The sequence below is a fragment of the Ceratotherium simum genome, chromosome X, assembly GCF_057802395.1.
Source record: "Ceratotherium simum simum isolate JZ-2026a chromosome X, ASM5780239v1, whole genome shotgun sequence".
Lineage (NCBI taxonomy): Eukaryota > Metazoa > Chordata > Mammalia > Perissodactyla > Rhinocerotidae > Ceratotherium > Ceratotherium simum.
The window spans coordinates 116,635,759-116,924,116 of NC_141940.1; the positions used below are offsets into that span (position 1 = coordinate 116,635,759).

Here is a 288,358-nt window from a genome sequence, read left to right on the forward strand (position 1 = left end):
TCTCATTTTGCAACTGCTAATGATCCCACATGGAGAGAAGGGGAAACATTGGAGCTGAGGCTCAAGTGAAATAAGCCAAACACATTCTTGATTTTATTAACAATCTACATATTTCATCAATTCTAAGATGTACTCCCTCCTCCCCATTTTAACATTTCTGAAATCAAGATGTATCTAATGGTCGGTGGTGTCTTACAATCACTGGCAGCCAGGTAGTCATTGTCATGTAGTTATTGCATGCCTGGGAACCAGCTTGATCATTGTGTTTATGTTGTTGTCATTTTAATTGATTTATATACACTGTTATTACCACACATGTTAAATTTAACTGGCATTTAAAATAGCTTCCATGGATTATTCCATGATTTGGTATTGAAACATTAAGATATTGTGAATGCAGAGTGGCAGAGAAACAGAGCATCAGGGTGTAGATTTGACACTAGTAAAAGAAATAGCTGCTGTTGAAGAAATGACAACAATTTCAAATTTTCTGTCAATGCAATGACCAAATGCTTTATGGGATCTAGGAAAGGAAGATACAGGTAGATGAAACTCAGTTACATTTTGTTACTCATGTTTATGCGAAAAGCTTTGCCTATACATCACCAAGCAAGACAGTACTAACATCAGCATTTGCAGAATGGGTCAGCAGCTTGGAAGAAAATCTTGGAGACAATAGTGGAGCACCATCCTAAGAAATGCTGTGTCACCAGAGCTCTCAGTGGCACAGAGGACAAGATCATATGTATCCTAGGTATAACATACATATAAAAACAAAACATGGACATGGAAATTCTGTGCTGAAAATTGATTCAAAAGAGTTGGACAATGAATTTGAAGAATCCCTAGGAATTAAATCAATTAATTTCATTCATATTTCCCTTTTGATGTATGCATAATAGTGAAGCATGATCAAAATCTATGTTGAAAATCAAAGTCTAAAATGTTCTTTCAAAAATTATACAATAAAATTTCTGAGTTAATTAAGAAGTGTTACTGAGCAAGGGCTCTCTCTACCCGTGTGCACAGAAGCCGATACTGTGTACACAGGTCTTTGAGGGAAGAAAGTTTATTATGCAATCAATTGGTAAGGAGACAAAAAAAAGGCTCTCAACTGTCTCCTTAGCTAGGGATGGGGTAAGGTTTAAGGGATCAGGGAGGGCAGGCTGGTATGCAGAAGTGCTAGCAGGATGAGTTTCGATTGGCAAATCAAAATTTCCTCTTCTGGGCATGCTCCTGGCTGGCTGGTTTGCCCCTTGAAAAGTAGCTTTAACATTCTGTTGTTAGGATGAGGTCAGCACAGTAAACAAGGGTAAAGTTGTTATGCCGATTTAAGTCATTGCCTTCTCTGTTGATAAGAGTTTCTAGAGATTTAGTCATTCTCTCCTTCCTGGCACAGAGACACCCTTACAAATGGAGATTTATCTTATAAATGTAAACTTCCCTTACAAATGGGTAACTTCTACTAGGTTTTCAGAGTTTTCCCTGTCTGCTGTTTCTTAAAAATAATCAGCCTAAAATAATTCTTATGCCAAAGAGGCATATTTTGGGGCGACAAATTCTGTTTCTGGTCTATGGTTGCAGAAGCATTATGTCATAATTTAATTTGAACCACTTTTTCTTTCTTAGTGTTACATAAATAATGGTGCATCTCATAATCGATGACATGTTAGATTCAGTGGCAAAGCCTGGAGAAATCCAGGTCCTCTAACTGTCAAATACTTTGCACTATATCCATTAACAGAATGCACTCAATGAATAGAGGAGAGTTGATGAATAAGAAAGAAGAGGACGAACAATAAGGGTCATAAAATCTGTCTGGGGTGAATTCTTAGGTAATAGCAATATCTGTCAGAGAAGGAAACTATCCCTGGAGTCCATTTGCAAGCTGCTATTGAAGCTGGGTACCTGAGGGTTACTGTAAATATTCAATAAGATTACTTTTTGACCTTGTTATGAAAAGAAGTTAATCTTGTCAATTAGCTGTTTTCTCATTTAACCTGAGGGGTAACTCAAGGGTCACAAGGATATATGAGCTTGTTTTACAGAAGAAAGAGAATGCCTTCAAGGATCACCAGGTAACCAGCCCCCAGCTGCCATTGACACCTAGAAGTCAGATTGCCCAGGGGCTTATTGGGAGTGAAAGAAACACGGATTACCCCTTTGTTTCCCCAAAACTCCTACTACCACACCCCTTAGCTCTATAAAACCCCCTGCTTTCTTCTCTTGTTAAGGTGGATTTGAGAGAACCCATGCTCCTGCCTTCTCATCTTGGCCAATTTGAATAAACCTTTCTCCATCTCCAAGCACCAATGTCTCAGTGTTTGGCTTATTGCACGTCAGGCACACAAACTTGAGATTAAGAGGTTTGGTATCACTTTGACATTTGCAACTCAAAATTGATTGCTTTTTACCTGGTGTCTGAATTTCTGCTGAAAAATTACCGGAGGCATGAACTTGAATTATCTTGATTTGCTAGATGGAATAATTACCTATGATGATTCTTAATCATACCTGTGAGGACTCTACAGGAGGCCAAATTATGGAGTTAACCTTTTATTTAGTTTGGTTGTTATTAAGCAGCAGGTAACCAGATAAAGTATGGAGGGCAGGATCAAATTCACCTTCTCAGGCATTACAACGCAGACGTGACCCCCTCCCCCACAAATGGCTGCCCATGGGCTGAAGATTTGGGTCGTCTTACATTACATTCAGGAGGTACTGACATAGCACCTGTGTGATCATAAATGGGGAAGGTAATGTGCAGACTTATGGCACATAAAGGGCTGTTCAGTTCCGACTTTTCACCAAAATGGACTTTCTCCAGTTACACCATCATTCAGATAATTTCTTCTTCTTTTTCAGAATAATGACTTTTTAAAAACCAAAACAACAATAAATAAAAACTTCATTAGAAGTAAATTTTCAGCATTACAATTTCAGACAAAAATGCACTCAATTTTATTTGACACTATAGGTTCTATAGTGAGAAAATGTCATTGAGGTCAGATTTGAATAAATCTTCATTTTATAATATTTTGTATACAAATTGCATATTTTTACTTTCTTATTGTTGGTTGTTACCTATATGAAGTTGTTTTTATTATTCAATTGATATTTATTTCCATCTGTGAAATTGTGTTTAAGTGTCTTGGATTGGGATGGAAGGCATTATAATTCCCATTAAAGTTAATAGAATTAAAATTTTTAAAAAATTAATACCTTTTCACTTAGCAGCAGGGATTTTCAGAGAATGAATTAATGAGGAAATAGATATACTTAAGACTCCTGGATTTAAAGAAAAAATAACCTTGCCAATGAGCATGTGATCCAAGGAAGATGTTTCTAGGTTCTTAAAAGTTTTGAAGCTTCTTGAGATTACATCAAGACAATCCTGAAAGACCAGGCACCCAGGCTTGGTCTTGGCTTGAAGCCCAAATGCCTAATACCAAAAGGTTCAAGTGTGGAAGGAAGGGTGTGCCAAGTTCATTGGGATGCTTTTCTAGGCCATTTGTTTTCTCTTTTGCCACATTTATACCTAATTCAGTGGTTTATCATCTCATCTTTGTTTCTCCACTGCCTTTCTCAGGGTCTTGCACAGACTCCACATTAAAGAAGTATTCACAGATTTTTTTTTCCTTTGGTAAGGAAGATTGGCCGTGAGCTAACATCTGTGCCAATCTTCCTCTATTTTGTATGTGGGACGCTGCCACAGCATGGCTTGATGAGCGCTGTGTATGTCCATGCCTGGGATCCGAACCCGCAAACCCCAGACTGCCAAAGCAGAGCATGTGAACTTCACCACTACACCACCAGGCCGGCACCAGATTTTTTTTTTTTAATGCCAAGTTTGCCTTAAGTTTTAAATTATACTTATTATGTGTAGAGTAGTAACTACCCATATTTCTGGAGAAGAAAACTCTGCCTGCATTTGACATCAGGATTTTAAATCTTCACCCATAAAAGTCATGTCCATATTGAAGGGGAGCAGAATTTCCCACTCCAAAATATGTCTCTTTGGCATAAGGATTATCTTGAGCTGGTTATTTTTAAGAAACTGCAGACACAGGAGAAGCTCTGAAAACAGACTAAAAGTTGCCCTTTTATAAGAGACATTTATATTTATGAGGGAAATATCCATTTGTAAGGGTGTCTCCCTCTCTGTACCAGGAAGAGGAGGATGAATCTAAATCTCTAGAAACTCTCATCAGTGGAGAAGGCAGGACTTAAATCTGCATAACAACCTTACCCTTGTTTACCGTGCTTTGCCTGGTCACCGCCCATAACTGCCCCCACTGCCAACACCTTCTTTTGTCTTTAGCTGGAGATGGTATTTAAGGTGGTGGCTTGGCCCATTTTGGGGAGTTCCTCAGTTTTCTTGGGTCTCTCCCATGTGTACAGGAGGTATGCATGTTATTAAATTTCTGTTTGTTTTTCTCCTGTTAATCTGTCTTTTATTACAGGGAGGTCACAGACAAGAACCTAGAGGGGTAAAGGGAAAATTTCTTTTCCTCCTCTACAATATAAACAATTAAAGGGGAATTAAATTACCTTTACTTAGTCATTTTTGTCCTCCCCCTGTTCCAAGCCCCTTTGAACTAATGGATGCAACTGGGCTCCTACAAAACTAATATTGAGAACCCCCGGAATAGACGTATTCAAGGAAAAGAAAAGTTATCACTGACACAGGTTAAAGTCAAACTAGAAAGAAAATTAATATTAAAGACTCATGAGGGTTGGCCCTGTGGCATAGTGGTTAAGTTTGGCGTGCTCTGCTTCATGGCCAGGGTTCACAGGATTGGTTCCCAGGCACGGACTTACACCCCTTGTCAGCCATGCTGTGGTGGTGACCAACATACAAAATACAGGAAGATTGGCACAGATGTTAGCTCAGGGCTAATCTCCCTCAAGCAAAAAAAGAGGAAGATTGGCAACAGATCTTAGCTAAGGGCGAATCTTCCTCAGCAAAAAAAAAGACTCATGAGCGTACGTATCTCTGAAGACAAAACTCCATGTTAGATAACTGAATATCACAACACTTTAGAAATATTTGGAAGTTTGCCATCAAAAAAGAGATCATTCTTCATAAAGCAAAAGGGGACAGATAACACAAGAGCATATGCATTTACAGACCATTAAGATTTTCTAGTGCAATAAACTGAGCCCATTAAGATTTTCTAGTGCAATAAACTGAGCAAGCTGAAGTTGATGTGGGAAATTTTAAGTAGACTGAGAGAGATGTGCAGCTTTGGGATAACATTTTAGAATGTTTACATACCTGAGGTCACAGCCAACTCTAAATTCGCTTAAAGATTTATTTATTCTATAAAATCTGGACCTTCCTATATTAGTAATACCACAAAAGAGCAATATTGACATATTTGAAAGAAGAGATCCCAAGAGCTAAGAGCTATCTTTTCTTTTTTTTTTTTAATTTTTGTTTATTGCAGTAACATTGGTTTATAACATTATATAAATTTCAGGTATAAATCGTTACACTTCTATTTCTGCATAGATTACATCATGTTCACCACTCAAATACCAATTACAATCCATCACTACACACACGTGCCGAATTATCCCTTTCGCCCTCCTCTCGCCCCCCTCCCCTCTGGTAACCACTAATCCAATCTCTGTCTCTATGTGTTTGTTTATTATTGTTATTATCTACTACTTAATGAAGGAAATCATACGGTATTTGACCTTCTCCCTCTGACTTATTTCGCTTTGCATAATATCCTCAATGTCCATCCATGTTGTCACAAATGGCTGGATTTCATCGTTTCTTATGGCTGAGTAGTATTCCATTGTGTATATATACCACATCTTCTTTATCCATTCATCCCTTGATGGGCACTTAGGTTGCTTCCAAGTCTTGGCTATTGTGAATAACGCTGCAATGAACACAGGGGTGCATATATCTTTACGCATTGGTGTTTTCAAGTTCTTTGGATAAATACCCAGCAGTGGGATAGCTGGATCATATGGTAGTTCTATCCTAGATTTTTTGAGGAATCTCCACACTGTTTTCCATAGTGGCTGCACCAGTTTGCACTCCCACCAGCAGTGTATGAGAGTTCCCTCCTCTCCACATCCTGTCCAACACATGTTGTTTCCTGTTTTGTTAATTATAGCCATTCTGACGGGCGTGAGGTGATATCTCATTGTAGTTTTGATTTGCATTTCCCTGATAGTTAATGATTTTGAACATCTTTTCATGTGTCTGTTGGCCATCTGTATATCTTCTTTGGAGAAATGTCTGTTCAGGTCTTTTGCCCATTTTTTAATTGGGTTGTTAGTTTTTTTGTTGTTGAGATGTATGAGTTCTTTATATATTTTGGAGATTAACCCCTTATCAGATGTATGGCTTGCAAATATCTTCTCCCAATTGTTAGGTTGTCTTTTTGTCTTGTTGATGGTTTCCTTTGCTGTGCAGAAGCTTTTTGGTTTGATGTAGTCCCATTTGTTTATTTTTTCTATTGTTTCTCTTACCCAGTCAGACATGGTGCTTGAAAATATGTTGCTAAGACCGATGTCGAAGAGAGTACTGCCTATGTTTTCTTCTAGAAGTTTCATAGTTTCAGGTCTTACATTCAAGTCTTTAACCCATTTTGAGTTAATTTTTGTGTACGGTGTAAGGTAAGGGTCTACTTTCATTTTTTTGCATGTGGCTGTCCAGTTTTCCCAACACCATTTGTTGAAGAGACTTTCCTTTCTCCATTGTATGTTCTTGGCTCCTTTGTCAAAGATTAGCTGTCCATAGATGTGTGGGTTTATTTCTGGGCTTTCGATTCTATTCCATTGATCTGTGTGTCTGTTTTTGTGCCAGTACCATGCTGTTTTGGTTACTATAGCTTTGTAGTATATTTTGAATTCAGGGAGTGTGATACCTCCAGCTTTGTTCTTTTTTCTCAGGATTATTTTAGCTATTCGGGGTCTTTTGTTGTTCCATATAAATTTTAGGATTCTTTGTTCTATTTCTGTGAAAAATGTTGTTGGAACTTTGATAGGGATTGCATTGAATCTATAGATTGCTTTAGGAAGTATGGACATCTTAACTATGTTAATTCTTCCAATCCAAGAGCATGGAATATCTTTCCATTTCTTTGTGTCTTCTTCAATTTCTTTCAGCTATGTTTTATAGTTTTCGGTGTACAGATCTTCCACCTCTTTGGTTAAGTTTATTCCTAGCTATTTTATTCTTTTTGTTGCAATTGTAAATGGGGTTGTATTCTTAATTTCTCTTTCTGCTAGTTCATTGTTAGTGTATAGAAATGCAACAGATTTTTGTATGTTCATTTTGTATCATGCAACTTTACCGTGTTCGTTTATTACTTCTAAAAGTTTTTTGGATGCTTCTTTAGGGTTTTCTATATATAAAATCATATCATCAGCAAATAGTGACAGTTTCACTTCTTCCTGTCCAGTTTGGATCCCTTTTATTTCTTTTTCTCGCCTGATTGCTCTGGCTGGGACTTCCAATACTATGTTAAATAGGAGTGGTGACAGTGGGCATCCTTGTCTGGTTCCTGTTCTTAGAGGGATGGGTTTCAGTTTTTTACCATTGAGGATGATATTAGCTGTGGGTTTCTCATATATGGTCTTTATGATGTTGAGGTACTTTCCTTCTATACCCATTTTATTCAGAGTTTTTATCATAAATGGATGCTGTATCTTGTCAAATTCTTTCTCTGCATCTATTGAGACGATCATGTGATTTTTATTCTTCATTTTATTAATGTGGTGTATTATGTTGATTGATTTGCGAATGTTAAGCCATCCCTGCATACCTGGAATAAATCCCACTTGATCTTGGTGTATAATCTTTTTAACGTATTGTTGTATGCGATTTGCTAGTATTTTGTTGAGGATTTTTGCATCGAAGTTCATCAGTGATATTAGCCTGTAATTTTCCTTTTTTGTGTTGTCCTTGTCTGGTTTTGGTGTCAGGGTAATGTCGGCTTTGTAGAATGAGTTAGGGAGCTTCCCCCCCTCCTCAATTTTTTGGAAGAGTTTGAAAAGGATAGGTATTAAGTCTTCTTTGAATGTTTGGTAGAATTCAGCAGGGAAGCCGTCTGGTCCTGGACTTTTATTTTTGGGGAGGTTTTTGATTACTGTTTCGATCTCCTTACTGGTGATTGGTCTATTCAAATTCTCTACTTCTTCTTGATCCAGTTTTTGAAGGTTGTATGATTCTAAGAATTTATCCATTTCTTCCAGATTGTCAAATTTGTTGGCATATAGCTTTTAATACTATTCTCTTAGCTATTTTTTCTTGATGAGTTTTACTGATACCAAATTTTAAAACACTTCTTGGATGTCAGTTTACTTTTTCCTTGGCTCCAAGAACTCTGGTTCAGTGGTTCTTAACTGGGGTGATTTTGACTCCCAGGGGACACTTGGCAATGTGTGAAGACATTTTTGGTTGTCTTAACTGCGAGGGCGAGAAGAGGGATGCTACTGGTGTGTAGTGAGGAGAGGCCAGGGATGCTAGCTAGCATCCCACAGTGCACAGGACACCCCCCATGACAAAGAATTATCTAGCCCAAGATGTCAATAGTGACAAGGTTGAGAAATCCTGTCCTAGATGATGCTCTGAGGGATTGGCAGAGTTTTCATTAATAACTAATTTAGTCAAGCACTTGAAATATGCATTGGGTTTTATATATATTATAGCATTTAATCCTCATAACAGCCCTATGAAGTGAGTGTAATTATTACCATTTTATAGATGAGGAAATTGAGGCACAGAGGTCAGATAATTTACCTCAGATCAGGGTTAGTGCAAGGTAGGTTGACTGCAGATCTCAAGCTCAAATCTCTAAGTTTTATTGAAGTTTTGACAGAATGGGTAGGCTCATCTTACACAGTATGATCTAGAATTTCATCTAGAAAGACAAGAATTAATGTTCTGTGAAATTTCAGTGAGATACTTTAGATTTCGGGAAAGCTACAGCAATCCAAAGAGTCAATGGCTATTTGTGTCATGTTTTACAGGTTTGTCATAGGAAGAGCCTGCTTCTTATCTACATTCCTCTCTGAACCAAAAGCTCCTTGATGTCCAGGAATTTATCTCATTCATTGTTTGATCTCTGAACCTTGAACATTGCCTGATACATAGTAGATGCATAATGAGTATTTGTTGAGTAAGTGAAGGAATAAATGAATGACTAAATGGATGAATAAAGAATGATACAATTATTCATCCTCAGCAATTTTCATTCCCTGAATTTATACTATGGTGTAGCTAGCCATCAAAGTCGTTGAAAATGGAATCCAAATCTTAGTTTTCCATTGTTCTCTCTACTGCATAAGCGAGAAAGATGTGCGCTTTCCCCATGTACATATGCACCCGTGTTTGCCCACACTGACAAAGAACATGGATAATTCATTCTATTAGGGAGAAAAAATCAATCAAGAATGTTTGTTTTCACTGTGAACATCACCAGGAACAGGATTATTGCTGCGCTTTTACTGATGAACTGTTTAAGGGGCAGCTGTAGATAATTTGAGTCTGCGCTTCCAGATCACAGAAATCTGCAGCCACTTTGTTTGACAGCAACTCTATTTTGTCTCTGTTTGTTTTAATCTCACACCCGAGCTTTACTTGCTCCAATGTCATTTTAATATAGTTTCCTTGCCAAGGTCAGCAGTGAAAATCACTTGGTGTTGGGATCAAAGATTAATCATAGCTTTCATTTGGGGAGAGGCAAGCATGGCTACTGTTGACTCTGCAGGCATCTGCCACAGAGCAAAAAGCCCTGATCTGGGCATTGGGAGTATATTAACTATCTGTTGCTGCCTAACAAATTACCCCGAAACTAAGCAGCTTAATAACACAAATATTTATTACCTTATAATTTCTGTGAGTTAGGAAGATGGGCATGGGTTAGCCAGGGTCTTCTGGTTCAGAATCTCTCACAGGATCAAAAACAAAGTACTGGTTGGGACTGCAGTCATCTCAAGGCTTGATGGCTTCTAAACTCACTCTCATGGTTGTTGGCAGGATTCAGTTCAGTTCAGGACTGAGGGCCTCAGTTCCTCCATGGCTGTTGACCAGGGGCAGTCCTTAGTTTCATGCCACGTAGGCCTCTCCATAGGGCAGCTCACAACATGGCACCTGGCTTCCTCAAAGTGAGCAAGCAAGAACAGCCAGAGAGAGAGTGCAAGCAAGATGGAAGTCACAGTCTTTTATAACCTAATCAGTGAAGTGACATTGCATCATTGTTGCCATTTTCTATTCATTAGGAGCAAGTCACTAGGTCCAGCCCACACTCAAAGAGAAAGGATTACCCAAGGGCATGAATACCAGGAGGTGAGGATCACTGGGAGCCATTTTAGAAGCTTAGGAGACTTAGGTTTCAGTCAAGTGACAGTAATTAGCAGTGTGACACTGCTACATTAGTTTGCTATTTGGTCTTCAGTTTTTTCATTTGCAAAATGAGGCTTTGAACTGAGTTGCTGTTGGTGTTTACAAGATGTTAACAAGTATATCCTACTTCCGGGATTGGTTTGTTGGATATATGAATAGGGTATTAAATATTCTTCATTGTGTTGGTTAAGCTTTTTGGCTTCAAGGAGTAGGGTCTTCCTCGAGTTACTGCAAGGAAAGTGGTCATCTGTAGTTAGGACCTAGGTGGTCTGAACTGAAATGGGAAATGACAGATGATTGTGGGTCTTCACTCCTTTTAGAAATATCCCAGGAGCCTTTGTCATGGCATTTTTGTGTTGCTCTGAGAGTCTACTCCATTCTCCTTTGCCTTCTGTCTTCCCCTCTGCACTTATCTTTTACTCACTCAGTTTCTGCTTTCTCACTACTTTAATTTGCCGTGGTCCCTCATGACCTGGAACCTACCTTCTGACATTTCCTATATGCGTCCTTTCAAGGACTGATGCATTCCATATCTCCCAGTATAAATACCTGAGAAGGGTAATCTTATTGTTCCAGATCATCTTTTCATGACAAGCTTCCTGGAAGGTGTGGAGGGTCAAGACAGCTCACCGTAAGTGATTGTACATCAATCCTCTGGTGTTTTGAATATCTTATATATGGAGGAACAAATCCAACGACTTACCTCTGGTGGGTCCAAAATGCTTCCACTTCCATCTTAGCCTTTTTTTTTTCTTATTGGTAAAAAAACAGTGCACAATGAGATAAAAATCTAGGAAGGAGTACAAATACATTATCTGTGCCCTACACTCTATAGTAAGATAGGAATATGATCAATAAACGTCTTAAGTGATTTGTTCTATTGATGAATTTGGAAACTATGACATTCTGATCTCCCCCCCACCCAGAAGTATACTGAGTAGAGAATTATTCGAATTACATTCTGTGAGAAGGCTTCAATTGATTTTAGTAATTAAGGCTTTCAAATGATTTCAAACTTTCCAATTGATTTCAGCTAAATTGAAACTTTTGCTAAGTCCCTATTGACTTCCCAGCTTAGAGTGGAAGTCACAGCAGAGAATCTAGACCGCTGAGAACATATTTACTCTGGAGTGAGAATGGAGAGTGCCTCACACACGTGCAAGTCTCCTCTCCAATTAGGAATCAACATACTTTTACATTTCCCTACTTTTGTTGAAAATACAAGTTCCAGTCTACAATGTAATTTCATTAATGTGTTACCCTTGTAATTAAATGAAGATTCATTGATCCTTTATTCATCTTTGCCTGTTGATATTTATTTTTAATAAATCCCTTCAGGGGGCCGGCCCCATGGTGTAGTGGTTAAGCGTGTGTGCTCAGCTGCTGGCAGCCCGGGTTCGGATCCCAGGCATGCACCGATGCACCTCTTGTCAGGCCGTGCTGTGGCGGTGTCCCACATAAAATAGAGGAAGATGGGCACGGATGTTAGCTCAGGGCCAGTCTTCCTCAGCAAAAAAGAGGAGGATTGGCATGGATGTTAGCTCAGGGCTGATCTTCCTCACAAAAAAAAAAAAAAATCCCTTCAAGCTTCATTTCTTCCAGAAAATCTTTTGCAACTTGATTCCTGAGTTGGACTGATAATCAATTGATTGATATTGATAATCAATAATCAATGTTTTGGGAGCCCAAAGAGAATTGAGTATTTTTAAATCTAGTCTCCTCATTTTATGATTGAGAAAACTGAGGCCAAGAAAAGCTAAGTGACTTGCCCAACATCACACAGCTAGTTAGTGTCAGAGCTGTGATTGGAGTCCATGTTTCCTCATACCAGATTTAAAGAACTTTATACCTTAATCAATCAATTAACAAGGTATTATTGAGTATCTTTTCAATTTTGGGGGTAGGACTTGTTATGGAGCTAATACGTAGCAAGGGAAATGAGAAATGACTTTTTTTTTTTTACCAAAAGTTCTACTTTTAGCCCTCAAATCTGCGGGACTTAGATTTCACAGCAAAATCTCCCACTATGGTAGTTATGGGTATCCACTGATCAAATGTCCAAAGTTCTACTCTTGTTATTCAATCACATTCAAATATATCCTCCTGCTACTTAAGCTCGTCCACGATATCCTATTGCTTCCAGCCTATCTTTTTCTCAAGACAGCCCAGACTCCTTGCTCCCAAATATGCCATGTTCTATCCCCTGTGCACTTTTATTTGTGCTGTTTCTCTCTTCTCTTTTCCACCTGCCGAAGACATTTGTGGCCCATCTCAGGATCGTTTGTTTCCTTGTAGTGTCTGCCATCTACTGTAGCCTGCAAGTGATCTCCTTTTGCTTGGCCCTCCCATAACAGACAGAATGTTCCTTTCATCCTTGCCTTATACTGCTCTCTAATGGTATATGGATATAAGCCCTGTCTCTAACTAGAGAAGAGGCTCCTAGGGGGCAACAATGATAGTAGTAGCTTCTTTTGTGACCCTCACAACTTCTGGCACAAAAAGCTGAATTTGGTAATAATTAGAAGACTCCTACAAGGTTTAGATTAAGGTCACAAAACAGCAGAGATGACAGAGTGAACTTGCCCTGTGGTACAAGACAGACTAACTAGGAAATTGGGCTTATGAAACATTATTTATTTCTTCATTCATTTCTTCATTCACACATCCTTTCACATATTCATTGACCCCTTGTTATATTCTAACCAACTCTGTGGATAAAGAGTATGGAATACTTGATAACATGATTCCTATCCTCTAGATGCTTGCAATTGCACAAGAAAAAATAAGTCCATGTAATTTCAGATGGGTAATATTTCTACATACTAACTTATGAAATTTTTTCTTTTTAATTCCCATTTTTCTCCTCATTCAGTCAAATAGGCAGCTGTGTATTCAGTCCTTTGATGGATGTATATGGAAAGGGCTGAAAAACAGAAGTAGCCCACACGCTTTTCTGACTTTAATTCTCCGAAAGCTTAAGTCCTTAGGGTCTCTATGATATCCTGAGAGTATCCTCAAGGGCTATCAGAGAAGGTAAAGAGGACTTATTGTGAGTTTTCAGGTATATTCAGAGTTTCAGAAAAGCAGAAGGAAGAGAGGTTCTCCTCCCTCTGGGACTAGAAATTAATTTTCCTGGGGTTGGGAAATGGGATGAGAAAGAGAACCCAAGAATCTTGGAATAGCTTGGACCTACAAACTGCTTCCTGGCTGTTCTGTTGGCCAGACTCCAAAGCTGATTGGCTCAATGGTGCATCTTACAGATAAAAGTAGAAAACTATATCCCTGTCCCAATGGTAATGCTGTCAGAGATAAGGGATGACTCAGCAGGAGACTTCAAGGACCATGACTGAAGATCAGATGGTGACTCTAAACTCTCTTCATTCCCTGCCTCCAGTCAATATTTTGTCCCAAGACGTAAAAAGCCTGATACATTGTGGAGAAGGTGGGGAAGTGCAGAGTCTTGGTAGTCCATTAGCCTCCTGGAATGGGAATTTGGAATCAGAAATTAAGTTGAAGTACAAAAAGAAGTAAAGAAGTGATATTTCATGTCCCTTTGAGACTTTGGGCTGAAGTATACGTCTGCTTCATACTTTAGTGTCAATTGTCATTTGACAAAATGTTCCCTTTGGGAAGCCAGATGGTTAATATGAATTCCCCCACTTGAAGCTTAACATTGTGTAGCAGAAATAAATTTTATTAAAAACTTTAAAAAGTCACTCACTGTTTGACATTGTGTAGCAGGTGTCACTACATTCTAATGTTCCATAAGGTCCTCAAATGAAACTTCTTTCAAATATCACTCGAAAAACCATCCCCAAAACAACTAAGACAATGAATTAAAATAATTTAAAAATCTACTGAAAGCAAAGCATATTATAAAATCAGCCTTACTCATTTCACAGTAAGTGGTGATGGCCAGTCTAGGCAGGAGCCCTCAGTTAGTTGACATGTTCCTTTTGTGGCTTTGAGGGATGTTCTAGAGAGTACTGTGATACAAGTTTTTTCCTACAAAATCTTCCATCTTTGGACATTTTTGCAAAAACATATGTTTAGCTCAGTTGTTTAAAGTCAGTGGTTGATGAAGTCCATACTTCTCTCTTGCTGAGTGGTAGCCTTGCTTCTATGTGTTACATCAAATGGAAGGGGGCTCACATGTCCATGGCAGAGTCACCAGAATTGAGACCTCCTGTGTATAGCTGGCTATTTCATTTGGAAAGCCTAAGATATGGATGTGATTCCCATGGGAGACAATTCATTTGTTAATTTTTGCACCCCAGCCAAACATACCAATACTGTGTTTTCCAGTCAGTCATCCCAAGGAAAAAAGTGCTACAAGTCGGCTGTTTGAAGTCAAAGGAGAATGTATTTCTCAAATGGAGGAAGATTTGTTCCTAGCTAATAATATGTCATCACTAGACCTTACATTATTCTGCACAAACACCTGAGCTTATTGATTATGTATAGAAACTGCTTTGCTTAGTGTCACATTTACTCCCAAGGAAGGATTTACTTGGTAAACTTGAGTGAACACTCTAATAGGAGCAGAATTAGCTGCCTTAGTGACAAGAGAAGGAAAATTTACATTTTAAAAAAGTTATTTTGAAATTTCATTATGCATGTGGAATTTATCTTGCCTTTAGCTTTTCCTCTATGGGAAAATGAAACTTATTCACAGTCTCATGTTGATACTATGGTTGAGTGACTAAATATGAGCATTATTGTAATTTATAAATCATAATCCTCTTGTTGGCATTTTAGTGCCTCCAAAGGGCTTCTTGCTACTCCAATAAGATTTTCTTCCTGCCTCTTCCCACTACCGCTCCACTCCCAAATCAGTGTGTGTTTCTTTTGCATTAGTATTAATGTAATGTAAGGGAAAGTGTAGTCAATGATAGCTAAGAAAATTGAGTAAAGTTTTGAAGACTGTTTTTGCTCCTATTTAGACCCAAAACAGCAGAAGCTATTTTTTAAATTGTGAAACATTGATTATAAAAGGAGAGCATACTGCCTCAGGCCAGACTGTGGAAACATACACAGACACACACAGACACACACCCCTCCCCCCCCCACATATACACACATGTAAACCTGAATGACCATCAAATCATGCTGCTGCAAACCATGATTTCTGGCCAGGATGCTTGAGTAGATTGTCATTTTCTCACAGGTTGGCATCTCAATATTGTGGTTATAGCTCATAAGTGTGGTTTATAATGTAATTTTCTTCAAATTTGTATTGGTGAAACCCAGGGACCAGAAAAATATGAGTCAATTTGGGGGGCTATAATCCAATATTAGAATGTTAATGGCATTTAAGAGTTTCTAATCCTTCCAAATGAGGTCATGACATATGAGAACTAATAGGCCATCTTGAAAAGATCCCAAGAACCAGGTCTCTGGGCAATGGTTTACAAACTAGACAGCATCCATTCGGGATATTTTCCATTTCCATTTAGGAAACAAATAAATAATTGTTATTTTGAGAGGGAGTGATAACACCAAAGCATTCTGAGGGTTATTTATTTTTAAGGAGCCAATTCCTTACTACTTGTTTTTTAGTTCTGAAATATATCTATTGTAATCTTTGCTTTTTTTAAAAAAAAATTGAAGTATAACATACATTCATTAAAATACACTAATCATAAGTGTACAACCTGATGAATTTTTATGACCCAGGGCAAGATGTAGTACATTTCCAACACCCTGGAAGGCTGCCTCATGCCCCTTGCCAGTCAATCTCCCCTCCCCGGAGATAACCAGTGTTCTCCCTGGGGTGATTGCCATAATGGAAAAAAGTGTAAGAGAAAGGCAGAGTGAGATTGAGTCCTGGAACCCATTCCTAGTGTTTACATCAGAAGAAAATGTTATCTGTGCCTGAACGCTCGTCCCAGCCCAGACATACAAATACCAATTTCCTGCAAAGACTTTTGGTGAACAGCTACATGCCCAAGGCTCTAGGTAGTTTTGCCAAAATATTGCCCTTTTGACAAGGCATTTACACTTAAAGCGACTATGTGGTAGTTAAAAATCAGGTTCTGGAGTCAGAAATACCTGATTTTATATCCTAGCTCCGTCACTTACAAGTTGATTTTGGGAAAGTTCTTTAATATTTTGTGCTTTAGTTTCTTCATCTGAATAATGGAGACAATAATAACTGAACCTACTTTGTAGGCTTTTGTGTATTTAAAGGGCCTGCTTAGTGCTTGGCACATGGTAAGCTTTCAATAAATGGCAGTCATTATTTATACTATTGGTCTATATTTGGAAATACAATAATGTTATCTATTCCTAATATTTAAATTTTTGTTTTGGGAGAGTTTTACATAGATGTCTTATATACTTATGTAGTTTTATCTATACATATACACTCAAATATATTTGTGTCCAAATATCATACACAGATAAAAACTTGCATACGTGGGGTTTTTCATAGATACTAGTACTTAGATGGGTAAATGCTATCAAATTATAGGGCCCAGGTTAGCTCAGGGATGAACACAAACCTGTAAAGTGCTAAAAGTGACTTTGTAAATTTCCAAATCTTAGTGATGATAAATTTTACTTGGATTTTCTCAAGCTATTTACCCAAGCTTAGGTAGTTTGCTTCTTTAAAGAATTTGACATCCCCTCTTGTCATTTTACATTTTCCCACTAGTTCTTGAACCAGAAGTAATCATGACAACTGTAGGGGAGGAAGACAATTCCTCTACCCTCTAGGTCCTTCTGGCTGGTCTACGAATTAAATTGACATGAGACAGAATAACAGGAGAAAATCAAACAGAGCTTTATAACATGCATACATGGGAGAAACCCAGGACAACTGAGCAACTCACCAGAATGGCTGAAGCTGCCACCTTAAATATCATCTTCAGCTAAAGACAAAGCAGGATGTTGGGGGTAGTGGTTTGGGGCTTCAAAGGGGAGGAAGGGAATTCACATGGAGATGGAAAAGCAAATGTCTGGTAAACAGAACTTTGACAAGAATGGGCTTAGCAAGGACCCTCACAGTCTACCAATACCCAGAGTTATCTATGGTGATGGCCTGTGCTGGGGACAAGCCTTTTATCTTAAATTCTTCCAGGCAGTTAGGGGAAAGGTCAAAATTTCTTTCAGTGTCTTTTGCTATTAGAAATAATCAAGGCAAAGAGACACATTTTGGAGTGGCCAATTCTGATCCCCCACACTACCAATACCAGCCTGCCCCAACAGTGCTCTGACCAAAGGAGCACCAAAGAGCCATAGTGAATAATTATTTGATTATTGTTAATTATTGCCTCTCAAAAGGGGGTATGTTTTAAAGAAGTCCCAGTAGACCATAACTCCAAAGTCCAAACAGTGATAACGTTTTTCATTAAAAATAGTTTAGAATTTCTATTGATTAGTTTACTGTGCTTTTCCAAAGGGGAGGATCAAAGAACTCACCTAACATAAGGTAAGTGTGATGGAGGAGGATGCCAGAGTGGAAAAAGACAGTGACCTTAACCAATTGTGATTAAGATAGCTTGCACGTGTGAATTTGACAAAAATATATGACTGTATGAATCATTGCTGGGGCCCCTTCCAGGGCCTTGGAACCCTTAAACCCAGAAGTTTAAGTTTCTTTAGTAATGCCACCTCTGCCCCTCTACTCCCAGGCACTGAGAGAGTTTCAATTGCAGTTGTCACTTGTTGACCCAAAGGAATGGCTCTCTGGTGGTGCAGACTGGTGGGAGAACAGGGTTAGGATTCCCTTCCCAGGTGCTGGGCATGGTCAGTGTCTGTCTTATTAGCACTGAATCCCCAGGACCAGTATAATGCCTTTCACGGAAGAGGTGCTCAATAAACCTGTGCTGTGTGAAAAAGGAAACTAAGAATTCCACTCCCAGGATGACAGGGATGGTGAACTCCAATGACTTGTTGAGTGAGGAATAAATGATACGGGAGGTGTGCACAGCATTAACGTTAACAAAGGCCTTTCTTTTGTATAAGATGTTGGCAAACCACAGCTCGCGGGCTGGCGGTTCAAATCTAGTCCACTGCCTGTTTTTGTAAATAAAATTTTACTGGAATAAGCCATGCTTATTTGTTTACTTATTGTTTAGACTGTTTTCCTACTACAATAGCAGAGGTGAGTAGTTTTGACAGAGACCACGTGGTCCATAAAGCCTAAGATGTTTACTATCTGACCCTTTATAGGAAAAGTTTTTTGACTCTTGATGCAAATAATCATATTTTGATTTTGAGTTTCATTTCATTCCTGTGAGGGAAGTAAGTCAGGTATTATCTCCATATGGCAGATGAAAAAAACAGACTCAGGTTAAATGTCTTTCCCCGGTTAGCTGTATAGCAAGTAAAGAGTTGAAGCTGAAACTAAAGGAGCCCATGTTGTGAAACTTTAGACAAGGAAAGCTTTTCTCAGGTGAGCTCAGTAAATGAAGCAAGCCTCAATGTCTCCATTAAGGCTTTGGGGCAAGTGATGAAGGAGCCCCATATATCCCTCCGGCCTTACCACTAAGTCTACTCCAGCTAACTTTCAACTGCCAGTGTCTACATTTCTTTGTTTAAATGGAAGGCCACTTTGCTCATACATACAGCAGGCTGGAATTTCCAGGAAAGAGTCCCTTCCAGGAGGAGCCAATGACTGACAAGAATTAGTGTGTAAATACCCTTGCTCCCTTGCTCCTTCGGTTGAATACCCTGAGGCATGGGTTTTACATCATTTCCCAGAGTTTCCCTGTAGGATTCAGCTCTAGTTGCCCACAGTAGAAGCTGGCTTGACAATACATCCTTTATTGGCTGCCTTCTCTCCCTTTTCACATTTCTCCACTCTCCTACCAGTGTTATCTGCACCTCCCAAATAAACTACTTGCTCTCATATCCTTCTCTCAGAATCCTTCTCTCAGACTCTGCTTCTGGGGAAACCCAAGCAAAGACAGGTTTGGATAAATGGAGACACTCTTGGAGAAAAACAAATATTTGGCCTCATGCTGATAGCTGACTGTGATGTTTCAAAGAGGGAAGATCAGTCTTAGGATGGGGTTAATCTCTTGTGGTTCATTCTATTAACCCAACTACTAGTTTGCTGATGAGGGCTCGCTTTCCCTGCAGTCACTGGTCCTGGAATAACCCCACCTGCCATGCGGGGAGAGATGTGTGTGTCAGCCAAGACTTACATAGCTGCTGCTGAAGTGGAAAATAGTGCAATGTCATCAATCAATGCCTCACACATGGTCTCAGCCGAAGGGCAATTAGTGTTACTCAGGATGGAAACTAATATAAGTCTGTAGATGAATGGGTTATTGAAGAGACTATCAAATCAGCCTGGCCGTAAGAAGTGACCAGAGGCAGTGAGAGTGCTCCTTGTCTGTGCCAGGCAACAGCTAGTATAGAACAGCCTTCTGTCTCAGGCTTGGAAGGGGTCATTCCCCTGATAGGAAGATCAGTCATTTTTACTACTTCCTCTCTTCTAGGTTATCCCCTCAACAGTCTCAGTAAATAGGGTACATCTACTCATATGGTTGTGGCCATGCTTTCTTTTTTAAAAGCAAGAAAATGGAATCCCTTCAACGTATTCACAATTTTTTTGCAAGTTTTTTCCTTTTATGTCTGCCTTTGGCTCTCTTGCACTGTCTGTATTTTTCTCTTCCTCCCTCTGTGGCTCTTTCTTCCCCCAACCCTGCATCATCTCTCTGTCTCTGCCTCTGTCTGCTTCTGTCTCTCTTCCCTTTGTCTCCTCCCGCCCCTATCTCCCTACCTCGTTTTTCTATATGCTTCTCTCTTTCCCTCTCCAAGTTTCTCTCTCTCTCTGTCCCCTACTTCCTCTGTTCTGGTCCTTCTTTCTGTCCTTGGAATATTTTCTCATGTTCTGACATTCTTTAAAGTAGGTTCATTTATTGAGTCCTTTATATATCCCCCAAAGAAAAGCAATTATGGTTAAAATCTTTCTAGGTCATTTGTGGCCAAATAACTCAACATAAAATCAGTTAGATTCATTTTCAAGTAAAATTCCCTCTTGGGCTTTAAAAACGTGACACCTAAAGTTCCCCATTTGGATAGACTGTCTGCTTCTCTGTCTTTATTGAAGCCCTGCTGCACATGCTAACGTTACCCAGGCAGTGGGGTAGCACAAAGTTCAGCCACCTTTTAGAAATAGGTGCCAAGTGTTGTCTCCTCTTCCGTTTGCCTAGAGAGACAGGAGAAAAGAGTAAAGGGTGAAAAGCAGCTGTAAAGATTTGCTGTTCACTGCCACCTGGGGCTATGGTTTATTGGCTGCGGTTCACAGGTGGGCCTGTGAGGGGGAGAGAAGACACAGGCAGCCTTCACACCCGAATGGAGCCAAGATGTCCACAGGCTAAATCTGACTGGATCTGAGATATCCCTGATATTATCACAAGACTGAGACCTGGAACTTGCAAATGACTCCTGGTTCTGTATCATCAGCCCAAAGGCAGAAGTACTAAAAACCTACTGGAAAGCAGCAAGAGGAGAGAAAGAGAATTCCCTCTCAAAATCTCACAATGATCTTGCAAACTAAAATTCCAAAGAAAGTGAATAAATTGTATGCTAAGAAAGACAGTTGACAAACGCATCAATCAAAACACAAATTCACTCAAGATGCAATTGAAAAAATAGAACAGCTTACAAAAGACTTGTTCATAAGTATGCCTAAGATGATAGTTTAAAAAAATAAATTTTCATAAAATGAACAGGAAATTACAAAACAAAGTAGACAAGAGTAGGTAGATATGAAAGGAACCAAATAGAAAACTTAGAATGAAAAATATAGTTACTAGAATTAAGGACAGGATAGGATAAATCCTCAATAGATAGGATAAACTGGAATCCAGACACATTTGACTAGAGAATTTGTGAACTGAAAAACAGCCTTGAATAATTCATCCAGAATATGGCACATAGATACTGATACCAAATAAAAAAGAACAGTCATAATGGAGAAAGATTGAGAAATACACAGGCATAATGCAAGTTCTATGAGGAAAAAAAAGAGGGGGAAGTTGAAGAAGCAATATTTAAGGAAATATTGATGAAAATTTTCCATAATTGAAGAAAGATTTGAGTCTTCAGAACAAAGTTCACTTTGAGACTGAGTAGGTAAATAAAATTATACCCACCTTTAGACACATTGCAGTGGAAATGAAGAACAGTAAGGATAAAGAGAAAATATTTTAAAAGCTACCAAATAGAAAAGACAGATACAATGGAACAATTAGAAAGAGAGTAGACTTCTCCTTAGCAACAATAGTTGTAAGGATACAGTGGAGTAATATATTCAAGCTAGAAATTTATAGCTTATAAATTCTTATTCAAGAATGAGGGAAAAACAAAAATATTTTCAGATTTATAAGACTGAATTTATGACTCACAGACCCTTGCTGAAAGAAATATTAAAATATGTACTTTGGCAAGAAGAGAAGTGAATGCAGAGGGAATGCTTACGATGTGTGAAATAACAATGAACAAACAAATTGATAAAATATGTCAGTACGTTTAAATAATGACTGAAAAAAGTAGCCATTTTTTATAAACAAGAGTCAAACTAAATCTCAAAGCAACAATAAAATGACAAGGGCTGTTCAAGGCATATTTAGAGCATGCTAAAATCTTTGCCTTAGGAAGAAGGATAAGTAAAACTGAATAATTTTGACTTAGAAAATTTTATACTTAAATATGCTTTTTAAAGTTGATGGGTGACCTCTAAAAACATCAATAAAAAGATAAGTCCAAATAAAAAATAATAAAAATAAATTTAAATGAGTTAAATTCACCCAGTAAGAGACATAGACTGTCAGATTGGATTAAAAACAAAACCCAAATCTGCTACCTTTAACTTATAGGAGAACCTCCTAAAACAAAACCACACATAAAGGTGTAAAATAAATATCTAGAAGAAAATACATCAGATTAATATTAATCAAATTGAAACTTGGGTAATAATAGCACCGTATAAAGTGGAATTTAATTAAAAAGCATTGCTAGAAATAAAGAGAAAAAGATACTATAATAACATTAAAAATTCACCAGAAATAATAGTAGGAAAAGAAAAAGGAACTCCTTAATCTGATAAAGGTCTATTAAACACTTACAAAAAACATCACATCTATTACTTTTTACTATTGTGTAATATGATTCATAAAACTTTAAGTATAAAATATACATACCAAGTAAACATATGTACGAATCAAAGAATAGATTTTTAAAAGAGAGCTTAACATCATTTTTAAAGAAAATGCTGCTCTTTGTCAAAGTCAAACAACCTGGAAATACGGTTATTTTGACTCATGTGTTTTAGAGTGGTGGTTGCATCCAGATAAGGTGTTTGATTCTTACAAAAACCTGAAGGTGGGTCAAGATTAGTTTAAGGAAACGGGCTGAACTTCTTCACTTTGCAAATCTCAATATCACATGCTTCCCATTTGTTTTTCTACTGGTAAATGGATTTTGCCAATTATTTTAAAAATTAATTATTGTCTAGTTGACAGAGACGTTATTATTTGTTTACATCAACACTAAAGACTTTTTTGGAATGAAGGACATCACATACAAAATTAATAAATGAATGACTTAATGGGAGATTTTTGCAACATCAAAAACTAGAGTCAAAGAATTAATACCTACAACATACAAGGAAATCACGCAAATCAACAAGAAAAAGAAAGGAGAGAGAGAAAAATGGGTGAATTTATATGAAAATGCAAGTCACAGAAACAGAATTCCAAATGGGCAAACAAGAACAAGAAGAGATGCTCAACCTCCCTGGTAATCAGAAAAATGCAAAGTAAAACAGCAATACATCTTGTTTTCATTTTATTGCCAAAGAATGAAAAGTGGAAAAATACCAAGTGTTTGTGAAGAGGTGAGGGAATAGAAAAACTCATGCATTGCTGGCAGGAATTTAGAGTGGTGCAGATATTGTGGACAAAAATAGTGGTGTTCTAAGCGAAATTACGCATATTCTCCATGAACTGGCAATCCCACTCCTTTGTATAGAATGTAGATACACCCTTACACAGATCCACAATGGTGTCTGAATAAGCTTGCTCATTGGAGCATTGTTGGGGAAAACAAGGAGTTTGAGGCAACTTAGCTGTCCATCAATGGGGAAATGGATAAATAAAATGCATACTATTCCGGAATTAGAAGCAATTGCATTGTGAAAAGATCTTAAAAATACACTCTCAAGTAAAAAAAAGAAACACATGAGATGTACAAGATAATACCATTGTACAAATTTAAGTGCATATGTTTTATAGTTTGCAAAGATGAGGCTATGTCAAAGGAGATATAACAAACACATTCATGTGGGTTTCCAGTTGGAGAGGAGATGGAGCCATGGGACTGGTTTGATTGGTGAGGAAGAAAAATAAAATAAAATAAGACAAGATAGTGACCACGTACCACCCCGGTGTTGATAGTATTCTCTGGTCTGGGGAATGAAAGAACTCAAATTTCTGTATCTGGAATTAGAAGAAAAGCAACTGATTTTTGTCTTTGTTAGAACCTTCATTCTTATTGAACCCTTTAATTAGTGCTTTTAATTATCCATTGTAATGTCTTGACTTTTTAAGAAAACATTCACGTTAATTGGGGTTAACTTTAATTTTGTCCCCTCTTTTCATATATAACTTACTTTTCCTGTCTCATTAACTTGTCTTGCACTTCGTACTGCTGTATTTTAAAATATTTACATTCTGAGGGAATAAAAATTCTGTGCCAAAGAACTCTCTTTTGTGCTACCTCTAACCTCCTCCAGATAAATTCTATTATCACAGGCTACGCAGGGGATGACAGAGTTTTAACTTAGAACCTATCGTGAGCACATTATATTGATGACACACAGTTCACACTGTGTCTATTAAACGGGTCTGTAGATCTTCACTAATAGTGTTGCAGGATGTTTGAGTTTGAAGATATTATTTGACTAATTTAGTTTATTCATTTCACAGAGAAAGAAGTTGAGGTCCAGAGGGGGTGAGTGACTTGCCTGACGACACACAGCTGTAGTTGTAGAGCTAGGTCTAGACCTGTCCAATCAGCCTTGACCAGGCAGAGGTGCATTTACCACGAAGCCAGTGAAGCTTAAGCTTTAGGGCCCCTAACTTGCAGAGGCTTCTTCCACATCCCTAGCAGTATCCGAGAAACATGCTGACGTGGTCATAGGTTATTGCAAAATCTGCAAAAGTAAGATATTTTAAATGGAATCAGTTAAGACCATTGTCTCTTGCCAATCTGACTTCCACTCTGTCACACTTCTCCCTCATGTTAGGGACCATTGGGCAGCCAAGAACATTGTATATTTGTAATTTTGTATTATTTTTCTTAAAGAGTGCTCTCACAAAACCTAGATCCACCCCAACCTTCATGTCTAATGCTAAAAATACCTGTTGTTGATTGAATGTTCATGACCGTCCGTGAACCTGCCATCCAATCCAGGGATTTGAACTTCACCCACCACTCACTTCTGTTCTACGTTCTGCCCCTCTCCCACTTTGCCTCCCTGTGAGAGGTAGCCACTGTATTAAGTGTGTGTATTTCCCCTGCCTTTTTGTTTTGTTTTGTTTCATCACATATATGTTATACGCTTTAACAATATATAATTTGTTTTGACTTGCAATGAACTTTGTGATGGGATATTGTACTTCACTTGGTCTTCACTCAACATATTGTTGTGAGCAGCTGTGGCTCAACCATTTTCACTTCTGTTTAATATGCAATGTGTGAATGTATCAGAATTAGTTTACCCATTCTCCTGTCAATGGCATTTGGGTTGTTTCAGATTTTTTGATATTTTGAGCAGTGCTGCTATAAACATTTTTGTACCTATTTTCAGATAACCATGTGCAAGAGTTCTCTTTGGGTATACATCTAGGAGTAGAATTTCTAGTTTGTGGAGTTTGAGAGTGTTCAACTTTATATTGTTTTCCAAAGTATTTGGACTAATACATAATGTATGAGAGATGCAATACGTAAGAGATCCATTGTTCCACCCCCTTTTCAACACTTGGTATTGTCAGGCTTCCTGTTTAAACAATCTTATAGGTGTAAAATGGTATCTCCTTGCAGTCTTGTCTTTCCATTTCTTGATTACTAGTTAAGTTGTGCCTCTCTTCATGTCATTTGCAACTCTTACAACAACTTTGTAAGTTAGAGGTTATCATCACAATGTTATAGATATAGAAAATGTGACACAGAGAGGTTAAGTAACGTATCCAAGGCCACCCAGCTAGTAAGTGGTGGATCAAGGATTCAGACTTAGGCCTGTCTAAATCAAAACCCTCACACTTATCAATCCTGTTATATTAACCACCTTATTTCTTTCTTACAGATTGTGGGGAATAGGAATCTTGGAGAAGTTGCTGTTCCAGGTCTTGCGAGATTGAGAACCTGGTCACTGAGAAGGCTTTCTTTTCAAAAGTTTGAATTAGTAGTCATTGACCCACTAAAGCTAATGTCTGTGCCCTTTGGGTATTTGCATTTATCAGAGCAAATCTTTGCAGAAGTGGAATGACCTGATCTATCTAACCCTCTGGGTTTCTGAAGTGGGTATATTATTCTGTTTGCTGGGTGATGCATTTTTGGACTAATACTTAAATCATTCCATAAATACAGAGTGAGGCTGAGGAACCAGGAAATGCAGAGCTGAGAAGAAGTTGGCTTTTAAGTATCATTCTCTGAACCATTATTCTGGCAGGAAAGAGGAGATGTCATATTTTATAAAGTCACCAATTATAAAGATGTCCAGAATATGCATTTAATCTAATTACTATAGGTCTTATTTCTTAAAATCAAGACCTCTTCTGCCCTGGACTTGAGTGACCTCACACAGCCCAAGGAGTGACTTGACTGGGGAGGGTGGTGTTGGATCACCAGCCCTGTCTGTTTTGTCCCTGGGCTGCTGCCAAGGAGCCCAAGCCCAGGAACTCTGTGAGACACCTTGAAAGGGAGCTGTCGTGGGACAGCCAATCCTTATCTATCTCCCTGTCTCAGGGACACAGGAGCAGAGCGAACAAATGCTACAAATGCCTGCCTTGGCATTGATTTCTGAAGAAGGGGGAAAAACAAACAACAATAGCAGCCTTGTAATTTTAGATGCAAAAATGTCATAGCTTTAAGATGCCTGGCATCTCTTCAGTCCAGGTAGCTGATTTCAACAACCACCCAAGGGATAAAGAATGGATCCCTCTGCAGGGATTTTGAAAATAAAGATATCTGCACCTTCACATTGAAACCTCTGGGGAGAGGTGATCACAGGTATTTAGACAGGCTGGCTCTGGGTAGCTGGAAAGACAAGGAGGAAAGCCCACTTCATTTTTTTTTTTTCTAAATAACAGCTTTAATGAGATATAATTCACATATCACAAAGTTCACATTTTAAAAGTGTCAAGGGGTCTAAGTATATGCATGATCTGACTTTATAACATCTTCATCAACCCCAAAAGAGACCCTGTACCCATTAGCAGTCACTTGTATATTCTGGATATAGATCCCTTTTTAGATACATGATTTGCAAATATTTTTCCTATTCTGTGAGTTGTTCTTTCACTTTTTTGATGTTGTCCTTGAAGCACAAAAGTTTTCAATTTTGATGAAGTCCAATTTATCTATTTTTTCTTGTGTTGCTAATGCTTTTGGTATCATATCTAAGAAACCATTGTCTAATCCAAGGTCATAAGGATTTATTCTTATATTTTCTTCTGCTTTTCATAGTTTTATCTCTTACATTTAGGTCTATGATTCACTTTGAGTTAATTTCTGTGTATGGTGTAAGTTAGGGATCCAAATTCACTCTTTTTAATGCTGATACCCAGTTAACCCAGAACCATTTGTTGAAAAGACTAGTCTTTCCCCCATTTAATTTTCTTGGCATCCTTGTTGAAAATGAATTGGCCACAAATGGTTAATTTCTGGACTCTCAATTCTGTTCCATTGATTTACATGTTTATCCATATGCGAGTATCACACTGTCTTGATTACTTGATTACTTGATTATAGCTTTGCAGTAAGTTTAGAAATCAGGAAATGTGACTCTTCCAACTTTGTTCTTCTTTCCCAAGATTGTTTTTGGCTGCTCTGGGTCCCTTGTATTTCCATATGAATTTGAGAATCACGTTGTCAATTTCTTCAAAAGAGGCAGCTGGGATTTTGATAGGGAATGTGTTGAATTTATAGATCAATTTGGGGAGTATTGTCATCTTAACAATATTAAGTCTTCCCATTCACGAACATGGTCTGTCTTTCCATTTATTTAGGTCTTCTCTAAAATCTTTCAGTGACGTTTTGTAGTTTTCAGTGCGCAAGTCTTGTACTTCTTTTATTAAATTTATTCTTAAGTATTTTGTTCTTTTTAATGCTATTGTAAATGAAATTTTCTTAATTTCACTTTGGATTGTTCATTGCTAGTGTATAGAAATACAATTGGTTTTTGTATATTGACCTTGTATTCTGCAAACTTGCTGAACTCATTTACTAGTTCTAATAGTTTTTTGTGGATTCCTTAGGATTTTCTATATACAAGATCATGTCATCTTCTAACAGAGATAGCTTTATTTCTTCTTTTCCTATCTGAATGCTTTTAATTTATTTTCCTTGCCTAACTGCGGGCTGGCTAGGACCTCCACTACAAGGTTGACTAGAAGTGGCAAGAGCAGACATCCTTGTATTGTTCCTAATCTTAAGGAGAGACTATTCAGTCTTTTACCATTAAGTATGATTTAACTTTGATATTTTTGGTAAATGTCCTTGATTAGCTTGAGAAAATTCTCTCCTAGTTTTTTGAGTGTTTTTATTATGAAAGTGTTGGATTTAGTCAAATGCTTTATCTACATCTACTGAGATGATCATGTGGTTATTGTCCTTCATTCTATTAATATGATGTATTAAATTGATTTTCACATGTTAAACCAAGCTTTCATTCAGGGAATAGATTACTCTTGGTCACAGTATAGAATCCTTTGTATATGTTGCTGGGTTTAGTTTGCTAGTATTTTGTTGGGATTTTTGCATCTATATTCATCTGGGGTATTGGTCTGCAGTTTTCTTTTTCTTTTATTCTGATGTCTTTGTCTGATTTTGGTATCAAGGCCTCATAGAATGAGTTGTGAAGTGTTCCTTCTTCTACTTTTTTGGAAAAGTTTGTGAAGAATTGACATTAATTTTTCTTTAAACGTTTGGTAGTATTTACCAGTGAAGACAGTTGAGCCTGAGCTTGCTTTATAGAAGGTGGTTATTTCAATCCCTTTACTTGTTAGAGGTCTACTAAGGTTTTCTGTTGTTTCTAGAGTCAGTGTTGGTAGTTTGTGTCTTTCCAGAATTTGTCCATTTTATTTAGGCTATCTAATAGCTTAATTTCCTGATTTTAGTTATTTGAGTGTTCTCTTTTTTTTCTTGGTCAGTATAGCTAAAGGTTTGTCAATATTGTTGATCTTTTCAAATAATCCACATTTGGTTTCATTGATTTTCTTTATTATTTTTCTGTTCTGTGTTTCATTTATTTGCACTCTAATCTTCATTATTTCTTTCCTTCTGCTTGCTTTGGGTTTAGTTTGCTCTTCTTTTGCTAGTTTCTTAAGACGGAAGACTAGATTACTAATTTGAGATCTTTCTTCTTTCCTACCCTCTGAGCACTGCTTTAGCTACATCTCATAAGTTTTGGTATGTTATATTTTCATTTATTTTCTAGTTTCCATTATGATTTTGTCTTTGACCTATTGGTTATTCGGGAATGTGTTGTTTAATTTCCACATACTTGTGGATTTCCTAAATTTCCTTCTGTTATTGATTTCTAATTTCTTTCCATTGTGGTTGGAGAATATACTTTGTATGACTTCATTTGTTTTAAATTTATTGAGATGTGTTTTTGTGGTCCAACATATGGTCTATGCTAGAGAATGTTCCATGTGCACTTGACATGAATGTGTATTCTGCTCTTGTTGGGTGGAGTGTTCTATAGATGTCTGTTAGGTCTCATTGGTTTGTAGTGTTGTTCAAGCCTTTTATGTAAAAGTGAGTTTTCATTGGTCCTTATGCCACCACTCTGGAAATGATTTTCCACTACAGTTAATTTAACAGAAAGTAGCTTCAGAATGATGCTCTCAAATAAAAAACAAGGATTTTCTTTAGGTTGACAACATCAGTATTAATAAATTAACTTACTTAGCTTATACTTACCAGTTCAGTTAGCACCTGGTGAAGTTGTAACCTTCTCTTTGGCTGCTTCTGTGAAATGGTATGGTTTTAAGGCACTAGTGGAAAGGTTTTTCTTGGGCAATCTCTCAAACTATACTTATTAGTTGAAGGAGTCAAATTATTTTCCTGGCAGTATCTAATGCCAAAGGCTATAATCGAATCTTTGAGAAAACCATGAAGATAAAAAGGTAATAGGAAGACATGAAAGGCTGAATTTAATTGAGATTTTGCCACCCAGAGGACACCTGAGTTTGGGGACATTTTTGGTTGCCTTCACTGGAGGGCACCGCCAGTATTTAGATGGGAGAGGCCAGGGATGCTGCTAAACATCCTACAATGCACAGGACAGGTCTCACAACAAAGGAAAAGATCTGGTTCAGAATTCAATAGTGCCAAGACTGAGAAACCTTGCTCGTAGGTTAAGTCTAATCTGTTGAGATCAAAATGGAGGAAATATTTAAATTTTATTACTATAAACATCATGCACAAAGTGTCTTGATTTTGTTTCATTGAAGAAAGGAACTCAGAGGCACAAGATCGAAGTACATTTTTAAAATTCATAGGCTATAAACTTGAAATTCAGGATATATTACTGAAATCAGAATAAGAGATTAGCATAAGATAAATAGCATTAATGGAAACAGACTTTTGATAGGAAGTAATTAATTATTTTACACTGAGATTAATCATGGAGAGGTGATAGGAGGGACCTTAAGGACTGATAGGAACTAGAAAATTGATCACTTTTTCTTTGCAAAGCGGTAAATACTTAGAATCCCTTTATTAAACAAATTTTGTTTTAGGTTTCATAGGCTTTGTAAAAGCATTCAGGTTTTTAATTTATTTTTTTCTTTGTCTAATATGTGGTTCCCATCCTCTAGAATCCACTGGTATATATGTTCCATGAGGGCAAGGATTTTTTGTTTTGTTTTGCTTTGAGTGTTTTTTTTCCTAATGTTTCCCTATTATCTAAAATAGGAGTCAACAAACTTTTTCTAGAAAGGGCCGGATAATAAATATTTTCACCTTTGCAGTGTACATGATTCATGTCACAACTGCTTAGTAGGGTCTTCAGTATATCTTGCAATTGGTTGTTGTTTATTTGAATGAAAGCTATTGTTTTCTGTATATTGATTTTATAGCCAGAAATGTACTAAAATTCCCTATCATTTGTAACAGTTTTTTAGTTCATTCTGTTGGGTTTTCTAGCAAAATAAAATATCTTTTTATTCATAATTAATGATAACTTTACCTTCTCCTTCCCAATTTTTATGGGTTTTTATTTATTTCTCTAGTCTAACTGTTTTGGCTAAAAATTCCAAGAAAATTAAATAATAATGGTAATAAAAACTATTCTTGTCTTGTCCTGATTTTAATGGAAATGCTTCTAGCATTTTCCCATGATTCATAATACTGACCTTTTGCTTATATTCTACCATGATAAGGAAGTAAATTAATCAATTCCTATTTTATTAATACTTCATTTAAAATCATGTATAGATGTTGAATTTATCAAATGCCTTCTCTGATTCTATAGGAAGTATTATATGTCCTTTTTTTTTTTTTTTTTTTTTTGCTGAGGAAGACTTGCCCTCAGCTAGCATCTGTTGCCAATCTTCCTCCTTTTTTCTTTTTACCCTGAGGAGGATTCTCCCTGAACTAGCATCTGTGCCAATCTTCCTCTATTTTGTATGAGGGTCACCGCCACAGCATTGGCCACCAATGAGCAGTGTAGGTCAACACCTGGGAACTGAACTCAGGCCACTGAAGTGGAGCATGCTGAACTTAACCACCAAACAATGAGGTTGGCCCCTATACATCCTTTTTTTTTTTTTTTTGATTTTTTTTGATTTTTTTTTTTTTTTTGATTTGTTAACCTTCCAATCTCCAGCTTACTTAGTCTTCCAACCAAGTTTTTACAGTCACATGTTTCTAAGGTAGAATTGAACGTCATAGTCTCTGAGGAATTAGCTTCTACTTACCCAGTTACCCAGTTCTCATAGTTTCAGCTGCCAGCTTACACTTGATGGTCTATTCCACAGTTCACATCCTGTTGGATAGAGAGTTTCCTGAGAAAGAATCCCTGTGTCATTTTATCATTATTTATCATCCTATGGAATTGTATTCTCTAACATCCACATTCCCAAGGCTACTGCCAGCCTCTCTTACTATCACCACTAATTTCATGGTGGGAAATGCTTGTCCATTTGCTCTTTCTTTGGAAAGCAGGGTATTTGTGGTGTCTTTGTACTGTGTTTCCTATCATTCCTTTCCCTATACGCTTCCAGGTTGGGGTTGGCCACAAGAGAAAGTTGTGTGAGATTTAGAAGTTTAGAAGTTAGGCAGCAGCTAGGTTTACAACTCTGCTCTAGGGTTCCAGGCAAGTTGTCACTGATCTGCTGGCTCACCCTGTCAGCACGGGGCAGTACCCGGACACATAGCTCATCCAGCTCCTGACAGGTTCCCTCCTTAGAGTTCTCTGGGACAAGTGCATGTGCAGTGCCATGGCAAAGCCAGCTTCTCCTGAAGGTTAGCCGTGACATTGAGGCTGGAGGTAGTAAGAGACCAGTGCAGGATCCAGTTTGTCGTTGCTTTCCTCTATGCCCAGCTCACCTCCAATTGCTGGTCTGACTGATCTGTTGTGACTTCCGGTTCAACACTAGATGTAGAGAAAATAACCTTACATGAACTATTCCACCATCTCCACAATAAACTCTGCAATAAATCCCTTACTCTACATTATGCATTGTGCTCCTGTTCCTCTGTTGAACTCTGGTTGATTCAGATTTTCTCCTAAAAATTATTTTACTCCTCATTAATGTCTTCAGGAAGTCTGCTGGTACACTATAATTTGGTATAGAATCACTGAAATTTTATATATTTTGCACCATAAGTTAAACAGCAATATTAAAATGTGATGTAATCATCTTGAGGGAAATCTCTTTATTTCTCAAGTGCTAGTGAATTATTTTTTCTGAGGGAAAGTGGTCTCTGAATGGAAGCCAGTGAAACTGTTGGTGATGTATATTGATTCAGCAACTCTAATAATCAGGTTTCAGTTAAATTACTACATGGCTGTCCTGGGAAACCCTTGGTCAAATTCCCTCTTGTGGGAGTTTAAATTGTCCTGAATTGCCCCGATTTGTCTTAACACTCAATATACAATTAGTGATTTTTCCACTTTTGTGGGAAAAAAAATATGACTAGAAATTGGGACTTTTTCTCTTGTACTTAATGAAGTCACACTGTGTACTTGTCCCCAAAAACAGTTTATATGCACTGTAATGAATGAAACATGTACTGTTTAAATATTTCTGTGAAAGATTTCTCTCAGCCCAGAGATGGTGCCAACTTGCTGTAATGATGTCATTTTTACATCAGAGAGAGACCAAACAATTAGATCTTCCTTTCATGAGCTAATAGAATTGCATTTGGCTGATAATGTAGCCCATATTTTCTGCCACCTACATTCTATGAGGAATTCATCCTCTCATTGGCAAAAACCTCCAAGTTCATCAATTCCCAGCATGTCTCAAACTCAGCACTATACACATTTGGGGCCAGATAATTCTTTGTTGTGGGGGACTGTTTATTAGTATCCCAGGCCTCTACCTACCAGATCCCAGTAGCCCCCCCCCACCCTGAGTTGTGACAACCCAAACTGTCTCCAGACATTGCCAAATGTGCTCTAGGGGGAGGAGGGTGGCAAAATCACCCCTGGTTGAGAACCACTGAGCATTTCGATTCAGACGCTCTTGAACATAGGTTGGAGAAAGAAGAAATCTCACAAGTGGAGGGCTTAAGTCAGGTGAGCACAATCCGAATACTGCTTAATATTGTTTGGGGAAGAGAATCAAGAAGCAGTAGGGATTCCGTAGGGGCCCCTATGCCAAGTCAATGCTGTGATCTTCATTACTGCTATGTGAGATGGGTCAGGATGAAGCAGAATGCCATCTTTTCTTAAGTACTAGAATACAAATTATTCTCTCCGTTTCTCTGTCTCAGCTTTTCCAGAGAAATAAATAAGTTTGAGCCTGAGGGTTGCTAATTATATTCAATGACTACATTATAGGTGTTACAATAGAAAAGTAACCAGTTACAAAGTAATTATGCAAAAAAAATTGCCTTTGGACTTTGGGTTCCAGTAATAGGGAAGGCAAAGTTTCCAGATTGACCCTCTGGCTGAAAATAATTTAAAATATTGAATTAAAAAATTATTAAAAGAGCTGATAGCTGGCAAGAAAGAAAGAAACATGTAGGTAATAGATTGAATAAAGATGGAAACCCAGAGAGGTAAGTAGAGCACAGAAGCAGGCTTTGACACTGAGAGCGCTGGCCAAACTGATGTGCAATTGAACTTCAGTGTCACACTCTTGTGTGGCATGGATTCAGGAGAAGAAACCAAGGACCTGCCTAAGACAAAGAGTCTAACAGAAGGCCCCCTCATAACACTGGGATCCCAAAGGGCTATAGTCTCAGGGGGCTGCAATGAGCATTGCTCTCTGAATCTGTGCACTGAGAAGAGAGGGAAGAGATGCCTTCTGGAAGATGTAATCACAAGTTGCCTCTTCAGAGCATAGGCAGCCCAAATTCATATTTTGTGGATGGTCAACAAAACCCGAAACCAATAATCTAGTGATTTTAGACAGGTTTGGTAAGTGCCCACAGCTGGCAGATAAAAGCAAAAAAGCCAATTCTCTCTATACTAGGAACTTCATTTCAAATTGCCAAGGATTTCAGCAAATAAAATCTTTAAGGAATATAAGCAAGAAGCAAAGAAAGTTATCAAAAAATGCAAGAAAACATTGGTACTGTGAGTGAGAATTAGCAGAAAAAATAAGAGCAAGGAGAAACAGACTTACAAAGATTTCACATTTTAGTCACCGAATAAAATAGCTATTGATTACTATACTTAAGGAAACAATAGATAATTTTAAAAATACATGCAGAGGGTAAGAACCTGTGAAAAACGGCCAAGCAGATTTGAAATAGAGCTTTTAGAACTTAAAATAAATAACTCAAAAAAAGAGTTTAACAAAAATTAGACCAGTTTGAAGGAAAAAACTAATAGAATGGAAGCTTTATCTGAAGAAATTAACTAGAATCCATCACAGAAAAACAAACACAAGGAAAATGAGGCAGAGAGGTTAAAAGACATGGAGAATAGTGTGAGAAGACTAATACACGTCTAATCAGAATTATAGATGGCAAAGATAGAGCAAATGGGCACTGGTAATATTTGAACACACAGTATAATAAAACAAAATCAAAGACAACTCATAATGCATTCAATACGAATTCATAATCATGTTCACAGGACATGTTCATTCCAGAACATAAATACATAATATTAAACAAGAAATTTTGGGTTTAATCCAGAAACACAAGATTGTTTTAGTGTTTAGAAATCAATCATTAACAAGAAAACATTAAAATATCATATGTTCACTCAGTAGATGCAGAAAAAGCATTTGAAAAAAATCAGCATCATTCATAATATAAAAAATTACCCCAAACCTTTAAAAAACATCAGAATAGGAGGAAACTACCTTAACCTGGTAAGAGCACCTATTAGGTTAAAACATACGAAATTGCTTTTCTTGCAAGTCAAAAATGGTCAAATGTTACCAATTTTTATATCTTCCAACCTAATACAAAAAACTACAGCAAACATCATAGTCAATGAGGACATCCTGGAAGCCTTCCCTCTGAGTTCAGATACAAGGTGAGCAGCTCACTTATTACTTCCATTCAACATTATGCTGATGTCCTGGTCGGTGTAGCAGGGCAAGAAAAAGAAACATAAGGAAGAATTGGAAAGAAAGAAATAAAATATCATTTCTCACAGGGGATGTGATTATGTTTATAGAAAAGCCTAAACCATGCACATATAAATGAAAATTAATAAGAGAGTTTAACAAGATTACTTGATTGTATATATATATAAACTATATATTATATAATATATTTTTGCATTATATATATATATTAGCACATATATATATTTTTACCAATTAAAAAAATTGGGAGGGGTTGATCTCTTCAGTCAACATTCAGGGTCCCCGCCTAGAAACCTGACCAGTCCTGGAACTCCGCCCTCCACTTTCCTGAGTCCGTGCCCCTCAGACCAGGGTGCTCACCTTCTGGGTTGCTGGAGGCAAAAGTCAGGGTGAGCCACAACTAGCCTTGGATGTAAGGGGCATCCCAGGGCTGGCGGCAGAGGCAGGACTGTATGGAGCCCCACTGATATGTATCAAAGCCTGAGACGCCTCCCTCTACTGATCTGGGCCCATCAGCCATCAGTCCTCACACCCCTGAGTCTCTAGGTTGTTGGGTGTGGCACATCAGTCTACCCCTGCCTCAGGCCTCCCAAGGCCCAGAGCAGAGGCGGGGCTCTAGGAAGCCCCCTGTTTTGGGGTGAGGTCCTGTCATTAGTACTCAAGGTCCTCACTTGGACACCAAGTAGGGCCAAAACTCCTCCCTTTGCAAAACGAGGATGCCCCCTTATACCAAGGCCCTCCCATCTCTGTGACTCTCCAAGCAAAAATGAAGGGCTCCTGAGCTGAGGGCTCTGCCCTAGGCATTCCAGGGATCAGAACATGCGGGTCCCTGTGCTAACCTCTCTGCTGGTGGGTATCCCCTCATATCATTCAGAGTCCTAACCTTAATTCCTGTTAGTTCCTGTGTCTCCACCTCTGCAGAACTGGGGGTCGCCCCCACTAGACCAAAGCCCTCCTCTCCCTACGACGCTCCAGACAGAAATGAGGGGGCTCCTCTACCTGACAACTCTTCCTTGGGCCTCCCAGGGTAGCCATCTGGGGCGAGAGTCAGGGGAGATTTGTGGGGCCTCCCATGTTCTGGGATGGGTGGTTCCCTCACTCCTCATTCACCATCCTCACCACAACACCCAGCACTGTGGTGTCAGGCCCAACTTTGGGATGCTACCCTCAGCTGACCTGGGGCTGCTCCCCTCAGATCAAGATCCTCACCTTCCTGGAACCACAGATTTTGAAGTCAGGGTGAGCCAAATCCAGCCATAACTGTTCCAGACTTCCAAGGGCTGACAGCCAGGGCAGGACTCTACCAGACCCCACTGTTCTGGCCGAGTCCTCCCCTCATTCCGTCCTTCTGGGCCTTCACCTTGATGTTTATCAGGCTAGCACTCCTCCCTCTAGTGACCTGAGGTTGCCGTCCTTCAACCAAGGCTCTCTTGTTCCTGAGAACCCTGAAGGACGAGTGGATGATCAGCCCCGCCTGGAGCCCTCTAGGTCTGAGGCAGCTGTGGGTTAGTCATGGCGAGACCACCTACATTCTGGAGTGTTGGTCTCCCCAGTCTTCCTAGGTGGAGATCCGCATCTCGGCTCCTGCCTCCCAGATTAAAGGCTTTCTGGGAAATGCTACATCCCTGAAAACTCTTGAGCAGTTTCCTACTGCAGACCTTGCAGACAGGATCAGTGTCACGGGAGTGATGCGAGGTGGGGCAGCTGTAGCTGAAGGCAGCGTGCCCAGGACACGTGTTGTGCTGTCAGAGAAAAGGCCAGTTGATCTATTCCTTCTCTTCACCATTCAGACCTAGCCTCTTACATAACTTTGGTTCTAACAGATTGGCTTTCCACAAGGCAGGAGTGGAGCTGCATGATGTTGTGAGCTCCTATATATTGAGGTGATCTGACATTGTATATGTAGATGATCATACTGTTTCCGAACATTTTTTTTCTTTATTCATACCACCCACTTATTTTGATATTCTATTGCTTTGGCTGTGGATTCCAAACCAGTAGTTTGTGCACAGAGCCTTCTTTATTGCCTGAGATACAACTCAGAGTAGTGAAAAGAAATGTGAATTATGACACAGCATCTGCCTCAGGCTGGGAGGAGTGGGATAGTGTGGGTTCTAAACAAATTCAGACCGTAGGTCTAGTATTGGCCCTGCCACTTACCAGCAGTGTGAACTCAGGCCCACTAGCAAAGTCTACAAGCCTCAGGTTCTTCATCTGTGAAGCAGGTCTGACAAGCCCTGTCTTCTAAGACTGACAGATGTATGGAGTATATACTGCAAACCCAGCACAATGCCTGGCAAGTAGTGAGGTTTTTTTTTAAAATGGCAGTTATTACTATGATTATTTTGACTGCAGACAATACCATGTACCACACTGGGATTTTTTTTTTTTTTTAAATTTTTTTCCTTTTAAATAGACTTTTTTTTATACAATTTTATTTATTTATTTTCCCCCAAAGCCCCAGTAGATAGTTGTATGTCATAGTTGCACTTCCTTCTAGTTGCTGTATGTGGGACGCGGCCTAGGCATGGCCAGAGAAGCAGTGCCTCGGTGCGCGCCCGGGATCCGAACCCGGGCTGCCAGCAGCGGAGCGCGCACACTTAACCACTAAGCCACGGGGCCGGCCCTGGGATTTTTTTTTTTAATCAAGGAGGAGTCAGAGAATATGTAATATTCTAGGACAAAAAACCCCAAATCAGCCAAAATGCTCCTTAGTAAATAAAACTAAGTAGATGATCAGTCATTTGATGTGGGCATGAGGTCACCTTCCCCAGTAGATGCACCCTGAAGCTACTAAAGGTGTGCAAAGGACCAACGATTTCCTCCCACCCGGCTGCCCTTGCATTGAACCCGTCCCTGTTTTCATTCATTTCACCACCACCAAAAAGCTAGACCTTGCTTAGAGTTCGCCATATTACACAGAAAAATGCCCAATTTGAGTTCCCTTCTAATGGAGTGGTCAAGGTTCCCCCTCCACTCCCCCAGTTCAGGGCAAAGTGAGCCAGCCTAGTGGCTGCTGACTATCATCCTTATTCTCAGAAACTCCCTGGACACAAATGCACAAAACACCTAGTTCGTGCACTGTGTTCACCTGCCCGGGACAGAGCACAGCAGTCCTCCCAATCCCGCCCCAGGTGGGCGGGATTTCCCTTTGGTTTTTCACCTCCCTAAGGAACCGTCAAGAGCAGTTGTCCATTGCGGGTGTAGTCTCTCCACTCTGAGACCCACCACCTGAGGGTCTGGGCCCTGCTCACCATTTTAACAGCCTCATCTAACCCTTGGTGCAGGATGCAGGCGAACTTCAAGTTCCCTCCCACAGAAGGACTGGCAGTTTCCCAAGCTCCCAACCTGCCTGGTCTCAGGGCCTTTTCACTGGACTGTTCTTATCTGGAATCTCCTCCCTCCTTATCCCTTCCATTTACTGTCCTTCAGGGTTGGGAGTGTATCTCGCCATGTTCCTTAAACGATAGCTTCTCTTGGGTCTCAAATGTTATTGGCAGGGGCTGGGTCTTCTTTGTCCACACACCCCCAGAACTAGCATGAAGCCTTCCAAAGAGCAGATTGCAATTCATGTTCCGGGAACAAAAGAGACAGTGAACAAGTGTTCTAATTTATGACAATTTATTTTCTCCCACATTCTTGAATAAGCTAAGCAAATCCAGGTATATATCTTTTAATTTTACCAAAAGAAAGAGTAAAATGAATAAAGAAAACTAAGAATTAACCACTTCTTACTTTTTTTTTTTTGCACTATCTCGTTATCCCAACTATTTCACTGTGAGGCTCTTTCACATTTTAAAGATCTCTATTCCAATGCTATGTTTTCTGGTGCTGGATCACAATAAGAGATGCAAGGATTTTCAATTTGTTTTACAAAATACAAAACTATTACTCTCAAACTTGATAAACAGCAATAAATGTGTGAGCCATGTTATTCATAAACAGATTCTGAATCTAAATAAACCTTTTTAACAGGAACACAATGGAAAAATAAAGGAAAAAAGGTAAATCTATAAGTTACTTATAAATAACTAGAACACAAAGAAGAGCTATATTGTGTTCTCTCCAGCCCCACCTTGCCCCTCATTACTTAGAAGGTTGACAGCCCTTTTCAACTTCAAGGTGAAGACTCTGCCTCAGACTTCACTAGGAATGGGAGGAGCTGCTGGACGTTGCCCTGGAGCGGGCCCTGGCCGCAACTCTGGCTCGAGCTCGCTCTTCCTCATCTCTCAACGCCTCCTCGTACCGGCCCCGGAAGGAACTGGGGACGGTGTGATTGACCTTTGCCAAGAACTCCAGGACTTTCATTTTGCTGGTTTCAGCGTAGGCTCTTGGACCCCACAGGAATTCATAGCGTGGAGGATCACTGTTGGGCACCAGCCGGTACTCCAGGTACTTTTGCTCCACCAAATCTTGAGTGATGAGCTTCCTGGGCTCCCCGAAGATGAAGTGCTTCCTTCCTTCATAGACCCCTAACACCTTCAGGAATTCCCACATCTCCTCCTCAGTGGTGCGGTTGCCATTCATGAAGATCACACCCAGGAGAGGCATCAGGAGCCCATTCTTGGGAAAGCTCATGCAATCGCTCGGACCCCCTTCATCAGGAAGATGGAGTTTGCTGACAAGGACATAAGACTGACTGCTACTGTTGATTTCCTTCAGGTCAAGGCCAAAGACCAGCTCCAGGTGCTCAACGGTTCTCTGGAGGATTTCAGGGAATCGCTTCTTGTACTTTTTGTTGACAATCTTCAGCATCTCTGCCTTTGTAATGGGCTCCTTAATTCTATACTTGTGCAGCAAAAACTGCACCAACCTGCCTGCCTTCCTGGTCAGAGGCTCTCTGCGTGAGCTCTCAGGGGAGGGTGGGGCTCGGGAGGAACTTGGATTTTCCTCCTCGGCACTTTCATCAGAACTTGCATAGAAAGCGGCTGCAGCCAGAGAGCTGATGGATCGGGCTCTCTGAGACTGCTGGGAAGTGCCTGCAGCAGGGGAGCTCGGGGGAGTACCCCCAGAAACAGGCGAGGAGGAGGAGGGGGACTCTTCTTCCAGTGCTGCAGTGGCCTGAGCACTCCTGAGACCCCGTTCCTGACCTCGGGCCTGGCGACGTTTCTCACGGGCACGGAGCTTACTCTTCTGACCGCGAGGCATGACTGTGGTTAGCAACAGCAGGCAGAAGCGTGACCAGAAGGCACGTGATGTGGGCACCTGGAGGAGGAGGATAAGAGGGTGTGACATCCTACAGCAGGGAGATGCCATCGTGGCTCTAAGAATGCCCCTCTGCAGGTGTCCTGGAGGGCACTGCTCTAGGACCCCACAGGGCTCCTTTTCTCTTGGTCAGCCTGACCCCTGAAGACCCTGTGGAGAAGGTCAGAGTGTGCCTTAGGCTGCCACCTGCTAGCCCTGCCTGGGACCACTCTCCTCAGACCAAGACCCTCACTTCTCCGTTCCTCTCTAAGAACGCCCCATCCCCCACTCCCAGGAAATGAGGAGTTACCTGGCCCTGATACCTCTGCTCGTGGCTTTCCAGGTCAACAACAGAGGTGAGACTGTATGCAGCCTCCTCTGTTCTGAAGTGGTTGTTTTCCTTATTCCTCATGCAGGATTTTTACCTGCACTCCCAACAGGGCCTGGGACTCCTTTCTCTGCTGAACTGGGGCAGCCAGTCCTTAAACCAAGACCCTCATCTACCGAAACCTTGCAAGCTGAAGTCAGGAGACACTTGAATCTGTCAGCTCTGCCCTGGGCCTGTCAGGGGTGGGGCTTGGTGTAGCCTGCTCCATTGGGGGTTGACTGGTCCCCATTTCCCTGCACGGGATCTTCGTCTGGACATCTGACCGGTCCTGGGACTCCACCTTCGGTGGACCTGAGACCACGCCCTTCACACCAAGGTCCTTGTTTAAACAAAACCTCAGAGTTTGAAGTTCAGGGTGAGCCACATCCTGCCAAAGATGTTTGGGGCCTACAAAGCCTGAGAACAGAAGTGGGATGCTACGGGTCCTCACCTTCCGGGTTCCCTGAGGTGAAAGTCAAGGTGACACTCATCCGTCCAAGGCTGTACGGGGCCTCTGAGAGCTAACGGCAAGGGCGGGACTGTTTGAGACCGCACTGATATGTATCAAGCCTGGGACTCCTCCCTCTACTGATCTGGATCCGTTAGCCTCACACCCAAGCCCTCACTTCCCGTAGGCACTAGAGAGGAAGTGCAGGAGCCGCATCTGGCTATTCCTGCCTGGCGCTCCCAGTCTCGGTCGCTGCTGCGCCTTACCGCCCCCCCCCCCCCGTTTTGGGGGATATGTCCCCTCATTAGCACTCAGGGTCTCACTACGACTCCAGTTAGATCTCTGGTTTCCTCCTTCAGTCTAACTGCAGCCGCTGCACTCAGACCAAGGCCTTCTCCCCCGTAGTGCCCTCCACACACAAGTATGCCCAATAAGTGTCCCGGGACCTTCCCATGCTGACGCTAGGGTAGGACTTTGTGGGGCTCCCTTGGTGAAGAGCAGGGTAGTCAAGTACTTAGGTCCACATTCAAGGTCCTTACTTACCTCGATATCTGACCAGGCCTGGAATTCCGATCTCCACTGACCTGAAGTCTCCTCCCTCAGACCACGCCCTCAGCTTCCCGAAACTTCCAGACCGGAAGTGAGAGTGAGCCTCATCCGGCCAAGGCTGCTAGGGGTCTCTGAGGGCTGTCAGCAGCGGCGGTTCAACGGAAAGCCAATGATATCAATCCGAGCCTGAGACTCCGCCCCCTACTAACTTGAGTCCACCAATCTTACACCCTCCGCGAGTCCCTAGAGAGGAAAGTTCGGCCGCACGACGTTTGACTCCCCTGCCCAGGATTCCCAGGGGCTGGGCTCTGGGTGGCCTCATCTTTTGGGGAGAGGTCTTCTCTTTAGTATTCAAGGTCCCCACCTGAACTCCAATGAAGGCCCAAACTCTTGCCCCTGCATAACTGGGGCTGCTGCCTCGCTACGGAGGCCCTCCCTTTCCGATACCTTCCACGCAGAAATGAGGAGCTCCTGAGCTGAGCGCTCTGCTCCGCTTCCTGACTAAGAACAGAGCGCTAGGGATGTGTGTCTCTCTCGGCTGGCGGGCGTTCCCTCATATCACTAGGTCCTCACCTTAAGTCCTGTTAGTTCCTGGGTCTACTTGTTCTGCAGAATTGGGGTCCACTCCCACTAGACCAAGGGCCTCCTCTCCCTGAGAGCCTGCAGGCAGAAATGAGGGGGCTCCTCAACCTGACAACTCTGCCTGGGCCTCCTAGGTCACAAGAGGGGGAGGAACTTTGTGGTGCTTCCTCTGTTCGAGTGTGGGTAATTCCCTCATTCCTCCCTAAAATTCATCACCTTGGCACCTGACTAGTCCTGGGGCTCCACTCTGGGAGGAACTGAGGCTGTACCACTCAGATCAAGGCCCTCACCTCCTGAGACTACAGAATTAGAAGTCAGTGTGAGCCAGATCTAGCCACAACTGTTCCAGACCTCCAATGGGGACAGGCAGGGCAGAACTCTATGGGACCCCACTGTTCTGGCTGGGTCCTTCCCTCATTCCTTATTCAGGGTTCTCACCTTGAAGTCTATCAGAGGCTTGTACTCCCTCATCTACTGATCTGAGGTCACCCTCCTTAGATCAAGGCCCTCATGCTCCTGAGAACCCTGAAGGATAATTAAGGGGATGCTCACAGGCATGCCTGGGACCCTATAGGTCTTCGAGCAGCCATAGGCTGGTCTCTGTGGGTTGACTATACTCTGGAGTGTTGGTCTCCCCAGTCCTCCTACGTGGGGATCTGCATCTTGGCTTCTGCCTCCCAGATTAAAGGCTTCCTGGAAAATGCTACATCCCTGAAAACTCTTGAGCAGTTTCCTACTGCAGACCTTGCAGACAGGATCAGTGTCACGGGAGTGATGCGAGGTGAGGCAGCTGTAGCTCAAGGTAGCGTGCCCAGGACAGGTGTTGTGCTGTCGGAGAAAAGCCAATTTGATCTATTCCTTCTCTTCACCAATCAGACCTAGCCTCTTATGTAACTTTGGTTCTAACAGATTGGCTTTCCACAAGGCAGGAGTGGAGCTGCATGATGTTGTGAGCCTCTATCTATTGAGGTGATCTGACATTGCATATGTAGATGATCATACTATCTCTGAATAATTTTTACTTATTTTGATATTCCATTGCTCTGGTTATGGATTCCAATCTAGTAGTTTGTACACAATTTTTCTTCTTACTGCCTGAGATACATTTTTGGAGTAGGGAAAAGACATGTGAATTAAGAGATACAAGGCTGGCATGAGTGGGATAGTGTGGGAGTAGTTTTATTTAAAATAAGCCATAACATGGGGACTGTGCAGTAGAAAGATTACTTTTGTCTCTGCATGTCTTTCACCAGCATATTTCCTAATAAAAATGAACCCCTATGCTATGAACTGAATATTTGTGTCACCTCCCAACACCTAGATTCATATGTTGAAACTTTAGCCCCCAAGGTGATGGTATTAGAAGGTGGGGCTTTGGGAGTTGATTACATCATGACGGTGGGGTCCTCATGAATGGGATTAATACCTTATAAAAGCAGCCCAAGAAATCTCCCTTGCCCCTTCCACTGGGTGAGGACACAGCGAAAAGTCACCATCTCTGAACGAGGAAGCAGGCTCTCACCAATCATTGAATTTGCCAGCACCTTGATCTTGGACTTCCCAGCCTATGGAACTATGAGAAATTTTTGTTGTTTGTAAGCTACCCAGTCAATGGCATTTTTGTTATAGTAGCCCGAATGGACTAAGACACCTTGTAACGAGTTTGACCACCCAGAGTGATGTACCTTAAGGAGCTCTTAGAAGGTGCACCTGTCTGTGGTTACAGGCCAGGGAGCCCTGGTTCCTTTCATTCATGTCTGGAGCAGGCATAATTTTTTTAATAATAGTGAATTATGTCAACATCAGTTGATGCTGCTAATCAGGGTGTTTGCCTACAGTTTGGGTGTTCAAATTGGACAGCTGCCTCTTACAGACACTGATCTCTAGTCAGATGCTTGCACCTTATTAACCTCAAGGTGCTCACCAGCCCACAGCATGGTAGAAGGGAATCCAAGTACAGCTGGAAAATCAGTCCTGGCATAGGAATGCATTTTCACTGTTGAGGAGTGCCTCTGTGCACTGCACATGGAAATTGTTTATTTGACAATGCTAGATAAGGAAGGCAAATATTAATATTTGCCTAAAAGGCAGAATTGATAACTCTGACTCTTCCTGCTTCACTTTGCCTACCCATGCTGTAGGCTGTGGTTGTGAGAGACTAACCATACAGAGCTGCACAAAGGGAATTCTGTGAGTTTCTCTCATTGATTCAGGCACTGTAATAGACACTAGGGATGGAAAGAAGGAAGGAAAGAAAGAGAGAGAGAATAAGTAGAAGAAGAAGAAGAAAGGAAGGAGGGGAGGAAGGAAGGAAAGAAGAAAGGAAGGAAAAAAAAAAGAAAAGATTCCTGTCTCTGAAGCACTCTATTAGTCTCATGAGGGGTCAGCAACTATGGCTCTCAGGCTAAATCTAGCCCACCACCTGTTTTCACAAATACAGATTTGTTAGAACGCACCCACATTCATTCATTTGCATGTTATCTATGGCTGCTTTCATACTACAATGGCAGAATTGAGTAGTCTTAAGAGAGACTATATGTTCCACAATGCCTAAAATATTTACTATCTGGCCCTTTACAGAAAATGCTTGCCAATCCCTGATCTAGTGGGAGAGACCAGCATTCACACAAGTAAATATAATTCAAAGCAGGACATGATAAAAGCTGGGCCCCATGTAGAAAGTGCTGTGTTAGCACAGGAGAGCAGGAAAGCTTCACGGAGAGAGAACATTGTTGCTGTGCTTTGAGGAATGGGTTGGATTCAGGCCAGCTGAGGTACAAGAGGACATTTCAGTTGAGGTGCTCCTCAACCTTGTCTTCTCATTGCTATTACTTGGGGAGATTTGAAATAGGGATGCCTGGTTCTCCCCTCCCAGAGAACTCAGTTGTTCTAGGTCAGGGCCTGGGCATCAGGATTTTTTAAAGCTCCCCAGGTGATTCTAAGGGCAGCCCAGGTGGAGAAGCACTGGGCCAAAGAAATGTCAGGGAATGATTAGGAGCAAAGTGTGAATGGAAGCGCTCTCTAGGTGCCGGGGGAAGGGGTAGTGCAGTGGGAGATAAGCCTGGGAAGTAGGGAGTTGACATCCACATCAGAGAAGTTGGATTTTGTCCTAGGAAAAGGGGCCAATAACAGAATGTGGGCATGAGAGCAACATGATCAGAGGTGTGCATAGGAAGCATAATCTAAAAGAAATGTGAAGAATAAATAAAAATAAGAGCCCATTAGGGACTATTTGAAAAAGTGTAAGCAAAACAAGGAGCATATCTTATCTAGGGCAGTGACGTGGCTAAGTGGATTCAGGGGGGAGGGTCAAATTATAACAACTTGAGCATGACATGAGTACCAACCCATCAGAAAGGCATCCACTATCCAGTCCAGGAGACCCCAGCTCTGGGGGCTTAACCCTTCTGGATCATGGAGAAGTATGGGGTCCTGGAGGAGAAGTTAAGGCTGCAGGGAGGCACCTGGGTGCTCAGACCAGCAGCTGTTTACCCATGAGTGAGGAAGTATCATCTTTCAACTGGATGAATATAGCCTTTAGGAGATGGATTCTTATACCTGAGACATTTTGGAGGGATATTTGCAGACCCTGGGGGCTAGTTGGATGTGGATGATACTGAATGGATGGAGGCAGAGATGATGGTAAGGTTTTGAGTTTCGACAATTTGGGGGATTTTTGACAGCCATTAGAAGGCAAAGGGGACCGAAAAAGAGGTGAGATCTTGAGAGAGAATAATTTTGGTTTTGAATATAAATAACCAGTTGGCATCAAAGTGGGACTGGCCTTTATTATTAGGCACCTGCACAATTTGGAGTGACTCTTTTTCTATGTTCTCTTAAAATGTGCAACAGGACAGAAATTTCAAGACACCATGAGACCAAGAGACCAGTAAGGAGGTTGCTGCCCTCCTTCACAACATTCAGATAGGACCCAACTGGTTTTAGCCCTTGGCTTGTGAGATGTTTTCCTTTTTCATTTGTGCAAGCAGAACTGCACCCTCCTGCTTTAAAGGAACAGCAAAGAAGGTTTTGCTCGCAGTCAGGATTCTGCTTCTGTGAGGGCAGGTACGCTGGACCTTTTAACAACCTCTTCTGACTTAGATAAAATTGGAACAACAACATCTAATCAGAAGCCCAATACTGTCTTTGAGGTGAGTTTAATGAGCAGATAAATCTCAGTTCTTTGAAAAAAACAGTGAACAACAAGCAGATACAATTTTTTTTTGGACAAAGGTTTCTCATGGGAACTTAGGAAGCATGACATGTCCCATTAGTTGCTATCAGGTAAAATTAGTCTTTCTGGGCAAGGCATGACTTGAGTACAACAGACAATGGCCGCTGTTGGTTGACCTCATTTGTGTACCACAAGAAAGGAAAAACGATCAATTGTGTGGTGAGTTCCAAGATGGCTCTAGGCCGATAGGATTGAGCAGTCCTACAAGGTTGAAGTTCTGCATTCATGTACTCCCAGTCCTTGGAGAGCAGGGATGGGGCACTGGGGGATCTTGCCACTCTGTATGGACAGAGTTTATGTCCAAATGACTAAGGTGGTGAACACAGGCCACATCAGTAAAGGGATTCCAAGGCTCTCCACCCAGAAGGTTTGGGGAAATGTGTAGACACCACCAGACGGCATAAAGAAAGTATCAAGCCCAATATGGATTTCTTCACAGTAAATGATGTCCTCCATCAGTGGTCACAAATTTAATATGCATAGGATCTGTTAAAATTCTGATGCAGTAGGTCTGAGGTGGGGCACAAGAGTCTACATTTTTAACCAGCTACCAGGTGATGGCAACACTGCTGGTCCACAGGCTATACTCTAAGTAGCAGTATCCTGGAAGACTCCTCAAGAGTGGATACACCAACATAGACTATCTTAGCAAACAGTGAGTCAGACCTAGTCCAGTCCCACTGAGAGGCATTGAGGAGCACTGGGCTGTCATGGACAGTGGGAAGGGACACTGGGAAACACTGGTTAGGTGTCAAAGTTGACAAGTGATCTGGAGCAAAATGCTTGACTTCCCTGATCTCAGCTCTGGGAAGGAGGATGTGCTTTTAGAGATTCCTTTTTATAATAGTGAGCACAGTTCAGTCCATGTTCAAGGGACAGGACTCCCGCTCTCGTTTCATTTTCTTGACAAGATGTTATCCCATCTCTTTTTGTATTAGAAGCCATTGTTTATCAATGTTGAACCCAATGAACAGGAAGGTTCTCTGCCTGGTGTGTTACAGGATAGTCCTGCGTAGATTCGTCTTCCCTCTAGCAGAAGGGCCTGATGAACCTCTCCTCATCCACCTTATCTCCAAGCCAGTTAATTTTCATTTTCCCCAATTTTGATGACCATGTGGAAACACAAATCATGACACTTTCCTTTAACTTCCTCATTTGTGAGATGTGGGGTTGTGTCTGGGCATTCTCTAGGATGTCTTCCAACTCCAATAATCCACAACTCTAAGAGAATATTAAATTCTCAATATTACAATTAATAAAGCTTTCTTTCCTGACATGGTAGGCAGCACACTTACAAAGAGAGAGTTCAGATTTTCTAAGAGGAAAAATCACCTGGCCTTTGGGTGGAGCTCTGGGCAATTAACACGGACCAACCTTAAATGTTAATCTGGATTTTTACGCCCTGGGTGTCTCAAAGATTTTAGTCTGCCCATCTTCCCACCTAATTCAGGAAAACTAGAGATACAGGTCTACTTTAGGCACAATTATGAAGCATCACTTTTTGCTATTTAATGCCTTGACACTTTCAGAGAGCATTTACAGTTTAAATTGGGCTATACACCCCATACATCAAGGGGATGGGGTGCATGGCAGGGAAGGTGCTGAGATATCTGGGGAGCAGAAAGCCTTCTCCAAAGATGACCCCCTGGTGGTGGTTATACACACCCCCACACCCTGGGGCCCCCTGGCATGGCTGTCAGCATGTCCCTCAAGGAATTTGTTGACTGTATCTGATAGGCATGTCTGGTTACTTCTCACCTAGGATGCAGGGAGCTTCCATAGCCCCCATTTGCAACCAATGGTTGTGTCATTTCTTTGCCTCTTTCCTGCTTTCTGATGATTAGGAGTATCCCAGAAAGCAGAGGCTCTCAAACTTTGGTATTCAAGCCCTATAGAGAGAAATTTGGAATAACTCAAAGTTATAAAGGTATATGCTGTTTGTTTCTGCAATTCCACATTTAGGATTTTTTCCTACAGCAACACTTGCTCATGCATGAAATTACATATGTTACCCTCATTGCAACATGGTTCATAATAGCAAAATACTGGAAACAAACTAAATGTTCATCACTTGGGGACTGGATAAATAAATTAGGAGGTAACACACAGGTGTAAGAAAGAATGAGGAAGAACTTTGTATGATGATATGGAAAGATCCCCAAGATATGGTATGTAGTGAGGCAAGCAAGGGGCAAAACAATGCATATAGTATGCTACCATTTTTGTAAAATGGTGGTGGGATGCAGGAAAACACATATTTTTATTCATTTGCATAGGCATAAAAAATGTCCAGTAGTATACACATATAAGAGACTAATAACAATCGTCACTCACTGGAGGGGGTGGTGATAGATGCTGAGAACTGTGAGGACAGGGAATAGCGGTAGCCTAGTGACTTTTCACTGAATACCTTTCTATGCTTTCGATTTTGAACCATAAGAATGGCTTACTTATTCAAAACTGAAATACATATTTTATTTATTTATTTATTATTTTGCTGAGGAATATTCGCCCTGAGCTAATGTCTGTTGCCAATCTTCCTCTTTTCACTTGAGGAAGAGTCACTCTGAGCTAATGTCTGTGCCAGTTTTCCTCTCTTTTGTATGCGGGTCACTGCCACAGCATGGCTGCTGATGAGTGGTGTAGGTCTGCGCCCAGGAACCAAACCTGGGCTGCTGAAGTGGAGCATGCTGAACTTAACCACTAGGCCACAGGGCTGGCCCCCCCTTAAATACATATTTTAAAAGTTTAATAAAACAAAACTCTAGTGTTCTGAAGAATCACCTGGGGTGCTTCTTTTAAAGTGTAGATTTTTAGGCCACACCCCCAGATGTTCCAAGTCAATAGGGAATTGGGGAATCTGCATTTTGCAACAAGCAGCCTGGGTGATTCTGATGTAGATGGTCCAAAGAACCAAGGCACATTTATGCAACAGCTCTATTTTTATTGAACATTGAATACATGCATCTGTCCATTTCATAATTATGCTTTATTATATTAAGAAATAAAACACATTTCTTATCTTCTACAATTTGAATATTCAGCTTACTACATGGGATTTGACTTAATGTCATACAGACCATGTACAATGTGATAGAATCATTAGACACGTTTCTTGAAAAATAAGAATACAATCACTGAACACACTTCTTAGATAGAATTCTACATGGTCACACAGTTAAGTTTGCACATGTAAAAGGATCTGAACCATTCATATTAATATTGTGAATTTCTTATAAATAATTCATTAGTCTAAGGAGTCTAGGCAAAGCCAAGCTATGACATTATTTATACGAAGTACCACACCTGGAACTTGTTCTGAGTTATTTAACACAGAGCACATTTTTAATGCAATAAATATTTACAGTTAATAGTAACGAGTACAATTATAATTTACAAAATATGGGTCTAATATTTAAAACAAAACAGAAAATGACATCAAAGAAGTTTGTGCCATGTATTTTTACAACTCAATGAATTGACCATTTCAACAAATTTTACTACCCAAAACCCTGCTGACTTGGAGGCAAGAAAGGTCCTGTTTGAATCAGTTAAGCTCAGATTACAGAAAGTAAATTTTTTAAAGAAAATCAGTTTTACTTTCTTAATGTAGTATATTATCCACATCTATATACCAATATCAATAGCTGAAACTGAAGCAAAGTGATGAAAAAATTTGGATTCACAACAGGCCAAAATTATATAATGTAACTTGACACTGAAATCCTGCGTTATACCAAAATTTTCAAGCTTGTCTGAGAATTAATGAGATGTTGAATGGGTGAGGTTTTACTGTCCATTAAAATAATCCTTTTAAAAGACCCTAAAATTATGTGAGCCCTTCCATGTCATTATGTGGCTCTGGGAATGAATTTTAAATTTGGGAAAAAAGGAAAATAATCTTATCTTCTAGAATGTGAGCTCAGAGAGGGCAGAGAGATGGTGGTGTCTTGGGTTTATGACAGGGCATTTAGGGGTAGGCACTCAGATACCTAAGTCCGTACCTGAGCTCATGACTTGGCCTCTTAGTCCAGGGGATATTTTTCTGTTAGAGGCTATTCACATAGCCTGGGTTTCCAGGCTCCAGGAAACCATCCACTGTCATTTCTTACTCTTATCAGGGGGATGTAGAGGACTGGGTGGTTCCACCTCTCCCTGACACCTTTTCTCCATCTAATCCTGATTCAAAGAAGGATGCCTAGGATGTTCTCACTTGGGTCCTCTCTCTGCACATGGCCCTTTACCAAGGTTTTTTCTCCTCAATTAGTCACAGAACCAGGTGGGACATTCTTCCCAAGGCTTCCTGGGAATTGTGTCTCTGGGGGCAACGGAACTAAGTAAAGGACTTCCTGCCCACCCACTCTGTGGTGCATTTCGACCTCTGCCTACAGGGAGTCCTTAACTTATGTGCTTAGAAACATCTTCGATGCTCTTTGTGTATATTCTTTGACTCTATCACTAGTTCAGGCCCTTGGAAAAAATCTAGAGCAGGGAAAAGTCTGCCTATTATGTACTGTGAACTTAATTTCTTACATGGGCTGGATTTGGGAAGCAACGCTGAACAGTGGAATGGACGTGGACTTACGAGAGATCCAGGTCCACGTTAATACTCTGCCATTCAACTGTGCCATGTGACCTTGAGATCATGCAGTAATCTCCCTGAGCCTCAGCTTCATCATCTGAATACTCTTCAAAGTGCTCGTGAAGATGAAGAGCAACGTGCTTAGCACCGCATTTGGCACATCATTGGTGCTTGGTGAAGTTGAGCCCATTCCTTCCAGCACATCTAGAGCCTCAGAACTCCATTCAGCTTTCAGACAAATACCTTGAATACCTCCAAGAGGAGACAAATACCTCCATTCAGGTTGTTTTGTGGCTTGTGTTGTTGCTCCCAAGGATCCCACATTTCTTACCTTAGCCTTCCACTTTATTGTGACGTGGAGTGCTGTTCCTGCTACTATGCCTCTCCTGGGGCAACCAACAATAACACTGTTCACTCCCTTATGCCAAGTTAAACAGACTCACTTTGGGGACAACAGACTATCCTGTAAGCTGGGGAAGCAATGTTCAGCACTGTTCTCCAATATCACAGAACAGGCCGTGAGAATGAATGAAATCACATTAAGTTGACCCAAATTAAATCACCTTTTTGTAGGTCAAATATGGTCCTATATCGGCAGTTTCATATGTTTCAGCCTCATAGTTCCATGGGCCTTTTAATCTAATAGTAGATGGCCACTAGTAAATGTCATTTACAAATTTCCATAGTAAGGGATGTAAAGCAGCTCTTTGGCCAGTAGGAAAGGCTTGGCAATGAGGCGATGAGTATAAAACTGCTTTATAGACCATGAACTCTAGGTAAATATAAAGTATTTTTTGAATTAATCATAGACGTGATATTTTAACCCAAGGACTCTTAAACTTTAAAACAAATTAGATAAATTCCACTGAACATATTTCTAACACAAAGTTTCACAAGAAAAAAGTCTGTTCTCAGTGTGCTATTTGTTGATTGCTCTGGATATATTCAGCTGGAGTTAATGCTTACCCCCACCTAAAAAAGGGTGTCTTTGAAGGCCAAAGTTATGGTAAGAGATTGATTGATATTAAATTTGTTGTGTTTGTGTTGGGTGCAGGGTGGAAGGGGTGTTGCAGTGAGTGCTGAGAGGAATGACCATCCAGATACAGAATAAAGTAGAACTTGTTAGGGCTTGATTTCATTGAATAGCTTACACAAAGCTTGGTCCCAGCAGAGTGAATAATTCCTTTGTTTTCCGCTGTTAATCCATTTTATGAAAATTCAGCCAAAAATTAGGTAAATGTACAAAATGTGCTCCATTCCTCCCAGCAACCCAGGGCTAATTCTAAGCTACTCTCTAACAATGGCTCCTTCCTGGTGTGGATGTGAAGGGCACAAATGGCAAGAAAGTTTGCATCCCTCCCATCTCACCATGACACAAGTGGGTACTATTCATTCAACTCTCATATAGTCAGGTTTCCAGGGCAATCGTTTCTATCTGGCATCGGGAAAAGTGACTTAGCCACCTTTTAGTCCACAGGTTGAGAATGTCATTCTACTTGTAGTCCCCAAACAAAGCTAATCTCTATTACTAGAAGCTGTTTTGTGCATGAATAGACTCTGAAACCAATAACCAACTGCTACTTTTGGCATAAACGAAGACTTTATAACTTAAGTGTGCCCATGTCCTACGGACAGGTTCATTTATTTCTGTTCAATGTGCATTTTCATAACAAGCAGAGCTTGGTTCATGTGAAGCAGCCTCTAAACTGTTTATTTACCTAAGGGTTCTCCATCCTTCAAAATGAAACCAAATTGTTTGTGGAGCAAAGCGGAAAATCCAGGGGTTGTTAATGAGGTGGAAGGCCAGGTTCAATGAGGGAGTGAAGACAACCAGAAGAACAGGGTTTAGCTATCCATATTTATGGGGAATCATCAGATCAACAGCAGGGAGGGGCCTTGTCTGCGCCAAGCAGGGAGATCATCCTGCTGTGGAATATCGCTCCTAACAGCAGCTGCACCTTCCTTGCCTGCAGCAGCTGTTGGTGGGAAGACTGCTTTGTTTATTGCTTAATCTATCACTGTTGAGCTGCCTGCCTCAGGGAGGCTCAATTTAAGATAGATCGAAAGGTACTGTCTGTCAATTGAATAAACACAGATGGTTTTCCATAGCAAAAATTGATTTTTTTTTCCTCGCCAAAGACATAAGCGCTAAACGTGATTATCTTTGGAAGCCAGGCGTGAAATGTCTTAGCTCCAGCCCCTGCCACACTCTGCCCTAGCAGAGAGGTGATACTACGTGGGGGCTTGGGTCTCTATCACCGTGATTTTAGGTTCTTGCGGTGGAATAAAAATTTGACTTCCCTAGAGAAGAGCCCGGTTAAGTCCATTCCAATAAGAAGGTTTGAGTCAATACATCAGTTGATTCCCAAAATAGTTTTACCAGTCCTAGGTCACAGACTGGCAAAGGCCTCCTCTAACTCTTTCATTTAAGAGTCTCAAAGAGGTGATAATATTTGCCTAAAGACACACAGCTAGACCTAGATTTCAATCTCCTCATTGTTTGTCCAGAAGCTAGGGAGGAGACCAGACACAATCTATGCCATGATGTTAACTGAAGGAGACATTAAGATGAGTCCTACTCCCAGAATGTCTTTGGAAGCAGGTAGATCAGAGATGCTTGAACAAGTCATGCTAGGTACCCAGAAAGCTATACACCTTAGCAACTAACTAGGTATGGAGTCATTTATACTCAGGAGTTTTGAAGAAAGCCAAGGGTAAAATTGTGGAGCAGAAGTGCAAGATAATAGGCACATAGAGGTTGAAGAAGGGTGAATAGGAAAATAACCCTTTGTGTAATGAGGAGATTGAGTAATATGTTTTCTTATGTCTCTGTAATTCCAAAACATAACAAACTAATGGGACATATTCCTATAAATTATTCCAAGGAGCCCCCGGAAGCAATAGAATGGTCTGTCTCCTTCCATTCCACTAATGTGAACAGGAGGTTGAAGGATTTCCCAAAATGAGTTGTCCCAAAGGTAGCAGAAGTGGGGCAACAGTAGCAGGTGGGCTACGTAAATGCTTTAGAGACAGAACTAGAAACAATGATGAGACTCAGAGGATTTTAGCCAAAGAAGGAACCTTAGCACCATCCTCTCATTCTAGAGATGAAAAAATGGGTCTAGAGATGGGAATTTGATAGCCAAGTTCCTATAGCTAGAGACAGAGGTGGGATGTCAAGCTAAAAATCTTGGTTCTTTCAGCTACACTACCTGTCTTGCTTTTCAAATTGTCCAGTGTAATTACGGACTGCCAGGAAAATGTGCACAGTATATACATGCACATAGCAAAGAGCAGTGAAACCAGCTGACAAAACCGTAAACACAGATCTTTACAACTGTCTTGGTCCTAACTTCTGATGCTCTGCAGACAGTGAGTACTTCCTCGTATCCCGAGACAAAAACCTTTTAGTATGTGCCATGTGGAAAAGAGAGCTGACTGTTCTATCTCACCTGGATAGAGAAAACCAGAACTAAAATTGTCTTAAGATGTAAGAGATACACATTAGGGCATATTTGCAGAATTTGGATTTATCTGAAAGTGGGTTAGCATGTTTGCAATCTGTCAGAATTGGCCCATCCTTGAGTCAAGAAAAACTTGATTCAGGGTTCTAAAGTAAGATTGTCAAATCCTTTTACTCACTTAGAAAAAGAAAAAGATTGAAGTCCAGTATTTTTCTGCGCATGAGCTGTTTCATAAATTCTTAAGTAGAAACAATGCATCTGTAGCTGTTTTTCAATCAACTTTCTTATACATATTCAGAAAGAAATACATATTACTGAAATTTTATTCATTTCCTCCCACAGACTTTAGGTGAAGCATGTTAAATGTAAACATGTTTCTATTTCCACTCAGATATGATGCCTTTTTTCTTGTATGAAACTACTGCTTCAATGTAGCAGACAAGGACAGCCAAATATAAGGAAATATATTTGGCTGAATACCTGTATACCAAAAATAAATACTATACTTTATGCACTTATAAATGTTTGATGAATTGATAGCATGATCAGTTTTCCCCCCAAAGGATTTCTCTTTTATGGTGGAACTGCACCATGGATGATTAAAATTGGATAACAGCCAAAAGGACCTCCATTGAGTTAGAATTCAGAGCGGGAGATAGCACTCCATAGCCACACATGGATCTTTATACGTGTCAGTGTGTTTGGTTGTGTTTTTGCCTTAAAATGATGTGTCGAGTGTTTCTTCTATATCCTCAGCAATGTCTTTTAAAAATAATCAACCCTCAGGGATTTGTTTTAAACTGGCTTCCAGTGTTATGAATTTGGTGACTGTCCCTTATACATGAGATTCTTTCGTAGGGTTGACTTTTCATGTTACAAGTGTAAAAAAAAGTTCCTTCGTTTGTGATTATAAATATTCCTGAAAGATGACTCAAATAATATTTTTAAAGCGCTAGCTTCTCCTTAAAGAAATGACAAGGTGAAGTCTTTCACAAACTGGACATTCTATATATAATTTTTCTGCTATGTAAATCTGGTTGTTCGTATGCAGCCATGTGCCACATAATGATGTTTTGGTCAACGATAGACTGCATCAACGAGGGTGGTCCCATAAGGTTAGTACCATATAGCCTAGGTGTGTAGCAGGCTATACCATCTAGGCTTGTGTAAGTACACTATGATGTTCACATGATGAGATCACCTAACGACACATTTCTCAGAATGTATCCCCATCGTTAAATGATACAAGACTGTAGTTTCTAGGACTTAATTGACCACACCTGTATATCAGGGCTTGATGCTTAAAATAATAATTTCCTATTTGTTTCCTTTTCTAAAAAAGGGAAAGTTTGCTCTACATCAGAAGAAACATTCATGAGTTGAAATGGAAAACATAAGCCTTCATGGGCCTTTCAAACATAACAGTGATCCATTTGGGCCTCTCCCCAACCCACCTACACCACTCACGAGCCTTCCAAAGGGTCTGTGGAGGGTACAGAGACAACACATGTGAGGGTTCCTTACCAGCCATAAAGCAAAACCAGGGGTCCCTAGGGGGACAGGGCCAAGGGTCAGTCTAGACATACCCCTCGTGACAGATGTTTCCGTTGATGAGGCTGAAGGTGGCCACAGAGGGGTTGGTACTCTTGAAAGAAGTCATGCAGGTGGTACTTCTGCCAGTGCTATGAGACCGGCTCATCAGGCCAGGCCGGCAACAGAGGAGCTGGGTGTTGAACTGTTTCCTGAAACTCTTGCTCAGCAGGTAGAGGGCAAAAGGGTTCACACAGGAGTTGGTGAAGGCCAGGAGGCGGGCACAGATGCTGGTGACGAAGTGGAGTAGGGAGGTGTCCACCTCGGAGTAGTGGTAGGAGCGATACAGGTAGATGACATGGTTGGGGAGCCAGCAGAAGGCAAAGAGGCCCACGAACACCAGCACTGTCTTGGCAAGGCGCTTCCGAGATTCGATCTAAGGAGAGAGTCACACACAGAGAGACAGAGGAACGGAGGGACAGTGTGGGAGGATTGCAGAGAGACAAAGATTCAGACAGGGAAAAAGAATTAGTGAAAAAGATGAGCTCACACAGCCACAGAAAAAGAGTTCAATAGGAGAAAGAGGACAAGAGAGAAGCAGATACAGAAAAGCCAGGAAAAAAAAGGGGAAAAAAAGCCAGAAACACAGAAATGAAAAAGCCAAGAAGCAGAAATCCATGAGGTAGAGTACAGTTAGAACATGCCACTGAGAACAGATCTTTAAACAAAGTTGATTACATGCTTGAATGGATTGCACGATGAAATTCTAGTAAGTGCTCTCTTTTTCCTCAGGAGGGTATTGGTGCAGTCTATCAGCCATACGACTTCTTGTCTTTTTTGGCTCCACAGTTAATAATTTCTTTTTCCCTCTGATGCTCAAAAAAGCAGCCAGCTTTGTTCTTCCTCATTGGCCAAACCAAGATACCTCCCTATTATTATTTTTTTAATCTCAAGTTATTTCTCGACTATACAGGAAGTTCTTAGACAAAGCAGGCTGAGCATCTCCCTTTGCTCCCAACACCCTCTGTTACTGCAAGGGGAAACATCTTCTCATTAAAGAATTTGGGGTACAATGGGTGTTCACTATCGAGAGGTCTTTAAGTAGGGAGACAGTTTCACTGAGTACTGCCACTTCTCCTCCCACAATTGATGGAAACAAAAAAGAACTTTGAAAGGTGAAGCCTCCAACTGAGTCAGCTATACCTTTAAATGGATGGGAAGTCTTTCTGCTTTTTCATCATAAATACCACACAATCTACATTTGGACTGGAAGGCAAGAACTGAGGAGAAAGGCAGAGCCCCTGGTTTCTACTATTCATACCTCAAGGATGAAATTATGGGGGTTCTGGGGGATGGGGAAGGGAGTCTAACACATATGGAGGCATCCCGCTTTCTGGACACTCTACAGGTACATATGCTCTCTCCTGTAATCCTCCAACAGCCTTACCATATAGAGGTTATTATCCTATATCATGGATAAGAGAATTGAGGCTCAGAGAGGGTAAGTCAGTCATGAAGCCTGGATTTGAACTCAGATGGATGTGAACCTATCTTAATCAAACTACTTCTTTTTCTTCAACCAGCCTCATTTTCCTGCCCCCTCTGCTTTGTCCCCATGTGGTGACTCTCTTCCTATCCAAACAACATGATCAGAGTTTAAAAAAGTCACATCCCTATGAGCCTCAACAGTTTATTTTTTAAACAAAAACACTTTTTCAGACATGTCTCAAAAAGAAACCCATACTCAAATCTTTCAGGTTCTCAACACCTCGCTAGCTTAGGTCTTTAATAAGAGAACAAGATTATAAAGAACACCTGAATTCCCGGGCTTCTGTGACTGGGACTTTCCATTTACCATCTGGCCGCAGATCACCCACCTCCTCTAATTGCAGAATCAAGTGACCACCTAAATACTGTACTTGTCAGTGAAGTCAAAGAAATGCAAGGGATCAAATCCCCAGGGAGAAAATGAGTTACTCCTAAGCACCCACCTGCTTCTTGATGTGTATATTCCCTTCCACAGGTAGATTGTAAGCACTCTGGATCAGATTTTTGGCAATGAAGTAGTAGTAGACAGAGATGATGGACAGTGGGATGATGTAGAAGACCAGGAAGGAAGCCATGGAGTGGATTTTGGGGTGCAGCTCATTAGAGTGTGGGTACGGGGCACAGCTAATGAAGGTCTGGTTGGTGCTTTCCTCGTGGAAGGGATGTAGATCAGAAAACACAGCCTCTGGGATGGCCAGAAGCATGGAGATGACCCAGATCAATGCTGCTTTGAGGCAGATCTTCATCAGGGCATGAGAGGCCTGGATATCCATTGGCCGGACAATGGCTTTGTACCTGGGGCAGGAAAGAGAGAACTTTCTATGTAAGTTGCCTAATATTACTATGGATGCCAGGGCCAGGACTAGGGTGAGGCAAGCGAGGCAGCTGGGGTGCAGTATTTAAAGAGATGCTCATTCTCAGGTTCATGCAAGTGCTGACTCTGAACTCACACAACCCTGACAGTGAGTGCTTCCTTAAATGTTGCATTCTAAGCACCTTGCTCACCTTATCCTAGTCCCGGCCCTGAAGGATGCCTTTGCCTTTCTCCAGCAGTAACATTCTGCCCACATTCTCTCTTGATTTTAAAAATCTTCTCAGAAAAGTTTCCTTCATTTTTCTTCTTAAATCATGGAAATTAATAACAAAGCATGTTTAAACAAGGCACAGAGACAAGAAGGTTGGCTTTTTTTGGCAAAGTCTTCATTTTGAGTGTTCAAATGCAGTCTAAGGAATCTTAAGTCCTTGAGTATTTACATATGCCTCTTCTGTTTTTCAAAGGATGCAGAACAAATAGTCCACTGAAAAAGTTATCCACAGAAGCATCCCTGTAATTGTCAAATTAATCTTTCCCCTGCCCTCCTACCCTCTTTCAGCCTCATCGTGCGCTATTTAGGTCCTTCCTGGTTTCTGTGCTATACGTGCCCCTGTCTTAGGTCGAGTGCTCTGGGAAGCAGACACTGAGGTGAAGTCAGCAGGACAAAAAGTTTCGTGGAGAGTAATACCTGTGAAAGGAAAAAGGAGAGGAAGCAGGATTGGGCAGAGGGAGCTGTCAGACCCTGATGCAGACCTAACAAGGTCTACACCAGCAACGGTGACCAACCATCCTAGTTTGCCTGGAAATTTCTCAGTTTTAGCAGTGGAAGTCCTACATTCTGAGAAATGTCTCAGTCCCAGCAAACCTGGACAGCTGGTCACCCTACACCAGCCTGATGGGGAGCTCGGGAGCAAACATTGCCCAGCAGAGTCCTGTCTTGGGTGGAAATGGCCAGGCTCTTGTATCACTACCTTGCTTAGTCATTGGCTGGGGCCAACCACAAAGAGTGTCACCCCAGTCACTACCTGGTTCAGTCACTGGGCAGGAACTGCCCAAGAAGAGCATGACCATAGCTTGAAAGCTGAAGTGGACCCTGAAGGAGCTGACAGCGGGAGGCTGTCAGCTAACCACAGTCCCTACAGCTGGACAGTGACTCTTTTCTTAAGGGAGGTCTGAGCAGAGCATCTCCATGTCTGCCACAATGCCTAGTACAGTGGGCTGCACACCTATTTTGTGTGCACTTGTCTGAGAACCCACTAGAAGGTGAGCCTCTGGTGGGCAAAAAGTGTCTTTTTCCATCTTGGCATCTGCCAGCACTGTGATTTGCACACACTCCACAAATGTTTGTTCAGTTGAACATGAGCTGCTATAGTGTGGAAGTTGATATGATTTGGGACCAACTAAATCTGAGGGTGCTCATTGCTGAAAATGCTGTGTTGAAACTGGGTTCTACCTATGATATTCTTTTATATCATGGACCTCAGTGAAGGAGAAACACCTATTTCCACTTGTTTCCCTGTTGACTAAACCTCCATTGAGTTACCACTCTTGGCTGCACCCTGACTCCTCACTCACTTGCCTCCTCCTGCCAGGGAAGGGGGAGTGAGTTACGAAGTGGTGAGTTTGGGAAAGAGAACCTGGCATGTGCACTGAGCTCAGAGAGGCCTCTGGTTGTCTTACTGTCCCTGACTAGGGGAATGGCACATCTAATACAGAAGACCAGAGTGTCTGCAAGTTCATTATTGCTATGGACCTAAGTCACATTCTCCAAACAGCTTTATCAGACATAGAAGCAATTATTTTTATCATCGTCTGTCTGATTTCTTTATCTAGCTCTCTGTTCCCAGCTCAAGTAGGGAAGAGAGGACGATTACTTATCAGACATCCCCAGCACTCCAGAACAACACTATAGTCCTGCTTCAGTGTACCTGTAGTTTTCTTTTCCATCGATAATTTGTATTAGTTCATTTTAAACAATTATTAAAAAGATAAAAATTTCAAAGGAAGTTCTATTTTCTTCTGGCACTTTCTCTAGGCACTAGTAATTTCAAAAATTTTTATTCCTAGTTTAGAATGTAGGCAAGGAATTGATATCTTTAATTAAAGGTATGTGAACATCTTCAGCCAAAGATGTATATGACTAAAGACATCCCTAATAAATTGATTAGAGGTAAAGTGGTAATTATTACTTTCATCTGCATTTTCTAGCAGATAGCAGTCATAAGTACCATTAACTCTCCAAGTGAAAGTGATTCACTCACGCATAAGTCAGAAACCAGAGTGAATGATTTACCTCCTTCTCTCGGGAACCTTGTATTCCTAAATGCAAAATGCCGTGGGAATTATTGAGCTGCTATTTCAAATTCACAACTTTTAAAACATAAAAGATAGTATAAAAACATTTCTTTTATAGTTTTTCCAGAAAAATAATTTGAATCTAAATCTAATTAAGCCTCTAGATCTATGTACCAGTTTTCAGGAAATGTGGGGATAGAAGAACCTCCTAAAGGATGCCATGAAGATACAAATCCTGAATTGGAAAATTCTACAAGAATAATGACCTGATTTTTTCCCAACAAGTATATGGCATAAAAAAGCAGAGAGAATGGTTATAGACTGACTGAGATGTGCAAGACATATCAATCAAGTGCAACATATAGACTCCTTTTGAATTTTAATTCAAACCAAACAACCATAAAAAGATACTTTTGAGACTATTGAGAAAAATCAAACATAGATTTAGTACTGGTGATACCAACGAATTATTTTTAATGTATTGGGTGTGATAATGGTATCGTGGTTCTGTGTTTTTAAAAAGACTTTTTTATTAAAAACACACCCTTAAATATTTACTGGTGAAATAATATAATGTCTAGGATTTGCTTTAAAATATTCAAATATATTCATATATCAATTGTGCAATTAAAAAATAAGTAAAAGTACATTGTAAATAATTTTCTGTTATGGAATATTCATAAAATATCAGAGAAATTTAAGAAATCCCATTTACCAAGCTCTTGCCGTGTGCCAAGCAGAGAAGAGTGTCTACATTATCTCATTTGTGTTCTAGACAACTCCAACTGGTAGGTGCTATTATCTCCATTCTACAGGTGACAAATTGAAGCTCAGATAGTTTCAGAGGTGGTAAAGTCAGTATTCACTTTAGGACCAACTCTTTTAAGGATACCACAGCTCTTTCAGAAGAAAGCTTTGGGTAAGTCCTTCCTAGAGGCAAAGAAACAGACCAGATGTTTCCCAAATGTGTATGGAACATACCAAATGTTCTCTGGAAGTCCAATGGTTCTATAGAGCATGGAACATATCAGTCATTTCTTCTTCTGGTTTAGACTGCTCTGCCCAGAGCTCCCAATGCAGAGAGACACCACTGGGTGGTTCTTGTTTAGGAGTGATGGTTGGTTAGGCTGGAATAGATACTCAATCTAAACCAGCCAATGAACTTTCTGGCCAGCTACTAAAAAGTCTTTCTTTCTCTTAAGCATTTAAATTAAAAAATAAAGAGGATATAGTCAGTCAGTGATAGATGCTGGAAATAAAAGACTTTGATGTCGAGGAAGGGATCAGGGCAACCATATTTTAACCATTTGCAAGATAAATAAACAGAGTAGGTAGGTTGAGAGAAAGAGAAAGAATGGGGCAGACATAAAAGAAGAAGCTAGGATGATGTGGCCTCACATCATACAGAGGGTCCTTGGTTCCCGGCTCATGAACTACTTTTGAATGTACAAGAGATCTCCTGTTACAATCTTATAGTTCTTCCATTCCCCTTTCCCTTGAGTTAGTGTGAGTGGCTTCTGTTCTTTGTCAACAAAAGAGTCTTATCTAGAACAATTATACATGATGGTCATTTAAAGTTATCATCACATTTATTTCCAGGATCATTTTGCATAGATCATCCCCCATTTGCTGCCCTCTGAAAGAATGAGCTGTCAACTTTCAATTGTACTAAAAAAATACAGTAGTCTATGTGCTGTTCCTAAATTCTCCATCACTTTCCTGCCTCCCTCCTTTCTTCATGCTCAATCCCAGAGTCCCCATTCTTCTGAATCCTATCCTTCCAAATTCCAGCTTTTAAGAATCATCTTCCTGAAGCTTTTGCTGACCAATCTAGGCCTTGATAATTCCCATTCTTTCCCCTTAGCTGTCTAATTTTATAACAGGATTATCAACTCTTCCCATTTTATGCTTGAATTGTTTGCTACCTTTCCATGGGTGTGTCTTTTTTGCCTGACTTTCTCATAAGTTTCCTTAGGTCAGAAGATTACATCTTCTCCTCTTCTCTTCTTTCTGTATCACTAAAAATGCTCCAGGTCCCTGTTCTGCATACCACTTATTTCAAAGTACAGACTCAGCAAATACTTGCTAATTAATTGATTAATATTTGACTTGCAGATGTGTCTCTTAGTTTCAACTTCTTATAAATGAGAAAAAACAGATTCACTTCTACATTCTTAATCACTAAGAATCACTTTTTCGTAGACTGACAAATTCACTCCTCTGATAATGTGGGGCTGAAGACAATTGGTTCCCTTTTCTGAAAACATCTGTGCTTCATTTTTCTTATGCAAACATTGGAAAGGTCAAAAACGTTCTCTGCAAAAAGATTAATGTGTCAAAGAGATTCTTGGCAAGTAGAAGTAGCTGGCTTTCACACCCAGGGCTGGAAACCTTTGCCCACAGAATGTTATGTCTTTTATTCAAATATGGGCAGTTCGTTTATTTTTAAGGATCCAGAGTTTAGGCCCTCATTTGTCCATAATTGCCTACTGAAGTCTGTAGGAATTGCTGAACAACAATATTTGTAAACCTCCATCACAATCCTAATGCACACTACCTGGAGAGGATTGAGGTGAAGGGAAAACGCAATAAACTAAATGGTCTCTAGGGTAATTGACACGTTGTCAGCATTTAAATTAGAATCCTAATACCTAATAAGATTTGACAAGACTATTAAACATTGGCTTTATTTTCTCCTGAGACTACCACCAAGAATTTTTCTGAAGAAATGTGAGGCAATTATTAGCTGGCTTATAAAATGACTATAATCCAGAGCAATGGAATCTTATCTCCCTTTGAGCCATTACTCTGCGAATGGAGAACTTCCTGGTCCTTGGTGCCCATTCAACCATTATCTTTAAGTGTGTAACAGATGACAGTCATTCTTTTCTGTTCTTCTCTCCAGGCCAAAGAGCTTCAATGCTCTTTTTCATTCCTTCTTAATATAATCCAGTTTCCTCTGGGCTCTAATGTGAACTTGGGAGCAGAGACATCTGGTTCCTAATGGTAATTCTACCAACTAGCTTTATGGTCTTGGACAAATCATGAAGTCTTTGCCCCTCAGCATTCTCATCCCTGCACAGGAGATAATTCTGCAACCTTTAATCTAATAACTGATTCAGGCAAAAATGATAAAACCATTGAGGGAGAGGTTTTAGAGAAACAGGATATTCACATAGTCTCAAAGAGTCTCCCCACAGATTACTATCTAATTGCAAAGGGGAAAATGTACCTTTATGATGGAGAGATCCAGAGTCACATCTTTTATCAAGTGGTCAAACCCAGGGCCAACTTCTCCAATAGACAGAGTAGGCACAAGGTCTGGGGCCCATGATACCTTTAGGAGCTCAGGAAAATGTTTTAATTTCTTTTAAAATCAGAACTAAAAAATGAATATAATCCATCTTGGATTATATTTGTCTTTATACCAATACAATTATAAACTATAATTCTTAATATCTTTTATGGAGAAAGGGTCTCCTGAGGGTAAAAGAACCAAGGGCCCATGAAATTCATAATGTGGCCCTGATCAAACTTAGCATCACCAACAGTGGGACAATCTGAAATCACATGCCTCCTGGTACAATGCAATGGGAAGAACACAACATTGCCTATGCAGTATTCTTGCCAAAAACTTTTAACCTGAATCTCACTATGAGGAAACAATCATATAAATCCAATTCTGACACATTCTATAAGATAACTGGCTTGGACTCATTGAAAGAATCAACCTCATTTTTTTAGAAGAATGTAGGGGAGCTACTGTTCTACCTTAAAGGAGGTTAAAGAGATGTAACAAGTCATCTTTTTTGCAATAAATACATATAGCAAATTATTACATTATATACCTTAAACTTATACAATGTTATATTGCAATTACGTCTCAATAAAACTAGAAAAAAAGAGATCTAACAACCAAATGCAATGCATACACCTTGATTTGATCCTGGATTTAAAAAAAAAAAACTATAAAAGACATTTTGGGGACAATGGGGGAAATTTGATTATGGATTACATACTAGATGGTATTAAGGAATTATTGTTAATTTCATTAGGTGTGATAATAGTATTGGGGTTACATAGAAAAGTGTTCTTTTTCTTAGGAAATACACACTGAAATACTTAGGAGTGAAAGGTCAGGATATTTGCACCTTACTTTTCAGAGTTCAGCAAAATAAAAAAAAACAAGCAAATAAGCATATATACAAATATTTATACGAATATACTAAAAAGAGAGCAAGAACAAAATCTAGGAAATGTTAATTGTTGAATGTGGGTGAGTATTACACAGAAGTTCATAAACAGGTTGGGGAGAAAACATAGACTAAAATATAGAATTTTAAAAAGATAAATAAAAGTAAAATAATTTTTAAACAATGTGTTATACATTTTATTAACATTAAACCCTTTTGTCATTAGAAAAACTTTATTATAAAAAACTTTATTATAATTATAATGTGATTGAATGTGTTGTACCTGATTAGTGCCTCCACCAGGAACAAGGGAATGTCTTCTTTGTTATACTCATATTGTTCTCTTGGGCTTGCAATTTTAGTATTATCTCCACCCTGTAGGGTTTTGTTTTGGCAGGAACATTTTTAAGCCACTTGTCCATTTGGGGAGGTTAGTTTAATTAAAATGAGATCAGGCACAAAAACACGTCAGCCTGCAATGCCTCGCCATAAACTGAAAGTGCAGGGAAGAGTAAGGTGCCATCATCCAGCCTTCTACGTGGTGAGACCCCCACACCTGCTGCCTGAGCTACACATGACAAGGGGTCCTCTGACATGGACTCAGTGGGAGGGTGAGCCTCAATTTGGATATTACATATTACTAATGTTTAATTCATCTTGATTTTTAAATAAAAATCAATTATTAAATAGAAGTTTTGATACTTTCCTCCCTTACCTGTTTGATCAGGTTGCACCTCTCCTGCAGAGTGTGAACCCCCACTTTGGAGTCCATTGTCCCAGAAGACATTTTCCAGAAAACTTAGCTAAGGTTTCAGCGGGCTTTCTAAGGGTCCACAGCAGAGACCTTCCTGCCTTGGAGAGGAAGTGAGCTTTAAACTCAGGCCAAGGTAGAAGATCATGACCCATGTTATGAAGTATAATTATACATTTTTTTTCTTATTTTCTTCAGAGAGATCAAGGTAGAGATCATGGATTCATGCAGGGCCACCCCTGAGTAAAATCCTGATGTCACCTCTTTGTGAATCGCAATTTCCCCTCCATCGCGTTCTCTCCCTGTAGGCACCCACCGTCTCCCTGAGAGCAAACTCTGCTTTGGGGAGGGGAGTGCATATCAGTCATTTGCTCCTTAGTATGGATTGAAGTCAATGCGATCACCTTCCTGAATGTAAAGTCCTACCTCTGATTACGGAACGAAGGCTCTCTTTCCCAATAAAGGAATTTTTGTTTATTCCTCCAGCAGATGGAGGAAACATTTGGGGGCAAAGGCTGCAGGCAGCCAGATTTCTACGTTTTTACTTTCTTCAAAGGCTTACTTTGCAACTACCCTGTGGGAATTTCTTTCTTGTAACAGATTGCAGAGGAATAAGACCATTCTGTACCTGGGTTTCAATTAGATGGATTCTGTTCACCACCACCACCATCACAATAATAATAGTTAAAATTTACTGGAAACTTACCACGGATCATGTAACTATGCTATGAGCTTTGTTTAAATTATCACTTTTTATCTACATATCAATTCTATGTGGCAGGTACTACTATTATTGCTCTTTTACAGATGAGGAAACTGAGGCGAAGTAACATTTCCAAGGCCATCAGTCCTAAGCATGGGAGACAGGATTTGAGCTCATGCAGTCTGTCCCTGAAGCCTACCACCAGGTCCTACTGCTTTCTATCATGATGGTCTTATGGTTGACCAGGCAACCTGGGCTTTCTGGTGTAGGGAAGGAAAAACCATTTCCCTTCTACCCTTCTAGGTTCTTGGCTGAGATCTCCCTGTAATAAGACAGATTAACAGGAGAAAAGCAGAAGTTTACTAACATATATACCTCTTGTATATATGGGAGAGACCCAAGAAAACTGAGTAACTCCCCGAAATGGCCCAAGCCTGTTAACCTTAAATAACATTGTTACCACACAAATGGGGTTCTGCTACTCAATGTGCATAAAAAAGCCAATTATTACAGCATCAGCTTTTGGGAAAAGAAATCAGCTTTCTTGCTAGATCTATCTGCAAGGAAACAGGAGGCATCAGCTTTCAGATCTGTCTCCCTGACCCAGGGCTTGGGGCAAAATTTATGGGATGAAGGGCAGTGTGGTCTGAAGTGTGGAGATTGATGATTGGAGGTAAGAAGTGAGGTAATTGATGGTCTGCGCAAGTGTAGTCAAGCCTCATGGCTCTTCATAGGACACATGTTCCCAAAACGGTGGTGTTAGTATGATCTGACAGTGGAGTTTTCAGCCCTTTGATATCAAAAAGGTCACTTATTGGGCATTTGCGCAGGCCCAGTTGAAGGGTTGTTTGTTTCAACCGGCCTAAACTAGACAAGGGGTCTCAGTTCCTGAAAAACCAGTCTTAATTAATCTGTTGATAAGATGGGGTCAGTTGAACTGGTCCTAGAGGGCCCCTTGTTACACCATCCCCAGCTAAAGATAAAAGATGTTGGGGGTTTGGGGGGGCAGTTATGGGAGGTGACCAGGAAAACTCAGTAAACAAGGGTAAGTTTGTTATGCAGATTTAAGTCCTGCCTTCTCCATTGATGAGAGTTTCTAGAGATTTGGTCATCCTCCTCTTCCTGGTACAGAGAGGGAGACCCCCTTACAAATGGAGAGTTCCCTTATAAATGTAAATGTCTCTTACAAAAGGACAACTTCTACTCAGTTTTCAGAGCTGCTCTTGTGTCTACTGTTTCTTAAAAAGAATTAGCCTAAAATAATCCTTATGTCAAAGGGGCACATTTTAGGGTGGCAAATTCTGCTCCCCTTCACTGGTATTGGAATTAAAGAAGAAAACCAAAGAAATGATCAGAATGTCTGTTCCCCACCTGCTCCAGCCATGGTGAAAGCAGTGTGTTTCTAGGCAGATGCAAAATTCCTGTTCACCTTTGAGTCTTTTATACCAAATCTCTTGCCTCTTTCACCCCCATATACACACCCTCAAGTTCCCTGTGGCTTGAGGCCTAGAATGAGGTCTGGGCTCTTTCATATATTCAGAGGCCGTGGGGCCTGAAGAGGCCATCTGAATGAGACATTGGAGCCAAGGTGACAAATGGCATCGTGGTAGTACTAAAAACCAGAGGCTGGAACAAGGCTAGAGAAAGAGCCGCTGACATGGGGAAGGTTTCAGAAGTGCAGGTACTGGTTCTGGGGTAGGAGGGATGTAGAAGCGGAGAAGAGAGATGCAAGCAATTGTTGGGCATCTTATGGTGCTTTGGCAGAAGGAGTTAGGCAACTCTTGACCCTTGGGCCCAAAATGGGTTTCAGCAGGATGATCTAATTCCAAAACTCAGTGCTAATCCTGTATGCGAGCCTGGCAGGAGAGGTATAAGCAGGATGAAATATTACAGTTGCCAGTGGATGTGTTTAAAATGACAAAGGAAAGCAGTAACCCAGTTACATTTCAGTAGGTGTGCAAACATCCTGGCACAAGTTTTTCGTAGGCCGTTTCTCAAAAATGTTATGGTGGGAAGAACATATATTTATAACTTGTTAGACTTTTTCAGCAATTTATGAGCCAAAAAGTTTGAAGAACGTTTATAAATCCCATTTGCAAATTGTAGTTAGACACAGGCTGCATTTACTCTACTGTGTGGCATGGAAGATACACAGAGAATGGGGAAAAAAATCACAAAGACAGAGAAAAATCACCCATGCTCTAGGGTGAAAGGTATAATAGACTCTGGATCATAAATTGTCTTCATAAATAGTCATTCACTCCCAAACAGACCCTGAGACAAGGATTTAGGTGCAAGTAGTTTATTTGGGAGGGGATCCTAGGAAGCACAGGGAGGGAGTGGGGAGGTGGGACACGGGGGGATGGAAGCCAATAAAGGCAGACGAAGCACAGGCCTGCTGGGGAACCCCTGAGAGACTGTGGTGAGTACATTCCAGAACTGTGCCACCAAGGGGTGAGGAGGCTGAGATGTTTCCCACCAACTCCCATCCTCCTTTGGTTGAGAATTGTTCTAAGGTGTTAATTCTGGGGCACTCTGGCTTGCCCCAAACCTTCCATTGTCAGACATCACCCTCCGTCAGAGAAACACAGGAAGCCCAGGTCCGTAAGTGACCTCCAGGGTGTGCAAGGGATATGGGCAGGCCACTGACAGCACTCACTATGTAAATTCTTCTCCCGTCAGTTTATCAAACATATATGTAGAAAATGAAATATCAGAGACAATTTCAGTTTTTAAATATATTTCAAATATTGGGATAAAAATAGAATTTCCAAATTATCTCAATAAAACACATTATTTTCTTTCAAAATAAGAATCATTAAAGCTCAAAAATACCATCATGGCCTATGAGTCATTGTGTCTAATATAAAAATTTAACAGCACTCTATTTAAATTAACCTTTTGTGAGAGGCTTTATACATGGTGAAATGGTGACCCAACTTTGTAGCTTATTGGGTCCCCTGGCCCAGGAGGTTGAGCCTGGCAGTGTCAGGGAGGTACTGCTGTGTGGGGAAGGAGACCAAGACAGAGCGAGAGAGGGACTGGATGGAGACTGGGAGCCCTGCATTCTACTCCCACTTCCCTAATTAGCTATTTTTGCATAAGCACCCTGTCAGTTTCTTTTTATTTAACAAAAACTTATATAGCACTTCTTATGTGCCTGATATAGCTCTCAACACTTTTCAAGAATTAACTTTTTGAATCCCTTATAACAATACTAGGAAGTAGGTACTACTGTTGTCATCGTCTTCCTACAGATGAAGAAACTGAGGCACAGAGAAGTTAAATAACTTGCCCAAGGTCACACAGCTAGCAAGTGGCAGAGCTAAGGTTTGAACAGAGGCCTTCTGGCTCCTGAGTCCAGACCTTAAACCACGAGACTTTAAAGCCTACATTTTCTTCATTTGTGAAATGGAACTAATGATATCAACCTTACTTGCTATGAGGAGGAGCTAAATGAGGTGTTTCAAAAACACTTTCGAAACCAGGAAGCATTATTTAAATAAAAGGTACTGTTGCATTTCCTGAAAAGGAATGACTGTCCACTAGGACACCAACTGGTTGAGACTTTGACAACACCCTCCCTGCTCTTTTATGAACATAAATAACAATGATGCTAATGGTACACTCATTCTTTTGACTAGAAATTCTACCATTTCATAAAGAAGTCAACACACTATTTCATTTCATCCTTACAAAAATTACAACAGTTCTATGATATATTACAAGTAAATACCCTTATCCCCTTTTTACAGATCAGAAAACTGAGGCCTGCAAAGTGATTTGCCCAAAGTCACAGTTGACAATTAGAAGAACGAGGGCTCAAACTCAGACATCTCTTCACATTCAATGCCTTTGACTTTATCCCCATTATTAATAGGGGATGAATAAGCCTCCACTAAATGCGACCTCCAAAAATTAATAAATAAAAAAAAAAAGAGAAAAAGTAAAATGAAAGAAAAAAAGGAGAGTTATTGTTTAATGGGTATGGAGTTTCAGTTTGGGAAGATGAGAAAAATTCTGGAGATGGATGGTGGTGATGGTTGCATAACAGTGTGAATGTACTTAATGTTACTGAACTGTACACTTAAAAATGATTAAAATGGTAAATTTTATGTTATGTATATTTTACCACAATAAAATTAAGAAAGAAAGAAAGAGAAAAAAGAGAAAGAAAGAAAGAGGGAAGGAGGGGAGGAAGAAGAGTGTAAGTTTGTCACCATGCAACTCTGGGGGTATCATAAGAACCAATTGAAAAAGTTTGCTTTGTGTCAGCAAAGACATCATCAAGAAAGGTGGTCTAGAGGTTGTTAGTTCATTTGAATGACTTTTTTCAGTGAAAAAAGTTAGTATAAAAGTGCTAATAGCTCAGTGTAAAATTTAGACAGTAGAGAATTCTAAAAACAAAAAAAGAAGAAAATCATCCATAAGTCTTACACGTGATGTTTTGATATATTTCCTTCCAATTTTCTTTTGTCTTTTGTACAGAATTGAGAGCATACAATTTTGTATCTTTTTTTAAGGACCTAAGTGTTTGTGTCTCACGCAGATGCTCATGACCCCTCTAGCCAGCAGGCGGTGCTCTGCAGATGCCAGCTGGCCCCTCTGGGCACCATGTCCATTCAGGTCCAAGAAGCCCCGGTGGTCACTAGAGGGCAAAGTCCCTGCTTTCACAGATCCTTCCTAGGATTAGCTCCAGGGCAACACATCACGCCTAAATGAAGCAAAGCACCCCACTCCACCAAAACTAGCACATCTGACAATCGAAAGCATGTCGTAAGCGCCTACTTTGGCATGGCTCTGTACTAGGTACAAAAGAAGTCAAAATAAGCATAAACCCTGGACACTCAGTGACACTTTCTCTCATTCCATCCTGGAAATTAAAAAGGCTCATGCACCGTGGGTCACAGGACTATGAGTTTCTTAAGCATTATGTCTACGTCTTGTTCATTTTATGCCTATTTTATTTATTGAACAAATATATAATTAAAACCAAAAATCTAGAACTGTGCACTAAATTTGTCTGGCCTGTAATGTCTTACTTTCAGATAAGGAAATGTGTTCAAGGTGCTCAAAATAACCCATTCCTCCCCTGCCACGCTCCTAGCCAAATACTCCTCTCAAGCCCAATTACCCCAGATCTCTCTGGACACCATCTTGTTAGCCTTTTCCCAAGACATCTCCTGTGGCGCAAACACTTCCTATTTCTCTAACCATTTCAAGCCCTGAAGAATGCCTGGGGGTACTGAGGAAATGATTCTCCCTGAGCACAATTCCTCTTTTTAACAATTTTAAGGTGACTTGCTTACATGATCCTATGATGAAAAGACCTTAGAAGAGGGAGCACCATGCGTGATGGTGAACATTAGGAGGAGGTAGTGAGAAGCGCAGGGTCTGTTTACATCTTTACTTCCCCAGTGAGCAACAGGAAGGCTCTGCCCCCTGGCTCACCACCCATGGGAGCTGGAATCTGGCTAAGCCTTGATTTAAAACTTTCTCATTTTCTTCATTTAAACAATCGTTAGTATCACAGAGGACTCAGAGCATGCTAGAAAAGACACATGGCTTAAAAGACATTGGCTTGACTCTCAATTTTTGATGCTCCAAAAGCTAATGTGCATGACATGACAGTGCCTCATACCCTAAAGCATCACACAGCTGTATGATTTGTATTTATTATATCCCCTCAGAAGTCTGTCCTGGCTAACTGGACAGGGCTCATGGATTCCCCTAGGTCCCACTCCATTTAAATAGGACCCTGCTAAATGACCACCTCAGCAAGCGTGCACACACCTCCATATCAGGCACAGCAAACTAAGGCCCACTAGCCAAACCTGGCCTTCCGCCTGTTTTCATATGGCCTGCGAGCTAAGAATGGTTTTTACATTTTAAATGGTTAGGAAAAAAGTCAAAAGAAGAATAATATTTCATGACGTGAAAATTACACAAAATTCAAATTTCAGTGTCCATAAATAAGGTTTTATTGGAACACAGCCACGCCCATTTGCTTACATAATGTCTATGGCTGCTTTCACGCTATAATGGCAGAGTTGAATGGTTGCAACAGAGACCTTATGGCCCACAAAGCTGGAAATATTTACTATACGGCCCTTTGCTGAAAAAGTTTACCAGCCTCTAGCCTATGTACACTAAATGTGTGAACATGGCTAATGTTTCTGTTGTTCTCTGCCTGTCCACACCAAGGCTGTTGGTTCCTTCTTTAAAAGGAGGAAAGCCGATCTTCCATTTCACACAGCACTGCCTGTTAGGCTTATTAATTTGTGGTAATGAAGACAATAGGCCACTGACCTCTGCTGTTGGTTATCCAGTATTAAACACTCATTGCTCAGGATGCTTAGTCAATTTATCAGCACATTTAAGTACTAATTTAGTATCTCAGGCTCTGCTTGACATTATGGATATAAAAGTCCCTGGCCACTAAGTATTCAAAATCTGGTTGGGGAAGTGAAATATACCCAGGTAAAGCCCTTAAAGAACAATAGAATGATACTTACATATATATATTCGCCTTTTTGAAGCACTCTTAGAATAGACGATGCTAGGTCAGTATATGAAGTGCTATTATCATGGTACAGACATATGAGTACACGTTTAATTACAAACCTGCTTTATATATAACTATGGAATATAAAACTTACAAGTCATCAGGTCCCATTTCCTTAACTTAAAGTGGAAACTGGTGCCCATAGAGGTCCCACAGCTGGTTAGCTGAGAACCAAGACTAGAACTAGGTCTCTGGATCCCCCAGTCAGTTATATTTGACTAGAGCACTTCAGATTCTCAGGTCTTTTCAAAGCACAAGAATGCTTAAAACTAAAAGAATGCTTAAAACTAAATATTTACTATACTTATCTTCATCCTGTAGTACATGTATTCCTTAAGCCATCATTTTGACCTTCAATTTCACCTCTGTTGACAATCTAGGAAAGAGAAGATGCCAAATTCTGATTTTTCTGCTGTTCCCTGATGTTTCCAATCATTTAAAGTGGAAAGGGAAAAGAAAAGATAATAATGAAATTCTTAAAAATCTGTTTTGATAACCATTTATTTAAAGAGAAATAAGCATTTCCCATATGTTCTCATGGAGAAACTACTGTAATTTTGTTTTTACATAATTTTATACTGTTTTAAAATTATATTTAAAGTATTTCTCATAACAGAGGCCTAAGCCTAGTATGAGATTGCCTGACAATAAAAACAACCGCCACCAAAAGGAAAAAACAAACCTTGAAAAGTTTAAAGTTGACCTGTAGTTATTCCATTTATATGTAGACAGTATAAAGAACTGAGTCACATGGACATATTATTGTCACAGTAAGTTCTTCTCACACTGGAAATAAATTTCTTTATGTGCTGCATTTCGCATTTCTCCCCTATTTCTTTCCTATGTAACCTTTTGCTATCACCACTGGCCAATTGGTCTGAGTACAACGCAAAAAAAGAAAAAGTAATAAAGAAGTGAAGTTTAAAGAAATATACCTTAGGAAAATTTTGGCTCTTTCCTGCCCAAGAAATTTCAGCTGTTATCAATCACTTCATAACTAAATGTTGGCTCTAGCTTCTGCTTATTGGGGCTAAGAGTGCTGGCCTAGTTGCAAGATCCCAGAGGCTTTGATGTACCTACAATACTTGGCAGGGTCCACTGCTGCAGGCCTCGCTTGAGATTCCTGACTTACTCACTTTGAGGTTAGCCAGAGCTCCCTTCTCTGAATCTAAATTGCTGAGATGATTTGAGGCTCTGAACGCTGATCCCACAGGTCTGACTAGGTAGTTCTGTACTCCTCTTTAGAGGAACTGGGATGTGGGTAGCTTCGAGGCAGCAGAGGTCCTTAAGAGAAGTGGTATAGGATTTTCCACGTCTGATAATGGCAAACCAGCTTGTTGCTGACCGACTCTCCTGAAATGAAAAATTAGAAAACCTCTTTGAAAACATCAGAGAAACACCAAGGCAGTAAGGATTTGAGGGACCAAAATCCTGGAGAGAAGGGAAGTGCAAAGAGATGAAGCTGTTATTTAGCATCATTTTCCCCTTAAGGCATTTACCAAATTTCAAGCAGCAGCAGAGAAACTGAGCTGAGCAGAGCTTCTCGCAGTTTTAGGATTGATGAATAAATGAAAAGCAATAAGAAAAGTTAATATATTGAGGTATATGAGGAAGCCATTTGGTTTAAAACTAATTCAGCCTGACCTTGTTTTTCCAGAAAGGCCTGACATGGCCTGTTGAGCATGCATTGTACATCTGCTTTCAACATTTACAATATCCCAAAGCAAACAATGCTGCCTTTAAAGATAGGGATGTATGCCTCCCCCCATATCAGCATTTCTTTAAAGATAAGCATTTCTTTCCAGAAACTAAGGGTCAAACTGACCTACTGTGTACATCTTGTGACCACTGACCTACTGCCCATTGACCTGCTGTGCTTATCTTGTGACCTGTTGAGCTAGCAAAATATCTTGTGACTGTAGTAAAGAGATATCCCTGTCACATTCGAGGTATGTTCCTTGTTCTAAGATGGTATATAACCACGCTGTACAACTCACTTCTTTGGAGTGCTTCCTTCCCTGGTGAAGGTCATTCTCTCAGGCTATGGTCCTCAGACTGGCTCATATAACAAACTCACCCCAATTTTGATTTATAGATTTATTATTGATTATTTGTGTCGACAGGATGAAGGAGGACAATAAATAGATTTCAGGGCCCACCAAGGAGAGGAGCCCAGGTAAACACCCCCAACTTTCAGTTGAGATGCCCAAAGGGGTATACCCTAGTATTAGAGGTGAACCAGAAACAAACCAATTCTCACAAAGACCAAAGCCCAACCTCCAATCTGCTCAATCCCTGATTGGGTCAGATATACTGCCACTTTATAACTGCCTGCAAGAAGCAAAAGCTAATCTTTCTCTGGATGATAATACCCTCCAGAGCCTCAAATTATTTACAATTCATCATATACAAGATCAGGTAGTCAAACAAAAATTGCCTTGTATACCAATAGACAAAATAAAATGGCCAACAGAGAAGAAAATATGTAATAGAAACAGAGTTACAGAGGTTCCACATGTTGTAGTTACCAGAGAGAGATTTTACAATATATTGGAACTAATTCAAGAAATTAGATGACAAGAGAACCAAATGGAAATTCGAGAATTGCAATATACTCTAACTGAAATTAATTAGATGGAAGCTTCAGAAGCAAACTAGACGTGGCTGAAGAGGGGATTAATGAGCTGAAAAAGGCCAGAGTGAAATATGGTGAGAAAAAAGGATGGAAATACAGAAAAGGGGAAAGGAAATTTATAGGACAGGGTGAAATTAACTTGTGTTAAAAATAGTTCTCAGTAGAGAGAGAAATCAAGATGGCGGCATAAGCAAACTCTGAACTCACCTCCTCCCGTGGACACAGCCAATTTACAACTACTTGTGGAAAAGTTACCCCTGAGACAGAACTGAAAACTGGATAAGAGGAACTCCTGCAAAAAAGGACAATCCTAATTGAGGTGGAAGAGGCAGAAACTCCCTTCTGGAGAGAAAAAATGCCGCCTTCACAAGCTGCCAGCTTCACGGCCACCTGGGAGCAGCCCAAAGTTACGCAGCCCTCCCTGGAGGAGCGGGGTCCTGAGCTGGGGAGCGCCCCCACTGTGGGCATTTTGTGGACCCAGCACAATCGAGACGAGTGGCATAATATCTGACTTTGCCTGCTACTAAAACACTGGGGAGTACCCCCAGAAAAGTTGGTTCACAAAGAAATTAAAACCGGCTCTTAAAGGGCCCATGCACAAACTAACCCATTTCAGAAAGCAACCTAAAATCACCAGAAAGAAAGGTGCACAGTGCTTTGGTGAAAAGAGACTCACCTGAAAGGCCCTGAGTGCATCTCGGTGAGAGGTGAGACCTCTCCAGGGACTGGGACATTGGCGGCGGCCATTGTTGTGGCCTGGTGTGGGCGTGCTGACACAGACGCCATTGGAGTTCTCCCTGGGGCCTGCTAGCCCAGGTCTGCTCCACACACTAGAGCACCGATTTAATCCAGCTCAGCCAGGGCAGGCAGCCCACCCTACAGACTGGCACCACCCAAAAACAAGCCCTCAGGCAACTTGTGGGCCTGCATAGATTGGTGACTGGATTCTCTGCAGCCTGGCAACTGAGCCCACTTCAGTGGGGCAGGGCATGCACAAGGAGCAGGTGGAGAGTGTGGGGTGGTGGTGGAGTGTGTGGGGCTCCCACCGTGGAGAGACTGGGTCCACTTAAGGAGGTTGGGGCGCATACACGGGGCAGGACTGGGTTGACTGTGTGTGTGGACCTGTGGGTGGTGGGGCTTGTCAGCTGCAGCAAACTTTTGCTTCTCAAAGACCCACATAGGGGGTTTGCACCACCTTCCAAAGCCTCAAACAATTGGGTGCTCCCGTGCCTGAGGCCAGCCCCACCCAGCTGCAATCCACAGAGAGCTGACAAGAGACCTAAAGGCTGGAGGCTTATAGCAATTGTAAGCCCCTGAGCCTAACAACCTGCCACGCTGGGGGCCTACTCACTTAAAAGAAAGACTGCAACACAAATGTGGTGTTAGAACTTGCAGCCAACTGTGCTGGGGCTCCCCATACCTGATAAAGAGACTGAAGGACCCACAACAACTACAAGCAGCTGAGCATTACAACAGCTGGCCAGGAGCATAACTCAGCCTCCCTGGGCACCTACAGGGAGAGCAAACAGACCACAACAGAAGGACACATGTAGCCCACATAGGGGTCACCCCTGGAACATTGAGAACTGAGGGAAGCACACTGCAGGCTTCCTAAGGCATCACTTATATAAGGTAACCTATCCAAGAGTGGGAGATGTAGCTGACCTACCTAATACATAGACACAAGCACAGGGAAAGAGGCAAACGGAGGAGGCAAAGGAATACATTCCAAGTAAGGGAACAGGATAAAACCCCAGAAAAGGAACTAAGTGAAACAGAAATGAGCAACCTACCTGACAGAGAGTTCAAACTAAGAGTGTTAAGGATGCTCACTGATCTGGGGAGAAGAATAGATGAACTCAGTGAGAATGTCAACAAAGAAATGGAAGATATAAAAAAGAAGCAATCAGAAATGAAGAATAAAATACAGGAAATGAAAAATTCACTAGAGGGACTCAAAAGCACAGTAGAGGATAGATACAGAAGAACGGATCTATGAGCTGGAAGAAAGACTAGAAGAAATTACCCAAGCTGAACAGGTAAAAGAGAAAAGAATTACAAAGAGTGAGGACAGTCTAAGGGATCTCTGGGACAACATCAAGCACACTAACATCCGTGTTATAGGTGTCCCGGAAGGAGAAGAGTGAGACAAAGGGGCAGAGAATCTATTTCAAGAAATAATAGGGCCGGCCCTGTGGCTTGGTGGTTAAGTGCGCATGCTGCAATGCTGGCGGCCCGGGTTCGGATCCCGGGTGCGCGTTGAGGCACCACTTCTCTGTCCATCCTGGGGCCGAGTCCCACATACAGCAACTAGAAGGGTGTGCAGCTATGACATACAACTATCTACTGGGGCTTTGGGGGCAAAAAATAAAATAAATAAAATCTTTAAAAAAAAAAAAAAAAAAAAAAAAAAAGAAATAATAGATGAAAACTTCCCTAACCTAAGGAAGGAAACAGACATCCAGGTACAGGAGGCACAGAGAGCCCCAAACAAGATAAACCCAAAGAGGCCCACACCAAGACACATCATAATCAAAATGTCCATAATTAAAGATAAACAGAGAATCCTAAAAGCCACAAGACAAAGACAAGTTACATACAAAGGAAACCCCATAAGGCTATCAGCTGACTTCTCAGCAGAAACCTTACAGGCTAGAAGAGAGTGGCATGATATATTTAAAGTGCTAAAAGGAAAAAACTTACAGCCAAGAATACTCTACCCAGAAAGGTTACCATTCAAAATGGAAGGAGAGATCAAAAATTTCCCAGACAAGCAAAAATTAAAGGAGTTTGTCACCAAGAAACCAGTGCTACAAGAAATGTTAAAGGGACTGATTTAAGGGGAAAAGAGAAGACCACAAATAGGAAAAATTACCTATTTCCATGGTAAGAGGGTAACGGATACAAATGCACAAAAAAGAGGTTAGATATGATATCAAAAACATAAAATGAGGGAGGAAGGGAGTTAAAGAGTAGAGCTTTCAGCTGGGGTAGCAGTACTCATATCAGACAAAATAGACTTTAAAACAAAAACTGTAAAAAGAGACAAAGAAGGGCATTACATAATGATCAAGGGAACAATCCAACAAGAGGATATAACACTTGTAAATATCTACGCACCCAATGTAGGTGCACCTAAATATATAAAGCAATTATTAACAGACATAAAAACAGAAATAGACAGTAACACAATAATAGTAGGGGACTTTAACACTCCACTTACACCAACGGATAGATCATCCAAACAGAAGATCAATAAGGAAACATTGGCCTTAAACGACACACTAGAACAGATGGACCTAGTAGATATATACAGAGCATTCCATCCAAAAACCGAAGAATACACGTTCTTTTCAAATGCACATGGAACATTCTCCAGGATTGATCACATATTAGGCCACAAAACAAGTCTCCATAAATTTAAGAAGATTGAAATAATACCAAGCATCTTTTCTGACCACAACGGTATGAAACTGGAAATCAACTATAGGAAGAAAATCAGAAAAGCCACAAATACATGGAGATTAAACAAAATGCTACTGAACAACGACTGGGTTAATGAAGAAATCAAAGAAGAAATCAAAAAATACCTGGAGACAAATGAAAATGAAAACACGACATGCCAGAATTTATGGGATACAGCAAAAGCGGTTCTAAGAGGGAAGTTTATAGTGATACAGGCCTATCTCAACAAACAAGAAAAATCTCAAATAAACAATCTAAAAATGCACCTAAAGGAACTGGAAAAAGAAGAACAAACAAAACCCAAAATCAGTAGAAGAAGGGAAATAATAAAAATCAGAGCAGAAATAAATGAAATAGAGACCAAAAAAACAATAGAAAAAATTAATAAAACCAAGAGCTGGTTCTTTGAAAAGATCAACAAAATAGACAAACCTTTAGCTAGACTCACCAAGAAAAAAAGAGAGAAGGCACAAATAAGTAAAATCAGAAATGAAAGAGGAGAGGTTACAACAGACACCTCAGAAATACAAAAGATTATAAGAGAATACTATGAAAAGCTATATGCCAACCAATTCGACAATCTGGAAGAAATGGATAAATTCTTAGAATCATACAACCTCCCAAAACTGGATCAAGAAGAAGTAGAGAATTTGAATAGACCAATCACCAGTAAGGAGATCGAAACAGTAATCAAAAACCTCCCCAAAAATAAAAGTCCAGGACCAGACGGCTTCCTTGGTGAATTCTACCAAACATTCAAAGAAGACTTAATACCTATCCTTCTCAAACTCTTCCAAAAATTGAGGAGGGGGAAGCTCCTAACTCATTCTACGAAGCTGACATTACCCTGATACCAAAACCAGACAAGGACAACACAAAAAGAAAATTACAGGCCAATATCACTGATGAACATCGATGCGAAAATCCTCAACAAAATACTAGCAAATCGCATACAACAATACGTTAAAAGATTATACACCATGATCAAGTGGGATTTATTCCAGGTATGCAGGGATGGTTTAACATTCGCAAATCAATCAACATAATACACCACATTAATAAAATGAAGAACAAAAATCACATGATCATCTCAATAGATGCAGAGAAAGCATTTGACAAGATCCAGCATCCATTTATGATAAAAACTCTGAATAAAATGGGTATAGAAGGAAAGTACCTCAACATAATAAAGACCATATATGAGAAACCCACAGCTAATATCATCCTCAATGGTGAAAAACTGAAAGCTATCCCTCTAAGAACAGGAACCAGACAAGGATGCCCACTGTCACCACTCCTATTTAACATAGTATTGGAAGTCCTAGCCAGAGCAATCAGGCAAGAGAGAGAAATAAAAGGGATCCAAATTGGAAAGGAAGAAGTGAAACTGTCACTATTTGCAGATGACATGATTTTATATATAGAAAACCCTAAAGAATCCACCAGAAAACTTTTAGAAGTAATAAACAAATATGGTAAAGTTGCAGGATACAAAATCAACATACAAAAATCAGTTTCATTTCTATATACTAACAACGGAGTAGCAGAAAGAGAAATTAAGACTACAACCCCATTTACAATTGCAACAAAAAGAATAAAATACCTAGGAATAAACTTAACCAAAGAGGTGAAAGATCTGTACACCGAAAACTATAAAACATTGCTGAAAGAAATTGAAGAAGACACAAAGAAATGGAAAGATATTCCGTGCTCTTGGATTGGAAGAACTAACATAGTTAAGATGTCCATACTTCCTAAAGTCATCTATACATTCAATCCAATCCCTATCAAAGTTCCAACAACAATTTTCACAGAAATAGAACAAAGAATCCTAAAATTTATATGGAACAACAAAAGACCCCGAATAGGTAAAGGAATCCTGAGTAAAAAGAACAAAGCTGGAGGTATCACACTCCCTGATTTCAAAATATACTACAAAGCTATAGTAACCAAAACAGCATGGTACTGGCACAAAAACAGACACACAGATCAATGGAATAGAATCGAAAGCCCAGAAATAAACCCACACATCTATGGACAGCTAATCTTGGACAAAGGAGCCAAGAACATACAATGGGGAAAAGAAAGTCTCTTCAACAAATGGTGTTGGGAAAACTGGACAGCCACATGCAAAAAAATGAAAGTAGGCCCTTACATTACACCATACACAAAAATTAACTCAAAATGGATTAAAGACTTGAATGTAAGACCTGAAACTATGAAACTTCTAGAAGAAAACATAGGCAGTACGCTCTTCGACATTGGTCTTAGTAACATATTTTCAAGCACCATGTCTGACTGGGCAAGAGAAACAATAGAAAAAATAAACAAATGGGACTACATCAAACTAAAAAGCTTCTGCACAGCAAAGGAAACCATCAACAAAACGAAAAGACAACCCAACAATTGGGAGAAGATATTTGCAAACCATACATCTGATAAGGGCTTAATCTCCAAAATATATAAAGAACTCATGCATCTCAACAACAAAAAAACTACCAACCCAATTAAAAAATGAGCAAAAGACCTGAACCAACATTTCTCCAAAGAAGATATACAGATGGCCAACAGACACATGAAAAGATGTTCAAAATCATTAACTATCAAGGAAATGCAAATCAAAACTACAATGAGATATCACCTCACGCCCGTCAGAATGGCTATAATTAACAAGACAGGAAACAACATGTGTTGGAGAGGATGTGGAGAGAAGGGAACTCCATACACTGCTGGTGGGAGTGTAAACTGGTGCAGCCACTATGGAAAACAGTATGGAGATTCCTCAGAAAATCTAGGATAGAACTACCATATGATCCAGCTATTCCACTGCTGGGTATTTATCCAAAGAACTTGAAAACACCAATGTGCAAAGATATATGCACCCGTGTGTTCATTGCAGCATTATTTACAATAGCCAAGACTTGGAAGCAACCTAAGTGCCCATCAAGGGACGAATGGATAAAGAAGATGTGGTATATATACACAATGGAATACTACTCAGCCATAAGAAATGATGAAATCCAGCCATTTGTGACAACATGGATGGACATTGAGGGTATTATGCAAAGTGAAATAAGTCAGAGGGAGAAGGTCAAATACCGTATGATTTCCTTCATTAAGTAGTAGATAATAACAACAATAAACAAACACATATCGAAAGGGCGAAAGGGATAATTCAGCACGTGTGTGTTGTGATGGGTTGTAATTAGTATTTGGGTGGTGAACATGATGTAATCTATGCAGAAATAGAAGTATAATGATGTACACCTGAAATTTATACAATGTTATAAACCAATATTACTGCAATAAACAAAAAATTAAAACATAAATAAATAAAATAATAAAATATAGTTCTCAGTAACAGAGGCCTGACCCAAGTATGAAATTTCCTGCTTCAATAAAAGCAAAAACAACCAAAGGGAGAAAAATCTTGAAAAGCTTAAAATTAACCTGTAGTTGTTCTATTTATGTGTAAACAGCATAAAGAATGAGAGGAAAAAGAAAATAGGAGAGAAGCAATATTTGAAGTTGTCATGGTTGAGAACTTTCCAAAACTGGCTAAAATCTTCAAAGCACAGATTTAAGAAAAGCTATGGATCTCAAGCCAAAAAAATACAAAGAAACCACACTTAAGTGCATCATAGTAATGCTACTGAAAACCAAAGATAAAGAAAAAAAATCTTAAAATTAGTCAAAGAGAAAAAATCAATAATTTTAAGGAGCAACGATAAAACTGACATCTGACTTCACAGTGGAAGTCAGAGGACAATGAATGGCAGCTCCAAAGTGTGAAAGGTAAGAACTGCCAGCCTCGAATGTTATGCTCAGTGAAAACCCCCTCCCCCAAATTACATGAAATAAAGACATTTTCAGACAAACAAAAACAGAAAATGTATCCCCACGAGACTTACACTAAATGAAATACTGAGGGGCATTCTGTGGGCAGAAGTAAAATGATGTCAGATGAAGTCACAGGATGAAGATGCAGGAAGGAATGGAGAGCAACAGGTCAATACAGGAATCAATCTAAATCTAAAGGTAAATGTTGAGTTAATATAAAGTACGTAAAAACAATAAACATAATGTCTTGTGGGTTTTAAAATATATAGAGAATTAAAATATAGAACAACAACAACCAAAAAAAAAAAAAAAAGGCAAGAGGGAATTAAAAGAAAGTTAAAATGGCCTATTATCCTTGCATTGTCTGGGATGTAGGAAAATTCTAATTTATAGTAAATTCCAATAAGTCAAGGATACATGTTGTAAACTCCAGAGTAGCCTCAAAAAGAATATTAAGAAGAGCTTGTAACAAATTCATGAGGTGGAAGGAACAGAATAATTAAAATATTTAATTAATTTAAAAGAAGGCAAGAAGGGAGGGAAAAAGGATTATAAAACAGGTGAGATAAATGAAAACCAAATAATAAGACAGCAATTTAAATCCAAATACATCAGCAAAATCGAGTTTATCATAGTGTCTGTGTTTATAGGGCAGAAACCTGTAGCCAAATCACAAATAGCAAATACATTTGTGTAAAGTCACTCATGTTATGCATACCCACAAAATACCAATGTTGATGAAGATAACTTAAAACTCATAATGTGAAGACATTCATGGCAAATAGGTTTATGGGAGTCATCAACTAAATGAGTATTTAAGATCACTCAATGCATTAGAAAACTTGAAATGCTGTGAAATTTTACAGCCCATATAGGAAAGAAATTTGAGAGTGGCTTTCTCAAATAATCCTAAACATTTGATAATAATCCTAAACATTTATATGACATTACCAATAAGGAGTTATGAAGCTGAAAGAAACTTTTCTAACCTCTTGTTAATAAGCCAATTTTTTTTTAAATTTTATTTATTTATTTTTCCCCCAAAGCCCCAGTAGATAGTTGTATGTCATAGCTGCACATCTTTCTAGTTGCTGTATGTGGGACGTGGCCTCAGCATGGCCAGAGAAGTGGTGCGTCGGTGCGCGCCTGGATCTGAACCTGGGCCACCAGCAGCAGAGCGTGCGCACTTAACCGCTAAGCCACGGGGCCAGCCCAATAAGCCAATTTTAATCAACCATGCTAGAAGACTGACTTATCTTTCTGATTTCTCCACAGAAAAGTATATCACCAAACCATTGTCATTTTAAGAGGAGCCAAATGAGGATGAAGCGAAAATACTTAAGAAAATGAGTATGATAGACATGTAACATGTGCCAGGCAGTTAATTAATTGATATTATGTTATTTTTCTGGATTTTGTGATGTTCATGGAATTTATCAACTTATTTAGATGGTAACTTACTGTGATTTCTAAATCTAAAATGTGATTTCTAAATATTTTAAAGCATTCACTTCTCTACCTAAATTTGTATTCATAATTTTATTGGTTTTTTTCTCTAAAAAGCACCCTCCAAACAGTCCCCATAAAACCTGGATAAGGTCTTGTCATCTAGAGTTGGAACCACTGTTCTACTGCGTCACTCTGTTAACATCAAAGGAAATGAACATGATTCACAGACCAGAATCCAGTACTCCCAGTTCACTCAGTAGCACCTACCAGAATTCACTCATTTTTTTATTCCTTCCTTCATGCATCCATCCATTCATGTATTCAACAAACACTTATCAAGCACCTCCCACAGTTCAAGGACGGTTCTAGTGCCAGAGAATATGCTGATGAATGAGATAGCCTCCCATTTTTTTTTGGAGCTTATATTCTAGTGGTGGAAGACGGACAGTAAACAAGTAAATGAACAAATGAACAAAATAATTCTCAAGAAAATAATACTGGATGATATTTACCCAAGAGATTTGAAGACATACATCCATACAAAAACTGTATGTGAATGTTTATGACAGTTTTATTCATAATCACCCAAAACTGAAAATAACCCTGATGCCCATTAGCTGAAGAATGGATAAACAAACTGTGGTATATCCATAAAAGGGACTAGTACTCAGTACTCAGCAATAAAAAGGAGCAGACTACTGATACATGCAACAACATGAGTTGAAAGAAGCCAAACTCAAATAATCATATACTGTATGATGTCATACGATATTCTGGAAAACATCAGTGGTTGCCAGGAACTGAGGATGGAAGAAGGGGATAGAAAAAAAGAGACATGAGAGAATTTGGGGGATGATGGAAATGTTCTATATCTTGATTGTGGTGGTGGTGGTTATAGGACTATATAAGTTTGTCAAAATTCATAGAAATGTATACCTAAAAATTTACTGAATGTAAATTACACCTCAATCAACCTGAAAAAAAGAAACTAGATGATGGAATAGTGTTGGTCATCCCTTTAGATTGAGTGGCCAATGAAGACCTCCTACAGAAGGTGATACTTAATGTATAAAATGAACCAGCAGCCTCTTAGAGGTTCCAAGGCAAATCAAATCATTTTAAGCAGCAGCAAATATCAGATACTAATCACCAGAATTTCAAAGTTGACTATAATAAACAAAATACCTTGTTCTATTACTGGGAGGTAGAAAAAGAGGAATGGAGAAAAAACAATTTTTATTCTGCAAAACACGTGTTTTAATTAAGAGAGAATTTATGCAAACCACACACACCAGGAGGATTTACAAGTGCAAAAATGCAAATTTAGTCTATTTTCAAAGGATGTTATTGACAAACACAGTTCAAAAAACCTCACCAGGGAGTCCTTTCAGGCTATGCTTTATGTTTCATGATCAAGCTTGTGCTATTTTTTGCCTCCATGCATATTAGGTTGCCAGAAATGATAATTAATCACATGAAAGTCTAACACTTTAAAAGATAATGTATGAGAGACAAGGTCAGAGTTCTTTGCTGCCCTTCTCTCCACAGCACTCCAACTGAAAGAGCCTTGCTGGGAAACCCCACTTCCAATTGCACCTGCTCTCTGAGCACTCTCAGAGTCTGCCAGCAGCTGTGACAGACCCATCACTGTGGGGAGACACGAGTTGAGTTTCCTTCCAGAAAGGCACCATATGCTTCAGAAAAATCATACTATAGAGAAGTTATGGAATGGTGGGTCACATAAACTCCTCTAACAGCGGGACTTTCTGGGAAAGACGCTTTACAAGAAATTAAATATTTAGTCTTCTTCTATGAGAAAGAGCCAATCTCCTTGGAATCAGTGAAGCTGGGCCTCTAGAACAGTAGAGGAGCTTTTGGAATTACTGAGGTGATCCCCTTAGAAAGGAACCACCTTGGAGTCACTCAGGGTATCTTCCCTCAGAACCGTAGGGTTTGGGATCAGTACCTCCCACTGTCCAGAGAAGGGAAATGGAATCAGACTCTGTGTTTCAATGGTTTCTGAAGAAAAGTTTCCAGTTCCCCTGAAGAAACTGGGACTTGGAATGAGGAGTGTAGGGTTCTAGTCTGACCACTCTGAGTTTGTTGTGAGAAGGCCAAATTCCATCTTTTGGTCTCTCTGTCAAACAAGGGTTTGGACTTTAAGATGACTTCTCCTTGTAGCCACTGGACTTTATCATTTTGTCGCTGCTCCAACACCAACCAAGCTGTAGTTATAGTCCTCTTACTAGATGTAAAGAGGGCCTCAGTGTCGTAGACAGCACAGACCCCATGGAGCTTCCTATATGATTAGGGAAGTAGAAAACACATGTATAAAAAGGACCTAGTAATACAAGGTAGGATAGTTTTGGTGTTTAATGAACAATACAGGCAAAAACATCTTGGGAAGGGGAAAAAATCAGTGAAAGCAACAGATCAGGGAATGCTTCATAGAGGAGAAGGAACTTAAACTGTGCCCTGAAGGACTGATAGGATTTGGATAGATGGTGGTGTAGAGCCCAGCCACTAGGGAGGGGGAAATGAAGTCGAGAAGAGAGAAGTCAAGTGGCACATGTGGGAGACAATGAGAAGAGTTTAGCTAGATCAGTGATTGTTCTGGCAAGTCTTGGGATAGGAAGATAGAAAGACTGGCAGATGGAAGAGAGCCTGGCAAAAGAGAATGGAGGGATCAGACAGAAGTTCATAATGCAGACCTGGAAATTGAACCCCACATGTATTCTTCAGAAGGTCTCAAAACATCAACAATTCCTAAATTCCCCAATGCCTAAATTCCCCAAGCCTGTGACTGGTGATTGTATTGGGCTGCCTGGTTTCTTCTCTCTTCATTTTTGGGTATCTTCCAATAGAAGATATTTTACAGACAGGAAGAGCTCGTGCAGCTGGGAGGCATTTGATATTTGCTTATCTGAGGAATTCCTGATACCCTCAATGAGAGAGAGCAGCTAACACAGATCTCGGGAAAGAGATTTGGACCCCAAGGCAAAGAGCAAACTCTCTTCTGCACTGTAGAATAGAACTTTCTGCAGTGATGGAAATGTTCTGTATCTGTACTGTCCAGTAAAGTCACAGTGGTTACTGAGCACTTGACATGTGGCTGGTGTGGCTAGGGAACTGAATTTTTAGTTTTATATAAATTAAATTTACAATTAAATAACCACATGTAGTTAATGGCTACCATGTTGGACCATGCAGCTCTAGATGTCAGGAAAGGCTGAGTACTACATTATCTCATAAATTCCTTGCAATGAATTTAAAACATCAGCACTTCAAGGAGTTTGCCTAAATGTAACATTTTCCTGTGTCTTTACACATTCCAAATCACAAGGGGGGGAAACTTACGAACAGTCTTTTCCATGGAATACACACAGTGGAACTGCTGTGTACGTCTGTCGTTTTGATTCATTCTGCCAGCTCCATTCTAGCAGAAAAAACTCTGAATAATAATACTGAAGCAGGTACAATATAACTTGGGCATTATATGCTGTCAACATTAAGTCCAGATTTAAACTTTATGCTTACTAGAAAATAAAAAGCAAACTCTCCTTACCCTTTTCCTATTGAGGTCCAATTCAGGTCTTAAGTTCCATTTACATAATACTGAGGCACCTAGTACAGAGATGGGCATCTAGTAGGAGAGACCAGTATGTAAAAAACGTATCCGTCCATCCAACTATTTACCTATCTATCCAATCATCTATCCATCCATCCACCCATCCATCCATCCATCCATCCATCTTCCCATCCATCCACCTATCTTTCCATCTATCCATCCATCCACCCAGCTATGTACTCCCACAAATCTATTTACTAGCTCAAAAAGAATAGCTTTTCTCTCATTTACCCAAATATGAGAGCTTAATAGAAACAATTAAGAAGCAGGTGACTGTGTGATACATTTTTACAAGTGTGCTGTCAGGGCCGGCCCCGTGGCTTAGCGGTTAAGTGCGCGCGCTCCGCTACTAGCGGCCCGGGTTTGGATCCCAGGTGCGCACTGACGCACCGCTTCTCGGGCCATGCTGAGGCCGTGTCCCACATACAGCAACTAGAAGGATGTGCAGCTATGACATACAACTATCTACTGGGGCTTTGGGGGAAAAAAAGGAGGAGGATTGGCAATAGATGTTAGCTTAGAGCCGGTCTTCCTCAGCAAAAAGAGGAGGATTGGCATGGATGTTAGCTCAGGGCTGATCTTCCTCACAAAAAAAAAAAAAAAAAGTGTGCTGTCAGATGAATTCCAAAAAGGGGGAAGAATAATAACAATGAGAAGAAAATTATGCATTAACTAACCATAATTTTAATTAATCAATATTTATTGATCACCCATTTGGTACAAGGAACCATGTGAGGCACTGTTAAGATATAAGAATGTATAAGAAATATCCACTCTCAACATTTTTATAATCTACTTCAAAAGTTAAAATAATGAATATAGGAGAGGCTAAAAAAAGACCAATGAGTAAAATACTTCAAAACAGCAAGATGAAAGATGTCACAAGATAATTCATGTCTCAGATAATAAGCCTCATGTTTAGAAGAGAGCAGGAAATTTGGGCTAGAATGGTCCAAATTAGGGCTTTAAAGAGAAGTCTTAAGCCAGATTCTGAATGATAGGCAAGATGACAGATAAAAATCAGAAGCTTTTAAAATTTAGAGGGACCTTAGAAATAATCTAGCTCAAGTCTATTATCTTACAGATGATTCAACTAAGGTCAGAAAGTTAAGCGACTTGGTCCAACTCCCTTATATGGGTAGTAATGGCAGAAAAAAGCCTAAAATGCAGGGCTGTTGATGCCTATTCCAAGCCCATAACATCACATGTGATGGGGAGGAAAGCTTTTCTAGTTAGGAAAGCAGAAAGCATTCTGGAGAGAGGGTGGGACACAGCATAAGCAAGGAAGCAGAGTCAGGAACTCATCAGTGTAACCATTGTGTTATGAGGACTTCAGTGTGTGTGTAAGGGGAAGAAAGCACGGAAGGAGAGGGATGGTGGGGACCAATAGTGAAGGGGCTTGAACGCAAATCTGTAATTGGTCAGCTGTGTGAAACCCAGAATTCTGGATTCTGGGACTGCCTTGAAGTCTCCCTTCGGTGGCAGCAGTATAAACTTTTTTAGAAAAATGTTATTCTTTTCATATTAACAAAGACTCAAGTTCCCCTGGGGAAGGGAAGAACTGCAGAAGGGAGGTTGGGATGAGCACTGGCATTGCTGGTCAACCTACAGGGAGCAGGGTGGATGATTATCACCACACTCGTTCATACCTCAGAAACTCTGAGTCAGTGGATTTTGGATGGGGGCTAGGAATCTGTATATTTTTAAAGCTCCCCAATGATTGTAATGATCATCCTGTTTGGAGGGTCTTCTGGTTCACCCTTTTACCAATCTATCAAATACAGACTACCACTTTGGAAAACTCTTTGAGAATATTTACTAAATATATGCCCCCTATGACCCAGCAACTCCACTCCCAGGTACATACCTAAGAGAAATAAACACTTATGTTCCCCAAAAAGCATAAATAAGAATATCCAGAGCAGGTTATTATCAACCCCAAACTGGAAACAACCCAATGCCCGTCAGTATTAGAAGGGATAAATAAACTGAGGCATAGTCATACAATGGAATACTACACAACAATTAAAAAGAACAAACCATTGCTATGTGTACCAATATGGATGACTGTCATAGACATAATGATTAGCATGAGAAGTATGATTCCATTTACATGAGATTAAAGAACTGGCAAAAATAATCTATGGTAATTGAATTCAGACTAGTGATTGCCTCTCTGTGGGGCTGAGTATTAACTGGAAACAGGCATAAAAGAAACTCCTGGGGTGCTGGGACTGTTCTATATCTCCATCTGGGTGGTGGTCATGTTGTCATATAGACATATGTAAAAACATATTGAAGTGTACCCTTGTTCAGTTTACTGTCTATCAATTATAGCTTGTTGAGAAGAAAAAATATAGATATTGTGTGTGTGGATGTATATATATATATATATATACACATATTTGCCTTGCCAATCTCATGAGGTTGTTATAAGACTCCCATAGCTTTTAAAAATGAAAAAAATAGATAAGTACAGTCTTATCTTATTTCACTAGCTCAATATCTATTCTTGCTGAAATTGGTTAGATCACTGCCTGTGATTCAGGTGATCCACCAGCTTTTTTAAGCCTTAGCAAAACACAAAAAGTTAGTTATATGGAAGGTGATAGTAATTTCTGAACTTAGGAAGGACATGCAGTAGCTATAAACTTACTGAGAACACACCAGAACTGCCAAAGGGTGCAACCTGGCTCTTGCAAGAGCCTTTCTGCTGATGGTGAATTTGGTCTGCTTTGAGACTCTGGAGAACACTTCCCTGCAGCAGCATCTTTACATTCCACACCCTCACTTTCCTCTCTGCCCCCCTCCCTCCCCAAGAAGACAGTAAACACCATCTGTACCACTGCACTCACCAACCCAGAGACCAAAATCTCATCTTCCCATCAAGAAAATTACCCTCACCCTGAGGTGCCCTCGGCCATTGGTAACGAGCCACAGACCTTCTGCCAGCTCCAAAGTTTGCCTGCCCTGAATCAACACGTGAAACTGCCTGTGGTGGTTAGTACCTGGTGGGCAAATGGTCAAGGTTAGAGCAGGCTGGAGGTGAGTGGCGGGGATGGTGAAGCCCTGTCCACTTGGTGCGATATGCAAACCTCATTTCTGGGCTACTATTTTTCAATCTTTGAAAATGTCATGTGTGTTCGGCAGTGTACTTTAGGCAGCTAAGTATAACACATGTCTACAAATACTGATGACACTATCTTTATTTGTCTTTTACTAGACAAAGCCAGATCACCTGGGGACTGTTTGTTCCTCTACAAAATGAGAATCCAGCACCATATGTATTAAAATGTGGCACATTTTCTTCAAAGTATAAACTTTCAAGAGCTGCTTCTATGCCTTTCCCTGTACGCTCTCAAATCCTTATGTATCTTTAACACCATGACATACAGTTGATTTTAAAATAAAAATTTATAGTCTCTGGTTCATTGTACCAGCTTTTCTTAATTTGACCATATGGTCTATGATGTGTCTGGAGTCTATTCATTACTGTGTCCGATTTCTAGAGCTCAGAAGTACATAAGATACGTTCAGCAATTTGTGTGATCAACCTGCAGATACTGCCTGACTGGTTAACTCAAGCAAGTGTTTTTTACATGATAGACACTTGAGAAACGTTCAAAGAATGAACATGAATTTTTAAGATGAATAAATGTGAATTTTAAAGCAATATGTTCACTCTAAGACATGCAGTTCACAAATACATGTACTTCCCAGAATAAAACATTGTACTGGACTCCCCCCTGACAAAACCTCAAAGGAACTGGATATGGAAGTACATCAATAAAGATATTAAAATTAGAAATCAACTTTGAATGGAAGTTTCTCAAGAAAAAAGAATTTAAATAATGCTTGATTTCACTTAAGAGATACTTGGAAAAACCAGCTCACAAACTGTTCAGTTACGGAGAGCCAAACACAAAATCAGCTGTGAGAAAAGTTAAGCTGTCTGAGGAAAATGAGTTTCAAGGAAATGTTGCTTATTTTCTCCTCGTGGTTATTTCTGAAAAGCATAGTTTGAAATATAGGAAATAGGAAATGCAGTGGGACTTTTCTGTTCTCTGAAGACTCTGAATTGCTTCTAAGATACGTTTACTTGGGGTTTAAACTCCATTAGGTGTGATTTTTTTTCTCATCAGTCAATTAATTTTGCAGAGAGGGAGAAGTTAGGAAAAAGAAATGCTAAATGGATTCGTCTCCAGAAAATACACCTCAATCTTGTGCTCAGAGATATTTTTTCTCATTTGTCCTCTTTTGTCCCCGCCATCCACTCACTTTTCTTTTTTAAACCAATATGCTAAACTCAAGAAGTAATCCCCACAACAAAAACCTGCCTGGAAGGGAATCTGAGTTTGAGTAAAATTTTGCTTTGGCAAACAGTTCCGTTGTCCCAACGTGGAAGCTCATTTACCAAGGGCATCGACCACCCTCAGAGAGAATATAACTTTCCTCCAGTACTTACCTGTCTGCTGAGAGAGCCGTGAGTGTGAAGACAGACACCCCCACGGAGGTTAGCTGTATAAAGGGGATCAGTTTGCAGCCAATCCTGCCAAACAGCCATCTGTCGGCCAGGTACCTGCTGGCATCCACGGGAGCGCATGTTACCAGGAGGAGCAGGTCTCCCAAAGCCAGACTGGAGATGAACAGGTTCGGCACGTTTCGCATGGACTTCACGGTACAGAAGATCTTGATCAGGGTGATGTTGCCAATGAGGCCTATCAGAATGATGACCCCATAAATTGCAGGGATGACATAGAGGATCCCCGGGTGGAACCAGTCGTCGTTCATGGGGAGATCCGCACTGTGATTGGAGACGTTGCAGTGCACGAGATGGTCCACTTCCAAGTTCAGAAGCAAGCAATCATTTAGAGCCATCCTCTAGATTCTTTCCCACCTAAAAAGTGCCCTTAGATGCTGTTTCTTAACTTTTGATTTTGCAATTGGGTGAAGATGAGACTACAATCTATGCTGGGCTCTTTATCTTCTGTAATAAAATGCTCTGCGTACATATATACTATGCATTCAAAAGTGTCACTGTTTTGATGCTGGTGCTGCCCCGGCCCTCACATGACCAATGCAATACATCTCTAAATTCAATAAGTTAACAACAAAAACTCAGCCAAAAAGGGCTTAGAATTAAACCCACTCTGTATCAACTCTTCCTAGCTCCATTCTAGTCTGAGTCTCCCTGGCTGCAGTTACCTAAGAACTTTTGGCCTGCTATTTTCACACGGCATTTCCTGTCTTTCCTGATACTTAGAACCTGAAGGTTTAAAGTGGGTAGAAAAACACTGCACTGAGAAAGCCTCAAATCCTATAGGCAGGATGCTTTGTGCGTCACTGACTTCACTAGCAAACGGCAGCTCGACTGAGCTGAGGCTCTGAAGAGGAACCAGGGCTACTTAAACACAGAGAATGCCAGCCCCCTGCTGGACACTTCAATCACTGCCCAGTCGCCTGCTCTCCCCGGATGAGAATCGACCAGCAGACTGCAGTTCCTACATCTACACGGCTTAACAGATGCCTCCGGTGTCTCACTTAAGATGCAGCACCTGTGGTAGGTATTTAGTAAGTGTTGCTAGCATTCTGTAAAGGCACTGGAAATCTTTCTGATACTATGTCCATGAATCCAGATGGGACTCACATCCCATTTTCTCATCTTTTCCAATACATTAGAATGACATGTTAAGGTTGCTATAAAATGAGGTCTGTCTCTGAATTACATGCACACCGATGCACAGGGTGTCCACGTGTGAGCTGTCCCACTCAGCCTTCCCACCGCCTCTGAACGAGGACTGCTATTGAGGAAAAATAGGCACAGGACTCGTGCCTTAAACTTTCAGCAATTGACATCTGGAAAAAACCGGAGGCATAACGCACACATGCTCTTTCCCATAGATTTGCCAGGCCATATCTGTTCCCTTTACCAGGGAGAAATTAAATCGGGAGCCAGCTGTATTCTTAACTCTCAATGATCAGTAGTCTTTTCCAGAAAAATGGGTCTTTTCTCATTGGATCTAAAAATTACATGAATTGGCATTTTGATGCAGTTATTTGCAATTTTTCACTGAATGGTTGCCACAGTTTATAGCAAATTTCCTCTTAAGTCTTGAGTGGGAAATGAACTTAAAGGAGTCACAGCTAGAATACCGAGGAATTGGCGAGTAGAAAGAAATAACTTAGAGTTGACGGGGTGCTAGGAAAGGCTTTATTGAGGAGGTACTATTCGATTTGAGCTTAGACCTTTAGCCAACAACTTATAAATACACTACAAGGGTGTATCTTCAAGACATATGTGGAAACAGCTCTTCCAGGTACATCACAGGAAGCCAGTTACCAACAGGCATTGCCATTTGAAGGTTTGGTTTTTCAGGATCCATAAGGAATAGAGAAGCTTGCACTTATCACCATGCCAGGACCCACCACGAAAACCTTCAAGTGTATTGTCATGGAAATTTCCAGTGGCGGTCTACAACACTGGCTGCCATGCTCCGTCCATAAATCCAAAGGGCTTGTGCTCCTCTCAGCCAGCAGTAGAGAGTCTGATGCTGCATGCCTGGATGGGGAAGAGCTTCTCAGTGGAGACCAGTATCACCAGTAATGAGTCAGTAACCACAAGCCTAGTGGTGTTGATTAGTTACTAGCAGAATAGCTTAATAATGCAGTATATGGGTTCTGTGCTGAAATCCTGGCTCCCTCATTTATTGCCTTGGCGAGTTACTTGCTGTCTTAAGCTTCGAGCTCCTCATCTGTAAAGTGGGGATAATTAGTGAAGTTAAATGAAATTATCCATATTAAGACTTCATAGTATTTGGCACATAGTAAGTGTTCAATTAATATTAGCTGCTATTACTATAACTATTATTATTGTTGTGATTGAGAGAGATTATTGTTGTGATTTTACTTTGGAAAAGCCCAATAAGGTCTGAAGAGCAATCGACCTTGGATCAACAGGCCAAAGATCCTACTCATACAGGTGAATCAGCAACTCCTCCATTTACCTGAAAGACATTTCTTGACCATCTACCAGTTTCCAGACACCGTGTAAGAGCCTGAGAAAAATAACATGAAGATAGTTGTTTGTATAAGACTCTTCATGATCCCAGCTACTCAAGCTCATAGTCAGAGGACGTGGTTTCAAAGAATAACACAAGAAGGGTTTTCACGTAGATCCCGCAAACACTTTTGTTTGTTCTATACTGGATCAATAATTTTGCTTCTCGAAATTGCTGTGGTGGCTTTCTTCTCTGCTTATTTACCTTTCTTCTTCTCAATGACAATGATTGTTTCTGGCATTGTTTTTGTCGTCATTACTGGAGGGATAGTCTTGTATGAATTATGCTGAAACTGAGAGGAATTCACCACTCTCTCAGAGGAATTCACCACCACTAGCGAGGCATTGAACTGCCCAGGATCATCCTGAGGATTTCAAAACAGAGGCAGCAACAGCCAGCACCTGACTATAATATTATATTAAACCTAGATATCTTTGGACCTTTCAACCTTTTGAAAGTTCCTTGAGTATTGTTTAAATAAAAATAAACTCTGGCTTCTTAAAAAAGAAAAAGTCACAGCAATTTAGACCCCATCCCCTCTCTAGAACGAAGCAACTACCTTTTCTCCAGAGAAGGTGACATTTGATCTTAAAGGTTGAGTAAGTGTTTGGCAGGACCTTTTGAACAGAGAAAATAGTATGTGCCTAGGATAGAGTCATAAAGGAAAGAGCATGGTGTTGAACAGGGGACAGCTATAAGTCCAGAAAGGCCATCCAGATTGGAAGAGAGGAGGCAGGGAAAGAGCAAAGTGAAATGCAGCTGGAGGCAAGCTTGGGTGAGATTGTGATGGATCTTGTATTCTTGTTAAGAAGTTTGATCTAGAGGGCTTATTTTTGGTACACAAAGAGGACTCCTGGATGTTGTTTCCCTTTATTTCTTTAGGCACCCCTGTGTGCTGAGTCAGCCTCACTTCTTAAATCCAACTGGGCCATTAATGTTTCTTCCCATGTAAGTTAAGCTGATGCTGATAGATATTGATTTCTCATGGCTGGTGTTAGCATTACGTGTTCCACAGCACTATAGACTGTTCTAACGGTATTTTAGGAGTGAAGATACATTGAGGTTCAACGCCTAATATTTTCTGGGAGCAAGGATGTTTTAAAAAGCTACTTAGAGAATTTTGATGTCATTTCAACTAATTAGCCATAACGACTCTTTCCATTCTTACCATTATGTGTCACCTTCCGGCAGATCACCAAACATACTCAGACATTTGCTTAGCTTTTTCTTTAATGGTGAGCATAAGATGCCTTTGACATGTGAAAATGACATGGAACAAATATAATACAAAGTCCCTATCCTCAGAGACTCCAGTTTCCGAATAGAATTGGAGTGTGACTCAGCATCCTTTCTTATGTGTCAGGGCAGGGATGTCACTTCTACTTCTATTTCAGTCAAGAGAGTCACATTTTCCATTCTTCCAGAGAAGTGGATTTTCTGTGGGACTTGAATATGAAGGGGGCAGTGACCTGGTAGAATTTGGGAGGATGAGTGGACTCAACAGGACCAAAGAGAGTCTCTTCCCACCAGCTATGTGCATGGCACTGTGTCTTCCAGTAGTTGGCATTCTTGGTAGAGTGACAACAAACATACACAGACAAGATAAAGTTATAGAGTGGGTAGCATTTGTAGGTAGAACCGGAGCAAAGAGAATGGGATGCTCTGGGTCTGTTTGAGAGACAGTCTGCCTAGAACAAAGATTTGGAGGGGAGTAATAAATGAGAAATAAAGGAGACTGGATCTGCTGGGGAAGACTTTACATTTAAGGTTTCAGGTTGGACTTTAGCCTATAAGATACTGGTTCATAAACAATCATCAAGATTGCCTGGGGTGCTTCTTAAAAATGCAGACTCTGAGGGCCTACCCAGACCTACCAAATCAGAATCTCCAGGGATGGAACCTAAGAATCAGTATTTTCCATGAAGTCCCCAGTGGATTCCAGCACTCTGCTCTGCTGGGGACCAATGATGCAGGTAGTGTGCGATCCAGAGATCATGACACCGTGACAGTACTTGTGCTTTCCCTTCTGCAGAGTGAGAGGGTGAGCAAGGAAGCACATTTAGGAGATTGTTGCAGTGGACCCTTTCTACCCAAAGTGTGGTCCTTGAGCCAGCAGCATGGGTATCACCTGAGAGCTTGTTAAAAATACAGAATCTCAGACACGACCCCAGATTTCTGAATCGTAATCTGCATTTTAACAAGATTCACGTGCACATTAAAGTTTGAGAAGTGCTGATCTAGGCATTAGTGAGATCTGACTGAAGAGGTTAAGAAACCAGGACAAGAACTGGGAACAGATACGAAACTGGAATCTCAAGTTCAAAATAGAACAAGCAATTGGACCAACTTGAAGCTGAATGAAGAACCACTGAATTGGGGTTTTTGATATCCCTGATAATGGCTGGGAAGTATCCCAGACTGCATGGCAGGTAAGCTGTTTTTGCCACAATACAGGGGCAAGAATCCCATTACAAATGTAGGGAATACAGGCAATGGAGAAGCCCAAGGTGGTGAATTTTTCTTTTTAGGCTCATGACTCAGAGACTAAAGAGCAAGGCAAGAGGGAAGCCACTCTGGAGGGAAATGCCGCATCTGGTTTTAGGCATGTTGACTTCACTATATGAATAGGGGAAAGTAAGGTAGTCAATGGAAATGAGAGCTGAAGTCTGAAGGCAGAGAGGTCAATGATTGAGAGGACTGCCTGAGCACTAGGACGCCGAATGCCAAATAGTTCAAATGTGTAGAGGAAGGCTCGCTGAGAATCAAGTGAAGTTAGGCTTTAAGGAGAAGGTCATATGGTGAAAGTCAGTGGGTACTGAGCATGATTCCAGTATTATATTTGTGACAGCACCGTGGAGAAGCTGCTGAAAGGATTGCAGCACCCCTTGCATGAGAAGAATCAGAGATGTCAAATTTTCGTGCTGCAGCAGGAACAAAAGACACAGATGACTATATCCAGATCCTGCAATGTTGGGATCATTTCAAGTTCCCTTCTCTTAAGCTTCTGTGACTTTTCATGGGGTTTGGAAACTTAGAAGAGAGATAGGGGGAGTCTTTGGAAAGAAAGAGTCAAGTTTCATTTTGAGCCACATGAAGCTGCAGAAGTAAATGTAGATGCCCAGAGAAAGCCTAGAGAGGAAGACCGAATTCTCAGTTAGACACAAGGCTAAGCGAGCACCTGGTATGGTGGTTTTAAAATATATCCACCAGTTCTTGGTACTCTTTCCTTCTTGAAGTGGAGATTAATTTCCCTCCCCTTGGGTGTAAATTGCACTTAGTGACTGGCTTCTAACAAATAGAATAAGGCAGCAGAGATAGTATGTAACTTCCATGATTAGATGACAAAGGACATTGCAGCTTCCTCCGTGCACTCCCTTGGCTCACTTGCTCTGAAGGAAGTCAGCCACCATGTCATGAGGACACTCAAGTGACCCTATGGACAGGTCCACATGGTGAGGAACTGAGGCCTCCTGTCCAAGCTATGTGAGTAAGTCACTTTGGAAGTGGACACTCCAGCCCCAGTCAAGCCTTCAGATGACTGCAGCCCCAGCTAACATCTTTTTTTTAATTTTTTATTTATTGCAGTAACATTGGTTTATAACATTGCAAAAATTTCAGGTGTACATCATTATACTTCTATTTCTGCATAGATTATATCATGTTCACCACCCAAATACTAATTAAAACCCATCACCACACACATGTACCGAATTATCCAGCTAACATTTTGACTACAATCTCAAGAGACACTCTGAGCTAGAACCACCCAGTCAAGCCATGCCCAAATTCCTGATCCACAGAGATTGTGAGTTAATAAATGTTTTTTGTTTTAATCCACTTTTTATGGTAAATCGTTATGCAGCCATAAATAACACCTGGTAAGTAGAGTGGATAGAGAGGGGAAGAAAAGAAAATCACCAAAAAGACAAAATAAAACAGAAAAGAAATAGCAGAAAAGGCAAGTGCTATAAACCTGAATTGAACCTTGAGTGGTCAGATGGGGTGTGAGGGAAACGAAAGTATGGTCAAATCTAAGAAAAGTTATGGAGACTGAAATCCATTTGTTATTCAGTAACATCAAAGTTTCTTATCTATATAAAATATATGTATTTTTAAAATATTATAAATGAACTGAACTTTCTTGCCAGCCACCATATACCTGGAAATGAGAAAATTTATATTCCATTTCACCATTTGCTCAGTGAGCTTGGGCAAGTCAAATCAATTCATGAACATTATTTGCCACCAAACTGTTCTGTGCCATGGATTCTCCCTCTATAAAATACAGGGGCGGGCTGGCCCTGTGGCTTGGTGGTTAAGTGCGCGCGCTGCGATGCTGGTGGCCCGGGTTCGGATCCCGGGTGCGCATTGAGGCACCACTTCTCCGTTCATCCTGGGGCCGAGTCCCACATACAGCAACTAGAAGGATGTGCAGCTACGACACGCAACTATCCACTGGGGCTTTGGGGGGAAAAATAAAATAAATAAAATCTTTAAAATACAGGGGCATTTTCCCCTTGCCTATGCTCCAACAACTTGAGGCATTAGTACCACCCAGTGGCACCTAAGGCAACAGAGAGTGGCACCTTTGCTCTACCCTCAGCCATCTCTCTTTCCAGCTCTTTCTTCCTCTCTCCTGGGAGAATTCAATCAGTGCACCCTTAGACCCTCTGAAACACATCCCTGTATTATTTCTACCTCTGATAACAGATCTGACAAGACAACATGTTGCTAGGATGGATTCCTTTTTAAACATTTTATTTTGAAATAATTTTAGGTTTATAGAAAATTTCCAACAATTGTACAAAGAGTTCCCATATACCCTTCACCCATTTTCCTCTACTCTTGACATCTACAAAACCAAGAAATTAGCATGGGTACAATACTTTTATCTAAACTATAGACTTTATTCAGATTTCACCAGTTTTTCTACTACCGTCATTTTCTGTTCCAGGATCCAGTCCAAGATACCACACTGCATTTAGTCATCATGATTCCTTAGTTGCTTATCTGTGACAGTTTCTCAGACTTTCCTGTTTTTCATGATCTTGACACTTTTTAGAACATCCCTCCATTTGGGTTTGTCTGATATCTTTTCATTACGAGACTGGGGATATGAATTTTTGGGGATTAAAATGATCGATGTGAGGTGCTGTTCTCATCACATCATATCAGGGGATATGTATTAGTTGCTGCTGTAATAAATTACCATGAATTTAGTGGCTTAAAACAACAGAAATGCATTCTCTTACAATTCTAAAGGCCAGAAGTCTGAAATGAATCTTACAGGGCTAAAATCAAAGTGTTGGCAGGCCTTATTCTTTCTGGAGTCTCCAGGGAGAATTGTTCCTTGCTTCTTCCAGCTTCTGGAGGCTCCCAGCATTCTTTGGCTGGTGGCCGCATCGCTCCAATCTCTGCTTCTGTCATCACGTTGCCTTCTCTTCTTCCATAGTCAAATCTCTCTCTGCCTCCCTTTTAGAAGGACTCTTGTGATTACACTGGGCCCACTCAGATAATCCAGGATACTCTCCCCACCTCAATTGCATATGCAAAGTCCCGGTTGCCATATAATATAGTCACAGGTTCCAGGGGTCAGGACCTGGATATCACTGCGGGCCATTATTCAGCCTACTGCAGGCTACGTGATAGCCACATGAGTTATCAGTGGTGATGTTAACTTTGATCCCTTGATTAAGGTGATGTCTGTCAGGATTCTCCACTGTAAAGTTGGGGGGATAGGTTCCTTTTTTTTTCTTTGTGAGGAAGATTAGCCCTGAGGTAACATCTGTTGCCAATCCTCCTCTTTTTGTTGAGGAAGATTGGCCCTGGGCTAACATCCATGCCCATCTTCCTCTACTTTATATGGGATGCCGCCACAGCATGGCTTGATAAGTGGTACATAGGTCCGCTCCCAGGGTCCGAACCTGTGAACCTCAGGCCACTGAAGCAGAGCATGTGAACTTAACCACTAGGCCACAGAGCAGGCCCCTAGGTTCCTTTTAATTACTAGAAATATGACTGTGCTCACACCTAAAGTAATGATGTTGACATTATGTAGCCATTCAACACCACTTCATTAAGTGCCACTCCCTGCCAGACCCACTTCTAAGCCCTGGAAATATAAAAATTAACAATCAGTGGTCCCTACCCTCAAGGAGCTAATTGCCTAACTAGGACAATGTTTTTGATTTCTTTAAAGAAACCTAGTTTATAAATACAAACAAAAGCTTTCCTTTTAAATGATCTGGTCACTGCTTCAGTGATGATCTTTGATTGTATAGAGAGTTTCAGGTCATGTGAAAATGGAAACTAATTTTCTCATAGTTTCTGAAGTATAATTGGACTTTCTGTGACTATTTCCCACTTTTATATGCTCTCTTGGATTTTCTTCCCAAAGGTGGAGTATTGTCTCACAAGCAAACCAATAAAACCAGCCATCAGGTTTCTCATGAGAAAGTCTGGCTTCTATTTTGTTTCCAGCCAGCTTTATGAAAAAAGCTGGGATGCACCCCCAGACTCTGGGTGCTCATGTAAGTAACGTGAATCTCCACACCCCACATTTCACCCTTTTTCTTTGGCCTGTAAAATAATACACCATGTTCTTCTCTAAGGAAGATGCTAGGAAACAGGATTACCCATAGATTTTTCTCCAGATGCCACTAAAGCACTTCAAACTCAGAGTGGTTCCATGGGAACTCTCACTCAATATAAAAACTCTGTTATTTTTACCGCTTGAAGGAGGCTCACCTTAAATTAACTCCAAGTCACGTCTGAAATATATATCCCATACCAGCTTCTTCAAGTCAAATACTCTTGAAATGGAACAACTGAGAAAGGGAATTTAACATTCAGGTACTGCAGAATCCAAGCTTTCCCTTGCCCCACCACAATATATCAGAGGCAGAATCTTATTCAAATTGCTTATTAGCTGCCTGCCTTTGATGAAGTCGCTTTTAAACTCTCTATGCTTACATTTTTCTTCATATATAAAAGGGATTTAAATGACATGAAGGTTTTCCAACTTTATCTCACAGAGTTGTTGCAAGATTCAAATGAGATGACAAATATGAAGGCACCGAAAAAGGAATAAAGTCCTAGATGATTTTAAGTTACTATGTAGTAAATTACTGTTAATTTTTGAGGTGTCATAATGGTATTGTAGTTATGTTTTTCAAAGTCTTTATCTTTTAGAGCAGGGGTCAGCAAACTTTTTATTAAACGGACAAATAGTAAATATTTTAGGCTTTGTGGACCATAGGGTCTCTGTCTGGGAAAACAGCCAATAAATACTAGGTAAACAAATGGGCGTGGCTGCGTTCCAATAAACTTCATTTATAACACAGTTGATCCATAGGCCAGAGTTTGCCAACTTGTTTCAGATAAGTTTACTGAAATATTTATGGATGAAATGATACAATAGCCAGGATTTGCTTCGAAATCATATGGAAAGTAGAGAAGTGGGTGGAGGCACAAATGAAAGAAGATTGGCCCTGAGTTGATAATTGTTAAAGATAGGTGAAGGGTATGTGGGGGTTCATGTTATGCATCTGTCTATTTTACATATGTTTTAAATCGTCCACTATTAAAGGCTTGTACAATGTCAAAAATGTAATTTATTATTAACAGGATTAATATTAATAATGCCAACCAAGTAACTACACATGTATCTTTGAGGCCTTGGCTGGGTGGCATAAAGTGGATCTTCCCAGAAGGATGGTGGCATCATTCTGGCCATTCAGATATGCATTTCTTCTGTTCTGCATCAATCCAGAGGCCCAAGATTAAAGTGCCATGAAGTGTACATGATTTGAGATGGAATTGATTTCAGAGTAGCCATTGGATCTCAGCCTAGGAAAATGCCTCTTAGATGCAGTGGGGAAATGGACTGATTTGCTTTTTTACTACCCTCTGTCTCTCATCCTTTCTCATTCCTCCTCATGGCCATATTAGTGTATTTTAAATTCTGCTTGTGTCCTAAAGAAGCCAAAAATGTGAGACCAATTTTCAGTCCAAATTCCTTTTTAAGACTAGGTGTGCTAAACAGGGCTCTCTTCATGGGTGTCAGAGAAACTAGAAATGGCTTTGCCTATATCCCTATTTTCCTATATGAATTATATAGGCTCAAATGATTGTTCTACAAACTTATGCAAAAATTCTAGAGAAGGCCTTCTTATACCTCAACGACAGCAGAACACTCCATTTCCCTCTGCCTGAAAGCTACTACCAGCATTCACCTTTCTGTTTCTCTTAGCCAGTTTTCTCTTCCTTTTCCTTTAAATTGCTAGATAATGAGTAGTACAGAATCTATGGGAAGGGATGAGGACAGAGGATATAAGAATAGAAAGAGCCAACATTGATTCTAGATGCTTTGTACATGTTCCCTCATGGAGTCCTTACAACCACCCTATGATATAGGACTATTTTCCTCTCTTTTACAGATGAGGAAATGAGGTATATGGAGGGGAAGCAACTGGTCTGAGTTTACACAGGTAATAAACGTGATCCAGTAACTGGTTGGTTGACCACTAGACCATACGCCTCTCAGAGGACAAAGGGGGGAACTAGAGAGACAGTCATACCTCAGAGTTCTCCCGGGAGATGAAATGGACAAATAAGAGAGAAAAAAAAGGTGTACTAAAACACAAGTAAGTAGAGACTGGGGATAAATAATTAGGGAGCTGAGAACTGGTGGGAAAAACCACGGAGAGTCCAGTAGCTATGGTTTCTATTTCTTCCTCGGCAATGGTGTTTTGTGTTTTTTGGGGTTTTCTTTTTGGGTTTTTTTTTTTTTGCCTCTAGGGAAATAAACAGGATGCTTAGTTTCTAACTCATGTCTATAGTCACATTTCTTTAATACCAAAGTAATTTAGGATGTAGAGTAGAGAGAAGAAGAAACTCACTCGTTCCCAATGGTGACAGAAATTCAACTGTACTTCCTCTTTCAATAAACAAGATGAAACATCCTCATGGAAACAAGAAGCAAATTATGCACCATTTTGCTGAAAAAACTGCTAGGCTTCAGGATGACTCTTGACAACAATGAACATGCCCCCATTTCTGATCTCTTGGTAAAGAGGCTACTCGTAGGATCAGAGCAAGGCTGGATGCATTGTTTTCCATTTCCCTCCCGCACACCCTACCCCCTATTCTAATTCCACTTCTGCATCCCTTCGCCAACAGTGAGGATGCCACCTTTCAAAATGAACAGCTAAATTGTTCTATGGGATTAGAAGGATTTTACTTCAGTCATTCAAAAACATCCACTCCTCTTCCTTTATTTGTAAACTCTCCTTTTGTTGATTATGATTGACAATAGTCTTGCTCTTCAGATTTTGTACCATTGGAATCATTTCCCAAAGCACATTCTCTTTCCTTTTAACCAAAGGCCTGAAAGTGTGGGAACCCCGCCTTTGAGAATAGATTGGCCAGACCCCCCACGCTGTGAGGCTGACTTAAGGGTGATGCCTCATTATGGCTGAAGCAAAGAAAACCTGGTTGTCAACCATCCAAAAAACAAAAGAATAGAAAGTTAATAACTGAGCAGGTTGTAGCAGGCAACGTTTATGGGCTTCTGAAGCATTTTGTTTGAGATTCAGTGACTTCAAGTGGTCAGGGGAGCAGAACTCAGTTAACAATTTTTGAAAACCTTCAACTAAAAAAATTGTTGTGGGGCCAGCCCCATTGCCTAGTGGTTAAGTTCAGCATGCTCTGCTTTGGCAGCCTGGGTTCAGCTCCTGGGGGCGGACCTAAACCACTTGTCAGTGGCCACGCTGAGGCAGCCACCCACATACAAAATAGAGGAAGATTGGTGTAGATGTTAGCTCAGGGGAAATCTTCCTCAAGCAAAAAGAGGAAGATTGGTGACAGATGTTAGCTCAGGGCAAATCTTCCTCAGCAAAAAAAAAAAAAGTTGAGGTGAAAACAATCAGATCAGAAAAAGAATGAGGAGAGGCTTTTGTTACTAGGCAATCCAGAAGCAACACAAATTGTACTCTGGAATAAAAATGCTTTTTACCCTTTCTCAGAAATGAGGATACACAAAAAGCAGGGCAAAAATTTTTCCTTAGACATAGCTGCTGCCGAGCCTCCCCTGGGCCCATTCGCTCCTTAAATTCTCACTCTAAGCTCCAGGTCCTTTCAAGAGTGTTTGTAGCTGGAAACATGTGTAGGTAGGGGATGGGAGTTATAACTAGCATTTGCTGAGTGTTCACTATGTGCCAGGGACTATTCTAAATGCTTTCTTCTCTTTGGGTGTTCAACCCTATTAGGTAGGTACTATTATTAGTCCCATTTTAAAGATGAGGAAACCAAGATCCAGAGAGATTTTATAATTCACCCAAGATTAAACAATTAGTCAAGGCTAAAGCCAGATTTCAAACTCAGGCAATCCATGTTCTTAATACCATTCTCATTCCATGAGATTTCTGAATAAGAATTCTGGCTATCTAGAATCAAATATATTTTAGAGTTTAAATAAAACCCCCCTCACTTTCTTAGTTGAGAAAACTGAGACCCAGAGAGGTTAAGAGACTGTCACCATAAAGTAATGTTGAGTGGGGGTCAGAAACCAGGTCTCCTGTGAACTTACTAACTTCTCGTCTTCCACTTCCCATCCATGGTGCTCTCTTAGGAGACATTTCATCAGAGGAACCATGGCATCCATGGACATGCACTTCTCAGATCTTCCTTCAAGAAAAAATGTGCTGTTCAGCTACAAGGAGTACAGTTAGCTGAGAACCTCCAGCTGTTAAGTGCCTTCAAGATTCACCTTAACTTTCGAGCTGGGGCCGGGCTCTTCCTTGACAGTCCCCAGCCAAAGACCCAGTATGACGGGAACACTAGGACCTGGTCATTTCTGTCCAATGCAGGACTCTTCTAATGGGCAATCTTTCCCCCAGAGCTCCCCATTGGGTTAGTGGAGACTTTGTCAGAGCTGCATCATGGTCTGAGGCTCTCCCTAGCCAGCCCTACTTCCTTCTCCTTTTATCTTTCCCAGATATTACCTCCCCAACATATCTCTTCCTCACCTAATTCTGTTACCTTGTCTGCTTTCCAGGGAGGACCCAACTGGAACAGGAACCAAGCCTACTTCTTTGATACTTCTAACATTGAACGTATAAGAAAATAATAAAATTTAGAAGTCAATGCTTTGAACACTGTCTTTGCTCCTCTCTCGTCTTTCTTACATGTGAGGTCTCTTGGTATTAAGATACAACTTTGTGTTTTCAACAGTCTCTTCCATGAAGGTGATTCTCAAGGTAACATGCTTCCTTAAGAAATTCCTAAAACAATTAAGAATGTAATGAATTTAGCCACATAGAAGTGCTTGTTTTTCATCTAGGTAGGCTCTTTGGCTGCCCTATAATTTTTCAAACATGCTGCTTAAAATGCCCTAAATACCCTTCACCCTCTCCTCCAGCCAGCAAACTTCTCATTGTTTCATGCCAAGCTCAAACGTCACTCCTATAAAGCCTTTCTGGAGTCTCCCAGGCAGAATTATCCCATGGCATCATCACGACTACCACCACCACTACCATCATCATCATCATTGTCACTATTGACATGTATTGAATATTTATCAGTGCCAGAGCTACATCTGAATTATGTATTTGATCCTTATAACCACACAGTGTTACTTACTTACCTACAATGAGGTAGGTAGTATTATTGCACCCATTTAACAGATGACGAATCAGAGGCACAAAGAGGTTAAAGTCACATATCTAAAAAGAATGGGGCTAGGGTTCAAACTCCAGAGCCCATCTCTTAAGGACTATGCTATGAAATAGCAGGCCCTATTCTTTTCTTTTCCTAGTCTCCTCTTCTTAAGAAGTGAATGACTTGCAAGTAAGTCTGATTAATACTCAACAGGCCTCGTGGAAGAAAGAGTGAGAGGGAAAGATTCTTTGCTTCTGTCATTGATAAAGTTAATTCTGGAGATTTCCCAGGGCCCTCTTATCTTCCACTCCCTTTCTTTTCCTCTCTTCTCAGTCTCCTCTCCTTTCTACTCCTTGATTCCCTGAAATGTGAAGTGGAAAACTGGAATTGTTATGATTCCTGGGTTCAAGCTGTTGATGTTATTAGGGTCTGCAGATTGGAGAATGGAGGACAAATCCATGCCAATATTTCTCTGTTTAAAACTTTTGGTATAGGAACAACGTGATTTCTTCCTAGTTCTCATTGCTGGGTGTCCATGTATGCATCCCAACATGGTGAGGAGCAAAAAGCATGGGCCTGAGCCATATTAAATTGGTAATAACAGTGCAACTCTCAATACTGTTTCTCCCATTTATGAGACATGTAACCTTAGGCAAGATTTACAACCTCTATGTATTTCTATTTTATGATTTATAAAATAGGAATAATAATCTCTAACTCACAAAGTAGTTGTGAGAATTAAATGATACAGTGATGCTCAATAATCAGTAGTTCCCTTTTCCAAGATGATTGTCAAATTTTGTGTTTGATATTCACAGTCAGCTCCATTATAGTCTCTTGAATCATATTTTCATAAAATTGGCTAATTCCCATCTCTTATGGGAAGACTTGAGTTTTCTCTATAAGCACACTACCTTTATGTGACTGTATAATATAAAATATATTGAGTGTAATCAAAATTATATGTCATGATCAATATACTTACTTTTGGGCCGGCCCCGTGGCTTAACGGTTAAGTGCGCACGCTCCGCTGCTGGCGGCCCGGGGTTCGGATCCCGGACGCGCACCGAGGAACCGCTTCTCTGGCCATGCTGAGGCTGTGTCCCACATACAGCAACTAGAAGGATGTGCAACCATGACATACAACTATCTACTGGGGCTTTGGGGGAAAAATTAATTAATTAATTAATTAATTTAAAAAATATATATACATACTTATTTTTTTTGACAGACAAATCAAATGATTTGATAAGGAAGCTGATGTGACTGGGAGAAGTAAATCTTACTGGTGAGTAGTAGAAACTTTGTTCTAATTCATGATATGATGGTAAGGGATGTTAGAGTTCTAATAAGGAATGCAATGGCAAAAGGATTGTTAAGTGAATGTAACCCCTGGGTAATTTATGACTATGAAGGACTAAAATATTAGGAAAAATGGGTTTTTAAACTGCCGTAACATTTATTCACACACCCACTCACTCATCCATGTACTTCTTCATCTACTGATCCATCTATTATTCACCTATCTTCCATCCATGCATCTGTCTTTCTATTCATCCATCAACTTATTATCCAGCCATTCATCTACCCATGCATCCATCCTTCCATTTATCCATCCATTCCACTGATCTACTCAAGATATTAACATTACAGTGCATATAAACATGTATAAGAAATGGTCCTTATCATATGGGAACTTTCCGTTTCATAGGGGAGAAAAGAAAATAAGAGGATACATGAGATAAATGCTCCTGAGAGTTGTATAATAAGTCTACAGATTTCCAAAGCATGAGAAATCAGATCTGATGGAAGAGAAAGACAAACTTCTTCAACGGAAGTAATTTACTTTGGATTTTGAAGATTCTTGGTAGAGAGGGCAAGTTGTAACTCTGGGAATGGTGAATATTTTGGTTTAGCCAGATGATGGTAACAGAAGATTAAACCTAAAAGGTAGGTTGGTGGGGGGTGGATCATGGAAGGTCTGCGATAATGGTCTGGGAAATTTGGTGTTTTCTTGGTAGCCATGTGAAGACACTGAGATTTTTAAGTAGTAGCTGATACAAAGTTGCATGTGCCAAATATTTTTAATTAATTTCAATTTTCAATTAGTTATTTAATAGCTAAAATAAACTAAACCAGAGGTTCCAAAACTTTCTCAGTTCACAGCACTCTGTGTCTCTGTAATTTTTTTATGGGATCCCTAGGCCAAAGGAAATACTTAACAATGCCATTTATTAAATAGTTAACTGAATAACTTATTAAATATTTGTATCCTAACAATGTAGTAGCCATTTGAGAAAATAATGCATATAAATGAAAAAAATATATATTTTAATTTTATTCTTAAATAGCCACAATTACTTCTCAATGGGATGTGTGCACCTGCTGGGCACTGTACAATTCTCGAACTTGGAATCAGATTGGCTACTGTTGTCCTCATTTCCTTTTCTAAGTTGATTTTCACTTGGTACTTGCTTTTTACCACAGCAACTGCTGAACATTCAGCTTTGTAAAGATATTACGCTATCAAAAGTAATGTCACCAGATCTAATGTTGAAATGGTGTAGTTGGCATAGTGTCCAAAAGATGTTGCATAGCTCTATGTTTCCCTCAAAAATTTAAAATATTCTGCTGATCCCACTCCTGGGTATACATCCAAAGGAAATGAAATCAGTATCTCAAAGAGATATCTGCACTCCTGTGTTCATTGCAGCATTATTCACAATAGCCAAGCTATGGAAACAACCTAAATGTCCTTGACAGATGAATAGAAAAGGAAAATGCGATATATATATATATACAATAAAATATTATTCAGCCATAAAACAGAAGGAAATCCTGCTATTTGCAACAACATAGACAAACCTGGGGGGTATTATGCTAAGTGAGATAAGCCAGACAGAGCAAGACAAATACTGTATCATTATCACTTACATGTGGAATCTAAAAAAAAAAAAAGGTTGACTTCATAGAAACAGAGAATAGAATGATGGTCGCCAGGGGCTGAGGGGAAGGGAATGGAGACATGTTGCTCAAAGGGTACAAACTTTCAGCTATAAGATGAATAAATTCCGAGATCTAATGTACAGCACTGTGACTATAGTTAATAATATGGTACTGTATACTTGAAATTTGCAGAGAATAGCTATTAAACATTCTCACCACACACACACGAACATACATAAAAGAGCTAACTATGTGAGGTGATGGATGTGTTAATTATCTTGATCTTGGTAATTGTTCCACAATGTATATGCATATCAAATCATCACATTGTACACTTTAAATATATACAATTATATTTGTCAATTATTCCTCAATGAAGTTGGAAATGGATAGATAGATGATAGATAAAATATCCTGTTGCACCCTTGTGAATTTACTGCAGTGCCCCAGGGTACCTCAGTGCATGACTTGGGAATTCAGTATTAAACCATCACCACTAGCCAGGTACTGCCCTACCCACTTTATATATTTGTTTTATTTAATCCTCACAATGGGGTAATTACTATTATTATCTCCATTTTTCAAATGATGAAACTGAGGTCAGAAAGCTGGAAAGTAATGAGACTGGCCTTAAACCCTATACAGCACCTCTATTAATACATATCTAAGGACATTGTGCTTATGTGCTTCGGCCCATCTTTCCCCACTCAACTCTAAACAACGTAAGAGTAGGGACCATATGCTACATATCTTTGTATTCCCAGTGTCCAGAGTAGCTTACCTGATGCTATTACCAAGATGTGATGTCTTTCTTGATCTTATCTGATTGGCTTAATTTCCCCAGAAGCAGAGCCTGAGACATGAATTTTAGTGCACATATTTATTTGTGAGATAATTCGGGAAGTTCTGGCAGGTGAGTGGGGAAGTGTGTCAGGGAAGGGAAGGAGCCAATAAAGGGTGTATTATCAAGCAAATTTCCACTGTGGGCAACTGGAGCTCAATCACCCTGGGAACTCGGGCGCCAGTGTAGAACATGTAGCTCAGAATTACCCCACTGGAGGGGCAAGGAAGCTGGGGCATTTATACACCAATTCCCATCTGACATTGCTTGAGGACTGCTCCCGGAGGTGAGGGTTGAGGGGTTTATTTCTTGGCACTTTTGGCCTGCCATGTGCATGGACAGAGAGGGTTTCAGTGGCCAGAGAAAATCCTCAGGAAAAGAGATGAGATTTTGGCAGCTAGAAATCAGAGCTGCCCACTAAAATGGCAAAGCCCAACGAGATATGGGTGAGGCATAGACAGTAACTGCTTCACTGATAGAGTTGAGGACAGCACTTATAAAAATTATTGGGGAAAAGCAGTGCTTTTCTATGAGGGTGTATCAGAATATCTGGGAGGCATGTATAGTTTAAAAAACCATACTTAATCTAGTACAATTTTATATTTAGAAAATAAAACATTTTTTTATCTCTTTGGTTAGTAAATACGTAGAGAAGATAGTAATTTTTAAGAGAGTTCAGCATAAAAGTATAGCATTGGGATAGATGAGTCTCAGAAGTGTCTTTTGGTTTAAAACGTTTAGAAAGGCTAAGCCGGATCCCTCGTGGCAAAGTGGTATCTAAGGAGGAAAGCATTTGCTAACGCGGGCTTTGCATTTTGTTTTTCTAGCCAAAAGGAAGCAAGATACAAATCTCTCAACTGAAAAGGAAAGCTGAAATTGAAATCCCTATTTCATCTACATATTTAGGGCCATGTTGAGAGTTTATCTCAGCAAGGAAAAAATGACCTTTGGGAATATGCACAAGTATTTAGCAGAAAGACTAAGTTTCTAAATGCATTCTCAGCAAAATTAAATGGGTTTGCCATGTTCCAATTCAATTTAGCTATGCCCCATGAAACTGAGAAGTTTCCCATAAATTGCATTTTAGAAGCCATTAAAAAATGTCAAGTAATAATTTCTAAGGGGAAAAAATAAGAGAACTACAAAGCAAGTCACTAAAATTGGCTATTCCTCGTTAATTTCCCTTTCCTAATGGAAATGACTGGCACACACCTTTGCTGAATTCCATTTTGGGCAACAATATTTTTTACACTAATCTGAGAGTTCATCCTTCAAACAAAATATATGGAGATGGTCTTAGTTTAGTCCTTAATTGTGGTTCAAATTATGTCTGGTGAATTTATATCTATAAACTGATTTGCATAAACACACTTGGCTGAAAGAAGAGGAAGTTGCTTTATTACCTAGGGAAGAGTCAGAAATCGTCTTTTGAATATAGGTCCCTGGCCTGGCTCTATATATTCATGTCTGAACCCTCTGGAGAGATGAGATAACAAGAAAAACTTAGGAACCCATTTTCATGAGAAAATCTGAATATGCTGGTCCAGGTTGCATTGTACTATAGCTCAGCTGAGGACTGTGAATGAAGGCTGCAGGGAGCACAGTCACTTTGGCAACTTGAGGGTTCACAGTTCTGGGGTATCTGGGACATCAGCACTCTCCCAGAGGGGCTGGCTGTAGTGACAAACAGCACCAAGTAGCAGATATGCTTGAAGTGTTCAAGGGGAAGAAGATGAAAAGGCTTCTCATGAACCACCAGAAAGGAATTGTGCAAAACCAGTGAAATCTGGACTTTTCTTTTTAATGTGACCACTTTAGTACCCAGGGCTGGAGAAACTTTGGTTGACATCGAATGAAAACAGTACCACATTTAACATACATCAATGTGTCATATGCCTTTGCAGATAATTACGGAAATCTATGAATGGCTTTTAATTATGTGGACGGAAAACAGAAAAATCTAGATAAAATAAATGTAACCAGTTGTGCAGTGTTGTGTCATCTTGATAATTTACATTTCCAGAGAGATATTTTAAATGTATCTATTGTATGCTCCACTAAGTGCCTGTCTGGTTAATGAGAAAAGCCCTGGATGGGGGAGCAGGGGGTCAGGAGACCTGAATTCTAGTGTCCTAATTGAGACATTATGTAGCTTTTTCACCTTAGGCAAATTTTGCATGGATGATTAAATAATTGGCCCCAATTCTTCATCCCATCCTCAATCTATACCCTTAGTAGGGCTTCACGGTGGGCAGAGAGTATTTTGCTGCCCCTTGACTTTAGGATTGGCCATGTCACTTGCTTTGGTCAATGACATGTGGGTGGAAATATCAGTATTTCAGTTCCAAGTCTAGGTCTTAAAAGGCCTTATGCACATTCACTTGCTTTCTTGTGCTTCCACCATTACCATAAGAAAAACCTACTCCAGTTGGTCCACTGGTACAAAGAAGATGAGAATCATTTAGAGCAAAATCAAGGACCGAAAATGTGAAACAGAACTTCCCTAGCCACAAAAACCTAGAAAAGCCAAATCCCAAATTGGCAAATGCCCAGAGGTGCATTAGCTAAATACATGCTTATCGTAAACAGCTAAGATTCTGTAGTTGTTTGTTATGCAGCAATAGCTGACTGATACATCCTATCATCTCTCTGGGACTCAGTTTCCTCATCTGTAAACTGAATAAGTTTACTATATGACCTCAGATCTCTTCTAGCTTTAACCATTTTCTTTTCTAAAATAGACTCCTCTTCATTTGTATGTAGCTGAATATCTTTCTTTACCTTCTCTTGTATTTCTAAAGCACACTGATTTTAGGAAGTGCTGCTCCTGTGAGTGGATATGTCAGTTCTGTATTTAATGACACTCATTGGGCAACAGAAAGTCTTCCAACCAAAGCTAAAGAGCCACATGAAATGTACAGAGATTGAGCCTCAGATAAACAGTATATATTTAATTTCTGATTTTCAAAGTAAAAGTTTCAGGAAGAGCCGCCTGTTTCTTTATTGACTGAAAACAAGTATGTCTCCTGGACAGATAGATGTGAGTGGAAGCAGGATCAGCATTTCCTAGACTCCTGGGAAGCATTTATATTTTTGGCTTACATAATTTCAGCCAAAAGTGTTCAATCAAGGTTTACCTTTAGGGACAAAAGATCATTAGCCTCCTCTCTAGTAAGATATATTTGTACTCATTTTTTAAAACAACTTTTTGACTGTATCATATGATTTCTTCACATGGCAAAATAACACTATTCAACCTCTTTCAATACAGAAAGTTAACTTTCTCCTTTGTTTTTCTTTGCTGCATTAGAAGAATCTATAAAAACCTACTTCACCAGCAGCACTGTCACTACAGGTGGAATGCAAACATAGAACTGAGCCCTCCAGGCTAATGAGTTTTACGTTATAAAGATTCTGGTCATCAAGGTGTATTGATAAAGAAAAGGAAAAGAGAGGAAAGAAGGAGAAAAAGAGAGGGGTGTGTGTGTGTGTGTGTGTGTGTTTGTGTGTGTGTGTGTGTGTAGATAGGGTGTAGGACTGAACCCTGGAAAGACTAGGGGTGGAATAAGATATTAGGTGTGGTAGGCTGAAAAATGCCCCTCCAAAATACATCAGGTCCTAATCTCTGGAACCTGTAAATATTACCTTATATGGAAACAAGATCTTCGCAGATGTGATTAAGTTAAGGATCTTGAGATGGAGAGATTATCCAGGATTATCAAGGTGGGCACTAAATGCAATCATATGTATCCTTAGAAGGGGGAGGTAGAGGAAGATTTGACAGATGAAAGAGAAGGTGATGTGACCATAGAGGCAGAGACTGGAGTGATACAGCCACATATCAAGGAAGTCAGCAGCCACCAGAAGCTGGAAGAGGCAAGGAATGGACCATCCCTAGAGCTTCCTGAGGGATCCCGACCCTGCTGACACCTTGATCTCAGCCCAGTGATACTGTCAAGATCCTTAGCTCAATCACATCTGCAAGGATCCCGTTTCCATATAAGGTGAATTTCTCTCTCTCTCTCTCCATGCCCCCCCCCCACTCTCTGCTGCCCAAGCAGATGCCAAACTGGGGAATGAGATGATGGTTTCCGTTCATTGTAGGTTCCCCAATCTCTAGGAATTATTATATTCTTCCTCTCCCAGTGCTTCACATGGCTTCCCATGTGGAAGAGAAAAAAATAATTGTATATATATAATAGAATATTATTCTCTATGTTATAGTTATTTATTGTCATATTTTCTCAAACATGTTTAAGAATATAGGCATATATATTTGTCAACTAGTGGAACTTGTGATGCAAAGATACATTTACACTTTTCCTTTTTGAAGAACCACTACCCATGTCCTAGCCTAGAGACACTCAGGAGATCTGGCGTAATCTGACTTTTTCCCATTGCCCCAGTGGCTCTGAACATTGCCCAGAAGCCAATTCAGTTTTTCATGGTTTGTTCAAGGAAGATTAGAGTTCACACTGATCTTCTTTATCTCCCTAATTGTTGGAGAGCACAGAGTCCTGAGGCTGTCCCCAAATCTACCAGTCTGCTTAATAATCACTCCTCCTTGGCTTCTAAGCACTTCTGAGGAAGGGGATCAGTCTCTGACAGAACCAGCTACTGTGTTAATGGATTTATTATCTTAGTCTCTTTTAAGCACTCAAATAAACCTCGGATGCAAAGAAGACTTGTCAAGGGTTACAGAAAAAGCTCTATCAGCTATAAGTTGTCAATATAACTCTATTGAATTCACTTTCTCATTCTTCTTCTGCTTGTCTTTAAAATCCCCAATTGATTTTTTCAGAATTCACAGTGTCACCCAGCTAGGGCTGTTTCTAGCTGTTGGCAGGGAATTCTCAATGAAATAACAATTATTTGGTGCTGCTTTTGCAAATTCAGCAAGTGTATCACACAAAAGGGAAACCCCTCACCCCCACAGCTCTTCTGGGGAGGTGTGTGTATGTGCGTGTGGGGGGTGCGGTTTTCTTGGCTAAATTCATTTCTCCTGCTCACTCCCTTTTGGTTGTACACCTGCAACATGATCATGCAGTAAAATAACTCAATTTTGCTTAATCTGATTATACTTGTCTGAAAATGAAAAGCAGTGTTTATATGATATATTGAAGGATTTGTAAGGGGAAACTCTTTAAAATTTTAGCAGATTGTAATAGTTTAAATGCAGGATTTTTTTGCCTTATCACTGTTGACATTTCAGACTGAATAATTCTTTGTTGTGGGGAGAATGTCCTGTGCATCATAGGATGTTTAGCAGCACCCCTGGCTTCTACTCACTAGATGCCAGTAGCACTCCCCTCCCCCATTTGGGACAACCAAAAATGTCTATAGACATTGTCAAATGTCCCTGGGTAGAGGAAGTTGAAAACCCCTAGTTTAAACTGTAAATCCATTTTGAGAAGATGCCTGGAGCAGTCTGAGAGAGACTGTGTTGAAAATGTATATTAGAAAGTGTGGTAACCAGCCTCCAAGATGGCTCCCAGTGAATGATCTTGCTTTCTGGTATGCCCTCTCCCACACTGAATAGAGCTAACCTGTGTAACCAATAAGATATTGTGGAACCGATAGAGTGTGATTTTTTAAGCTAGGTCATAAGAGACATTGCTCTCTTAGATTATTTGCTCTGGAGAAACTAGCTACCATGTCATGAGGACACTCAGCAACCCTATGGAGAGGTCTACATGGCAAGAGCCTCATAAGTAAGCCACCTTGGAAGTGGATCCTCCAGCCCCTGTCAAGCCATGAGCTGACTACATCCCTGGACAACATCTTGACTACAATGTCATGAGAGGCCCTGAGCCAGAATCACCCAGCAAGCCACTCCTGAATTCCTAATGTACTGAAACTGCTTATTGTTTATTATTGTTTTAAGCCTCTGAGTCTTGGGGTAATTTGTTACACAGCAATAGATAACTAACAGAATTTAGAACAAATATCAATTTCAAGCAAACAAAATAATTCTCTGTCCAATAGTTTGTGGGGTTTTTTATACTTTTTAAAAATTTTTTGTTTCTTTTTTTTTTTTGTGAGGAAGATCAGCCCTGAGCTAACATCCATGCCAATCCTCCTCTTTTTTGTTTTTTTTTTTTGTTGAGGAACACTGGCCCTGAGCTAACATCTGTGCCCACATTCCTCCACGTTTTTTATATGGGACACTGTCACAGCATGGCCTGACAAGTGGTGCATTGGTGTGCACCCGGGATCCAAACCCAGGCCACCAGCAGCGGAGCACGCACACTTAACCACTACACCATGGGGCTGGCCCCTAGTTTGTGTTTTTTTAATCAGAGAGGCTTTCTTTAATCTAGTTAAACAAAATTTTAAGAGTAGAGTACTATTGATCATAGCATAACTAACAGAAGAAGGATAGAAGCATATCAAAAGAATAAAGCTAGAGTTTTTGTTAGGAAGAAACAGAAAGCCTATTTTAACTGGCTAAATTTAGGGAGATGCCTAATTCCTAAAATGATGGGATTAAGCAAATAAATAACTTAATGGATAAAAATACATCTTATTTTTGTAAAGGTTAGCTTTTTATTTATTAATAAATTGGGTTCCACTTACAATGTCATTATAGGTCATTACAATGCTAATCTTTGTTTAAGAAATTAAAATAACCACAGTTTATTTTGTGAGATTATGCTGTTAGGGTTGTGTATCAGTTACCTATTGTCACACTAATGCTGCATAACAAACTACCTCAAATCCCAGTGAAGTACAATAACAAATATTTATTTCTTACTCATGCATCCTGGGGTCAGCTAGAGATTGGCTGATCTTGGCTGGGCTTGGTTCCAGGCTGTGGATTCAGTTCATCTCTGCTCCACACATCTCTCATCCTCTTTAGGCCAGCAGCTTACTCAAGGCATACTCTTTTCATGGCTACAGCAGAAGTGCTAAAGAGTGTAGAACAGAAACACATGATTTCTCTTAAGGCCTAGACACGGAACTAGCACACTATCACTTTTTCCCACATCCCATTGGCTAAAGCAAGTCATATGGCCAAGCCTAACATCAATGGGGAAGGGAAATATACTCTTCCCCTGGAGTTTTGGGAGGGTGGAGTGGGAAGGAATGAATATATGCTGAACGATAGTCTAATCTACAAGTTGTTTTTTCCCTTTTTTTTTCTGCTTCTATACATTTATCATTCTTATACTACTGTAGACAAATAGAAACTTATGTGTCACAATTTGCAAACATGACATGTTTCACCATTTACAAAGTTGATTAAACATATTACAAGGCTTCCTTTTCTATCACTTTTCTGACAGGTACAATATTTTGTTCCTTTGGTTCATCAGGCAATCATATTAAAACACTGTGGGGGGTGGTGAGGCTTATACCATGGAGGCGGTATCAATTGGGAATGCATTCAACAGTAAATAACATGAAACTTAACTTACAGTTGCTGAAACAAATAGTTTATTTTCCCATGTGACAAGCAGTTCAAAGACAGGCAATTTTGGGCAGATTATATCATCAAAGACCCCGCTGTTTATCTGTTTCTGCTCCATGATTGTTAGTGCATGGGCTTTTGTCTTTGTGGTTGTAAGATGGTTGGTGCAGTTCCATATGTCAAGTCTACATTCCAGGCAGGAAGAAAGGACAAAGGACTACAGCAGCTGACAGTCTCCTCTTGTGTTCAGAAAGTAAAACTTTCCCAGAACCACTCTCAGTATAGGTCCACTTATATTTCATTAGAAAATAAGGTTTCAAGCTTTATAGCCTTTGTAACAAAAGAAGGCAAGGGTGAAAGCTGTTGGAAAGGGGGGTTGAGACAATCTACAGTATCTACCACAAGGGGACACATGTGATCCCCATACCCAACAACCCATACCTCTAAGCAATCCCTACCTTCAGGTGTCCACTTATAACAACTACAAAATACACATCCCATGGGTACCCCCTGACTAAACAATAACCTTGTTCCTGGGCCTCTGTTCCACTTAGGAATTTGCCCATCTGAGTTTTTCATCAGGCCACATAGAAATTCATCCTGAGTTTTCTGGATTGATTTAGAAGTTTTGATATTCTCAAGCAATGCTATAACTTTTATTGATTTGAAAAATACCAGGCAAAGCTATTATTTTAAGGTTATGTCCTTAGGCAAGTTACTTAACTACTCTGGGCTTATTGAAAAAAAAATTATCTTGCACGGTTGCTGTGAAGATAATAAATCACGTCTGGGAGTGACGTCAGCATCATGGTGGAGTGAGTTGTTCCCTTTGTCTCTCCCCTCTAAGTTACAACCAAATGGACATTCATTAACCAGCAGAGGATTCCTTGCATAGCACAACAGGATGTCTGAGAGATCCATGCAGCTGTGCATCTGAAGGTGGGTGGACTGGATCCCTGGGAGGCAGTGGAACTAGGTGAGTGCATGCCTTCCCCTCCCCAGTGGCAGTGAGCCAGGTCGTGGATCCTCACAGAGTGGCTGGAGTGACTGTAAGAGGAGGTGGGGGCAGCCTGGCCTGCCTCAACACTTTCAGAGTTGTAGCTCAGCCTGTGGGAGTGCCGACCATGCTGCAGCAGCCCCACCGGTGGGAATGCTCTACATCAAGTGGTGGCACCTCAGCCGCCATGAAGGCGCCCTCCTGCCAAGTGCAGCACAGGCAAGAAGGCACCCCACCCACTCAGAAGACACCCCACCCACAGAGCACAGCAGCCCACGGGACACACTGAGAGGCAGCTCAGCCCCCACATAGGTACCCCTTTCACCTAGCACAGCAGCTCGGCTGGTCCCCTGTCAAGCACAGTGGCCTTGCCTGCATGAGAGTGACCTATCCACTGAGCACAAAGGCCCCACCTATGATGTGCGACCCACCTGCCCGGCGCAGAGGCCAAGCCCACGTGAGCACAACCTGCAGAGTGGCTGTGGCCAGCCCACGCAAATGCAGAGCAACCCTACCCACACAGCTTCCAACAGATGAGGCAGGATCAGAAAACACAGCTCCTGCTCCCCCCCAGCAGTGGGAGGTGAAATCTGCAACCTGATACTACCACAAATGTGCCAGCAAAGCATCAATTCATCAAACACCACGAATAACTACCACAATACTTCAGAGCAGAAGGAAAATGACAAGTCTCCAGAAACCAATCTTGAAGTCACAGAAATTTACAATCCAAATGACAGAGAATTCAAAACAGTTGTTGTGAAGAAACTCAATGAGTTACAAGAAAACTCAGAAAGACAGTTCAATGAGCTCAGGCATAAAATTAATGGCAGAAGGAATACGTCACCAAAGAGATTGAAACTCTAAAAAACAAACAAACAAACAAACAAGAATTCTGGATATGAGGAATGCAATTAATGAGATAAAAAATAATCTAGAAACCTAAAGAGCTTCTACAAGACAAACGAAACCAGAATCAAGATGAACAGACAACGCACCAGCTGGGAGAGAATATTTGCAAAACATATATCTTACAAGGGGTTGATCTCCATAATATATAAAGAACTCACACAGCTGAACAACATAAAAACAAACAACCCTATCAAAAAATGGGCAGAGGAAATAAACAGACACTTCTCCAAAGAAGATATACAGATGGCCAATAGGCACATGAAAAGATGTTCAACATCACTAATCATCAGGGAAATGCAAATCAAAACAACACTAAGATATCACCTCACGCCCGTTAGAATGGCTATAATCACCAAGACAAAAAACAACAAATGTTGGAGAAGATGTGGAGAATGAGGAACCCTCATACACAGCTGGTGGGAATGCAAACTGGTGCAGCCTCTATGGAAAACGATATGGAGATTCCTCAAAGAATTAAAAATAGAGATGCCCTACGATCCAGCCATCCCACTACTGGGAATCTATCCAATGAACCTGAAATCAACAATCCAAAGAGGTTTATGCATGCCTATGTTCATTGCAGCATTATTCACTATAGCCAAGAAGTGGAAGCAACCTAAATGTCCCTCGACTGATGATTGGATCAAGAAGATGTGGTATATATATACAATGGAATACTACTCAGCCATAAAAAAAGACAAAATCGTCCCATTTGCAACAACATGGATGGGCCTGGAGGGTATTATGTTAAGTGAAGTAAGCCAGAAAGAGAAAGACAAACACTGTATGATCTCACTCATATGTGGAATATAAACCAACATATGGACAGAGAAAACTGTATTGTGGTTACCAGGGGCAATGGGGGTGGGGGGTGGGCACAAGGGGTGAAGGGAGACATATATATGGTGATGGACAAACAAAAATGTACAACCCCAAATTTCACAATGTTAAAAACTATTAAAACATCATTAAAAAAATAATAATAATCTAGAAAACATAAAATATAGAGCTGATGTTATTGATAACAGATTTAGTAAATCAGAGGACAGAAATACAGAAATGCTTTAGGTAGAGGAGGAGAGAGAACTAATATTTTTGAAAAATGAAGAAATCCTTTGAGAAATATCTGACTCAATTAGAAAAAGCAATATAAAGTATTCCAGAGGGTGAAGAGAGGGAGAAAGGAGAGAGAGCTTGTTCAAAGAAATAATAGCCGAGAACTTCCCAAACCTGGGGAAAGAACTGTACTTACAAGTACACGAAGTCAACAGAACTCCTAATTACATCAATGCAAAAAGACTTTCTCCAAGGCATATAATATTAAAACTGGCAAAAGTCAATGACACAGAAAAACTATTAAGGGCAGCAAGGCAGAAGAAAATAACCTACAAAGGAACCTCTATCAGGTTTTCAGTGGATTTCTCAGCAGAAACCTTACAGGCTAGGAGAGAGTGGAATGATATATTCAAAATACTGAAAGACAAAAACTTTCAGCCAAGAATACTCTATCCAGTGAAACTATCCTTCAGATATGATAGAGAAATAAAAGCTTTCCCAGATAAACAAAAGCTGAGGGAGTTCATCGCCACTAGACCCCCCTTACAAGAAATGATGAAGGAAGCCCTCCCACCTTTAACAAAAAGGCAAAGGTTTACAAAGCTTTGAGCAAAGAGATAGACAGACAAAATCAGAAAATTGCAGCTTTCTATTGGAACAGGTTAGCAAACACTTAATTATAACATAAAAGATAAAGGGAAGCAAAGCACCAAAAATAATTATAAACACTTCAATTTAGTCACAAACTCACAACACATAAAAGAATAATTTGTGACAATAATCACTCAGAAGAGGGAGAGGAAAGGGATGGAACCTGCTTAGGCTAATGAGGTAAGAGGGTATCAGAAAATGGACTATCTCATCTATGAGATCTTTTATACAAACCTCATGGTAACGTCTAAACAAAAAACCAAAGCAGAGCCACAAATCATAAATAAAGAGAAAACTGAGAAAATCATCACAGGAAACCACCAAACTGAAATGGCAGTCAGAAATACAAGGGAAAAGAAACAATGGAAATATAGAACACCCAGAAAACAAGAGATAAAATGGCAGTATTAGGCCCTCATATATCAATAATCACTCTAAATGTAAATGGATTGAATTCTCCAATCAAAAGACACAGAGTAGCTAGATGGATTAAAAAACAAGATGCAACAATACGCTGCCTTCTGGAAACACATCTCAGCTCTAAAGACAAACATAGGCTCAGAGTGAAGGGATGGAAGACGATACTCCAAGCAAATGGCAAGCAAAAGAAAGCAGGTGTTGCCATACTTATATCAGACACAGCAGACTTCAAGATAAAAAAAGACAATGAGAGACAAAGAGGGGCAGTATATAATGATAAAAGAGACATTCCACCAAGAGGAAATAACACTTATGAATATATATGCACCTAACACAGGAGCACCAAAGTATATAAAGCAAATACTAACAGACCTAAAGGGAGAAATTGACAGTAACACAATAATAGTAGGGGACCTCAACACCCCACTTACATCAATGGATAGATCATCTAGACAGAAAGTCAACAAGGAAACAGTGGCCTTAAATGAAACACTAGACCAAATGGACTTAATAGATATATATAGAACATTCTATCCAAAAACAGCAGAATACACATTCTTCTCAAGTGCACAAGGAACATTCTCAAAGATAGACCATGTGTTGGGAAACAAGGCAAGCCTCAATAAATTTAATAAGATTGAAATCACATCAAGCATCTTTTCTGACAACAATGCTATGAAACTGGAAAATAACTACAAGAAAAAAGCTGGGAAAGGCACAAATATGTGGAGATTAAACAACGTGCTACTGAACAACCATTGAATCAATGAAGAAATCAAAGGAGAAATAAAAAAGTACCGGGAGACAAATGAAAATGAAAACACAACATACCAGCTCTTATGGGATGCAGCAATAGTGGTACTAAGAGGGAAATTTATAGCAATACAGGCCTACCTCAACAAACAAGAAAGATCTCAAATGAATAATCTTAAACTACACCCAACAGAACTAGAAAAAGAAGAACAAACAAAGCCCAAGTCAGCAGAAGGAGGGAAATAATAAAAATTAGAGCAGAAATAAATGAAATAGAGACTAAAAAAAAAAAAAATAGAAAGGATCAATGAAACTAAGAGCTGGTTCTTTGAGAAGATAAGCAAAATTGACAAACCCTTAGCCAGACTCACTAAGAAAAGAAGAGTGAAGGCATAAATAAATAAAATTAAAAATGAAAGAGGAGAAATTACAACAGATACCACAGAAACACAAAGGATTATAAGAGAATACTATGAAAAGCCATATGCCAACAAATTGGGTAACCTAGAAGAAATGGATAAATTCTTAGTCTCATATAACCTCTCAAAACTGAGTCAAGAAGAAATAGAGAATCTGAATAGACCAATCACAAGTAAAGAGATAGAAACAGTGATCAAAATCCTCCCCAAAAACAAAAGTCCAGGACCAGATGGCTTCTCTGGAGAACTCTACCAAACATTCAAAGAAGAGATAATACCTATCCTTCTCAAACTATTTCAAAACATTGAAGAAGACAGAATGCTTCCTAACTCATTCTATGAGGCCAGCATTACCCTGATACCAAAACCAGACAAGGACAACACAAAGAAGGAAAATTACAAGCCAACATCACTGATGAACATAGATGCAAAAATCCTCAACAAAATATTGGGAAACCGAATATAGCAATACATCAAAAGGATCATATACCATGACCAAGTGGGATTTATACCAGGAATGCAGGGATGGTTCAACATCTGCAAATCAATCAATGTGATACACCGCATTAACAAAATGAGGAATAAAAATCACATGAACATCTCAATAAATGCAGAGAAAGTATTTGACAAGATCCAATATCCATTTATGATAAAAACCCTCAATAAAATGGGCATAGAAGGAAAGTCCTCAACATAATAAAGGCCATATATGACAAACCCACAGCCAACATCATACTTAACAGTGAAAAACTGAAAGCCAATCCTCTGAGAACAGGAACAAGACAAGGGTGTCCACTCTCACCACTCCTATTCAACATAGAACTGGAGGTTTTGGCCAGAGCAATTAGGCAAGAAAAAGAAATAAAAGGTATCCAAATTGGAAAGGAAGAAGTAAAACTCTCGCTGTTTGCAGATGATATGATTCTATATACAGAAAACCCTACAGAATCCACCAGAAAGCTATTAGAAATAATTGACAACTACAGAAAAGTGGCAGCGTACAAAATCAACTACAAAAATCAGTGGCATTTGTATACACTAATAACGAGCTAGCAAAAAGTGAAGTCAAGAATACAATCCCATTTACAATTGTCACAAAAAGAATAAAATATCTAGGAGTAAATTTAACCTTGGAGGTGAAGGACCTATACACTAAAAACTATAAGACATTATTGAAAGAAATCAAAGAAGATATAAAGCAATGGAAAGAGATTCCATGCTCATGGATTGGAAGAATAAACATAGTTAAAATGTCCATATTACCTAAAGCAATCTACAGATGCGATGCAATCCCAATCAGAATCCCAATTACATTCTTCACGGAAATAGAACAAAGAATCCTAAAATTTATACAGAACAGCAAAAGACCCCAAATTACCAAAGCAATCCTGAGGAAAAAGAACAAAGCTGGAGGCATCACAATCCCTGACTTCAAAATATACTACAAAGCTACAGTAATCAAAACAGCATGGTACTGGCACAAAAACAGACACACAGATCAGTGGAACAGAATTGAAAGCCCAGAAATAAAACCACACACTCGTGGAGAGCTAATCTTTGACATAGGAGCCAAGAACATACAAAGGAGAAAGGAAAGCCTCTTTAATAAATGGTGTTGGGAACACTGGGCAGCTATATGCAAAAGAATGAAAGTAGGGCTGGCCCAGTGGCACAGCGGTTAATTGTGCGTGCTCCGCTTTGGCAGCCTGGGGCTCACAGGTTCGGATCCTGAGTGTGCACCAATGCACTGCTTGTCAAGCCATGCTGTGGCGGCATCCCATATAAAGTAGAGGAAGATGGGCACGGGTGTTAGCCCAGGGCCAATCTTCTTCAGCAAAAAGAGGAGGACTGGCATCGGATGTTAGCTCAGGGCTAGTCTTCCTCACAAAAAAAAAAAAATGAAAGAATGAAAGTAGACCATTATCTTACGCCATAGACAAAAACTAACTCAAAATGGATTAAAGACTTGAATGTAAGACCTGAAACCATAAAACTCCTAGAAGAAAATATAGGCAGTATACTCTTTGACATTGGTCTTAGCAGCATCTTTTCAAATACTATGTTTACTCAAGCAAGGGAAACAAAAGAAAAAGTAAACAAATGGGACTACATCAGACTGAAAAGTTTCTGCAAGGCAAAGGAAACCATGAACAAAATGAAAAGACCACCAACTGGAAGAAAATATTTGCAAGTCATATATCGAACAAGGGCTTAACTTCCAAAATATATAAAGAACTCATACAACTCAATAACAAAAAAACAACCCAATCAAAAAATGGGCAGAGGATATGAACAGACGTTTCTCCAAAGAAGATATACAGATGTCCATTGGGTACATGAAAAGATGTTCAACATGACTAATTATTAGGGAACTGAAAATCAAAACTACAATGAGGTATCACCTTACACCTGTCAGAATGGCTATAACTAACAAGACAAAAAACAACAAATGTTGGAGAGAATGTGGAGAAAAGGGAACCCTCATACACTGCTGGCAGGAATGCAAACTGGTGCAGCCACTATGGAAAACAGTATGGAGATTTCTCAAAAAATTAAAATAGACATATGATCCAGCTATCCCACAACTGGGGATTTATCCAAAGAACTTGAAATCAATAATCCAAAGAGATTTATGCACTCCTATGTTCATTGCAGCATTATTCACAATAGCCAAGATGTGGAAGCAACCCAAGTGCCCATCAACAGATGAATGGATAAAGAAGATGCGGTATATATATACAATGGAATACCACTCAGCCACGAAAAAGACAAAAATCATCCCATTTGCAAGAACATGGATAGACCTTGAGGGTATTATGTTGAGTGAAATAAGCCAGACAGAGAAAGACAGATACTGTATGACTTCACTTCATTTGAAAAAATAAATAAATCATGTTTGAAAAGAACTTCACACTTTGCCTGGCATTTAGAAGTTAAGTTTTGTTGCTTGCAGCCAAATGCATTCCTAATTGGTATACTCACTATGCTTTCAGCCTCATCATCTATCACTATGTTTCAATGTAATACTCTGACAAACCAAAGAGGTAAAATGTACTTGTCAAAAAAGGAATACACTGTGAAGTCTTATAATCAGCAGCTAATATCATTATCATTATTGTTCTAGGATACTTCAACTCATTTTGATTAGACGGCTCATCCTCCTTTAAATATTTGGTAGCTTTGCAAAAAGTTTCGGAACATGATAAGGCTACCAATAGCATGTCCAGAACCTGTGCCCAGTATTGTTTTCATCAGGCTGCTAAGTCTGCATCATTATCATGTACCAGGCTTCTAGAATTGTCAGATGATAAGAGGATGGGTGGGTGGGACTTTTTAAAATATGAAGGGGAAATGCAGAGTAATATAAAAGTATCTTGCCTGAAACAAACTCTAGGCCAGGTAGAAATTGTTTTCCTCCTTCCCTTCCTGTCCCCTCATCACCAAAGCTCCTCTCTGCTCCTCCTTAGGGCAGAGATCGGGCATTGGGAGAGAACGAGAGAGTTTCTGCCTGTGCTAGCTTTTTCTAGAGATAAAATCATTTGCTGTTTTCTTTCATTCTCATTCCTCAAACTCACTGGTTACAACACTTACACATATGCTATTTTCCACTCACTGCTCTAATTGGGATTCAGGCCCAACCACTCAGCTAAAATGTTAACTAGATCAAGAATCAATTAGACTCTTCAGTCATTAATTGCACATGACATTAACCCAGATGAATAGACACATGACCTGTTACAAATTCATTGGTAGGTTGAGTGTTCATGTTGAATTTCCCTCAACTTCACACACTAGAAGTAATCATAGGTTCTCTCCCTTTACCTATTAAAGATTAACCCCAGTAATTTGGGGATGAAGAGAAAACAACCATCAAAATTTTAAACAGGAAGTATTTCTTCCTATTGTTAATACCTAGTGATTACTTTGAATGTGAGAGGATTTAAGTTTAATAACAGTCCTCAAGTCAAAGCTGTCATTTAAAATTATTCATTCTGCATATACTTCCATATTTAGATTAATTTTCATAATCCCAGTAAGTAGGAGCACGGATACCTGTTTTGCTCTCTTGCCCACTGAAAGGTATGAAGAAAATTGTGGTAGTGGTGGTGATGGTGGGGTCTTCTAAATGTCATTAGCAACTAAACAAGAGAGAGGACAATCCTGACACTTTCAGCAAGGTTTATCTAGACCCTGGATTCGCTTAAATCCTTATAAAAGATCAGGGCTTGAAGATGCCTTGACAATCATACCCTCGTTATACAGACTGTTGTTTGTTTGTTTGGTGTTTGTATGTACGCCATATGGCAGAGACCCCTTGATATATGTGCAATACCCACACCAAGAGGTCCAGTGCAGTAAAGATGCCTATATAGAGGAGATGTGCCTAAATCAGTCCTAAAAAGTTGACATAAACATTGTGTCCCATTCCACCAACAGGGATATGTCCTAATGTCAATTACTCTGGAAAACGTAAGATATTGCCTTAACACCATGCTAATGTTTGATATAAAATTCTTCCTTAAGAGCAAAGTTTGATGGAGTAGGGTCAAGGGTTGGGTACATGAAGTGAAATGTGGAATGATAAGAAGAAGGAAAGAAGCAAACAGGGGAGACGGAGGGAAGATGAAGCCAAAAAAGCCATGTTACCACTCTGCCCAGGTGCTCCTGAATCCTAATAAAGCATAAATACCCTTGAGATGAGACCAATGGTTCTCAAAGTGTGGTTTCCAGATCAGCAGTATCAGCATCACTGAAGAACTTGTCGGGCCCCACTCTAGACCTACTGAATCAGAAACAACCCCTGCAGGTGATGCTGACGTATGCTCAAGTTTGAGAACAACCATGTGCTAAATGTTATCAATGATGCCCACCTGGCTATGAATGCGTTCCCATTAGACCATGGGCTTCTCAAGGGCACTGACCAGGGATCACAAATGCATCTCCAGCACTGGAGTAGGCTGGCATGGAGCCACTTAGTATACATTGCTTGAATCAATAAATTATTCTTGTTTGAGAACAGGTAAGTCGTTTTCATAACATCTAATTTTAATATAGCATGGGGGCCGGCCCCGTGGCTTAGGGGTTAAGTGCACGTGCTCTGCTACTGGCGGCCCGGGTTCAGAACCCCGGGCGCACACAGATGCACTGCTTGTCCCGCCATGCTGAGGCGGCATCCCACATACAGCAACTAGAAGGATGTGCAACTATGATATACAACTATCTACTGGGACTTTGGGGAGAAAAAGGGGGAAAAGATTTAATATAGCAATGCCAAGTTGGAGAGAACAAAGGAGAAGGAAGTATTGAAAATGGGGTGTGTGAGAAGAGTACCAATTTCACAGTTTGGGTAAGCATTGTCTCTTCCTGTTTAGAAAAAAAAACATACTCAGAAATAGCACTTTAAAAGTAGGTTCTAAGTATTACAGAAATAATCTTAATATCCTCTTTCCTTTTAGTTTTCCACTTGGGCAACAGGTTAAAATAGCAATCCATATGATTTGTAACCTGTCATGAAGTTGTGGACCAACGTTTCAGATTCAATACCCTCTGGTAGGAGGATATTCTGTTCACAGAAAATATTAATTTACATGGGAAACAATAATTCTGCCTGACAGCTTTTTGAAATAAATATTTTCCCTTTAAAGTACAGTCACGCGTCACTCACGATGGGGATGAGTTCTGAGAAATGAGTCCTTAGGCAATCTCATCGTGTAAACATCATAGAGTACTTACACAAACCTAGATGGTATAGCCTACTACACACCTAGGCTGTATGGTACTAATCTTGTGGGACCACCGTTGTATATGTGATCCATCGTTGACTGAAGCATTGTTATGCAGCGTGTGAGTGTATTTGCTTTAGTGTTCTTGAGATTGTCATATTAAGAGTTCAAAAAAAAAAGAAGCAAATGAAAGTATTGTTGGTTGGTTGTATTTTAGAGTTTTGTAGCAGCCTGGCAAAGTCTGGCCGACCGTTGTCAAGGTCATTATCTAGGACAGAGGTTCTCAACAGGCTGATTATGCCTCCCAGTGGACATTTGGCAACGTCTGGAGGGAGTTTTGGCTGTTACAACTAGGAGGGGGGCTGCTGCTGGCCTCTAGTGGGATGCTGCTAAACATCTTTCAATGCACAGGACACAGCTCCCCCACAATGAAGAGTTATCCAGCACCAAATGTCTATAGTGCCACAGTGGAAAAACATTGGTCAGAGTCAGGAGGCCCTGCTCCCTATAGCAGGGGAACCATATCATTTATCATCTAAACCAGGACACTCTAGAGATCAAAAGTAGTTACGCCAGGTCAATAGGCATAAACAGGGGCAGTCCCAGGCAAAGCCCCTGGTCTCCGCACCTAAGGGCTATGTAAACCTGGACAAACAACATCCTCATCTGTAAAATGAGGTGATAAGATTAGCCCCAGGTCCCTTCATGCTCCAGTGTTCTAGTTCCAGGGATGTAAGCCCTTAGTGTCTCAAGCATACACTATTCTTTATACATCACTTCTGTCAGTCCATAAACTCTTCCAGAGTAAGCCTCTGTCCCATTTTCTGTCTCATTTACTCTCTTAACACAAGCCCTGCAGAAACAATGTTTGTTGAACCGTATTCTTTCCAGCAAATTTACAACTTCCCACACCGGCAAAATGTTAACATGAAAGATTTTAATAACAAACATATTTTGGTCATACTTCTCCATGGGGAACGCAGATGGGGCTTAACTTTCCCTTCTTGAGTTACTACTGTGGCCATATAATTTATCTTCTAACCTAAGACACTTTTTTTGTGTGTGTGTGAGGAGGATCAGCCCTGAGCTAACATCCGATGCCAATCCTCCTCTTTTTTGCTGAGGAAGTTTGGCCCTGGGCTAACATCTGTGCCCATCTTCCTCTACTTTATATGGGACGCCGCCACAGCATGGCTAGAGGAGTGGTGAATATATCCGCACCTGGGATCCGAACCCGCGAACCCCTGGCCGCCGAAGCAGAGTGCACAAACTTAACCTCTCTGCCACTGGGCTGGTCCCTAACCTAGGACACTTTTGAGAACAAAAGGAAATACTGTTAATAACTACGCCAGGACAATAGGCATGAACTAGGAAGCATGATTGCCCTAGCCAGTTTGAATGTCATTAGAATTCAAATTGTCCACTAAACAGATGTGTGTGACTGGCAGACGTATTATGTCTACCTCTTATAATTGTTGACCCAAATTATATGGCCTCTTTGAAAAAACAGCTCGTTCCTTTCATCCACCTTGGATAGTATTTGAATCTTTCCTTCATTCTTGAAAAGCCCAAAGCTCACCTTTCCCCACACGTATTCCACATTAGACTAGCTGGCCTTTTAAAGCAAATGGAACAGGTCCAGGAGCCTGGCTCACATTAATCCCTCCAAGTTTTATCCCGTTCCTCAGCTTATATGTTTGGACAGCACATTCTTTAAAGAATGCTGGGGCCCATCGTGATTCACTTGGGCAAGCGAGGAGAGGAAAGGCTCTGACCCTGTCTTCTCTCTCCTTCTGATGAAAATGGCAAAGCATTTATCTCAGGGCTGGGAGGTTGTAAGGAAAAACAGGCTCCTCCCACTTATATGCATTTACTTATTGACCTATCTGTTTCTCTCTTCCAAAGTGTCCTTGTCAGTATTATTTACCTCCCTCTCCCAAGATCTTGTACAGAGTGGCTGCTTAATATATGTTTATTGAATGGATGAATGGATGAACCACAGAGAAATTCCACTTATCCTCAGTATGGATAGAAATTGATGACCCCATGCTGCATCCCATAAGTCTTGGAACTAAAGAATACTTGAGCTGGAAAGTCCCTTTCTCTCTTCCCTTCCTCTGTCCTTACGCTACAAAATCGTCAGTCCTTGCACAAGCCATGTAGCATTCCAGCACTTCGCTGCTTGTTTGAGGCAGAGAAATCGACTTGATGAAAGTCCATGACCAATGGGAACCAAAGGAAAAAAAATGTAAATAGAACTACCATATGATCCAGCAATTCCACGTCTGCATATTTATCTGAAGAAAATGAAAACACTAATTCACAAAAAAAATCTGCATCTCCATGTACATTGCAGCATTATTTACAATAGCCAAGACACAGAAGCAACCTAAGTGTCCATTGATGGATGAATGAATAAAGAAATTGTGGTATATATATACAATGGAATATTATTCAGCCTAAAAAAGAAGGTAATCCTGCCATTTGTGACAACATGGAGGGACCTTAAGGGCATTGTGCTAAGTGAAATGTCAGACAGAGAAAGGCAAATACTGTATGATCTCACTTATATGTGGAATCTAAAAAAACTGAACTCATAGATACAGAAAATAGATGGGTGGTTGCCAGAGATGGGGGGTGAGGGGTGAGCAAAATGGGTGAAGGAGGTAAAAAAGTACAAACTTTGTAAAATAAATAAGTCCTAGGGATCTAATGTATAGCATGGTGACTATAGTTAATAATATTGTATTGCATATTTGAAAGTTGCTAAGAGAGTAAATCTTAAAAGTTCTCATCACAAGAAAAACAAATTTTGTAACTATATATGGTGACAGATGTTAACTAGACTTATTGTGGTGGTCATTTCACAATATGTACAAATACTGAATCATTATGTTGTACACCTGAAACGAATATAATGTTATATGTCAATTATACCTCAATAAAAAAAAAAAGAAATAAATGTCACACTCCTCATTCAGGATTATAATGAGCTGATGTCTATAGAGGGGTTTCTCAGCTATAAAATACCATGATCACAACAATTATCATCATTAAAATTATTTCAGTTAGTTGGCATCAGGTAACCCTTTTAGAATGCTATTTTCTGAGCAGAGGAAATGAGACTAGAGGGTTGGAAAGCTCTGTGCACTGGTACTGATGACACATGAAGTCTTTGCTGTGGCCCTGGGCCTTTTGTGCACAGCCTTTCATGATGCATCGTTTCCTTGCATCTTCATTCCCCAAACACAGATTGAGAACTTTGTATATTCTGGGCCCTGTGCTAAATGCAAGGATTAAAAAGTGACTAAGTAGTCGGGACTCCTTCCCTTCACAAGTTATAGTATTCAAAATTTAACTGCCATGTCACTTAAAAGAAGTTTGGAAACCCATGTAACCTCCTCACTCATTTTTAAGTTGACATTTCAAGTTTTTCATCATTAATTTAAGTATTTATAAAGGTTAGAATTACCAATGCATTATGAATATGGGCGTTTTAAAATAAAACAGGTACATCACTCATTTAAATGTATCCAACAGAATCAAATACCATTTGATACCTATCATCATTCTTTTTTTTTTAAATATAGGAAGAAATTTTGCAGTACTATTTCCTCTCCTCCTCAATCTCATATTTCCATTCCACTTTTCCCACAGAATTTTATCCTAATGAAATTTATGTTTGAAAGACTCTGATCATCCTAAAACACACACACACACATACATACTTTTTTCCATGTGACCATCCAGTTCAACTTTCTTACCAAAGTATAGATCTGCCACGGCACCGTTGGGTTCAAATCCCAGCTCTACTGTGTAATAGTTGTGTCTTTGGATAAGTTATTTAACCTCTATGAACTTCACTTTCCTCTTCCATGATATTTGGAAACTAATGTTGCCTATTTTGTAAGGTGGTTGCAAGGATTAAATGAATCAATATATGAAAATACTTAGTCCAGTGCCTGGCGTCTAGTAAGCTTTTAATAAATGAAGGCAAATTATTAATCCACCACGCAAAATACCTCTTACTCACAATATAAGCCACCTTGAGCAACATTTTCTTCCATATATACCAGATTCATGATATTTTGTCCAACCCTGCTTTTTTATTCCTAGACTCCTAACACAAATCACCAATTTGCCAAGGATTCTTTTTCCAAAAGTACCTCAAAATTTGATGGATGAGCAAATTACTACTTTCCTCCTGACTATCTGCCCATTGCCAGGACAAACTGCTGAAGTTCTTAATGTAAAAATACCAGAAACTAGAGCTTTCTGGGCGTTCTAAGGAGGTATGAGGAAATGATAAACTATCATGCACGTTTTTCCCCACATAGATATTTGTAAATCAACTGTAGCTTTAAGTTACTTTAAGATGATTCATAGCTAATCCTTAATTAAAAGTCACCTCCAATGTGATCAATGCATGATGCTTTCCGGTAATCCTAGTAGCTAGGGTAAGTTTCCAAGTGAACCTCAGCTAGTAACAGTGATCATCTCTTTGGTTTCCTTAGTAACACACCCAAGGGAAATGAAGGCATATGATGAAAAGCAAAGCAGAGTGGCCAGGATGTGGAGCACCTGGAACTCTCATATATGGCTGCTGGGAGTGTAAAATGGTACAATTACTTTGGAAAAGTTTTTGGCAGCTCCTTATAAAGTTAAAATCTGCCTGTCCTATGACCAAGCAATTCCACTGCTAGGTATTTACTCAAGAGGAATAAAACCATATGTCCACTGAAAGATTTGTACAAGAATGTTTATTCTGCTTTACTCATAATAGCCAACAACTCAATTGTCCATCAATGGGAGAATGGATAAACAAGTTGTGGTATATGCATACAATGGAATACAACTCAGCAATAAAACAGGGTGAACTGCTGGTACACACAACAGGGATGAATCTCAAAAACGTTATGTTAAGTGAAAGAAGCCAGATATAAATGAGTACATACCATATAGTTCCATTTATATGAAGTTCTAGAATCTGTGTTAATAGAAATCAGGACAGTGATTACATATGGAGGGGGGATATTGATTGTAAAGGATTACAAAGAACTTTATGAGGTGATAGAAATGTTCTATGTCTTGAATGGAGAGGGAGTTACGTAGGTGTATATCTTTACCAAAACTCATCAAGCACTACACTTAATACCTGTACATTTCATTAGAGGTAAATTATACTTTACTTAAAAAAATATTGAGAAAAAGAAAAAAACATAGCAGCATCCAAACTTACAGTTGTAAGGGAACTTGAAGATCATTTCACCTTTATCTCCTCCATTTCGGTGCCAGAAAATTCCATCCAACAGCCCAAGTGGATGACCACTAAGCTTCAATGAGAGAAACACAAAATCAGAGCCTAGTCTATTCCATTTTCAGGCATCCCCAGCTGAATCACACTGCTGGCTCAATTTGGGTTTACAATTAAATAAACTTTTTGCCCCCATCAGCTAGGACTTCTCAAGTGAACTCTTGTCAACCCTGGAAAGTTCTCATCCAGTTGTTCATCTTAGCATAGTTAATATTTACACTAAGCATCAACACTTCCTCCAGTGTCTTTAGATTTCCTCCTCTATATGCTACCCATGGCCCCTGGAGTTGTTATTATAAGTAGATTATGTTAGACAACTTTAGGAAATTTGGGGTGAAATCATCCAGAGACCCTTGAAAGATTAGTCTCAGATAAACATGTTCTATGACTATGCCAGGAAAGAACCGCATTACAACACAAGAGATACACATCAGACAAGAAAGCAGGCGGAGGATCTTGGTTGCCTACGTAACTCGTGTAGGAAGCCTTATAATTAGGCTGTCATACTTGATGAAACCAGGGTTGGGAACACAGCTCAAATCGTGACTGACGTGGATGTTTCTTTCCTCTCTCACGCAATGTTACAGTGTTAGGTTACACCCAGACTGCCGCTGTAGGAATGACGGGAGAGAAGTGACCTCCTCCCCATGACTGGACTTGAAGGGCCAGGAAAAGTCAGACAATTCCATGAAGGGGACAGGGGGAGCATTGTTGTCCACAAGGGAAAAAAAATACAAACACACTTCTGGGAAATAACGCAATTTTATCAATCCTCTCCTTCAGAAATATGAAACGTCTAACTTTTCTGATTTTCATTTTCTGTGTTGTTTTCAAATAAGATAGGGCAAAAACTTTATTGGATACACATAAATGAATATTAAAATGCTATTAATTTCTCACTCTGGTCCTACTGGGTAAGGAGGAGAAAGACAGGAAATGGTTAAAGAGATACTCAAAAGGTGAGCCACATACCAAGGGAAAGATTTGCACATTTACATGGTCCCTACTCCAAAAATAATAATAGCACCCACTTACTGAATGCTTACTATTTGCCAATCACTATGCCAACCACCTCAGAAAGACTCTGTTTGATAAGTCCTATTATTATCCCCATTTTACAGGTGAGGAAACTGAAGCTTAGAGAGGTTAAACCATTGGAATATATCTAGGGAATAGTAGGGCTGGGATTTGAACCTAGACAGTTTACCCAGTGACCCTGAACTTTCTCCACCACTTTATACTGTCCCTAGGCCCCAAACCGCAACACACCTCCATTGTGGGGAACGCCGATGTCTTTACCAAAGATTTGCAAGGAAAAATACAACTAAAAACTCAAATCTCTCAAAGCAAAAGAAAACAGTATCTTAAAGTCAGTTTTTAATCTTTACACATGCGTGCCCATGGATACACAGCAAACAATGAAAAGAATCAAGAGGATTGTTGAAAATTACAAGTTCTACTGAAAGCAGAATAAAAGAGCTATAGCATTTTCATCTTAATCCATTTTTCTGGGTTTCTGTTAGGTTAGAAGAACTGTCAAGTAATCGTTTATTTTAAATTCAAACCTGACACAGACTTTAAAGTTAAATGAACTCAAACTAAAGGAAAAAAATAAAAGGACCTGGCTGGTGAATTACTCAATTACTCAGTTCAACTCGTCGTGCATTATTTCATTCCTAGGATGTCTTTCTGATGATCACATTGGCATCATTCAGAAGGGCACTGTCTGGCCTCACTGTCTATCATTAGCGACTAAGTGCTCCAGCTATCTACCTCTGATTCCTCCAAATTTGCTAAAAGAAGACGAACGACCTTCCACTGAGTTTTATTTTTAAAATTCTTTCTCAAAGGCCTTAATACTTCTCCATAAAGATTCTGACTTGCAGATCAGGGTTTATCAATGCATAATATTTTAAATGTTAAAAACATGACTCATACAAATATAAAGTGAGCATGTATCACAGACTTATTTATCTCATTCATCAGAGAATAGCAAAGTAGTAAAGCTGGTTCAAAGGAAAATTTGAGAGACAGTATATACAGGCGCTGAAAGAATGTAGAATAAGATTACTAAATTAGATACAAAAGTAGTTAATGTCCTACAGAGCAGTAAAAATGTAACCTTTGGGGTTATCTATTTTACTGAACAGAAATTATTTACATCTCATCCAGACAAAAAATGGTTCAAGTTATCATATAACCTCTCAGAGACTGGGTCCTAATCAAGAGCAAAGAGTAAATCAGACAAAAGTACGTTTCCCCTCTAGAATTAAATGATCCTTGGATGGACCTGTTAGGAAAAACTCCCCTATGTCACTGAAAGGACATGCAGTCATCTTTTTGCCTTATTTCCAAGTTTTAGATAAATTTTCTGAAAAAATTTTGTATCTAAAAAGTATTTGATTAGCAATAGGCATGGAATTTCAGTTTCACAGTCTTCAAACTTCCCATGAGCAAAAGTATTCTTTATAGAACCTATTTTGATTTATGACTCTGGACTTCCAGCCTGACCACGGGCAAATCAACTTATTCTAGATGGTGTCAGATAAATTCACTCCAATCCTGTGACTCCATCATCAAATTTGGTATTATTAACCAAATTCCAGTCTACTTCCAAGCTCCCTCCCCTCTCTTCCCTGGCACTGATTCCAAAGCCTGAAGGACACTGTGAAAAACTATAGCCAAGTATCTTCAGGGGGAGGATATAATCTACTTTTGAGTCACTCTGCCGTAAGTTCCTCTGTGTTCACTCTTGATGTCATCCGTTCTTTCTGGAAGGACAATTTACCTTGGGGGCTCTGGAAGCTTGTACATTCAGTTCCTGCTCACACAGTGCCTTCTTTCAATTCACCTTCACCCCTAAGCAGGCTTGTGTGGCTCAGATATGCTTCATGGAGAACGTCATACTTGACCTGGCCCTTGGAGTATGTATAGGACTTGGAAGTATGGAAAGAAGAGTTGAGGGCATTCCACGCAGGAATAATAAAGTGAGCAAAGGCATAGAGTGAGAACAAGAATGCAGTACAGTGGCTTGACTAGAACCAAGGCTTGGGGATGTAAGAAATAAGAGTGACAAGCAGGGGGTGTGAGTTATATGACGTAAGTAGAAGGTAACATGTGTTGAGTACCTACTATGTGTCAGGCACTTTTGAGACTCATTTTGCAATGCCAATTTCAAATATTATTCCTTATTCCCCAAATCAACACGTTAGAGAGAGACCTTTCAAAATTAAAACACAGAAGTGGAGGATTCCTTTTCCTAAGATTATATGCCTTCTATTTCCCTTATCAATAATCTACCATCAGACATCAACTTTTTCTAGAAAATTTGGCCTGAGAGTAGCCTCAGCTGAAAACTAAACACAATCTATTCTCTGATGCTTGGGTCTTACATGACAGATTATGTCTAAAATTGATATAGCCATCAGAATAATCACAATCCTAGTTAATGTTTACTGAGTAATTATTATGTGCCAGGCGTATTCTAAGCAGTGTACGTATATTTTCCCCCTCAATCCCCATGACAGCCCTATGAGGTAAGCACTATGATTAATTTCCATTCTGTAGAAAAGGAGTCTGTGAAATGAAGAGATAAGCAACAAAAGCAAGGTCACAGAGTTGGTAAGTGGTGGCACTAGGATTTGAATCCAGGCCTCTGCCTCCACATTGAATTGAAATCCATGAAAGAAAACTTGCTGTGATGACTACATGATAACTGTGGCTCTTCCAGGACTGGAAGTTTAACGTGTACCTCTCCCACTGCAATCTCACACCATCTTACCTTCACTCTCCCAGTCTGACCAGAAGCCAAGAACCAACATGCTGATGAAATTGCTCTAGCTAAAATAATTAATGATAGCATTACAAAGGGCAGAACATCTCAATCAAGTGTGGTGGTTAAAAAGAGAGTAAAGGAATGAAGAGACAAGAAAAGGGCGGTGGACACAGTGTTTAGGCACAGATTCTGCAACTAGACTTCCTCAGTTCAAATCCTGGCTTTACAACTTACTACTTGTGTGACCTTGAGCAAGTTACGTAACCTCTCTGTGCTTTAGTTTCTCCATCTGTAAAATGCGGATAATGATACACCCCACTTGAAAGTCTTTATAAGGATTAAATGAGTGAATATTTGTAAGGCATGTAGAACAGTGCCCAGCATATATTAAGTGTATAACAAATAAATAAACTGAATCAGGGAAATTGTAGGTGGGCCATAGTCCTTGTTCATAGCCAGAACCACACTGAGATGTTTAAAAACAGGATATAATATGGAGAAACAAACGCAAGACTAGATTAGCAGCTCCTCTTCAGGCAAGCAGATAGGGTTTCACAAATCTAATGCAAAGCTACACCAAGGGTAGCGACTCGCATCTGTTGGGAGTAGGCATAATTAACTGGTTTTGGTTCTAGCACAGCAGCATTGACATGTATCATAGTGAGTGTTTTTAAAGTTCAATAACAGGAAACAGTCTGTGTACAAGTGTTCAGTAAAGAGAGCTGAGTATCTCCCTAAAGTAATTCGATTTTCCTAGTGGGTGATCCATTCATTGTGCTGACTAAAAATGGCCAGTGCCACATAAGATAACATTTCCCAGGAATGAGAATTATCCCTATTTGAATAACATCCCACCAAAACTATGTAATGGAAGTCATAAAATTACCAGATTGGATATATATCTCATTAAGTAATTGGACAGGGACAAGATTGGTGGGCTGAGTCTTGCCACCTTAGCCAGATCTTCCTTTTTTTCCCTCCTGAAGATTTGTCTTCTATACCAGCTAGATTCCGCCCTTTCCCTTTTAAAGCACTTTTTTTCCTAAGCCTCACTGTGGCATTATTTTATCAAGGAGCAGACTTAATGACACATAATGACTTGCATAGCTGGATGCTCATGTGAGTCCCTTAACTGCATAGTTGTTCTGTTGCTCTGCTACCATTATCTATCTTTTATTTCCTTTTCCCTGTTGCTTTGACCGCTTTTCTTCATCAATTCCTTTCTTCCCAGATCATTGCTAAAAGCCAGTACTTCTACCTCATGCAATGAAATATGTCCTAACAGGTGTAGTAGCTGTTGTAAAATATTGGGGAAAGTACATTGATAGAAACCAAATTAATTTTTGGTTCCATGAAGTTTGTCTAGATTCAATTTAACACTTAATTGTTGTGCTAAACAAGCAAAATATTCTAGCAAAATTGGAAGTTTATAGAAATATTACAATATTTTATCATTATTCTTTTTTTTCCCTAAAACACAGATTTTGCTGTTAATGTCTTGTACATCTTTCAATATGATATTCTTATATCTTAGGACCAAAATCATCTTCAGATACCCTAATTTTTTTTTCTTTGGTGAGGAAGATTGGTCCTGAGCTAATATCCGTTGCCAATCTTCCTCTTTATGCTGAGGAAGATTCACCCTCAGCTAACATCTGTGCCCGTCTTCCTCTATTTTGTATGTGGGATGCCACCACAGCATGGCTTGATGAGTGGTGTGTAGGTCCGCACCCAGGATCTGAACCTGCAAACCCCAGGCTGCTGAAGCGGAGTGCATGAACTTAACCATTACACCACTGGGCTGGCCCCCAGATACCCTAATTTTAAAATGTATCAATTGGCAAATGAAGGTAGATTCATTTTTCATACAGGTTACCCATTAGAAATGCATCTACTTCTTCCCTAGGACCACGTTTTTTCCTACCTTTCTTTCCCCTTTCCCTTTACAAAGCTGGGATATTTCTGTAGGAGACTCTCCTGCTTGCCAAGGACTCTCACTTCCCCTCAACACACATAAAACAAAAAGGTTCTAAAAAGAGAGCATTTAACTTAAAAAATCCCAACAGGAAATTATGCATAATTTCATATGTTAGTACTGATAAACACCAAGTGTTGCTTGTCTTTTGTTAAGGGATTATTTGTATCTTAGGTTTTACCAAAATTACTTGATGTGAGGTTGTTTGGTTGTTAAGTTTCTTCTTAGTATTATGCCACAAATATCCAAGACAGCTAACTATAGTCCCGACAAAAGATACAATTCTTTGTTTTTGCATATCATGCTGCTGATTCACCATCAACACACGTACTGGTATCATCCTGCCAAACAGTTACTTGGTCTCATTTATGATAAAGACATACAGATGTGCCTGTTAGTTGGCTGATGTCAGAGGAGCAGGCTGTGTCCATTTGCTGTCTTCAGGAAAGGCCAAACAGTCTATAAAACTTTCTAACATATAATCTTTGCCTTATCTAATAAGTAGACTTAGTGATTCTTAGTCTTGGATTTTTAAATCTTTCTATATTTCTCCAAATGCCTCAAGGTGTGTCATGAAAGCTTTTAGGAAATTAGCAAATGGGGCCCGGCCCCGTGGCTTAGTGGTTAAGTGCACGCGCTCTGCTACTGGCAGCCCGGGTTCGGATCCCGGGTGTGAACCGACGCACGGCTTCTCCGGCCATGCTGAGGCCGCGTCCCACATGCAGCAACTAGAAGGATGTGCAACTATGACATACAACTATCTACTGAGGCTCTGGGGGAAAAAAAGGGGGAGGATTGGCAATAGATGTTAGCTCAGAGCCGGTCTTCCTCAGCAAAAAGAGAAAGATTGGCATGGATGTTAGCTCAGGGCTGATCTTCCTCACAAAAAAAAAAAAAAAAAGAAATTAGCAAATGAAATTAACTTTGGTTCAACCTAAACTTTGTTGGATGTGTTCACTTTCAAGGTAGTACATCCATTAAATTAAATTAAAATATGATGGAAAAATTAAAAGATGGAAAAAAAGTCCTACTTTTCCTCTGCAGTAGAAATAGATACTGATTTACTAAAGACATAGTAGACTAAAAATAAACAAAACAAAACAAAAGCAAAAACAACAAACAAACTTGATATATACAAAATTGGGTGTTGAAAGTTCTAACCCTATTCTACCCTCTGTGGACTATAATCCCTAAAACTGAGGCGTGCTATTGTAATCATGTTGACTAACTGGAGGAAACAAGCCTACAATGAGATTGCTGTTTTCAAAAAATAATTTGGAATAGAAAAAGGTTTTTTATTATTAAGTAATATTCTAAACGTTAAATATTGGAACAACACGCAGGCATGGTCAACATCCCTTGGTCTCCCAGGTTCTAATGTAAACAGGGAATTGCCTCAGCTTCAAGAGATCTTTGTTTTTACCAAGAGATGTAAAAATGCCAAAATTAAACAGTCTCTTTTATCTTGATCATATATGATATCAAACACTCCTAATACTTACCTACAGAGTTAAATTATATATTGAGATAATCCACGGATGAAACAGACTTACTATAGAATCCATGGAACCCCTGGGTTAAATATATATATATGACATTTGGCCAAAGAAGAACGTGGTATCTACTGAATTTTGCTTTTTGAAGATTTCACCACACTAATTCTCAAATCAACTCTTTTACTTAAATAGTTATTTTCTAGCCTTCTCCCAGTGAATATCTTGGTGTACTGGGAGAGGAAAAAAATAGTTTTTACAAGCTAAAAACATTGGCTTTTTCAACCAAATAAAAGGTGATATAATTTTCATCAGTTGTTATTTTGAAAATGCTCTATATTTGTGTGAACTCAGCAAGGATCTTAAGCCAGAATAAGATAATTACACAGCCAACAGATATAAGCTCAGCAGGGTCTCATCAGGGACTCATGATGGCTCCAGAAATGTGATTCAGGCCTCATATGTTCAAACAATAACTGATAGATGATGTGTCAAATTTAAAACGGACACACATTCTTTCCACTGCTCCCATCTAGAAGCAGAGTCTATTTCGCCACCCCCCGGATCTAGGCTGGGCTGGACCTGCTTTACCAACAGAATAGCAGAATACAGCAGAAATGATGCTGTGTTTTTTCCAGACTTAAGCCTTTAAGAGGCCTGGCAGCTTCTGCCTCTTCTTTTGGAAGCCAGCTGCCATGTAAGAAGTGCGACCACCCTGAGCCCACCATGCTCTGATAATCCCGAGCCACACGGAGAGACCCCAAAGGATGAGACACTACATAGAGAAAGAGCCCAATGAGCCCCAAGGCACCAGATATGGGAGTGAAGAAGCTCTCTTGGAAGTGGACTCTCTACCCTCCACCCTCCTCCCTCATCCCACCCCTTCCTGCTTCAGCCAAGGACGCAAGGAGCAGAAAGGAGCTGTCCAGCTAAGCCATTTCTGAATTCTTGACCCATAAAATTGTTATCAAAATAAAATGGTTGGTTTAAACCTCTAAGTTTCAGGGTGGTTTGCTAAAACAAATTGATAAGCTAAGCATTTTGCATTATTGAAAGCTCAGCTTTAAAATAACTTTTAAAGCAAGAGAAGATTAAGCACAAATTGGATTTTTTTTCCCCGTAGACTAGTAAATGAATACCAGGAGAATTATTGCCTTTTTAGCTAAATTTGACTTCACTTTTACTTATCTAGTCTAATCTAGTAAATGATGATACTAGATTTTAGTCCCTAGCACAGAACACATTGTCACTGCTCTGCCACAGAACTGGATGACAGCAGCACTAGAGAGAAAAACAGCATCTCCAAGAGCCCTTATCAGGAGGTTTCATTTGGGAAAATAAAAAGTAACATGATGTATTACACTTTTAATAATGACAGAAAGAAGAGAGCATGTAGAAGTTTCATAATTAAGTAACTTTAGAGATTGCCTATGAAAAAAACACCTGTGGAAGATTAGAGTAAACAGAGCCATTAATTTGTTTAATGATTTATTGAGTATTAATCTTGCCCCAGAAATCTGGAGACACACAAAAGGAAAGCCCCAATCCTTGCCTTCAAGGAGTTTACCTGCTAGGTGAAGAAACAGGCAGATAAACGATTACATTACTATGTGATAAGCCCAAAAACCAAAGTGTGGGCCCAGTGATGCAGGCTGAAAGGAAGAAAGAGCCAGGCGTCCATTATATTAGGTTGAACGATGTGAAGTTGCCAAGGTTCGACTGAATTTGATCTACAAATGTGGTAATTTCTTATGGTTTAATCTAATGGTTTGGTATATCTAGGACACAGTGTGAGCAGGGAGAATGTTGGACAATGAGGTTGGAGAGATAAACAGGACCATTTCAGATTCTAAAACAAAAACCAAGTTTCCTTGAATGTCAAACTAATGACATCATTGCCTTTTATACTGGAGGAGACATTAAGTCTTCTAAGCAAAGGAATAACAGTACGAAACGTTCATCTTGCAAAGACCACGCTTTACTGTGGCTCACATAAAAAAGAGTTTTGTTGGAATTTGGGAGTGACGTCAGCATCATGGTAGAGTGAGCTTTCCCGTGAACTCTTCCCCCGACAAGATACAACAAAAGCAACAGCCACAGACCAACAACGGAATCCCAGACAGTGAAAACCTAGAGCAGAGGGATCCACACTGCCGCACATCTGAGAGCGGAATGTGCTGGGCCCCCGGAGGAAGTGGGGAGAGGTAAGGAGAACTCCGCTCCCTCCCCATCAGATCAGCGATCCCGGTCTGCGCGGCTCTCAGAGAGGGGGGAGGGGCGGCCCTCGGCCGGGAAACCGTGGCTCTTCGGACTCTCTCAGCCAGTGGGAAACTCCCACACAGAGGACTCAGAGGAGCCACAGGGCTACCATCAACATCTGAGCACCCCAGAGAGCGGATAAAGAGGGGCAAACGAGAAGCCTCCCACGTCACGGACCCAGAGGGCAAAAGAGAGAGCTCCCCCCTCCCCGCAACCCGGAGTCTGCAGCTCGACCAGACCAGACCTAGCGATCCGAGGCAGACCTGATCAAACGACTGGACCCATGGATCACAGCGGAGAAAAAAAAAAACAAAACTGCGGATCGCAGCAGAAAAACTGGGGCAGAGCGCAGGGGGCTTAGACTACACAGCCCTTTACCACCAGACAGTGGCGGCAGGTGGAAATTGCAACCAGAGACTTCCAGGATGAGGAAAAACAAAACCAACACAGGAACCACAATGCAAAAATATATGAAATCACCAGACCAGAAACAAAATGACAAGCACCCAGAAATCAACCCCGAAGACACAGAAATCCATAAACTAAATGACAGAGATTTCAAAATAGCTATCATAAAAACACTCAACGAAATACGAGACAACACAGACAAACAATTCAATGAGATTAGGAGTTTCTTCACAAAAGAGATTGAAATCATAAAGAAAAACCAATCAGTGCTGATGGAGATGAAGAACACAATGGAGGAGATAAAGGAGAATCTGGAATCTTTAAAGAACAGAGCTGACAATATGGAGGAAAGAATTAGTACTTTAGAGGATAGGAATACAGATATACTCCAGATGGAAGAAGAGAGAGAACTAAGACTAAAAAGAAATGAAGAAAGACTCCGAGAAATATCTGACTCTATTAGAAAATGTAACATAAGAATTATAGGTATTCCTGAGGGAGAGGAGAGGGAAAGAGGAACAGAGAGCCTATTCAAGGAAATAATAGCTGAAAATTTCCCAAATCTGGGGAAGGAGCAGGAAATACAAGTAAGCGAAGCCAACAGGACACCTATATATATTAACAGACAAAGGCCTTCACCACGACACCTAGTGGTAAGGCTAGCCAGGGTCAACGACAAAGAAACAATATTAAGGGCAGCTAGACAAAAACAAAAAATAACGTACAAAGGAACTCCCATCAGGCTCTCAGCGGATTTCTCAACAGAAACTTTTCAGGCTAGAAGAGACTGGAATGATATATTCAAAATACTGAAAGACAAAAACTTTCAGCCAAGAATACTCTATCCAGCAAAAATATCCTTCAAATATGATGGAGAAATAGTAACTCTCCCAGATAAACAAAAGCTAAGGGAGTTCATGGCTACGAGACCCCACTACAAGAAATACTCAAGAAGGCCCTCAGGCCTGAAAAAAAAGAAGAGAAAGGGAACACAAAGCTTGGAGGAAGGAGAAAAGTAGGTAGACAAAATCAGAGAAATAGTAGATCTTTACCGGAATAGGTTAGCAACAACTTAAATACTAAACTCAAAGATCAAAGGAAGAAATTCACCAAAAATAAATTTAACCTCATCACTGTAAACACACAGCCACAACACAAGATAGAATAAGGTATAACAAGAGCAACTTAGAAGGGGAAGAGGAAAGTGACTGAATTGACTTAGTATAAGGAAATAGGAGGCCATCAGATAATGGACTATCTCATACACAAGATTTTTTGCCCAAACCTCAAGGTAACCACTAAACAAATAATCAAAGCAAAACCACATATGATAAACAAAGAGAAAACTAGAAGAATCATAAGACAGAACAACCAGACTGAATTGGCAGTCCAAAACAAATGGGACAAGAAACAAAGGAAATGCAAAAGAACCAGAAAATAAGTGACAAAACAGCAACATTAAGCCCTCATATTTCAATAATTACCCTAAATGTAAATGGATTGAACTCTCCAATCAAAAGATACAGAGTGGCAGGATGGATTAAAAAGCAAGACCCAACAATATGCTGCCTTCAGGAAACACATCTTAGCACTAAAGACAAGCACAGGCTCAGAGTGAAAGGATGGAAGACAATACTCCAAGCTAATGGCAAACAAAAGAAAGCAGGTGTTGCCATACTCGTATCAGACAAAGTAGAATTCAAGATAAAACAGGTTAAGAAAGACAAAGAAGGGAAATATATAATGATAAAAGGGACACTACATCAAGAAGACATATCACTTATAAATATATATGCACCCAACATAGGAGCACCAATGTACATAAAGCAACTATTAACAAACCTAAAAGGAGAAATCAACAACAACACAATAATAGTAGGGGATCTTAACACCCCACTTACAGCAATGGATAGATCATCCAGACAAAAAGTTAATAAAGAAATATTAGACTTAAATGAAAAACTGGACGAGATGGCCCTAGTAGACATATACAGAGCACTCCATCCAAAAACAGCTGACTACACATTCTTCTCAAGCGCGCATGGAACATTCTCTAGGATAGACCATATGTTGGGAAACAAAGCAAGCCTCAATAAATTTAAGAAGATTGAAAACATAACAAGCATCTTTTCAGACCATAAGGCTATGAAACTGGAAATGAACCATGAAAAAAAAACTGGGAAAGTGACAAAAATGTGGAGATTAAACAACATGCTACTGAACAACCAATGGATCATTGATGAAATTAAAGGAGAAATCAAAAACTATCTGGAAACAAACGAAAATGATAACATGCCATATCAAACCATATGGGATGCAGCAAAAGCGTTCCTGAGGGGGAAACTCATAGCGATACAAGCCCACCTGAACAAACAAGAAAAAGCCCTAATAGGCAACCTTAAATTACACCTAACAGAACTAGAAAAAGAAGAACAAACAAAGCCCAAAGCCAGCAGAAGGAGAGAAATAATAAAAATCAGAGCAGAAATAAATGACATTGAGACCAAAAAAACAGTAGAAAGGATTAATGAAACAAAGAGTTGGTTCTTCGAGAAGATAAACAAAATAGACAAACCCTTAGCCAGGCTTACTAAGAAAAAAAGAGAAAAGGCTCAAGTAAATAAAATTAGAAATGAAAGAGGAGAAATTACAATGGATACCATGGAAATACAGAGGATTATAAGAGAATACTATGAGAAATTATATGCCAACAAATTGGACAATCTAGAAGAAATGGATAAATTCTTAGACTTATACAACCTCCCAAAATTGAACCAAGAAGAAATGGAGAATCTGAATAGACCAATAACAAGTAAAGAGATTGAAATAGTAATCAAAAACCTCCCAAAAAATGAAAGTCCAGGACCAGATGGCTTCTCCAGTGAATTTTACCAAACATTCAAAGAAGATTTAATACCCATCCTCCTCAAACTATTCCAAAAAATAGAGGAAGATGGAACACTTCCTAAATCATTCTATGAGGCCAACATCACCCTGATACCAAAACCAGACAAAGACAATACAAAGAAAGAAAATTACAGGCCAATATCGCTGATGAACATTGATGCAAAAATCCTCAACAAAATATTGGCAAACCGAATACAACAATACATTAAAAAGATCATACACCATGATCAAGTGGGATTTATACCAGAGACGCAGGGATGGTTCAACATCCGCAAATCAATCAACGTGATACATCACATCAACAAAACAAAGAATAAAAACCACATGATCATCTCAATAGACGCAGAGAAGGCATTTGACAAGATACAACATCCATTTATGATAAAAACTCTCAATAAAATGGGAATAGAAGGAAAGTACCTCAACATAATAAAGGCCATATATGACAAACCCACAGCTAACATCATACTCAACGGGGAAAGACTGAAAGCCATTCCTCTGAGAACAGGAATGAGGCAGGGCTGCCCACTCTCACCACTCCTGTTCAACATAGTACTGGAGGTTTTGGCCAGAGCAATTAGGCAAGAAAAAGGAATAAAAGGAATCCAAATAGGTAACGAAGAAGTGAAACTCTCACTATTTGCAGATGACATGATTGTATATATAGAAAACCCTAAAGAATCTGTTGGAAAACTGTTAGAAACAATCAACAACTACAGCAAAGTTGCAGGGTACAAAATCAATCTACAAAAATCAGTTGCATTTCTATATGCTAATAATGAACTAATAGAAAGAGAGCTCAAAAAGATAATACCATTTACAATTGCATCAAAAAGAATAAAATACCTAGGAATAAATCTTACCAAGGAGGTGAAGGACCTATACAATGAGAACTACAAGACATTATTGAGGGAAATCCACAATGACATAAAGAAATGGAAAGATATCCCATGCATGTGGATTGGAAGAATAAACATAGTTAAAATGTCTATATTACCTAAAGCAATCTACAGATTCAATGCAATCCCAATCAGAATCCCAATGACATTCTTCACAGAAATAGAAAAAAGAATACTAAAATTCATATGGGGCAACAAAGACCCCGAATAGCTAAAGAAATCCTAAAGAAAAAGAACAAAGCAGGAGGCATCACAATTCCTGACTTCAAAACATACTACAAAGCAATAGTAATCAAAACAGCATGGTACTGGTACAAAAACAGACACACAGATCAATGGAACAGAATTGAAAGCCCAGAAATAAAACCACACATATACGGACAGCTAATTTTCGACAAAGGTGCTAAGAACATGCAATGGAGAAAGGAAAGTCTCTTCAATAAATGGTGTTGGGAAAACTGGACAGCCACATGCAAAAGAATGAAAGTGGACCATGTGCTATCGCCATTCACAAAAATTAACTCAAAATGGATCAAAGACCTGAAGGTGAGACCTGAAACTATAAAACTCATAGAAGAAAATATAGGCAACACACTATTTGACATTGGTTTTAAAGGAATCTTTTCGGATGACATGCCTACCCAGACTAGGGAAACTAAAGAAAAAATAAACAAGTGGGACTTTATCAGATTAAAGAGCTTTTATAAGACAAATGAAACCAGAATCAAGATGAACAAACAACCAACCAGCTGGGAGAGAATATTTGCAAAACATACATCTGACAAGGGGTTGATCTCCATAATATATAAAGAACTCACACAATTGAACAACAAAAAAACAAACAACCCGATCAAAAAATGGGCAGAGGAAATGAACAGACACTTCTCCAAGGAAGATATACAGATGGCCAATAGGCACATGAAAAGATGCTCAACATCACTAATCATCAGGGAAATGCAAATCAAAACAACACTAAGATACCACCTCACGCCTGTTAGAATGGCTATAATCACCAAGACAAAAAACAACAAATGTTGGAGAGGATGTGGAGAAACAGGAACCCTCATACATAGCTGGTGGGAATGCAAATTGGTGCAGCCTCTATGGAAAACGGTATGGAGATTCCTCAAAGAATTAAAAATAGAGATGCCCTATGATCCAGCCATCCCACTACTGGGAATCTATCCAACGCACCTGAAATCAACAATCCAAAGAGGCTTATGCACCCCTATGTTCATTGCAGCATTATTCACCATAGCCAAGAAGTGGAAGCAACCTAAGTGTCCCTCGACTGATGATTGGATTAAGAAAATGTGGTGTATATATACAATGGAATACTACTCAGCCATAAAAAAAGACAAAATCGTCCCATTTGCAACAACATGGATGGGCCTGGAGCGTATTATGTTAAGTGAAATAAGCCAGAAAGAGAAAGACAAACACTGTATGATCTCACTCATATGTGGAATATAAACCAACAGATGGACAGAGAAAACTGGACTGTGGTTGCCAGGGCAGTGGGGGTGGGGGTGGGCACAAGGGGTGAAGGGAGTCATATATGTGGTGATGGACAAACAAAAATGTACAACCCAAAATTTCACAATGCTAGAAACCATTAAAACATCAATAAAAAAAAAAAAAGAGTTTTTGCCTTTTAGAGATATACTCTGAAGTATTTATGGATGAAATGATACAATATCTGTAATCTGCTTCAAAATAAGACAGGAGATAGGGGAAACTGACGGAAGTAGAGATAAAACAAGATTGGCAATGAGTTGATAATTGTTGAAGCTGGGGCAATGAGTACATGGTAGTTCATTGAACCTGCTGTCTTCTTTTGTATATGTTTTAAACTTGCCATAATAAAAAATAAAGATAAATACACACAAAAAATAAAAACATAAGAAGAAGAAAAAGAAGGAAGGAAGGAAGAACCGTTGCTGCAGTGTGGACCAATTTTTGTGTGATGGAGGTTATATTAGTTTTCTAGGACTGCCATAACAAATTAACACAAACTTCATGACTTAAAACAACACAATTTTATTTTCTCTCACAGTTCTTGAGGCCACAAGTCCAAAACCAAGGTGCCAGCAGGGCCACACTCACTCCAAAGTCTTTAGGAGAGAATCCTTCCTTGCCTCTTTCAGCTCCTGGTGGCTCCTGGTGTTCCTTGGCTTGTAGACACATCACTCTAATCTCTGCCTCTGTCTTCATATTGTTTTCCCCTCTGTGTTTCTGTCTCCTCTCCTCTTATAATGATACAAGTCATTAGACTTAGGGACCACTTCAAATCTAGTATGATATCATAATCTCAAGATCTTTAATATTATTTCCAAATAAGGTCACATTCTGAGGTTCCAGATAGACACGAGTTTTGGGGGGACACTATCCAACCCACTACAGGGGTATAAATCGGGAGTGAAAACTGAGACTGGAGATAGGAGGGAAAATTAGAAAATCATTGAGCAATAAAGTTCTGAAATGAGGAAAGCCAGAACTAACGTACTGCCTGTGGAGATTCAGTTGGGTTTTACATGCAGATATATATACTGTAGTTGCCATTACAGGCAGTAAGTTAATGATTGAGGTAAGTTCTGGAAGCAGGAGGCCAAAGAGGACCCTAGAGTCAGCTGGAGGAGGTGGTTAGAGAAGGGATCATCAAGTATTGACAAGCAAAGGAGAAGGAGGAGGCTTTGCTCCAGAGAACGCTTACAATAAAGACATAGAAGTGAAAATCAGTGCAATGGCATTTGGAGAAAACTGTAATAATTTGGTGGTGTTGGAGTGTAAAATGTAAGGCAAGGAGAAGCAAAAGCAGAGGCTGGAGCAGTAGGCAGGGGCTGGATCAAGGACAGCTGTGGAAGCCATGTTAATGAATTGGGACTTTGCTTGCTGGTTATGTGGAGCCATTTAAGGGTTTAAGCAGGGGAACGGCATGGCCACATTTTCCTCCTAGAATGATTCATCTGGCTAGCAGAATTAAGGGTGGATTGGAGGCAGGGAGGTCAATTCGGATGCATTTGTGATCCAGGCAAGAGAGAATCAGGGTCTTGAACTAGGGCAGCCATCATAGATTTAAAGAGGAGGATGTGGAATCAAGAAATAAAAGCAGCAGGATGTGGTGATTCATGGGGTGTTGGGGATCAGGGTAGGGGAATAACCAAGGCTGTCAATCAGAATGGATGATGGGTGATGGTGATGCCACTCACTGAAATAGAGAATACAGGAGCAGGTTTTCAGTACAGATGATAATGAGTTTATTTTATAGTACTTTGAGTTTGTGGTACCTGTGGTACATGCCATGGAGATAGCCAGCAGGCAGGTGTATATACACAAGTCTGAAACTTGAAGGAAGGATCAAGGTTAGAGATACAGATGTATAAGGCATCAGGTTATTAAAGGGGGTCAAAACGGTAGGAGTAAGCTGAGATTTCCAAGACAGAAATTTCAGAATGAGAAGGAAAATGGCTAAGGATGGAACTTAATATTCAATTGAGGGATTTATAAAGACAATATACAGTAAAGATGGCACCGCAAGTAAATGAGATAAGGTAAGCTGTTTAATAGATGACACTGGGAAAAAATGGCTCACTGATGAAGAAAAATAAAACTGTACTAATATACATACAAAGATTGACAAATATGAAATGTTAAACTATAAACTTAATAGATGAAAAAGTAAGAGAATATCTTTGTGAATTAGGAGTGGAGATTTTCTTAAATAAAACTTCAAAAGCATAAGCCATAATAAGTTCACGTGCTCTGCTTCAGTGGCCCAGAGTTCACAGGTTTGGATCCTGGGCATGGACCTATGCACCACTTACCAAGCCATGCTGTGGCAGGCACCCCACATATAAAGTAGAGGAAGATGGGCACGGATGTTAGCCCAGGGCCAGTCTTCCTCAGCAAAAAGAGGAGGATTGGCAACAGATGTTAGCTCAGGACTAATCTTCCTCACAAAAAAAGAGAAAGAAAAAAGCATAAACCATAAGGCAAAACAATTTGGTGAATTTGATTTAAGGGTATCTGTTCCATGAAGAACAGCATGAACAACATCAACGAACAAATGACAGAATGGAAGAAGATATGTGCAATGTCTAAAACTGACAAGGAAGGAATAGCCAACATTTTCCAGAAACTCCTAAAAATGAATTAGAAAAAGGCAGCAAGCTCAATGGTATACAGGCAATTTACAGAAATCAAAAGCTAGAGGGTCAACAAATAATATGAAGAGATGTATAAACCCATCAGTAACCAGAGAAATGCAAATCAACACAACAGTGCTCTATGGCTTGCCAACCACTGGCAACAATAAAGAAGCTGGATTAATGCCCAGGGAAGGCCGAATGCAGAGACATAGGGATCTTCATGCACTGCTGGTGGGGTGACCTGGTGGACCCATTCTCTATGGCCATCCAGCCGAATTTTACTAAATTTGCAACTTAGTCAACTTGTACAAGACTACTCAACATTTGTAAAGTGTACACTATTTAACCTATACATTCCTCTTCAGGAATAATTCTGTGGGGACATTAAGAACCTAACAAGTGTTAAAAGTTACTGTTTAAGAATAGTCACTAGAGCATCATTTATAACAAAAAATGGTTAAAAATCTAAATGTCCATCAATAGGCACCTGCTAATTATAAAGTACTCATACTTATGAACAAAAAGTACACTCCACTTGAATGCAAAAGCACAATTTACAGGATAAAGACGCAATCTGACCAGTCTGGATTCCCATATTTTAGTGATGATATCATTCTCTATGGCAGCAGTTGGCAAACTTTTTCTATAAAGGGACAGAAAATACATATTTTAGGCTTTGAGGGCATATGGTTTCTATCACAATGTCTCAACTCTGCCATTGTAGTGTGAAAGCAGCCACAGATAATAAATAAACAAGCGGGCATAGCCGTGTTCCAATAAAACTTTATTTACAAAAACAGGCAGCAGGCTGGCTGTAGCCCACAGCTGTAGTTCGTCTACTTCTGCTCTATAGAATAAGGAGATCTTTATAAGCCCTGGTTCTGCAATCAGTCAGTCAGCCTTAGGCAACTTATTTCTTCTATCCTATTTCGCACCATTGTAACAATTAAACAGCATATATGAATACAAATGAACTACTAAATGATATAAAAATATAGCCTATTTTTACTATTTCCAGGTGTTTATACTGTTACATTTATTTCACTCCGGCCTTGTGACCTGCCACTGAAGGTAAGTATTTGATATGCTTTTATCTATCTGAGAAGCCTGTTAAACATGCACAAACCATTCTACACAATGCTGGTCTTTGTTCACAGTCTTATAACCATGAGTTATCAAAGTTTATTTAAAAGTCTTCCTCTTTGGATCATTCCCAGATTATTCCCATTTTTATAATTTGTAGAGCTGCACAGTCACACAGATGCCTATGCCTAGAAGGACTCCATGCTCGGTGTTGGGAAGGAAAAATAATTTTCCCTCTACCCTTCTAGGTTCCTGGCTGAGATCCCCCCATCCCCCCCGTAATAAGACAGATTAACAGGAGAAAAACAAACAGAAGTTTAATAACATGTATACCTCCTTTACATATGGGAGAGACCCAGTAACTCCCTGAAATGGCCCAAGCCCCCACCTTAAATACCATCTCCAGCTAAAGACAAAAGAAGATGTTGGGGAGGAGGCAGTTACAGGAGGTGACCAGGCAAAGCACAGCAAACAGGGTAAGGTTGTTATGCAGATTTAAGTCCTGCCTTCTCCACTGATAAGAGTTTCTGGAGATTTAGAGTCATCCTGCTCTTCCTGGTACAGAGAGGGAGACCCCCTTACAAATGGAGATTCCCCTTATAAATGTAAATGTCTCTTACAAAAGGGTGACTGTTACTCAGTTTCAGAGCTTCTCCTGTGTCTCCTGTTTATTGAAAATAACCAGCTGAAGATAATCCTTATGCCAAAGAGGCATATTTTGGGGTGGCAAATACTGCTCCCCTTCATTGGTTTAATGTTCTCTTGAAATTCTTAATAATTTTTGAACAAGTGGACCTGCATTTTCACAAATTACGTAGCTATTACTGCTCTTATACACCAGGAAGAAAAATTAACTTTCCATTTCACATTTATAACACCTTCAAGCCACACAAAATGTTTGACAGCAAGAAAACTTAAATGACCTTTATTCCTATGTATAGCTCCACAGAAATGTTTTCTATATTCTTTCATCTCTTGAGTCTGGTTTGCCTGAAGACTAAAATTAAAAGGAGGAAAGCTCTTTACATTATGTTAGGTTTATGGACCCCCTCAAATTGGCAGAAATAAAAATAGCAGAGTTACAGAGATGCTCAACTATAAATGTTAAAGGGTATTTTTGTCCTCTTACTGGAAATATAAAAATACGTGATCCATAAAGGTAATCTTAATAAATATTTTTTAGTGTTATGATAGTATTGAGAATTTAAAATCAAGTCATAATTATATACTACTTGCATATGTAGGGGAGCAGAATTTGCCATCCCAAAATGTGTGTCTTTGGCTTGAGGATTATTTGGGGCTAATTATTTCTATGAAACAAAAGACTCAGGAAGAAACTTTGACCTTCCCCCTAACTGCCTAAGAGAATTAAAATAGAAGGCCTGTTCTGGGAAGGAGCTATCATCATAGAAAACTCCAGTATAATATGAACTAGGTGTGGTCAACAGGGAGGAACCCAGCAAGGCCCATTTGAGCAAAGTCCTCTCTGTGTCCCATTGTCTCTAGATGACCCAACAAACATTTGTTAACCAAACATCAACTCCTTTCATCTTCCTGTAAATTGCCTCCTTTCTCTTTGAAGGCTCAGACATCTGTCCCCTTCTCCTTAGTCCAGAATGACATATATACCTCATTTTACCTGACAGTCTTTGGAATTTTTCATGCTTATGGGAATTCCCCATGTCTATGTATTAAATTTGATTTTCTCCTGTTAACCTGCCTTATGTCATTTTAATTATTCAATCGCTATAAGACCAAGAGGAGAAGAGGGAAATTTTCCCCACTCCTGCACATAGTTATAAATAACTTAATTATTTTGGGGCCAAAATGCAAATACATATTTTCAGAGTACTACATTAAACACTTCCAAGGAATTCACTTTGCTATTTACATAGAAGGCAAGAGTGTGCTGGTGTGAATGCTTCAGTACTCTACTGATACTGTCTGGCACACAGGGGAGGATCAGTTGATTGTGTTTGCCCAGAAAGCAAGTGCAAACAATGATTGGTTCTATCTTAGAAGAAGAGAGGAAGCTGCAGGTAGGACACAGGCATTGCCTAGGAGCAGCAGCAAGGTCTCGGTGGCCTCCCTTTGATTTCCAAATCAGACTGACCAGTTTCCAGTACTCTACAACCAGGTATTCAAAATTAAACAGACAACTGCATTCTTTTTTATTTTTTTAAAGGGGGGGTACTCTTTGTTTTATTTACAGTGGGGATACAATATTCTTCTTCTTAAGGAAGCATATTTAGATACAACGAACCAATCCACTTTTTCTAAGTAAGTAGCTTACAAGTCAGGGAAAGACAAAACAATATGACTTCAATAGTGTTTTACTCAATAACAAAAGTTATTTAAAGTTAAGTTTCTACAGTCAGTAGGCCAATATTTGCTAGTGATGTAGCCCCGGAAATGTTACCCCAAGATTTACCCCTGCCTAGTTATGTCCCAAAGAAAAGAATGCTCTGACCTAATTACAGACATTGTATACACATATGTACATATGTATAAACGCACATATATACACATACATTCATAAAATACACAAACACATACACACACATATTAGCCGTGAATATTTTCATTGTTCCTGACTATGTCACATAAAAAGCATTGCTCAGTCATGGTTCTTTCTTTACAATTTATAATATTCCCACTGCTTGCCATGTGCATATCCAAGTAGCATTTCTAAAGTTTTTGTGGGTGTTTCCCTTCTTCCTATTCTACAATTTTCATCATTTACCTTAAAAATGTTAACTCTTCACGGATTCACAAATCATGTCCATTTAACTGATTAAAAGCCTTTAGCTGACACAGGTAATTAGTCTAGAAATTCCTTTCATACAGCTTTGGATATGGAGGAAGGACTTCCAGCAAATGGATTCGAATCAATCAGCTTTGAATATTTAAAACTTTAGAAAATATTGGAGCATTTAGGTCTTAAGATGGGTTCATCTCATCATTTATTTTAGAAATCCAAGTTTCTATGTATCTCGTGACTTGCTATTCTAATGATAGGACTTTTATCTTTCAGGGAAGAAGCTGGTAAAAATGAATAGCTTTCATCCTGAGTCTTTGTGGGGAGTCCCTGCTTTCTGAAAAGTCATTTTTATCTGGCATTTTCTCATCTAAACTTTCCATTAACATCTACAGTGCATCACGCTTATTATAATAACATGTAGCTTCTAAGTCTGCAAAAAAAAATTTATTTTATTGTTTTAGTGTTTAGTATTTTATTATGTTCTAGGTTTTGAAAATTACTACTCCACATATGATATACCAGAATTCTTGATAATGTAGCACACATCTGCTAATCATGGCAGATGATAAAGAAGTGTTCTATTCCCATTAGAAATTACACAAGACAAATACTCATTTTCATCATTTATGATCAAGGGTAAGTTACATAGGCCAAATTTTTTTGCCTCTACCTCAAAATTAATTTTAGTGGATGGGAAGCTGATCCATTTCTTTAAATATATTTTTTAACCTATATATAGTACAGAATCTGTATGAAGAAAACTTTAAAACTCTACTACAGAGCACACACACAAAAAGGAGAGAATTAGAATCAACTTAAAAATATATCTATTTTTTCAATGGAAAGAGTCAATATCTTAAAAATATCAATTCCCTCTACTTCTATCAGAAATTAAAGCATGCCAAAATGACTATAATGAAAAGAGTTTGATTCTGGCACTTAATAGAAAGATAGATCAATGTAACAAAATAAAATATAGAAAGTAAAACAATTCAAGGATTTAGTAAATCATAGGAGTAACATTTTATATCAGTGGAGAGAATATGGATTATTCAATAAATTATATTAGAACAACAAAATATCTGGGGAAAAAATAAAATGAATTAATTTCTCATTCCTTACAACAAAAATAAATTCAAGATATATTAAAGATTTAAATATAATAAAAATTAAATCAAATATACAACAAAGCTCAAAGTTGTCTTTTTAAAAAGTATAATCTTGAGTAGGAATGGCTTTTCTAATTAAGATGCAAAACCCAGATGTCATAAAACAGTCCTTCTCAACCTTGGGTGCACATTAGAATCATCTGCGGAACTCGTAAAAAGTTTCAATCCTTGGACTCCACTCTGAACAAGATGAATCAGAACCTCCCAAGTCTCTGTTTTTGTTTGGTTGATTGATTGATTGATTTTTTTTTTTTTTAATGCTCTCTTGGTGATTTTGAAACACGGTTAGGCTTGAGAACAATTGCCATAAAATAAAACCTTCAGATTATCTCTTATATCACTCTGGAATCTATCTCAGATCTTCTTTGCCAAGAGTGGCCCAATTGCCATTTTTACTTTGCAGCTGCCACACTGCACCCTCCTCTCTTAGAGGCTTGCTGCCTTCTTGGCCTTCACCCAGATAAGAAAGAACAGATCCTTTCCACGGTCAGAATGTTGAAAATCTTTTAAGGGTCCATCAGTAGGGATGGTGGCAGGAAAGAGAAGGCATGCTCAAATTGGGTAATTTGAGAAGAGTTAATAGAGAGACTGTATACAGATGGGACCATTGATATCTTAATTGTGGTGGAAATTACATGAATCTACACATGTGATAAAATTTTATAGGACTATACACACAAAAAAACAAGTGAATGTGAAAACTGACAAAATCCAAGTAAGGTCTCGAGTCCAGTCAGTAGTATTGTGCCAATGTAAATTTCCTTATTTTGATACTCTTACATACGTCAGATGTTATTGGGTGAAGTTGGGTGAGGATACACATAACCTTTCTGTACTATTTTTGCAAGCTCTTGTAAGTCTATAATTATTTCAAAATAAAAAGTTAAAAAAAGAGACCGACCGTATATGAAGACGTAAGTGAGCAGCAAGAAAATCACACAAGGGGTTTTGTAGCTACCCAGAACTCAACATTGGGCCCAGTTTCCCACTCCTAGGCCCGAAATAACAAGAGGAGTTAATAGGAGAGAGAGAGAGAGAGCATGCGCAAACACAAGCTGTATGGAAAGGGCTATCTGACAGGTGCTGTGACCTTGAGACAAGGGATGCCAGGTGGACCAAGACATGGAGTTCATTGAAATCGGGACCTGGCCCGTTGTCTGCAATTGAGCAAAATTAGTTTGGGGGCCTGAGAGGAATTGTAAAGTGTGGAACAGCCACTGGAAGGGAATTTAGGAGACAGGGAAAGATTTTATAGGGAGTCAACCTGGGAAAGGTAAACAATTACCAAACACATTTGTTACCACATTTTAAGCAGTAATAAATCCCACTAGCATTATATGACTGTATTAGTTGGGAATCCTCAGAGAAACAGAACCAATAGGAGGCATATATATATATATATATATATATATATACTTATATTTATATGTTTATTTATTATAAGGAATTGGATCATGTGATTATGGAGCTTGAGAAGTTCCAAGATCTGTAGCTAGCAAACTTGAGACACAGGAGAGCCAATGTGTAGTTCTAGTCTGAGTCCAAAGGCCTGAGAACCAGGAGAGCTGATGGTATAAGTTACAGTCTGAAGCTGGCAGACTCAAGACCCAAAAAGAGCTGATGTTTTGAGTCTAAAGTCTGGAAAAGACCTCCCAGCTCAAAAGAGCCAGGCAGGAGGATTTCCCTCTTACTGGTGGGAGAGTCAGCTTCTTTGTTCTATTCAGACTTTCAACTGATTGGATGAGGCCCACCCACATTAGGGAATGCAATCTGCTTTAGTTGGTCTGCCAATTCAAATGTTAATCTCATCCAGACACATCTAGAATAATGTTTGGCCAAATATCTGGGCACCCTGTGGCCCAGTCAAATTGACACATATAATTAATCATCACAATTATGGACATACCAATTTTTCTTATGAAGGAATAACTCATCAGAAGAGATACTTGAATGCCCCATTACATTGTTTCATTCATAGTGAGATATTATGAGTAATAAAACCCTTGGGTATTGTCACCAGAAGAGTCAGATGATACATTAAGATAAAATATTTTTTTGTTTCATTCATGCTGGCCATCCTTTCCATAAAAGCTGAAAATTAATTGACTTCAAATATATTTTGCCTTGAGTAATAACTTAGAAATGTGCTCACTGGCCTAAGAAGCTCAGATATGCTTTGGGCTGGCCCCAGTAGGACTGTACTCACACGTGCACATTATGTTCTATTGGGGTCAACCTGATATAAACCACACAGGGCTCTTAATCCAAGAAGTGGTGACTCAGAGAGATAATACTCTGGGCACTTATATTGCCTATGCCTTTGTAAACCAAATATTACTTAATTTGTTTAGAAGAGTGGGTAGCTGACCATGAATCCCATTGTGCATGCCACAAACTACAGCCAAGATATCACTTTTGATGCTCCTGTCACTTTCCCACTCAAGAGGCCGTTGATTTCCTCCCAGGTCTTCCATCAATCAGCAGGGAACCTAGGCTGAGACCACACACTTAGGATATTGCTCTTTGGTATACAAAAAGCCAGGTGTCTGCTGTGTGCATGGAAAATACCTTTTTTCATGCATTTGTTCATTTAGTCAATCTGTATTTATTGAGCACCAACTATGTGCCTGGAAACATGGCATGCTGCTATCTGATGTAAGAGCCCTTTTAGGCAGAGGAAGCAGCAAGTACTGGTGAGCCAGACCATGTAGGACCTGCTTGTAGCCCATGAATATTCAGAGTGAGATAAGAAGTCGTGTTCAATTATCTTTTTACCAAAAAAAAATATTTTTTATTTTAAAAGCAAAACATAAAATGATTAAATTATTTATAAGATAATAGATATTTAAAGTTTTACACGAACTGAAAAAACTTACAATGGTTTCCATCTGTGTCCAACACATCCTAAGGTGACTCCCAATGAGTCACACCCTTATATAATCCCACCCGCCCACTGAGTGTGAGTGGGAACTCTCACTTGCTTCTAACACACTGAATATGGCAAATGTGCTGGGATGTCACTTTCATGACTACTTTATGTTACATAAGATTCCATCTTAGCAGACTGCAGAGAGAGAGACACTCCTGCTGGCCTTAAAGAAGCAGTCATGTTGTGAACTGCCTATGGAGAGGGCCATGTGGCAGGGAACTGTGGGAGGCCTCTAGGAACTGAAGGCAGTCTTCAGCTGGCAGCTAGTAAGAAGTGGAGGACCTCAGCCCTACAACCACAAAGACCCGAATTCTGCCCACAATATGTGAGCTTGGAATAGGACGCCAAACTCCAAATGAGATCCAGCTGATGCCTTGATTGCAGCTTAGTGAGACGGAGCAGAAGACCCAGGTAGGACTTGGACTACTGACCCGTGGAAACTGTGAGATAATAAATGTGGGTTGTTTTAAGTCACTATGTTTGTGGTATTTTGTTATGCAGCAGTAGAAAACTAATACAGATTCTAACCTTGGTTTTATCCCTAAGCTTAAATAAAATCTTGTTCTTTTTCTTTTTTCAACTTTCCCAGAGCCAGTTCTCTTTTGGGGCTTGTTTATGAGCTCAGGAACATTAGGCAGCTCAGCATCAAAAACCCTCTTGGCTTCTCATAACCCCAAGTTTCCTGGTGACTATTTCTACTGCCACAGTGTCATCAGGGACATTGATGAGGGAAGTGGAAGGCACAGTGTCTAGGTTTCAGCATTCTTCTATGAGAAAGATCTTTTTTTCTTTCCTACCTTTATGCTTTCTGTTTTTATGGCTCTCTTGGTTTTCTTAGAGGAAATAACATTTGAAATCACCTATGTCGATGCTAAGTAAATAGGCCTGTGCTATTCATTTTCACCGAAGACTGGAATTTATCTAATACATTGTTTGACACAGAACAGGCACATAATAGCCCCAGTGTGAAGCACAGAGTTTTCTAAGAGGTAAAAAAACAGAGATAAATCAGATTGCCCATAAATCGTGTGCTGCAGTGACAATCCAGTCAAAGGGAGAAATGGTGGAGGATCAAGATTATAACAATGGGAGGGGGCATGAGGGGATGTAGTGGACCCTGTTGGTGCCCTGCCCAGATCCTCGGTACTGGCTGGGACATCAGTCCTTCAGCTGTTGTGATTGTCAGCTGCTAATAGGTCACTGCTGCCCTCTTCTAGAATTGGTTTTGGTCAAGAGGAAGCTGACTCACCTTGGAGGTTTTACACACACACATATACACAAACACAAAGTGGAGGCAGCTCACAGCCAATGATGTCTGTTGACTGACAAGGACATAAAAAAAAGCCAACTCCCTTGCTTCCATATGGGAGCACATGTGACACTATCCATGTTCCAGAGCTCCCCATTGGATCAGGCTGAGGCTGGTCCTCAGCTGAGACCACACTTAGCTTTTTCCTGCCTTCCTCATTCACCTCCTCCTAAGAGCACTCCCTCAGGAAATCCCTTGCACAAGAATCACCATCTCAGGTTCTATTTCCAGGGAACCTAATCTAAGACAGAGGAGCTTCTTGGTTGTTGGCAATGTTCTATTTCTTTTTTTTTTTCTCATTTAACAGCTTTATTGAGATATAATTCATATACCATAAAAGTCACATAAGTGAAGTGTATAATTCAGTATTTTTTATCATATTCATAGGGTTGTGCAACCATCACCACAATTTCACTTTAAATATTTTCTTCCCCCCTAAAAAAAAAACCCAGTACCAATTAGCTGTCACTCCTCATTCTGCAACACCCCACCCCATCTAGCTCTAAGTAACCACTAATGTACTTTGTTCTCTATGGGTTTGCCTGTTCTGGACATTTCATATAAACGGAATCATATAACGTGTGATCGTTTGTGACTGGCTTCTTCCACTTAGCATAATGCTGTCAAGGTTGATCCACATTGTAGCACGTATCAGCACTTCATTTCTTTTTATTGCTCAATAATATTCTATTCTATGCATATACCATATTTTATTTATCCATTCATCAGATAGTAGACATTTGGGTTGTTTCCACTTTTTGGTTATTATGAATAATGCTGCCATGAACATTCATATACAAGTTTTCTTGTGTGGACATATGTTTTCATTTCTCTTGTATGCATACCTAGGTGTTGAATTGCTGAATCATACGGTAACTTATATTAAACTTTTTGAGGAACTCTCAAACTTGTTTCCAAAGTGGCTATATCATTTTACATTTCCACCAGCAATATACGAAGGTTCCAATTTCTCCATATCCTCACCAACATTTGTTATTGTCCACTTTTTAAATTATAGCCATCTTAGTGGGAGTGAAGTAGTAACTCACTGTGGTTTGATTTACACTTCCCTAATCACTAATGACGTTGAGCATCTTTTAGGTGCCTATTAGCCACTTTTTTTTTCTTTGGAGAAATGTCTATTCAAACCTTTTGCCATATTTTAATTGTGCTTTCTTTTTATTATTTAGTTGTAAGTGTTCTTTATATATTCCAGATACAAGTTCCTTATCAGATAAATGATTTGCAAATATTTTTGACCATTCTGTGCATTGTCTTTTTTCTTGATGATATTGTTTAATGTTCTATTTCTTTTTTTGTGTGTGTGTGAGGAAGACTAGTCCTGAGCTAACACCTGTTGCCAATCCTCCTCTTTTTTGCTGAGGAAGATTGGCCCTGGGCTAACATCCATGCCCATTTTCCTCTACTTTATGTGGGACGCCTGCCACAGTGTGGCTTGATGAGCAGTGCGTAGGTCTGCGCCTGGATCCGAACCTGCGAACTCTGGGCCCGCCAGAAGTGGAGTGAGCGCACTTAACTACTACATGCCACCAGGCTGGCCCCCTAATGTTCTATTTCTTGACCCAGGTGTAGTTACATGTGTGTATTCACTCTGTGACAATTTATAAAACTGTGCACTTTTCTGTTTTTGTTATAATTTAATAACAAAGGGTTTTTGTTCTCTTATTATCAATGTAAGATTATAATTCATTTCTACTCTTGTTCCTGATGAGGTTCAGAACATGCTACCACAACATATGGCACCTTGGCATGTTGAATATTTTAAGCTGAAGGTATTTGAGAATAGGCACGTGCAGGAAACTTTCTGACCTTCCCCTGGAGCAAGTCATAAGACCCTCATGTGAGAGGTGCCCTCTCTATAACCTAAGGAAAGGAGCACCCTTATCTCTGAAGACAAAGAGACACGGAGAGGAATCTGAATGAAGAGGCCTTGCTAAGTTTCCCCCAGTTCACTACCCTTAGCTCATACCCTGTCCTATCATATCTTTCTATGACTTCCTACTCTTCATCAAACCTAGCATAAAAACACTCAGGTTTGACTATTTATTTGTCTTAATTTCCTTATAGAGGCTCTCATGTCACATAAAATTTATATTAAATATATGTGTATGCTTTTCTCCTGTTAATCTGTCTTTGCCAGCCTAATTTTCAGACCCAGCCAGGGACACTTAGAGGGTCAAGGAAAACTTTTTTCTTCCCTACATTCCCTTAACTCATGTCAAAAAGATCAGGCAAAGACTATGGAAGATTCTTGTAGATCAGTTCATCCAGTATCTAGAAGGATACTTCATTCTAGAGGCAAGAAATCTTAGAGTAACTAAGTGGTGGTTTTATTACCATCACCACATCCTGCATTTCAACCTTGCCTGATTTATCCCAAGTCACCCCAATATATCACCAAAATCCATTCCAATATCACTCTTCATTGTCAACATACGTGAGTGACCAAATTCCATAAATTAAATGATTTGCAACTTCATTTTACAGGGCAAGAGGCAACTTTCTCAGAGACCTTATATTCTCTGTGGCCTTTTATATTATCCAGTCTTTTCTCTTCCTCTGATTTATTTGTTCAACAGCTACTTACTTAGTTTCTATATGTGCCAAACAGTATGCAAATCACAAAATATTCAGTGATGAGCAAAACAGACATAGCTTCCAGTGTGATGATATTAAATGACAAATTGCACATTGAGAGCATAATTTGAAACTGTGGTAAGGGTTATGAAGAAAGTGTACAGGATACTCTGAGAAACAAGGAGTCCCAAGTTAGATTTGGGAGTCAGGGAAAGACTCTCTGATACCGGCTCAAGACAAGGTTGACATAAGGGAAGCCATATTGTAGAAAAGCAAAACTCTACTGTAACTTGGAATGACCTCTGACAAACTAACCCAGCTGGATATGCCCCCTCCAGGAGATGTGACTGCTCCATAGATTTTACGACCCCTGCTTGTGCACGTACCTCCCAGCTGCGATAAGATGATAACTTTGTCTTTTTGAGTTCCTTAGGAATGTGATGACCCCTGAACAGAGATCTATGCTGATAGCCATCATCAGTGAAAACTGAAAGATCTGGTGTGGCACTCCCAGTCTGTAACACCAGAAGGTCAACATTCCTAACCCCCTCACCTATAACCCAATGGCCTATATAACTGCTGTAAGATTTCATGCCCCCTTAAGATGGTTCTTTTGGACATGAGTTGGCCATCTTCCCTCTTGCTAGCAAGCTATAATAAAAAAGTCCTTTTTCTCCTACCACCTTGCCTCTTGACTACTGGCATGTCTTGCGGCAAGCAGAAGGCCCCACGTTGGGAGGTAACGTCTCTAAAAAAAGAACATTTAACCTTTGTCCATGAAGAGTTCGAGTTAGCCCAGCAGAGTTGAAGATTTTCCAGAAGGAAGAAAGAGCATGTGAAAAGGCCTTGAGGCAAGAAGAGCCTAGGGCCTCAGATGAACTGATAGATTAGTGTGACTAGAATTGCACTGTTCAATATGATAGCCACCAGTCACACGTGGTTACTGGACACTCAAAATGTGGATACAAGAAAAATTTTAAAGAATGCTGTATTGATATTGATAAATTTTGAGTTGCTTTTTGATTTACACAATACTCCTTTGAATTAAATGCTAATATATAGAGTTGATACAAGAGTTAGTGAATTTACTTGACTGGAACAGATGTAGTTTTGAGACTGATATACTTTTGTTTGAAAGTCAAATCAATTCTTCTAAAACACATAAACCAGTTTTGTCAATGTGGATGTCGATACTAAAGAGAAATTAATTCTTTGTTACTTGATTCAATTATTGGAAATTTTCAAGTATTCTTGGAACAACTTGGATATGTGAATCTCCTTTTTCAACAGTAAGTTTTATGAATTCTAAATACTGAAGGGATTAATAGCCCACCAAAGTGGTATGAAAATTACTTTAAACTGAAAACATCTGAGCAATCAGCAGCCACAGAAAGAGACATTGCTTAAACTTAAGCAGAGCCTCCCAAAAATACAGCTGCCATTGACCCCTCCCACTCCAAGGGAATGTCTTGATTGATAAAAGACTGACCCTTAGCACCAGGAAGTGTGAATTCAGCTGTCCATTAGCATCAAAAATCCTATTAGACCCTTCTATACTTTCCCACTGAAGCCCTACACAACCACCCTCTTTTATTAAGTTGATACACAAACATTTATCTCTGGGTATTCAGTGAATTACTCATTACTGAGCAACTCCCAATAAACTTTGTCTTTTCTCCTGTTAATCTGTTTATTGTCAGTTAATTTGTAGGCCCCAAGCACTGGACCCAAGTCAGAAGAGGAAAAAGCATTTCCTCCCAACAGTTTTGGCAACTGAGGATGGGATGGTTGGGAGACTACAGCTGAGATCCCATGACCTCTGACCAACCCAGTAAAGGTAAACTATTTTTTACCAGTAAGACTCTCTCCCGGATCTCTGCTCAGGGTCCAGTTAAGTCAGGGCAGCGAGAGCCTCTCCTTGTCTTTTTTAGAAGAGATTTTCCAAAATTTAGATTTACAAGAGAAAATTTGGGGTTAGAACTAGTTTTTTGGATACTGTGACTTGTTATACATAGCTATTGTATCCTGTCTTCAGTAAGATCTGTCTAGCTGTAGTTTGGAGAATGGCCTAGATGAAAACAAAAATGGGACACCAGTGAGCATGCTCTTTCTACAACTCAGGGCATGTGCAGATGCTCCAAATCTCTGAGACATGAAATCTGCTCAGGGCCTTGGGTCTTCAAGAAAGACCATGCCCATCACAGGCATCTGAGTTTGCCGCTGTGAAGAGCACCCTAATTCACCACCAAGGTCTTCGAATCCTCAAACACCTCAGTGATGCCCACTGTGTACACTTGTTATCAGAGTGTACCTCATTGATCTAGTCCAGTTATATTCCAAATTTGTTTAATACTAGGCCTCAATAAAACAGAACGGCTCTCATTGGAGCTGGGGTAGGGATTTAGAGCCCCAACCACTCACCCCACTCCTTCTAGTGGAAGCCTTTGGGATGTTCTTCAGAGCCCAGTTTGAAAACCACTACAATATAGTGAATATTTTACAACTACCATGGCCGTGATCTGTAGCAGTGGCCTGTACAAAATGACTGTGGATGGGGGCCAGCCCCGTGGCGTAGTGGTTAAGTTTGGCGTGCTCCACTTCAGCGGCCCAGGTTCGCAGGTTCACATCCTGGGCGTGAACCTACACCACTCATCAGCCATGCTGTGGTGGCGACCACATACAAAATAGAGGAAGATTGGCACAGATGTTAGCTCAGGGCAAATATTCCTCAGCAAAAAAAACAAAATGACTGTGGATGACCACAAATAGGTAAAAGACACTGTCTAAAATACTTAGAGGAAAGATGCAGGTGAGGAGTAGGGTTAGTTCAGTAGGAATATCAAGGATGCTGGATCCTAGCGCTCCCTCCATCTGGGCTGGCTCCAGACCTTTAAGAGCTTTCCTACTAAACATATCTAGAGCAGCAAAATTTATGAACGTCCCAAATGTCTAACAACAGGGATTAAAAAATGTTCACTATAGATCTGCATGTTAACTATATATTACTTTTAAAATTTACAATAGAAGGTTGAGTGAAAAGGACAGATATGCAAATTTCATGTGCATTCTGAAGGACTGTATAAAATATGTGTGTATAAATATGAACAAAGACAAAAACAAAATTCACAAAGGTGAACCAGATTGTTTTGTTACTATGGTGATTTATGAGGAGTTATTCTTTATTTTTAATAACATTTCCCTTAATATTATATTTCTTAATCAAAAAAGCCTCAAAAATTCTTTTTTGGAAGATAAATTGTAAAAATAAAAAGATAAAATGTAAGAGAATGTATGTTATAAGAGCAAAAGGGTTTCCTGAAGTGTTAAGGAGAGGAAAAGGTTCTTTCCCTCATGGTACCATCAGCATCATTAAGATGGAAAATCAAAAGTTGTTCCGGAACAATGCTGGAGCCATGGTGATCCCAGTCAGAAATTTCATAACCGCTTTCTCAAGCCGTTATACAGAGGAATTATGAGTATAAAAGACAACTTTGCAAGTGATGTGTTCTGCACGTTTCAGAATACCCATAAAGTTAGTTCCTTAAGTCACTACAGTTTGTAGAAGAATTCTCCATACTCAAATATCCCTGTTATTTTCTAATACAGATTTTTTTAAGCTTCGTTTTGAAATATTCTCAATTGGCTTATTGATTCTCCTGTGTGTCTCCTTTTAGGATTCTATATATCACTTGCTGGGAATCTAGCCAATGTTGAAGAAATTTTTTGTCTTTTTTTTTTTTTTTTTTTTTGACTAGTAAGCAATATCCTTAAATTTGAGAGGAAGCCTTAGGAAAGCGGGTGGCCCAGCAGATTCCCAAAGATATAATACTCACAGCCACCAGATGGGCATTATTCTGCTTAATTTAGGAAGAGGTAGGAAAAAGCCTGGGGTGGGGGGGATTTGAAAGATAAAAAGAACTAATATGACAATCTCAAATTATTAACACCTTCCATTTTGAAAGTAAAAAGGCTAATTTTTTTTTCACCAGTGGATCAATGGATTAACATCTGAACTAATTTGGGAGAAGAACGGAACTTTTGCCAACCACTTCTCTTCCACATAGTTCTGTAGCTAAGAAGGTTTTCAAAGCCAGGGTACCCAAAGCAAGAACTAAGGAACCAGGGATGATGAAAATATGAGGAACAGCTCCCATCAGGCAAATGAGAAGAGTCTGGAAGTCCAGAAAGAGGAGTAGAATGCCACAGTTGGGTCTTCCTGTTTGAATGGGTGGAATGGTGACATTTGATGGGTAAATAGAAAACCATGAGGGGACTTTGGAAGTCTAGGTAGATATTTGCTCATTCTAGTTGGCTTCACAAGATGACATAAAAAGATCACAGAACTTAAGGCATCGAGAGTATCAACAACATCAGTAGACTTTTATTCATGAATCATTCTAGGAACAAGTCCCCCCCCCCTTTATTTCCTAGACACAATGATGAGGTAATTTCATGAATTCATGAGTAGCTATGCAGTAGTGGCTAAACAAACTAGGCTCCTGATTGGTGGCTCATAAAAATATATTTGCTTCAGTCTCAGTTGTCTCAAGACCATTTATGCATTCACGTTGGGTATTAGTTAAGACTCTTTTTGTTGCAAAAAACTAAAATCCAAATCAAACTATCATAAACAAAGAAAGGGATTTATTATCTCACCTAGGTAAGAAGGTTCTTAGGAAAGCTCACAGAACTGAATGAGGATATATAAAAGCCAACACCAAGGTGGGTTGTCAGAGCCAGGGGATATAAAGCAAGGTTTGGGAGTTACAGAGTCAAAGAACCAGGGATGATGAAATGAGAAGGAACATGTACCAACAGGCAAATGAGAAGACTCTGGAAGAAGTCCAGAATCAGAAGCTAGAACCGGGAACTCAATGCCCTCTGGCTTTCCATCTATCCCTCATCTCTGCTGATCTCTGCTTCTACTTGTGTATTGGCCTCATTCTCTCCTATTAGAAGCAATCTTGCTATACATGGTAAATTAAACACTTTTCAACAGTTCCTGGCATACATCCTAACACAAAATCCAAGAGGAAGAGTCATCCCCCACACACATACACTTTGAATCTAGAAAATTCTACAGAAAACTCTAACTGGCCTAGCTGAGGTCACATGCTTATCCCCCAGACTAATCACTGTGGCCATTGTGTCAAATGCTTATTCCTGTGGCAGAGGAGGACAAGGTACTGTGATAGAAAACTCTACCAGAATGCATGGAGTGGGGGGGAGGGTAGAAATTCCCCAAAAGGAAGAGAATGTTGAACTAGAAAAGGAATATGAAAGGATCGCAGGCAGATGAGAATAATAGCTACCTGAGTCCTTATACATCTTTCATCCTCCATATTATCAAAGAACGGTTGTTCCTGAGGGCAAGCCACATTCAACAATGGTGTAAAACCATTTACCTAGTGATGTCATTTATTTACAAACACAGCCAAACTCTAATTTTTTTAAAGAGGAAAACTTAAGGTATTAGTTAAAATGTAATACAGCTTAGTATTTTCACAGAGTCATCAGAGCTGCAGTGGTGGTGCAGAAGTTGAACCATAAAAGTTCAAAGTTGATTGAGACCTCTCTTCCAACCCCTCATATTACAGGAGAGGAAGCTGGGGCTCTGGGGAGTTCTGTGCCCAGACAATTCTCAAGGCTTGCAGGGAAAAAGGCTAGGATCAGAACACAGACCTTCTGTCATCCAGCCCGCTATTCTTTCCATCGGAGAGAGCAGTATCTAAATAAAAATAACAGCATATTTTCCACTTTTAAAATGGAAGAATGTAGAATGTTATTTTTTTCCATAAAGAATCTTTGCTTATCCATGGAAAGTTTTATTTTCTACCCAACATAACTCCTTCAGAGTGACACCGATTGCATATTCCTTCAAAGTTAAGTATACTACTGGAGTTCTTTTCAATCATCAAAATGTGCCTCATTAAAAATAAGAGAACTGAACTAAAATATATGACTGTCAGAAGACCATAAAAAAATGTTTTGAAAGAAGGAAGAAGATGTGATAGATAGAAGTTTACATGATTTTAAATAGCTTGAATCATAAAATTTCCAAAGAATGATGTTTTATTTATTTATTTTTTTGGTGAGGAAGATTGGCCCTGAGCTAACATCTGTGCCAATCTTCCTCTACTTTGTATATGGGACGGCTCCACAGCATGGTTTGATGAGCGGTGTGTAGGTCCATGCCCAGGATCCAAACCCACAAACACCAGGCCGCCGAAGCAGGGCATGTGAACTTAACCACTAGGCCACCAGGCCAGCCCCAACAATGTGTTATTTATATTTAAACTTTCTCGTGACTTTTTATAAGGCAAATACACAACAAATTTAAATCATACAACCAAGTATACACATTGAAAAAAGAAAGTCTAATAAAATATTGCTCTTCTGTGACAAAGAAGAACAGAATGTAGAAGGTAAAGTATTTGTTTTCCTGAAAACTTGAGTAAGAGTCACCTTCGGTCTATTTATTTAACGCAATTTTTTAGATAAGGCTATTTTTATAAAAAAGATTTTTTAAGATTTCAGGCATTATTTCTGACATAGTGAAATTAGTTTGAAGTTAATAATGGTCCAATTTATACTTGCATCAATCATAAGGCCTCTCTAACTCAATTCAATAAATATTTTTTTGAGTTTCTTCTACGTGTGAGGTCTTTTAAGGGATAAAAAGATAAGACACCCACTCGTGGATCCAATCAACATATATTAAATGTCATCTCTGTGCCAGGCACTGAGATGGGAATAGAGGGCGAAAAAAATAAGTATGTGTAATCTACTGTAGGGAAGAAAAAATTCTTTTTCCTAGTACCCTCTAGGTTCTCTATCTGGCACCCTGTAAATGGGACTGACAAAAGACAGATTAATAAGAGAAAGCATACAAATTTAATAGAAGTTTTATGTGACATGAGAGCTTTCATAAAGAAATGAAGACCCAAAGAAACAGTTAAACCTGAATGTTTTTATACTAGGTTTAATAAAGAGTGGAAAGTCGTGGGAAGATGTGACAGGACAAAAGGGCATGAGGTAAGGAGAGTAAACTGGGGGAAACCTAGCAGGGCCTCTTCCTTCAGATTCCTCTCGGTGTCCCTCCATTTGCAGAGATAAGGATGCTCCTTTCCTCAGGTATTGGGAGGGCACCTCTCACCTGAGGGTCTTATGACCTGTCTCAGGGGAGAAGGGGGAGGTCAGAGAGTCCTCCTTGCACCTCCCATTTCTCAAATTCCTTCAGCTTAAAATATTCAGTATGCCAAGGTGCCATATTTTGTGGTAGCGTGTTCTGAATTCCATCACTACTTTCAAGGAACTGATAAGTCAAGTCTAAGCTTGGCAGACAAGGGAACAGAAACAGTGAAATGCACTTAAGAGGACAGAGACGCAGAGAAGAGAGACCCTAACTCTGCCTCAGTGTGTCAGGGAAAGCTTCCCAAGGTTTGAGACCAGCTGAGTCCCAAACAGGGATTCCTGAAGCAGATGTCATGGTACTCCACCCACATCTGTTGCTTATCATCCTACGCAGATGGTCTCTTTGCGCAGGTACCTGGGCTTTCTGCTTCAGGACCTTCTCTCTCCTGCAGAACAAGCTTGGCCCTCACACCGGATAGGTGGGTGAGTGCAAAGGAGTTACAGCTGTGAGAAGCAGTCCTCAACCAGTGGAGAATGGGAGTTGGTGGGTAAATATCCCAACTTCTTCACCCTTGGATGGGATAATGCTTTGGAAGCCCCCTGAGGGATAGAGCCCAGTTGTCCATGGGATTAGCATGCTCATTAATACATCTCATATTAGTTCCTCCCTTTCCTGTCTCACTTTCCTATGCCCCCACCAATGCTTCACAGGATTCTCCCAAACAAAGCATTTGTACATAAATCCTTGCCTCTTAGCCTACTTCCGGGGAGTCCAACCTAAGAAAATATACAAAGTGATTGGGAAATCTGTTCATGAGCTAAATAAATGGTGGTGGTTTTAAGCCACTAAGTTTTGGGGCATATTGTCATGCAGCAAAAGTTAACTGATACAAGCCGAAAAATAAAAAGAACTGAGAAGGAACTATGATTGAGGAAGGAGGAAAATCAATAGAGCAGTGGTTCTCAACTTTATCTTGGATCAGAATCACCTAGAAGGCTTGTTAAAACACAGATTGCTGGGCTCCATACCCAGAGTTTCCGATTCAGTTGATCTGGGTTAAGGTTCAAGAATTTCCATTTCTAACAAGGTCCCAAATGATGTGGTTGCTGTTGGTCCAGGGACTACACTTTGAGAATCACTGCAGTCAGTTCATAGAAGCCACAAGCGAAAGTATTTCTAGAATAGAGCAGTATTCAATTCTTTAAAATGCTACTGAGAGACCTAGTGAAATGAACACCAAACAATGATGATTGGATTTCATAAATTATGACCAATAGCGACATTGACAATAGCAGTTCCAGTGGAGTGGTGGGTTTGGAAGCCAATTAGGAGTAACCTGAGGAGAGAATAGGGGGTAAGGAAGTGAAAACAACACACAGAGATAGCTCGTAACAACAAAAATGCCGGGAATGAGGAGTAAAGGGAGACAGCGTCAAGAAGGTTTTAATTTGGGGAAATCGGGGATACTAGAATGGGTTTGTATGCTTACGGCAGAAATCCAGTGGAGAAGAAAAAAGTGATGTAGGAAAGAGAAAGGATAATGGCAGAAGCAGAGTCCTTGGGGACAGAGCCAGAGCACCCCTGATAGAAGAAGGCATGTAACTTCCATTGTAGCAGGGTGAAAGATGGCAAATATGGAAAAGATGGTTTCCTGTCTAGTGACTTCAGTTTTCTCAGTTAAGTATGAGATGTCATCAGCTGAGAGTGAGGGGCGGGAAATGGGGACAGGGGCACTAGGGGAAAAGATAGGAGACTGTAATCTCTTGAATGGGAAACAAACTTACTTTCTTCTTGAGGTGAATGTGTCCATCAACATGAATGTCACTTAGGGATGAAGATATAGGACACTGACTTGGGACATTTATTTCATGCAAACAATTTGCACACCTTGTGCCCAGGCACAAATGGAATTGACTACACATGTTAGTGGATCAGAACTCAATAATTTTCCAGCTTTGTTTTGCTTTGAAAAGATTCTGGGGGGCTGGCCCTATGGCCTAGTGGTTAAGTTCAGTGCGCTCTGCTTCAGCAGCCCAGGTTCGGTTCCTGGGCACGGACCTACACTACTTGTCAGTGGCCATGCTGTGGCAGTGACCCACATACAAAATAGAGGAAGATTGGCATGGATGTTAGCTCAGGGCTAATCTTCATCAAGCAAAAAGAGGAAGATTGGCAACAGATGTTAGCTTGGGGCGAATCTACCTCAGCAAAAAAAAAAAAAAAAAGATTCCAGATATTTTCTAGGAGTGCATGAGAATTATTACAATGAAGTATAGCTGGGAAATATTTACAACAGTAGAGGATGATTTCTGGAATATATGAAGGTGAAATTGCAGTCTACTGTGTCCTGTAGACTGCACTAGCACCGCAGTTACAACTGCACTATGAATTCTCATTTTAGAAAGAACAAGCTTTCAGTTTGGGCTTTAACAGAATTTTAGAATCTAAGTCTTAGTAATCCATGAAATATGACTATTATGAAGATGGTCTTATAAAAATTGTCCATCCAAAACTGTTTGTGTGAGAGCTGCTTAAATGTAATGTCTGGTATATTTTCACTGGTTGATTTTTATATTTGCTTTCGTTTTATTTTATTACTTAGAGAATATTGTGTTTTCTGGCTGTCCCTGATTGACTTTTTTAGTTTGCTGAAGATTTTAAGAGTGGTAGGTGAGATATTGCATAGTTTTTAAAAAGCTACTGATGAGATTAGAGTCAATTTAGAAAATAATAAATGTATACTCAGACTCATGAAAAAGTTCCTCCTGTCGCTAGTCTGATCTAAGTGGTTTGATTATTTCTAATGATGAATAGGACAGAGGTCTGTCCTTTTGCATTGGAGACCGCCTATGAAGCCAATTTTTTTTTATGTCTCATTCCATTGGTTAGGGCCTTTACATCTTGCCTTCCAAAAGCAATCCAGGGCTTCTTTGAAGTGAGGTGGTACCAAGTCCTGTGTGTGGTGCCAGAGATGGGGTTTGTGGAAAGAGAGAAACCAGCTGAGCTGGAAGGCCCCTTGTTACAATAACCACAGTTTCCAAATAGGTTTTCTTTTTTTTTTTTTTTAATTTTTTGTTTATTGCAGTAACATTGGTTTATAACATTGTATAAATTTCAGGTGTACATCATTATACTTCTATTTCTGCATCGATTACATCATGTTCACCACCCAAATACTAATTACAACCCATCACCACACACATGTGCCAAATTATCCCTTTCGCCCTCCTCCCTCCCCCCTTCCCCTCTGGTAACCACCAATCCAATCTCTGTCTCTATGTGTTTGTTTATTGTTGTTAAAGAACAAAGCTGGAGGTATCACACTCCCTGATTTCAAAATATACTACAAAGCTATAGTAACCAAAACAGCATGGTACTGGCACAAAAACAGACACACAGATCAATGGAATAGAATCGAAAGCCCAGAAATAAACCCACACATCTATGGACAGCTAATTTTTGACAAAGGATCCAAATAGGTTTTCTAAGGAAGTATAAGAGAGCGCTGTAGAACTGTTCATTTGAGAATGACAAAGTAAAGATGAGAAGTAGGCATGGTCTCACAACTTCTCCTTTGGAGCACTTATTCCAATTGTAATCAATTAAGTGATTGTGCAATTATTAGTTTAATGTGTGTCATGCCCCACTGACTGAAAGTTCTATGATGGCAGGATGATGTCTAGTTTGCTCACCACTGTATTTCCCAGGACCTAGGTTAGTGCCTGGCATATAGTAGATATGCAATAAACTTGATAAAAGAATCAGCAGTGAAGCTATTCCGATATAAAAAGGTACAGAAGATGGCCAAGCAGACCACCCAATGAAAAACAAACAGTTGTGCTTGGAAGGAGAAGGCTAGGAATGCACAAATTGTCTGAGCCATTCAAACTCAAATATCTAAAGCAGGATTTTCACAATTCCCAAAACAAATATTTTCCCCATCTATCATAATTGTCATTCTCTATTTATTTATGGGGATTTCTTCTGTGGTCCAGGGCAATTTGGCCTTTGGGTACCTTGGTGCTCTTCTTTGGAGGAAATCCATTGTTCCCCTTTTTCAAAATGCCATGCTATGGAGTGAGAAGTCACAGAAAGGTTTTAAATAGGAGAATGCCTGATCAGATTTGCATTGTTAAGAAATCACCCTGGGTGACACATGGAGTATGCAGGAGGGACTTGGAACCAGAATTCTCACTCTTCTTTTCACCCGGCCCCTGTTTTCACAGTTCTAAGCTTTTGCTCATATTATTCCTTATACCTAAAATGCCTGTATTTGTTAGTAAATAGCTTTGGCTGCATGTAGTGGCTTACACAAGGAGTTTCTTTCTTTCTCATGAACTAGTCCAGAGGAAGGAGGTCCAGGGATAGTGGCAGATCTACTCCATGAGGGCACTCAACAACCAGATCCATCTCAGCTATCTGCCCTGACACCCTGTGTTGTCCTTATCTTCATGGTCTGAGATGATGTGACACCACAATCACATTCTAATCAATAAGATGGAGGAAGGTGGGGAGGAGAGTGGATAAGGATATGCTTCCTTCCTTTTATGGATGAGTTGCCTAAGTTTCTGTCTTTCTGGCCATCTCATTGGCCAAAACTTACTCACATGACCACATCTAGCAACCAGAGAGGCTGGGAGAAATGTAGTCTTCATTCTGGGAGGCCATGTGATTGGCTAAACGGGGGGGGGGGTAGATTCTATTCATTTGAAAGGGGAGACTGAATATTGAGGGGCAAGCAGCTATCTCTGCCATACTGTCTTCTTTCCCCTCCCAAACTATCAAAATCCTTTCTATTCTTAGAGTCCGGGCTAGCTCAAATTTCACACCCTCCATGAAGCACAACGGGAGTAGGGCTGGGGGAGTGGGGGGTGTAGAGGCAGGGACTAGAGAGCTGGGGAATAATGAGCTTGTTTTCACTGAAGCTGACTTTAAGGCATTGGAAGGCATGATTCAGAGATCTAAAATCAGGATTCTGAGGACAGTAAAATAAAAATCAAACAACAAATTTTGAACTCCTTTAAACATAGTATGTAATCTTAAGTTTTTTGAGATGCCTCTCCCCACTTCTAGTGATAAGTGACAGCACAAAAGTGTGGCTTTGCCTAACACATACTCTCCAAGTTCCCTCCAGCTCCAAAATCCCACGAGCCTTAGTTTATGAAATAGGGAAACCTTGAAGAACTCTGATGTGACACAGGTCAAAGCGTGTTGGTCATGATGAAAAAAACAAGGGCCCCAGTTGTAAGCAAAAATGCATTTTTTTTTATATATTCATACCATGGTCTTGCATTTATTTTCCAAAGAAAACATATTAGCAGTAGCATGTTAACACAACGTGGAATTGTACAGAAATTGCTCTCCTTCGAATTTAGTTAAAGAAAGCCTCACAGGTGATTTTTAAGACTGATGACCATATTTAAAGGCTGATGACCATATTTTTCTATTTAAATTCCTTTTCTATTAGCCCTAAATTCAGTGAAATTTAATTTCTGACATTTTCTTCTGTCTTCTTCTTTTTTTTATTTTATTGATGTTTTAATAGTTTTTAACATTGTGAAATTTTGGGTTGTACATTTTTGTTTGTCCATCACCATATATATGACTCCCTTCACCCCTTGTGCCCACCCCCCACCCCCATTGCCCCTGGTAACCACAATACAGTTTTCTCTGTCCATCTGTTGGTTTATATTCCACATATGAGTGAGATCATACAGTGTTTGTCTTTCTCTTTCTGGCTTATTTCACTTAACATAATACCCTCCAGGCCCATCCATGTTGTTGCAAATGGGACGATTTTGGTTTTTTTTTATGGCTGAGTAGTATTCCATTGTATATATATGCCACATTTTCTTAATCCAATCATCAGTCGAGGGACACTTATGTTGCTTCCACTTCTTGGCTATGGTGAATAATGCTGCAATGAACATAGGGGTGCATAAGCCTCTTTGGATTGTTGATTTTAGGTTCATTGGATAGATTCCCAGTAGTGGGATGGCTGGGTCATAGGGCATCTCTATTTTTAATTCTAGCAAAGATGCATTTTAAATGAGGAATTTTTACAGAGACTCCAACTCCACCAAACCTAGATGTCACTTGTTCCATCCTTTTGCTTGGAGTCCTTCAACTTTCTCCTGCTTGTGATTTTCCTTTTGTTCCTAAGATTGGAAACCAGCTGATGCCTCCTGTTTGGCCTCTGGTTCCCATGTTCCATCTACCAGTCCTCTAGGGGAAGCCAAGCAGCTGCCTGGATATTCGTAAATTCTAGGTGGACACACAGACAAACCTCATGGTGACCCTCAGATCAGTTGCTTTATCTATATTTTAGGGCTGATTTAAAATACCATTAAATACCCTTATAGCTAATCAACACTATAAAAAATCTTTATTAGTCATTAGGATCAAATAACATTTAGTGAATTAGTTAGTTAGAAAGGGTTTAAAAAAAAATTAAAATGTTCCCTATGTTTCTTCCAAGTCAGAAATTGATCATGCCGTATTCTCACAAAACTCATATTATTTTAAATATACAATCATTTTTGTAAATAATGACTTGTTTAGGTTAGTTATAGGGAAGAATAAGGCCAAGTGAAGGGAGACAGACCATGGGAGCTGCAAACAGGTGGTCCCATTGAGTCTACAAAGAGAAATGGCAGAGGGAAAGGCCTTGGGCATAAAAAATACCCTGGTTTGTTTCCGAGCAATCAGAGGTTATGATAGTAGAGTTTAATATAAAGATAAGATCGTAGTAAATTGCCTCCTCTGAGCCTAACTCCAAACAGATGCAAATGCTGACCCTTTATTCCTAGGCTTGTAGTCTTGTCTCTAGAGTCTAGATGGCAGCCTTGCCTGAATAAGAGGAAATGTTGACTAAAATTGTGTGAAGGGACGTGTGGGGGGGGGAGGGTTGGGTGGGGCCGTGGGCCAAGGATTCCATAATTAAAACCAAAGAAGAATGAGATGATTCTAGTAGGGACAAGTGAAATATAACTAGGTGTCAGGGCTCATGAAATAAGCAATCTGAAAAAATTCAAAATAATAAAAAACAGAGACTTCCTATTGTTACATGGCTGTATCTCAGAAATATAATGGTTGCTGATTTGGGCAACGAGAGTGATTATCTTTGTTTAAGAACAATGGGGGCTGAGTTTTGGACAGTGACTACAGGCTAATTTATAAGAGAAGACATCTCAGAAGAACACACAGTTTACATGGTACATTTATCTCCCTCTCTTAGAATTGAAGAGAATTTACTTATACCAATTTTTATATGTTGGTGGAGGTTCTGGGGATGGTTGATTTGTTTATTAGAATGGCCAGTTTGGAGTGGAGAAGTGGGTAGCATATGTAAGGCAGAGCCAAGGACTGGATAATCAAAAGAGTAAATATCACAGCTGCCTAACTTGTCAAGTGTGACTTATAAAGCAGGCAGGTGGCTAGAGTCTTCTCTCAGCCACCACACCCTAGAGGAGGGGATCCAAATTGTGCCTATTCACCTCAGTGGTTCTGGCCCTCTAGGTGCCTGGACTTCATCCCCCTCTGTGTGTCCTGATTTCTCTTAGCTCCCAGGACCAGCTGATTCCTCCCCACTTAGGATTAAGATTGCATGTTTCCCATTAGCAAACTCCAGGTCCTGGTCAATGTACTAAAACTACAGACAATTGTGTTTTTCACTTGCATTTTTAGTGACTCAACTTACCCCAAAACATCATTTTGGTGCTGTGTGAAAAGTAAACATTACAGGAGAGTAAACTTTTTGCCATTGTTTATCTCTCCACCAAAACTCCCTCCATTAGCTCCTCCTAATCCTAGAGAAATAAGAATTGAATACTATACTTTAATTCAGTGCAATATGAATTGTATTAATTTGGGAGGGGGGCATCTCCCTAAAGGCCATGATTAAAGATATAGGGCCTTACGTAAGGACATGATATTTAAATTTTAGTGCCACATAATATCCAGTCTAGTCTAGAAGGATAACCCAAATGTCATAGAGACAAGATTCATAGTTTCTTCAAGTGAGAAAGAACCTTGAAGATTTTTCAAATCAACCTCACCGTCACTACCGTCATTTTACAATGTGTTACTTACTTGAATCACTAAACTTTTATTCATTATAGGAAACATTATGAAGAGGTAAACTTTTCTAAGCTGTTACACAATTAATAAACTTCACATTAAAGAATACAGTAATATTAGAAATTCAGGAGAAGAAAAATACCATAAAAGCCTGTTCAGTATCACAAGATGTGCTGAGTGACAAGGAAGAGAATTATTAATAAGACTACATTATGCTCACTTTAGCAAAAAAAAAAAAAAACCCTCATAGTTTAAACTTCCTTCTTCCTTTCATCTCTGAGGAAAGAAATTTTAATATATTCAGGTACATTTTGTCCCATCTGTGTACTGAAGATTATAAACTTAAGGCTAAAGGTATTCTACAGAGGAAAAGTTCATATAAGCAACTTTAAAGTAATTCAGTAGATTATTTCCATATAGAATAACTAAAAGTAGAAGAGAAAGTGGAATTTGAACAAAGTAGTACTGATCAGATTTCACCTTTCTTTGGAGGAGAAGTGAAATCGAATATGTAACCTCAGCAGGCCTGGAGCTATGGACATCTTAAAAAGTATGTGTATATGTGTTGAGAAAATTTTTAAATTATTAAGTCACTACTTTAAAACAATTCCCAAGAGTTGATTTCTCATGCTGAGCTTCAAGTATTATTTTAAATAGACACAAAAAGAAAACAGTGCTTTTATGAAAAGCAAGGTGATTTATGCTCAAATTGTAAAGGAAATACAAGAAGGGAGTTCTACTGTCGGTTCTGGCATACGTGGACACTGTGACCCTAGCACGAGCCTCTGAGCCTCTCTCTGGGCCTCCATTCCTTCGTCATGATACGAGGAGGTTAAATTAAATTAAAAGAAAAGTCTAAGGACCAACTTTTTCTTTAGACACTTTTATTTCATAAAATAAAAGCCAAGAGGCTTGAGGAAATTTTTATTTTTATTGAAGAATTTATGTATAATATTATTTAAATTCTTTAATAAATAGTTTTCATTTAACTCAGTTGGCTCAATGACATGTGGTGTGTGTGTGTGTGTGTGTGTGTAAATAACCACTTCATACATCCAGTCGTTCAGACAAAACCCTTGGAGTCATTCAAGATTGGCCCCTCTGTTTTCCTCATCCTCACAGTCAACTCTTCAATAAGTCACGACAGCTCTACCTTCAAAGCAGATCCCACGTCCGACCACATCTCAGTGCCACCACTGCCAACATCACTGTCCAAGTCCATCAACTCCGCCCAGATGGCCAGAGCCTCCTAACTGGTTTTCTACTTTCCCTTTCTACAGCTCCCTGTTCTGTTCTCCACAGAGTAACCTTAGGGAAGTTTGTAAAACCAGATCAAACCACATCACTCGCCCGCTCATAACCCTCCAATGGCTGTCCCTGTCATACTCAGAATGAAATCCAAACTCCTTCCCAAGGCTGAGCGGTTTTCCATAATTTGGCCCATGCCTTTCTCTCTGACTCTCTCATTCTGCTCTGGGCACTCCCCACTCACCCCTGTCTTCTTCCTGGTCCCTTCAGGTGCCAAGCATCATGCCTTCAGAGATGCGGTCCCCGACCACCTTACCAAAATCGGCCACCAGCTACCCACTCAGGCTCCATCTCTTCCTCCTGCTTTTTTTTCATAACGCTTATCACTACCTCACTTTATATATTTATGATTGTTTTCCTTCTCATGAATTTATATTACTATATTCTTGATTGTAAAGTTTATTAATTATGTGACAGCTTAGAAAAGCCTACCTATTTACAATATCTTCTAACATGAATGAAAGTTTAATGGTTCCAATAAGAGTTTAAAGTAGATAATAGGTCTCAGTTTTCTTTTATCTTCAAAATGGCAGTGGTGGTGGTGAGGTTGGTTTGAAAATCTTCATTGTCTGTCCTCACTAGAATGCAAATTCTACGAGGACACAGACTTTGTCTGCCTTGTTCACTCCTATATCCCCAGCACATATAACAGTGGCCTGCATGAAGAGAATGCTTCATGAGCATTAGCAGAATTAGTTAACTAATTAATAAGTGAATGTGTATATACTCACATATGCACTGACCCTGGGGCAGCTGGAAAATCTGGGTTCACTACTTCTGGACACATCCATTTACCCATGTTCCATACAAACATTACCATTTCCTAGTTTTACGTGATGTGAAAACGGACTCCTCCCAAGTAAAGAAATCATTAAAACACAGTGCAAGGGCCCCATCATGAGAAGTACATACTGGCATCTATGGAAACATGCATGGCAGATATATAACCCAGACTAGTACTGGTATGGCAAGAAGAAGAGATGGGGTCAGGGAATCTTCCGAGAGGAGGTGGTACCTCAGCAAGCCAGGTGAAGCAAAGTGGAAAGCAAATTCTAGTAAATGAGAGAGAGAAAGCAGACAAGTTGATGACCAAGTTGGTCAGCTGGTGGTGAGGTCTCCCCCAAACCAAGAGTACACGAAGAGAAACAGGTTTGAAGGGAAAGACAAGGAGTTCAGTTTCGATCATTATTCTTGCCTTTGCACAATGTACCAGTTCAATGGTGTAATTGATCAGTGCTCTAGCCAGCAAGAGCTCTGGAGAATAAAACCCAACAAAAATATTTCTTAGTTCTTCATGTGGTAGGCCTATGAGTCATCCATCCTGTAACCTCTGTGGCTTGGCACGATGCCTGCCACATAATAACTGTTTAATTTCTTTAATTGAATTACATTGAATCCTCTGATATATGCATTTTCATAGGCATTTTGGTAAAGTTTTAATTAATTCCAGATTGACAACTCAGTATTACTTTTCTTTCCATCTCTTTAGAGGCCTCTAATAACATTCTGAGCTTCTTTTCTTGAGTTTCTACACATTCTTCTACACATTTTTACCTCCATGTCAACAAGCACCTTCCTTGCATAGCATACACTTCATAAATAGATATTTTTATAAGAATATTTATTCTCTTTTGATTCAAACATGTGCTAAGTACAAAGATCTGGCTATAGAATAGGAATCAGTAAATGTTTTTCTGTAAAGGGCCATACAGTCTCCATCAAAACTACTCAACTCTCTCATTGTAGCACAAAAGCAACCACAGATAACACATAAACGTATAAAAACATATGGCTGTGTTCCAATAAAACTTTATGTACAAAAACAGGCAGCAGCTGTATTTGAACCTCAGGCCACAGTTTGCCAACTTCAGCTATAGAGTCATATAAATACAAATATATACATACATATAAATATATACATGTAAATAATATACAGATATGTACAAGTTATAAAACTAATCTTCAGCAATTTTGAGGAAGAAAAAAGATCAGGATCATATTCTTACAAGATTGACTGAAATAAAACCTTTTCCAAACTATACTACATGCATTTTTCTTTTATATTTAACAACATCAGATTCAAAGCACACCCCATGAGAAAAGATCAGGGGATCATTTCTGACTTTCCTCACTGCCAGCATTTTCTGAGGTTATTGACAAATGTTCTCCTTTCAAACAGCTGCAGCTCAAATAATTCCTTTCATCTCCATTCTCACGGAGAAAGTTAATACCTAATTAAAATGCCAACTCAATTAAAGATGAACATCTCAAGTCAGTATTGACACCATTGAAGAAAATGGGTAACCTCTCAGACTCAAATGATTTTTATAGTTTTTAAAGAAACCAAAATCTAATATTGTTTATGATGTTGCCCACCAACCAGGGAGACAGGACTGAGTCACCTGGATCTGTCTCTCTGTGTGCTAAAAAAAGGAGCTTAACGATCTAGTCAGGAACCACTGAAACTTAGTATTGATTTTCCTGCTCAATTTCTCTCCCAAGTCTTGGTCTTTCACTTGAAGGTAATTTCATTACCATCGGGAAGCTTGGGCAACATGGAATGAACAGCAGGAAACTAAGTTTTGTAAATGGATTCAACCTCTTACTTCCATTTGCTGGCTTAGTCAGCCTGGTTTCCTCAGGTAGGACATGGTGCTTCATCCTCCTCTAAAGCAATATTGTTTTGAACATATACAGTGCTTTGAAGAATTTAAAATTACCTCTAAGAGCAAACAATTAACTGAATATCCATGGGCAAACAACGAAATTTCAGATCTTGCTTTCCAGCTTTTTAACAGCCTTCTCTCTATTTAAGTATTTTATTTGTTGATAACTGAGGCTCTTCCCAATTACTGGCAAAAACTAATTAGTTCAATGACAATTCAATCTCCTGTTTTTTGTGTGGTAGCAACCCTTGGGCAACCATGCTATTAATCAAACTTCTCCTATAAGAAGATTGGAATTAGATTGGAAACTGTAGGGGTGGTCCCAGTAGGAGAGGGGGTTTTAGGAAAGAGCAAAAAATCAGAACAGAAAACTAGAGTTGCCCAGTTCCTTCTGGATTTTCAATGTGACTTTATTACTTTTAATAAAGTAGCAGTTTATTACTTTAAAAGTTTATTACTTTTAATAGTAGTAGCAGATGTGAATTCCCAGGTCATTTGACAAACCCATATTCAAGTAAGAAGGCAGAAAAAAATTTAAAAGAGCATATTGAGTGATGATTTATAAAATATATTCCTGACAAAAAAAAATATGCAGTGTTAGTGAGCATTAACTAAGTACTCTCATACACTGTTGGGAGTGAATGTTGATACAACTTTTTTGAGGGGTAGTTGGGCAATATGAATCAGGAGCCTTAAAATTATTCAGGGAGCCGGTCCGGTGGTGTAGTGGTTAAGTTTGCGTGTTCCGCATCGGCGGCCCTGGGTGCGCAGGTTCGGATCCCGGGTGCGGACCTACACACCGCTCATCAAGCCATGCCGTGGCAGGTGTCCCATATAAAGTAGAGAAAGATGGGCACGGATGTTAGCCCAGGGCCAATCTTCCTCAGCAAAAAGAGGAGGATTGGAACAATCCAAAGAGGCTTATGCACCCCTATGTTCATTGCAGCATTATTCACCATAGCCAAGAAGTGGAAGCAACCTAAGTGTCCCTCTACTGATGATTGGATCAAGAAGATGTGGTATATATATACAATGGAATACTACTCAGCCATAAAAAAAAAAAAACAAAATCGTCCCATTTGCAACAACATGGATGGGCCTGGAGGGTATTATGTTAAGTGAAATAAGCCAGAAAGAGAAAGACAAACACTGTATGATCTCACTCATATGTGGAATATAAACCAACACATGGACAGAGAAAACTGTATTGTGGTTACCAGGGGCAATGGGGGTGGGGGGTGGGCACAAGGGGTGAAGGGAAACATATATATGGTGATGGACAAACAAAAATGTACAACCCAAAATTTCACAATGCTATAAACTATTAAAACATCAATAAAAAAAGAAAAAGAGGAGGATTGGCAACAGATGTTAGCTCAGGGCTAATCTTCTTCATGCCCCCCAAAAAATTATTCAAGCCTTTTGATGTAGTAATTATTCCCACTTCTAGGAATTTATACTAAGCAAAGTAATCAGAGATAAACAAAAAGATTTCTGTAAAAGTATGGTCTTCAAAGGGAAAAAATGAAAATGCCCAACCAAGGGAAATTGTTAGATAACTTAAGGTAAATTCATATGGAATATTCATTCATTATTCTTTCAACAAATATTTATTAAGCACCTGTTATGTGTCAAGGACTTGTCAGATACTGGGGAAAACAAAAGTGAACAAGATAAAAAAGATCCCTGCCTTCATGGAACCTATACCCCAAAGGAGAAAAATAGCAAAAGCCAAGTAAATAGGTAAATGAATAATGATAATTTCACAAGGTAGCAAGTGCTAAGAAGAAAAAAAAAAAACACAAAACGTGATGTGCTGGAGGCATTAGAAAGCAAAGAAATATCTTTTCACAATATGTTTAGTGGTAAAAGTTAGAATACAAAACATTAAGATCCCAATTATATAAAATCATACATTTAAAATATCCTTGAGGGGCCGGCCCCGTGGCTTAGCAGTTAAGTGCATGCGCTCCGCTACTGGTGGCCTGGGTTCAGATCCCAGGTGCGCACCGACGCACCGCTTGTCTGGACATGCTGAGGCGGCATCCCACATACAGCAACTAGAAGGATGTGCAACTATGACATACACCTATCTACCGGGGCCTTGGGGAGAAAAAGGGAAAAAAAAAAAAGGAGGAGGATTGGCAATAGATGTTAGCTCAGGGCCAGTCTTCCTCAGCAAAAAGAGGAGAATTGGCATGGATGTTAGTGCAGGGCTGATCTTCCTCACAAAAAATAAAAAATTTTAAAAAATCAATAAATAAAATATCCTTGACAAAAATGTTTTAAATGTAAATAAAAATTATCCCTGGGTTGTGGGATTATGGATATTGTTTTAGGCAGGATAGGTTAGGTCCTACTGCAGCAGCAAGTAACTTTACTATTTCAGGGGCTTTAAACAGCAAAGGTTTATTCTTGGTCATGCAGGTTCTATTGGTGGTTCTAGGTGACTGTCTTGGACAGCTGTCCTCCATCTGAAGTCTCAGGTTACATGGCAATATCAGCATGGGCTTCTACGATCACTGAGGCAAGGGTAGAGAGAGGTGGAGATTCAGACACTGGCAATTAAATGCTCTTACCTATCAGTGACATGTGAACTTCCACTCACATTTCATTGGCCAGTGCAAGTCACATGACTCTGCCTAACTTCAAGGCAATGGGGAAATACTATCCATCCAACCATGTGCCTGGAAGGAGAGGAGAAGCAGTGACTGGCACACGGGGTAACATGGACCATGAGTATTTTTTACTTTCTTTTTTATACTGTTCTATATTTTTCATATTGTCTTTAGGGTACACGTATACATTTATAACTAAGAAAGAAAAAGGTTTTCTTTGAAAGAAAGCTACCTCAGATTAAAAGCAAATTATTCTGTGAATTGGTAATTCCGTGTGGGACACTTTCCTCAAACCTTGAAACCCCACTCACACTGGTAAGCAAGAAGGGGTAGCCTGGGGTTTTCTGATCAATTCCATCAAGGTCTCGGAGGTGATACGAATTAAGCATTTACTGGGTGCCCCTTTCCTTTAAAAGCTTAGATATGCCTGCAGTTATTAAATATAACAGTTGTAATAACAGGATTGGAAAAGGTCACAATGTGATAATTCCTAAATGTGGAGCCCTGTCCTCTGTAGGTGAGCCTTTCTATGTCAGTCTTGACTATCCAATTAAACATTCTGGCAGAAGAGGAGAAACTAAAACAGCTCTGGCTTATAGTGAGCCAGTTCTACATGAGAAGGAAGTGAGGACAGAACCTCTTCCCAGCATGCAGCACAGTTCTGTGTACTTGTTCATGACAGGTGCTTAATTCATTGGGGTAAACTGAAAAATAAAGCATCACAAGGAACAGACATTGGGCAAAAACCTGTTTGCTTTGTTCTGATTTAAACAAAGCCTTTCTTCAAGAGCTCTTCTAAAAGCAATCCAATGAGATGCTACAAAGTATACCAAATCCAATTACTTTCTGCATTCTTGCCTATTATTTGAAAAAACCAATCCTCCCTAAGCCACTAAGGTGATTCAGAAAACATGCCAAGGTGACCACATTAAAGGATGCGGAATCTTAATGAAGGTTCTGACACCCACAAAGTACTAATGAGAGGGCAGGGTTGGCCTCTTAGTCAAGAGGCTCAAGTGTGCCCAGAATATTAACAGACATTCTTTATCCTGAGGTAAATGTCTCTCTCACGACAACAGAGATGATCCACTAATGCCTGATTCAGATGCTTTGTCACAAAATGAATCAGCAGAGCTATTAATAAGTACTGCAATAGTATACAACACGAACAGTACTGGTTTTCAATGTGTCCTCTGTTTTTATGGAGTCAGTTTTCTTCTGGCTCAGAGCTGATATGTGGTCCACTGTGGTGATGTTTTCTACCTCTCACCAAGCAAAGTTCATTAACCTGGGTGAGCAAGGAGCATCAGGGATGCTATGGAAGCCACAGGCGAGGAATAGAGGAGGGAGTCTTGACGGATGGTGCTCTCTCCCTGTGCAGTGCAACTCTCTTACCCAAGACGTAAATGGTAATGCTGAAGACAAGTGCGTTCATTTTCTATGATGCATAACAAATTACCCCTAACTTAGTGGCTTAGAACAACATCTATTTATTATCCCACAGTTTTCACAGGTCCTCAGCTGGGTCCTCCACAATCAAGGTGTTGGCGGGGACAGCGGTCTCATGAGACTGAAGGACTTCTTCCATGCTCATTCCAGTTGTTGGCAGAATTCAGGTCCTTGCGGTCAGAAGGCTGAGGCTCTCAACTCCTAGAGGCCACTTCTTTCCCTAGGTTGTTCCCAATATGGCTGTTTGCTTCTTCAAGGTTAGCAAGAGAGAGTCTTGCCTGCTTCAAGTCTCTTCTTTCAGGGAAGGTCTTTCATAGGGCTCCCCTAGTTAGGTCAAGCCCACCCCGGATGTTCTCCCTTTTGATTAACTCAAAGACAACTGCTTAGGGACCCTCATTACATCTGCAAAATCCCTTCATCTTTGCCATATTCTATTGGTTAGAAGCAAGTCACAGGTTCTACCCACACTCAAGAGGAGACGATTACACTAAGGTATGGATTCCAGGGGGTGGGAATCATGGGAATCATCTTAGAATTCTGCCTTCTACAACAAGCTTGTGAATTTTTTTTTTTTTTGTGAGGAAGATCAGCCGTGAGCTAACATCCATGCCAATCCTCCTCTTTTTGCTGAGGAAGACTGGCTCTGAGCTAACATCTATTGCCAATCCTTCTCCTTTTTTTTCCCCAAAGCCCCAGCAGATAGTTATATGTCATAGTTGCACACCCTTCTAGTTGCCGTATGTGCGACGCGGCCTAAGCATGGCTGGAGAAGCGGTGCGTCAGTGCGCACCCGGGATCCGAACCCGGGCCGCCAGTAGCGGAGCACGCGCACTTAACCGCTAAGCCACGGGGCCGGCCCCAACTTGTAAATGTTGAAGCTGATAGCACTGACTGGAAAAGAGAATAATTTGTTGGACGTCAGAGTCTATATCCTATCCAATAGGATGACAGCTTGGAATAGTAAGTCAAAAGTAGCAAAAAGAAACTTGAGACCCATACTTAGCTTTTAACGTAGGAGAGCTGGCTTAAAGCAGTTCTTGGAAAAAGACTTGAAGGTTTTAATTGTTTATAAGCATAGTAAGCAATGTTTATATAATGTAATTTTTAAAAAGCTCAAAATGCAATTTATAGAGCAATAATAAATATATACTGTTCATATTAAGAAAGCAAACATGGGGCTGGCGCTGTGGCGTAGGGGGTAAGTGCGTGCGCTCTGCTGCTGGCGGCCCGGGGTTCAGATCCCAGGCGCGCACCGATGCACTGCTTGTCAGGCCATGCTGCGGTGGCGTCCCATATAAAGTGGAGGAAGATGGACACAGATGTTAGCCCAGGGCCGGTCTCCCTCAGCAAAAAGAGGAGGATTGGCACGGATGTTAGCTCAGGGCTGATCTTCCTCACAAAAAAAAAAAAGAAAGAAAACATCAACAGTGGGCTTGGTACCACATGTGCCAAACAATATCTGGAAAATTTTTGACATTTTAAGCTGCACATTGCTGAAATGAAACCTTGAAATCAAATCATATGAAAAATGCTTGAAGGAACTATAGGTGTTTATAAAAGAAACTGAAGAGGAAACAAGATTGCAGCCATGTAAGAGTTGAGGAAGCACAAATAAAACTCATCGATGAGAGTTACAAGGAAACGTATTTCCCTTCAGTATAAGAAATATAGTTCTAATATTTAGAGCTGTACACAAAGGAAATTACTTATGGGGAAGGGAGCTCATATTCAAGGCTAATCCCATTCATGGATGCTCTCGATTCCTTTCCCACCTCCATTAATTATGTCCTTTCTCACCTTGATCTTTACCCAACCTCATCTTCTCATTGGTGATCATGCATAGGTTTCTCCCATCACGTACATAAAGCAAACTTCCTCAGCCTCACATTCCATCAAGCTACTGCCTCTTTCTCCCATCCTCTTTGAAGCCTGCCTGTCTGAGAGAGTGGTATGCACTTGTGATCTGCCCTCCATAGCCTTCACTCTCTGTCAGTCCACCTAGCCTGGCTTCTGCCCCCACCAAGCCACCCAAACTGATCTTTGTAATGTCACTGTGGATAAATGCTCTTTGCAATTTCTCTTACATGGCACTCGACCACATCCTCCTTTTCGAAATCACCTCTTTCCTTGGTTCCTCTGACATTACACTATCTTGCCACCTCTGGTCACTGTTCTAAGCCTCCTTTGTGGTCTCTCTCACATATGATGCTCACTGATGCTCCACCAGGCTCTCTCCTGAGTGTACTCTATTCTCATTCTACATGGTATCCTTTGCTGTTGTAGTGACTCCTGTTGTTCTGCCATTTATACATTGTGAGACCTTACTTCTAGTGTAGCTCTCTTCTGAAATCCATGCCTCTATCTCCAAAGACCAATGGAGGGCTTCACTGGAAAACCTCAGAGTCACCCGAAACTCAGTGTAGCCAAACTTGAACTCATAATCCCCCACCTCAGCCCACCCCCGAACCCTCCTCCTTCAGGTTCCCCATTTCAGAGAATGGTTGGCAGGGTGTCATCCTGGTCTCCACCTTCATCCTTACCAGTTCTCTCTAGTCCATCAGTCTGCAAGTCCTGAAGACATTCCCCAGATTCATCTAATTTTCACCATTCCCATTGACATTACCTTGATTCAAACCATCAATTTCTGCCTGGATTAGTGCAATAGATTTGATTCTAAATGGTACCCTCTTACTTCTCTCCAAAATTCTCTCTATATTACAGCCAGAGTGCTCTTTAAAAAGGTTTTAAAAAATAATATTGTGTTCCTATCTCCATTCCTCTATCATATTCATATATCCAGCCTTCTTAACCTGGCATTCAAGGCCCTTTACAATCTGGCCTCTCCTTGCCTCTCCAGCCTTATCTCTTGTCATCCTCTCCCCCCAGGTTCTGGTCTCCAGCTATATTATACCACTAGTGGATCCTTGTGGCAGCAGTCATCCCTCCAAATTCATTCGTTTTCCCCCACTTCATGAGCAGATGGTCACTCAAATAGAGTCGGAGAGCCTGGGTCTCTAAATGGCCACGAGGAAGGCCACTGTCTAATCACCTGATTGGACTATAATGTGAGCAAGAAATAAGCATGTTATTATTTAGTCCCTTGGATTTTGGAATTGTTTGTTACAGGAGTCAGTCTACATTACTAACACAACTATCCACTTCAGAACTATTAGGTGAAAGAGAAATACACTTCTGTAGCCTTTAAGTCACTGTATTTGAGCTCTCTTTGTTACAGAAGCTTAGCTTTACACTAACTAATATACCCTCTGGGACAACGTTGAATATCCTATGTACTCATCCTGTCTCAGCACTTACTGCACTGAAATTGTCTCTTTGTCCATACTCCCTCATTAGCTAGTAGATAGCAAGGGCTATGCCTCTACATAATTGTATCCACAATATCCAGCATCCCTATCCCCAGCATCAGCATCATCACCTTCACGAATATTTATGGAATGATTATCATGTACCAGGGACTGTTCTAGTACTACATATATGTTTATTCATCTGTTCCTCAAAACAACCCAATGAGAATAGGTACTCTTATTTCCCCCATTTTATAGAGGTGGAAATTGGGAAACTGAGGCCCAGAAAGACTAAGAACCTTCCCCACGTTTACACACCTAGTAAGTGAAAAACCAGGAATATGGACCTACAGGCTTTACCAGTTCACTACATGTTTTAGGGGGATCTTAAATATTTCTTGAATTAATAAACTAAACTGATTAAGTAAATTCTAGTTGATTGGCTACAGAAGGGATTTTTGCTGTGGGTGACAGATTGGACAACAGAAGTATCTCTCAATTGTCTTTGGTGAAGACATTTTTAAAATTTCCTATCAACTGTGGTCTGATATTTTTCTATAATACAATAACATGTATTGTATGGTTTTCACAGCAATATCAAATACAATAAAAGTTTCTAAACACTTTCCATTTATGTACTCAATTGTCATGGGTCACTAAGAGATTACAGACTGGCACCAGTCTGTGAACCACATTTTGAGTTCCACTGGACTACAGAACCCATGAAGTCCCTTCCAACTCTAAGATTGCGCATTCTATAGCATCATAAGCAAGACTTAAAGGGGAAAAGTCTTCATAGAGAGTTTACAATGAGCCAGTGGGAATCATCTACTCTAAACCTACCAACCAGCAGAGTGGTATGTGCTAAGTGCTGTGGTGAGAAAAACCACACACACATCCAAAAAGATGCAGAGTACATGTTCCTCAATCTCACAGAGCATAAATCTAGTACGGTGGATGTGACTAATACCCCAAAATGTAAAAGAGAGAAGAGTGTGGTTCAGAATATGTCCTATAAGAATATACAGACAGAAGACCTCATTCAGGTGGCAATAATTAGGGGATATTTCAAATATGGAATGCTATTCAACCGTTTTTTAAAAATTGAAACTTGCTCATACATACTGAAATTGAAATATATCCAAGAGATTTTTAAAGTGAAAAAAGCAGCCAAATGATAGCCAACCTGTGTAAATTACCATGGCCAATTATATATCCAATGAGGAACTTGTATTTGGAATATACAAAGAAGTCTTACAATTCATTTATAAAAAGATAAATAACCCAATTTAAAAATTGGCAAAGGATCTAAATAGACATTTCTCCAAAGAAGATATAAAAATGGCCTATAAGCACATGAAAAAATGTTCAACATCGTTAGTCATTAGGGAAATGCGAATCCAAATTACAATGAGATTCCACTTCACACCCGTTAGGATGGATATAATGAAAAAGACGGACAATAACGAGCAGAGAAATTGGAACTCTCATTTGCTGCTGGTGCAAATGTAAAATGGTACAGCCACTTTAGAAAACAGTTTGGTAGTTCCTCAAAATGTTCAACACAGAGTTACCACATGACTCAGCAATTCTACTCCTAGATATATACGCAAGAAAAATTAAAACATACATCCACGCAAATGTTCATAGTAGCATTATTCATAATCGCTAAAAAGTAGAAACAAGCCTAATGTCCATGAATGGACACACAAATGATGACTGGATAAACAAAATGTGGTTTATCCATATGATGGAATATTATTCAACAATAAAAAGAAATGAAGTACTGATACATGCTACAACATGGATGAATCTTGCAAACATTATGCTAAGTGAAAGAAGCCAGTCACAAGGGATTGCATGTTGTATCATTCCATTTACATGAAATGTCCAGAATAGGCAAATCTAAAGACACAGAAAATAGATTAGTGGTTGTGAGGGGCTGAGGGGGAGAAGGGAATAGGCAGTGACTGCTAATGGGCACAGGGTTTCTTTTTGGGGTGATGAAGATATTCTAAAATTAGATTGTGGTGGTGGTTGCACTTCTGGGAATATATTAAAAACCATTGAATTGTACATTTTAAATGGGATAAGCAAGAGGGATTATTCATCTGTTAAAGTAATTCCTATGTTTTTACGCATCTCTAAACTTAAAGCCATGACCCATTGTTCACTAACTCCACCAGCATTACGAAAAGCAATGGCTTAAGAGTGAGAGCAAGTTTATCTGCATAGGCACAGTTTAGTGAAATTGCCCCAAGTGAAGAATTAGTACAACAGGTTGATGCAAGACAGTGTTTTATTAAATCAACTTGCCCTTTAAAATACAAGTTCTGGGCCGGCCCTGTGGCTTAGCGGTTAAGTGCGCGCACTCCGCTGCTGGAGGCCCGGGTTTGGATCCCGGGCGCGCACCGACGCACCGCTTCTCCAGCCATGCTGAGGCCGCGTCCCACATACAGCAACTAGAAGGATGTGCAACTATGACATACAACTATCTACTGGGGCTTTGGGGGGAAAATAAATCAATAAATAAAATCTTTAAAAAAATAATAATAAAATAAAATAAAAGTTCCTCTCCTGCCTCTGAAAATCAACAGCTATTCAGCTATTTGTATTTCTGAAACTGAAGTGTTTTGGCAACTCCTAATTGTGAGACATATAAAATATCTCTGGAAAATCTATTGTAAAAGAATCATTCCCTAAAGTCTTATAACCAGGGCTCACTCCAAGCAGGCAAAAGGTTGAACAGGCAACATGACCATCACTTGAATACATGACTTATTCACTCCAGGTCTCTCCACGCTCTGGAAACCAAGACATGTTCTTCAATTTTTTGTTTGAAATAATTTCAAATTCAGAGAAAAGTTGCAAAAATAGTAAAAATATCTTCCATGTACCCATTATCAATATCCATATTCACTAATTTTGAATAATTTGTCACATTTGCTTTATCATATTCTCTCTCTCTCTACTCACACACACACATGCACACACACACTATTTTTTCTGAACTTTTTGCAGATAGCATTCACATTCCCCCTTAATCCTTTGGTATGGATTTCCTATACATCTTAACATATTCCCAACAAATAATCTTACATAATCACAATACAGTTGTTGAAATTGGAAAATTTAGCATTGATGCAGTATTTTTATCTAATCTATACCCCATGTTCCAACTTTATTATTGTTCCAACAATATACTTCATAGCAATTTTTTCCTAGTACAGGATCACATGTTGCATTTAGTAGTCATGTATATTTAGTTTTCTTCAATCTGGAACAGTTCTGAAAGCTTTTATTTTTATTTTTTGTCTTTCATCATTATTTTTATTTCATTCATTGTTTTTCTTTGTTTTTTTGATGAGAAAGATTGGCCCTGAGTTAACATCTGTTGCCAATCTTCCTCTTTTTGCTTGAGGAAGATGGTCCCTGAGCTAACATCTGTACCAATCTTCCTCTATTTCGTATGTGGGACACTGCCACAGCATGGCTTGATGAGCGGTGTTTAGGTCAGCACCCAGGATCCGAACCCGCGAACCCTGGGCCACCGAAGCAGAGCACGTGAACCTCACTACTACACCACTGGCCAGCCCCTTTCATTCATTGTTTTTAAAGAGTATGGGCCAGTTATTTTATAGAATATCCTTTGATTTGGGTTTGTCTTAATGTTTTCTCATGATTCGATTCAAGTATTGCATATCTGGCTCGAATATTACATAAGTGATGTGTCTTTCTCAGGGTCTCATATCAGGAAGCACATAATGCCTATTTGGCCTTATTGGTGATATTGATTTCAGTCATTTGGTTAAAGTCTGGTTCCTTCACTATACAGATTTTCCTTTTGTAACTTATAAGTAATGAATGAGGAGATACTTTGAGACTATGTAAATATCCTATTCCTCATTAAGCTCCCTTCCTCCTCAATTTAGCAGGAGAATTTAAAATAAGCCTCACAATTAAAAATAATAGTCTCAAAACACTTGACATGTACAGAGATTGTCTTCTTGCTACATGTTTGTGTTGAGGTTGTTTTAGATTATAGACCCAGGTGGGCAGGAACTGGTCCATGAAGCTTACTTGGTACACAATGCAGTCGTGATATGTGTTCATAATAAGTATGAAAAAATTCTTAGCAGCAGTGAAAGATGAGCTTAGATTGGATATTTCAAACATGATACATCCATTCTATGGACTGCTATGCAACAGTTTTAAAAATGGAAATAGTTTCATATATACTGAATGAAATATCTCCAAGAAAGCTTTAAGTGAAAAAGAGCAGGATATATAAAAGTAAGCACAGTATAATCCCATGTATGTTTTTAAAACTATATTTTTACTTTTACATATTAACGTATGTAAATTTATAGAAACTTGCCTGGAAGAATACACACCAAACTATTAACAGTAATTATCTCTCTGGAGGCAAATAGAAAATTGGAGAGGCTGTGATGCTTGGTCTGTGGGGAATAAGACATTCACCATTCACTTTTTAGTCTAGACACCTCTTTTTAGAAAAGGAATGTATTTATGTTTTACTAAAATATATATATTGTAAAAACACATATTTGCTAAAAACACCTACATTAGCATTATTTTCAAGATTTCCTTTTTTGACAGTCTGATTACTATTCATGTGAATAAAAGGCCTTGCAGATAAATGAAATCTCCTTTGCCTCCATCTCATTAATACATACGTGAAAAGTATATGTTACGTTTATATTGTGATGTGTATATTCATGTATATGTGATATGCATGTTGTGCTCCCAAAAAATTAAAAACTGAAAGATCATTTTCTATCATTCCCCAACATTCCAAACTTTTGCAGTTGGTGGTTATTTAACCTGTAGAGATTTGAGTTAATCATATTGAACTTGTCAACACTCTAGCAAACCAATAGTGTAATTAGCCTCCAAGAACATTTACTGAACAGATCTCAGACATCAGCTCAGGGAAGTAGAGATGTGAGGCAGTGAAAAGTTAACACAGTCTCTCTGGGTCTTTTCTATTGTGATTTATATGGAGAGTGTCACATAGCACTTTACTTATAGTAGCTGCTATTTTCCAACCTGTTATTTATGGAAATTTCAAAAATATACAGAAGTAGACTGTACTTCAATGCCGCCATCACCCAGTTTTAATAATTATCATATCACAGTTAATTTTGATTCATCTCCCCACCACCACCATCACCACCACCACAGTTGGGGGACAATTCTCCATGGGTCTCTTGTGTTTCTGCATATCTTACGGGCAGAGGCACTGACTGCCTTGTTATAGACTACCTTTTCAAGGCTATTGGTATAGCAAACAGTCTTGGATGGTAAAGGTAGTATCTTTCTTCAGAGCAGGGGGCAAATTTGTTTACTGACCAGTATAAGATCAAGTCTCCTTCCAGGGCCAGGTCAGGCAAGTTTGCTTACTGCCCATTACAAAAGATTCAGGTTCCCTAAGCTCAGGGGTCCACAGCTGTGATGCAAACCCACAGCTTGCACAACATCCACCTGGGCCACTTCACATTGCTCCATGAGACTTGGAAAGCAAGAGGGATCTGATGTGACCATGAATTCATGCTGTTTGCTGTTTGGTGAATAATAAAGTCCTTTTTCTCTGACCCACGGGTTTCACATATTCTGCCAGCATCCATGAAACTGTGGCAGACTAACTTGTGAGCTTGCAAGGAGGGTAAAATCTAAGACTCTTCAAATTCCTGACACCCACTTCCTCTCTTCCGTATTGTTTTAAACAAATCTCAGACATTACATTATTACATCCCTAAATATTTTGGTAGGTAGAAACTATTTCGAATATTCTTTGAAACCATTATAATCAAAAATGATGGAACTTAATTCCACACAAGTATTTATATACATATACCAACACTCCAGGGATCAAGTTTGATAACTACAGGCCCATGATCCCTTCCCCCAAAGAAACTCTTGGGATTAAATATATTTCATTTTATTTATTTATTTATTTATTTTTGTGAGGAAGATCAGCCCTGAGCTAACATCTGCCAATCCTCCTCTTTTTGCTGAGGAAGACTGGCCCCGGGCTAACATCCATGCCCATCTTCCTCCACTTTATATGGGACGCCGCCACAGCATGGCTTTGACAAGCGGTGCATCAGTGCACGCCTGGGATCCAAACCGGCGAACCCTGGGCCGCCACAGCAGAGCACGCGCACTTAACCCCTTGCGCCACTGGGCCAGCCCCTAAATATATTTCAAAACCCAGACTTTTCATATTTTAAGGAAGTCATAGAGAACATAAACTATATACTGAATAACATTTGCATGGGGCCTGGGGCAGCACGCAATAAGCAAACACGGATATTTTTGCCATGAAGCATGAATAGTCACACACAGTAGGATAAAGAGAGACTATAAATAAACTTTCTCCAGTTCAGTTCAAGTTTTGTCACCAAATAAGTTACAAAAACACTTTAGTTTGTCAGAGTTTGAAGATTTTCAGAACCGCAGATAAGGAACTGTGGACCTGAACCTCTTTAATCAAGTTCAAGATTTAGGCCCTCAGCATCCTGATAAGCAGAACCTTTTAAAAAAAACCTTTCACAGACCTCTTATTAATAAGTTTGGCCTCTTTTAAAAATAGTGCCAAAATGAAGTTCTTTAATGCACTGATAAGATTTCAAGTCACATATGCTAATTTGACTATATTAGTGATGTGTGATATTTCATCATGTTTCCATTTTGTAAGCATTAAACATTTCTGAGCTCTCCTGATCAAAGTGGAAAATGAATGATAAAGTCATTTGATAAACTCAGATACAAAAAAGGTCACGTACAAAAATTAGAAGGCAGGATGTTTAACCAAGGATGAATAAAAAAGGGACCTGGACCAGAAGAAATCATGTCTTGAAGGTTAGGGGTTATTTACAGCTCTGTTCACCCAGCAAGAGGAACAAGGCTCACAGTCTGTACACAAATCATGCTCATGTAACACAGAGACAGAAGGATGCCCAGGAAGCCTTTTCCTTCTGCTCGCCTGCCAAGCAGAGGGATGTATAGGCTGCTAAACTTGAAGTTGACACGGATAAGTTTAAAATAGTTGAGAACATGGTCCCAGAACACTTAACTGCTCTAAATAATATCTACCTCTTCAGGTTTGATGGATTGCATCTCTGACTAGGGGGAAGGAATGTCACATTATTTATTGAGTGTCTACTATGTATCTGACAATTTTCCAGGTGCTTTTTGTACTGCTATCCTAATAAAAATAAGGAAAGGAAAGTTCAGGGGGACTGAATAATCTGAATGAATGAATGAATAAATGAATGACTTTAAGCGGACAAGCATTTGTTACAATGTGCTAGGTGCCAGATATGTATTTCAATACATAGATGAATGACACAGGACTCCAGCCTTCAGGGAGTTCCCAATTTAGTAGGAGAGATACATATATAAGAATATAATTATAGTGTAATTTCATATGTGTGGCTGTTGTGGCTCAGAATTAAAAAATCAGACTATGTCACTTAGAAAAGTGCATTGCAGGAAAAAAGAAGGAAAATTTTTTACTAATCAAAGAAAATTTTTTACCCATCATAGTTTCTGAAAATATTGAAATGTAAGGGTTTCTTTTATATTCAAGTAGAAAGTAAGACGCCTTCTGAGAACTGCCTTATGGTCAACAGGGAAGAGGGTCTTTATAAGTAGGATGTTGGATCTTATGTTATAACTAGGCAAATTCAAAAAGCTACAGACGGCTGGCGCCATGGCTTAGCGGTTAAGTGCGTGCGCTCCGCTACTGGAGGCCTGGGTTCGGATCCCGGGCGCGCACCGATGCACCACTTCTCTGGCCATGCTGAGGCCACGTCCCACATACAGCAACTAGAAGGATGTGCAGCTATGACATACAACTATCTACTGGGGCTTTGGGGGGGAAAAAAATAAATAAAATCTTTAAAAAAAAATGCTACAGAAAGAAGTGTTAATAGCTGTGGGAGTATAGAGGATCAGAAAGTCAATATCATTCCCTTTTATAAGCTCTCCTAGCTAATCTTATTCATCCACTCATTCCAAGGATTGACAGCAAGATAATCAACCTATAGTTTGAAGAATGCTCCTCCTTATTGGAAAAGAGAAAGATCATTTGCCCAGCTCTCAATGCCTGGAAGCTCTCCTGACATTGCAGATTTCTCAAAGATTCCAGACCATAATGTCGTCTACCGGCTCTTTTGCTTGGCTTGGTGCAAAGAACGCAGGCTTTGGGTTGATATGTCGGCTCTGTCACCCTTTATGAACTACAGTTTCTCCCTAGCATACAGAATTTTTTTAATACAACCTAACATTTAAAAAAACAAAAACTTAAATAGGAGACGATGACTTGGCAGAGTAGAGAACTCATCAATCATTAGATAATGGCATCCCATAGTCATTATTTCGAAAAATGTGAAATTGAACAACGCTAAAAACAATTAAACTCAGAAATAAATACATGCTCCTGTCACAAGAAAGGAGGTATATTTGTAAGAATGTAATTGAGGTGACAGCAAAAGCAAAAAATAAGATAATTAAAAGCAAAATAATGCAACTATACTCCACAGTTAAGCACAGCTGCCTCCCCATATCACTATGGAGAATTTACTGCTGCTACCTTAGATTCTGGCCTTAAAATCCGGTGGAATAGGTATCAGTTTTTCTACCAGTCTGGATGTTGACCCCAAGTCCCCTCCTACAATCCCCTCTGGAGAGGAAACACGTTAAGTAGGCTCTGATGGGTGAGAGGAGGGAGACATCGCCAGGGGAGTCTGGTGGGGATACTGCCCATCAAGGTTGGCCTGGTGGAGCCTCAGGTGGCCAGAAGCCACCCGGAACTGACAAAGTTCCTGGGGTTAGAAAAATACCACAGAGCAGGAGAGGGACTTCAACCACCTTCCTAATGACAAAAACGTGCCGTTTTCAAAGTTTCATCAAAGACCAGTCATGAAGTCAGATAAATCCACCCCAACTAATCTCTAAGGAGACAAGAGCAGTTTCCAAAGATTATCTTTACTAAGTCTCCTCTACTCATTCTGGGGATTAAACTGCCTCTGCTTCCCTTGGCATTGAGATTGAGACTTGGGGGACAGTTAAGCGAACTTTTCTTCCAGCCACTTAATGATTTTTCTCTGTATTTATTTGATCAGCAAAATCTGGATTTCCTTAATCCCAAATAAGCAACATTTCTTCCTTTACACAAGATCTTCTTCTGCTCACCACTTTCTGCTTAGGGAATTCTTCCTCATCGCTCACTTCCCTGAATAACTTTTAGTAACTCTCAGTAAATTTTCCTGACACCCACTCTATCACTATACTCCAAAAACACTATTAAAGTATTTGTATTATGAAATTTCCCACTATGATTTTTCTCTCCACGCTTACATGCTTCACTAATCTTTAAGCTCCTTCAGTTATTAATAATATTTTATTCCTTTCTGGGGTGCCAAGAGAGTATTGTGATGCTTGGCACCAAATAGACAGTCAATTAATACTTATGTATTAAAGAATAAAGCATTAAAGAATTTGGGCTTAAACTTTCTCCTATATATCCATTCTGTTAGTAGTTCAATCATACAAGTATGTTTTATTTCTGCACCCCCTGATATTGTGCTATACATTTTATAATTTTCTTAAGTCCTTATTTATTATTTGTGGTAGGCAGCTTGTGATATTGCTCCCAATGATGCCCACCTCCTGGGATTCATACTCTCGTGTAATTCCCTACCCTTGAGTATAGGTTGGACCTAGTAACCATGAGAATATAGTAAAAGTGAAGAGATGTCACTTCTGAGATTAGGTTACAAAACATTGTGACTTGTGTCTTGCTAGCAGGCTCTCTCTTGCTGGCACTATCTCCTGCCCTCTCGCTTGCTCCCCCTGATGAAGCCAGCTGCCATGTTGTAAGATGCTCTGTGGAGAGGCTCACGTGCAAGGAACCGAGGGAGGCCGCCTGCCAACAGCTCATGAGGATCTGAGGCCTCAGTCCAATAACTTGAGAGGAACTAAATCCTGCCAACAACCAGAGGAGTGTGATCTTGGAAGTAGATTCTTCTCAACTGGGGCCTTGAGATGACTGTGCCCTGTGAGAGACCCTGAAACAGAGGATCCTACTAAGGCACACCCATATCCCTGACCTACAGAAACTGTGAGATCAAAAATGTGTGTTTTTGTAAGCCAGTAGGTTTTGGGTAATTTGTAACATAGCCATAGATAACAAATACATTATTTATCAATCAGCTAGGATTCACAGATGATAAAACCCAACAATAGCAAAATGCACACTCTGGTTTATTATTAAGCATAATTTTATTGGTTTGCAATATGTATTAGCAAATTATTCTTCAAGATTCAAAATTGCATTTCTCATTCATCAAAATGGCTCATATCTCACTTTATCAAGTCGACGTTGCATTGACTTGGGCTTCTGAAAAGCACCAGTTAAAAATCTAGGACATTTGTATATATTCATTCCACAAACATTTATATGGTACATACCATGTGCCCTGAGTTTGGAGCACAATTTCTCCCTAGTATATATAATTTTCTTTGAGTATAGGGATACACTTTTGAATAAGAAAGTTCTTGTCCTCAGAAACCTAATATCTAGTGGGGTGATAGATATCTAAACAGAAAATTATTTGCTTTCCTTTCAAGTGATAGAAACCACAAAGGAAAGTGTGCATTCCAGGCCCATGCCCACTGAGACAAGACAACTAATCCAACTTGAGGAGTGAAGAGGTCCATCAGGGTCTAGGTAGAGTCTTCAAGGATGCATGAATGTCACACAGATAAAGAGGAACAGAAGAAGGTGCCAGGCCAAGAGGATGTAATAAACCAAGGGATTTATCTAAATAAATTCCCCAGAATATTACATTTAGTCAAATAGCACTAAACATATTCTTAATAAGTCAACTATTCTTTACAAGAAATGTGTGTCCCATTATTATCATGGAAAAAGCAAAAACAAATGGGGGTAATTCACACAACTTGATCAAGGCAATTAGAAACTGGACTTAGGATAATTTCCTTAAGTGCTTGAAGCCAGTGCTTTAGTTCATAAAACTGGACTTGTCATCTCTCCTCTATTTATGATTCTGAAATGAACTTTAAACTCCCTGAATGAGAAGATAATTAGGAACCTCACAAATTAATGACGACAAAATTTCATTTCTTAAACACTTAGGCCCTGACTTCTCTCAATTAACTACTTAATAATTACCACAAAGAAAGCTCAAAGAACAGCATCCAAGGTGCTTTTAAAACTAAACAAACACCAGCTTAGACTCAAGAGGAGTAAATAAAACAAGCTTCTAGTGCTGGATGTACAAATTAATTTTTAATTGGATATTAAAAGAGTTAATCAAGTGAGTGTATAATACATTTAAACTCTGATCTCTCAAGGTTCAATTTCCCTAGCAGAATGCCTATCTTCTTACACTTCTTGAAAAAAGGCTTCCCCATCCTCCAAATGAAATACATTTAGACCAAGGAGTCCTTGCTTGACTCCCAGCATGCTTTTACTTTTACAGTAATTATATTTTATAGCCAATTAGCAATTAACAAGATACCTTTCTGTGTTTGAGTTGAACTAAGTTCATAAGCTTTGCAGGCCAAGACACTTAAGCACAGTTAGAACCAAGTAAAATGCATAGCCTCATCTATGATATGCCCAATTATTGCTGTGCAACTTGGTAGTTAGACATGTCCCTTCATGGAATACTGAAGGTAATACAGGGCCACACAAAAACCTCAGATTACAAAGAAGCTGGAGCTGGAGAGGGACAGGACCTTGTGAATTCCTCTCTCTCTTCTCTCTAGCTGGGAGCAAGGGGAACCTCTGGGAGATTCTGTGAATCATAAGATTGTTTATGTGCCCCAAAACCCCCTCACACACATACACATGAGCACATCTCTACACACCCCACACTCTCCAGCCCCACAGGTCAGCCATATATACTCTACCATAAAGAGAATAATGTGTTTTACCTGTAATATGCTTACTTGGAATTCTAAACTCAAAATTCCCTTGGATGAACATAATATTTACCACTTAGGTACTCTACTATGTGTCTGGCACCTTTTAAATGTTATCTCTTGGGACATCTTCTTGGAAGGCCTTCATCCACCATGTAATAAGTCTGGCTGCCCTATAGCCACCATGTTGGAGAGACTACATAGAGACAGAGATGCTCAGAGAGCCCCATCTGTTCCAGGCCCCAGCTGTTTGGATTTCCTCAGCACAGGCACCAGACGTAAAAGTGAAGGAGGCTTTGAGATGGCCCCCACCCCAACCACTGTGACTGAAACCAACTGAGAGATCCCAAGAGAATCTGCTTGGCTAAGTCCAGTCAACCCCCATATTGGTGAGCAAAATAAGTGATTGTTATTCTTTTTTATTGTTATTTTTTAAGCCCCCGTTGGGGGGAGGTTTGATATCCAGCTATAGATAGCCAGAATAGTCTTTGAATAAGAACATCTGTCTAGGTGTTCTGTCATCGGACCACTTTCTGGTCATCTCAAAGATATTAACAGTTGGGCAGCAACATCCCATCCTCCACTTCCAGCACTCGCTGTGTATTCCTACTTTAGCTGCACGTTGAGCCTACCAAGACAACCTTGCCAGAGAGAGAAGGACTGTTCTCAGGTTAAAGATGAATGTAGCTGCACTTGCCTTCCCAAACACATGGTTGCCTGTGTTTATCCAGCACAGCATCACATGAGCAGTTCAGTTGGCATTTCACCTTGGATTCCAAGATTTTACTCCAAGACATACAGCTGTTCTGAAAACCTCTTCAGTTATAGCCCTTCCAGCTCTGTGCCCTTAATGGGAACACACAATTTCAAGCCTTTTTATCTGTTTACTATGCCTACTTGAACCATTGCCAGATTAAAATGGCAATGCAATTTGGGAACACATTCTAAAACTATTACTTCACCAAAAAAATGCAGAATGTTTTATCTTTTAAGAAAACATACCAAATTAAAAATTAATCAGCTAGCTCAAGGAGGTCTATTTTTCAGCCTCAAGAAAGAGTTCATATACGCTATGAGAGTTTAAGGTTACATTGTATCCATGAAGAATTACTTTTGCTTCAGAGAAGAATTTCTGTTATAAACTAGGGTACTAAACACACAAGCACACACATACATACAAGAATATACTTGTGGACAAAACGTAACAAAAAAGAAAACTTGTTTTCCTAAACGGCAAACAGGAGCTGTGCCAAATTTCCCTCCAGTAGACCACACACAAAAAATAAGACACACATTAACCAAATTGATAAATAGTGGGGTATCAGTGGAGAGCTTGATCGGTAAATTTTCCCAGCAGGACCAACCCAATGTGACACAGCAGGAATCCTGCAAGCTCAAGGGAGCACTGCAGAGGCACGAAGCTAACTGCTGTAAATGGCAGGCTGTTTTCCTGTACAGGTCTCTATGAGGAGGTGGGGGAGAATGCTATAGAAAGAAGCGCTATAGTTTAAGAGAAAAGTCTCATTTTTGTGCTTAGCTCTTTTTTTATACTCCAAAGTGTTTTTGAAGTAAATAAATGTGTCCCTCATTGGGATGCAATCTCAGCCTGTTAATGTCATGTTTATACAGGCAATCTGGCACATGGAGAAGAGTAGGCTTCGAAGACAGAAGGGCCTTCTACTTCCCCACTGCTACCCACTAGCTATGTGAACTCACATAAGTTACATAACCTCTCTGATCTTTGATTCTTTTTCAGCAAAATGGAGATTTACACAGCACAATGCACACGATTGTGGTAGAGGGCAAATGAGATAATACTGTAAGTTGACAGTTCTATGCCTGGAACATGGTACAAATTAAATTATTAATTATATACGTTAAATATTAACGCAATTAATTGCTAATATATTTCTTATTAAATTTTATTATTCTATTTTTCCATTTTGGAACATTACCTTTATATTATTAATAATAATATGTATTACTTAAAATAATTTTTTAAAACTGTCTGATCAAAGAGTCAAGAGACCTGGTTCTAATCCCAATCCTGCTCTTTATATAATATACGATCTGGGAAAGTTGCTTTCCACTTATTTATAAGCCTCAGTTTCCTTTTGGTTAAAAATAAATAAATAAAGGGTTTGGATTTGCTGATATTGTCTTTCCTGACACAAACATTTTAGCAATTTGATGACTCTAAGTTCATCTGAATTTAATTTGTTTTCTTTGTCTAAGAAGGCGCCTTGAGCAACAAAAGCAAAAATCAACAAGCGAGACTTCATCAAACTAAAAAAGCTTCTGCACAGCAAAGGAAACCATCAACAAAATGAAAAGACAACCTACTGAATGGGAGAGAATATTTGCAAATCATATATCTGATAAGGAGTTAATATCTAAAATATATAAAGAACTCATACAACTCAATAGCAAAAAAACAATCATTAAAAAATGGGCAGAAGATCTGAATAAACATTTTTCAAAAAAAGACCTACAGATGGCCAACAGGTACATGAAAAGATGTTCAATAATCATCAGGGAAATGCAAATCAAAACCACAATGAGATATCGCCTCACACCTGTTAGAATGGCTATCATCAAAAAGACAAGAGATAACAAATGCTGGTGAGGATGTGAAGAAAAGGGAACCCTTGCACACTGTTGTTGGGAATGTAAATTGGTACAGCCACTATGAAAACAGTATGGAGGTTTCTCAAAAAATTAAAAGTAGAACTACCATATGATCCAGCAATTCCACTTCTGGGTATTTATCTGAAGAACATAAAAACACTAATTCAAAAAGATATATGCACCTCCATGTTCTTTGCAGCATTATTTACAATAGCCAAGACACGGAAACAATCTAAATGTCCATCGGTGGATGAATGGATAAAGAAAATGTGATATATATATACACAATGGAATATTATTCAGCTATAAAAAGAAGGAAATCTTGCCATTTGCAACAACATGGATGGACCTTGAGGGCATTATGCTAAGTGAAATAAATCAGACAGAGAAAGATAAATGCCATATGATCTCGCTTATATGTGGAATCTTTAAAAACAAACAAACAAAAAAAACTTTGAGCTTTTAGATACATAGAACAGATTGGTGGTTGCCAGAGGCAGGGGGTAGGAAGTGAGAGAAATGAGTGAAGGGGGTCAAAAGGTACAAATTTCCAGTTATAAAATAAATAAGTCATGGGGATGTAATGTGCAGCATGGTCACTATAGTTAATAATACTTTATCGTATGTATGAAAGTTGTTAAAAGAGTAAATCTTAAAAGTTCTCACCACAAGAAAAAAATTTCTTTGTAACTATGTATGGTGACGGATGTTAACTAGACTTATTGTGGTGATCATTTTGCAATATACACAAATATTGAATCATTACATTGTATACCTGAAACAAATATAACGTTATATGTCAATGATATCTTAATTAAAAAAAAAAAAGGTTGCCTTGAATAAAGCATTAATTAGTGCTTGTGGCTAAGGCCAATTGTCTAGAGACCAGTGGCATGCTGGTAAATGTTTAACAACTGGTTCCCGGGGTAAAAAAAAAAAAAAAAAAAAAAAAGCCTGATTTATAGTGTTTGCCAGTTTCCATGGTGTAAAGATTCCCACCATGGCCAATTTCAGGCTATCAATGGTACATAACTAAAGGTGGAGTTGGAAAGAGATATATACAGTTGGCTCTCATGGAGCTGACTGCAGCATATCACTGTGCCAAACCCATTGGATCTCAATGCTCACCCCTCAGCTCACATTCAGTTCCTGAGCAGTAAGAACCTCATGAAGAAAAACAGCTCCAGGTATCAGGATGCTTTTGATTTTTAGCTTAAATTTAAGGCAGAGACACAAATAAGCCATTGTTTACCACAAAAAACATACCACTAAATTCACTGCCGTTTTGGAAAAAAGAAAAAAGGCTTTAGAGACCATGAAATACTGAAATGCAAACTTCTTCTTCATCTTCATCTTACACTCCATTCTAATTCTGCACTACTTTAAAACATCCTCTGATCTCAGACTGTAAAAACAACAAATGACTCCTAAAGGTTCTAAGTCAGAAAATTAGTAAAAGCAAATTTCATCTTCTCTTCAATTCCTTAATGCCCATAAGGATGAAATTTGTCAAACCAACTCTTTCTCTCATCTGAAAAGTCAATCATCAATTTAGCAATGGATGGACTCTGAATACAGTGTTCCTATAGATGCTGAAGTTTAGAGCACCCCAGGATGCAGAGCAAAGCCACAAATGAGAACCAAGCACAAGCATGTTTTAGCACCTGATACATCATCTGTCACTTGCCAAAGCACTAAAGCCCTCTGATCCACTCTAGGAGAGGCCCTCAGGACGTAACTCGCAGCATATTTTCTCACAAACCTGGTATCTTTGATCATTGGACTTCTCAGCCTTCAGAGATTTGAAGTTGAAGAAACTTCCAAGAACGCAGTGTATTATTAAGAGCGATCACAGTTGATATCTGACAGCCCAGCATGCTGCTTTGTATAACGGCTCCTAACATTCACCTAAAGATTTAGACAGGAAAATCCTACCAACTTGCACCCTGGCAAAGTATTTAAGGTTCCTAAATTATCACCCAGAGTCATCAAGGAAAGACCATTTTGATCTCATCTTCTGTGTGATGTAAGGAAAAAATATTGTTTCTACATTTTAGAAACAATCCCATCAAAACTTTTTTAAAAGTGCAATCTTCAATATCTAGAAAATGTACCCATATGAAATAATTTATTCCTTGGAAATGTGATATTGCTGTAGTTCTGTACTTTTAAGGCACTAACATATAGAATGCCTACTGAGTATAAGGCATTTAGGGGATAAAGACTCATAAAACAATATAGGGGATATTGTTGTTGTTCTGCCCAGATCCCTTTACTCAGTCCATACATCCATCCCCCAGATGCTGTGAGCATTGGCTGTTAATGGCTTGCAGCTGCCTCCTTCTCTAGTAAATTGTCATTGTCTGATTGGGAGCTGTGTCACTGGCGAGGTCATTCCCTGCAAGAGGCGGCTTATTTCCATTAACTTAGTGACGAGGATGTACAAAAGTCCTCCCATTCCCACACTTGCCTAAAGGTGGAACCAGCTTTGTAGTGCAATTTATGCTCTAGAGCTCTCCACAAAATCAGGCTGAGGGAGTCTCCAGCTGAGATCACATCCTTGCTTGAGTCCTTCCCTTGTCCTGTCCTGCTCCCCTCAATCCCCTTCTCCTGAGAACACTTCCTCAACAAGGTATTTGCAAAAGAATCCACATATTTGAAGTATATCTTTTGGTACATCTTTGAAGTACCCAACCTAAAACAGACTTACAGTCTTTTTTTCAAGAATATAAGCCAGGCTGGCCCCGTGGCTTAGTGGTTAAGTGCGTGCGCTCTGCTACTGGCGGCCCGGGTTCGGATCCCGGGCGCGCACCGACGCACCGCTTCTCTGGCCATGCTGAGGCCACGTCCCACATACAGCAACTAGAAGGATGTGCAACTATGACATACAACTATCTACCGGGGCTTTGGGGAAAAAAAGGAGGAGGATTGGCAGTAGATGTTAGCTCAGAACCAGTCTTCCTCAGCAAAAAGAGGAGGATTAGCACGGATGTTAGCTCAGGGCTGATCTTCCTCAAAAAAAAAAAAAAAGAATATAAGCCATATGTGTGAAAGTCAACTCAACTATTAATTGAATACTGACTGCATGCAGCAGATTAAAAGTGAAACGGGATTCAGAGGATGTGTCCTTTCACAGCTAAGATAGAATACTAGGCACCAGATTTATTTTCTTGCCAGATACACCAAAAAATGGACAAAATGTATGAAAAATTGTTTTCATGACATCAGGCAACAAGACAATGATCTCTGGGAGACAGAAAGTAAACGAAATGAGCCCTTTGATTCCCCCAGCTTATTGAATGGAGAAGGGAACCCAGGATAGTCTTGGCTGACTCCCGAGTTGAGATACAGAGCTAGGAGGCCAGGGAGGCCAAGGTAGCAAGAGTTAGCAGGGCAGAATACCAAAGAGGAGAAGGCTACAGGGAAAGAGAACTCTGAAGATCTGCAGAGCGTCCCCCTTGAGTATTCAACTGAGTATGGGTCAGCACATGCACATGAGGAAAGGAACACCAGAGAAGTTTAAAGGGAGAAATCCCTGGAGATCACACAGGGCCAAGAATAGTGCCCATTCCTAGCAGGCTAACTGGAAAACTTTTACTTCACAGAGCATTGGGTAGAATACTAAAAAGAGTTTTGCCTCAGTAGTGGGGGGAAAATGGCACTAGACTACACTACACTAGATTTCCCTAACCTTTTCTCAATAATTGAAAGAACAAATAGAAAACAAATGATATAGAAGACCGGAACACCACTATCAACCAAATGCCTAATTAACATTTACGCAACACTTCACAATATTGCAAAATATACATTCTTTTCAAGTGCAAGAGAACATTTACCAAAATAGAGCATATACTGGCCCACAAACCAAATCTCTTGTCTCTTTTTCCCTGTGGTATTCTGAAATTATAGATGCTAAAACCTCGATCTCTACCCTTCACCTCACTGAAATTGCCAATGGGATTTCATGGGGAGGAGGATGAGCAGGGAAAATCTCTAATACAAAGTGTGTCAAATGCTTGCTTTGGGGAAGGAACTCTTCAAAGAGGTAGAAAAGATGAGGGAGGGAAGATACCAGTTCGCTTTCTCCACAGCTCCAAGAGTCAGCTGAGTTAGAGGCTTTAAACATGGTGTGTTCTAAATGGAACCCCATGGGTCTAGACTAATGTATGCTCATAACAGATTAAATCTTTTGCTATCAAAAAAGGTTGAAGCCCAGTTATTTTTGGCCCAAAGACGTTACGTATATTATAAAAGTTTGTTTATATAAAATGGCATTTAGATCATCAGTAATACTACAAGAGTAGTAAACGAAAACCTCAAAGAAACCCAGTATCTCACTGGAGGAGATGTTTCTACCAATACCTTTCGTGGTGACATTACCTGTGTCCAGGGGGACAAAAAAACTTGGCCTGCAAGAGAATTTAAGATGATGCTGTATAACTTTACTTGCTCACCCCATGTGAAATCAATCAATAGTCTGATTCAACACTGCTACACGTTGAATCAACGATTAGCTATAAAACCAAGCTATTAATGGGGAGAGAATTCACACAGAGTTGCACTGATAGTAAACAGATGAGAAACTCCATAAAAAGGAAAAACAATGTTTCTGTGTTGGGTTGCTATAGATAAACCTCAGGAATGTGCAAAGCATAATTGATTGGATGACAGTTCCTGGAAGAGGTTATGACGATCCTAAAAAGCTTCAGGTTATTCAAATTCACCTTAGTTCTCAGTAGCATTGGGCAATTTTGTAAAGAAAAGAGAAAGATCTGGGTAACTATAGCAAGTATTATTTTTTAAAGAGATAAATCTCTTGCAAATTGGTACAACCATTCTGGAGGACAATATCTATCCAACCGTAAAATGTATGTAACTTTTAGAACCAAAATACTCACTGTTCAGATATGCCCACAAAATTGACTCCTCAGATATGCCCACAAAAGCTATGTCTCATTTAGAACCCTTTTCTAGCAAGTAACAGAAAATCAATGCAATCAGGCTTAAATGATAAAAGGGGTTTTTTGGCTCATAGACTTGGAAAATTCAGTCATAAGATGGTTCATAGTTTGGGCTGTTTTAGGGGAGGCGAAGGAAATACCAATAAAGGAGAGGAAAAGTGAGACAGGGACAAGAAGGAAGCCAATATAGAGTGCAGTATCAAGCTAATTTCCACTGTGGACAATTAAAGCTTAATTCCACTAGGGAAATCCTGAGAGTCAGTGTAAAACATATGCCTCAGAGGCAATCCACCTGGGGAGGCGGAGGGGAGGAGGGTGGGGGTGGTGGGGGTTGTATTTATACCATGAGTCACCGGTTGAAAGCTGCCCTTGAGGGGCATTCATTCCATCCTGCTGAGTGGATGGCAAAGGGGACTCCAGCAGTAAGAGAAACCCCTCAGGCAAAGAATTCAGTACCGAAGGAAGTCAGGCCAGTGTGCCCTGAAGTGGTAAAGACAAGTGGATATGGGTAGGGCACCAATAGCATTTGCCTCATATGGACTTCAGGGTTGGGTGATCCAGCAGCTCAACAATGTCATCAAGATTCTCTCCCCTCCATTCAGATTTCCAGGGTTAATTTTGTCCAACCAATGCTTTCCATAGGAGTCACTAAATGATCATCAGTCCCAAATGGTGCTACAGATATTGTATGATACAGAAAGCACTTCAGTGTCAATGTTCCAAGCAGCAATGCTTATATTTAGCCTAACTGGACTGAATTAAGGCATAGGTACACCTCTGATTTTGCTACATGGCTTAAATCAATCCGAATCAACTCCCAGAGATAAGGATGGACTGTCTTCCCCAGATAGAAAAGCGAGGTACTGTTGAGAAGGAGAAGCTGGGAGTGGATGCTGGGTAGTTCAACCACAAATGTGTAGTGATATGTGTGCAAAGATGTTAATTGCAACCTTCTTTGCAATAGCAAAAACCTAGGAACATTTGAAGTATGTATCAATAGGGGACTTATATCTAAACAAATTATGGTGCATTCTTACTATGGATCCTTTACAGTAGTAGATCTTTATGCTCTGTTATAGATAGGTCTCCAAGATACATCATGAAATGAAAAAGGCATATGCAAATCAGTGTGCAAAGCAAATCACTTTTGTAAATTAAAAAGCAGGAAGATGCATACAAAATTTGTTACGTTAAAGCGTAATTAGCCAAAGACCACCAAGGATAACCTTGCTGTATGACAAGGTTAGAGTTATTGTCTCATTGCAGTGAGGAAGGCCCTCCAGGAGAACCGTGGAATGCTGCTCAACAAGAGGGAAGAGGGAAACACCTTTTATAAGGTTTGGGTTCTTGCTAAAGGATCCTGAGGAAGGTTTAAGGGAGTGTCAATCAGTTCTGGGTTGATTGCTTTTCCAAGGCAGTGTTAGAAGAAGGGGCGGTTCAACTAGCGATTGAGTGCTGTCTTGAGGTGAGGGAACTTTAGCAAGATTGGATCCCCTGATAATAGACGAGTGTAGCAAAGTGGGGCTGCGAGGAGTGTCATCAGTCAGAAAGCAGGAGGCACTCAAGGAGGGGGCCATTATGACATTTTACAGCTGCTGCACGATCATGGGAGAAAGAACGTTTTCTGTTAACTTGGCATCTGATTTTATCTGTGTCTAACCGCCTAGCTTTCATGATGGAAGGGCTCCTTTTTTTCTTTTTCAGTCTTAGCTGATTTTCACTCCTTCAGTCTCAGATAGGTCTTTACTCTTTCTTAAGGAATACTAAGAAACTGTTAAGAGTGGTCACCTTTGGAAAAATGGATTGAGTTGGAAAGGTGAGTAGGGAAAGATACCTGCACTATTCGTTTGTATCTTTCTGTTTTACTTGAATTTTCTAAACATGTACATGTTACTTTTAGTACATTTTAAATGTTAACATGGATTCTCTGAGCAGTGAGAATGACTTTTTTTGTTTGGTTGTTTTCTTCTTTTTATTTGTATATTTTCGGAAATGAATGTCATTTTAAAATAATAATAAATAGACGCTGCCTGCCTCCCAAAAAGTCGACAGTCTGGCTGTCGCCACAGTCTAAACCTGGAGCCCAGAAATGAGCTTGTCAACCCATCCTCCTTGCCTTCTAATGTGCTGTTGCTTCCTGCCTCTCTTGGGACATTCATTCTATGCCCAATGCTTGCCCCACCAGCTGTGCCCCTAACAAAGGGTAGCAAATTTGGAGTAAGGCCAGCTGGAGAGTGTGCCTATCACCTCACAGGGTGCCCAAGATCCTGAACTGAGACTAGAGAGCACGGTTCTAGGCATAAACGTCAGCAATGAGATCTTGCCTCTCCAGTCGCCCTAACTCAGCCTTCTCCAAAGACCACACGCCTATCGGTGCCAACAAATTAGGTGTTATTGCTGCACCCTCTTCCTGATAGAGACAAACTCACGTTTCCATTTCAATGGAAATGCAGTTGAGGAGCAGGTATGCTCATTTTATAATACACCGTGAGTCGACTTAATAGGATAGATAACTCAGGGGAGAAACCAAAAGACATAAAGATACTTGTACTTTATGGCCTGAAAGTTCAATAAAGTGTCTCCCCCAAGTGCCTCCCCTAAGTGCTTCGCCTGTTACCAAAGGGATATTTCATTTTAGAAGACTGGCCAAGAAAGTTATAAATTGGGGGACTTGCCACAGAAGTATGCTGTTTGTAGTCTTATGTCTGGGATGAAGAATCAATGGCATAACCAAATAGAATAACTCCCTTTTTGAGCCATTATGATAAAACCAGTGACAAATAAGGGGAGCCTTCTGTGGGAGCATGCAATGAATGGTTTTATGACATTCCCACCAGGCCATTATTTTTAAAGGGACTGATTCAGAAAATTTGCTAGTGATACACAAGGAGTATGATCTACTCAAAAATTGCATGAGCTTTTCTAGGGCCAAGTTCAACGACTGTTTACAAACAAACAGAAAAATCTACTATAATATGGAGTCTCTGAAATCAAATTTCAACTATTTTGTAAACAGTTGAGAAATAATGACATTTTTTCCTGTTTTTGCTGTTAACAAGGACTCAAATTACCAGCACCTCTTACAATCCCTGACCTTTTAGGATAGTGTAATGATGTTTTAAAGATAGCAAAGAGTACACACATTTTCATCCTGCCAACTCATAGCTACAAGCCTGTTAATTGAAGAATCTCTGTAGAATTAATGCAAAAATGTCCAAGTCATTAAAAGGAAACAAAACAAACTTTTATTTTCCAATGTACCATTTTCAACAAACACATCAAATATTTTGAAAGATACTCCAATCAATTGAAAATCATTTCCACGGAAATGGTTCCTATCACAGGAATCTGTTTTTTCTTAGGTTAATAGGGACATTGTCCCAATGAAACATTTTAACAGGGCTCAAATAAGTACAAGAAATATAAATGTATTGTTGCATGGTCATTTTTCAATCATATATTGGTAAGTTATTATCAGAAAGACTGTTAGTGCTTTCCCGGTAGGGAAGAGGGTGTGAGGTGGGGATGGTATTTGACTGGGAAACGGCATGAAGGAACTTTCTGGAGTGATGGCAATGTTCTATATCTTGATGGGGGTTTGTATTCATCAAAACTCAGTGGATGTACACTTAATATTTGTGCATTTCATTGTATGTAAATTTTACATCAAAAGAAAAACTAGACAAATGCTGAACTCTAATTGGTAATATAAATGCTGAAGTGTATGGAGGGAGTGTACAGGTGTCTTCAATTTACTATGAAATGCATCAAAAAGTAAGACAAGTTGATACAGCTGATAAAACAAGTATATTAAGATATAAACAGTAGGATCTAGGTGATGGTACACAAATATTCACCATAAAATTCTTTCAACTTTGCAGTGTGTGTGAAATTTTTCATAATAAAACAGTTGTAAGAATTAATACTATGGGGCTGGCCCCGTGGCTTAGCGGTTAAGTGTGCACGCTCCACTGCTGGCGACCCGGGTTCGAATCCCTGGCGCGCACCGACACACCGCTTCTCTGGCCATGCTGAGGCCGCGTCCCACATACAGCAACTAGAAAGATGTGCAGCTATGACATACAACTATCTACTGGGGCTTTGGGGGAAAAAATAAATAAATAAAATTATAAAAAAAAAAGAATTAATACTATGTACATAGCAATGTTGATATCCCTTCAAGATAATTAAAAGTTTTTTTTTCCAGAAAGTACAATACTCGTATATTGATCTTGAGCTTAATATAAAATAATTAGGCAGGTCTGATTCATCAGGCCTTTGATGAATTAATTCTTTCAAACATTCAACAGATATTTATTGAGTATCTACTATGTGCCAGGCACTTGAAAGAAAGTGAAAATGCAGACTAGTCCATTCAATACATAATTATCTATTTCCATTCACAGTAACCTACTTGAAAAGGAAAGATTTGGGAAATGAGGTATGACAAGAAAACCCTTCATTCACAGTTATTCTTTTATGTTCTATTTTGTCCATTAAAGAAGCCATTTTCAACATGGAAAATCAATTCTGTTAAATGGGAAACTATTGCACAAATGCCGGTGTCAATTTTAAATTGTTCCTCGAATATATTTTCAACCTTGGAAGCAGAAAAATTGAGACTTAAGGAAAGAGAGGGCCTCACTAACATAACATGTGATTTTTAAATGCCAGTATTATGCTAAAAGATCGACAGAGCTCTAAATGTCATTTCCTCACAAGAAGCTATTATGCACAGTGCTTGAACAGGGCTGGAGGACCTAGCAACAGAAGGGAAAAAAGGTTTCCAAGGCGAGAGGGCTGCTTGTTTCAGAGCTAAACCTTAAATTGCCACGCCTCAGGTCTTGACCAGGAAAATGAATAGCCAGTCAATGCCCCAGCCTAATAACAGGTCTTGTTTCCCTGAATGACACTGGATTTATTAGATTCATATATATTTTTTGTGTGTGTGAGGAAGATCAGCCCTGAGCTAACATCCATGCTAATCCTCCTCTTTTTGCTGAGGAAGATTGGCTCTGAGCTAACATCTATTGCCAATCCTCCTCCTTTTATTTTTCCCCAAAGCCCCAGTAGATAGTTGTATGTCATAGTTGCACATCCTTCTAGTTGCTGTATGTGGGACGTGGCCTCAGCATGGCTGGAGAAGCGGTGCGTCGGTGCGCGCCCGGGATCCGAACCCAGGCTGCCAGTAGCGGAGCGCGTGCACTTAACCGCTAAGCCACGGGGCCAGCCCAGATTCATATTTTTAAATACATGATTTTGCAGTGTAATTCAAGTTACATCTTGAGGTGGAGCTCAAACACTGATGAATGTTTTTGTACATAAATATTCTCTGGTCTATGAATCTGTTGCCTCTCTCAGACACAAAAGCAAAGTTTTAGGCTGGGAATGGAAGATAATCCCAGTTATATACTGCTCTAATTCACATTACAGCACTAAGTGTGACTGAGTAATTCTGATGTTAGGAAACATGGCTGAAGAGCGAGGCAGAGGCTGAGAATTTGCCAACCCGAGAATTTGGAGCCCTGCCTGACGCTCACTCTCAAGCAGCACTGGGAGCTTTGAAATGTACTTAGGCTTCATGACTCAGTTTCCCCTTCTTTTTCCCAGAGGATCATCCTACTCCCTGTTTTGTCCAAATTAGCCATCAAAGCCTCTGTTATTTGAAAGCCTGGCTAAAACATCTCCTCTTCCTTCAAGGGCTTGGAGGAGGAGACTTGAATTTTATCGTTGTCTTTCCTTTAATCTCACCTCTCTTCCCTAAGTATCAGGGTAGCTTTGAAGGGGGAAAAAAGTCACAAAAAGGGCTATTTTATAGACAGAAATGGAAGTGGGGAGAGACACTTGTCAGCGTTTGCTTCAGAGGTGAAGCGGGGGTGGAGGGAGTAACATTTGTGGCTTCTCTAAATTCCAACTTCGAGTATTTTCATCACGTAGGTGCTAAAGACACCTCCTTGTCCTCTCTCTGCTGCTTCTGTGAAAAACTGCCCGGTGTCTACATATGAGCCCAGGAATCAGCTTCTCTTTGTCTCTCTCAATTCATCAGTGTGCCCTCCAACAGACAAAGGGAATAATAATTAAAGTATCCCATAGACAGTTCTTGTGCCCCGATAAAATACAACACACACACACAAATACAGATGCTTTTGTCCTGAGGGCTTCACCACATCACTGGCTGCAGCATACGAGCAAGACCATAAGTAAGGAGATGTTGCTCCGTGAGACAAAAGCAAAAGTTAGGCTCAGAACTTAAAATTTCCTTTTATTTTAATCTGGTTCTTAAATATCTATCTGGCCTCGTAGCTCAGAGTCTTGAGACATGGTGTCTCCAGTCATAGGACAATAGAACATAGGACAAAAGCCCTTCATTCCTACCATCCCCACCCTGCAATTCACATCCTAAAAGTGACCCAGGCAAAGAGTCCTTATTTTATCCACTGCTCTCATTTCTCCAGATGGCTCTCTGGAAATTCTCTTAACAGGAAGCAAGTGTCTCTCCTATTCAGACTTGCCTCAAAGTATTTGTGGACTAAATTCACTAGCTTTCCCCTGGATCTTAATACAGTTATTGAGCCAAGCCAAACCTCTATATATTACCATTAGTCTTTGCTTACTCCACTGTGTTTTTCCAATTTTCATGTATAATCTCATTTGTATTCTTTCTTTAGCACCTCAAAAAGCCATACTAAGGACTCACTTTGGAAGTCTATGGATTTTTCTCAGCCACTGCTTAATGAAAAACACAGTCAAATTCTTCCCTTGCTATTGGTTGAAAATTCAAGAGATGACATTTGTTTTTATAAACAATTCTTTTATCTCATAATTGCTGCTGTAATAAGGATTCTTTTTGGTCTCAAGTGACCAAAACCCAGTTCAAATTTACTTAGGCACAAGAAGGGAGAATTGGGGGGTTTATTTCATTCACAAATCTAAGAGTCATCTGGCAGGAGCCCAGAAAAGAGCCTCTTTCAATTTCCTGGCCCTTTCTTCTTCTGTGGTTTTATTTTCTGACAGATCTCCCCAAGTGGTGACAAAGATGACCAGCAATAGCTCTGAGGTCAAATCCTACCTGCTTAGCCCTACCATCAGAGAGAGATATGCATTTCCAGGAGCCCAGCCAAAGTCCCAAGGAAGGTAATGGAGATCAGCAGGCAAGAGTTGCCCATGGTCTCCATGCCCTGGACCATAGCCCATCCCTCTGGACTTCCTCACTGGGTCCCAGCAGGGCTTTGGGTCAGAGGGAGGAAAACACTGCAGCTAGAAGGATAGCAAGTTCAAAGACATCAGCTCTGATTTCCTGTGGGACACCCTTTATCCCAACAGCCTGCTTTTAGGAGGGTACAAGAGGATTCTGCAGCTCCTGCAATTGGTAGGTTCCAATTCAGGAGTCTAGGGATGAACTGGCACACTGGTGAGACCTGGGGGACATCTGAGACACAAAACTTCCAAATGATGCAACCTTCTGAAAACAATGCCTGCTCCTTTGTTCTCTAACCCAGAGCAGTGGGTAGCCACGAAGATTTCAGACAAAGTAAAAATGGTCACATGCAGGCCTCTAGGGACTTGCAGTTCTTCCAGATTAAGAGACAGAGGACCCGCACAAGATTATCTGGAGTGAGGTTTGGTGGTGGCGGCAGCTATTTATTTACTTCAAATCTCTTTAAAGATTATATTAAATAGACTCCAGCAACTTTCACTTTTTGTAATTTTTCATTTAAACATAGGATGATGGTGGTTTTAAAATAATTATCCCCGAACTTTTATTAAAATAATGCAGCTATAAGTAAAGAGCATTATTTTCAAGACCTCAATTTGAAATGAAATGCAGACTTTCTAGATTCTAATGCATCATAAGCCACCAATTTCGTAAAATTGCATCCACTTTTCAAAGCTGATACTGCCCCATGGAAGCTGCCCTTTGGAAAGGGATGAGATATTTGATTCTCTAATGTCTCCATTTAGCCAATTACAGGAAGGTTTTCACATATCATTCTCTTAAAAATATTATAAAAGCACTTTCTACTATGGTTCTAGTATGGATGGAAAATGTTAAGGACGTTAATTTCATTGAACTACAGGAAAATGTCAGATTAGAAGGTAATGAGAAAACAAAAAATGAAACATTTTCCTTGTGCTTAATGCGACCTCAATCACACTGAAACAGCTAAAATTTTGAGGAAAGAGATAAGCTCTGTCTTGAGGAAAAGCTACATACAAAATGAAGATAATTATTGTAGGGGTGGAAGACAGTTTTCACTTCAAATGAGACACAGATGCATACTTATCAAGTTATACATATATTGAGATATTCATGCCAGAGTAGCCATTAAATCCTCAATATTTCTACACAATAAGAGTGGACAAACCTCTAAATTTCACCAGTTTTCATAACTTTCAAGAGCTGCAAGCTTAATAAATCTAGAAAGGGTAGGAATTAAGGAAAAGTCAAAATGTTGATTTAAATAATCATTACATATCTTACATGTCATTATGTAAGATAAAGTGAAAATAGGGATACAATTTTAAATTCTTTTATTTCCTAAAATGTTGCTTCTATCCACTCTAAACACAAGTTTGATATCTATATCTGAGAATGTGATCACCAATCTCCAAAATGATCCCCTAGTAATCCCCATCTCTGGGTTCATGTCCTTGTATAGTCCCCTCCCACACTGAAAAGGGCTGACCTGTATAATCAATAAAATATTACAGAAATGATGGAGTATGACATTGAAAGACATTGAAAATGATGTAGTATGACATTGAAAGTCTAGATGAGTAAGTTCTGGAGATTTACTGTAAAGACCTTGTGGCTTCTGTCTTGCTCTCTCTTGGATCACTCATTCTGGGGGAAGCCAGTTGCCATGCCATCATGACACTCAAGTAGCTATTGGAGAGGCCCATGTGGCAAGGAACTGAGGCCTCCTGCCAATAGCCATGTGAGTGAGCCATCTTGGAAGTGAATCCTCCAGCCACAGTCGAGCCCTCAGTTGACACCTCGACTGAAACCTTATGAGAGGCCCTGAGCCAGAACTACACAGCTAAGGTGCTCTCAAATTCTCAACCCACAGTAACTACAAGATAATGAATGTTTGTTGTTTTAAGCCACTAAGTTTTGGAGTAATTTATTATGCATAATAGAAAACTAATACAGAGGATTTCAGCATAGTTTAGGTCTATAAATATCACAGAAATCTTTTGTTAAAATCAACTGATGAATTGTTAACGTGATGGATGATATTCTTTCTGTCCAAGGATCTTTGATGGTTGTCTCATAGGGCTCCAGCTTGTGAAAGTCCTTTTAATAATAACCACAAACTCAAAAAAATGTAAGATTATTTGATAATCCTTAACAGAACATTCAAATTATTTTATTACTACAAATAACATGTAAGTGGGGGCCGGCCCCGTGGCTTAGCGGTTAAGTGCGTGCGCTCAGCTGCTGGTGGCCCGGGTTCGGATCCCGGGCGTGCACCGACGCACCGCTTCTCCGGCCATGCTGAGGCCGCGTCCCACATACAGCAACTAGAAGGATGTGCAGCTATGACATACAACTATCTACTGGGGCTTTGGGGGAAAAAAATAAATAAATAAAAATTATTATAAAAAAAATAAATAAATAACATGTAAGTGGGAGGTTTTCCATACAGCTGGGCTAAGCATTCCTACTCCTAGAGGATAAAACTGAAGAGGTTTATTTTCTGTTTAACAAGAAATACTTTTTTCTGAAAATTGTCTGGAAAAGACTTAGGGTACTTGGTGGAGGTGGCAGCAGCATAGTCATTAAAGATCTAGTATTTGGAACTGCCCCAAATTTTTCATTTTCTCTGATTATCATGAATTAAAAGAGACTCAGTAAAACAGTTAAATCCAAGCACAGATTTTCAAACCCCTAATATAAGCAAGGCTTTGTGGCAAATAAAAAAGATAAATATAAAACACAGTCTCAATGAATAGGTGGGACACAGGATTTTCAGGGAAGTGAAACTATTCTGTATGATGCTGGAATAGTGGATACTTGTCGTTACACGCTTGTTAAAACCCATAAAATGTGAAACACCAAGAGTGACTCTTAATGTAAACTATGGACTTCGAGTGATAATGATGTGCCAATGTTGGCTCATTGATTGTAACAAAATACCACTCTGGTGGGGGATGTTGATGGTGGAGGAGGCTGTGGGAAGGGAGGGAGGGGGTATATGGGAACTCTGTACTTTATGCTCAATTTTGCTGTGAACTACAAATGCTCTAAAAAATGAAGTCTATTAATAAGAGGAGAAAAACAGTTCTGCCCCAGGAACTTTAATTATTTGTTCAACAAATAGTCATTTGGCTTTTCTTTTTCTATCCTTTTACATTCCACCTTTCTGTGCCTTTATGCTTTAATATGTGTCTCTGATAAACAGTACATGGTTGGATTTTGGTTTTTATCTAATCTAAGATGCTCTGTCTTTAATGAGGAATGTTGAACCATTTATATTTATTATTACTACAGATATATGTGGATTTCTTTTCGTTACTTTCAGTGTTCTATCCACTTAGATTTTTCTTTGCTTCTTTTTTCCTCTTTTTCTATTTTCCATTCATTTGGAAGATGTGCATGTTACTTCTATTATTTTAGTAGAAAGATTTAATATACCTACTTAACTTCAATAATTTAAGTTTAATCGTATGTTTAGACTCTTCCTGACAATTCAAGGTACTTAGAACCCTTTAACTCTGTATAGACACATCCCCAGTGTTCCATGATAGGGCATCTAATATTTAATTTCACCTTATTTTGAACCCAATCCCCCCTCCAAAATAGTCATTATTGCTCTTAGTATTGTGGGGTTTTTTTTGAAACAGTTATTGGTTATTTAAAATTACCAACATGTTTGCCAATTTCTTTGCTCAACATGACTTCTTAGATACAGATCCTTCTTTCTACGTTTGATTTCCTTCTTATAGAAGTACATCCTTTAACATTAAGGGCTTTTGAATGGTCAGCTCTCTCAGATTTTATTGGGAAAATCTTTATTTCGCTTTTAGTCTCAACAGATAGTAGTATGATTTATTTTAAATGTTCCTGCTAGTCATTTGATTGTTTTTCCTTAGTCTACATTATCTGACACTTAATTTCCCCTCATTCTTTTAATTTTCTCCTTCCAAAATTCACATTAGCATATGTTGAGCATTCTTATTCCACCCTTCATGTCCCTTTAACCTCTATTTCACAATTTCTCTTCTTTTTATATATGTGAGCTGAATTATGGGTAAATATTTAGATCTATATTCCAATTCCTTAACTATTTCTTTAGTTATGTCTTACCAGTGGCTCAACTTGGCTCAGCTATGAATAGCATTTATATAGTTAAATTATTGAGCTAACTAAAATTATAATGAAACTATACTGGAAAAATGGGCATATAGGAAATGTTCACGTGTGTGGTGGGGGTGAAGAGATCTAAAAGAGCTAAGTCCTGATCTGGGATTGTGGAAAATAATTAGATAATTCCTACAAATTAAAAAAAATTAAAAGTAACAATATAAGCATGTTATTTAAAGCTATAGAGATAAACATCAAAAAAATTAAAAATTAGGAAGTTGAAAATGTTGCCTCTAAAGAAGGAAAAGGGATGAAGTGGGGGTTGGAGAGAGGGGCTGGGAACTGATATTTACTCATAATAAGTCTTGAGAAGTATTTGACTCTTTAAATTACACACAGGAATAACTGATAAAAAAGAAAAACCAAATTAAAAGAAACAGGTGACTGAGTGGAAATGAAACTATTGAGAAGGGTTGTGTAGATTTGAAAATCAAATAAGGGGAATGAATAGGTGGAGCACAGAGGACTTTTAGGGCAGTGAAATGATTCTGTACGATACTATAACGGTAAATACATGTCATTATACATTTGTCCAAACCCATAGAATGTACAGCACCAAGAGCGAACCCTAATGTAAACTATGGACTTTGGGTGATTACAATGTGCCAATGGGCATTCATCAATTGTAACAAATGTACCACTCTGGTGGGGGATGTTAATAATGGGGGAGGCTGTGCTTGGTGATGGGAGGGTGGAGAGCAGGGGGTACATGGGAAATCTCTGTACCTTTTGCTCAAATTTGCTGTGAACTTAAAACTGTTCTAAAAAATAAAGTTAATTTTTAAAAAAAGATCAAAAGAATTAGCATGTTATCCCAATTGTGATTTGAAAGTATAATAGCAAGGTAAAATGACATCCTCTAGGCACTTTCAGTCAATTCTAAATTTTTGCTAACTATGAATCTTTTACCATTAATTTGCCATGTTGAAGTTTGTAAAAAGAAACCCATAACCTACATGTGTTTCTATATTCCATGCTGTAATTTATAAAGTTTGCAAAATACAGAAGTACCATTTATTAATGGGAAAACTTGCATTAATAAAATGGCTTGATATTTTTAACTGCTGTAATTTGAAAAATGTTATTTTTTAACATTTTTCTTCCTTTAGAAAAATAACATTTTTTCGAATTACAGCAGTAAATAATCAATTTTAATGGTAACTCTACAAATTCGGAGATACTTGTCCACCATTAAACCGTTCTGTCTACTTGCCTGGTTAAGAAGGTAACTTTCTGCCTAAAGTGGCAGAAGTGGCTCATAGAGAAACAAAAGGATGATGAACTCCAATAAAGTACCTGTTACGGTTTTTCTAGTGACTCGCTAGAGGTTTGCTAATGGAAAACTGGTTCAGTTATAAGATGAATAAGTTCTGGAGATCTGATGTACAGCATGGTGACTATAGTTAACAATACTGTATCATATACTTGGAAGTTGCTAAGAGAGTAAATCTTTAAACGTTCTCACCAAAAAAAAGTAACTATGTAAAAAAAAAAAAAGTAACTATGTGAGGTGATGAACCTGTTAACTAACCTCATTTCACAACATATACACATATCAAATCATCACATTGTAGACCTTAAACTTACACAACGTTATTTGTCAATTATATCTCAATAAAGCTGGAAGAAATAAAATTCAAATTTGACCAAAAAAGAGGAAAGAAAATTCTACTTCCAGGGAAAAAAAAAAGTGAAAGGATTCAAACCAGCCCTGTCCAAAAAGAATATAATGTGAGCCATATGTGTAATTTTAATTTTTCTAGTAGCCACATTAAAAAGTAAAAAGAGACAGGTGAAACTTGATTTAATCCAATATATCCTAAAAATTATCATTTCAAGGTAAAAAACGTTAGGTAGAGATTTTATATTTTGTACTAATTCTTCAAAATCTGGTGTATATTTTACACTTACAGCACATCTTAGTTTGCGCTAGCCACATTTCAAGTGCTGAATAGCCACATGTGCCTAGTAGTTACCCTATTAGATAGCACAGATACAAATTATCACCTCTTATAGCCAAGCAAGACTCAAAATTGCAGAAAGAGAATTTACTACAAAAAATGTCAGAAAAGCAGGTAAGACCGAGGAGAGTGCCCAAGTTAGCATTTCAGACAAGAGAGCTTCCCTTTCTCCCTGTGTCCAAAAATCCCCTTGATCAGGATTGACCCAGAGAGGGGTCAGCAAACTTTCTCTGTAAAGGGCCAGAGAGTAAATATTTTAGGCTTTGTGGGCCACACAGTCTCTGCTGCAACTACTCCACTCTGCTGTTGCAGCATCAAAGCCGCCAGAGACCACACGTTAAACAAACGGGCGTGTTTATATTCCAATAAAACTTTACTTATGGGCACAGAAATTTGAATTTCATATCATTTTCACATGTCACAAAAATTTTTTTTCAAACATTTAAAAATGTAAAAACCACTCTTAGCTCGTGAGCCCTACCAAAACAGGTGGTGGGCCAGATCTGGCCCACGGGCTATAGTTTGCCAACCTCTGACCTAGAGGACAGGGATTAAGAAAGGGAACGCTAAGAAGTTGTTTTAATTACAGACATTTGTTGAAAATTAGAAACCAGAACTTCGGAAGCTAAAGAAATGGAATGTGAAAAGAACACAGGATTTCGTGTCCAGCCATCTCTGTTTTGACCCTAGTATTGATATGGATAAGGTCTTGTTACCCCAGTCATATCATTGACCTTCTCTGGTCCTCGGCTTCTTTCTGCCAGCTAGATGATTACCATGGCAACCTCAATGAGTCCAACAATAGCTCACGTACTCACACTGCATTAAATCAAAATTGGTAATATTTTGAACAGAGTCTGGACAAATTTACCATTTAAAATACAAGAGGAACGGCTTTGTTGAGAAATAAATAGGATTGCAGAGATTTATAAATAGCTTTAACACTGCTATACTAATTTAGAAACAATTCTTACTATAAATAAGTCAATTATCACTATTACCTATGCATTACAATAAAAGGAAATTGTATGTGATAGCCCTGGAGCCTAATTTTAATTATTTATATTTTAAAGAAATAATAGCCACATATCTTGAAATATTCAAATTTTCACTCTCCACTATAATTATCCCAAATATGCGTAGTTGTGCAGTATTTCACATGATTTCTTATTTTGCCTTATTTTACATTCTTTCATAAATCTTCCATTCAATATCAAGAAGGCAAACTCTGTCGAACCTTTAACCTAATGTAAAATAACTACTTGGACAATAAAACCTGAGTTTTCCTTAATGAATTAGATTTCAGAATTAAAGTATAAATGGAAAGACAATTTGTTGATCCTATTTCCCTATTAAATATTAAGATAATGACTTTTTCCATAACGACCTACCCCAAGAATTTCAACCAAAGAGAAAGAAAAAAGGAAGTAACAGAATTAGCTACAAGTTGCAAGTTGAAGGAGATAGTACGGCATGGCCTCCCCCAAACTATTCTCACCTCCATCCCTTTTCCTTTGACTTTTTCTATCATAAAGACTAAAAAGCTAAAGTTGATTTAACTTCCAATATTGTTAGAGTTGGCCATATGACATGGTTCTGGCCATGAGATACAGGCAGAAATTCCTGAGCAGAGTTACTTCACCTGAATAAAAACAGAAGCCCTTTTTCCCTCCCTCTTCTCCCTGCCTGGAACAGAGAAGTAATGCCTGGAGGCACAACAGCCATCTTGCAACTCTGGTGACAGAAGCCATTTGCCAAGAGTGGCAGAACAGGAAGCTAGAAAGAGCATGGATCCCTAGATATCACCCTTGAGCCCTGGATAACAACCTGAACTGCCTTCCTTGGTATTTCTTATTTTGTGAGAATAATAAAATTCTTTCTTACTTACACAGCCACTATGTGCTAGGTCTTCTGTGTTTTTTTTTTTTTTTTTTTTTGGTTTTTGGTTTTGCAGGTAATTGTATTTGTAACTGATAAACAGTAAAACAAAGCAGAATTTAATTGCCATCTATTACACACCAGTTGTTCTTCAACCACAGCATAGATTAGAATCACCTGGAAGACTTATTAAAATTCAGATTTCTGGGTTCCAGCCCCAGAGTTTCTGATTCAGTAGGTCGTGGATGGAGCATAAGAAATTGCATTTCTAACAAATGCCCAAGTGACGCAGCTGCTCCTCCTGCATCAGAGGCCACACTTGAAGAACCATTGGATTACACAATAGTATCTCAGAACATAACACATAACACAGTATAGCATAGCATAGCATACCACAGCACACCACAGCACAGCACTGCATAACATAACATAACTTAATATAACATAAAATCCTACTTTCCAAGTTCTTATTTCCCCATTGCTTTGCTTTATTAAAAAATAAATTTCTGCCCAAATTCTGATCTCCAGACCAAATACCCCTTAGTAATCTGCACTTCAAGTGTAAAATCAGTCACAAAAAGATCAGCAGATATTATAGTTCTGCTCCTAGCCTGAAGTTCTGCTTCTAGCCTGAAGCTAGAAGATGGGGAAAGAGCTGTCTAACACTTGCCAGGATAGACTATTGCCATGTCATTTCCTGGCACAGAATTATGCTGCTTGCTGACAACTATCCTACTTTCTGTCTGTCTGTAAATTGTAAAGAGAGTTTGGAAGCTGTTGGCTAAAAATTCTGAAAAAGAAACCTTTACAAAGAGAGGCAAGAATAAAATCATGGTCAATTTAGAGTGGGTGCTGATAAGCTGACCCTGAGAAGCATCCTCAAATTAGCACACTGTGAAAGAAATGGAATTTCCTGTCTCGTCCTCTTCCCCACCTGACTCCTACCACCTAGAGTCTCAAAGCATGCGATCTACTCAAAAGTCCAAATTTCATTGGAATGAGTTAGAAAGCCTAGTGCTTGGAAGCCTTTCTCTGCCTGCTAGAATAACACACAGTTGAATTTGATATTTAAGGTGGAGAGAAAAGCTTCTACCATGCCCACACATTGCCCTACACCCACAGCCTGCCATGTCCCCCAATAATGACATGCTTCAAAAGCCCATCAAAAAGAGCCGTCCTTTAAGAAAAGCAATTCACCCATTTTCAGGTCTAATATTTGGTCTGCTTTGGCTTCCCTCCCAAGAACTGGTCAAAATAATCCTTCTGTAGCTACATGTTTTAAGCTATACTTTGTTAACCTCCTAGGGGAGTTGGATTGGTCTATTTTACCCATCATTCATCCACTCCCCATTTCCAGGATCTGAGAGAGTAGGATGAAATAGCTATCCTGAGTTAAATAACCAAGATTGGCCAAGCTTCATGGAAATACAGAATTCGGGGGCCAGAGCAAAGCTCATTAGTCCTCCTAGGAATGACATCTAAGACTTTGACTTTTACCACTGCCCAGCCTGTGGAGCTAACAACCCATAGGTCCCTAGAATAGACTTTCATGATTGCCTACATTCCTTGAAATTTGCAGACCTTAGCACCAACGGATTTCTGTTTTAAACCCTCTCCAGTAGTTATTTTAGCCTTCCAATAAGTTTTGATTCTTTTCCTTTTCCCATAAAAAGCCTGAGAATAAGAAACAGATTAGAGAGCCATCTCTCACTGTTCCTTCTTCTTGATCTAAGCTAGCTTTTCAACTGGAGCCAAAGCTCCTAAGTTTCCCTTTAAACCAACCCCAGCCACAGACGTTTGAGGGTATACTCTATACAACGTACTGTGCTGAGGGCACAAATTATAAGAAGTCAAGCATTAAACAGGAGGCACAAAGCATCAGCGCACAGTGACTATAGAGGAGGAAGTCATCCTCAAATGTTGGGCAAGGTAGAGGGGGCCTCATAGAGGATATGACCTTGTAGGAAAGGTAGAACATAACTACAAAGAGAAACTTCTGAGAGATAGAATTCCAGGGAAGGGGAACATCAGGAGCCAAAGAAGCAGCAAGGTATGGTGGAAAGAACATGGTTTTGGAGTCAGACAGATCTGGGTTTGAAGCCATTGCCTAGATATGTGAATTGAATGAGTTACTTCAATGCTCCAGATGCCTCAATATCCTTATATGTGAAGGAGGGGTAATATTACTTCTCTTGAAGGATTGTCGTAAAACTGCCATTTAAAAAAAGGGTGCAAAATTTCAACACAGAGCTCATTCAATAGAGCTATTGCTGTTAAAAGCCCAGATATGGGCCTAAACATGAGGTATAACAAGAACAACTAGTAGGACCAGTTTGGCCGAGGGGAAAGCTTTCTAAAAAGGACTGAGGGAGACATTAAAAGGAAAAACTGAATCAGTAAATTAAATCCAGATTCCAGCAGGCCTTGAATGGCAGGCTGAAGAGTTTGAACTTGATTCTAGAGACAATATGAATATGAAATCTATCAAAGATTTTTTTAGGAAGAGAAGTGACATGTGCAAACCAGTTTGTCCAGGTAATTCACTCTTCTTGTATTGACTGGAGCTGAGGAGATTAGATGTTATTCTCAGTTGGGTTAATTGCCTACTCATGCCAAGACTAGTGTTCCACTCTATCTATCTGGGTCATTGCACCTCTACTAGTCAGAATACACTAAGTAACAAATTAACTCTCAATCTCAGTGGCTTAACTCAACAAAGATATTTTTTCTGAAACTTCATATCCAGCACTGGTTTATGGGGCTCTGCTCCATATAGTAATTCAGGGATCCAAGTTGATGGAGGTGCCACCATCTTGTGATGCCATGATCTCAGCACAAGATTTCTAGTGTCACTGCAATAGGAGAAGAGAGAGTGGAGAGATGACACAGAGACCCTTATGACCAGGCCTGGAAGTAGCATACTTCACTGCTGCCCACATCCTATTGGTCATAACTCAATCTCAACCTAACTGCAAAGGTAGCTGGGAAATGTAGGGGAATACATGCAATGTTAGGCAAGCAGCTTCACTGCCACCAGGGAGCCACCCCTTCCCTCTATGCCCTTCCTTTATGCAGCTGCAGCCCCACCATCTGAGGGCTCCTCAGAGGCTGTAGCACATGAGACTTTCCTCTAAGTTCTCTTTAAGTCACTAAGTCTAGCTCCATTCCACAGTGCGGTTAAATGAAGACAGAACATCTCCCTTGTCCACTGAGCTACTAAGGGTACAAAACGGGCAGATCCAGAAAACTTGAGGACAGATGGAGAACATATTTCAGATGTGTCTGCTCCTCAGAGCTTGCAAAGTGTTTATAACAGCTGAGTAAACTGAAGACCAATGATGTAGTTTTAAAACAAATTCATGGTAAGGATTCCAATGCCTTTAATGAAGTGACAGAGTACAGATGTTCAGTGTGTCGTGAATATAAAGAAATGATATATCTACAATGGAACAACACACAAAAGGTAGGTGACTAAACATGAATCATTCCAACTAATCCATAAAGAAAAATGTTGCAGTAATCTACTGCAAACACCTACTCTGTGCCAATCACGGTACTGTCAGTGGGGACCCCGCAGAGAAAAAGACACACAAGGTCCCTGTTCTCCTGGGTTAGGTGTATGGTTTTCAACATAAAATGGATTTTTTTCTGATGGGATTGTGTATTTTCTTTGATTGTTCATTTAAGATAGGGTCCTTCTTGATCCCCGAGGGGGGATAAACTGGCCCTATAAAGAGCCAGATAGCAAATATTTTTGGCTTTGCAACGTATACAACCTCTGTTGCAAATACTCAACTCTACTGTTTGTAGGGCAGCAGCCTTGGACCATATGTAAATAAATGGGCATGACTGTTTTCCAATAAAACTTTATTTTCAAAAAGAGATATTAGTTCCCATTTGGCTTTCAGACCACAGATTGCCAACCCCTGGCCTAGTAGATAGTAGATGCTAAAATAAATACTGGTCGAATGGATGCGTTTTTAAAGCGTGGAATTTGAAGAATAAATTATAAATACTTGTATGAACTTTCATTCCTTCAAATGCCCATCTGTTCCTTTTCACACAGGTTTGGAGAAGCCCAAACTGACCTTCAGGTCAGCTCCACAGGAGCTTGTAGACATCAAGGGGCTAGGCATAAAAGGATCAAGCCATGTGACCCATAATCTAAGGTTGGATTAGGAAAAGCAATAAAAAAGTCCCAAGTGAACAGATCAGAATTTGTGGGAGATCAGGAATTCAGGTTAAGAACTCAGGAACAAAGGGATAGGGTGGCAACTTTAGCAATTGATTTTATATACCATGTTTCATCAACTCTAAGATGCCATTTAGGGGGCAAATGCTGCCACTTTAACAATGAAACACCCTAACCTGTAAGAAGCATCCCAATTTCAGAGGTGTTAAAATGTGAAAAGAAATGAATGCCAGAGAACTGCTGAAATATCACAAGTTTTCTCATTCATTTGTCCAGAAAACAAACCAAAGCAAAGTACCATTTATAGAGTGTCTATAAGTCCTAAGCACTTTCCATAAATATTTCTGTGCAATCCTCACATGAGTCTAAAGTGGCTCATTATCCTCTTTGCTCTCTACACTCCTGCCTCCCTAAACCACTCTTGGCTTCTTACACAGGCTTTTCTCTTCCTACCCCATGTGGCTTGCAGATACTACTGCCTCTCCCTGGCCCCCCTAGCCCTTTCCCATGGTTCATCCCTACACAGCCTTCAGACATCAACCCTTTTGTTTCTATCCCAAGAAAACATTTTCTAAACAAGATGTTCATGTTACTATAGTTCAGCAAATCTAAGAAGTCATTAACTCTAAGACACACAACTATTTCATATACTACTAAGAAAGAAAAACATGCTGACAATTAAATCATGACCCACTATCAGGCATAATACACATCTCAATTTCACAGATGTTAAAATGTGGGGTCGGGGGGAATGTATGCTTTGGAACTGATGAAATCCGTACTTTGGTACAAGTTAGTGATTTTCAGAAAGACTTGATACCTGAGCTGAAAGGTGAGGTTGTCTTCCACACTGTTTGTCTTTCAGTACGTGGGATGAGGTGGAGAAAATTTTATTCATGAGAATTCCTAGGGAAGCTGCAAATGGTAGGAAGACCCAGAAAGCCTGCTCCTTGTTAGAGAATTTGGAAGGTGGACAAACATGAGGGCAGCATCAGAGAGAGAGAAGCAGTGAGCTAACGGCTGCTGAGATAATGGCAAGTTGTTCAGGAGGCAGTTTAAAGTTCTCTATGAAAGCCCCAAAGCTGGATTAAACCTTCAAGCTAACCAGCCTACATGGATGCTGTTTTGTAAAAATTGGCAGAGGAGCCTTGAACTCTGGTAAGCTCAGGGCAGAATCAAGATGGCCAATGTGAATTCAGCAATGGAGATGGAGGAGACCCTGTGAAAGTTCAGCCCGGCACTGAGAACACAGTGGGAAGAGCCCCATATTTGCTCAAGCTGTGCAATTGGGGAGTTTTGCCACATTAATCTCCCAGAGCAAGAGGTGGGCTCCAGGTGATCTGGGATACATAGGTTCACCTGCTACCTGCCTAGGGAGCAGGGGTCCTGCCACCAAGCAGAATGCAGCATTAGAATTGTTCTGGAGATCAAGAATCTAGAATGCAGAAAAGCTAAAGGAATTTGATCCAGGGAATACCACTTAAGGATACATAGCTGGTGGGCACTAATATTTGCTGGAAATATTGATGCTGTGTGCTATGGACTGAATGTGTCCCCCCACCCAAATTCATATGTTGAAGTCCTAATCCCCAATGTGATGGTATTTGGAGGTGGGGCCTTTGGGAGGAAATTAGGTTTAGATGAGGTCATGAGGGTAGAGCCCCCATGATGAAATTGATGCCTTTATAAGGAGATGAAGAGACCAGAGCTCACTCTCTCTCTACCATGTGAGCACACAACAAGAAGGCAGCTGTCTGTAAACCAGGAAGAGGGCCCTCACCAAGAACCCAACCATCCTGACATGCCTACCTCAGATTTCCAGCCTCCAGAACTGTGAGAAATAAACGTTTGTTGTCTAAGCCACTGAGTCTATTGTATTCTGTTATAGCAGTCCAAACTGACTATGACACTGTAATTTGCAATCAGAACAAAATGTCTTCATGAGTCCCAGACTGTTCTGCAAGGATTGGTCAAGCTATCCTGTGCAGGTATGCACACCTGGGCTGAGGTGGCAGAATAAATGTGATTTCCAGCCAGTCTCAAATTAATCTCCTAGTGACTTTAAGTAGAAACGAAAGCACAGAGTGTCTTCCTAACAGGGCCCAGGAGATTAACCCCAGCCAGGAGGGAGACACAGAACACTTCGAGAAGTAGAAGATGTGGACTCTGGCTCCGGTCTGTTTACACTCCCCCTAAGTGTGAGTTGCAAGGGCTCAGTGGCATGGGCTGGCAGTCCCGCAGAGACAAAGTCCTCCAGCACTGAGGGCTCTAGACTGACGCAGGGGTTTAGATGCAGGATGGCAAGCTGAGAGTAGGCATGTAAGGTACCTGTGGGAAGCAGGCCAGGTGGGGCTTGTGGGAGCCCCATCTAAAGAGAATCCAGAATCAGCACTTGCTGATTATTACCACGTGAAGAAGTAAGCATGCACTGCCAGATCTTCCAATGAAGGACATAAACGAAATTCTGATGTCCATGGTAATTTTCTCAATCTTTAAATATTGGCAGCTAATTTAATTTTTTTCGTAATACTCTGAAACTGGTCTGAAGAACTGATATATCCATTAGGCTTCCTGTTTACCATCTCCAGGTAAGGGCCTTTCAGGGAAGTTTAGCTGTTTGCTTTACCCTCCTAACCTTACAGGAATCCTCTAGAATCACTCTAGATTACAGGCCACAGAAGATGAGTGCCACTAAATGTACTGCATGGTCCCCTTCAGCCATTCCATGCTGTTCCATTATTCAAGACACCATCATTATTTGGCACTTTTCTTTCCAGAAGATCTGTAAACAGATCTATAGTCTGTTTTTCATACATACATAAACAACTCTCAAAACCTCTGATTGGTTAAGTAAAGGTGGCATAATTAGTGATGGAGAGTTCCATTTCTGAAGTCAGAATGCAAGGGTTTGAATCCCAGCTCCATACTATATCAGCACATGAACTTGGGCAAGTTACTTAAACTCGCAAAACCTCAGTTTTCTCATCTGTAAAATGGGCTTGATAACAGCTCGTGAGCTCATTGGCTTGTTTTGAGAGAGAATGCAGGCATAGCACATAGCAGGGTGCCTTGCCCATAGCAACTGCTAAATAAATATTAGCTGTCCTTATTAATTCAGATGAACCATAACTAAATGGGTCATTTGCTTGTAAAATTTCTTTTAAACAAAGTCGATTCAAGACATTGACAGATGGAAAAGAGAATGACAGTCCCTCAGCATAATTAGGTAGAAAAATGCTAGGAGGTGAATTTCTGCAGTGTGAGAAGTAAGACCTATGTGATAAGATGCTGTCAGGAGCCCTGAAAGAGCTCTCTGTCCCATCCTCACACTTCATATTTCCTGATGCATATAATCCATTCGCATAGGACAAAGCCTTCCATTCCTGTCTTCAGGGACTTGGGGCAGAGCAAAGCAGTTATTTTGATCTCCACTGAGTATAACAAAAGAAAAGAACTAGGAGACAAACCCCAGAAGACGAATCTCAGCTCCTTCTCAGATCTATGGACAAGGTATGATTTCCTTGTTTCGGAAAATAAATAGATTGTCTCTTTGGGGCTGAGATAACAAGGATGCATGCCTGGGCATTAAGGCTGGGACGCAGAGGCCCTCATTCTCACTGGGCATCAGAACCACCAAGCAAGATTCTGAATGATACCTATCATTCAGATAGGGCCCTACTCTCAGAGATTCTGTGGCAATCGGTGGGGGCACAACCACTGTGGAGAACTGTTTGGCAGTTCCTTATAGAGTAAGCATACATCCGTCCTGTGATCTAGAAAATCCACTCCTGGATATACACTCAACTGAAATGAGTGCTCATGTCCACCAGAAGACATGCACAAGAATGTTCATAGCAGCTTCATTCATAGTAATATCAAAATTGCAAACAACCTAAATGTCCATGTACAGTAGAATGGACAAATAAAATGTAGTGGATTCATGCCATGGAACACTACACAGCAATGGAAAAGAGCAAACCTCTGATATATACAACAGTATGGGTGAATCTCACTCATAATGTTGAATGAAGCAAGCCAGATCCAAGAGTACCTACTATATGATTCTATTTATATGAAGTTCGAAAACAGGCAGGACTCATCTGTGGTGATAGAGGACAGAAGAGTGGTAGTCCCTGGAGGAAGGTGCTGAATGGGAGATGTTCTGAGGTGCTGGGAATGATCTGTATCTTAACCTGGGTAATGGTAACACAAGTGGATGCATATGTAAAAATTCATTATATTGTACATTTAAGATTTTTGTTCCATGTGTATTTATTTATTTGTTTATTTATTTGAAACCTCAATTACAAATAATCTTTAAAAGTCCCCAACTGGGGCCGGCCCCGTGGCTTAGCAGTTAAGTGCACGCGCTCCACTACTGGCGGCCCAGGTTCGGATCCCGGGCGCGCACCGACGCACCACTTCTCCGGCCATGCTGAGGCCGCGTCCCACATACAGCAACTAGAAGGATGTGTAACTATGACATACAACTATCTACTGGGGCTTTGGGGGAAAAAAAATAAATAAATAAAATTACTAAAAAAAAAAAGTCCCCAACTGATTCTTATATGTGGCCAGAATGGAGAACCACTGCCATCAGGCTACTATGTCTGCCAGAATACTGTTCTCCTATCTACACCCAGCGTTGTCCTTAGGTAGCAGACTTCACCATGTCATTCCTTGCTCTTATAAAACCACCCATGACACTTCTGAGAAGCCAACAGAGAAAGCACTAAGTGCATCATTTAAAATTCCCAGCAAGGCTATTATCTTCAGCAATTCAGCTTTTCGGCACTCTGCAATTGCTAATGGGAGTTGAGAATTCTCTTGTCAGTCCTTAAATTCTGTGAGTGAGGCCCATATGTCCAGGAAGAAATCTATGGCATAAATAGCTGACCTCTTAAGATTCCCCCGGTTTAGAACTTTCTCATCTTCATTGCAAGTCCAAGCAAGGAATTATGGAATATCACAACAATATAGGAGCCTGAGAAATAATCCACTCTGAGGCCCAGACAGGTGAAGTGATCTGTCCTATGTCACCCAACAAATCAGTAATCTCCTGACACTCTCACTACGTTGATGCCCACGACATTTGCCATTAACGTGCATTTCTGAATAAAGAAACACTGTCCCCACAGCCACCTGGTGAAACATTGGCAGTGATAGCAGAGGCCTTGGGAGGTTTGGTTTTTGTCTACTGAACATTTTTCTACCCAGGCATTAACTGAAAATGCACCTTTTATCCTTAGTGTTATACTCTGTCGCCATAGCACCAATAACCTTGAGGCGCTGATGCACATCTGGTCACCCATCTAAGGGTGCTGGATGACCTCAAACTACCTCAATCTGAGAAGTGAAGAGAGTAAAAGAAGAGTGGCAGTGTTGCAGTGCAAAAGACACTAATCAGACATAGGGTTCTAATCCAAGTTTGCCTTCCAGCTGATCTTAAGCAAATCATTAAAACTCCAAGAGCCTCAGTCTGCTAATCTATAAAATGGGAAAATCAGCTGTGGTTCAAATAGTTCACTGAGACAAGGTTTATGAAACTACCACAAGCCTCTACCCAAACACACAAGGCTTCCTCCCTTTTTTTTCATGCTACTAAATGTGCCTGTGAAGTCAAAGGAGGAGAAAAAAGCTGGAAATGTGCTGATGGATGGCTTCTCTGCTAAAATATTTTCCAGCAAAAGACATCTTGTTAACAAGCTACTCTGTATACTATAACATATATTTCACAATTTATCTACCTCCTGCAGAATGTCAAAATAATTGGCCTATAATATTTCTAAAATATAGTCAGCCATCTCTGGATTTATTATGTGCATATGTATTTGCATAATGATGACTGAATTTACACATCATGCATCTTTCCAGACTTTAGGTTTCCATTACTCTTTCTTTTAAAATTACAAGTCTTGTTACGAAATGCAAGAGTCTCTAAGCATGGTTACCATTTTCTTCAGCACAAAAATAAGTGATGGAAGTAGGGTTCCACTGCTAGCCTGGAGATGAGAGATTAGTAACCATTGATAACAAACTTGGAATTTCTCCTCCATGGGTCAGAGAAGAGATGGTTCCAGATCTGCTGCCCAACTCTGTCATGGCAGCAACCCCAACCTCAGTAAGTCGGCAGAATACTTGAGGCAGAAGCATTGCTGCCACCACCATTTTATCTGCTACTGGGAAAAGATTTTACCTACCCCAATCCAAGGTGAGTGGAAATAGACAGGAAGTGGCCCCAGTAGATATCAACGGCTGGCGCTGTTGATTGGCTGTCCCAAAGCCATTCCTGGCCTCATTCTCCCTTGCTGCCACACACTACAGAGAATGGAAAGTCAAATGCTTTCCCTTGCAGCTTTGGGTTGCTAAATGACCCAGCCCAGGCCCATAAGATACAACTGAATTTTTTAGCTGTTGTTGTCCATAGGGTGTATCTTCCTAGGAATATACAGTCAAATTACCATGGTTTAAAGTCATTTGAAATATTTCTTCTCTCTGTACTTTTGCCACTAACTTATTTTGCCTTTAGATTTGTTTATTTTGTTTTTTATTTTTAGGAAATGCTTTTTAAATTTAATTTTGTTTAGAGTTATATAAAATATTTACATGATTCCAAAGTCAAATCTACAAAACATGGTATATCAGAAAACCCAATTTCTATCCCTATCTCCTTTACCTGGTTTTCTCCTTCCTCCTATGTGTAGCCATTTTAAAAGTTTTTGGCTTATTTTTCCACTGTTTTTTCTTTTTTACTTTTTATTTTTAATTAATTTTAGATTTACAGAAAGTTGCAAAGATAATACAGAGAGTTCTCATATACCTTTCATTCAGCTTCCTTCCCCTAATGTTACATCTTACTTAACCATGGTACATTTGTTGAAACTAAGAAATTAACGTTGGTACACTACTATTAACTAAACTACAGACTTCTATCAGATTTTGTTATATTGTTGTTGTCCCACTAAATATCCTTTTTCTGGGCCAAGATCCCATCCAAGATCCTGCATTACATTTAGTTGTCATGACTCCTTAGTCTTCTCCAATCTGAGATGGTTTATCAATCATTTTTTTGTCTTTCATGATCTTGCCACCTTTGAAAAGGACTGGCCAGATATATAATGTTCCTTAATTTGAGTTTGAATGATGGTTCTTCATGGTTAAATTCAGGTTATGCATTTTTGGCAAGAAAACCATAGACATGATGTTGTGCCCTTCTCAGTGCATCATATCAGGAAGCACATGATGTCAATTAACCCCATTACCAACAAGGTTAACTTGGTTAGATGGTGTCTGCCAATTTTCTCCACTGTAAAGTTACTATTTTTCCCTTTGTAATTACTAAATATTTTGGGGGAGATACATTTAAGCTGTGTAAAAATATCTTATTTCTGCTTAAACTTTTATCCATTAATTTTAACATCCATTAATAATTCTTGCCTAAAACAATTATTACCATAGCTTTGGCTAAATAGTGCCTTTCTATTTCCATCATTCTTTCTATATTTATTATTGAAATTCTATCAAAGTAAAAGAGCTTTTCTTTCTCCTTCATTTACTATTTTATTCAATTATTTATTTATACCAGTATTGATTCATGGATATTTATCTTATTCTATAGGTTATAATCCATTACTATCATTATTTGTTTTCTTGCTCATATTTTCCCAAATTTTGCCATTGAGGGCTCCTTCAAGTTGACTCCTGTGTGCTTTCAACACATTCCCATGATTTTTTAGCACTTTTATTTTTGACACCACAAAATGTTTGAAGCTTTTCCTGTATTTTCTCTGCCCAGTCCTGGAATCGGTTATTTCTCTAAGGAGTCTTGATTCCTTTTATTAGAGAATGGTATTTTAAAACCAAGATTTGGGCACTATATGCACTCCTTGCTATTGGGGTGTCATTGAACTTAATCAAAATTAAATTTTTTTGCTCTGCAAAAGATGCCGTTAAGAAAATGAGGGCTGGCCCCGTGGCTTAGCGGTTAAGCACGTGCGCTCCGCTGCTGGTGGCCTGGGTTCGGATCCCAGGCGCGCACCGATGCACCGCTTGTCCAGCCATGCTGAGGCCGCGTCCCACATACACCAACTATAAGGATGTGCAGCTATGACATACAACTATCTACTGGGGCCTTGGGGGAAAAAGAAAATAAAAAAAAAAAAAAAAAGAAAATGAAAAGACAAGCCACAGATTGGGACAAAATATTTCTAAGACATATCTGATAAAGGACTTGTTCCCAGAGTATAAAAAACACCTCTCAAAACTCAATAGTAAGAAAACAATCAACCCAATTTAAAAATGGGCCAAGAATTTGAGCTGACACTTCCCCAGAGAAGATACATGGGTGGCAAATAAACATGTGAAAAGATGCTCAACATTGTTAGTCCTTTAAATATGCAAATTAATCCACAATGAGATACTACACTTATTGAATGGCCAAAATTGAAAAACAAAAACTGACAGTACCTAGCACTGGCAAGGAAGCAGAGCAACTAGAACTCTCATACTCTGCCGGAGGGGATGCAAAATGGTGTGGAAGACAGTTTGGCAGTTTCTTATAAAATTAGACATACCCTTAACACACCACTCAGCAACCCCACTTCTAGGAATTTACTCAAGAGCAATACAAACTAATGTTCACACAAAAACCTTACATGAATGTTTATGTTGGCTTTATTCATAATCACCAAAAACTGGAAACATCCCAAATATCCTCCATTGGAGAATATATAAACGAGCTGATACACTCATACAATGAAATCTACTTAGCAATAAAATGGAACAAACTACTGATACACGCAAAAACATGGATGAATATCAAATGCATTATGCCAGATGAAAGAAGGCAGACTCAAAAGACTACATCCTATATGATTCCATTTACATGACATTTTGGAAAAAGCCAAACTATAGGGACAAAAACCAGATCAGTGTTTACCAGAGGCTGGGGTTAGGGGACAGGATAATTACAAGAGGGCATCAGGAAACTATTTGGGTTGATGGAAATATTCTATATTTTGCTTGTCATGGTAATTACATAACTGTTAGATGTAACAAGTCATAGCAGTTACATGCATTTGTCAAATTTCATAGACCTATATACAAAAAAGAATAAGTTTTCCTATATATAATTTATTCCTCAGTAAAAAAGAAAAAAAAAAGGCAAGGAGGAAAGCAAATAAGAAATTCAAATTACATCTCTGAAACTCCAGATTATCTATGTCTTGTCAATTGCTGCCCACAATACTTAACAGGGCGCCATTTAAATTTTCTATAAGTTTTTGTGTTTCCGTGATCATAGGCCCAGAAATAGCCATGAAACATCATGTGGATAAAGTACTTGTACATTTGGAACAGGGTTTTACAAGAAAAGATGAGAAAAGCAGCTATTCTACGCTGATAAAAGGTGTAAGAAGTAAACCATGTTAAGAGGCTTAAAGGCCTGAGCTCTGAAAATGTTAATTTAAGAGACACAGGTGGGCCAATTACTCCTTTGAATAAAAGGCAGAAAATCTTCCCCTGCTTTGTTCAAGCGAGTGAGTCATTTTGAGTGAATCTGTTCAGAACAATTCCTCAAGGCAACACGCATCACTCATTACTGTGGCGGGGAAGAGGTGCCAGCCCACACTGAAGAAGAGCTTTCTCCTCCCACCTCCTCTAAACCTAAAGTCAACTATGTTTGTGTCCTAATGTCCTTCTCCCCTCTCCCAATGAAACCCACATCTCCTTGTTCATCCCTTACAGCTGTTCTGCGCTGATTAGGCCAGGAGTCTGCAAACGGCAGCCCATGGGCCAAATCCAGCCTGCTGCGTGTTTTTGTACAACCTGTGAGTAAAGAGTAGTTTTTTTACATTTTTTTAATGGTTGAGAAAAAATCAAAAGAAGAAGAAGATTTCATGAAACATGAAAATTATATGAAATTTGAATTTCAGTGTCCATAAATAAAGTTTTACTGGAACACAACCATGCCCATTTGTTTCTGTGTGGTCTATGACTACTTGAGCTCTACACTAGCAGAGTTGAGAAGCTGCAAAGACCATGTGACTCGTAGCACGTAAAATATTTACTATCCGGCCCTTTACAGAAGAAGTTTGCCGACCCCTAATTTAGGTGTTTTCATTCTATTGCCTCTATGTTGATGTTTAGACTATAAATTTATAAAAAGGCAAGGCCGGGCCGGCCCTGTGGCTTGGTGGTTAAGTGCGCGCGCTGCAATGCTGGTGGCCTGGGTTCGGATCCCGGGTGCGCATCGAGGCACCACTTCTCCGTCCATCCTGAGGCCGAGTCCCACATACAACAACTAGAAGGATGTGCAGCTATGACATACAACTATCTACTGGGGCTTTGGGGGGAAAAAATAAAATAAATAAAATCTTAAAAATAAATAAATAAATAAAAAGGCAAGGCCCAGCAGCATCCTTTATACACTAGATCATGTCTCTATGACATCATAACAAATTGTGCTCTTGCATAATACTTTTTGCTGCTGCTAAGCAGCATAAAGACATAGCATTCCAGTAGGAAAATAAATAATTTGAGGAAAACAGTGGATTCTTTGTTTCTAAAACTATCTACTTAAGTATTCTATAGTTAAGAGTATTTCACTCTTAGAGGAAATTTGTTGAGTCCAAAACAATAACTATTCACTGTTACTTCACAATATCCAGTCACTCAACTCAAAGAACATTTTACCGATCTATCAGTTCTACAAGTTACATTGTCTTTCCAATATAAGTATAAGCTTAACAATCATATCCAGAATTGTGATGGCAAGTTTTACTGATTTTGGGCATTTATCTACTCACCTGTTTATATTCTAGTATTGCTCATATTTTCTTTTGACATTAATCAGATTATGAGGCCAAATGATATAGCAAAAAGTGCTGAACCTAGAATAGGATTTAGAGCCCAAAAATTTGCATTTAAATCTTGGTTATACCACTTAACATTGGATGAATTTCCTAACATCTTATAGCCCTGATGTCCTTATCTGTAAAATGGGAATAAAAATTACACCTCACAGGACTTCTGTGAAGTAGCAATAATTATGTGAAAGCATCATGCTTGTGTTATGATAATGATGACAATATGGTTCATTCTATCTTGTAGTCCTCTTCCCTTACGTTCCTTCAACCTCATTAAAATTACTTCTCTGCTATTGAGAAAGCCAATCTGCTAAGTAAGAGGTTTTCTTAACCAGTATAACCAGCAAATCATTAAAAAATCAGTTATTTAGGGGCTGGCCTGGTGGCGTAGTGGTTAAGTTCAAGTGTTCCGCTTCAGTGGCCTGGGGTTCACTGGTTCGGATCCTGGGTGCAGACCTACTCACCACTCATCAAGCCATGCTGAGGTGGCATCCCACATAGAAGAACTAGAAGGACCTACAACTAGGCTATACAACTATTTACTGGGGCTTTGGGGAGAAAAAAGGAAAAGAGGAAGATTGGCAACAGATGTTAGCTCAGGGCCAATCTTCCTCAAAAAATAAATAAATAAATAAAAATAAATTTAAAAAAAATTTTTTTAATTTAAAAATCAGTTATTTAAACTTTTCGATTAATTGGTCCTATAAACTCACTTGACTAATGTTTGGCCCTTAAGTGGACAAAGACTAAACAGTTTAATATTGCTTTTATTCTGTGCTTAGGAAAATAGTCTCATTTTCAATTAGCAGGATCAAAGGTATCTCACTAATAGGAGATGATGATCAATTAATTATGAGCTACACTGCTGTAAGGAGAAAATATTCCCTTCCACAGTCTTATTATCCTTCAAAAACATTGGGGGTGCATCATCAAATACAGGAATGATGATCAGATCTTATGAGTTCTGAAGTAATTTAAATGATGATCAGATCTTATGAGTTCTGACCGTTTCCATGGAAAACATACTTATTGAGGGCCATAAAGGGACAAAAACAATTGGCTCTGGAGGCCATTATGAATAATGTCAACTCCTATGTACATGAGTGCCAATTTGATTGATGTTGAAAAATGAATGTTGTAACATTTTTATATTCAGAAAACTCACCTATCTACTTAAAAGACTCTTCAAGGGGTTTTCTTTGATAACTGATTATTGCTGAGATCTATTGCTGAAGAACCAATACAAGGAACTTCGGTTTGTCTAAGACACAGATCCGAGGCTATAGAAGAAATAGGAACTATGTAAGCCTATGCTTCCTTTTGAAGACTAAGAGTCCTGGGCAGAAGGGCTAAGCTGAGAATGGCAGGCAGGGGCAGGGCAAGTTGGGAAGCCAGTCAAATTCAGTCAGTTAAATGATGATTGATTTCACTGTCACCTTTGGCCAATCCATTTCCAAACCAAATATCTGTGATGAATTCATTGATCCATTCAATAATCATTCCTTGGATGCCTACTGTGTACCAGGCCATGTGCTAGGCACTGGGAATATAATAGCACTGAACTGGGGGTCAGAGGCCTGAGTTCTAGTCCTAAATCTAACACTAACCAGTTGTGTGAAATGGGCAAGTGTTGCTCTAAGAGCCAGGTTTTGAGTTCACAAATATTCTCTCTCCATTCTAATGCAATTCTGTGAGTATGCCTCTTGAGTGTTCTTGGCCCAAATCAGGAAGATCTATTTCTTCTAATAAGTGATTGGAAAGTTCAGAATTCTAAAAGACATTGGTTAGAGGGGTTGTTGTTTTTTTTTTGTTGTTGTTTTTAAAGAGTCTCTTTTATTCTATTGAAGATTATAGGCAATAAGAATCTGATACTACTCACCAAGTGTTGGCCACCTGCTTGTAAGGTTTCTTTGCTTTAATTGTCTCCCATGACTCAGCAGTAAAGACTCCACCCCAAAGAAGGTCATGCTCCCTTGGATGAGTCTTGGCCTCAGAGAAAAAGATCTGCTTTGCTCTTTAACACCTGAGGTGATTAAGAATAATAACCTCTGAAAAAGAAAAAAAAAAGAAAACCTCTGATTTCTAAAGCTAATCTGATGTTCACAACTAAAACTCAATATTTTTACAAGCTCATCTGATGTTCACAGCCAGGCCATTTTGTTCTCCTGTTGGACATAAACAAACTCACCAGTCTCAAGCAAGGTTACTCTGAGAGCAAGATAAAATGAAATAAAATGAGACCACTTCATAATTTTGTTTAAGCACAAACAAAAACAAGGTCACTGTACCACCCACAAAATACCCAATCATAGAATTGTCCTCGCTTTCTGACAGCGTCCAATCAAGACTAAACTCCTGCTTCCTGAGACTCTCCCCTAACTCTGCCAACTGAAGCCCAAATCCTATAATATGTTCTTTCTAACACTCTCTTACTGAGGGTGCCCCACGGTTCCATGAAATGAGTAATAAACCCAACTTATTCAACCAAGTGTGCTTCCAGTGGTCTTCGGCTAAAGGGCATTGACTCCTCCAAACACATCTTTTCCTCTCTCATCTGGAACACCAGGAGCCAGGCTGATGGAAATATTACAAAGGTACAAGCATACAAAAATTCTCACCACATACAGCAAGCTGTAAAGACTTGGCAGAATAACTCTGCACTCCAGTTCCTGCCCCTTTTGTATCTTTTGTTTAATTATCTCTTAGAAATGGAACCTCCCAAGCCTGATCTATGAAAAGAGGAAACTGGACTAGAAGGGAATTTCCCAAACTGTGTTCCTTGGGAAACCAGTGTCCTTCAAATACTGATAGGTGTTTCCAGAAAGGATTCTGAGGGAAAATGAGTTTAAGAAACTCTAGATTCTAGAGTAAATCCCCTCTTATAACTCTAGTCTCAGTTCTCCAAGCTACTTTGAGAGTCCTTTAACCTCTCTTTACTTAAATCTCAGTTCCTTATCTGCAAAATGATTCATACAATATGCCCTGCCCATTCCCCAGTGTTGGGGAACAAATGAAAAATGTGACAGAAAAGTATTTCAAAAATAGGAGAGTACTCTATTCAGGTGAGACATGGAGGCAGCGTTGAAACCAATCCATTGAAGAGATCCTTAAGGGCAAAAGCCCAGTCCAAAAATGAGGACAAGAGGATGCATGTGTGAACTAGAGCTAGCACAGCGAGGAAGGGGAGGCTGGACATTTCAGGGCTATGGATGGGTGACAAACCACCTGAAAACTCACATAAAACAACCATTTATTATGTTCACAGATTCTGTAGGTCAGAAATTTGAACAGGGTATTATAGTGATGGCATGTCTCTGCTCTAAAATGTCTGGGACCTCAGCTGGGAAGTTTCAAAGTCTGGGAGTGACTCAATGACTGGAGGCTACATTTATCTTGGAGGCTTCCTCACTCACATGTCTGGTGGTTGAGGCTGGCTATTAGCTAAAACCTTACACGTGGCCTTTCCACGTGATCTCCCCATGTGGACAAATTTGAGCTTCTTCACAGAACGGTGGCTGGGCTCTAAGAGAGCAAGAAGGAAGTGCATGGCATGTTTATGACTTATCCCAGAAGTCACCTAGTGTCACTTCTGCCATACTTTAATGGTCAAGGCAGTCACAAATGTTCACCCAGTTCAAGGGGAGGGAATATAGACCCTACCATCCAATGGCAGGAATGTCAAGGTCACACTGTAAGAAGAACATATGGGATGGGAGACACTGTTGTGGCCATCTTTGGAAAATACAGCCTCCCACTCTGGGGCAGATGCAAAGTCAGTGAAGGAATATGGATTCCTGGAGCCTAGCTGGAGGAAGAACAAGAAGAAGAACTCAAGGATTTTCCCAGATTTCAAGGTGGAAAAAAGAATAACTACAAAAGGGAAGGCTAGTTTGGGGGAAAAGATTATTTCAAAAGATGTTCCCAGTAGCTCTGCCCTTTGAGTCTGGAGAACATCTGAGCATATGTATTGGCAGAGATAATGGAGCCAAAAGGAAGACTAAAGATAGAAAACGGAGGAGGGAAAATTAATAGGATGAGATTCTGGAGGAGACAGATGTGACCAAATACTCAGGTGGAGATTTAATTTCACAAGGAGAAACTCTATTTTTGTGCAACAAGAGGAAATAAAAGGAGAGGATGGGAGAAATCGAGCAGAATTTTGAGACAGACAAGACATTTTGAAGCGCAGAGAAGGAAAAATGGCAGATCTCAAACAAAATGGTCTATCTTCTCAGGGAAGTAAGAGATAAGAAAATGTATCGAAATTAAGATGGGATGTCTTAAGGTCCATAAGGAATAGAAATGACTAGGCAAGAAATTGAATAGGACATCTAAGATACAACTTAAATATTTCTTATCTTTGAAAGATTGGTAAAATGATGATTGTTGTTGATGCTGGGTGATGGATATATGGGAATTTATTATACTGTTCTCACTAATTATGTGTATGAAATTTTCATAATAAAATGTTCTAAAATTTTAAAAAGCTATTGAATAATATACTTATTATCCATTTTTTTAAAAAAAACTAATAACATTGCATTTTTATTTGTGGGTTGTCAATAAAAATGTTTCCCTTAGGTCAATGGCCCTCAATGGAGAAAGAATTTTCTGTTTGTCTCATACATATTACTGTCCTAAATAAAAGTTCAATCAATTCAAATGTACCCGTAAAACTCTCTGCTTAAAGCTTTTTAAAATGCCTGTCACATACCTTAGTCTAGTTCTGAAATAATTTGGCTTATTTTCCCTAACAGCACATTATTGCTTTTTGTTGAAGTAAAAAAAAAATGTTTTTATTTCTTTTTTAAATTATTATTAAGACAAGTTGGTTACAGGTTAGATTCTCTTCTGTCCTCTCTACAGTGACACCCAAGTGAAGAATAGCATAGGGTTTCCAATCTTGTTAGATTTCTTCCTGACATTGGGAAAACATTGAGCTGGCAAAATAAATAGCTCAAACCTCAGAAACATATTAGAGTGATATGGAATCCTGTATGCTTCATAGTCCTAATCATCAACCCATTTATATTCTTAGGGGTTGAAGGAAACATATTAAGAAAGGATATCCTTGGGGCCGGCCCATGGTGTAGTGGTTAAGTGCGCGCACTCCACTGCTGGTGGCCCGGGTTTGGATCCCGGGCGCGCACCGATGCACCGCTTGTCAGGCCATGCTGTGGTGGCGTACCACATAAAGTAGAGGAAGATGGGCACAGATGTTAGCTCAGGGCCAGTCTTCCTCAGCAAAAAGAAGAGGGTTGGCATGGATGTTAGCTCAGGGCTGATCTTCCTCACAAAATAAAATAAAATAAAATAAAATAAAATAAAATAAAATAAAATAAAATAAAATAAAAAGGATATTCTTGCCCTGTACAAAACTGTCACAGTCAGCTAGCAAGAAAGATTGAAGACTGAAGAAATATCCATGAAGCAGCCACTTGGTTTCCTGAAGCATATCAGTGATACTCAGAATTCATCAAGTTCATGGTTCCACATCTTAGATTTTGAAAAGTGACCAGGCAATCTGCATGATTTTGACGTTTAACCAAGGTCTTTTTTTCTGCATTACAGTATTAGGAATAATGAATTGTCCTAAACACATGTGGCTCAAACCAATATTCTGAGAAAATAGCTGGTGGGTTTTAGAAATTAGATGCCAAGTCACTTAAAACCTTCAGATGATTTTTTGAGACACTGCCAGTATCTTAAAAGCAAAGTAGCCTAGGGCTGGCCCCGTGGCTTAGCGGTTAAGTGTGCGCGCTCCACTACTGGTGACCTGGGTTCGGATCCCGGGCGCACACCAACGCACCGCTTCTCCGGCCATGCTGAGGCCGCGTCCCACATACAGCAACTAGAAGGATGTGCAACTATGACATACAGCTATCTACTGGGGCTTTGGGGATAAAAAGGAGGAGGATTGGCAATAGATGTTAGCTCAGAGCCCGTCTTCCTCAGCAAAAAGAGGAGGATTAGCACGGATGTTAGCTCAGGGCTGATCTTCCTCACACACACACACACAAAAGTAAAGTAGCCTAGCTTTCCAGCTTTAGCTTTTACCAAACTATCCACATGATGGCCAGGCTCCTGTTGAGGTAAGAAGTGCTAGAATGAAGAACATAAGGAATATAGTGGATGAAAAATCTGAACAGGATAGAAGGAGAGGGAGGGAAGACCAGGGAGGTTAATGAAAGAGAAGACTTAGAAACATGAACTCAAGGTATGAAGGGTGGCAGACACCATGCACCCCTTGCTGAGCGGTTGAATTATTTCCTTCATATCAGGACAGCAATGCAAAGACAGAAAACAGAAAAAATTTTCAGTCAGATACATTTTACTGGGCAAAATCATGCTTAGCTAACTTCACTCTCAATAACTTTTGACAGTAATTTGAAGAATGCAAAGGAAAATTACTGATATCAAATGACAGCACCCTCTGACACCATTCCTCTCTTGACTGACATTAATTATGAGTTGCTGTCCATAAAGGAATTTTTATTTAATGGAGAAAGAAAGCATATGCCACCTTATCTTAGCATCTTACTAAATAGTAATTCCGGGATTCATTTGCATGGACTACAGACTATGTCTGGAGCCCTGAACCTGATTTTGATCTTGAAAAGATTGTAAAGAAGTATAATACATGACAAATTAAGGAAGAGAGAGAGACTGAGAGACTGGAGTGGGACTGATGGTGATTTTTTTCTCTAAGTCCCCTTGCTTCCTTAGTGGCTATAAATTATCAGCCGAATATACATAGACGCTTAGTGGCCAGAGAAGAGTCGTCTCACCCTTTCCTCTGCAGCTTTAGTGCGTTCCCAAAAGATCTAGTTACAGAGTCAGTGTTGGATGGACCTAGTGGAGATGCCACTCATGGTTCTGCCCTCGTCAAATCATCCCAGGAGAAAGCCTTGCCCATGTATAGGCACAGCTGTACCACACAGCCTCTGTACTCTCTGGAACTCTGTGACACAGATCCCATGGCCCCAGTAATGGAGGCGGGGGCCTACCGTGGTCCAGCTCCCAGCCCTGACAAAGACTAACTCTTGTGTTAAAAGAGTGAGGAGTAGGTGCAGACATTATCAACTCAGCAAAATTAATTCCAGGCATTGAACATGAAGTAAATGTTGAAAGGCAAATATAACTTTTGTGTCTAGGCCTCCCCAACTGCATAAGCTGAATAATGCCCCTCCCCAAAGATGTCCATGAGCTAATACTGAGAACCTCTGAATATGTTACCTTACACAGCAAAAGAGATTTCGTAGATGTTATTAAATTAAGATGGGGAAATAATCCTGGATTATCTGGGTGTGCCCAATGTATTCACAAGGGCTTTGAAGATAGAGGAAGGAGCCATGAGCCAAGGGATGCAAGTGGCCTCTAGAATCTGGAAAAGGCAAGGAAATAGATTCTGCCCTAGAGCCTCCAGAAAGAACACAGTCCTACAAACCCATTTTGGATTTCTGACCTCCAGAACTGTAAGATAATAAATTTGTGTTGCCACTTGTGCCACTAAGTTTGTGGTAACTTGTTTCAGCAGCAATTGGAAACTAATATGCCAACAGCCTATGCAGAAAAAATGAAATTCATTTACTCCCAGTCCTTAAATTATAACAACTTAAGTCTCATCTCATTTGTCACTAAAAGCCCAGGCTTTGTTTGACTCCTCTCTACAAATAAAAGGGAAGGCTTACTCCTTCCAGGAGTTTGCCTTCATTGTTTCCTGCTGACTTAGTCTCCTCCCGGTTTGAAGCCACTCCTTCCCTCCACCCTTGGGGCCACTGATGACCCTGCTGCTGGTCACTGTCCACTCTCAGGATGCACTTACCTTGCGTTCCTGCATCACTCCCTTGTATTGCTTTACCCAAAGCATGGTCCCGATCCCCTTCCTTAATTTCCAAAGTAAAATGCAAGGCTGCAGCTTGTAGTATTAAGAAAATAATAATAAGTAATAATAACACTACAGTTGAGGAAGTTACCACAGAAGTGACTGTCTTAGGTTGGGTTCCCTAGAAGCAGAGCCTGAGATGAGAATTCTTGGGCATGGGATTTCTTGGGGGAAAGAGGAGTGAGGGAGGCAGGATGGGGCAGAGGAAGGAGTGAAGTAATCATGGGGTCTCACTGGGAATTCAGCTTCAACCTGATCCCACAGGGAATTCTGGAGCACAAACTGCACAGAGGGTAGTACCACCCTGAAGTCAAAGGGGCCGGCTTTTTGTACCCGTGTGTCAGCCAGTGATTGGCCATAGCCACTTGGGGTTAGGGTAACATAACCTCCCAGATGAGGAGACTCCCATTCTGCTGAGGGCAATTATCCAAAGAAAGAGGCAGCTATGAACTGTTAACAGGCAACACTCACAGCAGCTGAGGGATGGGGTACAGGCCCTTAAATGGGATCTGGGTGGGCACCAACAGCACCCATTAAAATGATCAAAACAGAGCTCACAACTAGTCCCTGAAGAGCACCTCTGCCAATCTCCTTGGCCTCACCACTGTTTGAAAGAATTAACCTTATTCTTCATTTTCCACCTCCTTTCCACTCCACTAACAAAAATGTCCTTGAGCTGTCTCTTCTCCCTAGAGTCAGAGGTCCCAGAGACATTTCTTTCTCCCTTAAAAACATCACCCAATCCTGTTTCAGTTCCAGGATTTTCAAAGATGGTTGACAACCCTCATTCCCTAATCTTGGTCCTAGGACTCCAAGAAGACATTGGAACACAAAAGACCAGCATTAGTACATTTGTCAAAGTCTGATGAACATAAAATTGAGTAACATACATGTACGGCACCAACAGTCCAATCTATGTTGAGCCAAGGTGATTAGCTGGGTTCATTTCCCTTTCACAGCCTTTCACTCCTCCTTGGGGACGTGAAGATTAGTCCTCCACTTTATTCCTGCCATCTACAAACACCTCCATGAGAATAAGCAATACCACGCAGGTACTGAAATCTATAAACCGCTTCTTAGGGAAGAACATATCACCAGAACATATGCCACTGCAGGTGGCAACCCATTAGTGATCTTGAGAAAAAGTTAATGAAAAAGGGTAGACTAGGAAAGACCAAAATTCATTTCAAATAATAAATGTACATATTGTTTCAGGAGCAAGTCTTTGTTTCAGTTATATCTATTCATATATGTATATTCAAACATCTGTATGTTCAGAGTCATGATGTATTTCCTACTATGGGCAGGAGTCAAAAAAAGTTGGGAAAAAACTCACTGATTTAAACACTTTTAACTGCACAGATTACCTCTCATTTTCATCCAGAATAGTTTGGTTTCTTGATGTTACTGGAGGTTTAGATATCTCCATTTATTGTTGTGGGTCTTTGCTTCATGTCTACGAAAGATAAAGACCCATTTGGAGTATTTGTTTTCCCCAAAACAACAGAACTCTCAGCTCCATTCCACAACCCAAAGGTGAATTGAACTCTACTTCTCCACAAAGCCTGCTTAAAGCTTTGAAATTATAACATTATGGGTTGAAGGGTGTAGAATTATGTCCCCTAAAAAGATATGCTCAAGCCCTAACTCCCAGTACCTGTGAATGTGACCTTATTTGGAAATAGGGTCATTGCAGATGGAATCAAGTTAAAATGAGGTCATACTGGATTAGGGCCCCCCCTAATCCAGTGACTGGTGTCTTTGTAAGAAGAGGGAAATTTGGACACAGAGACACACAGAGAGAATGCCATGTGACAACAGAGGCAGATATTGGAGTGATGTGTCTACAAACCAAGGAACACCAAGGATTTCTGGCAACCACCAGAAGCTAGGAAGTGGCAGAGAAAGATTCTTCCCTAGAGCCTTGAGAGAAAGTATGGCCCTGCTGACACCTTGATTTTGGACTTCTAGCCTCCAGAACTGTGAGAGAATAAATTTCTGTTGTCTTAAGCCATTTGTTATGGCAGCCCTAGGAACTAATACATGGGTTTTTCTACTTCTACCCTCACCACTGAATTTTCAAAGATCTTAGGAAATACTTAACATGTACCTACTTGAATATTTATAAAACATCTCTGAAAAGATAACCAAGAAACTGCCAACGTTGGTTGCCTTTGCAAAAGGGAACTAGTACCTGCAGGATGAGGGAGGGGGACTTTTTACTGTAATACCTTTTTGAATTTTAAACTATGTGATGTATTACCTATTTTAAAAACAAAATAAAAATTCAGAAAATTTATGGCTCAAACTTGACCTACCTAGCATCCTTGCCCTTCTCCCCAGAGATGGCTGCTGATAGAAGCCCCTGCCACTTTTTTAAACAAAGGAGTAAAGTCCTAAGAAGATGGATCTCCCTCTTTCACGAGAACACTTGGTTCACAGCCCTTTCTCTTTTGCACCAAAAATCTGGGAAGGCTAACTGTCCAGTCTTACCCAGAAATATCTTTAGTCATCTGCCTCTCTCTTTCAAGCTATTTGCTTGAGGATAAAAAGGTACAATGCTGGCAGCTGAAATAATGTTCCTACCCATGATATTCCTTAATTACTGATTTAAATGAAGAGCCATTGTCACATTTCATCATTAAAAGACATATTTTATGAACAGATAATTCACAGGAATGATTTAAGAAGAACAAACTCATCAGTTTGAGAAGGAATCCTACAAGGTATGCATAGTTAATTACATAACTTGAAGTGTTGGACAAAATGGGCCCAAGGGTCTTTCAACATCAAAGCCTCCAGTGGAGAGGGATGCAATGTAACTCGGGCCCTTCGGTAAAACTCTCCCGTGAGACAACTCTACACAATATTGGTGATCAATGTATATTTCATGAAGTGAATCAAATTAAAAGCATAAAATGAAGAGCTAGAAGAGACTTTGGAATTCTCAGACACATTTCCCCCATAATGCTCTAAAAATGGGCACCAGGCTATCTGGATTGGAATACTGACTTAACTTTAGCCAGGCTTTTTCTACGCCTCAGTTTCCTGATCTGAAAAATAGAGTAATTACAATATCTGCCTCTTAGAGTTGCTGAGGAGGTTTTAACAGAGGTGAAGCATATGTAGCAGATGCAGTTGACATCCTGCTAGATGCCATTTACCAGGCCAGAGCACCCATCCCCCTGCTGGGGAGAATTTTGGATACCCCAGCTGCCCTCCTTTTCTGCAGAATTGCCCTGGACTGATGGTAGCCATCTCCTCCTGGACGTTAACCCACCCCATGGCCCACAGCCAATGACTGACTGATATGCGGGTGCAAAGCAGACCCCTCTTTGCAAGGCAGGGATAACGCCAAGGTGTGCTTTGTATTTCAGATCTTCTCTTTAAGGAAGCGAGACCACTTCCTTGCTCAGCTTCGCCCACCCCTTTCCTTGTCTGCTTCCCACCCCCTCACAGGTTCTACTTGAAGAGCACTTCTAGGGCCGGCCCCATGGCTTAGCAGTTAAGTGCGAGCGCTCCACTACTGGCAGCGCGGGTTTGGATCCCGGGGGCAAATCGACTCACCACTTGTTGGGCCATGCTGAGGCGGAGTCCCACATACAGCAACTAGAAGGATGTGCAACTATAACATACAACTATCTACTGGGGCTTTGGGGAGAAAAAGGGAAAAAAAAAGGAGGGGGATTGGCAACAGACGTTAGCTCAGGGCCGGTCTTCCTCAGCAAAAAGAGGCGGATTGGCATGGATGTTAGCTCAGGGCTGATCCTCACACACACACATGAAAAAAAAAAAGAATAGAGACGCTGTGGTATAAGGCCTAAGATTAATATGTGCTGCCTTGATATCTGGTAAAATCGGGCTTGACATCTGGTAAAACCGGGAGGGTCTCAATGGCCTAACTGCGATTCCTCTCCCCACTCGGCTATGGAGGATGAAGTCCTCCAGCCAAACAACTCTCCTCATCACAGGGACTAAGCACAGTTCCTGCTTATCCTGAGTAGCAGGTTTCAGAACCATTCAAACGAGCCAATCACATCCTCCTACAGAAACCAGGGGTCACCTAACCCTTTGGATACCACAAAGCCTGCCTCTCACAGCCCCTGGTTGTTCACTCTGTTCCTGAATGCAACCCCCATTTAGCCCTCCATGGCATATGGTATCCTCCTCCCCCAGACTGTGAGTGTATGTGACTAATACACTGTGGTCCATCTCATCTGTCCAGTGTCAGGTGTTGTGTGTTCAGCCATCCCCATAACCCTAGGGTGGGAATCCCTCCATCACCAACGGGGTGAAAAGGAGGCAATTAAAACAGACCCTTATTACCAGGGGTTGTAAGAATTCTTATAGGTTTTTAACTTCTCCATTGTTTTGTTAAACTTGTCTATTTTCATATATAAAATTGGGAAAAGCCCAGTGTGTGTGTGTGTGTGTGTGTGTGTGTGTGTGTGTGTGTGTGTGAAAGAAACAAGATTAGGTTAGAAGAAGTTGGAAGACTATCTTTCTCTGCAGCAAACACAGGAAAGAGGCTCTGTATATGTATCAGAGGTGGAGGTGGATAAGGCAGGGCTCAGCTCAGGCCAGAGGGAGAGAGGAAGAAATGAACAACTTGTTGCTGGGACAAAGCTATGGTCCAGGTAGAAACATCACTGCTTCCCATTTGACCAGGGTGCTTCTCATTGGAACAAAAACTTAAAAATCGGTGGGAATAGACCAGTGCTCAAAGGTGAATGAAGTAAAGGCGCTTGGGCAGAAATGAAAAATGAATGAGGAGTAGGTGAAATACCCATTATTCATCCAGAAATCCTAACACTGTGATTTTTATTCATGCAGAATTTGAAGGATGAGATTTGGTTTTTTCTCACCAGTTTTAGCTAAGGTCATCAAAAATTTTGGCTGCCTTTTAAGCACGCAGTATTTCGACCTTGACACTCAGCATAGTTATGAGATCACTGGGGACAAGTTGAAGGAGGTGCCATTTTTAGAGTCTTACAGGAAAAACTTTTCTGGTAATCCCCAAATCAAATCCCTCCTGGACTTTCAACTCAATTCAACTCACGAATTATGCACTGAGTACCTATATTATGTGATACCTAATGTGCAGTGTTTCTCTACGTGTGCACCTATGATATATGAGAGAATCTGCCCTTTTAACAAGCCCACAGGTGATTCTTTTTTTTTTTTTTTGTGAGGAAGATCAGCCCTGAGCTAACATCTGTGCTAATCCTCCTCTTTTTGCTGAGGAAGACCGGCTCTAAGCTAACATCCATTGCCAATCTTCCTCCTTTTTTCCCCCAAAGCCCCAGTAGATCGTTGTATGTCATAGTTGCACATCCTTCTAGTTGCTGTATGTGGGATGCGGCCTCAGCATGGCCGGAGAAGCGGTGCGTCGGTGCGCGCCCAGGGTTCTGAACCCCGGGCCACCAGTAGCGGAGCGTGCACACTTAACCGCTAAGCCACGGGGCCGGCCCCCCACAGGTGATTCTTATGTCTCCCAAAATTTGAGCAGTAATACTTGAAAAGATATAAGGGAGAAAAAGATTCGGGCAAAGCATTGACATTAAAATACAAGAGCGTTCCTTAAAAAAAATGGAGCAGAGGGAGTAGTTTTAAAAAAATAAGTAAATAAAATAAAATATAAGATCATGTAGATTGAGTCACACTATTAATGGACCAACAGGAAGGGCAGAAGCAGTTAAAAAAAGGATGAAGGTGATTGTTCAGCCTCCTGAAAGGTTCGGGAGGTGAACCTGGGCTTTGAGGATGCGTAGGATTTAAACAGACATAGAGGGCCGGCCCGGTGGCTTAGTGGTTAAGTGCGCGCGCTCTGCTGCTGGCGGCCGGGATCCGGGCGCGCACCGACACACCGCTTCTCCCGCCATGCTGAGGCCGCGTCCCACATACAGCAACTAGAAGGATGTGCAACTATGACATACAACTATCTACTGGGGCTTTGGGGGGGAAAAAAAAATAATAAACAGACATAGAAAGTATTCCGCATAGCCACACAGTGATGGAAATGAGCATCCAATTTAGCACATATTCATTAATCACTAAAAAAAACGACAAACATCACATCAAGTACACAGTGGTTGCCATTTTAATTTGGCTGACTCTCTATTTGAGGGAGCCATCTTTGGTTACAAGTGACAAAAAGTCCAATTTAAACTCATTCAAATCACAAAAACCACCACTAAGTGGTTCCACGTTATTTCTTTATTCAGATGAGACTTGACCCTGTGGCTCATGCAGTGCCACCAAGGACCTGGTTTCTCGCTAGTTTCTTCTAGTGAAGAAGCCTTCCATGATGTTGGTGCCATCCTCAGGGCTTTCACACTGATCCCTTGGCTTGCCCCTAATTGTAGCAAAAGGGCAGCTCAGGTCCAAACCTCACATCCTCACACCAATTTGCTAGGACGAGAGATGGTCTCTTTCTATAGCCTCTGCCTATCTGAAGCCCCATCTTCAATCGTGTTCTCACTTGCTCTCTGCACTCCAGCTCCATTGGCGTATTTCAAGCTTATCAAATATGCTATTCTTACTTCTATCACAGCACATGGGTTTCCATGCTGCATTCTTCCTCCTTTTTGCCTGGTTAACGCACTCTCAAATGTCAGCTCCCAGCTTAAACTTCAGGACCTAAAGTAAGACCTCCTTGCCATCCCTACCTACCAGACAAGGTCAACCCCTGTTATATGCTCTCAATACAGAGCGTAGTTCTCCATCATGGTAATATATTAACATAACCATTTGATTAGTGTTTGCCTCTTCCATGAGAACGGGAACCATGTCTGGTTTTGTTCACCATTGTATCCTCAGCATCAAGCAAGTGTCTGGACAGTGGGCACTCAATAAATACTTGTTGGTTGGATAGGTGGATGGATGGATGGATGAATGAATGAATGGATGGATGGATGAACTTGGCTTCTAAACCTGGCCATGTAACTCATTAGCTATGCAACCTTCAGCTTTTATGAGATCCATTTCTCTCAACTGTGAAATGAAAAGGTTGGACTAGTTAACCTTTAAGATCTTTTCCGAATTTAAAGTGCTGAATTCATAAAGTGTTACTGGTAAGAGAATTTCTTTAACTGCAGGTATTGTGGAACAAACTAAAAAATGATGTTTTCAGTTACTCTGCTATCTTTTTGCAAATGTTATTTTTAATCTAATTCTGACTTCATGTGGTCTAACACAGTTGTTAGCAGTCTGGAGAAACTGGTAACCTACAACTATTGCCAAGCAGCTGGAATTGCCAAATAGCTAATACAAGTTAGAAAAATATATGCCGACAGTCTAGGCAGATGTTAAATGAAATGTTATTGAGAACATTTTACACATGTTCCTTTCCCCACCCCACCCCCAAAATTGGCAATATTCAAAGTAAAGGGTTGATCTGGTTTGATCCACTGCTAAAAATGAAATTTCCATCTTTGACTGATATTTAGTACAGAGCATTATTATCATATTGAAATAGTTTTATTTTGAATGTATAAAATAGCCTTGTATCAAAATTCATAGAAATTCTATTAGATCCTAAATATATTTTCATTCAGGGTTCAATTCATAACCATCTATTTGTGTATTTAAAAAGAAAATACAATTCATCTTTTCACTTGACATGCCTATGAAGCACAAGATAAAATTTCCTACCTGCTCCCCCATTCAACATCTGGATCTGAACTATAATCTGCCTATAAATAAGAAATAAGAATTTTGATCAGGCAGCTTTGCAGTCTGTTCAAAGTAGTCTGGGAATACTTGATTGCATAACAAATCTCCAAGTAAATTAAGTAGTGTTAAGACAGTTTAACTACCATAAAATATTTTATTATATTCTATATCCCCTTACAAATTTATACTTTCTAATGAAGTGATGCAGCCAGAGTATTGATAAAGAGAAAGCATTATATGTAGATGTCCTTGTAAAAAGAAATTCCTCTTGTTGAGGAAACCAAGGCCCCATTGTTTCTTCTGTTTCCTCTTCTAAGTGGCTGGGGTAGGAACTGGCTAACCATTCCCCAAACCTATTTCCATTTCCTCCTTCGCTCCCCAGTAGACTACATTTCCCAGCCTCCCATGTGACAGATTTCTGGCCAATGGCATGTACTTCCATGCCTGGCCTATAAAATCCTCCCATGTAATTCTCTATCCTCTTTCCTCCCACATGTTGAAGATGGCAGAGCTAGGTCAGCCTTATCTCCTGAACACTGTGTGGGGCAGAGCCTCTCTCCACTTTCTCATATTTCCAATCAAATTATGAGCTAGCAGAAAAGGGACTACATTATCTCATTCCTCATTCTTCTTAGTATCTCAGGCTTCTGAGCACAGCACGCTACCAAACACCCCCACTAAAAATTTGTGATAGGCGATTTTTTTTTCATTTTTTTTTAACTATTCTTTTTTTTTTTTTTTGGCAGGGGAAGATTCACCCTAAGCTAACATCTGTTGCCAATCTTCCTTCTTTTTTCTTCCTTTTTCCCCCCTCAAAGCCCCAGTACATAGTTGTGTATAGTTGTAAGTTCTTTTGGTTATTCTATGTGAGCTGCTGCCACAGCACGGCTACTGACAGACGAGTGGTGTGGTTTCACGCCCAGGAACTGCACCCAGGCCGCTGAAGCAGAGCGCGCCGAACTTTAACCACTAGGCAATCAGGGCTGGCTCAGTGATTATTTATTTTTCCTCATTTTTTATTCATTTTAAAGACCGAAGAGAAAAGGATAGGTAAGAGCCCAACATTCCATGACTTTTTGGCCCAAGAATCATCTATCCTTGCATAAATCGGGCCTATAAAAGAGATCAGCTGCAGGAATGGAGAAAATGTTTAGCTGCAGTAGTCTTTTTACCTGCAGGCTTTTTACTTCCAACAAACCCTGCTTCAAATGAGTATGTTAGTCCAGGTTCTCACAGAAGCAGATCTCAAGATGGGATTAAACATGCAAGGATTTTACTAAGAGAAATGCCTGTGAGAGAAAATGGAGCATGAGCCAGGAAGGCTAGAGGGTCAGCAGACCATGAGGCAAGTCTGACCCCAAGTGAAGAAGAGAGGGGAGAAGACTGAGCAGAAATGTCCTGGGCTGCCAAGTAGTCTCAAGGAGGTTTGGCAAGGCCATCAAAGAGTCCTCAAGCCAAAGTTGGCCATCAGAGAAATCCCATGTCCCTCCAGAAAAAATCTGCCTTAGTATCCCTGCCACACGTCATTGGCTGGGAGCAGCGCTTGGGAGGCAAGGCCTCAAGTCAAATGTGGAGAAGGATTTCAGAGCCCAGCAGCTGGGGCCTCAGTCAATTACACTCCCTGTAGTTCTTCAAAGCACCTTCTCACAGCCTCTACAGAGTGTTTTTTCAAAGGTGACATGAGTTTATCCATCTTATCTATATATCATTTTGTTTTAATAGATTTTAGCCACTTTGAAAACATAAAGGGTCAGGACCAGAACTAAGTAGTCTCAGTGATGGGTCTTGTCATAAATTTTGTTTTTATAAGTCACCATCAGTCAATCCCATACTGCTCTCTCATTGAATAGAGACTCCTTAACCAGTTAGGATTTACATTCAGCTGCTAGTTATGGAGACTGGAGATAAAAATAGTGTAAGCGGGCCGGCCCTATGGCTTAGCGGTTAACTGTGCGCGCTCCGCTGCTGGCAGCCCGGGTTCGGATCCCGGGCACGCACTGACACACCGCTTCTCCGGCCATGCTGAGGTCTCGTCCCACATACAGCAACTAGAAGGATGTGCAACTACGACATACAACTATCTACTGGGGCTTTGGGGAAAAAGAAATAAATAAATAAAATTAAAAAAAAAATAGTGTAAGCAAGATGGAGATTTATTTCCCTCTCATATAAAAGAATTCCGTAGTTAAGCAGTGCTGAGATAGTATGATAGCTCCATGGTGTCATCCTGGATCCAGTCACCTACTATATTTCTAGTCCTTCCTTCTTAGAGTATGACCACCATCCTCAAGGTCACCTCATGTTCTATAATGGATGCTGGGGATCCGGTCATCCTATCTGTGTTCCAGTCAGGATGAAGGAGAAGGAATGGAAAACATAAAGGATATATGCTAGCTACACACCTCTTTAAAAAAAAAAGAACCTTTTGCTGGGAAGTCCCACTGTATGCAGACAATTTCAGCATACAACTCATTGGTAACATCTTGCTACACAGTAGGCTGGGATATGTATTCTTTTAGCTGTGCAGAAAAATGCCCCAACTGTTTTCATAGAGGAAGGGGATGAATACTGGGCAGGTATTCTTTGTCATTTTGTCAACCCAGCTATTTCCTGGGTTTAGTTCTGAAAAGTTTTCATTAAAAAAGACTGATGAGATTTTTCCTGTGCTACCAGATGAATGGATTATATTTATGAGAGCCATTGACCCAATTCAACTGCCTTCCATAAATCTGCACATGTTGTTTATAGGTTGCCTTGTCCATATATCTATTCATTTTGTACTTTCCTTTCTTGGCAAAAGTAAATTTCGTTGTTTTTGATTTTTTCATTGTATTACAGGCCTCCTAGGCTATCTGCCTAGCCCAGCAGCTCCTCTCTCTGAGAACTGCTCTCCCAGACAAGAGTAGTCCCCGAGTCATATTTATAAACTACCTAACCTACCCCTTGGCCCTTAAATATTGGGCCAGGGATAGAAACTAACCCAAGCTGAGCAGCCCCATTTCTCTCTTCTGAGAATTTGGATCTGGGATCAAAATCACAAATCAGTCTCCACTTGTCATTTGAACAAAGGAGATGTAAATTCAGAAATGATAGGAACAGCCATCTTCTGCCATGTTTATGGAGCAGCCAAGAGAGCCAGTTTGCGGACAGAGGAGAGGGAAGCAGAGATGGTGTAGCCCTTATTTTGCTCTAGTTATGTGGATCAATGCTTTCCACAGATATTTTCCCAAATGTTACATCCAAGTAGATGAACTGGAAGGACCATAAATAGCTAGTGTAGCTAGTGTCAGGTGCTTTCCAAACTACCTTTATTATTACGACCTAACCAATACAATCCCAAACCTTTCCCTCTGTGGTCCTTCTGTGTGGTACATTGGAACGACCATGAAATTTGTTGACTTTGTTATGTGTTCCCCCATCTCCATCCTTATCCCCAGTGTATATTTCTTTGAGTAGGTATCTATTACTTCCTGCCAATAGAGTCATCCTGCCTACCATATGTTATCATAGGTATTAAGGGATAAAGGTCAGGATGAGGGGTTGGGCTATTGGTTTGGCTTACTGGATTCAATTTGAGAAATTGAGTTAAATTGGGGTTTTACACTGTGCTAGCTCTGGAGACTGCACAGATAAGTAAAACACGGACTTTTCCCAGGAATTTATAATTTGCTATCATAAGTGACTCTCAACCAAACTCCAGAGTTGTATATACACATCAAGTCATATCTACTAACAAGCAGTTAAGATCTCTCAGTTGGAAGATGATTCAATAACCTAGAGGCAGAAGAGGGTAGATGAGTCCACTGATTTCTTAGAAGAAGGAAACCCTTTCAAAAGTTTTTTTTTTTTTTTCCCTCTCTGACCTGATTTTTTACCTACTCCCCTCTGTTTTCTTCACTCAGTGTATAAATAGCTCCACTGAGGAGGGGATCAAAAAGAATGCCAGAGCAAGGTAAACCAAAGGAAAACATCTATACATAACTACTTTTAGGTGGTTTCAAAATCAGAAAGCTCAGAATTATGCCAGGTTATGAAAGTCCATAAAAATTTTAATGCAGATACAAGAAAAGAATAATACTTTTTCTTAGTCTTCCCTTTTCACTCTGATCTGCCTTGCTGTTTAAGAAAAAAAAATTGAGTTTCCTGCCTTCTAGAACTTTTTACCAGCAGGAGGTGAGAAATCATATAAATTGCTGGAAACAAATGGTAAGTCAGTCATTTCTTTTATAATGGACCATTAGATTGGTGTATTTGCATGTATCATTAAGATTTATGGCAAATTCTCTAATGGAATGACAATAGTAGAGATATAGTCTATTTAATACAATTAGAATGTAGGCTTCTGGGTTACAATTACTATACATTTCCTTGGAGGAGAAAAAAATGTATATCTTCTGCCATGAAAATACCAGGGAGAATAAAGAAGCTATTCTGAATGCTTTTGTGCAATTTAACATTTTTCTATCATAACAAAATGCGTAAGAATTTCACATTAGCTGGTGATTTGAAGCCAGGCATCTTCTGGAGTGAATTTCTTTTTTAATGCAGAACACAGGATAATCAAGATCAGGAACATTATCTTTTATTCTTTGATGGAAAAGGCAAATGCTTCATGGGTACAATTATCAGTGAAGGCCAATGTTGTGTCTCTTCAAGGAATTGTAGGAGCAGTCACCTGAGCAATGCTTCTTTGTGGCAGTTGAGAGCTGGAACTAGATACAAACTCCCAAGTGGGACAGAATAAGAGGCATGCCCTTGTTCAGAGATGCACATAGGTCCATCCCAACCTAGAGATTAGTTTTTAAGAGTTTCTGGTTCCAGATTTAATTTTCACACCTCCTTTTCCCATCAGTACTTGGAACTATTGGTCAAACACTCCCTATTCCCAATGGAAGGCCTCCCCAGTGAATACTACTCCCTTCTACTCCTTGAAATGACAGAACTTTCCCATCACTCCTTGCCTTGCTGTCAGAGCTCCCATGGCACCTGACTCACTTCAAGGAAACCATAAAACCCTATGAAAATCAAATCCAATGTAATTCCAAATCTGGAAGAGTTTGGAGAATACCTCCCCAAGCCTGTAGTTTTATACTAATTTTTTAAGTGAACCTATGCATTTTGGAGACTTTATTTTTTATTACAACATTAATTTAACATATTAAATATTATGTATATATTCTATAGAAAGGTAAGAATAGTAAAAAGAGGAGAGAGAACTGGATTTAAAAACCAGTGGCTTTAACATGTATTTTAACAACATGAATAACCTGAATCTGCCTCCTGGCATCAGAAAAACAGTCCAGAATATTTTTCAGGCATGAATTTTGGTTATTTGAAATTTAGTGATATGATGAGTTTTAGCTATATTCATGTGGACCATTATAAATAGAGTATGGCTAACTCAGGGGATGCCAGAACCTCAGAGGAAAGAAAACGTTCAAGAAAAATATGTGCCTTATTACACATTCAGAAGCTTTAAAAAATTTTTTGAAGTTATACTTGAAATGCTTGTGGTGTACTATATTACAAATGAGGAAATAGAGTGTGAAATTAAGTGAGTTGCTGAGTGGTCAACCAGTTTAAGTATATCAAATGGAATATTCACTGAACTGGTTACGTAGTACTACTTACTCTAGAGAGAGCCATCATGGAATACATATACTTTGAAAACAATCCTGAAGCATATAAAGCTATGTTGATCAATGCTTTCTGCAGATATTCTCCCAAATGTTACATCCAAGTAAATGACCTGGAAGGACACAGATAGCTGCTAGATCCAGTGTCAGGTGCTTTCCAAACTACCCTTTTATTATTATGACCTAACCAATACAATCTCAAACCTTTCCCTCTCTGGTCCTTCCATATGGCACGCTGAAATCAGCATGCAATTTGGTGATTTTTTATGCCTCCCACATCCCCACTCCCATCCCCACCTGCAGTGCATATTCCCAAGTGTTTGTTTACTTATTCATTTATGCATTTGTTTATCAATCTGTGAGCAACCTGAAGACAGAGACTATATGTAGTTCATCTCAGCATTCTCAGCCTGAGACATAGTAAGTATCCAGCACACGTTTGATAACAGCATAGTCATGAATCTCAGCCACTTATTAGAGGTGGGATCTTGGGCAGTAAATGGAAATCTCTAAGGCTCAAGTCTCCTCGTCTATAAAGTGGGGACTAATAATAATATCTGCTTACATCATAGAGTTATTTTCAGAACCAAATAATATTCTCAGAATATTTGGTTTTTATTACATTGTCATCATCATTATTGCCATTATTATTCTCATTGTAAATTTTCAACCATTATCCAAGAAGAGTGATTGACTCAGTCCTCCCAAATGTACAGAGCTGAATTTGAACTGGAAAGATGGAGACTGACTCATGAGAAGAGGATAATAATGGGTGATATGTTTTCATCGGAAAATTCGTGTTAGCAAGAACCCTGTTTGTTAAAATTCACATACAGATAAACAATGAGTATAGTTCAGGAATAATTGCAGAATATGCATGGTTACAGGAAATCTTATTAACACTCACTGTTCTATTTATACCTTGGGAGACATGTCACCACATTTCTATAAATAGAGTAGAAATTCATTCATTTCAACTCTGATCACGTGTAAGCCTCCAATCTTCTCAGGAATAAAGGAACTGGACTCAAGTGTAATGGGGGAATATGTAATTTAATGGGTGTAATGGGCCATATGTCTGAGGAAGAGTCAACACAGCAAAGAAGAAAGAAAGCTTATAGGGGCTGGCCCAGTGGCATAGCTGGTAAGTTCGCTCGTTCTGCTTCAGCGGCCTGGGGTTCACCAGTTTGGATCCTGGGCGCGGACCTACTCACTGCTCATCAAGCCATGCTGAGGCAGTGTCCCACACAGAAGAGCTACAACTCTACAACTATGATACACAACTATGTACCAAGGCTTTGGGGAGAAAAAAGAAAAAGAGGAAGATTGGCAACAGATGTTAGCACAGGGCCAATCTTCCTCAAAAAAAAAGAAAAAAAGCTTATAAAGGGAAATGAGGCTTCCTAAGATCTCCAACAGGTGACTGCTTGGAGAAGAGTGACCTTGAGAAGCTGAACAACCTTAAGCTACTTATAGTTTCTCCTGACCACTCATTCAGTTTTAGATACAAAACAAAAAGAGGATTGAGGGGCCGGCCCCATGGTGTAGTGGTTAAGTTCGGTGCATTCCACTTCAGTGGCCCAGGTTCTCGGGTTTGGATCTTGGGCGTGGACCTACACCACTCATCAGCCATGCTGTGGCAGTGACCGACATACAAAGTAGAGGAAGATTGGCACAGATGTTAGCTCAGGGCTAATCTTCCTCAGCAAAAAAAAAAGGAAATTGGGAGATTTCTGATTAAATGTGGCCGGAAAAATGATTTTCTAGAAAGGCCTTAAGGTCAGAAAGAATGCAAGAGTAGATAACAGCAAATGAGAGACGGTCATAAAATTTTGAAAGCTGGAAAGCAGATGGCTAAGTGGTAACTGACTTAGTCTAAAGCTAAAACTTAAGTATCTACAAGGATTCAGGGTCAGGTCGCAGTGGAAGAAAAAGCCAATTTGAGCTGCAGAATCCTAGGGATGCTCAGAAATTGGCAGCACCAGGTACTCCTGAAGGTTGAGTGGCAGAAGTCTGAAAAATAGCCATAGCTGAGGGCAGGGGTGCTGCACTAAAAACGGAGGAATTAATTCAGAGTGATTACATCCCAAACAGTGATATCCACCCAACCCCTTCTCCTATTTGGCTCTGAGAACACCAGCAGCCACTCACTTACTTCCCAGATAAGAGAATGAGTCCTTTCTCAGGGCACAGATACTAACATATGGGGGTCTCCAATGAAACATCCAGGCCCCCTCTTAATCAACCTATGATAAGGTCCACCAATTGTCAAGCCCCACCAATGGACACAGTTTCCACAAAACTAAGCTTTTTTGTGTTTCACTCTTAGGCTACCAAGAACTTCCATTTAACAGAAGTTTCTAACCTGAAAGACAAAGAACAAACATATGAAAAAAAGGAACCCAGAGAAAATAGAAGCAATACTGAGAGCAGAAGAAAACTAAACCTCACTATAAGTAATATCCTCAAATGATAAAAGAGATTGCATCATCCAAGAAAAAACAGCACGCTACACAAAAAAGAAGCAATCCAAGAAGAAATAAAGAGCTCTTTGAAATTAAAATATAATAGAAAATAAATCAATAGAGAAGTTATATGATAAAGCTGAAGAAATTTTCCAGAAAGTTGAATAGACAGAAAAAGAAGGAAATGGAAAACACAAGAAAAAGGATAAGAAAATCAGAGGATCAATCCAGGAGGTCCAAGATTGAATCATAAGGGCTCTAGAAAGAAAGACATGAAAATGGAGAGGAAAAAACAATCAGAAAAATAATTAAAATTTCCCAGAACAGAATACGGGCCAAGAGAGTGCCTAACGCCATGCCCTTGCTAAGGTATTACTGTAAAATTTCAGAACACTGGGTATAAGGGGAAGATTCTAAAATCTTCCAGAGAGAAAATATAGCTCACGAATAAAAGCTAAAGGCAAGACAATGGAGCAATGCTATCAAAATTCTAAAAAAACAGTTTCAACATAGAATTCTATACACAGCCACATTATGAATCTGTTTTGAGGGTAGTTTAAAAATATTTTCAGAGGGCCGGCCCCGTGGCTTAGCGGTTAAGTGCGCGCGCTCCGCTGCTGGCAGCCTGGGTTCAGATCCTGGGCGCGTACCAACGCACCGCTTCTCCAGCCATGCTGTGGCCGCATCCCACATACAGCAACTAGAAGGATATGCAACTATGACATACAACTATCTACTGGGGCTTTGGGGAAAAAAAAAAAAAAAGGAGGAGGATTGGCAATAGATGTTAGCTCAGAGCTGGTCTTCCTCAGCAAAAAGAGGAGGATTAGCACGGATGTTAGCTCAGGGCTGATCTTCCTCACAAAAAAAAAAAAAAAAATTTTCAGAAATTTAATGTCCCAAAAACATGTAAGGTCTCAAAAACCTCAGGAAGCTACCGGGATGTTATGATATTGTGATTTATTTTTATTTTTATTTTTATTTCTTACATTTGGTCTTTGTCCCAGTCCTGGTCCTGGCACAGAGCTCTTAAAACTCTTGAAATTTCCTGTGATATGAGTGATAAAGGTGTCTTTTGTTATGTTAATGAGGTGACTTTTGGAAAGTACCTAAGGATGGGGGGGCTGGAGATTGGCAATGATTTAATCAATTGTGCCTACGTAATGAAGCCTCCATAAAAACCCAAAAGGACAAGGCTTAGGGACTTTCTGGGTTGGTGAACACATAGAGATGTGAGGAGAGTGGCATGCTCGGACAGAGCATGGAAGCTCTGTGCCCTTTCCCCGTACCTTGCCCTGTGCATCTCTTCCATCTGGCTGTTCTGGAGTTATGTCCATTTATAACGAACCGGTAATCTAGTAAGGAAAACGTTTCTCTGAGTTCTTCTGTGAGCTGCTCTAGCAAATTAATCATACCCAAGGAGGGGGTAGTTGTAACCTCCAATCTATAGCCGGTCTGTCAGAAGCACAGGTGACAACCTGGACTTGTGACTGGCGTCTGAAGTGAGGGGGAGGGGGCAGTCTTGTAAGACTGAGCCCTTAACCTGTGGAATCTGATGCTATCTCCAGGTAGATAGTATCAGAATTGAGTTGAATTGTAGGACACCCAGCTGGTGTTGCGAAAATTGCTTGGTGGTGTGGAACCCCCAGCCCCTACATTGGAATTGGTATCAGAATCATTAGATGTGCTCCATCACAATAAGAAAAGTAAACTAAGACACAAGACAAAGGATCAAGGAAAGGAATCAAATAGAGGAGAGAGAAGATAATTCTCTTTCACCAGGATGAAGGCGAAGGAAATCCCAGGACCACACAGCTCAGAAGTGGACCTAGAGAGCCACTGATTCAGATTGGAGAGAGGATGGAGGGCTCCAGTAAGGATAGCTCCAAACACAAAACAAAGCTGTCGATTACCACCCACGTTTGATGTCCTCAAAGGGGATTGACGCTTCTGGCAGAGTGTTTGGGGATGAATTATGAAAAGATATAGAAAACTAAGCCAAAAATGATACAATTATTAGCTCCAGAGAAAATAAAAGTTTTCCAAGAATAGAATTGTAATAATTGTATACTACATAGTTCATTTGTGCACAATAATTACAAAATCATACCATGAACATTGAACTCTGATCTAAATTTGTAAAATTTGGAATAACTGTAGTATAGGATGAGGTAGAGTAAGATGGGAAGGGGAGGTAAGGGTAAGAGTTAAATCCTCAGCCTCTGTAGTGAGAAATTAATAAATTATATCGAATTAGAAAAAAATGAGAAATATCATTGTTGATTTAAAGTAAGGAGATAAATCCCAGAAGGAAATTATTAACAGAACCAAAGTGGTTGACTCTTAGAAGTAGGTGGTGAGAGTGAAGGGTGGGGGAAGAGATTGTTCATTTTCACTGAAAACCTTGTAGAACCATATGAATTTGTAGAATTGTGTGATGAAATTTCATTTTTTAAAAACAAAAGCATTGCTGTACATCTTCCATTTCCCCCCTCAGATCTACTCTTTGCCCTGCTCCTTTCTGTTAAGTGTCCTGAAAAGTTGACTCATGTGGACCACACTAACAGTCTTAGTTGAATTGGCTCAACAGCAGAGATTGGAGTGAGAGAGAAGAGTTAGACCAGGGCATTATTGTCACAGCTCCCTCTGTGTACTGCCACCACAGGCTGTCTACATGCCTCCAATGAAGGTCACAAGTCCAGTTGGGTGGTCCACAAAGCTCTCTCTGCTCTTGCACTCCAGACCTAATGGCAGCAACAGTTCCACTGATCTATCCTCGGGTACTGCCTTCTCCCTTACGATTTCCCTCCACTCTGCCCATACCTTTGGAAACAATCTCTTCATTAGAATTCTCTTCAAATTACCTAATTTGAATGCGTCATGTATTTTCCCCAAGAACCATGATGAATCCAGAGCTTTGGTACATCTACATCTAGATTGACTAGAAAGTAGATGATGATAATATTTTCTCAACTAATAGTTCATGCACATCTCCCTTCATTATAAATCTCTGGAATCATGGGCTTTTTTAAGACTTATTTTCTTAGAGTAGTTACAAGTTCACAGCAAATTTGAGAAGAAGGTATAGAAATTTCCCATATCCCCCTGTCCTCCACACATGCATAACCTCCCCCATTATCAACACTCCCACCACAGTGGTACATTTGTTACAGTTGATGAACCTATATTGACACATCATAATCACCTAAATCCATAGTCTACATTAGGGTTCACTCTTGGTGTTGTATGTTCTATGGGTTTGGACAAATGTATAGTGACATGTATCCATCATTATAGCATCATACAGAGTAGTTTCACTGCCCTGAAAATCCCCTGTGCTCTGCTTATTCATCCCTCCCCATCAACCCCTGGCAACCACTGATCTTTTCACTGTCTCCATACTTTAGCCTTTTCAAGAATGTCATATAGTTGGAATTTTGCAGTATATAGTTCGTGTTGGTTTGAGGCCTTTTTTCTAGTTACATACTCATTATAGAAAAAATGGAAAACAAAAAGATTAATCACTGTAATTCCACAAGCCTGAGTAAATAGATATTAATATTTTGGTGTGAAAATATACAGCAGAGTAATAATTAGACACCCCTTCAAATGGATATTCTTTAGGTGATGTTCAACATCTACACAGAGGAGAGGTAGCATGGGGAACAGCAGAGCATAAGGATGCTTGGTAGTCCCAGCCTCTCTTAATGTTCCCAGCAATGTGACTGCATTCCCAAAATTCTACAGTTTACTCAGCTATACTTTGAGTTCACCATCTTCACCTCCAAGCGACTTTGCCAAGTATTCCTTCCAACCATGCACAGTGCTGTGTGTGAAAGAAGTTCTGTAAATATAGTCTTCCCCATCTTGGCAACATTTCCAACGATGTTTTAGTGCTCCAGTGATCTTTTACCCGCCCCACTTCTTAGCCATTGGTACCGTGGGATAATGTTCGTGCCTTTTTTTCCACTTTGGCACCAAACTAACCACGGGAACAGATCACTTCAACATTGTCAGCAGCAATGAAGCTAAACTAAAACATGATCTACAATTTTCCAGTTATCCTATAAAAATGTCAGCTTATCTTGTTTTACAGTCTCCTCCACCAAAGTTTCTTTGTGAAGTGTTCACAAAGAGATATTAATTTTGATCCATAGCTGGTGTAAGGGAAAAAAAATCAAATGAGTATTACACAAAAATACTTGAACTTGGAAGGACGGAATGGACTGTGGATTAATGAACCCCATCGACAGAACGCACCTGCTCATCTCCTTGTGAGAGGGAAAAAAAAACTTGTGTAATCAGGAAGTCAAACTCTCACTGCTGTTATTGCTAAGAGCACAGGAGCAATGGTGACATCTTGTGTCAGGTTAAAAAGTAACAGGATCTTAATTCCTTGTGGCATCTACTGGGAGAACTTCAGATGAGCCCTGGCTAACATTCATCTTTATCTGCTCCTTTTAGCTGCTGATCAAATAATAAAACAGGGGCATTGGTTTCTCTGGCGCAGAGACTACATCTTCAGGAATGATGGGGAAAACTCTGCTTGGCATTTGACTCATCTAACTGCCACCTCAAGAACAGGGCAAGCTGTTCTAGTCTAGTTCTTCAACTCAGTCTTTCCACCTTGCCCAAGGTATCCTGTGTAAAACACAGGCTCTGCGCCCATCCACCATCCATCTGAAGCAGCCAGGGGACAGCTGTGGAGCTCTGTAATAACTGCACTTAGTTATCTGATTGCTTCTGGCATTTTCCTGATCTTATTTCTTTGGCAAGCCTTTGAACGTCACATGACATGACTGGAACCTCTGGAACCACTGCTGGTAGCAGATGCCTGGGAAGCCAAATCTCTTGTGTCATGTGCTGTTCATGAGAACAGTGGTTCTTAACTCTGGCCACACAAAATCAGCTGGGGAGCTTACAAAAGTATCAATACCTGAAACCATCCCAGACCAATGATATCAGAATTTCTGGGAGTTGAAGGCAGACATTTTTTAAAAGCCTCTCCAGGTGATTCTAGCATTCATTCAGCTTTCACCTGGCTCTATTGCCTTGGGAACTCAGCCACCATGCCATGAGGAAGCCCAAGTCACGTGGAGAGGCCATGTGCATCCTTGTGCTTAAAGATATAGGCTTTAGTGCAAATCTCTGATTACTTTTTCTTAAAAAACAAACACCAAAAAAAAAACTTATTAGAATTATTGAGTCAGAGAGCATCCTTTTAAAAAATATATATTGATTAAAAATTAACTTCTAAATTTTAATAATTAAAATTATTTAATTATTTATTTAAAAAAATACGTTGCCAAATAACTTTCCAGGAAGGTAAGTCTTCCCTCAAAATAGTTCTCTACTCTTGCCATCTTCAATCCCTCTCCTTCCATTCTCCCTTAAACCCACTTCAGTTACACCCTTGACCCCATCACTCCACTGAAGCTGCTCTCCACGGTTCACGGTTCACCAATGATCTTCGCATCGCTGAATCCATGGCTGAGTCTGCTCTTACTCTGACCTAGCAGCAGTATTTTGCACAGTCCATAATCTCTTCTCCTCGATACATACTTCTTTACTTGGTTTCCAGGACCCCACTCTTTCTTGGTTTTCTCATCTCACTGGTTGGACCTTCTCAGTCTCCTTTGCTGGTGTGGGAGATCAAGATTTGGCCACCCTGAAATCTCTCTTTACCTTGGTTGTTTTCTCTGAGGACATTTGACCTCCCCCACTAACTGCCTAAAGGATTTGACATAGTAACTCCTTCCTGGAACAGATCTTCTATCTGATGGCTGTAATATAATGTAAAATAGATGTTACAATAGAAAAGGCATCAACAAGCCCATCTTATGTCTCTCTGGCCACATTCTTTGGATGGCCCTGCAAGGAGTTGCCAGACAAACATTCACATTTATAAGGGAAATCTCCATTTGTAAAGGTATCTCTCTCTCTGTATTGGGAAGAGGGGGGATGACCTCATTTCTAGAGACTTATCAATGTGGAAGGTGAGGCTTTAAATCTGCATAATAACCTTACTCTTGTTTACCGTGCTTTAGTGGTAATCTTCTGTAACTGACTCCCCCCACCCCCAACATCCTCCTTTGTAGTTGGCTGAACATGATATTTAAGACGAGAATTTCTGCTATTGTGTTGAGAAATGCAGTGTCCCTGCTTTCTCCCATGTATACATGTTATTAAACTTGGTATTATTTTCTCCTGCTAACCTGTCTTGTTAATTATTTGGCCAGCCATAAGAACCTTAAGGAAAAGGACAGAGGGAGATTCTCCCTCTCTCCCGACACTGGGTTCCTCTTCTTTTCCCATAATGCTCCAGTGCTCAATCCTGGCTCTGTTTTCTTCTCTGTCACTCCCTGTATGATCTCAACCTGTCAAGGCTTTAAATTCTATAAAATGCCTTTAACTTCTCCCAATTATATCTCCAGCCCATACTTCTCTCCAAACTCCAGGCACCTACATCCAACTACATTGTGTACTCAACAATTCCATGTGACAGACATCTCAAACTCAACATTTCTAAATCTTTTCCCCAAAAACCTTCTCTACCAGCAGCCTTCCTCATCTCAGGTAATGGCAACACCTGCCTTTCAATTGCTCAGGCAAAAAATCTTGACATGTTCTTTGTTCCCGTCGTTTTCTGTCACCTCACATCCAATTCATCAAGAAATCCTGATGACTTTACCTTCAAAATATATCCACAATCTGATCTCCTCTTACCACCTTACTGGTACCACCCTGGTCCAAGCACCTGGCCTCTTGCCTGGGAACTGTAATACCCTACAACAGGTCTCCCTGTCTAAACTTGTCCCTGCCATGCGTGCATTCTAGCAGCCAGAGGGACGGAACCTTCTATAACATGTCAGATTGATGTGCGGCTGCTGAGTCACGAGTCGAAAAAGAATTTTCAGACACAAGCCGCTCGTTTGCGCACCTTTATTTTGTGTTCCGCGTGGGGACAGGACCCACAGGCAGTACAGAGCTGCTGCCTCGAGATGTCTGTCCAGGGACATTATATACGATTTTTACCTATTTTACTATTCTATAGAAATGTCAAAAGAGAAAGTATTAGGTGGTCTTGTTAGCCTCAAAGATTAGCCCCGCATGGGGGCAGATGAATGAGATGTGTCCTTGCATTCCAAGGTAAAATCTGCTCAAGGAACACGTAGGCAGGAGATTAAAGTCATTGATTACCTCCTGAGGTAAATTCCTTCGCTCCCAGCCAGAGGCGATTGAGTAGGTAGGGGCATGTGAGACTGACTGGAGTCTCATGGAAATTGTAAAATGAGTCACAAACAAGGTTTCGACCACAGCAAGATTATGTTGCTTTCTCTGCTCAAAACTTTCCAATGGTTCCTTTTCCTCCCACACCCAGTGTCCCTTTTCCTGCTCCAGTTTTGTTTTTCTACTGCTAGTATCACTTTCTAACATATTATACGGTTTGCTTATTTATTGTGTCTTTTGTTTATTGTCTGTCTCTCCACACTAGAATATAAGTTTCCTGAGGGCAGGGATCTCTGTCCGTTTTCTTCACTCTTGTATCCCAAGCACCTAGAAGAATGCCTGGAACAATGAAGACACTCAGTGCATGTTTGTTGAATAAGTGAATGAAGGAATGAATGAAGGCTATTCTCTTTACCTTGAGACCTCTGTGATATATATGGCAGGATACCTTAACTCCATTTATCTACCCCCTAGAAAGAGGGCAGGTAGACAAGGCTTGTCTGCCTGGCCCTCCACTTCTTCATGCAGGGTGTATCATCATCTAGTTTCTCTTCAGGTTGCTCAGGTACCCTCCACTCAAGAATCCGTTCTCTCACAGAGGTCCAGACTCGAAGAGTAGACTGTTTCCCTCTCCTGCCCCCATTCTGTCAGTCTGCTTCCTTCCACCTTTGATACGCATCAGCAAGCTGTCAGCAGGAAAGCTTCCAGTTAAACTAATTCCAGTTAAACTAATTCAGGAAGGTGCTTGTGATGTCTCGTTCTCTTCCCCAAGTCCCCTCCCTGAGCCTCCAGGCTGAGGACAAGCTTTAGGATTAGCTAAATTCACTTTATCCATTGGTTCTTTAGCATCATAATCTGTTACTCCCAGGAATATTTGCATTTCAGAGATAAATGCTCCAAAAGGGCTATGCTTGCTTGTTGACAAACACATAATATCCCAAGCCTCCATTATTCAAGACTTGGAACATGAAAAAAATATGATTTTAGCAATAAGAAGAGACAAAAAGAGGTAGTCCTTTCACTTATTCATTCATTCATGAAATATTTATTGAGCAACTATTATGCGCAGTCACTGTGCTAGGCATTGGGGATAGAGTGGAGAACAAGACAGACCAGGTCACACTCCCAATGGAGTTCCACTCCAATATCTGGACTTAAATGCTTTATGCAAGGGCCTTAACATTAATTAACTAATTCACATTAATTAACTTAAGTTTTTCTCCAAAGGAAAAAGCATGATCTCCTTAATTATTAGTGAAGGGGAGCAGATTTTGCTACCCCAAAATATGTCTCTTTGGCATAAAGATTATTTTGAGCTAAAGGCAATCAAAACCCAGCAGATTCAGGAAAAGCTCTTTACCTCCCCCTGAACTGCCTAAACTCACACTGGAAAGGCAGGGGCCTGTAGCAGAAGAGAGTCATTACCAGAGCTACCTTTTTACCTAAGAAGCTGATCTGCGTAACAGGACAGCCTTTGTTTTCCAAATATTTCCTCGCCTTCCTTCCCTTTGTATATTGGTGAATGGTCCTCCTCCCCTTAGTATCCCCAGATCACTACCCCTTTCCTTAGCTCAGGATGGTATATAAGCCTCAATTACCTGGCTCCCTTTGGGTCTCACATTTTTATGGGGCTCCCATACGTATGAAATTTGCTTTTCTCTTAATCTATCTTATGTCAATTTGATTATTAGACCAGCCAAAGAACCTAGAAGGGAAGAAAGGAAATTTTTTCCACCCCTTCATTAGACACTGTGATTGTTTTTTGTTTCTTTGCCAGTCAAACAAAGTACAAAGAAATTTTATGCTATTAATGAAAGGACTATTAAAATAAACCACAAGATAGGTTTGGGAAGAAAAGGCTGATACCCTAAGCAAAGCCAAAACATTATAGTACCATCAAGTCAACAAAGGATCTTACTATTATTCCTCTGTTGTGAGGCAGAACCATCCGCAGAGGGTCAGAAATCGCACCAGTCAAAACTGACCTCTTTCTATTCTACTTGCGCCGTGTTTTAGGATGAGATCATTAAGTCCCATTGGTCAGGCTGTGAGCCTCCTCTTCCTTATTTTACAATGTGATGACTGGGCCTTTCACATGTCTTACCTGACATAATCAGTGAGCCATCTTGTGAGGAAGGCATTGCTCTCTCCATCTTGCGGATGAGGAAATGAGGATTGGGAGAATGAAGTAAGCTGTGCAAGACTCCCCCTGCCACAAGTGCTGATGCCAGTATTTTAAACCCCAAATCTTTCTGCCTCTTGAGCTTCTATGATTTTCATTGTGACACACTGCTTCCTGGATCATAAGTTTTGTGAGATCAAAATAAATATCTTCCTAGTTCTGGCGTCAGAATGGAAGGGGCTCGCCTTTGTTCAGACAAGAACTAAAGAGGACTTTACTAGCTCTTGAAGTTAATAGCAGTGGAAATAGCAGAAGTGACAACAGAGCATGGGCAAACCATTTATTTTTTTCCTGCATCTAAGTTCCTTTAGGTGATAAATGAGAATAATGAAATAGAAAAAGCTCAAAGGGACACTAGACAAATCAATCCAGTGTTTATAACAATTTGACAAAGGAACACTAAAAATTCTTATTAGTATATTTCTCATCTATGTTAACAAGACTATTATAAAAACACCTGGAAACAATAAACAACCAAAATTTTCATAGACAGGACTATGAATAAATGAATTGTGGCATGCTCACCAAACAGAATATAAGAACAGTAGTAAAAAGGAATGGACTTCAGCTACAGACAACATTATGGATAAATTGATGAATGTTAGAACTTGAGTGAAAAAACACTCCATACATTATGATGCCATTTTTATAAAGCTCAAAAACAAGCGAAACTAAACAGTTTAGGAATGCATCTATATAAGGTAAAAGTGTTTTGTTTTTAATCAAAGGGAATGTAACATTCAGAAGAGCATTGGTTTGATGGGAAAAGTAGACATCATGGAGGAGAGCCCAGATATTAATGTTCCAGCCCCTGTGTGCTTATATTTTCATATTCTTCACAACTTACATATATATTAGATATTACATTTATCATTTTGCATACATAAAATACTATGTAATAAAAATTTAAGATAAAAATATATTTTCTGTCAAAATATTGTGGGGCAAATTCTTGAAAGATCTTAAGACCAATCTATTTTCCTTGAAAAGTTAAGAATTTGGTAAGAATTAGGAAAGAAAGACCAAGTGAAGTCTGAATTCTGGTGCAAAGAATTTGCAACGCATTTCTCCAACTAGCCTTTAGAGCAGCCCTTATCAGCTGATACAGTAGTTTCCTGAAACACAGGATCATCCTTCCAACTCAACTCCAAACAATTCAGAATTACTGAACTGGCTCGTGTTAGCCAGCCAGCTCCCTTCCACCAGATAAGACCATTTGACATATTATGTAACCACTGTGAGAGTTTATCTTTTGATTCACCACAACAAATCTTCAGTCTAGAATACTGGACAGGCATTTTTCAAAGACTGGGAAAAGAATGACCATTGTCAGCAACTTCCCGTCATTCTTTGTGTCCTTGATGCTATAAGAAGAGAGTTCAGGAAAGAGCTCAGAAGTATTGGAAAAGCCTTTTGGGGCCTGGATTTATAATTGGGATTTTTTCTTCTGAATATAATTCCCTGCACTTTTATGCTATGGTCTGTTTTTAAGAAGAAATGAAACATTCTGACATGTTTCTGACTTGGTTTTTAATGTCTCGTATCCTTATGTCAGTCTCACAGTGAAAGAAAGTGGAGAGAAGAGAGGGGGAGTGGGGAGGGAGAAAGGGTAAGTTGGGAGCGGGGAAGTAGGGAGATAAGGGGAAGGTGAAGAAAGGAAGGAGGAGGAGCACGTGGAGGGGAGAAGTAGGCAGGAGGGAAGAGAAGAGGGGAGGAGAAAGTCACACAGTTACTTCCACATGCTGTGCTAGATTATTTCCATAGAGGTCATCTCATTTACTTCTCCCAACCACCTTGTGAGGTAAACCAGTAAACTTGAAACTTAGTAAACACAGAAGCCTTAAAGTGACAAAGCCAGTAAGTGATTGGATTTAACTCCAGATCTTTCTGACTCTGAAACCTAACTCCTTCTAAGTGCCCACCTCTGGGAACTGGAATTCCAGAACAAGGTAATGCAGCAAGGAGCAGGGGCCTGGAGCACAGCGACAAGATAAGAACTCCAAATACGTGGACATCAAAAAGTTTCATCTCACTAAAAAGAAGAATATTTGATCATTCTTGACTATTCTTGCTAGCAATTTCATGCTAGACTAAAGTGGAGAAAGAAAGAAACAAATTTTGCTATGAGCTCAGGTGTTTAAAAGGATAAGAAATGGTCACACAACCTCTCCCAACTCCCTGCGACTCCAGGGAGGGTTTTGGGCATGAAAAACAAAGTGAAGGTAGTACAGACCTTGGGGTCAAAGCTCTTGGTTCTTTCTTGTGCTTCCCACCAGGGTGCCTCAGTCATAGGCTGAGAGATCCCCATGGGGTTTATGGAGGGATCCAAGAGAAAGAAGTGGGAGATGGCTGATCAATGGTCACTAGTATCCAGGTCTTAAGTCAAAGGAGACCTTGACCTTTCTACATGATCCATCCCAGGTTCCCAATGCAGGCAAGCAGTTAGTGATGCAGAATATGCCAGGAATAGGAGCGTGATTTTACCATCCAGGGTCCTGCCAGGAAACAGATGGCACACTCCCATGGGGTAAGCGAGAAGAGTTTAATGGAGAACTCTATAACAGCAAGGGCAAGGTTAAGGGAAACCAACAAGGAATGGTGCAGTTCCCTGGGGTGAGCAACTCCTTGAGAACTGAGCTCTGGGAGAGGGCTGCCCAGGCACCATAGCCATCATCAATACAAGAATGCAGCCAATGACAATCCACAAGGAGGCAGGGTGGCAGTCAGAATAGATGACCCATCTTTCTCTACTACCCTCTCTCAACATCCTCCTTGTGCTTCTCATTGCCAGAGGGTAAATGAGCCCACTGGTGTGGGCCACAGAGCAAGGCAAAGAAGTATGGGGAGCAAATCCAGAGGGGCAAACAGAGAGTAGCCAATGCAATCATTCAAAAATTATGAGTATATGAAAAGATTTAGTTACAAGGATATTCATCACAGCATTGTTTGCAAAAGCAAAAATATAGAAATGACCTAAATGTAAGATAGGAAAAAAATTGTTATACCCACATGAGGGCAGAGATGATCTTACCTATTTTTGTACATAAACTGCAGCAATTGGAATAATGCCTTGCGTAGAAAATACTCCTTAAACATTAAAAATGCTAGTGTGGGGGTGTATTTACGGACATGGAAAGATGTTCATGATTCAGTTTTAAAAAACAGGTTACAAAATAATGTGGTAATGATCTCATTTTGTTTGATAGCTAGCTACATAGATGGATACAGGATTCAGGTTTGGAAAAACATACAAGGAGATGGTTAGAGTGATTAACGATGCTCTGAGGGAGATTGTGTTTTATTTTGTTTGTTTTGTTTTTGTGCTTCATTTTCTGATTTTCCTGTAATGAACACAAATTGCTTTTGTAATATGAAAATACATGTTTTTTCAATTTTATTTCTAAAACACTGTTCGTTTTCCTGGTGTTTTCCTTTCCCTTTCTTGTGTCATTTCTTGCTCCATAACCTTGAGAGTGGCAGCAGACGGCTGGGCAGGCATGTGGATGGAGGGGAGGGGAGGGAATCCCACCATATGGGAGTCATGACTCACAGTTTTCACAGCTTGTGGAGCACTGAGGACCAAAATACAGAGAGTGGCAGGGGCCTAGAAAAACCTCCTGTTCCCAAGGCTTAGATCCTAGGAAGCTGAGAATTATAGTACATGCTGAAGATGACTAAAAAGTATTTTTAAGCTACATTGGAAGCAAGATGAGCAAGCGGGGAAGAGCATCACTGCTAGGGAAAGATGTCACACTACCAGATAGCAGGGAGGAGAAGCAGTCGATTCCAATTTTGCTTTAATGTCAACCGTAAATAAGGCTTTCTTTTCCTTGTCTCTTTCTTGGCCATCATCATCACCATCACCATCATCAGCACCATCATTATCGTTGTCACCTCCTCCAAAATCACTACCATTATCATCTCCATTCCAGATTGTAAACTTCCAAAGAGCAGTGAATATGCCTTATCCTTGTATATACCCTGGAACATTTAGCACATGATCCTGCATAGGATAAACATGAACCTAACTGACAAGGATGAAGGCACTCTTATCAAATGAGCAGATAACACGATGCTGGTAGGAAGAGTTAACATACTGCATGAAGAGTTTATAAACTTTTTAGAGCCAGCATCCCAAAGGGCAGGAAATTTCTAATCATGCACCCCCCCAGAATATTTATATGTATTTATTTATAAATTTTATACATGTCCTACTACTACAGTACAATGTCATATATATTATAAAATACACATAGAATTAAAATTTTAATGAAAAAGGTAAAGTTGTTTTCCACATCCCAATGGATCATTTTGGGGTTTACACACCCTGCACGGGAAACCACTGTCCTAGATGACAGAATCAGAATCAGAAGCTTTTGAAACAAATCTACAAAGGGGGCTGTAACCAACAACAGGAGATTAAATATAGATGAAGGTCAAATGTTGCCTTTAAATTCCCAAACAGAGCCCAAGTTGAGGAACTGAATATGCAAGTACACTCTTGTAATAGCAACACATCACCACCAGATGACTTCTAGCTCTAGTAATTGAATATGGGTGGACTCAGCAATAAGCAGCACTTAAAGAAAAGCCAACCTTGACAATTATTCAAATGTACCAGATGGTGCCCTGTTCTTGCTACTATCACTATTTAACATTGCTGTATTAAATTAGTATGTTTTCTTTCTAGGGATTTCTTGAAACAAAATAAGGTTTCAGAGGGCAGGAGCAATATGTGCCTGCTTCCATCACTTTGGAAACTGCTGTAATACCAAGGCAACCAGAAATTCTCAATTACCCAAGAGAGCCCTGCTTTTCATCCCTTTGGGCCCAGCATCCTAGCTCTTTGTTGCTGGCTATTAACTGCAGCAGGAGGGGAGGAAGGAGGGGACATCTTTGCTAGTTCACCAGTGCGGTTTCCTTGCACAACTACACCCAAATCTGGGTGTTCATGTCATAATTTCAGATCAAGTTAGGGAACTTCTGCAGAAACTGCCACCTCCAAAAAGTGGGGTTGGGGCAAACTGAGTGTGTCGTGGGCAGAATAACCTTTGTGCCACAACGGCTCTATGGAAGGTTACAGGGTGACAGAGTAGCGAGAACAAAGGCTTTAGAGTCAGATAGATTGGGAGGGAATCCTCTGAAGGGGTTCAGAATGAGCCTCCCCAAAATGTGCCACTTTGGCATGTGGATTACTTTGAGCTGAAGTCAATTAAGACCCAGCAGACTCAAGGAAAACTTTTACCTCTCCCTTAGCTACCACCTAAAAGAATTTATGTAAGGGGTCAGGCTCAGAGAGAGAGCTATTACCAGAGATAACTTTTATCTGAATGACCTATCTGTACGACAGGACAAACATCTAATTACCAAACATCTGTTCTTCTTATCATCCTGTGAATTACCCTCCTCCCCTTGGAAGCCCCAGGCCCCTATCCCATTCTTTAGCTCAGGATGGCATATAAGCCTCAACTGCCCGACTTGCCCTTGAGTCTTATATTCTTATGGGGCTCCCATACGTATGTAATTAAATTTGTTTTTCTCCTGTTAATCTGTCTTATATCAATTTGATTATTAGGCCAGCCAAAAAACCTAGAAGGGTAGAAGAAAAATGTTTCCTCCCCTGTGCCTCCATCTGCTGCCACAGCCTGTGTAATACTGGGCAAGCTACTGAACTTCTCTGTTACAAAAGGCAGTTAGTAAAATGCCATAAGATTTTTTTGGCTTATTGTGAGCACTGGAAATAATATTTATAGAGCACCAGGTACAGGATCCAGGCTTGCCATTCATTCAGTCATGCCTGTGGATGTGCATACCTGAGGCATGTTTTACAAATACAGATAGTTTTCCCCTAGAGATTCAGATGTCATGAGCCCAGGGTGAATACACCATAAACCAGGGTGAATATTCCATAATTCTCTGCCTCTGGGGAATGTGTATTTTTGAAAAAGTCCCCCTCTTCTCTCAGGTGATTCTTACTGTCAAACAAGCTTAGGAATCTCTGTACCAACAGTTATTTACCATTATTGTGCCCACTGTCACTGCTCTTTTGTTCCTCCCTGCCCACCCCTGCAGCACTACTCCAGGTACCACGGTTATGGAGTCTGCTACTTTCTCCTACCAAGGGCCCTGCATTTTCCACTCCACTTCCCTCCTCCTACGCTCACTCCTCAATCTGCTCTCCGCCATCTGTCGACTTAGAAAGGCCCGAGTGGATGGATTCACGTGAAGGCTTTGAACTGAAAATGACTTACTGAGTTACGCAGGCCAGGGATATTTCATAGTAAGTGGCATAAACTAGAGAAATTCATCCTAAATAATAGCAGTCCTGGCCCAGTGGGAGATGTTTTGAGAAGAGGGATCTCTCAATTCCTGCCATAGCCTACTTGCTGATTCATTTGCATGTGTGTAGGAATCACTGGAGAGCTTGTTAAAATGCAGATTCTACTATTATGTACTGTACCTAAGGTAAGGCCCCCAGACTGCATCTCTAACAAGCTCCTGGGTAATCCAGTGCTGGCGGTCCAAGGACATTTTGAGTGGCAAGGGATCAGTAATGGTGAAGAAAAGAGAGCTACAACCCAAATGCTTGGAAACGTACCAACACCAAGAGCCTAATGTGATCACGAATGTCTACAGTCTCTTAACTTAGTAAAGCACTAAGATATAGGCCTGTTGCCAGCACACACACACGCACAACCCACAAACAGCAAATCAGAACTTTTCAATAACCTCAACAACTTAAAAATCATTACTTTCCACAAGGGAACATTTCCACAGGGAAATGACAACTGAGTTCCAAAATTTATTGTAAAATCATTTTATGCAGTTATTTTTAAGTCACACCTCAACAATTATAGAAGGGAAGTAGAGGCAAAGGTGTCTGTTTTACGCATGACAGACAATACAAGAACACCAAGCACTCCTGGAACAATGAAATTTCCATTAGCCCGAGGGGCACAGGCAGCTCCGCAAATGTAAAAGGTTTTGAAAACATTCGACTGGCTACTGCTGTTAATGTTCTGTAGGAAGTTAAAGCACAATGTGAAACAATAAAATACTGAATGTGAGAGCTGGGAACAAGGGAGCACGGTCCTGGTGTTCTAGAATTTGGGCAGTAACCTATTTGTAAACCTGGAAGGTCTCTACAAAGCAGCCCCTGGCTGGTCTAAGAGGTTACACGCTACAAATGCCTTAACTGCAACTGTCTTTAGGCAGACAAGCTCCACCTTGGGCGTGTGAGTGTGAAGCTTCTAGGGACACTGATATCCAGGGTTACAAATATATCACTTGACCCTTCAGCTCCACACATCGTCTAGGAAGCCAGCTTTGGCACTTGCACAGATCCAAAGCCTCTTCCTAGGGCAGCAGGAACTTCCTGGAACAACATGGCAGTGTTTGTTTACAACCCATTTAAAACTGCCACCACTCTCGAGAGGACCCTGGCTACGCCCCTGATCTGGAATCCACATTGCCCCTTACCCAGAAAGCCTTCCTCCTCTCCCTGGAAACCTATCTTTTTAGCCTCCAGCTGCTGAGCCACCAGGCTGGAAAAACAGCGTCAAGCGATGTCAGCCAGAAATTTTCACTGCGTCTGCAGTTCTGCTTGTGCCTGTGGGAAGATGATATTATACTCAACCTTATACAAGGCTAGTCTTCTTCATATGCTCCAACTCATTAGATTTTAACCTCTAGTGACTTTCTGAACCAGAAAAGACAAAGGACGAGTAGCCTGTTCGCTGTCTAGGTTGGGACACAATGGGACAATTGTGTAGTTTATCTCTGGTATAAAATGCATCACTTGGATTTATTTTTCTTTTGTGTTTTAACTTTTGGTTGACCTATAACGCACATCCAGGAAAGTGCACAAATTATATATGAGCAGCTCAGCAAACATTCACAGATTGATCACATCCTTGGAATCAGCATCCAAACAGGAAATGGAGCACAGCAGCATCCCAGAAGCCCCCTTGGTGTCCCCTTTCAGTCCCTATATCCTCCCTTTCCCTGGAATGACTATCCTGACTTTTAATACTCTGTAGATTAGTTTGGCATATTTTCAAACTTTAAATAAAATTCTAAAACTGACTCAGTTTTGAGACATGAAATTAAAAGGTAATAATATTAATACTAAATTTTTTTAATAATTTTTTTAAATTTTATTTATTTATTTTTTCCCCCAAAGCCCCAGTAGATAGTTGTGTGTCATAGCTGCACATCCTTCTAGTTGCTGTATGTGGGACGTGGCCTCAGCATGGCCGGAGAAGCGGTGCGTCAGTGCGCGCCCGGGATCCGAACCCGGGCCACCAGCAGAGGAGCACACGCACTTAACCGCTAAGCCATGGGGCCGGCCTGATACTAAATTTTTTTAAAGTTGGGTTTTTACATGATAATTTGAGAGCCCTAATATTAAAGTGTCTCTTTCAGTCCAGTCCAATTGCTATGGGCTGGATTGTGTCCCCCCAAAATTCATACGTTGAAGCCCTAACCCCCAAAGTGACTATATTTGGAGATAGGGCTTTTAGGAGGTAATTAAGGTTAAATGAGGTCATAAGGGTGGAACTCTAATCCAATAGGATTTATAAGAAGTGGAAGATCTCACCCTCCCTTTCCCTCTTTCTGCCCTGTGAGGACACGGCAAGAAGCTACCATCTGCATGCCAGGAAGAGAGTGCCTACCAGGATCTGAATCGGCCAGCACCGTGATCATGGACTTCTCAGCCTCCAGAACTGTGAGCAATAAATGTCTGTTGTTTAAGCCAGCCAGTCTGTGGTGTTTTGTTACAGCAGCCCAAGCTGGTTGATATATCAATTTTCTGAAAAATGTATTTCACTTTTTTGAGTAATAAGTTTATCACTAAAGACCAGCCTCTACACTTCAAAATAGTGCATTGTTTTTTCAGTATTAAGAGAAGCTGGCACACAAAATTAATTTAATACTGTCCAGTAAGAAAAGTAGGTCTAGGGGCCGGCCCCCTGGTGGAGCGGTTAAGTGCGCATGCTCCACTGCTGGCGGCCCGAGTTCAGATCCCGGGGGCGTACCCAGGCACCACTTGCCAGGACATGCTGTGGCGGCGTCCCACATAAAGTGGGGGAAGACAGGCACAGCTGTTAGCCCAGGGCCAGTCTTCCTCAGCAAAAAAAGCAGAGGATTGCCATGGATGTTAGCTCAGGGCTGATCTTCCTCACAAAAAAAAAAAAAAAGTCCCCTCACCCAAAAAAAAAAAAAAAATGTGTTCTCAAAGAAGACTAAAAAAAAAAGAAAAAGAAAAGTAGGTCTAGTAGATAAACAATGAGACCTGTGTGCTAAGTGCTGGGATGCAATGAGAAAAAGGCCAGATCTCACTCTTCTATGAAATTCACACTTTATTGGGAGGTTTCAATTATGCCAAGTCAACGGCAGATATTAATGGTGTCTCTAATGTAGGTTTAGCTGCCCTGACTTTGAAGTCATGCAATAAAACCCCATCCTTGCCACTGCCTTTGAAATCAGGGTGGTAGCTGCAGCGCCTTACACTAAAAGTAGACATCCAACACGGGTTGTTGATTAAAGAGGCGGCTGGAGGATTCTGAAGTGTAGCTGGAGCGAGAGAGGTGCCAAGAGGTGGCTCTCTTTAATTAACACTCTGGTGGGAAGAATCGGGCTCCCAGTGGAATCACCCAGAGTACCCAAAGGGAGCACAGTGATTCTATTTTCAAGCCAGTGTGACGAGAAGTGTTTCCACTGAGTCATGTTTTCAAAAGCCATCGTTTTCCCCTCCTGTAAACAAATGCCAATTAATGTGTAGGATGTGACTTTCTTAGACTCAAATAAAAATAACACAGCAACTGGGTGGTATGCAACTTGCCACTTGTGCTTTTAATTTACAGACCTATTGCCTGCCACACGTGTCGGTCAAAGAAAAAAGAAATAATTAGAAAGGTAGCCTAATACGGAGAATAAGATGTTTGTGATAGCTGGGGCCTCCTCATAGCTCAAAAGGCACTGTTTGTTATACTGTATCCAAATATAAAACAAATGATCTGTCTCCAACATAAACTATTTAGACTGAAAACCAGCCAAATGAAAGCACCTGCCACTAGATTAAAAAGTCATTCTCTCAGCCAACTCAGATTAAAAAAGGAACAGTTTATGAACATATTTCTTCAACTCAAGCAGATTTTTATTATTCTATGTTTCAGCTGCACATAAAAATAACAGCATCTCCAGGCATGACCATTTGCCAGAAATTTAATTTCAGATAAACAGATGGTGCAAAACTAAAAATATTAGTAGAGTATCATCTGTAAAATTCAAATCAGTTTAGTATATGTTGTCTTTAGTCTTTTTTTTTTAAACAGAGAAGTTTCTTTTTCTAAATCTATGACACCAAAATATAGCTAATATTTATTTTCGAGGATGTTGAACAAGGGGCAGTTGGCATTTCTCTTACGTCCCATATCTCTAGGGGCTCTTGACAGGAAATAAACTGAAAATATACTGTTCCTTCTTTACTTCAGGGCCCTGAGATAAATCTGGATATCAATTTTAAAGGCTACAAATTGAAGTGAGAATTCTCTTTACTCGTTGATTTACTTGCTATTCAAGGCCTGGAGGCATTTTGTGCACCTGGGAGTCCAAGTTCTATATGGCCAACTTCAGTGAAATGCAAGGAAGTAGATAAAAGAGAAAAAGACTGGGACAGCAAATAGCTGAAAGACAAGTCTCCCAAGTTCCATTAGTAATTAAAACAGTCCCTCCAACCACTCATGAAAGTTCTAGCCCAGGGCCAATAACCACAGCAACTCTGGGGACCACCCAAATCTCTAACTGATTCAAAGCAAGGATTGGATTAGAGTGCATTTTCATTTTGTGTAGTCTTACCACACAGCATACATCAGGTCAAACCACATGAAATTGCCAGTAGCCAACTACTTTTGGCCATCATATATTTCAACCTAATATCAAGACTGCTTCCCAAGGCCACCTCATTTCTAACCCTGCCCCCAGTACAAATCGAGAACATTATTCAATAAACGTAATTAAGACTGCAAATCTGATATGAAAAGTCTATTATAATACATGCTAAAGTATGTAAAAAATTGTCTACTGTTGCTGTCACCAGCATCTATAATTCTGAGTTAACTAGCCCAGATAAATAAACTGCTTTGGCATTATTTTTCTGAGAAATAGAAGTCCAAGCCCTATTTGGAAATATATTGATAGCCTTAAAGGGATTAAAAATATATGTATATAATTTTCCTGGATTTCTACTATCTTAGAGGAGTGATTCTTTAAGTCAAGGTTTCTCAACCTCGGTACTATTGGCATTGTGGACCAGATAATTCTTTGTTGGGGGACTGTCCTGTGCATTGTAGGATGTTGAACAGCATCCCTGGACTCTATCCACTAAATGCCAGTAGCAAGCCCCCCTCCAGTAGGACAACCGAAAATGTCTCCACATATTGCCAAATGTCGGGGGTAGGGGGCAAAATCGCCCCCAGTTAAGACTTAAGAAGACCTCTTTAAGGTCTTACTCAGGGGCCAACCTATCCCATGTGTTTCTCCTTACCTCACGAGGGGGAGAGCCTCACTATAAATAACCAAGTATTTTCTCAAAGCTTTTGGGTTAGGGTTGCCAGATTTAGCAAAGGAAAAATAGAGGACGCCCAGTAAAATTTGAATTTCAAATAAACAACAAAACAATTTTTTAGTATAAACACATGCCAAATATTGCATAGTGTTTAATCTGGCAAGCTTATTTCCAGTGAAGTACTAATATCACAAATAAATGACTATAAATAAATAAATCCCTATTTCATGGCGGGGAAAAATAGAATTAAATAGTTAGAATGACAAAGATAACCTAGTTTACAGTCAGTAGGCTATAGTGAAAGCAGCACATACTTTGGAGCCATGCAGCTCTGAGGTGGAACCTGAAAAAGTCATTTTTGAAGGTGTGACCCTGGGCAAGTTAACTTCTGAGTTTCCACTTCCTCTTTTATGAAAAAAAAAGTCAGGGGTGGGAGAGAGGATTATAATTCTGTTACTGAGTAGTTACTTGAGTCGTATGAAAAAGCAACGTAGCTCTTGAAAGATGAAGTGAATAATACATAACGTTTCGAGCACTCGGCACTCTCTGGGTGTGCTGGGCTGACGACCCAGGAGTCTAGGAGCACTGGGACAGGGCGTTCGGCTGGCACAGCCACTACACCACATATAATCTAATAGGTCCCAGGCAGCACCTGCCTCGGGCAAGAGGGGAAGCCGAGAAGACTCAGGTTGCCTGTCCACTCATAGCTGCCTGTCATGTCTGACCAATAATAGCTGAACAACCACTCAGGGCCCCTTGAGTAGGAACAGGAAAATATACTGGGCAGAGAGGCGTGCAAAGACCAAGAAAAAAGAGAATTGCAACCTGACATTTGTAGGGCTATGGTGTTCAGCTCCTCCAATGCTCTTCTCAAAGCGTTTTTCACTCAAATTTTCCACCTTGCAATTGTTCTGACAATGTGGAAAATAAATTTTTAAGCTTTTTTTTTTTTTTTTTTAAAAGGTACTTCTCTATATCTCGATTTCTTCATCTGCAAAAGGAAGGGGTTGGGCAAATGAACTCTAACATTCTTCCCAGGTTTGAAAAATCATGTGATTCCTCCCTTCAAGGGCCCCACTGAAGTCTCAGCTCCCCCTGAAGGGTTCTGCTCCGGAAATCCTGCCAGCATGAATCTCTCCCTTAAGGTTTTACTCTCTCTACCATCCCTTAGAACAAAACAATCTATCATGAGCTACTTCATATTTTAAAAGATTATATTACCTATGGAAGGTATACAGAATAACAAAACAAATATTCATGTATCCACCACTCGGTCTAAGAAATAACACGTTTCCAATGTTTTCAAGGTCCCTATCCCATCCTTTTCGCCCCTAGCAGTAACCACTATCTTGAATTTTCTTAATTATTCTCTTTTTACTACTTCCTTGCTTTTCTTAATAGCTTTACAATGTATATATGTATTTCTAAAAGGATATTTGTTTAGAGTTGTTTGCTTTTGAATGTTATGTGTGTGTGTGTGCGTGTGTGTGTTTCATACTCTGTAGTCTATATTCTGTGACATCTTTCACTCAGTAGCACATCTGTGAGACTCCGCCATGTTGATGGGTGAAATTCTAGTTCAATCATGATCACTGCTCTACGGTATTCCATTATGTGAATATAGTACCATTGATGTATTCATTACTCTGTCAATGGATTATTGAGTTGTTTCCAGTTTGCTGCTATTTTGAATAATGCTGTGGTGGACATTTTTTATGTCTCCTGGTGCAGGGAGAGCAGAGTTTCTTTAGAGTATAGCAGTAAGGCCATAGGGTGTGTGCATCTTCATTTTTCTAGATGATGGCAAATTGTTTTCCAAAGGGGTTTACCAATTCACATCCTCACCAGCAGAATATCAGTTCTCCTTGTGCACGTCTTCCACACTGGGTATTGTGAGAGTAAACAGAAGTTATTTTCTCTGTTGAGAAAGGGCAAAAGACCCTTCTCTCCCCCACCCCTTTTCTTAGAGTATTGTCTAAAACATAGTGACACAGTGAATCTGAGTCCTTACTCTAACCTTTGGAATAGAGACAAATCGCTCTAGGGATTAAGCCCAGTCCCCAATTTTTACAATGTAGTTATCTCCAAGGTCGAGGGCCAAATAGCCTTGAGATATGTAAATGTGTGTACCTCCGGAATTAGTGAAGAGACCTTCAGAAGGCCCAGTCCTTTGTCTCTCCAGGAGATAAGAGAAGTCATTGTTCTTTCTTCTGCTTTGCTCTATAAATTAGATGAGAATTTTGTCCTAATTTTGTAGTCTCCTGCATGGACTATGCCACGTGTTTTCTCTCTCTTCTATATTGGTATGGAGGGGGTCTCGCTGGCAGGATTGTTTTGTTTCTCCAACCTATTATTCTTCCATCCATTTTTCAAATAATTTTTTAAATTTCGGAATAATTTTAGATTTGCAGAAAAATTGTAAAGATGGTATGGAGAGTTCCCATGCATCCCTTAATTCCACCCATTGGAAATTTTTATTTAGATAATATTTAGTATCTTCTATTGTTTGCATATATATTATACTATATTATATTACATACATTTGCTAATAAATATTTTTGTCTCTGTAAGAATCTGGGGAAGGTGTTGCTCTAGGTTTCAGTACTTACTACAAGGCCTTAGCTATGTGAAGAAAAGCTCTAGCTGAATTTGGAGGCAGAGGGCCAAAGTGCTCCTCTAAGAAAATGGAAGGAATTTGTGTTTGGCTCCTGAAAGGGACAAAGTAGAGAAGGGGAAGAAGACAGGGAGTGCTGAACAAGGACACAAGCTGATGCGGAGTTGTAGAGGGGCCCAAGGAATTGTTTTAAGAACCTGGACATCTGATATTAATTTTACATTTTGTCCATTATAAACCAGCGGTGCACAAAATATGCATTTTAGCCACGTGCCCAATGGCCCAAGCCAAGGTCAGAACCAAATATTCTATCCTAGAATCAATTTCTATATATAAAATTTTATTGTAAAATATTATAATTTTATTATTAAAAGTTAGAGTAGTCACTTTTTAAAGTGTGACATTTTACTGCAGCTACAGAAACATCTGGGCTTAGACAGCTGCCGGACTGCTCTTTCAACCATCTCACCACACATTTGCAATTTTGTACCAAATAGACATTCACTTTGAAGTGAAGTCAGAGCAGGCACACAGTGTCTTTGGCCAGCACTGCCAGCATGGAGTTCTGCTCCTGGAGATGTTGCCACCAATTGATTAAGTTTCCTTCCTAACAGTAACTGACCAAAGTTGAAATTTTTTTTTAGTTATTTTATTGAGGTCATAATGGTTTATAACA

General features: G+C 39.9%; 2 protein-coding genes and 1 long non-coding RNA gene across 4 annotated transcripts; all 3 read right to left on the reverse strand.

Moving 5' to 3' along the window:
* Positions 1–38,908: 38,908 nt before the first annotated feature.
* On the reverse strand, positions 38,909–41,938 carry MAGEB17 (MAGE family member B17). Of its 2 annotated transcripts, none has more exons than XM_087427239.1 (2): positions 41,877–41,938; positions 38,909–40,539 (listed from the first exon to the last, which is right to left on the reverse strand). In XM_087427239.1, exon 2 carries the CDS (start codon positions 40,480–40,482, stop codon positions 39,481–39,483), a length of 1,002 nt encoding a protein of 333 aa, XP_087283365.1. In that variant the 5' UTR covers positions 40,483–40,539; positions 41,877–41,938; the 3' UTR covers positions 38,909–39,480. The 2 variants fall into 2 exon arrangements, with proteins under 2 accessions (XP_087283365.1, XP_087283364.1); XM_087427238.1 differs by lacking the exon at positions 41,877–41,938 and adding an exon at positions 41,337–41,462.
* Positions 41,939–49,668: 7,730 nt separating this feature from the next.
* GRPR (gastrin releasing peptide receptor) lies at positions 49,669–93,627 on the reverse strand. Its single transcript, XM_004435154.3, has 3 exons — positions 92,626–93,627; positions 58,266–58,617; positions 49,669–56,710 (listed from the first exon to the last, which is right to left on the reverse strand). Exons 1-3 carry the CDS (start codon positions 93,036–93,038, stop codon positions 56,321–56,323), a joined length of 1,155 nt encoding a protein of 384 aa, XP_004435211.1. The 5' UTR covers positions 93,039–93,627; the 3' UTR covers positions 49,669–56,320.
* A 23,796-nt stretch (positions 93,628–117,423) lies between these two features.
* On the reverse strand, positions 117,424–242,469 carry LOC147912012 (uncharacterized). Its single transcript, XR_015550681.1, has 3 exons — positions 242,307–242,469; positions 134,245–134,338; positions 117,424–117,571 (listed from the first exon to the last, which is right to left on the reverse strand). It is a non-coding gene; the product is annotated as an uncharacterized LOC147912012 (long non-coding RNA).
* Positions 242,470–288,358: the final 45,889 nt, after the last annotated feature.

Coding starts and splice junctions, on each gene's coding strand:
- GRPR (XM_004435154.3), bottom strand. CDS start 93,038: ATGGCTCTAAATGATTGCTTGCTTCTGAACTTGGAAGTGGACCATCTC. Junction 58,618..92,625: donor ACGGCTCTCTCAGCAGACAG/GTAAGTACTGGA, acceptor TTCCTGCCCCAG/GTACAAAGCCATTGTCCGGC. Junction 56,711..58,265: donor ATATACACATCAAGAAGCAG/GTGGGTGCTTAG, acceptor CTCTCTCCTTAG/ATCGAATCTCGGAAGCGCCT.
- MAGEB17 (XM_087427239.1), bottom strand. CDS start 40,482: ATGCCTCGCGGTCAGAAGAGTAAGCTCCGTGCCCGTGAGAAACGTCGC.